Below are 236,905 nucleotides of genomic sequence, written 5' to 3'. Positions count from 1 at the left end.
ACAAGAACATTGAGGAAGTAGATTCAGAAGAATTTTTAGAACGTTGTGAAGTTCCAAAATTAAATAATACAGAATCTTCGAGTTTGGAGGGTCAAATATCGTTTGAAGAAGCATCAACAACACTTAAAAATATTGAAAATAATAAAAGTCCGGGATCGGATGGATACACTTCAGAGTTTTTCAAACGTTTTTGGAGTAAATTGGGGCTTTTCGTTGTTCGTTCTATTAATTATGGGTACTTAAATGGTCAACTTTCAATTACACAACGTCAGGGCATTATCACCTGTATTCCAAAGCCAAACAAATCAAAATACTATATTAAAAACTGGCGTCAAATTTCTTTATTAAACACTGTATATAAAATAGCTTCAGGGACAATAGCTAACAGGATTAAAAATATTTTGGGTAAAATTTTAAATTCAGATCAGACAGGTTTTATTTCTGGACGATATTTAGGATAAAATGCAATACACTGAGGAATATGATATCCCTGGAATGTTGTTAATTATTGATTTCGAAAAAACTTTTGACTCCGTTTCCTGGAAATTTATTGATAAAACTCTGAAATATTTTAATTTTGGAAATAGTTCAAGATATTGGATAAAAGTCTTACATCATAATGCTAGCTCTGCAATTAATCAAGGAGCTAATTTGTTTTCTTTTTTTAATATTATGCGTGGTTGCCGTCAAGGCGATCCAATCGCCCCTTATATATTTATCATCTGTGCGGAAGTCTTAGCTATTCGTATTAGAAATAACAGAAACATTGTTGGTATAAATATAGAAAATTGTAGTATTTTAAATTCTCAATATGCTGATGATACTTCTCTAATACTCGATGGATATGAGAACTCTTTGAAGGCAGCTGTTACAGAATTAAGTAGTTATGCCAAAACTTCAGGACTTAAAATAAATACAGTAAAATCCCAGGTTATTTGGATAGGCAGTAAAAAGTATTGTAGTGATACACTTATTCCGAGCTTGAACTTGCAATGGGGAGTTACTAAATTTACACTTCTTGGTTTTAACTTTCATGTTTATCTTCATAAAATACCAAAATTGAACTTTGGTAGAAAATTAGGTAAACTAAAAAACTTAATACAAACATGGAATAAAAGGAAAATATCTCCTATTGATAGAGTGTGTATCATATTCTCTTATTTCACTTCCAAATCCTGACGAAAATTTTGTAAAACATCTTAACACAGTTCTCTTTAATTTTCTTTTGAATAGTAACTCAGGTAAAGTTAAGCTGGATGTAGTTATCCAGAATTATTAAGAATGAGGTCTGAAAATGATTCATCTTTCATCGTTTATAGACTCGTTAAAAATAGACTGGATAAGAAGAGTTTTTAGATCAAATGGTAAATGGCAAATGATTCTAAAAACTAAAGTAAATTTTCTTTATTTGGCAAACTGTGGAAGTGAATATCTGAATAAAATTTTATCTAATTGTAAAAATGATTTTTAGAAGGATGTATTTACAGCATGGTTCAAACTAAGATTAAAGGATAACCAATTAGAAGCGGAAAACACTCTGTTCTATAGACACCAATTTGGTACATTATAACATTATTGTTGGAAATAAAACTATTTTCTACCAATCATGGTTTAGAAAGGGAATTTTAATTATACAAGACCTGGTAAAAAGTGTTTCGCCATGTTCATTCCTTACATATGATTAATTTTGTAATATTTATGGTGTAATAAGTATTTTTCTACAATATCATGGACTGATATCCAGCATTAAAAAGAATCTGAAGAATGTAAATTTACCAAATGAATAATCATTTTACACACGTATTCCTTTTAGTCTTGAAATTATACTGAAAAACATTTGTGGAGTCCAAGATTTTTATAGAGCACTTGTCAAAAATAATACTGTAATAACTGGTCAAGTTAAATGGGGAACCTCTTTTGACTACGATCAAGAAACATGGAAAGACATATACAATATACCCTTCACCTCTACCAATAATACTAAACTTCAGTGGCTTCAGTTCCGAATTTCCCACTATGTACTAACAACTAACATTTATCTTTGTAAATTCGGTCTCTCTAATAATCCTCACTGTTTGTTAAGTGCTTTAGAAAGGGAGACAATCACTACTCATCTATTTTGGGAATTCTCTGAAGTTCAGAACTGTTTTGAATTTTTGAAAGTATTTGAAAGTATTTAATAGAAACAATGCTTTTCGTTTCATAACCATATATCAATTAATACAGAAAAATGCTTTTTATCAAAACTAAATCATAACGGCATATATATGTTTACATGGTTCTTTAAATGTTATGGCTTTTTTAAACTGTATTAAAAATTATTATTATGTTCAAGGATATACATGTATAGCTTATGGAAAAGGAAAAAAACCTTTTTTTAATTTACTAAAGATTGGAAAAAATGGATAAAGCTAGTAGAACTTACGAATCCCTGACAGTTGTACATATCTTTTATTAAAATAGAATATATATTTATTTGTTGTCACATACATGTGTCATGCTTGCTTTTGATCGGGATGTTGAGCAGTAATTTTTAATGCAATTGTCACTATCAAATATCAATTGTCTTTCTGACTTCTTGTCTCCCTTCTTTCTATCTTTTTCTTTCTTTACTTTTTTACTCATGTTTTCATTTTGTTTATTCATTATTTTTCATATAAGAATATATCTATATTTATATTTCATGATTATTTGATTATTGTAAAATTGAAATACTGTTTGGCAAAAAATAAATATAAAAAAAAAAATCTAGGGATATTATTGCATGATTATACATCATATACTGTATTCTATATGCAGCTGATAAAATTATGTTAGCACACATGTACATTTACATGCTATATTTGAAGCATGGTTTTTTTTAAATTGTCACAGTTATCTCCCTTTAAACACATTTGAAGGTTTGTCATTGATTGCAGCAAAGTTGTTTTTGTTCATATAAAATGCAATTTGCAAAATTATTTAAGGGTTCACGGTTGGCCGATCGGTTAAAATGTCCCAACATATTACAACAAGCCCCCTTACACGAGCTCAAAGTAACGAATTCGAAACCCATATGAGAAAGTTGGCATGTGCGCTCGTAAAAGGCCACTAAATTCGGGATATCATGTTCCTCATTCCATAACGCAGGTACCAGACAGTTTGTATGATCGTAAGTATAAGTGACTTTCTTTTTTTCTAACGTCTCCCTTGCTTATGCCCACTTTGACAAAGGCTTTTGTTTTAGTAATAAAGATAAAAATAGGTAATTTCTGATCTTGGTTTACACTCAGTGGGCGACGCGATTTTTGGCCCTGCAGGTAGGGCGTTAGAATTGAACCTGCTACCCCTATTGCATAATCGTAAAAGGCGACTAAATTGATGATTTTATATTTTTTCTTCTTCCCAACTTACTTTCTTCGTTTTTTCATAATACACACCGTATACATGGGAGGCCGTCCTTACATGACCCTGGCTGTTAAAAGGACGTTAATTTAGTCAATCAACCAAACGAACAAACATTTATAGAGGTAACTCACTGAAATCCATGCGCCAAAGTCATCACATACTCAGGATGTAGTCCCTAAATGACCCTTCATGTTAGTAGAGACGTTTAACATTACCAATCATCAAACCGCCTTGGTTCTCAATGTTGCAGTGATATAGAGTACTAAGTAAACCCTTTTTGCAACAAGTCATTTGAGTTTTGATGCCACTACTTGTTTATCTCATCGGAGTATGAAAGCAATTTTGTTTACAAACTGAAGAATTATCACAAACGTGTACAAACAGTGCTGTACATTAACTTGCGAACAATACATAAATCGTCACCAAAAATGAAATTAAAACGGTATGACAATGTATGACAATACATAAATCGTCACCAAATGTACAATCAAAACGGTATGGACAATGAAAGTTCCATTTACTGCAAGCAAATGCGACCATGTGTTGGTCGGTGGCATAATAGAAGTACGCAATGCGCTATGGATGCAGATGTCGGAAACACTAATTCTAACATGTTTCTTTTTTCGTTTAGATTCGTGTCTTGCCAATCAAGTAATCCAACCATAGACGAAATATGTCCAATATCCTCCGAAATCAATTCTATGTAGCCCCTTGTCCAGACTATACGCTTCATGTTTGGCCAATGTGCTCTCAAACATGAACGTTTTAATCTTGATCATTTAGACGTTTGTATAACACGGTAGTGGTGGGTCTTGACATTCGGTCGAAAAGTGGGAAGCAGACGTGCCAAAACTCAAGGCGGTATCGTTAATGGTTTGGGTACCTAGGGACCCAAAACCTACCACGTGACCTGTCACTCCTACTCAGAGACGCTGGATGATCTGTCTTCAGCAGACATAGGCACATTAAACAAAATGGCTTTACGCAATTGGCATACATGTTCATATCAACTGCAACACAACCAATACGTCAACTCTCCGCAGACTGTGAATCTAATCGCAAACCATTCCTCGAAATAGGATTTTCCAGTTTGTAAACATCTAGATAAGATAAACTGGGAGAGCTTTATAGACTGTTTTGCACGCATGCGTTTTCTTAACCCAAGCGTTATAAAATGTCTATGTAGTATATAATTGTTTCATACTTAAATTATTTTACCTTGCAAACCAATATCATCTGCTATTTTTTAAATATCTAACTGCTCTTGTTCTTTAGCTCCTTTAATGCCATGTGTGCGCTTTGTCTTTATCCGTCAAAATGCACATACCGACATCTGAAATGTTCTCCATTTTTTTACGTTCATCTTCTTTTCATTTAGGGACGATGAGACACTGCACGGCGCGTACTTCCGTGGTTGTAGTCCTGGTCATGCCATGGTAATTTGTATTCAATTGGAATAATTGTGTTCAGCCGTAATGTTATACGTAATGAAACAACGACGAAACAATGCTTCAGTGAGATTGCACTATAAAAAGGTCCAACAAAGGGGTTCAACACGAACACACAGAGGTCTTCCCAAACACACGCACTTCACACACTCAGTACACCGCATACGCAGTAGGCAGTCGTTAATTAACCTTAGATGTTAATAGGATGTGAATCAAATCAACCAATCAAATCATTCGTTACACCATATGCAAATTTAGAACTACGTTAAAGACATTGAACGTATTTTTTGGGAATTTGTCGAATGTTTAATGGTTATACATGCATGCCCAATCCCTTAGCACACGCAATTGACGTATTCTCCCGAGATATAATAACACATAATGAAAACCTTAATTTTTATTGAATGGTTTTGATAAATTTGAATATTTGCTATGACCTGGACCCATGGCTTTCTTTTTTGGTTTGATTTATAGAGAAATCCTCAATAATTCCTAAAGATACTCCACCACCGACAGAGCATAAATGATATTCGTTTTTTGAACAACAACTTGAAGAAAAATTAGAAGCTCAAACTTTTCAATGTTGGTAATGGTGTAAAGTAAGTAATCTTTGTAACTGAAGAAAAAGTACTAAATCGTCTGCTCCTGTTTTTGATAGTGAAAAAATACCATTTGTCCGCGTTGGAGCATCTTTAATAATATCTAGCTGACAAGATATGGTTGGGAAATATTCAAGGTAATCGAATTGGAGAACCATATGTACCTACCATGTGCTATGATTGAGAGTAGCGTTATGACCTTCCTATAGTGCGGTACGTAAGCTCCGCTAGTCGGTGACATTATTATTGTATTAATGAATTTAGTGTCACGTTAAACTACCAGGGAAATACAGTATAGACTTGGGAAACATTATCTAACTGAACATAAAATCACCACCGTACAAGTTACAACACACTATGGATATTTAACGCGTTTCCGACATTTCTCGGCAATAAACACTAGAATGACAAGGACAAGACGTAAATCCCACAACAAGATTTAAAGGTTTTTAGATTTAAAGAGTCGAAACTAATCTAACAGTAACATTAACGGGAGTTTTGTTTTTATTTCAAGTAGGAAGATGTGTAAAGAACATTTTTTTTATTATTTAAGCGAAACGATCAACTGAATTAACCTATATTTTTGCTAAATTTGGCGTTGCCACTAACTAAAGACTATAAACTTTGGTCCCCTGGTTCTGATCGACATAAATAATATCTCAGTTACAAAGGATACTGATAGGATCTCCTATAATCCTATTCCCCATAGAAATCGAATGGAATCTTTGGATACCAATGGGATGAACCGAGAGTATAAATACATTACGTAACACTATACACTATCTTTTTTTGGTTGTACCTACATTACTGAACTGTCTTGGCAGGGATATGCAATGCAGTAATTACTGTAGTAACTGTCTTTCATCTGATTTGAAACACACAATTGAAGACACAATGCAATGTACATTACTCGGCCAGGTATTGTACAAGCCAGAGAGAAGGTGTTAGAACGCATGTGATGTTTAGCCTGGAATTTGTCAGTTCCTTGATAATTAAATATTTCCTGATTGAAACTAAAATAAATATGCTGGTATTATATGTCAATAAACAGAGATATAGTTGACCATTCGTTCTATGTAGAAGATTAACGGATCAATCTGAATTTTATAAGTATACCATAATGTTTATACACCCTGCTATTGTTATGTTACCAGGACCCAGCATGCCATGATTTGTCATTTATAAATATATCATGTCACTCTAGAGTGTAATAATCAGTAGATCTGATAACACAGTATTACTGATGCTTTATGATTGAGTTTGCTTATTGGACACGCAATATTCTCTATAATTACCCGTCGGTCGTGACATATTTTTACACGTACATATGTACGAAGAATTAAGTTTACTCTCCATGCCCTAAATATCAACTTAAAGGAGATATACGCGAGACTGACGTGCTCTCTTGACGATAATCACATATTAGATTTGCTACAAAAGGGCATACGTAATCTGGGCTAAGATTACTCAATCATAGCAAGATAAGCCCATATCCATGTAGTCATATAATAAGCACGTGCCATGAAAATACTATATACAGCCATAGTATACATGTCGATGGTATGGTTTTGTGTATATCTGTTAGGGCTGTTCATGGCCAAATGGCTTCAAAATGGAGTTTTACTTCAGTGGATCAACAGAGTAGTACCTGGACAAAGTTTGCTTGTTTTTTAATGAAATTGCTGTCCTATTAATTAACTGTCAGGGTCGTAAATGTATCAGGATGGTCTACCGTGAATGCGGCGTGTAGTGTGTGTATGAAATACATGATGTGTTTTGGGAAACTGCGGTATATTCGTGTTGTGTCTTCTTGTATAACTCATTACAATGTACATAGTGTGTTGACTGTTGGTTTCTATATATATATATAATATATAAATGTTAAATATCCTTTTTATGGAATTTAAATAGAAAAAACAAAACTTTAACAAATCTGCGATCGATATAACATATATATGAATATCTCACTAAAATTTTAACCTTATCTGAAAAAACGTGTATATTCGAATGCCATAGGTGTTGCATTTTCGTTAAAAACGTCAGTAGTTATTTTGCATTGTACGGTTATCATCACTTCATGCTTCTATTGATAGACCGTGAAGGGAATTCTAAAGTAATAAATATTGTATTTAAGACATTATCATCGAACAAACTGAAATGGAACAAATAGGGAATAACATTTATGTAACCAAATTTCGAGGGCTACTAACACCATGGTCCTGAGTGTTAGTAATCCCTTTCCATGCATCTCAATGCTTTGCTGTATATGTGTAAACTTCATGGTCCTAAATTAAAAACGACATGCGAAGGAGCAAAAAACGACTCTACTACATCAATATTGGGTTTTTGGAAGGCACAAGTAATATCGAGGGCACTGCTATATAGCATACACAATGCATAACATTACCCAATTGATGTCACGAAGATATTTCAAACGCATCTTTAACCAGATTTATCATTGATTATTGTATACAATAAGAAATGCGCATATAAATCGAATCATTAAACTCATTTTGTATCAGTAGATATAGGTTTATTCAAATTGAAAAAAAGAGTTGTAAACGACCTTGTTATTTGGTTATATGAAGAATCATAGGAATTACCTTGAGACATATAACACAACGTACAATGTTTTCTTGCCTTGTTTTAAAATTCGTAGCATCTAAAACAGGCTTATGGATATGACTTCAACATGCGATGTATTTTATTTGATGAGGACATGTGTGTTTTGGGAGAATGCAGCTGTGTTGTCTCTTATTGAAACTGAATTCTTGTCCATTTGATAATGCCATAGAACTGAAGCATATGGACTTTCACAGTAAAAACAACACTATATGTTCATATTATACCGACAACCAATCTTTCCAATTCCTTTATTCTGAGCGGTAAGCCAAAACAAAAAAAGAAACTAACATTTAGTAAGTCATTATGTATCTCCCCAAGGGGAAAGCTTGAAGACTCAACTCAGAGCTCTAGCGTATCAATGAGACGTTATGCAGAATGTGTTTAAGAACAATAAAAACAGTATTTTGAATGTTGTCACTATTTACGATTATTCAAAGTGGCAGCAGGTTCGCATCCATCGAAACAAATAAGTTTTAAAAGGCTTCAACACAGTCAAAATCAATTTTGCAAAACGCTTTGCTTTTGAGGGTACTTTACTTTAAATTACTGAGCAGGACAATTGTTTTTTATTATTAAAATCATGCTAGTTGAAGGTTTTTATTTTAAAACACACCCATCCTTCTGACCTGGTACGGGGGATAGGGAAGCACACCTAAGCAAACCACCATGTGACCTGGGGGAACCGCCTTGCTGATCACGGTATCTCCTGTACCAGGTAAGTATCTAATGGAAGGCTATTGACTTTCCGACTGGATAAAATTTTCATTTCAATTATTTACATCGCTAAGCATTGAATTACAGGGAGGTCGTTGCCACTGCAACTAGAGAGGGTCTGTTGGTATCCAATGTATAGAAAGTATACGTGTTGAAACTAGTATCAGCAATGTCATTGTATAAAAAGACTGGAATTTGATACTTTATTGAATATGCTCAAGCGTACTTTTAATGTCTATTAATTCATTCACCCATGAAATTTTCAAATGAACTATTTTAGCATTTGAAATAAAAGAATCTAAATGCGTCTGCAGAGTTAAAGTTCTCTTCTCAGAGTGTTTTTTGAGAGACTTTTCCCCTGCTGTATCGTCTTGTAATTGCGGAACTGATGTCCTTCGTTAATGTTGTATTATTGACAAATGGTGTCGAAAATAACTCACTGCAAACACCATCGACAACCAGTCGTCCTACTCCCTTTATTTTGAACATTTTAAGAGCAAACGCTATTATCTTTTAGACTATAGTGAGATGCGACGTGGTAAAAAAGAACTAGAACCGCCCTCAAAATTAAATACAAAGAAATTGACTATAACTGTTTAACATCTTATTAAATACGAGCATTTCTAGAATCTAGAATACAGAGATTTATCTATAAACATATCTAGAGTTAGTTGAACAAAGACATTCTCACTGAAACATAATTACACATGAATACACAAAATCTCTTTTTGGTTTCTGTATCGTACATTTTGTATGTCGTAACGTAAGAATAAAGTATACGGTCAAACCTGTCAGTGCGTTACAATATGTCATCCTGTGCCTCGTTCAAAGTCCTCCCGCGTTATTTCCTATATATGTCTCCTGTTTAATACCTCAACATGTTTAACGCGCATGCGTCACACATTTATTACACATATTTTGAACAAATACCCTTAAAATCCGTAAATTGAATATTACATATTTTGCAAATGATCACTCCGCTGATTTTTTTTTCTTTTCAATTATGCAATAATGTTGAATGTGCCAAAATGAAAACATTTAGGTACAGCATGATTTTATTTGTACGTGACACACAACTACATACTTCTAGTATGTACAATACAATTTTACTGTACCTAGTAAGTACATCTTTTACTACCTGTTTTGGCGTAGACCACCTAAAATGCAACGGAATTTGATTTTAGGAGAAAGGAGGTTTAAAACACTCCCGAGGAAAAATTCCGATGCCATAAAATAAAATCCCAGAGCAAAATCATATTATTATTCCCAAAATTTATCAATTTGGTATTGCGAATGTAATATACTATACCAACTCTGAAAATTAAAGCTCTTACGCTACCCATAAAGGCAAAACCTAGATCGCCGTTTTATGATGTTGAGGGGGTCAACGCAGCACTGGCCATATATAAAGTTGGTTATACTGAACATATATAAATACAGAATAGTACCAATGAATACCGGCCGCTTGTGAGCGAGATGGCTCTTAGCCTTTCCATAGTGATTGCACCGGAGTCGTACTGAAGCACAAATTCAACGAGCATAAACTAGCATTAAGCGAACAAAAACTAACATTGTTATAGACTTGTATGCCTTGTCACATAAGGCATGCCTCACAGGGGAGAACGCTCACTTCAAAACTGAGATTAAGGTAGTGTCAAGGTACAGGTAGAACAGCGGAAATAGAGAACCTGTTTGCACAGAAAGACAAGATTCCAAAATTCTTCGCCTTTAACATACAATCAATTTGGTCGACCGATGTTACAGTTAGTGGTATTGATCACGATATTTGAAGGGTTCCCTTACCATATCAAGTTATATTTCACGAGGGATTGTTACTCCATCTTCTTTCTCTTAAGTTTCGGATAGGCGCAAAAATAACAAGGATCATGTCGAAATTAGTATTATATTCCTGTGAATAACTAAGAGGCATAAGGACCTAATATTATAAATCTTTATGGGTTTATCAAATACTTCGCTAAAAAAAATTCAGTTTGTGTTGATATATATATTAGTCACTTTGTCATCTCCGAGACTACTTATTAAAGTCTTCATTGATGATGTCACTTCCTGCCAGGTAATACAATGGGAGTACATTTGTGTAGTATATACAATTCCCCATACCTAGATTTCATTCACTAGAGGCTATTTGCCTATGGTTGCATTGGCTGACTATAAAAGTTAAAACTTGGTTCGTTTTTTTTAATGTCAGAAATGTGTCGTACCTAAAACTGACACCTCTAATGTGTTAGGTTGGGCAGGAGTTCCAATATTACAAGGAAACACAGCACAAATATTCTTCTGCAGCCTCCAAAACAGCAATTCCCCAATCGTAACACAATGCAAACATTGGAGAGGGGCGTCCTTAATTGATCTCAGCTATTAAAATGACATTTAACTTATAAATCAAACTAAACCAAAGAGGGCGATAAAGTCCTTATGCCTGATGATCTAGGTCCCTAAAACGTCTGATTGTAAGTACATACTATAGAATATATGTAAACTGTAACTTGTTTTCAGATAGCTGTTGTGTATTATACAATTCTAATGATTTATCGTTATCTATTTTCTCATAACAAATATATTTCCTTTCGTTTTCTCTCCTGTTATCTTGGTGGTAGGTTTTGAAATAAGGGCAGCTGCTTTGTCCGTTGTATTATGTACTGTGACCGGGTGGAGCGTGTTTTATGGTGTCTATGGGAGTATAAAAAGTCATTACTCAGTAGTTCCATTGCTATAAGAAGACAGATCCGGCATATACAACAGCCTCCCAAAACAAATTGACGTTCGAACATGCAACATATTGCTACGCCACAGACCGTCCTTCAATTGACCTACAGCGTAGCTGTTGATGGAATGCTAAGCCCAACTAGCCAATCCTAACACACTGAAGCTAATAACGTATGGGAAATCTCTCTGAGACTTTTTGAAATGATAATTAAACAATTACCCAAACGAATACCGAAAAGGAACCTTGTTATGAAAAGTAATCTCGAAAACATATAACATTGTATTTAGTCCGGGAATTCACAAAGTGATGAGGTGAAGCCGGCGCATAGTAAACAGTCTGTGGATAATGGACAAGTCCGTTGCGATGACGGGGAAATGGAGAGGTAGGATGACGGTCCGACAGCTGACCAACAGTTTGTGGTAGAAATGTCTGATCATCCTTCCGGTCCCTAGACTTGGGACTGGTTCCGAGGATAGGTACTTGTCTCTTCCAATGTATCTAGCCCCACATCAGCGCTGTATGTATATATTGTACACATTTAAAATTCCTGGTTGTCTCCGTCGGGGAAATGTGTTATTGATTCAGTCATAAATTTGTCTGTAGCAGTTGCGTCACTTGCTTAAAAAAATTGGAAATCATGGTTTTGTGTTCTAGCACGTGTGCTAGTTCCTCTTTTTGTCAGACACCTTGGGAATGCTTTTGTCTTTGGCGATGGTCTGGATGGTAAACATTAAATCAGATTTTGACCTCTTTCTTGAAAGAAAACTTTGTATTTTATGATTCTCAGTAGTAGTCAATATAAGTAGTTAACATACACATCAGACAGGGATGTGCGGGTTGTAAATATGCCTGCATCATTTTATTTTAAATATATAACATTTTTTAATGATTTTATCAAATCTCACAGTGTTGCCAAGTATGCTGCCAAACTTTCAAATCAAAGCTGAAACTTAGATATTGTTACAAATAGGAAGTCGTATTTCATGTTTTGTTTGCCGTGGTGAAGTATGACTTATGTTATTGCATCTTCAGTTAAATATAACATATGTTCAAATGGCATCTCACATAACATAATACTCGTTAGTCAGAACATTTAACCTAAACCATTGGAACTTTGATTATAATACTAAATCAATTGATATTCGTCAAACTATGCAACAAAAATGTGATTCTTAAGAAAACTATACAGGAGAAATGAAATATTGAGTCGGTTTTCCAATTTGAAAGTATAAATCTCTAGATGGTCACTATGGACCTACAAGACAAATACAGCTACACCGAACGTGTTTAATCTTTAAGGCAGATCTTGGAAAAGAAAACAGTCCATGCAAATGTAAAAAACATAGGCTCAGGTCGGTTTTTTAAAACTCAAAATAACGATATTTCTTTTTTTAATTTCCATTCCTTTAATAAGACGGACTCTCATAACACAACATTTTGAAAGTTAAAACACCAAAATTCAACTTCACATAACACGATTTGGCCATAATGTGAAGATCCCATCAATGTTTATTATAAGTGGTTGCTTGCTTGCTGTTCCAGTATGTGCTTCAAAGTAACCTTCATCGAGCATTATTCGATGAAAATGGCTGTAAACAGCTAAGCTACATATAAAAGCAGCATATTAATCGTTTGTTGATTGCTAGCCTTTATTGTCCCGCTCTGTCATCTTTAAAAATCTTCAAATGTCTTCTTGCGATAGCGGAAACAATTGCCTGGATTATAGTGCAATATGTACCTTTCTTTTACTGCCTAAAACAACAGATATGAGAACCAGTTGGGTCGAATACACTGTTGTGGGCTAACCAGTATTATACTTTCTTTATTCTAAATGCACTTTAAACTGAGTAATATCTGTCATTATTAGAATAAAAACCCAAGAAGTAAGTACTGCAATTGTAGTTCATGTGGTTATAAAAAAGTTAAAAGAGACCAAGGGAAGTTTCTCTAAAATAAATTAAATATATGACCGTTTTGGCTTGTACAGTGAAATACACAGTCTCCGAAATTTAGCTGACAGAACAGGCACTGTACTTTATTACATCAGACGGTAGAACCATCGGTTTTAGAAACTGGGGACCTGGGTTCGATACATGATCGGGGCTTTCTTTACAGAAATGTGCATTTTTCATGTTATTCCTTCATTGAGCGGATATGAGCAAACGAAATAAAACATGTAACGAAAACGTGTCAGTCTACGTCTTCGTGCAAGTGTACCATTGTTTCTTAGCGAGAATAGATCAGACGATTGGCAGCCTAGCTGTTCTGTCAGATTCTCACGACCTATATCACAAATCAGGTTTGGGCCTGTGTACTGTATACTAGTGTTCTCTCCGGGTGTAATAAACTATCGAAAATTTATGCATTACTTTCAGAAATTCTACTCAACTTTATCACGTATGCATGTCGTATATACCTCCCGACATTACTTGCTCTGCTAATACAGCCAACAGCGCGTAGACTGGCAGAAATTTGAATTATTATAGATACAAGATCATTTAGATTACTCTCTTTCTGGCGACAACTTGGTTTTAAAGTTTACGCGAACTTTAGTCACTTTAAAATCGAAATGTACTTTTATATAAAAGCTTTGCCTTTGGTTTATGAGGTCAGCAATCCTTGTTAGCCTAATTGAATAGTATTCCCTATAATTGGAATATATTTAGTACACATGTGTACTGAATGTCGTTCTAGACTTACCAATTTCTCTTGGCATTTTGACATATTTCATATCGATATTTTTGTTATCCATGTATATTTCGCAGTCTGGGTCATTGGGGACGACATGATTTCAATTTCAGATTATCTTTACAATTTTTATATAATTAGGTATCTATGTCATCAACCTTTGTCAGCATAATGCAACCAGGTAGGGCGTATTGCTCGGTATCTTTGGCGGCACGCCACAACACTAATAGGATCTACCAAAGCGTACGGGGTTTGGATTTTATTAGTTTAACGTCCTATTAACACCCAAGATCATTTCAGGACCAAGCTGGGTTGGTAAACTAGGAGTGGTCGGAGAAAAACCTCCGCCCAGCGGTTAGTACCTTGCCCTTGCAAGATGCCTACATGAGATTCGAACTCGCGACTCAGAGGTGGAGGGCTTGTGATAATATGTCGAGATATCCTAACCAACAACTCGGCAAACGTGAACCCACTTACATGTAAGCATACAGACATGCACTCAGACAACACAATGCATACAGGTAGGCTGTCCCTAGCTGCCAATATGCCATTTAACCTAATAAACAAAGCACATATAACCGACCTATTGTTATAACATTTCTGGTGATCCGTTTTTCCTATCAATTATATTACCACTCATATGCACTTCCTCGACTCAAAGAGACGAATGGCGTAGGTATGTTGTGAGACCGACACCAAAGAACACTTCCCACACTAATCGCTTCCTATTCTGGTACAAATTGAAGTTCTAATGCCGTTAAATTTCACATTACCAGTGTATTTCGAGTTTTTTGCGATTACATTATTCTCAGTATTGCGAACGTTAACCTTTAAATGCTAGATGTAGAAAACTTATATTAATACAGATGTGTTGTTGAAACCACGTAATTACGTGTTCCCGTATACCGAATCCGCCTTATCCAGATACGGCTATTGTTAGCTTAAAGATGTTAAATCTCTTTCGAAAGGTATTTTTTTCTCTTTTAAAACATAAATAGACGGGTTAGTACTTTTTCTTCAGTTACAAAAGTTACTTAATTTACACCCTTACCACCATTGGAAGGTTCTTTTATTTTTAATTTAAGATAAAAAATAATTTTTAAAAATCAGCAATTAATTGCGTCTCGAAAAAAAATTATGGCACTATGTCCTATATGAAATTTTAAAAGTATTAATTGTACATTCACCACAAGCAAAAATAAAATATTTTACATACATATTTTTTATTAATTAGTTATTGTTCAAATGATGGGAGTTGTGGGCGGTGTTTAACCATTAACGCCAATATAGCAAGTGCCATTTGCAATAAATGCCAGTCCTAAGTCATATGTATGTAAACAGTTCATTTTATAAGCTTTTTGAATATATCTGTCGTTTCAGTGGTTCACCCGCTGAAGTTGTACAACTAGATGCGGCAGAGGTTTGATATGTCCCCAGAAAAAAAATGTTTCAGGAGAAATCCTAATTCTAGGTCAGTTTTATATCTTTTATTTTGATAACGTTGTTGCTGTATACGATTTCATTACCAGAGGACCGCGTGTAAACATTTTTAATCAATGAACGATTAATAAATTGATGCTTAGTCTCAAGGGAAATGTTGAACACAAAAAGTCATGGCCAGATGCTTTTGTGAACTTGCGACCTTTGGTTGATAAAGATATAAATTCCATTGAGTACATTTTTAATTTAAAACTCGTAAAATAGGGTGTTACAACTGATATATTAAATTTCTACTATAAAAATTGATTGAGACGGAAACATGCGATAAATTTATCAATAATGGTCATATTGATTTGTCGATTTTGATATTTCATGTTTTTTGTGTATATATATTTTTGTTGCCAGTGAAACATTTAAAAGCATTTGTATGTACGTATAACTGAAATACTAGATTTTATATTAACAGATAAATTTTGTTAACTCTCAAAAAGAATGCATACCTACTATTTCCCATACATTCGGCCTCAAAATGAAATTAGGAGACGAATGGACATAACAAAATGAGAATGATCAAATTATTTATAACTTTGAAGTAGAAATAACAAATAATAAGTAGGTTTGCAATTATTGTATTAGCTGTCTGTATTCAATGTAGTTTTCTCATTGGTACAAAACTCCTAGTTCAATGAGATACCATTTTTAACCTAGATAATTGTCCTAAGAAATGGTAAATACTGTTGGCGGCATTGATTTACACAAGGTTTTTTCTTCTTCTGCATATTAAGTTTTTAAAAGTTGGCATCGAAGATCAACTGGTTTTAACACTCTTGGTGTAGATAAAAAGAACATAGTCATACAAGTTGGTTAAACATGACAATGGCATAAACAAAACCCGTATGGATACGAACCCTTATAAACTTATAAATGTATTATCAACATCGGTTGAAGTATGGTTTGGTGACTATTGTATATGTATGTCTTAAGTCTTGTTTCAATCTAGGGAATATAATTAGGGTCACGCAGGCGCTGTGCCTTACGATACAAATGTTGTCCGTGTGTCTGTCCGTTTTGTTTTCTCTCTTCAACAATTGTTGTGAAATCAAGTGTAACTCCTGGCATATTGGAATCCAAAAAGCTACTCCGCAGCCATTTTGAATTTTAAAAGTTATGCAAATTTTGTTTTGTACATAACTGATACCTTGCTGTGGAGTCGTATACCGGAGAGGGTCAGTCAAGAGTTCTCTCTGACTTGTTAGTAATCTGGTGAAACGTTAGCATTTTTACGCGAAATTATTCTAAAAATATTCATTTCTATAACTATTCTCAACAACCTGATAATTAAAACCAGATACAATGGCATATGTGACACCAAATCGACTCTTACCTTTACACGAATCTACAAATACAGATGAATTTCAACAAAAAGCGTTTAATTAGTAGTATTCAGTTACCCGAAATACCTTTGCACCTTTTTAAATCTATTTTTAGACGAAAAAAACCCCAATTAAGTTCCAGTATTTTTATGTAAACAGGTTTCGCCATAAAAGCTAAAAATTCTGACTGTTGTTTTCAAATTGATATTCATTTTCATGCAATACTAATACTACTACGAATAAATATCCCTTATTACAAAAGTTTTGATAACAACACCTGATGCGATTGATACCGGCTGAAAAATGCAAATACTGAAGTGGAATTACAATCTCTTGTATTTTCAGCTAAATATCATCAAGGGAAAACTGTAGGATTTCTATGCATTGCACTCTTAATTTGCAATATCATTTTTGAGTCAAAGTAATTTAGGTAAAGTAACATGATCCAATTCCTGTTCGAAGTCGTCAGAATGTTTGCTTGAAATGGGTGTTCAATGCAAATTTTGAGACATGAGCTTGTTGTGCTAAACCAAGAGTCGTATCCTATAACTGCGCAGTCCCATTTTACTAACAGTTCTCTTGCTCGATAAAATCGTTGATAAATTGACGATTCATGTTTGTTTGGAATATGTATTGTAGGCCATTTTTTAGCTGAGTATAATTTGCATGACGCATCTTAGTTCATAGTTCATACTCGTTTCATTCTGTCAATGCAAGTATATCCACGCCCGTGCCTGTGAATTCAATGACAAATAGGAAAGTATATTACAATACAGTATTTTTTTTAACAAATCTGACTGGCCTTTTTGCCACTTATCACATGCTGGATTATTTTATAAAGAGAAACGGTACCACATATTTTTACACGATATAACTATGATGTACGGATACATGAGTGTTTTGTTCTTTGTTCGAAGACGTGAACTAAAATAACATTTACCATTATGTTTAAAATCTTTAGCAAGTTTAACTAGTTATATTCTCATTTCGCCTCGAATTTTCGTTTCGAACACTTACATGCTCCTCAACTAAGATTAACATTTCCGTAAAGTTCGTTTGTGAAAGTACATTATGCTTCTCGTTGATACTAGACAGTATAATGTCGCTTTGTAGTTTTCCATTAAGTGTATGAAATGATAATGAGTGATTTGCGACAACATCTAATCCAGTCCTTAGTTCATGATAACAAATAATGTTTCCTAGTCCTAGTTTGTCAGGAACTAATGTAATGACCAATTAAGACCACATTTACTCAAGATCAAATCATGATATCTGTAATCTGATGCCGACTAGTGAAACACAGGTGACAGCCATTATCAAATTTCATAATTTATTCATGGTTCAATTCCATAGCTACACAATATTCTCGGCTAATATCAATTTGAAATAATTATCTAATCCAAATTAACCACTATTGACATTCAAATCCACAAAACAATGAATTTTCAAACACGTTTGATTTTCAGAAATAAATACCAGAGGGGGATTGTTAAACAGTGAATGCTGTTATCATTTTTCTAATGAAATATTTCCATTTTCCAATACAAATTGAATCTAAATTCATCTTATAATTGTATCATGTTCTGTTCAATGACTCGAATTTACAAAGCATGGGTTATGAAGGTTTAGTTTTAATACAAAGAATGATAAAACGTGGTCTTCATAGAACATAGAAGTACGGGGGTTTCGAGATCCCAAAATGACGTGAGTAAAGTACTATTTACCGTCGATTAGTCCCACCTTCCGGTGTTTATGACGTCGTCATTTGACGTGAGTTCTGTGACGTCATAATTACTGGAAGGTGAGACTAATCGACGGTAAATTGTACACGTCGTTTTGGGATCTCGAAACCCCCATATTGACTTGTTACAGCATTTTCATCGAGGATAGAACCCAGTATATGCAAATAATAAGAATAAAAGCACTAACCGTCAATGCTTCCTTTCTAGTAATATTTTGTGTCTAGGAGACCAATCAATTTTGAAAACAACCTTCTATAGTTATCACATTTGCATCATACAGCGCAATGCATATTTCAAGAGTGCGCAAACTGCAATTCTGACCGTTGGTTATAAAAGTGCTAGTTTCTTCGTCTTTGGCAAGTATCTCGGTATTATCACGACAGTTACCAGGCTTAAATATCGAAAGATAGGGAAAACAAGCATTTTAGGATCTATATAAAACGCCATTACATTATTTACGATCCTGCTGCACGCTGGAAACATGCTAGAATCACAGATACCAAAGAAATATATATACGAGGGTACCCGGCGCTAGTGTTAGAACGTGATGGATGTTTTTCCAATGTCTGGGAAACATTACAGATTGGCCGGGAAAACGATCATATTTTTCATTTCATTTTCTATCCTGGGTTTTATGGGTTCGCTGTGATTGGCATTCCCCATCGGTCATGTGACATCGAAACCTAGCCACTAATACACTTCACGTGAGTATTCGTGTTGTGTGATGTATTCTCATGTTCTTATATTTACCAGTATACGTGTTTATTACAGAACTGGCAAGCCAAGCAGAAGTTGGAGATATATCGGTTCTGAGCACGCAGCCAACATCTAGACGAGGCGGAGTTGACGATTTCAATCCTAAACAACGTCTCTGAGGAGTTACAAGTCTGCGTGTGTAAAAGTGCATTTTAATACCGACGAAACAGATTTAAATTTGAACAAATTCATGACAAGTTATGAACTACTGTCAGCCGCAGACTTGTCTTCCTTTACGGTTGGGTATATTTGCAAATTATGCTGACTATTTTTTGGCATAGGAATATACTTTTCAGATTTTGTATTTATGCTACAATGCCTTTATTAGTGACAATGACACAGTATCTATCTTACACTTGCTAGCCTCAAAGTCATTGAAAACTATTCTGTGGGATTAAGATAACAATGGTGTTCTGCTTACGAAAAAAAACTTTTCAAGTTCGCGTCTTCATTTTTTTTCAACGTACTCGCGAATTCATGAATTCGCTTTTTATTGCAATTAATAGAATTAATCAGTGAAACAGATGTGAATTATCAAAAATAAATCAGTTTATTATAGTCTTTATATTTTATTGAGGTTTTCATTCAATTTTAGTCCGTAGTCTTTATATTTCATTGAGGTTTTCATTCAATTTTAGTCCATGATTATATTAAAGGAACATTTTTTAAACATGAAAACAATTAGGTCAAGGATAGCCCATAATACTAAAAACGCTTTACGAAATGTCGGAAATCAAAACACGAAATCAGCGTTATTTATATGGCTGACGCTCATATACATTAGTCTAATGAGTTAACACGCTGTTTATTATTTGTGATGTATCCGATGGCCTAGATGCGTGTATCGCCAGTTTTCTAGGAAAGTTGACTTTACGATCTGCCAATATTCTGCTGATGAAGACCCGATCATACTCACTAATATTTACAGTGGGTGGTTCTTTACCCATGATGCCTTCTGCTTGACACCCAACGTGTTATTAAAGGGTAAAACCCCTAGAGAACTCCTAATCTACTACCGTCACGTCTCCAAAGAAGTTATCTTAATGGACCTCATGCTGAAATTAGGGGAGATAACTTAGTTACACTAATAGTAAACGATAGTTTATCTAACATGATACAAGACGTGAGATTGTAATACTTAAGCTATATAACAAACCCTTATTAGGCTCGTTGGTGGTGGTTTAAAATAGAAAACTTGTCAAAATAGCAATTTATACTGATGAACATAGTTTGTGAAAATTAATTCCATTGCGAAGTAAAAAATGTTTAAATGTATATCTGCTGATATTATGGTCCCGGTGAGTGATATTTTTTATATGCGTGATATAATCTATAACCTCAATTTCTTGACAAGGTCAAAATTGAATCGATGATTATGCTTTTGTAAAGTCGAATCTAGTCAGGGGTGGGGCCGGGGGGTGGAGTGAGACCAAGAGAGAAAGAGAGAGACAGAGAGACAGAGACAGAGAAATAAGAGACAAATAACAAAGTATGTATATATCAATAATGATTTTACAAAAACAGTGGGGAAACCAACACCATAAATATATATGGTTGGTTTGGGATGATATAAAGGAAAGACACAAAAAGAGTACTACAAAGAAACACGTCAACAACAATAGAAGCAAGCGACAACTACAAAGTTTGACCTTCAAAAAATAAATTTTAGAATTTGATTTTAGACACCAGCGCGTATAAAACATCATGCTCTGACGTATTTTCAATATAACGGGAGCCAGGCAAAGCATTACGTTATTGAGTGCTGCAGGAGACAGCGAGAAACAATGCGTAGGTTGCTTCGTGATATCTTTATTCACTTTTAAATAAATAACTCAATAAGTAATGTAAAAGAAACAAAACTTATGGTTTCTGAAGACAATAAAAGATAGTGAGTTATGTGGTATATAAAATATGGACCACGCCAGCACAAACATTTGAACAACTATTAAAACAGTGGCGATGTCTGAATGATGATATCATTCTGATTTCAAAAGCGTTGTTGATTGACAAGACTCGAACACAATAGGTATATGAAGGGATATCAAACTTTAAAAGGAGGCTGGTTAGTTGGGAAGTTCATTATGAACAACCTGTAACATTTACGGACAGCCTTCCCTATATCCGATATATAATGTGTATCATGACGCATGTGTTTTGGGGGACTGCGGAATATTCATGTGGTGTTTTGTTACCCTGTAATAATGAGATTCTTGTCCTTCATAAAGTTCCACATCAGTGCGGCATACCGCCGGAGACACCACACAGCACATCTCATCCGGTCATGTTACACAGATATCGGACAAACCAGTCGTCACGATAGCATTATTCTGACCCCTACATACGAGCAGAAACAACCATTGTATAACAGTGTTGCTTGATCAGGGGACAAAACCGAGGCTCACTAGTAGGTTCCATTAGAACCAATAAAGCAATTAGTATTTCGTTTCAACCAATGAACGAAAGGCACGATATAAATCCAATGACGTCACAACAATGAGACGCAAATTAGGTCAACGACCGACAGCGTATACATGTAAAAAGGAAAGTATGATAGCAATTTTTCTTCCCCACAAACTGTATCTATGAGTCAGGTACCTGCGAAATATAAAATCTTTGATGGTGTTGTTGGGGCGTAAGCGTTCACATTTAAAATTGTCTTAGACTATTTCATAGAGAAAATAATGTTGTAAAATCTTGTTTTTAATCGGAAGTAGATACAAATGACGCTGAAAGTAGATAATTTTTTTTGTTTCTTTTTGCTTTTCACTATACGGTGCACGTGACAATAATTCATCAATGTAGCTCTATTCTCCCGAATTAAAAAGGTCTGGCATGGCCATTGTTCTGTCGTACTTTTTCGCTCAAATAACGGTCATTGAATTCGTTTGTTATAGAGGAGAAAATATATAGTGTCGGTTGCTCAATGAATACTTGAAGTCATAGAGAAGAAGGGGCCAAAATAAACCTGACTTTAAAAGGTTCAAATTATAGGGGTTAAACGTTGATTTTAAAGTTGCCTTGAAATTACCTAAATAAATAGTTGGTCGGCTGTTCTCATGTTCCCAGTAAATATCAGCTAAAGGGAAGCTTTATGTACTCACCCGCATCTTTGTTTCTTTGATTTGGTCATGGAAAACAGTTTTTTTTGTAAACTTATGTCGCTTTTATGGAGGAAGAAATGCACAAAAAAACCGTTGTTCATGTTTCCTGAAATCCGTTAGCATTCAATTACCCAGCAGCTATGCGTTGCGTTCAGTTCTAGTACGTCGTTGGGGACTACATAAGCAGGCGTGAATGTAATGATGGAAAACTTTCTTTACATACAAGTTTAAGACAGAAATATATCGAATTATCCACGGGGGCTTTTATGTTGGTTAAGAGGTAAGACCTGTCTTACTTCATGTATTGTTTCTTGATATTTTTGCTGGCTATACAGGTCATTGTTTATTCGAACCGCTATCTACCTGTCTTGAAAGCCAGACATGCACAGAGTATTTCGTAGTCCCAGATCGACTGACTAACGGGTTTGTTAATTTGTGTTGTATCTTTCCATTTGTCGTCGTTACGAGCACATTTGTCATGATTCGTTTTTGGCTTGTTTGTTCAGTCCGTTTTAGGGTTTTAGACTTACCGATCAGGGTATGACAAATAATAAATTCCTGTAACCTTGGGTTTGAAAGAGTAGACAACAATCTGCATGTATTCACCTGTGACTACTTTATCAACTATATGTTCCTGGATTTACGCATATTCATTATAATGCTTGAACCTTACAAATTGTTTATCATGTATGTGATGAAAATGTAAAGAAATACATATTGCATTTTGTATCAGAATACATAATTGAAGCCATATACAGTATTTGAGGAAACTTTCCTGCAGAAATCACTTTACAATTACTATTAACACTGTGAAAATGTGAAATGAAATTGAAGACGACAATTTGGCTTCATGGTCTGAGCGTAGGTACTCATTTCGCTTCATTATAGATGTACATATAAAGATTTTTTGCAGTACTACTAAAAATCATTTTCTGCACTTATTTGTGTTTTTAAAATTAAAACTAATGCATTTAAAGTTGTGTAATTTTCAAAATGCTAGTAACTTTTGGTGATGAATAACATATCAAAAGCTCATCTTGATTCGTGAGTAAGAAAAATACGGCACATATAACTTTAAATGTATAAATGTTATTGTGAATTCAAAATATAATAATCTATACTCTTCTCTGACTTTGTTTACAGATGACTTAAATTGATATACTTTTCTGGTGTCAAATCCGTATGAATACGCATAATAATTTGCTGAAATGAGATATGGAAATTAAAAACGGCTACAGATATATAAAAAAACACCCAAATCAAGGTCTTAAATCGTATCATTGTCCTTAAAACATGACACGTTACATGTACAAGTATATTAATATGAGTCACTTGGAGGACAGTGAAAGCCGTTTTAACAAACAGGTGGTCTTTACACAGACGTGGTCGCTAAGGTAAGTTGTTTTTACCTATGGCATGCATACATATAAATAAGTATTTGAGCGATAATCCGCTAGTAGGACGATCACCGCAGTATCTTGATTCGGATAAGAATTAAATATCACTGAGGAGGAAACTGCATCTACTATATCGAATGAACATCAATGAAAACAACATTATTTCGTTTCATGATTTTGCTATCATTTCGAACACTTCGTCACACAAAACACGTTATGGTAAAATTATTACATAATGCATTGATAGGTTTTGTAAGAGTTCTTTGCAATATTGATACATCTAGTGATATTGTAGAGCAAATGAAGTCCGTTTTGAAGGCAAAATTATGTGATTTATAAACCTGTTAATAGTTACGATAATGGCATATACATATCAAATATATGTGCATAACGTCCCGAAAATTAATTGTTTTAATACATCTTTTAAATTTCAGAATGTCGTCTATTCTGAAATACTTAATGTGACAAAAATACGTATATTCTTCAGATATCCATATTGCTTCGGCACCAGGTATGGCATTCAATCTTAATTAGAAAACAGTAGGTAATGCGATATTTTGGAATATATCCATCTTTTATTTAAAGTTGAACGGTATGTATTCGATTCTGTTAACTCTAGATGCACTCGACGTTTCATTCGATAGACAGGTTTATAATCAGGTGCTGATGTTATCTTTTGTCCCTAACAGCTGTAGAATCTTGTCAGCGAAACGTTGTGATATTGATCAAAAACTAAATTCTTACGTTGTGTTTTTGTTTTATTTTAACATAAACAGTATAATTACTTTGCTGTGATGCAAAAAACGCTTTTATCTGTCTCTGTTTGTTTGCTTATTTACTACATTCCTTGATAGTGAAGGAATGCATTTCGGTAATAAAAAACTTTATCCGATTATCAAGTAATCATGTAGGAAATCTGTATACTTCTATTTAACACGGTATATATAGTGTGTTGTGTCAGGATATTTTGTCCTTGTTTCTTTGGTTCAACGTCATATTAACAGCCAGAGACATGTAAGGACTGCCTTCCATGTGTGCAATGTGTTGCGGTGTGTGAACGTCTATATGGTTTGGGATGTGCGATACATTCGCGTTGTGTCTCTTTGTAATGATGGAATAATTTACTTTTTATAGTGCTATCTTACTGGAGCATACCGCCGAAGACACCTACCTGGTTTACATTATATTAACAACGGGCAAAGCATTAGGCCACATATACTGACATTGGGCAAAGCATTCGACCCACTTTCTTATTATACTTGACGCTAAGCAGGAGCAGAAACTATAGACTATAGTGTGTCTCGGCCAGAGCAGGAGTAAACGTTATGCCGGCGGTGTTATGTTTATACATTTTGCTCACTATTGTTGAAATATTATGGTAAATGAATCGTCTGACTGAGTGTTTCTTCTAATATCAAATATATTTGATATCATATACGTGAGGATTCATTAAACTCCCACTTACTTTCCGATTATATAAAACGATTTTTATAAAACGAGATTGATGATTCTTTTGAGTCTCAAATGTTAATAGCTAACCTTTTATACTACACTTATCATTACCTTCTGAACAATTAAAATAAAATGAATTAAATGTTAATTTTCATAGCGCCGGTCCTCTTATGTTTCCGCCGTCGTCCTAGTTACCGTGCGTTAGTTGATTATCACTGCGCCACACGGCAACACAGCAAAATAACCTTCGTTGTAAACATAAACTACACTGGAAACCATACCCTTGTTTGATGTTGTAATCCCATATTAGGCCATTTATATAAATTTAATCTTTTAAATGTTTTGTATAAGTTTTTCTTTTATAAACAACATCTATTGCGACATTGACATGGAATTCGCTTTCTTGACTTCTTTTATTCATCATCACATGTACGAGATAGGTTCATTTTAATTCAGAGTTGTTGCCCGTACACTCAGTTACACAAAAACCAACAATTTCCTATACTGTCATCTCCATTATAATAATGCACTTTGTGACCTAAGAAGTTCCGAGAATCCGATTATTATTCGGTACATCCTTCATTGAATTGGTCAAAATACATTATATTTAAAGTCCGTGATGTTATAAGAGTTACATTCTGTATAAAGGGTTTGATCTGCTAGTGATGGTCAAGTCTATGCACAAATATGGTGACGTTACTACCTCCGGAGGCAGATACTTCCATATATGGACGGTTCGGTAAGGGAATGAACGTTTTCGGATATTCATACGCGTCTTTTGTTGTTGCTGTCGCTGTAAAAGTAAATTAAATAACAGAATGATATATAGACTGGTATATATCAGGAACAAGGAAGTTGTTTTAACATGAACATATTGCGCCAGCATTGTTACAAAAAATTGTGTTTTTTTTTCGGTTAATATGTTTTATAATTAAACGGTAGAATATTATTTTCAAAACATCACTATTATTTTCGTTTTTTTTCATTTTAGTTTTCGCTATCAGGAACACTTTTTTTAAACAGAAACAGTACTGGAATCGAATTTGAAAACAACAGACACAATGACAATGGGTTTTTTTCTCTAATCTTATATGGGAACGAATATTTCCTGAATCTCAAGATCTCACGCGACCTTGGTTTCATGTTATACAAAAAAATGATTAAATTTACAGAAGGCGACTTTATTCCTACGTAATATATAGAAAATAAACCTGCATTCAGGACATGTACCAAATTATTCTGGCACGACCTCCAGGATATTAATTCATCCTAGTTTGCATATTCAGCACGTTTGCTGAGTAATTGCTATCGACTATATGTCAACAATATCACAGCTTGTACACAACATATGTATTCCTTGTGCATGTCATATTATGATTATATGTGCATTACAGGATATAAATTGTCGACTTTTCTTCATGTGGGAATCGAGTGCATGTTTTTAGAAATGTGTTAAATTCTTGTTTTTGTTGTTGTAATAGCAGAATCTTATGGTTGTTTTATAGTGTTGTCTGACTGCAACGTCTTGTACCAGACATCGCTGTAATACAGGATACGCTGCACGTTAAACTGCAACAAGCTGTCTTAGACTACATTATGTCGCGGCAAGATTATATGACTCAAAACCGTCGACATATACAAAATTGAGAAATGCCAGGAGAGATATTTCGATGTTGATAATTAAAATCTGTAGTTATTATATAAACATTTGATATTTATTTTTTGTAAATAAAAGCTGACTAGTTGTTGACATTTTAATTTCTTAGACTTTTATCCGAGTACACATACTTATGTAAAATACTAAATCTATTTTCCCCAACATGTCAACTTGAAGCTATCGATATGCAAGTTTACATTAAAGAGTCTTAATTTTATTCAAATCATTCCTTATCATTTGAAGGTATACATTTCAGTTGTTTGTACCTTACGCAATAGGTTGATTTTGAAGGGAGTAAAACGTCCGGCTAAGATGCAGATAATGATCGTTTTGACATCTGTCACCATCTTAATTATTCTCAGTTCTAGTAACTTTACTCGACAATTCTTCATAATAGTAATTAGCGGGCTATCAAGTATCACACTTATTGAAATATTTTTTTAACATTTCTATTTGAATAACCTGTCACACGTGAAGTAATTAATCGATTACCAGAAAACCACTTCATCTGCTAAAAAAATCAATAGTTTTAATTGACAGGCCACGTGACATATGTGTTTGAAGAAGTCTTCATTTGAAGCAAACCATCTGATACATCGACACATATTAATTGTGTGACTCAATTTAGCCTACGGAAACACAATATCGCCGAAACCTTTTCCAGGGTAACACTATGTGATCATATAGTATGTATGAGATCGCTACAATATCTTTTTTCGAAATCAGAAAACTGCAACGTTTGATAAACTGTTGTCATCTTTCGCCGTTCATTGTGCTGACATGCGAATGAGGCAATTTAAATATTGAAGCTATGTGCTCGATAATGTTACAAAAGTCAGTCGTGTTCGTCAGTGGAGCTATTAAGTACATGCGACTTACAGTGTATTTAGTAGGGTTTTGTAACGATTCCACCTCGAACATTCATCACACAATTTGTTTGCTGAGGTGAAAGCGGATTAACGTGTACCAAAAGAACGTTTTGATTTATTCCCTAAAGAGCAATGTTAAATGTTTATTATGCAATACTAAAGAGTAAATATATAACTTTTTCCCGTACATGATCCGAAATAGCAGCTACCTTTTTTATAAGGCGTTATCTCATGCTTTTCGTATCTCTTTTTGCGTTCCTTCACTTGATATTGAATGAACCTTAGGCTCGTATGCATATCCATTCTTATATGAGTCGTTATGTGGCGATTTTATTTTAATCTGCATTTGCTTCACGAAGTAATTTTCAAAACTTTGAAATTATACTCCAAAAATCACTGTTTACATGTTATTTTTAACTCGTTTCCAGAATAATGTGTTTTATTTTAGCCTTCGTTAATCGTTGTTAGTCTACAATTCTTAATATTCATATGAGGATGTATCATTTACGACTCCAATCTGCTTTCCGTTTTAGAATCGTTTGAAAGCTATGTCATTCGCAGTCATACACATATTTGTTAAATCAATGTGGAAAGTGTGATAGAAATGACAATGATAATATAAAACTAGCTAAAGAGACTTTTCGGTTGAGTGACTCTATTCAAACGTGTGAATTCATTTCTATTGTTGGTAAGCAATTATCAGAAATTTTACATTCATTTGGCATACGCCACTTAGAATAAACGTTTAACTTACTATATCTGCCGTTATGAAATCCTAACACAAAATTGGTTTTTAACACATATACATTAAAATGCTGTCGAACTTGATTGCATCTAAGTGATTAATTGATCTATATGTTGTTGTATCAGCAATAAAATGAGTAAATACATTTTTGTACCAAGCACATATTTTATCGGTTCTTTACCAGGTTTTGGCGGGGATCAAGTAGCCCTGTTCGAAGACTACTCGGGTAGTATCCGCCTGTGGACATGTATTCGTATATCTTACTAAACGGTGACGGAGTTGAGGAAAAGTATTGTTGTGGAAAGTAGTGTCTCCAGACATAAAGTGCAGTTTTATCATATATATACGATATTTTATTGCAAACCAATTCCGTGATACTTAATTTTTTCGTTGTGATGCCAAACGATTTTTCAACAGTGCTTGAAAGACTTTTGCGGTAATATATTTTTTTTTATATTTTCCGAAATTTAGAAAACTTGTAATTGTACTTTAATTATCGTGTTGTGTTTAGTATTGACTCCCACGCAACAAACTTAAACTGAGCGAAAATTGTAAAATGCTTGCTCAAATGACACGACATTATACTTATCTTTCAAGACTATTAAAGCAAAAAACATTTGTTTCACAGGGACTCTGTACACTACGTGTACGTTTTAAAACAAAATCCTTTCCAAGTAGACTAGATCATGTAGACTAGATCAAATTCAACATTTATTTAGATATGATTATTAAACATATACTTGTTGCATGTCGCGCATACTTTCATTTTGTCGAAGCTTTAATGGATATCAACTTTAAGGACAAAAATGTTATATCTTGAGGAGTGACGACGCCAAGGAGGACTAACTTACGTGAACATATTAACTTCACTGTACATTGTATTTCATGTGCAGTGTTTGAAGAAAACGACTAAATCATTGGCGTCGTAGCCGACACAACAGTAATTAAACACATTGGCGTAAGATCAATAAAAGCCTTGAGCGAATATCATCGATAATAATCCCGTAATTTGTGTCCACTCCAAATTTCCTTGCCACAAAACATATTAGGGATGACCAACAACGGCTTAATGTAACAGCTCTCAGTATTATGTGAGTTGTTTAGATTGTTTTTTAAATTTGAAGTATGGTTCAGTGAGATAGCGCTATATAGTAAATAAGAGTCTCACTTTTACAGGATTCAGCATTAGCATACCGCAGGCTCTCGATACATGCTCACGTGCACCACACATGAAACATTGCAAACTGAAGAGGCCGTTCTTGGATCAGGAACATTCAGCAATGTATGTTTCAAGACCGATATATCAAGTATATCATATTAAAACATTAAATGACTTAATCGACGGATATTTATTGCTTCAACGCGAGTCATGATGACAAATAGATTGTCTATGTTTATATGAAATTGAAGTAATGCTATAATCTGCCATCACAATGCGGATTTCTGCAATATACTCTGGGGGTATCGCTATTTTATAGACATAAATATTTTTGAAATTGAGAGATGTATCATTCCAAAAATCACACACTTTACATTATATAAAATGATCCTACATATCATCAATGTACATGCAATAGTAAAACCAATTGATCAAAATAAAATGATTAAAAGAGAATGCAAGGAATTACTTAACAAACATCAATTTTCACAAGCTATCATCAAACTCTGAAGTGATACACTGTTATGATGCGGTGATTGATTTCCTGAGACTGTGTTTTTACTGATGATGTCGAAACAATTGTTATCTCATTTATTACAATGCTCCTTCTTATTTTATTTGTTGTACTTTAGATACATATAAGACGGATGAATATTATATCATTAAATGAAAAGTAAGTAATAACTGATACCTTGACTGTTTGTACACATTTATCATTGTTTATTGTTTTACCAAAAGTGATCACGTGTCTACTTATTTCATCTTATGGTCCCGACATGCTACTGACAAAAACTTTAAAAATGTGCGACTATATGCTAAAAGACTGATGATGTAAAGTTGATTTTATAATTGTTTTTTTTTTCTATTAATGAACCGTGAATACAGTCCTTTTAAATGAAAGAAATTGCAAAATACGATAAACTAGTAATTGAGTGGAGTACCATCTTTACATATATGTAAATATTACATACATATAATGTTCCAATTAATATATTTCATAAACATCAAACATCATATCAATGAATTCATCTGTAATATTTGATATTGCCGTGATAGAGTATTTGAGTGGAGTACAATGTCCCCAATAATCCAGTTGGATAAATATCATATCATTTAATTCCTCTGTAATATTTATATTCACTCAAATAAAATGACACTATCAGTGTAGTGTATCGCTATGGACGACAACGCTAAAATCAGTAATAATTGTTGGTTTGGCAGTGTCAGACGGACAAGTCAGCCTAGCAGACGACAACCAAACCAGTACCCTCGTAACCCTGTCGGCGATCTTGTAGTTGTAATGGTGATCTATGGGTCCAGTGTAAACAATCCGTGACTCCACAGTCACCTTATAGGCCCCATGGGACCCTCTACTCTTCAGGAGGAGTCCCCTTTGGCTCATCACTAAACTATTGTGATCAGTGCTGTTGAACCCTTTAAACTTGCTTTATTGTTTGCTAGCAACCCCCATCACAAACGACGATTCTACGGATCAGAGCTATTGGGCATTCGGCAATGAACTTATATTGGATGATGTTTTTGGATAGTCATAGCGTATGATGTGTACTTTTAAAGATGGTATGCTATTTACATATTCGCATGGAGATTTAAACACGCGGTCCTATTTTGGATGTTACAGACAGGTTAATAACATGTTTTGTAGGTATTTCCAATTTCCAGAATACCCAGAGAGAGTACTATTAGGATCGTATCGTACTATCAAAGTCAGTAACTATGTCCCTGGCATGTAAAATTACACTACTCACTATATAGTTTATGAAGATATGCTGTGAAGAATACATCAGAGGAATGGAGTGTCGAACTAAAACGATATCTGTCGATGTCGTTAGTTTCGTTGCTAATTCAATATGAACTGATTAACACCAAAATGAATTGTTCCAATGTATAGTGCAGTACAAATTCAACATTAGTCGGAGGGACAAAAAAATTAACATTTATATGCATTTAAACGAGGAAACTGCAAATATGCGTTTTTTCGCGTCTACTAAATATCGTGATTTTTCATTTCAAAACATATTCGAAGAGATACACAACTTGTATCTATTCATTAACAATTCTACATCATTGAAGTTGTTTTACACTCCATCAGTTAAAAAATCACCAAATAAGGGTAAAGTTAGGTTTCAATTTACAAACACATCTTGACTCCCCTTCTCCTTTCTTTAATTTATTTCTCTCTACCAATCTCTAAATATTTGCATTAGAATGTGTGACGTCAGAGCCACTCATGTATTCTTGAAAATAATTGTCGATTTAATCGAAAACAATATTCAAACATTTTTCAAAGGATATTATTAAAACATGTTGTCGATGAATGTGGCATATAGTATCGTCTGTCGTCAACCATGTAGATAACAATTGATCTACCGGTTCAAATATCCTTTTGAGAATATTACGTACAACGTTATGCATATAATGATTTTGTTCATTCAGTATATACTTCAGTTCATTGTTTTTCATTTTTTGTTGAACTTCTTCGTCGATGACAATCAATAGAATAATTCTAAATAACGCTAATTGCGTCGACGCTTTTTAACTAATCGACATTTTGGCTGACTGACTACTGGTGATCATGTGCAACAGTTGGTAGAGCATCGAACAAGTATTCAGAGGTCCAAGGTTTTGTTTCGGAGTCTCAGAAATGATTATATACTAGTACAATGGGGACAACCTACGTCATCGGAAGTGATATCGGGCACACAAAAACAATGAAAAAACGCCCGCTTCAAGATGAAAAATCGGCTGAAATTATGACATAAAAGCAATGCATTTTCTAAACCTATCGCGCGTCAAAGACAGTGTATTGTTAGAGACTCTGTGAAACTATAAGATATCGTCAAACTAGCTCAGATAATGCAAACACCTCGACACAATATTTTTTGACAGCAGGGATATCGGTCACATTTTATTCAATAAAACGTAACAAGTTGTAATAAATAAATTTTGCTGCCACAAAACCGTCCCGTTTACTAATATGTAATATATGACTATTGAAAGAAAATATTTCATTCATTATATCTTCTAGTGGAGAAACATAGACGGTGCTTAATTAGAAATTATGAAAGTGATATCGGTCACACTTAGAATTTTAGGGGTAACGGTCACATCCAAAATTACGAAAACTGAATAATACAGCATTGTACATGTAGTCGTTATTTACGCATTCATGCAACTCCAGTGGAAAAGTGCCAATACACTTTTATTGAATTTATCTGATCTTGAAAGACAGTGTGTTGTTAGAGACTCTGTGAAACTATTAGAAATCGTCAAACTAGCTCAAATAATGCAAACACCTCGACACAATATTTTTCGACAGCAGGGATATCGGTCACATTTTTTCACAAACACGTTATAAGTTGTAAATAAACAAATTTTGCTGTCACAAAACTGTCCCGTTTACTAAAGTGTAATATATGAATGTTGAAAGAAAATATTTCAATCGTTATATCTGCTAGTGGAGAAACATAGACGGTGCTTTATTAGAAATTATAAAAGGGATATTGGTCACACTTAGAACTTTAGGGGTAACGGTCGCATCCAAAGTAACTAAAACTGAATATAACAGCATTGTACATGTAGTCGTTATTTAAGCAGCATGCGACTCCAGTGGATACGCCGCAAAAAATACCTTTATTGAATTTATCTGATCTTGAAAGACGACTTTTAACCCACTATCAGCAAATGGTTGGCGAGCAATTGAAATCGCCTTTCGTCCATTGCTCGTCATCCGTTCGTTTTTTGTTTCGACAGCGTGGCTATCGGTCACAATTTATTCACTCAAAATATGTCAGGTGTAAATTTCGTAACTTTATTGTTATTTACTGATATAAATTACCTTATATTTCAAGTAGTAACTATAGTTCATTTTATCCGCTTCAAAAGTGACGTACCTGTATAATTGGCGTTTTGTTGTTTTTGAAAAGAATGTCGTTCACATGGTAACGGTCAAATCCAAAGTTTTTGAAATGGTTTGTCGCTTCGTAAAGATTGCTGAAATATTGCAGTTTTATTTTCCTTATCTAATCATTCAAGAGGAAATACTACCGAGATACATGAAACATCATTAACTATTATCGTAACTATTTTTTGCTGAATACTTTGGTTATTCGTACACTGTATATTGTTTTGTTTCTGTCTATACATGTATTTGTACATACCCATTTGTTCTTGCATTGCCTTTGCGTGGAATGCTTGCTGAAGCAAAGTGGAACTGGGGCAACCCTTACCAAGACAAATTACATCTCCATGTAGTACCATTGTACTATTTTGAAGTACGTTTCTGTGTTAAAGTAATTATAATTTAAAAACTTCGCAGTGACAATATATAAGAAACTACATAAAACTTAAAGATGTAAAGGCATCCGATGTAAACAAAAGGAAAACCACACTGATCTATAAGCAACAGAGATACGTGAATACATGATAGACAGGATCACTGAGGGTTTTTAGCTGATAGCGTTTGTACAATTCTTCATGACAGTTCACTGATAGTTTCTCCAAAGATTTTCAACTCAATAATTTGCTTTATACAAATAAACACACAATAACGATTGAAAAGGTAAATAGAATATATCTTAACAACAATATCACAAATGATCATACGCAAACAAATTATAAAAGCAAATCAGTCGATAACAAGAGGCCCAGGAAATATCGTGACGTCTACCATTGGATTTGCAAATTAGTCAATTTGATATGTGGGTCCAATATCTTTAGCGCTTCATGTTGAATTAGCCGATGTCCAGTTGGCATTCATGCTCTCCTAATTTTTAACTGGACGCATTTTCATTTGATAACAATTGTATGATAACATTAAAAGATATTTGCATATCTAAGGAAAAAAGCAATATCGTCAAGGACGAAACAACTATAGTTTATGTGATCGATGGCACAAAAATTATGACGTTACATGAAAATAGGCGGATAGCAGATCATGCACCCCTGAATGTCAAATGCACTTGGTAAGTATAAATAGCGGGGTTGCAGTGAAAAAGTAAATATATCTACATGTATATGAATGCTATTAAGCACTGTGGTAGTCAAAAATTTCCAAGAAAGCCAAATATTCATTATTTTGTAATATTATCTGTCCCAAAAATGAGCATTAATAAATACAACCCTATGACATAAATGAATATCAAAATATCTATATCAAACAAGATATTTGATAATTGTATGTCTACATGGCAACGAACTTCAAGTTGTCGACTACCGCGCTTTAATTGGTGCATTATGCACAACTATGGTAAAGAGAGAGATAGTACTTAAAAAATTCCAGAAAGGTCCATTAAGTACATAAATATGGGTAATAACTCCTATATGAAAACCAAAGATGACTACCAGTTGGCCATTGTGTCAATGGATCGGTCCCAAAATGAAATATGCATAACTATGCTCACATGTGGAATTTGAACCATAGCAGCAAGTTCCATTATTAGAATCAAGAAATATGACTTTCTAAACATGGAATTTAAAATAGATCCTTAATACTCTCTGGCAAATACATGTATTTGTATCGAAATAAATATTGTTTTCTTGTTTCACATCTCGATTTCTGATTGATCCCGAAATATTTTATACATAACTGGATCTACATATGAAACCCCTCCAGGACTTTCAGAGAAATAACAGAAACAAAAGACGGATGGATGACAATGGGGGAAAGGTTTTTTATAGCTCGCCAACCATTTGCTGATAATCGGTTAAAAAGTCATCTTTCAAGATCAGATAAATTCAATAAAAGTGTATTGGCGCTTTTCCACTGGAGTTGCATGAATGCGTAAATAACGACTACATGTACAATGCTGTATTATTCAGTTTTCGTAATTTTGGATGTGACCGTTACCCCTAAAATTCTAAGTGTGACCGATATCACTTTCATAATTTCTAATTAAGCACCGTCTATGTTTCTCCACTAGAAGATATAATGAATGAAATATTTTCTTTCTATAGTCATATATTACATATTAGTAAACGGGACGGTTTTGTGGCAGCAAAATTTATTTTTTTACAACTTGTTACGTTTTATTGAATAAAATGTGACCGATATCCCTGCTGTCAAAAAATATTGTGTCGAGGTGTTTGCATTATCTGAGCTAGTTTGACGATATCTTATAGTTTCACAGAATCTCTAACAATACACTGTCTTTGACGCGCGATAGGTTTAGAAAATGCATTGCTTTTATGTCATAATTTCAGCCGATTTTCATCTTGAAGCGGGCGTTTTTTCATTGTTTTTGTGTGCCCGATATCACTTCCGATGACGTAGGTTGTCCCCATTGTAGTAGCCTGGATTCTGACAACTGCATAGACTATTTATACGTCAACGAATGTCCAGAATCTGGATGTGCATGGTCTTAATTAGCCATCGATTGCTATATCAGAATCTATTTAATGTTGGTCAATAGTCTGTCTGGATATCAGACGTCATAAATCCATGAATCACTTACAATGAAGCAGTACCGATATAACGTTACCGGTGCTAATGCATGTTAATGTAAAATAACAATAATACCAGATACATAGTGGAGCTATATTGTCACTCCAGATTCTCGTAGACTGAAAGGTTAAACTATACAGCTCTTACTTGTGCCTATAAGGTCAATTTCTAACTCAGATCGTCCGGCAGCGTCTGCCGCGTGAGGGAAGAATGTACTTTTGCGATTTGCTGCGCAATCACCATATGCACGTTTGCCAAGAAAACTGAGAAAAACGTGTATGTAATGCAGTTTTCTGAGATTTCAAAAGGTTTTGATGTACTAATTTAACACTTTGGTAAGATGAAGAACTGTCTGATTCATAAAATGCAACATTGTTTCTTAATTGCAAATAATAGCAGTATTCTCAAGTGTATCCTTTCAATATAATCAAATTAACATATTATCGAAAATTGCAAGAGCATCATATCAAAGATTTACTTTGGTTTAGTTTTATTAAAATTATATGTGCCGTAATTTTCATACTCGCTAACCAAGATATGTTTTAATATGCTATTCATCACCAAAACTTTTTGAGAATTACAGCACTTTCAATGCATTGGTTTTAATTTACAAATTAAAATAAGAGCAGAAAATGATTTTTGCAGTACTACCAAAGCTTTTAACATTTTTACAGTGTTATTAGTAATTGGAAAGTGATTTCTGCAAAAATGTTTTCATCTAAACATACAAAAGGCATTAAAATAACAATAATTTTACAGAACATAATTTCTGTGTTCCAACTAACGTTAATAAAGCATATGAAGCCATTGAATGATTTTCACGGCTTAATTCCTTAAACCTCATGCTTCACAATAGATTAATGGAGATAATGCCCAGTTACGGCACATGTAACTTTTACATTTCCAAAAAACAGGCACGCGAGGAACTAAGATTTTGCCTATATCAGCAGCTCAATTATGTTTTCATTCCAGTATTATTGTGTTGTAATCATACCGACAATTATCGACTCTAAAGCGCTTAATCAATGAAATAAATGGTCATATCATGGTTGACTGGTTAGGAGTAACGTTATACCGTGTATTTACAGTCCGGTCATTTAAGGCCAAACTCCTCTGAAAACAATATGTATTATGTGTAAGGAGGATGCAGTATATTAATGCTGTGTCTATTTACAATATTACGCGGAGCAGGCCATCCCATCATAATACAACTTGCGAAACAAACTTCTTATTACCTACATAATGAGTACTTAAAATATCAGGGGTGGAAGCTGTAGTTTGTATGGTGGCAGGGGCTAGAGCCTTTCAATGTGCGGTAGTGCTAAAAACAGTGCCTAACGTGATGCAATGACTTAAGATGAAGCAAACGAAATCAGATTAAGTCACATAAACTATCGATCATCGATGAATAATTGTATCCAGCCGAGAAAGCAACATCGATCCAAATCTACATATACAATGCAAGATTGTTGGTAAGTATACCTTTATTTTAAATGAACTGAATCAAGCGGACTCTGTCGTTTTAACATAAAATTGTAGAAATATCGTATTCCCCATACCAATAGGGGATATCTGAAGTCAGTGGTCTTTTGACATTTTCACAAACGTCCACATAATCATAAAGTTCCCCATTTAATATCCATCGAACAGTAAAGAAGTAAACCTTCAACAGTAAGATAGAAAGTTGTCGTTAACCTTTCACATTTCCAGATTAAAAGGAAAAGGTGTTTTGATAGAAACAAAAGTGACTGTAGGATCCAATATGGTGTATTAGTACCAGCCAAGACGAACATATCGCATAACTGGTTATTGTCGCTATGAAATTTCGAAAGTGTCTTCCCCGAGAATATACTGACTGTACGGTATCTGGTTATGATACTAATAAGTTCTTATATCTATAAAAATATTTGTTTTGAAAAACTCGAGCAGAAACAATTTATTCCGCCAGTGAAAGCCTTATTTACCTCATACTGCCATACGTATGGAGGTAAAATCGACATTCATTCTTAAGCTCAAGCGTTGATCGGATGTAGGAGTTGTGATATTTCATGTTAAAGGGACAACAGATAAAGAAGTATTTCACCGATGAAAATGCATCACTGGTTAGCAGTTTGTTCGTTGTCAGTATAATACGGCCGGATAGGGTGTGCTGTGCGGTGTCTCTGGCGGCATGTTTCTGTGAGATAGCACTATAAATAGGGCATGACCACCAAGATTACAAGTGGCCATAAATATACCGCAGTCTCCCGAAACATCCATACAGTCACATACGTAGTACATTGCAAACAGTGGAGGTAGTCCTTAGTCTTAGACTGTAGCTGTTAAACACCCAGCCATTATGTCATTTCCGGTAAGTAAATCCCTCCGTCAATGGTGCTTAACGAAATCTCCACAAATTGCGAGAATGAAACAATTGTGTAATATAAAAGATCTCGACTACATAGGCTTTGTCAAGAAATCACTCAATAGCTTACTCTTCAAGCTACAGAGTAATTCTTTAAGAAAGGCTATGTAGCTGAAATTTTGGAAAAGAGACATTTTATATTACACAAATTGAAAATTATGTTCCCTTTCGAGCAGTCATGCCAAGTTATGTATAAATATTATGACCTAGTTGTATTGATACTCGATCTACCAATGGAAGGCTTGTTTTCCACCATTTTGACAATCCACCAATCTGTCAATATTATTTACTGAAATACAATCCTGACATTATCTGACAAAACAAGAGTCTAATTATACCATGAAACAAATGATTTTACATGAGGTAAAGAGATAAGGAAGTAGTTATTTATCTGACGTAAGTAAGTAACGAAATATTTGATCAACCTATTATATTGTCTATTATGATATATTATGAAACTTGGTTTTAGAGGTTAATAGTACGCTAAGCAAATGCATACAATTAACCAACAGACTTTTGTTTTGTTTGATTGATTATATTAACGTCCTATTAACAGCCAGGGTCATGTTAGAACGGCCTCCCATGTATGCGGTGTGTTGCATGTATGTGTGCGAGGTGCGTGTTTTGGAAGACTGTAGTAATTCGTGTTGTATTCTTGTATAGTGAAACTGTTAACCTTTTTATAGTTGTATATCACTGAAGCATGCCGCCGAAGACACTAAGCAACACTTGTTTGTTTGATTTATTAACGTCCTATTAACAGCTATGGTCATGTAAGGACGGCCTTCCATGTATGCTGTGTGTTGCGTGTATGTTGTGCGAGGTGAGTGTTTTGGGAGACTGCGGTATATTCATGTTGTGTCTTCTTGTATAGTGGAACTGTTGCCCTTTTTATAGTGCTATATCACTGAAGCATGCCGCCACCCCAGCCGGTCACATTATACTGACAACGGGCGAACCAGTTGTTATACGATATTCAGTATTGCCAAATATAGTCATTTAAAAGTTATCACATTAAATACAATGAAAAGAAAAATTCTTTTATCTGTTTAAATGCAAAGTATCCGAACCTACCATACAGTACTTTCATATAAACTTTGTTGGTGTTATCTGATAGAAATGCATAATGCCGAGTAGTGAGCCATTGATTTAGTCCAGGCGTGTGGGATACATGGGGTAACAGATGCGGCCAAGAGTCGCTTCCTATCCTTCTTACTTTACAAATCACAGGGTCTGTTTCACTATCGATGCACTATTTCTAACAGTTTAATTGCTACATGATATCCCTACGCCTTACGTTATGGGTATCGTGTGCAAGTCTCTGCCCGCTCCGGAGGCAAATGGATGTTGTACAGCTATATAATTGTATTTTGGATTATAAATGACTTGTTTTTCAATCTCTTTTAACATCTGTTTCTTGACGTTGTAAAGGAATGCTGAATTGAAATTACCCGTGCGGGATTAGCGTGCATGACTGAAAGGAAGAGGAACTAAAGGAATTGGTATAATTGAGAACAAAGTTAAAGGACCACGATACGTTTTTGAATCAGGTGATTTGTCGCACCTGGAGAGCTAGTTCTATATGTCCCCAATGCAAGGGAACTAATAGTCAAAGAGAGGAAAGCAAAGAAAAAAGCAAAACGAAGTAAGTACATTTTCGTTTTTTTACATAATTTTGATTTAATAGCCTGTCTTGTGTTGAAAGCATATATGATTTACAGGAACAAAATTACACGAAAACAAATATATTTATGCATTTATTTCATATACACATATAACAAAAATAGGCTTTGACTCATTTAGCAAGTCCAAAACTGGTTTTATCGCGGTAAAATCATAACAGTTTTGACTTGAAAGGCATATTAATATTGACTTTATCTTTGTTTAAATTAAAACTGTTTCGGCTTAAAGGCAGTTGGATATCTATACCATCTTAAATGTACTTTAAAATTTGTGGCCGCTCTATGTTGTTCCATACATAAACATTATCAGTTTTCTCCCCAAAACAATCAGTATGATATTACTATTTGTAGGAAAAATACTTCCTTAAAGTACACATTGGATTTCATATTCCATAAATATAATGCATTGTATATAACGTATTTAGCTATCCGTTATATATGAGTAAGATGCAATCAATCTGCTGCCATCCTAGATCATAGAACAGCCTATCGTTACATAAATACTTAAATTAGCAACCTTTTTTTCTTGACATTTTTTAACATTGAATCAATATGATTAATATTTAGATCTTAACACTTACTCCATTTAATGTATAATACGGATATTCATTTCAATCAGATCGACGTACAATAAATCCCTGACACCCTACAAGTACCGTTGGATAGTTCGCATAAACCTATATATATTTCAAACTGTGGCTGATTTATGATGTTGAGATATTTTTGATATAGACGCTATAAACATGATACCAGTAATACGATTTTAATTTGTGTCTTATAATGAATTAAGACTAATTCTTTCTAATTCATCACGCAGGTGGGGTTTTCTGACAGTATCCCTACATATCCTGTATAGGCCTACATGCCTGTATGTCTGCGCAAAAACCGATGATGCAAAGCTATTACGTTATGGGTTCCCTTTGAACTGTTTGGGAGTTGGATGTTTATGAAAACCTTTTAAGCCGGTAATTACTGATGAAGTATTTTGATAATAGTCGAAACAGTGTTCACATGTTGGATGGTGACTCGTCCTAATTTTGGAAAATAAGGTATTACTCTAGATATAATGTTGCACGCCGGTCAGAGATAAGTAATATGATATCAGTGAAGATGTGGATATAAACTTGGTGTCTTTTATAAGATAGTATAACTAGTATTACAAGAATTGAACTAAATCTATTGATGCCATAGTTACTTACCGGTACGTCACATAAGTGATAATTTGGCTGAATCAAGTAGATATTTACTTAATCCTTAATTGTTTAGGATAAGTCAATTATTGATAATACATTCTAATAGCGCCAAAAGAGTCCCCCTGAGATATTTATTAAACTATGACTTTATAGCGAGAGTTTTACTAAAAATCTTAGCCTTTTCTTTAAATTTCTTCCAATATGCGTATAGATATTGATCCTGGATTCAGATAAAAGATCGATTATTTATATATATTAGACATACTTGTGTGTTCAGTGTGTTTTCTATGCCTGTACATTCTCGCTTTCAAATTACCACTTACCGTAACAATAAATTAATTTAATTTGCTCTAACTTTGGTTTGGATTATTTGGTTAAAAATCTTATTAACAGCCAAGGTTATTTTTTAAAGACGGCCTCCCATGTGTATAGTGTGTTGTAGTGTGTGAATGTCAATGTTTGGGAGACTGCGGTATATCCGTATAGTTTCTACTTGTACAAGTATGTTTTTGCTATCTCACTTAAGCCTCTCATCGAAGACGTCGAACAAGCAAATCCCACACGGTCAAATTAAAATGACAAACCAGCAGTTTCACCCTCTCTATAGTGCTGAGCGCTAAACAGGAACATGCGTTCCCACTTTTATAGACTATGGTGTGTCTGGGCCAGGGGACATAACCCAGAGTCTTCCTCACAAGGCATAACGCTCAATTGAAGATCAAGAGTATTGCGTTGTCAAGGGAGACGTTAGGAAGGACAATGTTAAGAAGAGAAGAAAAGAGAATATCAAAAATTTAGTCGCCCTTTGCCTTCATGCAGTGTGGGCAGCGGGTACACTTCTACTTAATATGTGTATGATATTTACTTAATCCTTAATTGTTTAGGATAAGTCAATTATTGATAATACATTCTAATAGCGCCAAAAGAGTCCCCCTGAGATATTTATTAAACTATGACTTTATAGCGAGAGTTTTACTAAAAATCTTAGCCTTTTCTTTAAATTTCTTCCAATATGCGTATAGATATTGATCCTGGATTCAGATAAAAGATCGATTATTTATATATATTAGACATACTTGTGTGTTCAGTGTGTTTTCTATGCCTGTACATTCTCGCTTTCAAATTACCACTTACCGTAACAATAAATTAATTTAATTTGCTCTAACTTTGGTTTGGATTATTTGGTTAAAAATCTTATTAACAGCCAAGGTTATTTTTTAAAGACGGCCTCCCATGTGTATAGTGTGTTGTAGTGTGTGAATGTCAATGTTTGGGAGACTGCTGTATATCCGTATAGTTTCTACTTGTACAAGTATGTTTTTGCTATCTCACTTAAGCCTCTCATCGAAGACGTCGAACAAGCAAATCCCACACGGTCAAATTAAAATGACAAACCAGCAGTTTCACCCTCTCTATAGTGCTGAGCGCTAAACAGGAACATGCGTTCCCACTTTTATAGACTATGGTGTGTCTGGGCCAGGGGACATAACCCAGAGTCTTCCTCACAAGGCATAACGCTCAATTGAAGATCAAGAGTATTGCGTTGTCAAGGGAGACGTTAGGAAGGACAATGTTAAGAAGAGAAGAAAAGAGAATATCAAAAATTTAGTCGCCCTTTGCCTTCATGCAGTGTGGGCAGCAGGTACACTTCTACTTAATATGTGGATTAACTATCGCTTATATATGATTGAAAAATGAAACACTTATAAATGAAGGTTAATATTTGGTGAAGGACTGCTACATGCCAGAAAGAAACCCGTTGGCGATTTTCAACATATTTTGAATATTAATAATTGCTTGTTTAAAGTACATTACTTACGTTTTTATTTCATCTTCACAATTGCACTTGAGTCTATTGCAGTAGCCATGTGTTATACTCCTATAAGATGTTGTATGTATGTGCAATTAACAAATGTTTAGAACTCCCTATACTAGCCTGTAGTCTAATCATTCCCTGTGGAGCCTCTCTGTTGGTTGATCTCTGTGTTCTGTTACCATCTTGTCAGATTTCGTATCCACAACTTGGGTGATATATCTGACAAAGTGAAGATCGAGATAGTTGCTGAAACGAAATATGAATGCGTCGTGTTGTAAAAGATCTCTATCTTCTGTTTTTGCTATCCATTTAAATCAAAATTATGACTACACTGCATGGGTTATGTCACTGCTGATTCTTGGCTTATGTTAATACACAAAGAATGCTATAAAATATGATAAAAAAGGACATATTTAAGTAATGATATATAGGTTTGTACTTTATAGTCTCGTTTATATGTATTTTCAGAGAACCAAATGACGAAAACAGTATATAAAACACCATCAATGGTTTATAGACACGAATCGAACATCAATTCTGGATAGGATGCCAACGTTCGCGTTGCTAATGAAGCTACAGTTAATCGGAAAGGTCGGCTTCGGGCATTACCATACATCTGTATATCAGAAGACTTTTTAAGATCAGTAAAGCATTTCCGTAGCGACCGCATTCTACCTCACAGAAATTCCGATACCTATTGTTACTGCGAGTATGTATGCATCTTCTGGCCCGACCTTCGGTATTTCTAATTAGACGAACGGGAAGTGGTGACTCTTCCCTTTTCACGAAGGGTCATTTAAGGAATGGTCATAAACACACCACATCCTCCGCAGGATGTACAAAATAGCTAGTGTTGTATTTTGGACGACAATCATGCAAATAAATTGCAATAACCATGAAATGATTGTAGCGCTCAATTTTAATGATGCTGTATATTTGATAACAAAATAATTGAAGAATAATGACAATTTCCCTTACGATTTTTAGTCTAAGCACTTTAATTTGTCGTGTGTGTTTATGGAAGAATTAATGCTTTTTGGCTCGTATTTTACTCGATCTCTAGAATTGTCAATCGGTTGTTTTGTCAAAAAAGCTTATTTTGTATTTGCAATTTGTTTGCTACATGTAAGTATCATTTTTACCGATTGATCCAAATTCAAAGTATGTGTCCTAGATTTCTTTCTTCTAATTTTAGCCTTGATATTCAATTGCTTATCAAAATTCTTTTCTTCTCATCACTATCCACCTCTATCAGATGACACATCAACATATTATTGTTATTTATGTGATGGAACTCAGTATACGTGCTCATAAGGTTATCGGCACACAATATTCGTAACAAAGCAGCAGCGAATATTTATCCATATCTCTGTAAGTAAGTTGTGGATAACTCTGCGTGAGAAATGTCATAAACAGTGCGATGCCAATGGGTGGCTACATAGTTAAAGCAAATTTTATTGTAGAATAAAGAATGTAACAAAAAACTTGACAAAATGGTGTGCATGACTAGCAAGCTTAAAACGGGAAAATTTTCAGTGAATTTTATTAAAATGAAAACTTGTTATATAATCAACTAAAATGCGCCTATCGTGACCTTGAAATCAAATAAGAAACCCCCGCTTGTATCTTTTTTCTGGCATTAATTAGGCTTTATAGTGGAAACAATATCCATAATGTTATACGCTCAACATAAGACATTTTATATTTCAAAGGTTTCTTATTAGCTTAAAACTGATAAAAACATCTTAGGATGCGGGCATCTGTAGATTAATTTTCACACACACGTTAGGCAACATTTTTTATAAGATCAATTGTTTTGAAGTTGGGAATGCAATGGATGATTCTTAAGAATAAGATAAGATACTTTTTACCATCACCGTACGAAATTTATACACTGCACTCTAAAAGTGCACTTATATGTGCTATTGTTTTATAGCTTATATTTCTCATATGTAATTATTGGGTAACCATCCGTGTACAAAATGCCAGTGGAGTAGATACCAGTGTAGCGTAACTTTGAAAGATTTAAAATCATATATTAAATATTTGGTGTGATTTACTAAACGTATAACCATCAACCAGGTTTACATGGAGGAAAGCCTGAGTACAAGTAAAAAACACCGACCAGCGGCCTGTATATGGCAAATGCCCCAAGCCGGTTTCGAACTCGTGTCTCAGAAGTTGAAGGCTTGTTGTTATATGTCAAGACATCTTTACCACTCGACTACTGCGGCTCTTTAAGTGCATATCAAATGTTCAATTAAATGTGTAAAGCACATAATGGTACATTTCTGTCCCATAATGCAAGGCAGCTGTGCAATTCCGTTCCATAATAGATTATTAGCTGCGGTATTGGTATCGATAGCTATTCTTTACCCTATATTTCATTGGCAAATATTTTTCAGGGATGAATTTTTCATCCTTAGAGTCATTATGCCAGTAACGGAAAAAGTTTACATCGAAAGTAACATTCAGTAGTTGTACAATTATATTGGACCGAAGGCTCCTTAAAGGCCATAAGGAAATGTTTTTGTTCGATTGGTTTAACGTCAGGTTCACAATAACGGTCTTATCTTTTTTTTCTTCTACGGTCTTCTTCCTACCTTATTTTCTTCGTCCTAACGTCTCCCTTGACACCGCCTCACTTTTGGTCTTTAACTGAACGCTCGCCCCTGTGAGGTAGGCTCTGTGTTATGTCCCTTGGCCGAGACACACCAAAGTCTAAAAAGTGGCAGTTTCTGATCCTACTTAGCGTTCAGCATACGGTGAGTGGGACGACTGGTTCGCCTGTTGTCAGTTTAATTTGACTGGATGGGATGTTGTTGCTTGGTGTCTTCAATGAAAAAGCGCTTTAAAAAGGGCAAGTGTTCCGCTATACCAGAAGGCACAACACAAATATACCGCAGTCTCCCAAAACACGCACCTCGCACTTCATACACGCAATACACTGCATACATGGGAGGCTGTCCTTACATGACCCTGTCTGTTTATGGGATGTTAATTGAATCAAACAAACAGACAAGCTTATGAATAAAAGCTACAGTGATAGACTATTTTTGAAACCTTTGCTCCTAGGTGTCATTGTCATTATGATGTTACCGGATGTGGTGTGTTACTTCTGTGTCTTTGGCAGCATGCGACAGTGAGATAGCACTATAAAAACACCGCATACATGGGAAACTGTCCTTAAGTGACCATTATTGTTAAAAGCAAATTACTCTCAGCAACCAACAAGCCAACAAACGCTTAATTCTTAACTAGTATCACGAAGAACAAGAGACCACCTTTAACACAGACAAACCATCCAGCAACCAAAATAATTGATGGAACGATATAATATATATATTGTACATGTCAATTTTCGAATTCGATCTGCACATGGTACTCATAAAATCTCTTATTCACGTTTTGTTGATGGATTTCCTAGGTTACACTCCTAAATGTTTTTGATATATCCATTTGATGACTTGTTCTTTGTGAAACGGATGGTTTTTAAATAGAAAATTGTTCCCTCTAGAATCAAAATGGCGGCTGTTACATCTCTATGTCTTCCCTGTGTAAATGATTACATTTAAAGTCTGTTTTCTTCAGGCGAGTGACTTATTATCAACATAATGCGCTGGTGACAAAATGAAGTGTATTTTTACACTCCCTTAGCGAAAAATTAATTCCATTACAAGGAGAAGTCTTATAAATTATGCTTTCATGTGAATTCGACACGCCAGCTTAACGCATAGGGTTGATTTCCATATTTTCCGTACATTTTTTTCTAAAGAGGTAATAAAAACACTGGGTTTTAGTCAGTGAGATAATTCACTAAATCGCACCACTGGATATGCTAGAACACCCAATGTATGTTACACACCAATGCATGTCAAAATTATGATAACCAATGCTTAATTATTTGCAACATGTTGCACTATCTATTATCAAAGTTCCAGACATGTTGTCATTTCCTTATCAAGGATAATGATGTTTTGATGCATCTTGCAAAATTGTATTTAATGTATATTATCCACACCAAATCAGCTAATCTGTCATAGAATATAATGCTTGTTAAATTAGCAAGTGCTTGTAACTGGAATTCAAAAGATATGTGTATATCCATCCCATGGTTGGTTCCGATATATCAAGTATATATACAAATACATTGCCCGATATGAGGATGTAATCGTTCATTTGGTGTGTCTATACATTAACACTTGGCATCCGGTATTGGATTGTTGGTATACCAAATCTTATCACTGCTCGCTGTAACGTGACTGTCAGACTGACATCCGGTATTGAATTGTGGGTACTTCTTTTCTCTTTTATCACGCTCTGTACCAGTGGAACGTCAGACTACACTGGATTCTCTATTTGTGTTGAGGTTAAACTCAAGTGTCAAGGTTCAAACACATTGAAGTCTGTTTTGGCGCCTTGCTGGTAGAGATTGTCCGTTTTCTGAGCAATTCATTTTTGCCTATGTACAGGCAATAAACTAGCCTGGCAAATGCCGCGTGAACTACACGGGAAACGGCTCTAACTTCTTTTCAGCGTATCAGCGTTAATTCCTGTTTTTATACGATTTGTTAAGCTGTATCTCCTAATTAAAAGGAAGTCACGCTTTTTAATCGTATTGGTTGATGTAATAGCACGTCACAAAAAGCCTGACAATGTTGCTGCTCTCTGTAATACCTCCGACACAGAATCAATACCATTAAGAGGATGATACTCACGAGAGGACAGAGACCGTGCACGTGTAAAAACCACAGTGACAAGAGCGGGAGTTACATCAACGCTAATGTAATAATGGTCAACCTTTAAATAAAGAGTAGTTTAAAGTGGATATAGTAGCGACGAGGTTGTCTTGTCTTACTTACGTTCCTACATGTTATGTAATGTTTACGCGAGAGGCGTTCCAGCTTTATAGAATCGGACTAAGACATTAATCTTTGTACATCGTTAAATGATTTAATCCTATTTGCACCAAGCATTTCCATTGTTTTGTCAGCCGATAACGGAAAAATCAAGAAAATGCTCAGATTTCTGCATTATTACTCGATAACAAAGCATATAATCAATTTAATCCTTAAATATTTGACAGAGACTCATTTCTTCAATTTTAATATTTTTGTTCTCTAAAGTCCTTATAATGTCATCGTGATGCTTTCATAATGATCAGACCAAAAGTATGTGAATGCATTCACCTGTGATGATGACAGTGGCATGGCGTGTCCAACATTTAAACATTGATAAAACAAACAAAACATAAATTACTACACTCGAACAATCACCAGGCCTGTTACATGATATAATGTGTTACAACACCACTCTTTCAGCTTAATGCTGATGACTTATTGCATGTTGATTTCATTACTCAGATTCTAATTTCAATTATTGCTTTAGATATGAATTGTATCTAATAGTGTAAACGTTCCATTGTGATATATGTACATTTCATATGATAAATTATATTGGTTATGCAATAGATGGCCGCATTTGCAACACCGCCATTAACTCTTTCATTAAACGCCTAACTCATTAGTAACTGTATATACTAGGATAAATCCTGGAGTTTCAATATTATAGTAACATAATAAGTATCGGACACCTCCCTAGATAATATCACAATCATCAAATCATTTCCAGATTTCTGAATTATTGTAGGATTGGTCTTTGGAAGGATATTGCTATCTTATTTTATTTAACACCAATGAGATCCCACGTGTCCGGGTATTGTGCGAAACTCGACGGTTCTATATTTCCCCTCGAAGGTAGGTTGTTGTTATATCAGGTTTTATTAAACGCATTTTATTAATCAAAATGAACGTTGCACTGCAACCGATCTGCCGTCTTACCATATCAACAACACTTCCGATTTCTAGGAATCGCCACATGAGAACAAACATTTTCACAACAGATATGAATTTCGAATTAATAAATTGAATTCGTGTTGGATAGGTGTTTTAGAATATATCTAGGGAAATGCTTATAACAAATTATCGTATCTTGTACCTAGTGACACATTTCCATCTGTAACCACGTGACTTGTACACATGGGAGGCCGTCCTTAAATGACACGGACTATTCATAAGATATTGATATAATATACCAATCCAAACCAAATCATATGTAAATGTCATATCTGTATTAATTTCCACATGTCCCAAAATGCTATATTATACTATATTTTTTGCAATATAATCTTCTACGGTGGGAATGATATTGCGTGCATTAATTTTACTTAGATGTTTACGATCTGTGACTATCATATAAATTGGCTTAACTAGAAAATGTTCACTGAATTTTAGTGGACGCTCGGGTAAACATTGATTATGCATTGATACCATGGTATTATCGTTACACTTGATATAACATATTTCTAAATAGTTATCATATAGACATGTACATTAGTTGAGACCATGTGTCAAAAGTTGTACCAATACACATATAGTAAATATTTACCCAGCTTTAACAAAGGTTCATTAGGTTTATTACATTGTATTTACAAAATAATTTTATTCCAAATTATACATAGACTAGCTAGCTAAACATTAAATGGGCTCCAGCAATAGCTTCTTTTGCAAGATTTATTGCTTACGTTTTTATACTTCTAGACTGCAACACTTTTTCATCTTTCCTAAATGTGATGTTACCTGCAATGGCATAGTAAATAGATACGTTTAAACCAGGAAGTATCGTGACTCCATGCACAAATATGGACTAACGTCGCCGTACATTGTCGATGACGTTTTCGTTTTACCTGTAGTCGACGCACGTACCATTGATTTTTTTACGCTGAAATGCTAATACGAAGATTAATATATTATAAATGGCAATTTTCATATGGAATATAAACAATAAGATATATCTATCTAGTAAATATGAATTCTTGACAACCATGGGAGGTTAAAATTAGACTTGTAATTCGCTCGCACTACGATACTCTACATTACGCTTCAATACAAGTATTGAAGCGTAACGTAGAGTATCGCAGTTGGAGCGGAATTACAAGTCTAATTTTGATTAGATTTGCGTGGTAAGCAATCAACAACCCTCGTGCTTACCAATGTGAGATACCATTAACCCAATCTATGAATATTCTGATTACATACATATGTAAATACAATATAGTTCAAATGATTCATTTGATATGACTTATATTGTCTACGTTAACTGTTACAATTAAATATTTGTACATTGATATTGTATTTGTATGCGTATAGTTCTATATTGTAATCCACGACAGCGGATGGCATGGAACTTCATATAGCAGAAGATTTAAACTAAGAGTGGTCCGTACTATATATATATCAAACACGCTTGCCCTGTATGAGGCTACGAGTCCACCATTCAAATCCTTCCGGTATTTATCTCAAATTAAGCGCCTCGGATAGCTTATAATTATGTTGCCTGCTATGGGATCAAAAGGCGGCGATGCCTAGTAAAGCAGGCGACTGTATTTTGTGTTAGTTATCAAACATCACAAAGCTACACATTGTTGGTTATTCAATACATTTTAGATGTTTTCCAGATTACTTTAGCTATTGCTGAAACATATGTAGCGAGTTCAGTTGGATTGCCTTTACGTATATATCCCCAGCAGGTTCGATTTTCCAGGTCTAATAGGAAAATTACATTCGACACTCCTCGGCTTATATTATACAGATGGATGTTGTTGGCTTTCACCATATTGGCACTAAGATGCGTCTGTCTAGATTTGCATAGAAACAATAGAGGTGCGTTACTGTGCGGGATGGGTGTTTTTCCATGTGCAGTTTTGACTTGAAATAAATGAATACATCTATAAAAGTTTATAAACTAATTATTAAGATACAAAATAATTGAAAAAAATGAAAATATGATTATCTTAAAAGTGCATTGCTGATTTGTAAATGGGGTCACAAGGTAATAATCTAATATTATAAACACTAAGTCTATCAAACACTCTCACTAATACATCCTCGGAAATCAATACAGTTCTTTAATGTATCACTGAAACATACATTTCTTACGACTTAGTTCGCCAACAATCTTAAGTGCCAAATGTAGCTAGATGCGTAATAATTGATACCCATTTCTTTCGATTTTGAACATTGTACAGAACGATGAATATATTATTTTGTTTAAGTGTAGTGTTATGTTGATATCATTGATGTTTGATTCACATTGATATTAATAATGGACTTGTAAATGCATTTTTTCTTGCAAATGCAATCATTTAATGTACTCATTTATTTTTGCGATCCACTGCATTATGTGCCGGGTAATTACACTTTTGTTTTACGGAAACGACTTTAGAGAATGTAGAAACAGAACTCTTGAAAGATTTTATTTTTTGAGCCCGTTTTTGCGAAGGCAAATTTCGACTCCGTCGCAATTTATTATGCCAAAATGGCGTCATGATGAATGAAACGTACCTACTAACGTGGCATATTTAAAATTAATTAATGATGACGCTAATCTTGGTTGGTTGTTTAATTGGTTCAAGGTCCAATTAACAACTATAAAGCCATTTAATGACTATTTCTCCTGTACGCGATGTATTGGATGTGGTTGTGTGTATGTATATACTGGGAAGCTGAGGTATGTTCGTATTGTGTCATCTCGCAATAATGACAATTGCCCATTTTACCATGCTTTGGCACCACTGGAGCAGACTAAACATGCACATTCACTCCATCAAATAATAACCACAGCGGGCAAACCAGTCGTCCCACTCCCTTCAGGTGTGCACTAATTAGGAACAGACACTGCCACTAATACTTTGGTTTAGTTTTATTAACATGCTATTAACAACCAGTGTGATTTAGGGAAGAACCATGTGTGTTGCTGGAGAAAAGCCGGAGTACTCTGAAAAAAACACTGCCAGGCGTTCAGTACCTGAGGCAACTGCCTCACATTAGATTCGAACTCACAACCCCAAGGTGGATGAATTGTAGTAATATGTCGGGACCACACTCCCACCTCGGTTACCACTAATACTCTAAGCATAATTTTACATAACCATCCTACATTCAGCAAGATCTGCATTTGAATATGAATCAACATTGCACATTACCTGAGAGCCGAATCAATCTAGGCATGCAGCCATGTAACCCACAACCCATGTCAATGTAAACCTTATTTAATCAATCGAAATGGGGCTGAAGAGACGTGATCAACATACGCTATAGACGAATGTGTAAGAGGCTGCATTAAATCACATTTAGCCTTTTGAAAGAATTCAAGATTCCAAAATAAATCTATTATTTAGAATTTGTCGACTTTTTTTACCAATTTTCAAGTATACAAATTGTTGAAAATCGTTCCTTGCCAGCAATAAGAAACATTACGAACACTTACAAGGAAAACTTGGAGTATATTTTTTACGTTTCTAGTAAAGTATGTTGAAGATTGCGACATATTCACAAGGTGTTTTATTTGATTAAAAATACTGTAATCAAGTCTTATTTTACGTTTAAATGACAAGTACATTTATTAAACCCTCGACATCAATGTTCACTTTCTGAAATTTGTCCCACTTATTAATTTATAATTCTGATCAAACTGTCAATAGAAAAAGAAAACATTTATTTTTTCACATCAGATGAAGTTTGAATGCTTGATAACGTAAAGATAAAAGTAACGTAACCTTATTTCAAGTAAGGCGTTATAAGTAAAACAAAATCAGAAATGAAACATATGTGCTGTAGGTCAGTCATTATACTTCATTATTTACATATCCTGTGTGGAATTAGCTTTACGTCGTTCAAAAAGCTGATCTTACAAAAAAAACGTTGCGTGTCGATTTCCTGAATTTGTAAATACATTTCAATCAACATGTTTATTGCGTTCGAATTCCTTCCGATTTTTTGTTCGCGGTGAAAAGCAAGAAAGCTTGGAAACGTCAGCATTTCTTTTTTTTCTTTTTAGATATATTGATATAATTTATCTGGGATTAATGTTAAGTATCAAGTTAAGATTTAACACGATATCATATGTCTTGGATTATTTTCGTTACCAGACATTTTGAGTTTATTAGAGCCTCCTTTATCCTGCGTGTTACGGACATATCTTGTTTGTATTTCCCTATTTAAAGATCATATCTACTCTTTGTTTCCATCGTAACATACGATTCACTCCATTTATGGTGTATACACTCTCTATTTTCAGTGATATAATGTCATTCAGATTCTAGCCCCGTATAACCCACGAGTCCTAATGGATATAAACTACCAGGTAGATGATACGGTACTGCCGCTGATACCACCCCAGGCTCATGTTCCAATCCGCCGTGATGTCTGGGATTTTCCCAGAGCTTCCGACATAAATGCCAGTAAATTTTCCCGGGGTTTACCCTTAGTATGGCCAGGCTTACATTTACATGCATTTTTTTCTCAAGACTACTGCACGTATAGTTGTTTGATATACACACTGCTTATAACTGCCATTCAGTTATTCATCTGCTGACTGTAATGAGTGCTTTGAATACGTTTACAACATTTTACAACGCGTCTCTGGACCTACACAAGTCCAAGAACACTGAATTTTCGTTCGATCATTTAGCATTACCTTACAAGTCTAACAAATAAATTTATGAACTTATAACTAAGGTTATGAAATGAGATGGGCGTGTACTTCTTTTAGTAAGGTCGCACGAATCATACTTGTCCTCTTGCATGAGTATAATACATATCTTAACTAAGAATAATTGCTTTCTCTTCTTTTTGGGAGACTTTCTTCCTCATTTATCATTCTTACCGTTGCTTGTGATGTGGCCTTCTGGTCATTTGAATTTCGCTGTACTTTTGTATCTTTAAGGCGATAGACATGTTAGCATCTCTAAAGTGCCAAATTATGTTCCTTCTCAGCACTAAGCAAAGAGACCGAAACATGTATGACAAAACCTATTTGTGTTAGGGCTGCTTTATTTCCAACTTTTGAAGTATATTTTAATGTAGGGAAAGACATTGTGGATATTTACATGATATATCATCAAACCTATGAACTCACAAAGCACCGATGTAATTTGTATAAATATTTTTGTTTTCTACCGTGGAAATCTTTTATTTAAAAACCCCGATAATTCAATATATTGTGTTAAAAGAAAGAACAAAAGTTTGCTAAGTCCTTCAAACTTCCATGCATGCATTGGCCTAGAACAGTTTAGCCAATGGAAAGGGAAGGAGACCAATGACGTTTTGACTAAAATTGAAAAACGTACAAATGTACTTTTACCAATTTGCAACTCTTTAGATCTGCCGTAAGAGGTCGCCATAGCCTAGAAAACTTTTAACATTAAGAGACAGCCTGGTCAATAACTACCCCTCTTTGAGGTCGAGGTCCCGCCAATCGCACCCAAACAGCAAGAGAAATCAATGCAGACCAGAGACAAATTTAAGCACCGAAGATCCCATAAGGAGAAACACATTATCGGTAAAATATTTAAATATGTATATTGCAATCCCTATGTAACAAGTGAACAATGAACAGTCAATATTCATACAGGTCTTATGTCTCAGAAATCTGTGCAAGATATCTACGAAGCGCGTTTTGATCGATAGAAGGCACGAGCGTTTTGGCGTTGTTAAATGTAACAAGATGCAGAGTTGAAAGTAGCAGCTTTTCTCACCCAACAAGCTTATCCACGACTGTCAAATCTGTCAAGAGTTTGGGAATTTAACTAGGAATGTGACGCAAACTGAACTGTGACGGCTGAATATGCGCATATTCCCTAGAACAAAATCGTTAATGCATTTTGACGTAGTGTCGACACGAATTAGCAGTTAAAGCGCCAACACAAAATCTACGTACATGGTCACAACGAAGCTTCTGTGTGCGCCCGAATCCCAATGGGATTCTGTATTGCGTGCAAGCGTTCGAAAGAGATTCATCTAAATGAATATATATATATCAGAAACGTTTTGTTGGCAATCCATTCAAAAGATAAATGTATATCATGTACGCTATTAATTATCAAGAAGCCTTGAAAGGACTATTTATAGATAAAGGTTTTCTTTCCAGCATAGTATATTCATAAAGGAAACCAGATAATGTGCGACAAATAATGGATACTGATTGTATATGGCTACTTTATCACGATTACAATTGGTTACTTTTAGACATAAACAAATGTCGGTTCTGTACTGTCGACTTTAAATAGGCACATTTTGTGCTCATTTTTTTCATTTTTTATGCGTGGATTTGCAACAAAGAGTACCCATGCACGCTTTCCAAACAGTGGTAAAACATACTACAACACATACATATGTAATACTATAGCAATAACAATAATAGAATTCTGTTGGTATCATCAAATAATTAAATAAAAAGACTTATCCAACATGTTGAACATTGGAATGGTACCTGATGTCCCCTATGCATGATCGGAAGAACTACATTCGGATATTAACTTTTCTTTTCTTCTTAATGTCTCCGTTGACACTGTCTCACATTTGGCCTTGAGTTTGCATGTTCCTGTGGGTTCAGTTTAATGGATTAGATACAACAAAGTCTGTAACAGATGTGTTTTTGCTCCTATTTATCGCTCAGTATAAATGGAGGGAGACGACTGGTTTACCAGTTGACAATGTAATGTGACCGGGTGGAGTATGGTGCATGGAGTCTTCGGCAGTATACTGCAGTGAGTTAGCACTATAAAAACGGTAGGATTCCCGTATCATGAATATGCCGCAGCCTCCAAATGAAGACTTCATTAAATGGCCTTTGCTGTTAAAGGGAGGAGAAGCCAAACACACTACACCAATTGTTATTCAATTTGGAATAATAACAGTTCTTTTTCTTGTTTTGGTGATGCCGCAGCACTTCAGGGGAATTACGTTCTGTTATGGCCAAATACAATATTAATCTGTTTTCTGATTACATAATACGCTTTCTCTCGATTGTCTTGACGAATCATAATAAAAATTGCACCACGTCGGCATAATACGATTGGATATTGATGGGTCAGCGGGGTTTATGGCAGGAAGGCTGGACACGCCACACACAGCGAAGCCTAAGGGGAAGGGAAAGAGAAATGGTTCACTAAAGGAAAGTGTAATTAATTATCATATTGCTTTACCGATTGCAAGTCTGGGTTTTTTCTCTACCCAACATCATATAGTAGTTGTGCAATATATACCACAGAATATGTGTGCTTTTGTTCAGAAAACAGATTGTATTAAACCCCAGTTTTTATTCCATTTCCACAAGTACTATACTGTGAACTGAATTCTTTTAAGTCTGAACGATCTACAGAATATTTAACATTGTATTGATTGTTATAGATATGCAATGATTTGATTTCTAAGATAGTTACATGTAGGTCTTAAGCCAAAATTGAATTGTTAGAAATACGCACTTGTCTCAAAGAGAAGTCATCTAACGTTAAAAACGTCCCGCAATCATTATGATAAATATTGAATAACAGTTGCATTTGTATAATCAATTTGTGCTAGCGTTATTACCGAAATTCACTAAATTCTGCCATTCACCGTGCTAGTAATTGACATAATTAACTAGAGTTAGCTCTGCATTGAGATCCTCCTGGTGCGTCCGGGCCATAATGTGACATCGATTGGTGAGCAAGCCTATGTCGCTATTGGCACGAGATGCGGAAACAAGATTGATGAATTAAAAGTCGTTCAAACTGAACGTTTAATAAATATCTTCAGATAAACTACTTTGAAATACATAACTATTAATGCGCTCTTCCTTTGACGGTTTAATACTGGCGCTGCCGCATGCCCCTGTTTATCGATAATACCTACTGGAGGCTAAAATCTGGGCTTAGAAGCAGAAACTAATTCCGAACAGTGTCTATATCAGATTGACAGAGAACGTCAGTGATCTATGATGTATTTAAGATGGAAAAACATCGATCCAAATGATCAAATTTTCATTTTAGACCTTTAAAAGACCAATTCCCGACATTGTTTATTAGACAAGTATTTAGTGTAAATTTCAGAACGTTTTATTTACTGCTATGGTAGTTTTGAACTTTCTATTCTATTTTTGTTGATAAAATATTATCAAGAAATGAGATGACTTATTAAGCTCAATATAGCTAAGCCTACAGACATATCATAATTGTTTATTTCAGCATTGATCGCAATATATTTTTTTTTCTTCATCGAAGTATGCAAGAAAAAAACAAAATGCAAACTGCATGAATGATATTTAACTACACTCCATTAACGGTGTTAGAGTTCATCGGTGACGCGAGTTTGGTTTGGTTGTCCTCAGCGTAAATCACATCCAGAATCAATGAGGATCATTTAATTACGTATTAAGTAAAGAATGTACAGGAAAGCCGCAGTACCAGGAGGAAAAACTTCGACATGCGGTCAGTACCTTGCAACTGGCACATGTGTAATTCGAACATGACTACAAGAAATGGCGGGCCTGGGTGGTATGTCAGGACATCTTATCACTCGACCACAGATGTCCTAGATAGCTGAAAAAACGAAAACCATAATTGGATGAGCTTCAGAGCTTACTTATTGTAATATTTATACTAACCAAATTGATGCATTGTATGGATGTTGATGTAATATATATCGACCGCGTTGAGACCATTGACCTGTATATTAAAAAACGATTGTTGGGGAACAATTGCAGAATCTATATATATATGTAAAATAAACTCATGACCTTGAAACAAAACAAAAACTGAAAAAAAATCATTAGGATATAATGTTTTCTCCAGAAGAGTTTATTTTTATCTTCCAATGAAGACATCCATCATTCTGGTTTAATCTAGGTCAACCTACAATCGCAAACGTCACCCTGGTGGTCACACAGAAATCTTCAAATTTAATTATAACACACTAAATAAGTCTGCTTGGATATCACGGGGGAAATTGAAGGACAGTAAATAAAACAATTGACTTTAACACTCATAAAACATTTTTAAAGTACTTTTTAAAAAGTAAACTACCTTCAGGGGAATGGGCTTACAATAAAATGTGTATAAAACATAGACCAATGTCGAGATGAACAACAGTTTTAGTAGTGAATTTAAGCTATTCAGACTTAATGTTAAAACCGCTGCTCTCTCAATTGTGCAATATCTGAAAAGGTCATTGAACATACATGTACTTTTTTAGATCTAGTACCATTGAAAGCAGTGCTTTTAAAATTTAGTCCAATTAAAACGTCATTTTATATACGTGTGATGTCGCGGTTGACGAGCGTTTAAGATGTCCGACATACAATACCACAAACAAACCCTCCACTTCTGAGGTGCGCGTTCGAATCCCATGAGAATGGGTTGGGGTTGGGGCGGTGTTTACAAGATACTGACCGCTGATCGGTTATTTTTTCCTGGTACTCCGACTTACCTTCACCAACGAAACCGACCACGTCGCTCAATGACCCCGGCTGTTAATAGGACCTAGAACTAATAAAAGCGAATATATTTCGTGTGTGATAACAGGAGATATGTTTCATCAATTTATTTTAAAAAATGTCCATTAAGAACAATTGGTTACTGTGAACAATATATGTATTTAACATTAATTAAAAGCAGTCGAGTATAAGATAGATATTGAATTCTTTGTAAAACAATATATTATTAATTTCTTTCATATATGTTATTGCACATGAGAATGCATTGTGTTGAAATTAAGTATAATAATTATACACATGATATAATCATTAAATTAACATATGTACTTTAATGCAGAACGTTAGATTAGTTAAAATGCATCACAGCTGATATAACATCGGTCATTGAACTCCGTGTAGACAAATGTTGTACTGCGCGAATTGGCATTTTATTGTGTTATTTCTAAAACAGCGATATATTCGTCATTATTCAAACTGTATTGGGATTGCTAGCTAAAGCTTAAAATGTCGTAATTGAGCTTTGAATTCATAAGACATGACATTGTGACATGTAATAAGCAAAGACTCGTGTGTTCGTATATCTGTGGTGCGTTTTTTTCATGAATTTGTTCAAATATGTTGTTTTTATACTTAGGATTTTTTCTGTTTCCACAGAAACCCTGTTCAATCAACGAATCAGCCTTGCATTGTAAAAACTTAGTGGGTTTCCCTATGAGAAATCAAATAGGTGAATGAACTTAATAAGAATTGTATTGAATGAAAAAAATTCCGGTTTTCCCTAAAAATGTTCACTGCAAGAGTGACGCGAAGTATGACATTTAGAATAATAAAAACATTGACTATTCTACTCAAGAAACCTTCAACGTAGATACCATACAGACAATATTACGAACATTTATTTTTCGCAAATACAAATATCAAGACCCTAAGATCATGGAACAGTCTTATGTCTGAAACAATCTCAAGTTACGACTTAGCCAATAAAACATGACGTTACATAATGTTAAGTCATATTTGACTTGTCAGTCTAAACCTGGTTTGTATCATTATTCTAGACCCAGGCCTTCTTTTATTTTTTGCCCTAAAGATGGAATTATAGCAAGGAAACGATAATGATCGGGGAAGAATTGATACAGATGCCTAGATAGATTGAACCTTTTAACCTTTTCACCACAAAATACTGAATCATATGCTTTCCCGAGTAAACCCAATGTCACCATCCACCATAACGCTCATGGGCACGGCCATATTGACAACGTCGCCATTACGAAACATCTTCAGACCATGACAGACAGACGTCGGTCTGCACCATGGCCGGAATGTCAATATGTGTCAGGAGTGTAAATAGTCCGAACACAAGGTAAACAAGCGTTCGGAACACTAACGATTAACATGGTTTGCTTAGTACTGGTTTATATTCATAAAGCACAGATGCATGAAAACAAATATCTAGAATCAACACTCACGTAATTAAACAAAATTAGTATTGATCAAAGGAAAATTTGAATTAATTCTTTCATATTCCATTCCGGTATTGTTTGATAAAGTTTAATAACACAATGCAATCAAGTATTATTACAGCTGATTATATTTTTGTGAAAAAAACATTCCTTTCTATTTCATTATACGGTATTCTTCTGATTGCAGCGACATTCCTTTGGGGGAATGTGGAGTCTGCCCTGGTTGCTGAACGTTTTTACCAAGGCATTTTTTGCTCATAATATCTTTGTGAATACAGACAAAAAGCAACAAAGCATCATGCGATCTTCATTAGGCTACTGCTGAACCGTACCAATCCATTAAATACTTTCAGGAAGTCAGCGTTGAGACTCAGCAGGGGCAATATACGTCTGAAATCAGCTCCAGGTCCTTATATATGTCTCTTGGTACAGTTTTACATGTAGCATGGACTGCTTTAGAAGTGTCAGAGACGGCATTCCCCCATAAAGCCCAGTCCGGTGACACTCGTTAACAAACATTAAAGGCTATGATAGATTAAAGCAATGTGATTACCGTATGGCACACGTCTGGTGCGGTTTGTTAGAGTAGTAAGTAACAAGTACAGCTTTCCTACACCAACTGCTATACCATTGAGACGGTATGACATTAGTGACCTAACGGTCACACGGACGGTCCACTAAACGATACGGGCCATTATCCAAACTAATGGCGATTTTTATACACAGACTACTCGTTTTGTACTTGGGTTTTATGCTCAATTACTTGTGAATTTTCCAGGGAATGGCGCGATTCACTCTGTCCTTCTCACACCCAACACCGCGAAATCGCCGCGCATTTAATAGCGTCCGGTCGGTCAATATCTATATCAATCTCGAAGGTATCGATTCTTGCCGTCATTCCTTGGCGGTCAAGGCGTGGATATATGGTAGTCATTTGTTAAAGCTTTGGCCTTGTCATCAGGTCGACGTCAGTGGGCTAGATAATCCCTCTGGGAGTATGTACACGTCAGTGGTTTAGGGGATATTAAAAGGTGTGTGTGAAATCAGGAAACTCCCTTCATGAATGAAAAGATAAATAAGTTACACAACTTAAATAAAAACACAGCAGGAATGCATATATATTATATTGTATTCAGGGACGGCCACATTGAATATCACAATGAAAGCATGCTGTATGAATTCATTTGTGCTAAAAAGGATAAAGTTTAGGCCTATGAATACAAATACACCACACACAATCATTTACGATGCAGAATTTATAACAGTATTTGCAGTAGTGGGACATGATCGGAACGTGTATCTTTCCCGGCATGCCTCAGCAAGGTTGTTATAGAAAGTACGAGAGATTCCCGGTAACCCATGGAGATTGAACTCGAATAAGAGTCTTTCAAAACTTCTCCACACTCAGGCAAGCCGGTATAAGAAGAAGTTGTTCGTCTATGAACTGTGTTATTTTATTAATAAGACATACGCCACACTAAATACCACTTCAGTGTCTATTACTGACACAATATTGTCTTTATTTAGTTATTTACCCTTGACATAGCTTTATGTAGACCCTTAAGTCCTTATTTTTTTCAAAATACCCCCAGGTTGATCTTACAATGTATGATGCCACGTTTCACAATGCTATAACAGTTCCAAATCGTGTTTCAAATGCCATTCAATATTGACGTGTTATACAAAACGAGCGTCCGTAAATCTAGGCGGCCATTTTTGACAGGAAGGACAGTTTTATCTATCCACGACCGCTTTACAAGAATAGGAATAGATATCTCGATCCCTCAAGGGACTGACCTCCTATATATTTGAATTATCACATCGCAACACAAAGTAGACTTGTGATTAATGCTTCTAAAGCCAATCTGAGAAACAATTTCTAAGATTATGATTCTTGATTTTTTTTTTTAATTGTTTTTTTTTTTTTTTTTTTTAATTTTTTTTTCTTACTATCATATTAACAGGGGCATTAAAGAAGTACCAATTTAGAAGGGAGAAAAACCGTGAAATCTAGAGAAAAGCAGAAACACAATCGACTAGTAAGTAGCACTGCAGCTCTTCCATGTGGGATGGTAACACGAAACACAGAAGTGAAGGGCTGGCGGTAAGCTGTTGGAATAACCTAAACAACTCGCACACAGATACCGCTAATTAGAGTTAAAGTAGAAGGAAGTTAGTGTGATGTTTCAATTAATTTGATTAAGATGCAAAATGTTACACGATATTGACTAGAAAGTAATCTTGACATTTTCCCATAGTCATTGTAGTTGTGTAACTTTTAATTTTATCATGACATTTAGACAGTGGCACAGTTGTTTACTGGTCTAAAACCTACATCTTTTGATTGTTTCTGTACACATTAAGACGTTCTGATCCTTAAATGACTTTCAACAATTTCTCCATCAAGAGTTCTTGAGTAATAAAACTGCTTTGGGAAGCCTTCTGCTTATGACACAATCGAGCTGTGTAAGCAATTGCTTATTGAAAGACGAATCTGCAGTATTTAACTTAATGAAATCCTAGTCGTCTTGTAACTGTAATATGTCTCAAGGATTTGCATGTGTTTTGTCTTGTGAGACATTAAAGACATTTAATCATTGTCAAGTTGGCCTTGACGAAGGTCGCGCGTGCTTGCCTGCGATGCAGGTTCTGTTGCCATGATGGACTGCCTATGATGTCGAGCATCTGTCAGACCAAGACAATTCCCAAAGAGTCAAATACAAAAATGAATCATTTCTGGGGCGTGGCAAGACTTTAATAGGATTTCGTCTTCCTAATGCAATTACTATATTAGATAATTCAGACACGATTCCATTAGTCAGATACCAGCGTAATGATACGGCACCAAACCACAAATCATCATCATTAATCCCAGACCGTTCATAAAAGCTTCGGTGACGCTCGGGTAATTCCGTAAAATTAACTCCAGTTATATCGGACATTACCGTTCCCAGCGAGATTTGAAAATCCGATTACCACCTGTTACTTGATTTGCTAGGATTATCACGTATAATTATTACAGTTTAAAATGTTGATTGCAACTAGGGAGTCAACCCTCATGTAGATAAACTTTCAACTCTATGACTTTACGAAAACGATAATGTTTTGTGGTATCCTGACAAACCAATCCGGGCGAGATTTCATTAATCTAATGCCAAATGTCGCACTTCCGGTAATATTAAGTGATACTTTCTGTCAAATTTTAATTGTCGGTACAATGTCCCCGCCCTAAAAGGAAAATGCAAAAAATGTATATTAATGACGTCTTCCAAATAATGGTAAATAAAATAAAATATATAAGAAAAAAGCCGTGGACAATTTTGGCCCCCAACATAGATGATTGCCTGTTATATTTTGATACAGTTATATATACATAAAATATTATTGGGAATATATAAACGCACAGTTTCGAAATTCATACTGTTCATGTTGTTGCCTATGCAACCCGGCCTGGGCAACGTGAGCATGACAGTTAAGTAATGCTAAAACAGGACATATCTGAACCATAGCTTGTTAAGAATTTCAAAAACGTGTAGTGAAAATTAAGGGTGGCGGCAAACATTTAAAGAAAGTTGAGTTAACTAGTTGTTGTATGTGTATATAGGAATCATCTTAATGACGTCTTCCACATAAATACGGAAAAGTTCGTTGTTTTCATTAACTTTGAGAACGAAATCTCCGTAACAGTCCGTATTTTTATGTTAATTTCCCATCTTTTCACCAATTTCAAGTTTTGATCATCAATTAGCCATCGGCCTCTCATTATTTGTTAAATAATGCAGACTTAAAAAATCGGCAAACGCCTGTTTGTAAGTAAAATATTAGGTTTGAGCTAATTTGTTTGTAAAATATCGATATCGTTCGGTTGCAATCCAATTAATTTTTCTTTGATAACGTTTTGTCTGTGTGATTAAATTAATTTCATTCTGATAACAACACTTCAGGATAAGTCGCTGCAGGTTGTTCCATATTTCAGAAATTGAGTAAACCTGAGAAACCGGATAAAATTACCAACCTTCTATAGCTACATCATTACTGCCCAATGGTGCTTGGTTTGCTTTATTAGGTTAAGCCCCAATTTACAGACAGTGACATTCAATTAAAGACGGCCTCCCATGCATTCAATGTGCTTCGTTATTCCGTGTTTGCATATTACAGAGTTATCTGCCCTTGCGAGATGATATTGATTGTGACGTCATGTGTTTGTGAGCATAACGTCACACGTTTCAGAGATAACGACGTGAATTGTGCTCACGAAATATTGACGTAGCAATCGATACCTACCCGCAAGGGAGTTAACTCTTTAATATGTAACATATAACTATATATATATATATATATCATAAGTGTTGCTATTTATAGAATATCGGAGCTCATAACTATAGCAATACGACATTATCAAATGCCCGGGATGTGATTTGAAATCAACACTAAGGAAAGAGTCGCTCTTGGTAGAATATTGAATTAAGGTCATAAACTACAGTGGAAATAAAATATCGAAATAGACCTAACCGAAAAGCGATCCAGAGCATAAAGAGTTGGTAATATAATCAGATTAGATGCAAGTGCATAGCAGGAAAGAGAGCGACTTAAGAAGAAAGATTTAAATTAAACTGATAGAATTATTTATCGAGTTGTTTAAGTCTAACGAATACACTGGCGTCGTTATATGTTTGTGTAGCTTTGTTACCGAGGGAAATCTTTCAAAATCATCGTTGCCTTAGAGAATGGCGACGGTTTGAAATCAAGACAGCCTTGAAGCCCCATTACACATAGTATTGGGGATTCACCAACGTAAATGAATGCTATAACAATTATTTCAACAGAAATAAATCAATAAGAATTACAGTACGGTGCATTTTGTTCTAAATAACAATGCTCATTTAATTTAGCAGTTTAACTAACAAGCAATGATTAAAAATAGTAGTACTATATTGTCCTTTTGAGCAAAAACTATACCATACGTAATGATTTCTGAATAACAACACAAAAATATAAAAATAATTCTTTATTTGACTAACGAATATATATAATTATTTTTACAAAATTATCATTAACTATGGCAACACATACCATCAAGAGAACGCAGATATTTTAAAAGGAGGAATTTGTAAAAAAAATATTTAAACAAATAAGACATTTCGAGGACATACGTCGGAAAAGAACAGATACGTTAAAAAGGATTCTCGGCTTCAAAATTTCAATCTAATTTAACAAGGCCCTCGATACACATGTAATTTAGGTCTCGATTCCGCAACGATCTCTAAAGAGGGTCGTAGGATTTGTTGTAACCTAAAATAGCGTAGCAAGCAAATCCAAGGTTTTGTTTAAAGAAAAAATGACCTTATGAACGCAATGCCTTCAACGTACTCTGCGTTCATGTCGTAATTTAGAAGTTCGTTCGGAAACTCTCTGTGAATGTGGACTGACTTTAATGTCGGGCACATAGGAATGATGACTTGATAGGGTCATATCAGTTATTTCCTCCTGTGATGATACAGTTAGGATTATCTGTTCGCTAAAAGCACCGATGTATCACGTGATCCCAGATAGTTCCTTGAACACCCCACCTTATCTGTTTTACCTTTGAATGATAAAAAACATTTCCGCATTGTTTTTGATATCAATCAAATTTCGTCGCATGCTACAATGAACCATTATTTCCCATGGGACGATCAATTGGATCAGGTAATTCGTTTTTTCTCTCAAATTACAAAATATTATCAGTTGAACTTTACTCATATGGCAGCTTTTCTGTTTCTGATACAACGATGGAGTTTTGATCCTAACTGTTATGGCAAGGTAGAATCATAAATTGATTAAAACCGAAGAGTATTACCCTCATAAAATTAAATCGTACTCTTAAAAGTATTAAGTCGCTTTAGCAAAATATGAACAAAATCCCAATGTGTCTCATCAATTACATTACCATTAGCAAACCACCATGAAATCCATATCACATCGTTATGTAAGATGACCAGGAAACGCTTTTCCTCAATAACACGAAAAAGTGGCACATTAACAGATATTCGTGCATTTGCATCGCCAAAGATGATTCAGAAAGAAATATGTTATCTTTCTTGATGAGGTTGTTAATTAAATAGTACGTAATTTAGGATATATCTATCATAAAGTGTGTGAACATACCGGTGAGCCGTGTTAACGGAGATACCCTAACTGAATGTCAACTCCGAAACGTACGAGAAGTAATACTAAAGTGTTCTATTGACAGAAATGAATAGCTGAAGCGAAGTCCACGTTGAACATATAATCAATGTTGATATTTGTAATTATGTAATTCTTAGAAAGACTGTAAATGTGATTACATGTAATAATCTGTATTAGCTACGCACATTCTACGAATACTTTCTGTCGACCTTGAATTTTTGGTTTAAATTATATTGGTTTCCGAATTATTTTGGAGAATTTGAAAAAGTCGGCATCCTTCAAGTATAGGTGATTATGATTTGATTTTATAATCATATTGTAAAACTCGTAAAACCAGGATATAATGTTTTCCATGTCAGTGAATTTAAGTACATGTAGGTCATGACGACTAAACCAAGTTGACGTATTCCGCATTTGTGTCAAGGTAGAGAATGAAATATGAAAATTTAATGGTCACAATTTTCAAATTTGGGCCAATCAATAGTTCTATCTCCAACACATTTGTGGAAATTATAAAACAGGCCTACTTCTGACCACACTTTTAGTACAGGATTTCGTAGCTGATCACAGCAGATCGGTATTGGAGACGCTTAAGAAGGCGAGAAAAAAGCTATATATAGTACAGTTGTACGTCCGCATTGAAACAACTTTGTGTTTTAATTGCTCTCTTGTTGATATTTCGGTGTTCAGCGATGCAGTAGCCATCGCAAGCGACCATACGAGCAGCAACCGGAACTTATTGCAGCAGGTAAAATTACGGAATTTTTTAACGAGAATATAAACGAAGCATAACCTAATCACATTGAATTGTTCTTTCAACACAGATGTTAGTACCTAATCCATCGGGATAACAAAACCTGATTACAACCAATCAAACTTAATTAAGATATTCAAGAATGTGGACTTTTCGAATGACGAATCATTTATATAGGTCTAAAGGATATGTAATGATCGTTACTTAACAGGTGTCAAGCCATGCAATCGAAGAGAAGTTTGAAATTCGTTCTTTTCATATAAATTGTATTACATAATCATTTTAATATATGTTTTAATTTCATGTTTTCGGAAGCCGTTCTTGAACGACCTTGGCCAGTATATTAAGTGTAAAGCTATAAAATGCTAACGTAACGTACGGAAGTTTCCGTTTCACACATAACTGTGTTACTGTCACACATTTTAGTGCGGAATAATGAGTTAATTATGTTTTATAAAGTGCGAAGTGAAAGGCCTGCTGCTGCTCAATTTAATAAACTACATTGTCTTTGTGTTTACAAATGGTATTTCTCTGGCCCTGACGAATAACGCCGCTGTTACTCAAACAATCAAACGACTTTGTTCATAACAATAACAAACATTCATTAGTTACTTTTGTAGTTAGTTAACTTTGAATTACATTGACATCCCGTTCCCTGACATTTCTGTCCGGATTGTGAGTTTTCCGGACTATCGGCGTCCGGATTATCGCGGGTCCACCGTACATATGTATGTCTCCTGCCCCTATTTCATGACCGTAAAAGGCGACTAAATTTAGTATCTAAATATTTTTCATCTTCCTTACCCACTTTCTCCTTCCCAACAATCTCAATTGACACCACCTTTTTATGACATTTTGTTGGCTATGTGATTGCCTTTGTTAGGGAGGTCCTGGATTCTGTCCTCTGACCTTCCTCACACCATAGTCAATAATCATGGTAGTTCTTAAGCGGCATGCTTCAGTGAGATAGCATTATAAATAGGACAGACGTTTCCATTATTGTTTTTATGTGAATTTGATATTGTTTTGTGTTCTACAATCAGTAGAGATATAAATATCCCTGTTATAATGGAACTTTAATTAAAGTCCAGCTAAAACTTAACAAATCCATGGCACAAGAAATATATAAAAAAAAGATGTCGCCATCTAGTATTTTCACCAACCTCTGTTTGTTTGTTAGTTTGTTTGAATAGATTAACTTCTATTAACAGCCAGAGTCATGTAAGGACGGCCTCAAATGTATGCGGTGTGTTGCGTATATGAAGCGTGGGTGGGTGTTGTAGGAGACTGCGGTATATTCGTGTTGTGTCTTATTGTATAGTGGAGCTCTCATTTTAAGATCATGCAATAAGGGTAGCAGGTCAAATCAGGTCGTAATCACGTAAATAAGAAATCTCACGTTCGATTTCCTATCTGGGAAAAACTCGAACCCCCATTAATAGAATCAAAAGTTCAAATACAACGATAATTCGTCACCAAAGAGATTTGTCTGTCTGCGAGTATACGTGGTTTGTACTTTAAATGTTATTTGTATTAAAAGGCCAAGTGGGAGATTTCGGAACAGATAAACATTGTAGAGGTGACCATCCAAGCTAACGTGGTGATATGTTAATAGAATCCACATCAGTATACCCACATCGATGATTCTGTTAGAATAACGATTCAAGTAAACTCAAATCCAATTACTTTAGAAATCGCAGACTTTGGACATGCCTCTGATGAAAACTTTATTTCATTTAGACCGAAATCTGCGCCATTACCGGGAAGTCCAACCATCAGTCCCCCTTTCTGTAGGAATGAGCCACATTCATCTTTCCTCATCACATAACGACTTGATTGTACCGAAGTAAAATACTTCCTGACAGACCTGCGCAGTAATTGATTAAGTCGCGTGGTGTTGTCGGCCCACCACCGTTCTGTCAGGCTGGGGTCACAACGAGGTTCGGTACTACGATGCTTGCGGACAATTTGTCTTGAGCGTAAACGTGGTTATTTTGACACCACAAGGTGTCCGAAATATAGACTCGTCCGATTTTCGTGGTTTGGGAATATATATCTATTACTTGGTAAATAGTGATAGGCAACGATGAAATTGATACGTTTACAAAAGACTTAAAACGAAGCACGTTAATGAACGCCCTGAATTATACCAATGGTTTGAAAAAGTGACATGTTTAAAGCAATAACTATATGTGTTCTTGATTTAGGTTTCAATAACATGAAATTTTCATAAACAACAATGCACTACCCCTCTTATCAAATTAACATAGTATAAAAAGATGAGCTTCAAGTTACTTAAAGTAAGGACTGCGTTACGTTACATATACCTATCTCAAAAATTCGACTGCTCATTCTTCAAACGGCAAGCTGTGTGCTAAAGAAAAATTCACTTATTACTCGTGTATCAATTAGCTACATTTGCAGCGAAAGTGACATTGATGGGGTCGTAATATGGATAAATGTGTTTATTTTACCGACGACCGAATGACGTACGGCTGGTCAGAACCACGTGACTTTTGGGATATGTTCAGTGGGACTGGCAAGCGTAATTATAATTACTTAGCACTAAAAGACGTCAATATTAGTTATCTGCAATCTTCTAGATGTTGGCTCCCGAGCCTCTCTGACATTGATGCATTGCAATCAATGATCGAGGTCACCAGAATGATTTGCAACCTGTATAATCTAGTATGAACAATACAAACATATTTTGGACCAAGACATTGTGTGCGAAATTCGCCCGCTTTCTCTCGCCGCTTCACATTGTCAGATAAAGCTTAATTATGATTGTCACGTTGTGTCACTTCTAACGTGATTACATCATTTGAGTCCTGAAATATTTCGACAGAATTCCTAAAACCAATGGATATTGTCAAAGCTTCTGATACCGCAGTTAGTTTATTACATCCAAGTTTGATATTATTCAGAGATTTTCCGATCGATTTGCTATCCACGGTCGGAGTATGTTTGAATTGCAAATAAAGCGTCGTTATTATATAAACATGTATACATCCCGTGTCTTGTCTTCGGGCGGCGGGTTGTAACTCTGATCGATGGTGCTATATGATACAAATCACTATTCTACGATAATTATTGGGCCTCCCTTGCATATTATTTGATTTCTCTAGCCTTCAAGATTAGCGTAATTACCTTAAAATGTGTACGTCACCTTACATAAATCACCTTTCCATAGAAATATCTAGGTCCGCTGAACCCACCGTAAAAATGGGCAGACTAAATATATTTTATCTCTAAATATTTCCCGACATTTTACAAATTACTTTCCCGAAATCGAATTAAAAAGCTGTATATTCAAATATTTGGTTATTTATCATAATTTTTCATTCAAATGCCCAAGCCATTGTAGTGATAACTGTCACTGGGTAACAACGGTATAGAGCAATTCATTTTGACGCTGCGAGTGGATACCGTAGTCTGTCGACTCCAGAAAGCCGAGCTTTTTGGTTTCCACCCGACATCGCTGATTTACTACAGATAAGGGGCAATCACTTAAAAACATGCAGTCTAAAGTCTATTCTGTCCTGATTAAATCATAAGTTTATGAGACACGCTTAGTTTAAGAGAAATCAAATTCACATAGCTTTGAATGAATATCAAACTAAACATGAAAATGCCACTACACTGTTCAAAACCATTACAACGTCATTACGGATTTACCGGAAAACATTGAATATAGGACTTTTATTTCTTTTGATATACACCAAAACTACTTATAACTTGTTGATGAATAATATATTCATTTTTGATAGTATATATTATCCCAAATATTGCTTTCAATACATTATGTGTGTACAATGTATATCAATTTCGAGTTGGCGTACTGAAATGTTTATCGTCCACATTGCATTGAAACAATCCTTTTTTCAAAAAAACTCTAAATTGTTCCGCGAAGGTCGGCTTATCTTCCTTAATTTTGTATTTAAGGATTTACTTTAACAGATGTTTTATCTTATGGAAATAAAACACAATAATCTGAGTGTACTTTAAATATACCGCGAAGGAGTGAGTATAAGATGAGCCAATGAAAAATGCTCGTTACAAGGAAAATTGAATTATTAACGTCAAATATAAACAAGGATGGTCACTCCCGCATACGATTTTCCGAATTTACATATTACAGAGTTATCTGCCCTGAGCGTTCGCCCCTGTGAGGAAGGCTCTGGGTTCTGTCCCCTGGCCGAGACCCACCAAAGTCTATAAAAGTGGTAGTTCCTGCTCCTGCTTAGCGCTCAGCATACAGGGAGTGGGACGACTGGTTCGCCCGTTGTCAGTATAATGTGACCGGGTGAGGTGTATTGCTTGGTGTCTTCGGCGGCATGCTTCAGTGATATAGCACTATAAAAAGGGCAACAGTTCCACTATACAAGAAGACACAACATGAATATACCACAGTCTCCCAAAACACGCACCTCGCACAACATGCACGCATCACATCGCATACATGGGAGGCCGTCCTTACATGACCATAGCTGTTAATAGGACGTTAATTTATCAAACAAACAAACAAATTGCAGGTAGGTATTGATTGTGACGTCACGTGTTTGGGAGTATACCGTCATACGTTTCGGAGAAAACGACGTGAATTTCGATCACGAAATAATGACGTAACAATCGGTACCTACCCGCAAGGGAGCTAACTATGTAATATGCAAAGACGGAATAATTTACGTAGTGATTCTTTACTAAAGTTCTTCACCCTAATCTTTCCTTACACCGTTTCACTTTTGATCGCACGCACTTGTGAGGAAGGCTATGGGTTCTGCCTGTGACCGAGACACCATTATCTATGAAAGTGGTAGTTTCTGTTCCTGTTTGATCCTCAGCATAAAGGGAGTGGGACGGCTGGTTTACCCGTTGTCAGTATAACATGATCGGGTGGGTTGTGCTTTTCGGTGTCTCTGACGACATACCGCATTGAAATAGAACTATAGAATGGACGAGAGTTCCAAATCTGCGAGGAGACACAACAAGAATAAATCGCAGCTTCTCAAAACATATCAGCAATCACACAAACGATACATTACATATACATTACATACAGGGGAGGCCGCCCTTATTGTGTATCAAGCCGATTCGACAAAACTTAATGCACATGGTGAGTAACTCTTAAGTTTGGTAGAATGTAAAATGATTAATGACTGAAAAGGTAGATACGTATTTAATATTAAAAACTATGTTTAAAAGTTCACTGTTTAAAGTATCTTGGAAGTTGAAGCGTATTGCGAAGGGCAGCTGATAATATCGGAATTTGTTATTGGTATGTGACTCAATAAATAAATTGTAAAACAATCGATTTTCAGCTTGTGGTAATCATTTGTACTCAATGTTCTTATTTAAATAACATCATGGCTGCATACTTGAAAACAACTATAATGCGGTCTTATTTCGAAATCAAAATAAATCAAAGTATATAGCATACCTTTGTGAACAAAAATCATGAAATGTTGTGAAAGGATTCATTTAGGAAATGCCATTAAATTGCGAAAAAAATCAATTTGTTTTCTGTCGTAAGAACCTCGATTCTCGAGAGAAATCATTCCGCCCAACCCATCCAACATTTTACTGGCTACAATTAGCATTCCTTTCAGCTTAAACTGGTATGTAAATACCTTAATTATTTTGTATTGAAACAGTGGCAGTTGCAAAACTTAAACATTTTTTTTGAGAGCGAAAATTCTTATTAGCCCACATGACCTCAATTTAACGGAATTGCAATTTTTGTCAAATCCTTACTTTACCGTTCGATATATACTTGATTAAACATTGATAAAGTTTAAGATTCCTACGGCAGTTCAGCAGTGTACAACCGTTTTACAGCCAGCGTGTTGGCGTTTTCATACTAGCTTTTAACTCAGCATGATTAGAAACATCTAAATTTGCCCTTTATGACAAAGCGTCATACACAATAACTGCGCCGTATGTTTCATCACATTACTTATTTTAATCTAATTATAACATTCTGGGAGGAATAGAACTAGGTTAAGCACTACTTCAATAGGCGATACTTCCAACAATACGCTGATGAGAAACTCTATATACGATGTATGTGTATTTACAACTTAAACATGGTTATTTACATTCTTTTGAATAACAATACAAGGCCAGATGATATAAAAATACATCTCCCTATTGTGAATTGCATTCATCCGTTTGAATTATCGCAGCAATTATTTTACCGGATGTTCAACTCTTCGAATTGGTGATTTATTTATAATAGTTTGTTATTAGGCTAGCAACTCATGGATCATTTTAAAGGAAGCCATTACTGATTCACAAGATCAATTGTCACACACATTGCACACAGGGATATTGTCCTAAAATACTTTACCTGTTACAATGTAATAGGACTTTAAACCCAATCAACCAAGCAATTCAAGAACATTGATGTTATCCAAAATTACCATCGATGAATTTAAAGCGTAAACATGTTTTAACGCATCATTGTTTCAAATATAGCCTTTTGTATGAGTATCTGACGTCTTTTGATGCTGGGTAATCATTGACCTCATTCCGTCAGTAAGGTAGCACTAAAAGGCGACTTAACACAAACATACCTTGTTTGTTTGTTTGTTTGATTGTTTGATTGTTTTAACGTCATATTAACAGCCAGTGTCATGTAAGGACGGCCTCCCATGTATGCAGTGTGTAGCGTGTGTGAAGTGCGTAGTGCATGTTTTGAGATATTGCGGTATATTCGTGTTGTGTCTTCTTGTATAGTGGAACTCTTGGCCTTTTCATAGTGCTATATCACCGCATCTCCCAAAGCATTAACAAAAACCCCGTGACATACAGGGAAGGTCGTCCGGTGATATATACATACAATCACACAAAATACATGGTATACAGGGAAGCTAACTATTTTTAATTGACAGAGCCTCTCATATACAGTTATTCATACACAAAATACCGTCCATTGGGGCGTTAAGCACAATTATCAATTACCCAAATTAATTCCCCGTATAAATCTTATTCAAATACATTCCAATTTGCTCTTTTATGATTATACTACAAATTGGAATGCAATTTAGTTGTTTTTATGTCTCTCGTTTTATAAATAGCTAGTTGTTTTTGTTATTGTTTTTTCTTTTTTATTTCGAAATAGGTATAACCTTAATGCGGTCTGTTGACTCAGATTGTCTGTTTTCATAATATTACATAAAATATCCATATATCAAATCATATTAATTTTTCCTTTAAATTTAAAGGCATATCGCAATGAGTTAGTTTCTTTTCCTATTAGGTTATGTATATGTCTCCGTTTCATAATTGTATATAGAGATAAAGAACCTTTTGTTTTTATGCGTTTCTAGTTGATTGAAATATTACGTTGTTCATTACCATTGCTAATTGACTTTTTGTTTTCTTTTTCAGAATTGGATTAATACGCAGGTCAACGGATTGGTAAGTTTATGTTTATGTACATCAAAATGTCATCATCTCCATATGTTAAACCAGGGCGGATGGGACAATATCAAGTTACAAGACATGCTCCAATTCCTTCGTTTGGTTATAGTTTATACCAGAAATTTATCAACATTTAAGGGAACTCTGGTCTGAATTAGTCTCCGTACCGTCGTTATCCGGCGTCTTGTAAAACACAACATTGTCCATACTTATAACTGATGGTCCTAACATCCCTATATCAATCACATACAGTTTATGGTAATAATATGGCCAAGATCGCTATCCTTCTTTTCTTTTCTTCTGCCTTAACTAGACTGACCATGTCAACATATGTTGTATGTCAGGAAGTATTGTGGAAAGGTTCATTATTTTGTTGCCTAATGGATATATATATGCATGTTCTGGACTTTCTCGCTAGGGATCAAGCTGGGTCACGTGAGGATGTAGGCGGACCGATCTTCTGCAATGAGTTGGCCCAAAAGAGTGTCTTTGACATTCTGATTATTATAGATGATGGCTTATAGCGACTCCGCGACACACACAATCGTTTGTTCTCGATCATAAGCCAATTTTTACTTCCAAGTTGTCGGTTTTTTGTCATTGAATAGATACGTCACACGTGACCTTGCCAAATAGTGGCGCCCTCTAGCGGAAATATTTGACATTCTAGGAAGTGGCGGTTATTCTCATGTGTGTAGAGATAACGAAGGATGTCATAAATCAATCTTTTATGAGTTTGAAAAAGTTGTATTTTCCCTACACATATACTTCAGGCATATCGTTGGCAACTACCAAGATTTAGGAGTCCATGAAAGTCTCTGAAAGTCTATAAATACACTCGCGTGAATATCTCGTGACGTTAAGTAAAGTTGTTGATTGTCAGAATAATTGATCAATTATATATATGTACTACATATTATATATATGTACTATCTAGTAAGAAATACATGAGAGGGTAAAGTTATATTGTAAACGATACAATAATGGAAATTACAATATACACATGAAACCTTTAGCATGAAATGTGTGTTAATTTTCTACTTACTTTTTTCTCGAATTATTAGTTTTGAATAAAGATAGATATATCAATTGAAATGTGGTTTTTTTTTCCATTAAAATATTAAGTTATGAAAAATAACAATTAAAACTCAATTTAACATGAAATTTGAAATGAATCATGTGAAAACCATACCGAGTTATAATTATTAAGTTGATCATATATATTCAATGAGTCGTACGCAAATGATACCGGATTATAGTACAATTTTACACTATCTCTGATTTTAATATCACTTATAATATAATGATATGTTGACGGTAATAAAATAATTTTAATAACGGTTCTTGTTATTGGTTTACTACAAAATAACACGCATTGGAAATATTTGACTTTGCATGGAACCACCGTATTATCTAATAGCAATAAAATTAGTGATGGAGTGCGAGTGCACTTTTTGTGGATCGGGGTTACTTTGTTTGGGGAGTCTCCGAAACACTGTCAGCACGACTTCTCTAAATCTGCAATCATAGCTAAAAAACGGTTATATAATGGGATTTACCCGTGTACCACGTGATACTCGATTTCGTGCGGGGACTGGTATACCCAGTGGTGATGAAGCACAACTCTTTATAAACTTCCCGCTGGAATGACGTTAGCGTGGGGTATCATCTTTTAGCGCCGTTCTATCACCAATAGAAACAATAGATCCGCACAAACCTGATAAAGTATCACGTATTAAGTGAATTAGTCCCATTTTGACAACCTGAAATCTATATATTGTTTTATGAATATGATATTACATATATGAATCGGTCCTATGCCAATTGGCAGCCAAAACGAAAGTAAAACTTAGTCCATAGGACATCCTACTTTACATGCCGCCTAAGGAAATTCGCTAACGGGTGAAACAATGACGCGATAAAGTTTGGCTTGATATTGCAACTAAGCTCTAAAATCTACGTCTGCCGAACATTGTACATTGATCGTATGTCACACGTCTGTTTTAATCGTCCTCATTTACCTTAACACAGCATTGACATTAAAAACCTCAAGAGAGTCGCCGCAAGTGAATTCTGCCGTACCTGCGGGCACCTGCACATAACTCTTCCATCCATCATGCTGAAAACTTTTTCGATTTCTATTTCCTCTGTCATTCTCAAGACAAAGTGGTTGCTTGCGATTGTCTCACGACGCGCGAAAATGCATATCTGATGCTTTCATTTTTTTAGAATATTTTAAATATTATCTTATCTGATAACACGGAAACAGAAATTGAGCAAATATTTGATCATAACTTCAAAAGGTCAATCTAACGATTTCGAATGTAACGAAATCAGATAAACATACAAGTTTATTGTTTATTGCTGGACGGGAACCGATTTTGTTGTCGTTTACTTAAAAAAAGAAATTTGAATCTTTATAAACAAAGAAAAGGTCATTAAAGATTTTAATTAATATCACTTGTCCAAAACACTACTATGTAAAGTACGGGACACATTTTCCTTTCAATTTTCGTAAGCCAAACACAAATAAATGGCATATCCTAAAGGTTGCTTAGAGGTTTCAAACAAATAAAAACGCCAATTTACAGCCATGACAGCCAATGAGAGGCGATCGAGCTATGGTGACATTTTACAAAGATCGCTAACATTTTCATAACATAATATAGGTCTCCGTTTGATTGCATTGTTGTCAATTACGTTTCATTATTTCACCTGTTCAAAAGATAAACTGTAGCTAGAGTTCTGGAAATGTTGATGTTTTTATGGACAAATGCGAGCATTGAGGGTTTGGTTTTAAGAGATCATATGTCAATTATCAATTGAAAGCCTACTTGTAATGTGCTGAGGGAGAAATAGAGATGTTTATAGAAGACCAATGTCATGGTACTTAATTTGAATAAAATTAATTACTTTCCGTAGAAGTACCTTTTTACAATGTTTCCCAGTGCGTTTGTTGGGTATAGGGGTCTACTCTAAGTAAGCACAAACAAACGATTGCAAGTCATACTTACAAGAGACCCAAGGGTCTTAACATTCACCTGACATTTTATACAAATTAGTTATGTAATTTACTAGCAAACTGATTTTGTTTATTCATAAAAACATACATCTAATAGGTCTATATACGAAGTTTCATTAAGATTGGTGCATATTTACTCACATTACCGTGTTTACACGGTTCAATAATTTTTATTGCAATAGGCAATAGTTTCGTAAATAAATTAAGCTTATTTTCAAGAGATCTATCCAATGTTCGTCTATATTCAAACTTTCATTAAGCTCTGTGCATAGCTACTCAAGTTATTATGTTCACAAGATTCAAAAATTGTAATTGCAAAGGGCAATAACTTCGCAAGTTACGATCGAATCAGGTCGATTGTCGAATTCTTCCGAGATATTTCCAATGTTAGTCTACATACAAAGTTTCATTAATCTCGGTGCATATTTACTAAAGTTATTGTGTTCACAAGGTCCGATAGTAATTCATAGTGCAAAGTGCAATAACTCCGTAAATTACCGTTATATCATGCTGACTTTTCGAACTCTTCCGAGATCGTTTCAATGGTCTACACACATTATTTTTGGTTCATATTTACTAAAGTCATCGCGTTCACAAGGTCCAATAGTAATTATAAGTACAAAGGGCAATAACTTCGTAAAATGCCGTCAAATCATGCTGATTTTTTGAACTCTTCCGATATCCTTCCATTGGTATACCCACAAAGTTTCATAAAGTTTGGTTCATATTTACTAATAATTATCATTGCAATAGCTATAACTCCGTAATTTACAGTCGAATCAAACCGATTTTCAAACTAGCTCGAGATCTTTCCAATGTTAGTCTACCTATAAACTTTCAAAAAGCTCCTTAAATATTTACATGAGTTATCGCGTTCACAGAAAATGTTAACGGAAGTCGCACGACGCACGACGCACGACACCCAACGCATGACGACGGACAAAAGACTATCGCAAAATGTCACCATGACCTGAATAAAAACGAAATCCACGTCATAAATGCAAAAAGATAAGATACTAATACGTACATTTCTAGAATATCATACATGTACCAATTGCGTATCGAGAACCACGATGTGCGCATGGAAGAGTGTATATTTTTGAAAACAAACTTTTATTGTGAAATATTTTTGACTCATTCAAACTCTGTCTTCAATGTTAATACAAAATGATATACTATCATAATGACCTAATTACAAAACTAACGTCGCGATAATGATCAACCCTGTTTTCCATTTTCATAAAGCCAGGGGATTGTTTGGGGTTTTTTGGTTTAATATATTTACTTACTATCACCAGCCAGTATCATTTTAGGGCGACCTTCCGTGTATATGGTATCTGGTGTGTGTGAAGTACGAGGTTCGTTTTTGGGAGACTGCGGCATATTCGTGTTGTGTCTTCTTGTATAGTGGAACTCATTCCCATTTTATATCGCTTTATCACTAAAACATGAGGACAGAATCCGGTTACATTATACTAATAACGGGCGAATCAGTCATAAACCTTCCTGTATGCTAAGCACTAAGCAGGCGCAGAAACGACAACTTGAATAGACTATGGTGTGTCTCAACCAATGGCGGTGTCAAGGGAGACGTTAGTAAAACACTGTATTTAGGTGGAAAAGAACAAATAAAATCATAAATTTAGTCGCCTTTTACGACCATGCAGTAGGGATATAGAAACAATTACCAGGCTAAGCCAGCAGAGAATATTTTGATAGGTTAGTTGGTTAATAATGCATAAAATTATACATTAACCTCTCATAAATATCATATCCTTTAAGGACAACCTGTCTGGTATGATTTCTATATGAGTGATGTTTGCTTTCGTACTTTTCGATACCTATTATATGGTCGTTTTCTTCATGTATGTTATCACTGAAAAGTACTCCCGACCAAGTCAAATTATAATGACAACGAGCACACCCGTTATTCGATTTCTTTTCCGTTCATACTGAATGTTTACCAATTGTAAAAAAAGTACTATTTTTTTCGATATAGGTGTGTCTATGCCAGGAACAAAACCGAAAGCCTTTCTGACAGAGGCGAATTCGTGACAAGTCACTGTCACAAAATTATAAATCCTATAAATTTACACTATAATATTACTATAATATATGAATATATCCGTTAAACATTAAAACAAAGTCACATTATTGAGAGGTAAACGCTAGGGTTATCAAGATTTTTGCGATTGGCAGAGAGGAGGGATGGTGCTATATTGTGGAATATCGCCTAGATTTGCCACTACCACAACTCAAGAATACATGACATAATACTACTTCCTTAATCCACAGACTATTCACGTTTGCAAGACGTCAAATGCAATTAGTCATTTATCAAGTAATATAAAACATATGCAGGAAAGGGGGTAGACTTAATTTATCTAGTCCCTCCCTAAAACGGGATAAAGCCATGCATGGAAGACATCAGCAAAAAAATTTGAAGCCACTTTTCGTCTGAAGATTTCTCTTCATTTAGATCGGGGAATAGGCAACCTGTGTTGTAAATATGCATGTAGGCTTTAAATCGTTATTGCTCTGTGCATGCAAAAGGCCTATTTAGTTCAACGAATATTCTATAATGTACCAAATTTGTTATAACTGCTACTTAATGTATGTCTCTTTCCCCGAAACAACCATAAATCGTTCCAGAAACTGTTTCCATAATCCATCAACCGCGAAGCTGTCCTAACTGAAATACGCAGAACACATTTTTACAAAGGTTACATATATTTAGCTAAAACTTCCGTGGTTTCGAAATAGGTTGGAAACTTAAACGACAATTCCTATTGTTTTCTTTCTACCTATTTCCAGAAGCTAAAACCGTCAATGCGGTTGTTGTCACGTGATTCAGTCTTCAGTTTTGGTATCCTCACGTGTTCAGCCAGACACCCTGACTATCGCAGTTACACTTTCATTTCACTTTTATCGTATTTTAACCCACTTAAACCTTAAATTTCGATCTCAGAGTTTTACCTCGATACCGTCTATGTAGTCCTACTAAGGGATGATGTGTCATTGGAGTGGATATTTATTAGTACTTCCAATATTCAAACTCCAGAATGTCGGCGCTGGATACGCGCCAATTTACTTCCTGTCGGCCAGACGCTGCTTAGCAACAACTCTCCGACAACTGGGATTCTGATACAGAATATTGACCGTGATCCGCCCTGAACACGTCGCTTGTCTTGTATTGTTTCACTAAGTTCTAAAATACTTCCACACATTTCATTCTTATGTCTTTGAAAGGTTTGTCTGATTTTACTTTTGGTATGACCCATTTAATGTCATTGCCAACTTCTCATTGATGTCTGAACTATATGGCTGTGAAATATAAACAAAATAGCTTTATTTTCATTTAGAGCACGATGCTTCGTTATTTCTTTTGTAAATTGTTCAATGCGTCGCTTTAAATATTTGTTGTTTTTTTTACATTTTTTGTTCAATTCTTGTAAAGTTATATTGTCTTTAATTACCTGTGTCTTGATTTGTAAATTAAAATTGTGCTCTATATTCTTATTAAAGTGATGATCTGCTTTTGCCTGGTCCTATGTCGCTGTTTTAGTTTCTTAATTTGCTATAAACACATTGATTAGAATCAGCATTTCCCCCATTTTCAAATGCAATGCATTATGGACACTGTAGATGCATCTTATCTCTCAGACGATACAGATCAATTTTACGATAAACCACCAAAACGTGAGTACGATAATGGAAGTTATTGACTAAATATCCATGTATTATAGTGATACATTTTAGACGCTTTTAAGATCCGTGTTTCCAAAATTCTCTTGATCATTATCGCAGCAGAATTATGGTGAAATCTCATAATCAAAATTTGTTTTAAAATGCATTTCCTTCTTATAACATCCCGAGATCTCCAGATGATACATGAAAGTTGTTTGACAATGTTTAAAAGGGACATACTTTAGAAAAAGACGTGTATTTTTTATTCGTCAAACAAAAGATTCGAAGTACTTTTGATGGCAAGTCTATATTAGATGGAATTTAGAAATTATTGTTCTCTTGGAATATTTGGTTTTAAAATAACAAAACCTAAAAGATAATTATTATTTTTTAACTAAGGAACATACATCCATTTAGTCCTTTCAATACATTATATTCGATAGATTGAAATATATTTGGTTTTTGGTGGTAATGGTTTATTTATGTCGTTTAAACAACTATGGTCATTTACGTACCTCATCAGTATGAGATGTGTTGCGTATGTGAAGTGATTTTGTAAGTTGGAATATTGTTGAGGAATGGTCTAGTTGCATCTTATATTGCAGGAGGTAAGGTTATCTAACTGAAACAAACTGGCAAAGACGTCGAACAGCACACCCCGACCTGGTAACGTTATACTGACAACTTGCATCTGGACGTCCCACTGCTTTTCTGTTGGTCATCTTTAAAGGTTATTTAGACTAAAGCTTGTCTTCATCGCACGGCCGAACTCATCATGAAATTCCAATAATAGTTTGTATGACTACCATGCAGTAACGGACAATAGATGCAGTTATTACACCTTCCTTTTAGGGGAGTCGTAGGTTGCTGAAGTCGTCTATTCATGTTTAATTCTCTTCAGTAATTATTGAAAAAAATGTAGTATGCATTGAAACTAAGTATCGTTGTGTTTATCCTCACAGAACAGCGTTAGCTCCCTTTTCAAATATTACAATCAATTTTTTAAGATTTCCATCAAAGGTATGCTGACAACGAGAATTAGTTAGTTCTTTTATCAAATGCAGGTAAAATTATTCACGGTGCCTAAGATATTAGGGAAAATTCCAGTGTATATACCGGAAGTCAGTTGGAAGCTCATTATATATGGCCCAAAGCTTAAAAAAGTCTTAATCAAATCTATGGAAAAACCAATGCGGCACGGTCCGGAAGTGGTATAGCAGATATGATCCGACAAACAAAAAGTTCGCAGAGAGCTACGGGTAACAATCGATTTACCACGATAAAAGAGTGGAAACGGCAGCTCCGTGTCAGGGACATGTTTACCAGTTACCTAAATATGTAAGTAATCATTAAAGCCACATCGAAGGATTGCACAATACAACTAGAAGCGGTTGTAGTTTAATTAGATGTTAGAATACAATCGCGTTTATATATTTCCGCAGTTTTGGATATGACAGATTAGTTCGAAATCAGGAGATAGGCTTGGTGTCTATTATAGGATGCCCTGAGAAGCACCAGGAGGGATCTGATTTCAAACGCAGCACTATTTTTGCCAGACCAGTAACAGCAGTATGCATATTGAAAAAAAAAATATTACTAGTTCAAATAATTACAAAGAGAAAATAAACAGGATCGCTATTATGTTTTTAACTTTTCGTCCTGCGGTGCAATATTGGTAACTCGTTGTACAGACGGCAGTCGTCTAAGAAACATGGCGACTTAATATTGTGTATACCCGATTAATCAAAACGTAAAAAAAATCACAATTATGTTTCCCAAAGATTAGAATATTGCTGGATATGAAGTCTGTTCTCAGAATAATGTTATTTAAATGGCTTAAGCTGTATCGAATTAAAAAGTAACATAATAAAAATAAATGTACGGAATCACACATTGGTTTAGTTGTTTCTCCAACCCGGTAGAGAATACTAGTTTCTAATTACTTGAATGTTGGGGAACGTGTAGTATCTAAATTGAAAAGTTAATCGTAACATAGGGATTTTGTAACTTAATCTTGGCTAAGTAAAAAAATGTATGTAGAAATGCAATGAATCTGTCATAAGATTATATAAAAAAAAACAACTGAAAACAAAGGTAGGATCTGGTAAGTTTTTCCGAATGATTAAAATTAATTATTCTTATTATTAAATGTATTGAAAAAAAACAAAACAAAGGACACCTCGGGTCGACATTGTGAAGGAATCCTGAAATGTCGAAAGCAAATACATCTAGCATCTATTTTACTTTATTTAAGTTCTCTATTTTACTTTATTTAAGTTGAGTAATTAATCAAGTAAACATGACGGAATGTGGAAGGAACCATTTAGAATTCAATATTTACTAAATAACGAATACGATAATTCACCTAACGTGTTGTAGATTGTTCTTAAGAAGTAATGTTTGGTTCTACTGACTTTATGTCTAAGATGCACCATTCCACATTGGATTTTCACACGAATGCTACAACTGAAGATTACATCGGATGAATATAATTGACGGATAGACGTAGACGTTATCATTTGTGTACTGTTATGTTAATGCTAACAGTGCTTTTCTGGGGTCATTAATGAAGCCAGCCTCCCTTTTTCTGCTTTCAACACTCTGTCCAACAGTTAATCCCAAATTGAATCATAGGACCCAGACTCTTGTAACTCGCCGTATGTCTGACGCTCGAGAACTTTGACATATACAACTTTGTTGTACAAACGATATTTTCCGATATGAAAACAGGCCTTTGATGATAAGTTACCGCGTGCAAATTGCCGTATAATGGTGGTTGTGTGGTCGTTTATATAGTTACGTCGATCTGTGCTCTCGAGACAAGTGTTATGTCCGTTCTGAGAAGACGAAAAGTATGCGTGTACTTTCCACCTGTCCATCGATCTGGTTCACCAGTGACCGACAATGGACAGAGTTCCCGAACTTGTTGTCACGAAATCGGACAATTGTCCGCTAACTTGGTTAGCTATGCTTTTGTAGCCGCATGCGTCTTAATACAGTATTGATAGATAATCCATACCGAAAATAGATACGGCCTCGTTTACCACGCCAAAGTTGCTTACAAGAAATTTGGCTTCCATAGAAGAGTTATTGGTGGCATATAATGAAGGTATTCATCTGAAATGATCATACGGGCTCTCGTAAATAAACGTCTTGTTTCACATTCGGTTGTTGTGATATAATCATTTAAATTAATTTAAGTGTACTTTCTTGTCGAGAATCTATACATTTCCCCTACTGTGCTGTGACAATTATCTGATTGTTAACGTCCATTACGTTAAATATGTGAATACAACGACGCATTTGGTAGCTTTCAGCAACCAACGAAATGTAATAAAGCTTTGCAGATTTGTTAAATGTAACAAAGGCGCGTTTTAAAGTATGCATTAGCTTCGCTGCAGATAAGTAATTGTCTTTCAAGCTACCCGTTCATTTAAGAGACTGATATTCATCTAGATTATGATATGACACCTAAAATATTTGATGGCTAACAACCTCTCAATCAGGAGTGTGTATTTTGATAGCTTTCTTGTATAATTTTGAAGGAAGTATTCAAATCAATCACACAACCATATTCTGGATCGTTTAAAGACGTGCATGGGCATGTAAAATCCAAATTGAACGTTATCGATAAAAATGGAAGCCATATATTTGGCATGCATCGGTATGAATCATACATTGAACTATATACACATTTATTCCTAACGCGGGCTATGTTAAATATGTAAGTCGCTTAATGTTTGCTACACACCAATGTATGTCAAAAACAGTGTACCCAATACTTATACATGCATTTGCACATTAACGGATAATAAAAATGAAGTCGATTTAGATATAACTATGTATTGGTTGAAAATGTTTACCTTTACTGAATCAATAGTCATAACCAGTCCATTTTATATAATCAAAACACAAATTTAATCATTTATTCTAGATCAATTGGTTGGTTGATTTTGCATAACGTCCTATCAACAGCTCAGGTCATTTTAAGAATAAGAAATTTGAGAATGTCTATGCTTTGGGACGACATCGAACACTCCAACCGGTCAAATTATTTGAATGAGCGAACCAGTCTTCCCATTACCTTTGTACTGGGCGTTCAGCATGATAAGAAACTTTCACTGTTACGTGTCTCGACATTTGGACATAATCCAGTCTTCTTCACCAGTGCGAGCGGTCATTTGCTACAATTGAGGCGATGTCAGGGATACATTAGGAAAAAGAAAATATATCTCAAATTAAGTCGCCTTTTACTAACAGTATATATCAAGGCGAAAATAACGATTATGGCACTTCGCTGAGATATAAGTTTATAAAATGGTTCAAGATTAGAGTTTCTGATACTTTCGAGAGAAAAAAATTTGACCGACGTTCATGTTACATAGATCAATGATATGCGTTATACCTTCGTCATAGATCTGATTTAGTGACGTATTCTGAATGTCGATTTCATAATGATCAGTTATCAGCATCATTATCATAACTTCTAACACAAAGAGAAAAATGTTATGTCATCCTGGACTTTATATTGACAATGGATAACAAAACAATCATCAATGTATCATGTTACAACACGTGGCTTCTCATTCACATCGAAAACAGACATTTGGCGTAATTGTCATTTGATAATGTGAGTTTAAAAAGAGACATTTTAATCAAAGATCCTATCTAATTTCTCTAACTGCGTGTAAATATCGACAATTTGTCAGGTAGACATCAGACAGGTCATATGATTTAATCACGTGATTTGAACATGGTCAAATGCAGCGCATAATAATGTTCATAGAAATGAATATCAGACTATGAATGCTATTCATATTGCAAAATGGTGCCAGCAATGACGATTTCAAAATGCACAACTGTGAACTACCAGGCAATACTAACAAGGGATCCAATCAAAAACAACCTTCAGTATCATTTTACGGAATAACAGATAATTGTCAGTTCATTTTTGTTAGCTTGTATCACACAATACTGACAGAGACATTATCGTGCATAGGTTGTGATGTTTCTTGTGTCGCGTCTTCTTTTAGGAGTCGATATCAATGTCCACAACGCAGTATAAATCATTGGAGCCTCTCTATTGGTAGTTTCCTGTTTTAATAGGTTAATTAGTAAAAATAGGCCTTATTAAGTTGCTGTCATTTATTCTCCGTAATGCCTTAGCAACAGAACATGTTATAATCTGACATAACACATTGTGGATTTTCAAAACTAATTAGCTCAGCAGGAAAGCTGTAATTGTTTTGTAGTTTTCTGTGATACGTTTCATGGGATTAGATTAAAACTAAGCCACGGTCTGTAAGAGGAACTGCACTTCATGCATGAGCGGGGGGAGGGGGTATACAACCAGCAACAATAGTCGCATACCTCCACTTTGCGCAGCAAATGAAGACAAATACCCCAGCCGATATCGTCTGCATCATCCCCCCCTCTTTCCCCTTCAAGAAAAATAAATAGGCTTATGTCGACACGTCTAGCACTCCGCGTCTTCCATCATCACTACCATCGCTACCAAAACCCAGCTGCGCGTTATAACATTTAATGTGTAAGTTCTCATCTTAATAATCATTGTAACACATAGTCTCCGCGTTACGTTACGTCAAATCATCCCACATGTTATAATTTAATGAATGTGTCCCATCACAGCACCCTGAGCTATACCTCAATTCCAATCATACAAATTCTAGATGCAATACAATACCCGGTGTCTTTGCTAAAGTAAAATCTTGGAAATTGTACGCCAATCACAACCTCCTTCCTCATGACAAAGCATCCACTTCTTGGTGGAACACAACACAAATGAGTATGGGACTTTATCGCAACACGTAATGCATGTCCATCACGAAAATCCAAGTTATAAAATAACCAAACTTCTCAACTGAATTTTGGTTATCGACTCTTAACTTGCTCCTTTAAGCCCATAATGTACCCATCACGACTTTCCAATTCACCCATAGTCTGTATTCAAATCACCACTAACGTCTGATATCGTACCCTGACAGCCTCTGTGGGCAATCAAAACATCAAACATCTTGACACACTGTACATCAGGGCTTGGTTTATGTCTACTTTTATTTCGATGAATGTTCTGCTTTTTAATGTTACCTTAAACGATAATAACCCGATTGGTGGAGTCAACATGGTCATGATTGTTCATAATGACCAATCGCTAAGGGCTGCCCAATAACAATAATTGCTATCATGTAGACTTGGTAAAGTGGCCCATTGGTGTAAAGTGGCCCATTGGTGTCTTAGGTCATGTACAGACAAATTAATTTATAAGGAAATTCCAGTGTCTTTTAAATCTCAAACTGATATAATAGAGAGAACAAAGACATTTTGTGGCTCAACCTGGTGTTACACAGGGAGGTCCTGTGCGACAATCAGTTTTGAATAATTAATATGACTTATTACTTATTCTTTGATAGGCTGTTTTTCAATCGTCTTCCTGTTCACAGACGGTTACGATACATTTATGGCGATTACGCTTACGGCACAAGATAATTTGCAATGCAAAGTGTCAGATAAAAAAAGGGTCGGCGAATGCAAGTTATTATGTCACGCTAACTCATAAACGTGTGAGACACATTGGGGCTGTCAAAACAATACATATGTCGACCTATAATAGTATCTTCTATCTAGGTTTATGTTATTATCTTTTACGCAGTTCAGTCTCTACCTCTTGTTCTACTTTTTAAAAATAAACATCTAGACTCAAGTCTGAGTCTGTCTCATCGCCCAATACATGGGTCTTAAAGACAAGACATTCTGACCTCAAGTCGTAATTAACCATATGATGTGTCCCTAAGAAAACAATACACGTTTTGTAACGTACTGACTTACGTGAGATCCCCTCCACCGTCCTAAAAGACATATGCCTATTTGTACGTCACTAATCTCACACCTACGATGATCATACTACCCTATGTCTTCTAAACGTGTCATTACATTCTATATTTAGGCTTACATGTAGGTGTCAATAGCCTAAGTTTGGGCTAAAACAGCAACACCACGTCTGGGCTCACGTGACAACATCCCGTGTCTATCAACACTAGACTGACCGCAATATACACATATCAATAAAATGTCGCTCACTTCTTCCTTAAGGAATATCTTCGGACATCACTGGCATATTGAGCTTCAAGCGTTTCAAAGACGTCTACCCAATATATAATCAGGGCACAGATGGTTAGCCAGTCAATAAGTAGAGAGCCAAGTTATCGTTTGGGTAAATGAAATATACAGAGGGTTGGCGGCGTAAGCTTTACGGAGTAAAGGCAAGCAGTCAATCTGATTGGTCATAAATCAATTATTGTTGTCAGAGCTTGATTAATTATAACCAATGAACATTGATCAAGTCTTCTACGTGCAACAGCAAAGTTAACTGACGGAAAAAATATCAAATGGAGATAGTGGATTGCAGCTATAGCTTGTCGCTCCAGGCAAGCGGAAGGAAATGCGTTTAATACCAATAACGTCTAAGGATTTGAGTCGATGGGAATTAACCGCCAAAGTAAGTGCCTTTTTATGTGTTTGGCCAATTGATATGTCTTCTTGTAGATTATTATTGTTCGAGAATTAGTGATGATGGTGACGCATTGTTTACCCAAAATATCCGTCTGCAATCACCATGCTCGACTCTGCAAGTGCCGCTTGGATGAATGAAATGTTATTGAAAGACGTTTTACTTTAAAAGTATGGGAACAAAGAGATCGTTGTTCAACTACTATAATCATTACGTTCAGCTTATCAAATGCTTTATCGAGTTTTTGCTAGTTCAAACGAAAAGACAGAAGCGCCTCTGATACACATGAAACATCGCTTAAATTTCAGCACGCTTCAAATATAAACATACCGTTTGGATGAGCATACGTTACTATCTGAATTTACGGTTAAAGTTATGAGTGAGTATTATCTGTAAGAGGAGTACATGTAACTATTTAGGGTCACAAGAGGCTGTCCATCATAATTTCCGTTATGACGTGAAACTAGTTTTTGTGTCTTTTAAACAAATTCAGTCAGAAAGGTATTATACCTGTGGATTCTGATCACTTCTTATATGTAGGTGTGAATTATATTTTTTATCAAATAATATACATGTTATCAATGTTCACAATTACTTTTGAAAAAGTTATTTTGGAAAAAATATGTATCTGAAAGATTGCCTTGATGGAAATAGACGTGTTTGTATCATATACTACAATATCTATTGTAATTACAAATATCAATAACATAATCTTTTTATTATTTATACGATAATAATGAGAAATAATTATTTAGACATCGAACGCTTTCTGCTGCCAACGATGTCTTCTTTCGACCTTTTTTGACAATAACCTATGCCATATTTATGTTGTTCATCAGTACCAGGGATTCCTTTTCTGCTTCAGTTCCATTACAGTATCGCAGCTTCCCTGTCTGTAGAAACAACACATAAGGGCGGATGTTTAACGCTGATGTCTTTTTATGTTTTGCACATGCTATTTGCGGAGATATTGTTATACTAGCTAGCAAAATAATAGCATTATTGATGTTTTGAGAGTACATCTATAATTTGTAAGTCGGAAAATAAAGAAGGGTTAAGGATTTCGGTCGAATGTTTTGTTACAATGTCAAGACAGAGACGAAACAAATATAATATTTCCCTTGGTATATAATAGATTGCGTCAATATGGGGATATTTACACGACGGTATGTCCTAAATATCGAAACAGAGGAACCTCTTTATTATTTTTTATTTTTGACCAGTTATTCCAGTAACTCAGTAGTAAAAATAAAGTCATGACTGATGTAACTAAATCCATATCAAACTGGCTTTTACACGAGTTATTTATATACAGTTATCATGATCAGTCATGCCATTACAATTATTTATATAAAACCGTTTACCTATTTAACGTATCGTCTTTACTATCCATGTATCTAATGTATTGATTTTTATAACACAAATAATGAAGTATAAAGGAGCGTCTTACATAACGATTGTTTATGTGCATTCATGAAAACTTTCCCAAAAAGGAAATAATTTCATGTCATTGATCTAAATGTAAGAAATGAAAAAACTCGTCACAGAACGAAAACATCAGGAAATACTTTATAAATGATAATGATAGTATTTCCCTCTACATACATAGGTCGCATCATAGGAATTGAAATGAAAAGATAATCCGTCATTTTGTCAAAACTATTGGGTTTTTTTAATCACCTTTTTAACTGATAAATTTAGACGTAAATATAGTGACTTACACTGTACTTTTTCTGTCTCAAACTGTGATTATTAATAGCACTTATTACACCAGAACAACGATGTGCGAATAATGTTCTTTGTTTTAAGGCGCATTATATAACTTGTAGACATATTTGCACGTCAGTTATGCATGTGTGGGCTTTGTGAGTATGTATTCGTGAGTCGTATTTTACAGTTTTTCATTTTTAATAACCAAATTCAACTCGTATATGAAACACAAAGTTATCAGAAATACCATATCTGAAGTGATGAACATACGGAAGCAATCCATGTCAGTGGTTCCCAGTGGATGAAAAGAGATATTTGTCTGTTTCCATGCGAGATGTTTTAGATCGTAGCTTTAATCGTATCATTATCATCTTTAAATTCCAACAAGGCCAACCCCCATTTCCCACATTAAGCGACCCCCTTAATTAATCTGTCTTTGATATGAAATGTTAATTGTACTGCGGTATCTAGTTATGCGTCAAAACTCGCACTCGTTTTTCTTTCCGGTAAATTGAGAGTTCGTTGCAATAAATATGCTAACTCCAAGGCTTAGAATTTGGTACTGCAGGAAATGAGAGGGAATTTAAAACAATTTAGCACAGTTCAGGTTGCGTTTTATGTTGAGACATGGTACAAACGTAGAGGAATTTATCAGGTGCAGATGGTGTAGGAATGGACGTTTACTATGTGTAAATTTATCTTTTCAAATCTAATTAAATGTGATGAAAAGTAAGGTTTGGCGAACGTGTTTTAAATATACTTTAACGGTTGTGTCAGTTCCAGATTATATTTTTGTGGCTTTTTGTGCCTGTATATTTTTTAAGGTATGCTTAATAGCTAGGTTTTAATATCATCTTCTAATGCAATTATGGATTAATGAACATGGATATTTCAAAAAATGTTCTGAATCCGGGAATATAGAAAACTTCCATTGGTAGTCATTTAAATCTGATTCTAAAGGTCAATCCGTATGTCGTAAAACACACATATACTTGCTTACTCAATACATGTTGTTACAATTCGGAGAATGCGAACTACCAGGACTTAAATTTGGGTCGACATCTGTGTCACCGACCAAATAACACGTGTTCAGATGAAACAAAATCGATGCACCACGTGATCAGGACTGACTAATCAACGTCAAGCGAATGAAACACTATCTTACACCTACAAATGTAATTAACACTTTGTAAGGTGAAAATCGTTAATTCTTTGTGTAAGTATTAAATTCTTTGTTTGTTCGCCAAAAGATAAATTTAGCCAGATGTTGCAAGTCTAAGAGGATAGTCTGAATTTTTCGATTTCCAATAAAACTGTCCCTCCTCCGGTGGGTATCAAATTCTCTGTTTGGTTGGCAGCTTGTTTCGTGTTTGCATGTTCGGAAGTTTGCCTGTACTTAAATGAATACTTCAGTCATTATATAATATTAAATATTGTACGTAGCGTAGTATAATACTCCTCAATTAATTTAAACTGACCTACTTTGTTTCCTGACCAGAGAGAATGTTTAACTGCATGACACAAAATATTTGATGTTTAGACATTTTAGTTGTTTTCGCGGGTGTTTGGTGTCTCCGGCGACATGATTCGGGGATAAAGCTCTATAAAATGGGCAGGATTTTCACTATATATAAAGATACAACAAAAATTACCACAGTCTCCAAAAACATGCACTTCGCACTTAACACATGCAAGACACCATTTATAGGGGGTGACCATCCTTAAATGACCCTGGATGTAAATAGGACGAAAATGATAAACAAAACAAAACCATCGCAGGTGCTCTGGAGCTAATGATATAAAAGTAATTAACTTTGCAGTATATATAATTGGTTAAACTTCTAAACCTATCTAAGTAAAATATGCGCGAATATATCATACCGTTATGTTTCTGAATAATTTGAGAATTACTTATCAATATCATAATTAGCAAACAAATCAGATGTCAAGGTCATTTTGACATATCGTCATAACAATGAATGATATGGAAAATCTTGGAAGAACCAATGGCACGAGTAATTAAGAGATATCTCATTGACGCAAGTGGAAATGAGTAAACACTTTGATAAAGCCAAATATTTTGTTTATAACTCTAAGAGTAGCTAGGTCCTGATGGTGTCCTCTCGATGGTATCTAGTAATGCGTCACCAATAGCCCCTTATGTCCGTATTCTAGTAATCCGTATTAAGATAACTCCACGGTATTTCTCTCTCTAGTAAGGTCGGCAAGTTCTCACCTAGTATCAGCTATATGACTATTTACCAACTCTATAAAACATCAAATGAATATATTCACAAATACCCATTTTCCATGTGTATATACAAATACAAAGTCAATCTGTTGGCAAGAGTCATATTCACGTTGGCGAGGCGCGTCAACAATGGTCGCCATGCCGTTTTACCTACATCAAAAAGACAAATAATTAATAGCCAGATAGGAAAAGTATTTCGCCGATGTGTCTCGTATATAATAGGTCGTGTCCTTTGTAGTGAAAATTAATGATCATACGATTAAAAATCAATTTCTATATCAGCAGTTCAGTTTCGATCACCCGGTCTGGGACTGCCAACGTTACAGTAAACATCACATAGACGACTGATACAGAGGGGCGATATACCAGACGTACTGGCTCTGGTAGGCTCTGGGTGTATTCATTGACCATATAGATTGAAAGTCTGCATTGTCCATGATAGGAAAATTTGTATTTTTATTTAAGATAAATTGTCATTAAACATAGCTGACAGCTAAAGTCTCACAATTAATAATTGCTATATATTCTATTTGGTTGTGTAATTGTTTCATCTTAATATTAAGGTTGTATTCTTCTGAGGTTTCAGTCCCGTTGAAGTCTCGTTTCGACAAAGATCAAAGAAGTTATGAGATTTTCAAACACAATTTATCAATACCTGTAGCAAGTTGCCAGTTGCAAATTTTGCCAAAAAATTACATTTCTAACTTCAGCAGATTTTTTTATACAGGGATTTTAAGAAATGGCCCATTTGGCAGCCATTTTGAAATTGTGTCTTTTTTCGCTTTGAGTAGAGCCAAAGTTTTACCATTTTTTACTGAAATTGTTTTTACTTAAATCATCACTACACCAGCATTTTTAGCTGTATCGAGCTAATTTTTGCTGTAAATCTTTACTTGGTTTGTGATAATTAAAATATTGAGCATTAACCGTATGAAATGATTCACTTTTTTCACTTTATTTTTACATTTAATGGTAATTTTAGCACTTTTATTTTTTACTCTAAAATACTGAAAAATAACAAATATTCAAGTGGAGCAAAAAATTAAGCACACGGACCCCCCATTTTTCTGCCTGATTCTGAAAGAACAACCCTTTCCCTATTGATATGCAAAATATTAACAAAAGTTTATACCAGAACTTTTTCTATAAAGGGTTAGATTTGGCAAAAATGGCTGAAAATGGTGCATTTTGTAGCTCAAAATTAAGGGGTAGGGGTAGCATATGTTGTTATTATGAGAAAAAAATATTAGTCTTTTTGATCAAAACTGGTATATTTTAAAAGAAGACTACTGGAAAATAAATTCTGCAAACATAAATACATATCAATCACCTCATTAGGAAATTATAGCTTTAAAATCTTGTGCATATGGTCAAAACGGCAAAATTCCCATAAAATCCAATATTTTGTCAACAAGGTATCTTTGAGCGACAGTAGCTCAAAAACGAGCACACGGACATATGTTTTTTCTTTCATTTTCTTTCATGGTATGAACTCCTCTTTCCAATAATCTATATGAGAAAAAAAGTTTAATACAAGAAAATTTTGACTTCTCAGAGGAGTACATCCTTAATTAACGTCATAATTCTAAAAACTAAACATGACGTCACGAACATAAAAGGTATAACGTCATAGACAGAAAAGAATGACGTCACGGACATAAAAGGTAAACGGTTCATTTGTTTAAATGACGTCATAGACACAAAAAGAATGACGTCATGAACAGAAAAGGTATACGGTTTATTTATTTAAATGACGAGTCGTTAAAACATAGATCTATACTACATATGGATATACAAACTGATATTGAAAAAACGTTATACATATCTTCTAATGTTACAGTATTGCATTTGTATAATAACATATCTAAAATAAAAAATATTTTATCGATAATCCCCAATTTAGAAAAGAAATTCTGTCCTGTTTTAAACATTGTCAAAGAGAAAGGAGTGCATGTTAACTCAGAAACCAGATTTATTTGTTATGAATTAATTATGGAAAACAGAAACGAATAAAATAGTAATCTAATGAAATGTTGGTGCAGATATAATAAAGAAATTATGAAAATGAAGCACTTCTGCTTTAGTAATTCAATTATGCACACATTTAGGTATTCACCAAATGCGAACGATATGAAAGCACCGAATAACCGTTGAAATAAGATTCAGAAATAGATTGCGGAATGTTGTTTTGATGCCGAGTTTTTGTTCTTTCTCTATTTCTCTCCGTTGTGTTCTTGTTATCATTATTTTGCATGCTAATGAAATCCAATTTAGGTTTTTAATTGGATATTACGTTAAATGTTTTGCTAGTTTTGTGTCCATGGTTAAAGACTAATCAAATATTTGTTATGGTTTCGACAGGTGTATTATGGCCCGTGTTATTGAAATGTGATACGAAACTCCCGCTAATAAAGAACCTAAATTTGAACTCTAACCCACACACCGTGACTGGAATTCCACGCCAATTTAAGGTTGAGGAGACGATGACAGACATGACATTTCCCTAATAACCCCTTTTAATCTTCATATAATTTTCACTATTTTCTTTTCCTTTTGAGATGCCATCACAAAAATTCACACGTGTAACTTCAATCATCTATTACTCTTAGTATCACTAGCAATGCATTATAAATTTGATAAGGGAAATATTTTATTAAAGTGAATGCTTTGTCTGCCTATGTGTGATAATGCATCAGGACATTAACACCAAGGACGAACGCTGCACAATGTCGGGAAAGCCTTGAAGTTTCTGAAACACCATCATCTTAGGATATATAATAAACAACTTGGGCGTTGGAAAATCCATTCTGGGGCCATTTGAAATCAGGAGTATAATAGATTTCGTAATATATTTCTGAGACATCAAATAAGCCGTAAAAGTTTCAAATTATAATACGTTAGTATGAAATGGGGTATTTTAGTTTTATTGCAAACCAGGAAGAACCTCATGGTAGTTTGATTACATGTATTCTTACCCGTCAGAGTGATGCGAGTCAGACTTCTGACCTTGATCCATCACATGCTTGTAGCCCAATGATAAGGTTCTAGACAATACTTCCGCCTCAGATTTTCATGCCAATATTTTTAAAGTTATTTTTTCATGACGCATTCGGTGCATTTGATATTATATATACAAATAAGATTTACATTATGGGCGAGAGCGCAGGCCATCTTCTGGCGTGCCTTTTGGACAAGCTGACGCGAATATTGATAAACCATCTACATATTTTGATATACCTTGCAAAAAATTAAAGAAAATAAATAAATAAAATCGGTCAATCGGAGAATATCGCTTGTCTAAACATCTATGCGTCTGCACGCACTATCCATGGATGCACCGTAAAGGGACCATTCAGTAAAACAGATTTTTCACAAAACCACGAAACAAATTATTACATGAAATTGATTTTCTTACATACCTACATACAGAAAATTAAAGCGAACATATTCACAATATCCATTTATTGACAAACGACTTAAAATTGATATCACTGTAAAATTAATTATTTGGTTTTGTTTGGCTGATGAAATAGCCAGGGTCAATTAAGGATGGCCTCCCGTGTAAGCGGTGTCTTGCGTGTGCGAAGCACAAGGTGCGTGCTTTATGAGATTGTGGTACATTGTATATTTGTCTTGCGTATTGTTTAGTAGAACTATTGCCCTTTTAATAGTGTTATATCATCAAAGCATGCCGCCGAAGACACTATGCATCATACACCACCCAGCTACAATATTCTGACAACGGGCGAACCGATCGTCCCACTTCAATAATGCTCAGCGCTAAGCAGGAGCAGAAATTACCACTTTATAGACGTAGGTGTGTCTCGAATAGGAGACAGAACCCAAAGCCTGCCTCACAGGAGAGAACGTTCCTCCGAATGCTAAAAGTGAGGCGGTGTCAAGAGAGTTTATAAGAAAGTTAGTTAGGAAGAAGTGAAAATAAAATATTCTAAATTCGCCTTTTACGATCATGCAAGAGGGGCAGCAGGTACAATTCTAACGCAATACATGCAGGCTAATCGTTATGGCTATACGATTAAGCAGGTATAATGTCGCGCTATATAGCTATATCCGAGCAGGATTCTCATAAGGTACATAAACTGAAGAAATAGCAAACTATGAATTGCTTATGACCTCTTTTGACCTAATGTGCCTATATATCCATAAGTGAAACATTAGTTCTACACATCTCACTAAATGGTAAAATGGCTAAGAGCGAGCTATTTCATTTTTGCGAGCAATTTCGTATTGCACCCACTGACCAAGTAATGGACACATGTGGGCAGTTCACTGTTATACCAACTACTTCAGCTAACTGGTTTATTCCGACATTAGTTAAGAAATTACATAACTATTTATATCTTTGTCTACGATTGTATATTTGATAGTACCTATTTGTGACGTCGGTATGCATATGCAACTATTGCGTTAACAATTTACACGTTTTATCTAACTTTAGAAATTCAAATTCACAATAGGATCTGTGTTATTTACACCTTCACATATTACACATAATTGGATTAATACATTTTTGGTATGATTATCTTGTTTTATGAAAGTAATGATTGCTTTATACATCACAAATTACAACACTTAACTAACGAATACCACGAATAGTTCCCTGGGAGTTTACAAATGGACTGAGGTGGCATCTTTTCCGTATTTGTTTTAAACATGCCACTATAGCATTAATATCTGATATGAAATGTTTCTGATGCATTTGTTTTATACGTCAGTAAGTGTAAGGTCACGGATTAATCATATGTTATGTTTAATGCTAAGATACCAGGGATGTTTTTGCTTAACTTTCAAAAGGAAAACAAAATATAGTTAATAGAAGGACTCTGCAGATTTAAATTATGTCATACGTTAAACAGTGGGACCTACTTAGTTGAAATCGGTAATAATCAAGTATTGCTTAATATGAAATGAAATATAATACCTGTTCACACATATTCATTGTCTTTCTCCTTGATTATACTGAAATCTAAATAATTTTGAATTATTTTGCAATTCCCGGATACTTCAATATAAGCGGGTTCAATGTTATGCACTACATACCGCACTAGTTGTATGAAGTTATTGTTTACACGGTTCTAGTATGACGCAAATATTTATACCATCGCAACGCAGTTCGGGAGTATGCTAAACTCTCCCTTAGTTCTCCAATCACCTCTAGGCCGCGCTCTGCTCACTAAGAACAGTAATGAGTAACCATGTTGATTTTCTGATTGGTTAATCCCCATATCTGTTGAAGAAAACATAGCTTATTTAGACGTGGAAAACATTTACACTTTCGACGTGAAGGATCTCATAGTGAATAAGAACTTTGGTCAGGTCAGATGTCAGCGGCATAATTAAGACATCAACAACAGGTACATGAAACATGTAACAGGAAATATTCTGGTTGCCATGATAACCAATTCATTACATAGGTTTTGTTTTTTTAGAAAACAGTTTGTTCAGACATCTTCTTGGAAACTAATTGATATGATCCCATCCATAAAACATTAATGTTAGAATTCATGTGTAGGCCTATACATATACAGGTTTGTTTGCCAAAATTGTGGTTGCTATAGTAACCAGGTCACTATACGTTGGTTTTGTAAAATGGTCAATACCTGATTATTTATTGAATCAATTTTGTTCAAACTATGTCAATTATTGTAAAATATAAATGTCTATGATTTAGCACGTTCCATGCACTAATAACGATTACCATGGAAACAACATGAAAGGACAATTGGTTGCTATGGTATTAAATAATGGCTTACAATTCTAGGTTATATAACTAAAACAATCGTGACATAGATACATGGGGTCGCGGTGGCCGAGTGGTGTACCGACATATTACCACATGCCCTCCACCTCTGGGTCGCGAGTTCGAATCCCATGTGGGGCAGTTACCAGGTACTGGCCGCTGGTCGGTGGTTTTTCTCTCCGGGTACTCCGGTTTTCCTCCACCAACAAACCTGATACGTCCTTAAATGACCCTGGCTGTTAATAGGACGTTAAACTAATCAAACCAAAACATAGGTACATATATTGCCCTTCATATTGGACTACATTATTGGTCATTCAGACAATTTACAGAACGAATACTGTTTATTAGTAGAATTTGACCCACTAGTAGTTTCGAATTCCCTTGCCTGGCCTCTGAAGTACATACACACTAAAACAATCTCTTTTTAAGTACATCACGCCAATTCAACACTACTTTAATTACAAGTTACAGTTTTTGTGGCATCAAAACGTTCCTATTTCAACTATATAAGTACATTAATATCTACATAACCAGTGCATGGACCGGTAAGTGTAATTAACTGGCGTTAACGAAGTACGGATTTCGATAAAATCCCTATAACCGTTACGGTAGTGATGAACAGGACATTCTGTTTTCTGTTAACAACCACTAACGGGAGGAATTAAATTGTAGTGCGTAGCTTGGTAATTAAAACTTCGAATAGATTGTTAACATTTCTTGCTATTGGCGAAACATATCGCGACCGAATGTCTATTCGTGTGTAAGAGTACACTCGCATTTGTTTTCAGATTTCAGGGATCGTAAAATGGTTTGAAAAACAACGTTTTATAATTAAAAATTATTTTATTTACATTTTTCCAATGCCAAACTATGGATGGACATTGTAAAATGCAATGGTAGCGTAAGACTAAGCAATGCAACACTATATAGACACTATAAAACGCCAGTGTACTTACAGACACAGTAAAAACCAACGTATTAAATCAAGTTATAATTCTATAAAAATTGAAACAATAACAGTTTTAGAGAAACGTCGATGTAGGATCAGTGTTTTCTTGCGATATGAATAAATCGCAATTACGTTTCTGTTTACTTCAACTGCTTTCACTTTCATAACTATATATTCTGAATGGGAAGAAAAATTATTTCTGATGTTACATAAAATTTCGAGTGTAAGGCATAAATATAATCAAATACAGATTTCATTACGATATTATTATATTTCAAAGCAACGAGCTTCGTACAATTGACATGTTTCCTGTGAAATATATTCCTAATTCGAAATTGGAACCATTTTGTTAATGAAAGATAATTATAAATTCGATATCTTGAGGAGAATATCGTGTTTTTTACACCTTGTTTCGGTCATATTTGAAATATATGCTGCTTAAATCACGTTTCTTATAATTTACCGAACAAAAATTCTATAGCGGCAGCTATCGTGATGGGATACATTAAAACATCAAAGAAAATAAAGATTTTGTCAGATGCGGAATGGAGTTTTAGCGCGCAGTATAACATGATATACCGGATCGCGTCGACAACGATCACGATGTTTGAGGTTTAATCCGCAGAACACAAGAGATCGATCACATCTTGTCACGTGATAAGCGGCGTATTGCGCGTGTAAAACATGTTAGGCATAAATGTAATATACATCACATGGATCTGATACAGAACATCGGAAATCGTTTCTTTATATCTTTAAGTGACTTGACACTTCGATTTTGTGTCTTGTTTATATTGCGATATGCCAAGCCGACTGGACCGCATCTGGGCTGGGTAATTTGGTGCTTTACAAGCAAGAACCAGATACTCATGGTACAGCTATCATAATGCCGTTTTATCACTGGTATCAAGGGCCACACACTCCTATATAAGACTGCTGTAAAATGTTTACGTCCTTTAAAAAAATCCCTGTAAGATGTTGATACCAACTGCCGTACAAGTAAGTGGATGGTAGTACATAACTCCCCCTGTTTTAATAAAACGTGAAGTGCGAGGTGCGTGTTTTGGGAGACTGCGACATGTTCGTGTTGTGTATTTTTGTATAGTGGAACTCTTGCCCTTTAAACTTAATAATCTTATAATCTGTTGTTGGTTTGTTTCTTACTGCAGTTTTATGAATTCAAAGATATTTTTTCTCAAAATCTTTGAAACAGTGATACCTTGATCGTTAAACTGACAAACATTTCTTAATTCAACGTGATTGTCCAAATGCCGTTTTAAATAGTTCATATTAGTTTCCTACACGTGGAATGTGCTTGGCACCTGGTGAAATTAACCATATTTCTTATGAATGTGAATAGCACCAGTGTAAGATACACTTGGCCAAGGTTATTCCTATGTGCATCTCTTATCTTTTGTTTATTTTGGGTTTGTTTTGCGTTAAGTCCTGTCAACAGCAAAGGTTATCTTTGTCTATCCTGCAGACGTCAAATGAAGCAAAATAGTTTGAAAATTTCCACCTGTTTGACACGAATAAACAGCAATGTGCATCAGTTCGAATGGTTGAAGTTTGAGTGTAGTGAAGTTTAAAACACAGCCTATTTTAAAACTGATAAATATTTGATAAAAGCAGGCTCTGTTTTAATTCAAATTTTCAGTACGTAAAGAATACAATGCAAGATTCTTCAACCTTTTTGTACTGAATCTGAAGGCGATCAAATGTTTCATTATTTTTGCTCAGCGGCGTTCGTTAGATACATTATTGTGATATGGGACCTTGTACACAGTCGTTAGAACTATCACACTGAAGCATGCTGCATAATACGCAACTCAACATATCCCACTCGGTTGAATTTTACAGTAAACTAACAAAACTGTCGCCTCACACCCTTTGTACTGAACATTAACCACGAACGTAAAACCATTTTAAAGAATATGACGTTGTTCTCATCATTTAAGAAAGTCCAGAGTTGTCCTTACTGGGAGGTGTTATCATGGGAAATGTAAGCGATATTATTACGCAGAAATATAAAATATAGTATTCCAAATTTAGTCGCCTTTGATATCTCCATGCAATGGGGGCAGCTGGCACGTGACTAAAATATTGGTTCGGCAATTTGGATATTTGCAGAAACAGGTATGTCTACCGTGTTAACCAACTCAAATATCATAACGTGTTTAGTTATGTCAACGTCTTCATTGATTTTAACTAATACCGCTAGGTTACGGGCCTATCTTCTTATCAAATCCAATTTGATACAAAGTTGTTGTTTCCGTTGTACGGTTTTACCTCTGAAATTCCATACAATGATTAATATGTGACAATACAAAAATGTATTAATATGAAATTCGCATATTGTATGTTTCCAATTTCCATGAAGTCTTATTTTGAATTTGGAGTTTATTTGCAGTATTTACTGTATTACTCTATCATCGTATATATTTCTAACACTTTTTGTTTGTAGCTAGTAATCCCCTATTACCAGGCATGCGTCAGGGTTGGAATTATTTGCTACATGTGCCGTGTATGTGATGTTATAATCCCGGTGCAGTATAACTTTGTTGACATGTACATCGTTTAGTTATACTTTACAACTACAATCATTAGTAGTATCTTCATTGTCATACCTTAAGTATATCAATAAGATAAAGTACATTTAGCAATACACTATTGTAATGAAATTAGTAAAATATATAGGATCTTACACGAGAATTCATTGATATGAGTTTTTATGAAACGAGTCTAAGAAGTTTTAATTTTAAAAGATTAAACTTCGAGACGAGTTTCATATGAAATGAACACAAATTTAAAATTCTTTTTATCAAATAGCTACAAATACCTACATAACAAAGAATTTCCACGTCAAAATGTATTCAGAAAATCCAGCAGAGGCCGCCATTCTGTCCCACTGTCCTCGTATTCCTGACGTCACGTCATTTTTCCTGACGTCATTTTAGTGTTTCTGTATATGTCACAATGAATTTCCAGCCAAAAAAAATCGCTCCAGGTCATATTAAACTAGTGACATACGCAGGTTATCAGGCGGATTATGTGATAAAATAAGTTACTTAATCTTAACAGTTTTCCATCTCCCTTTTCCATATATTTTAAACGCTCCGAAATTTTGAAATTTAATTTTGGCATTTGTTTATTTAGCCGATGGTATGTTGTATATGTAAATACGTATAATGTCGACATACATATTATGATGTTTAGTATAAACGAGAATATTATATTCACAATTAAAGGTATGAGACTTTGTCATTTTGGCGTTATTTAATCACAGTATTCGTATTAACCTTTTAAATCATAAAAGTCAAACAAAAACCCATCCCCTAGATATATCAAATGTAGATGTTCCCAATCACTGTTGCTTGCACCTCAGCTTTATAGCTGATACACTCTACACACGACATATACAACACCCTATTCACCCTGAGTACTCATTTGAACTATTCTTCGACCTCTTCTTATTTTAAGATGGAGCAGATTATTATGACATAGAAGGTATGAATGCGTTTTAAAGAACCTTTCAGACACGCTGCTAATATTGCTTTCGCTGATGGTAGTCATGTAGCAACGTGCGTATCTCAGCTTGTAAGTACGTCAGGGAAAGTTTAGCACCGTCGTAAAAACCTGGCTTTGTCTTAGAACTAATCACGAGGCTTTTATGTAAGTCCATTCATCTTGCTTATGTAAGGACAATTTGAAAATAAGTCGATGAATTATTCAACGTGGTCTGTCGGACTAATATTTAAGGAGTAGTTTAGAAGGAAACGAGAAAACCACATCTGCGTCGTCAATGTGTACTATTTGTCCAGGTGGATGCAATTATGTAGAATTGTAAAACTGCGTTCTAGAGCACAATGAGCAGATACTTTATAGTGCTGCATGTCTTCAAGGCTATACGAGAAGTATTTTGTCTTTAATTATTTTGCTAATGCTATTTAATAGAGGAAGTGGTTGACAGAAGCCGCGAAAGCGGACATTGATCTTTTTTTCTTGCTTCGTTCTACTTCAATAACATGATCATCCTTAGGGACCTGGCCATAGATGGCATGTGACACAGACAGTTACGTAGACTGGTGTAAAAATAAATAAACAACTCGAAATGTTAAAACCATGCCATATTTAGTCACTGTAGATTTCAAGGTGGAAATAATACTTACTTTGTAATTATACATACGAAACGAAACTACAAAGTATTTGCGCAATATACAATTAATTCAGGGACAATAATTATAAGAGATATATGTGTATATATTGGGAACAACAGAAAATAATGAGCCAGCGACCCAAGGAATTTCATTATCAGTAGAACAATGACATTATCGTAATATGTAAATATAAGCAACATAATGTTCAAGCAATGTTTTCATTTTCCCTAATAGCGGTAAAACTCTCAATAGCCCATCAGAGAATTTTGCCCTACAATATTTGGGATAATTATATGTCTGCATGGTTTATTTGAGACATACTCGAATATTCAGTGAAACTGTCAGCACACTGTCGCTAACATGATCATTAACGTCACATAGTCTCCATAATGACGTTGTATGTCAGTTAACTTTGAAATGGCGTAAAACATTAAGACAAATGTTGTTAAAACACTAATTATTTCGGCTCCATGAAGCTGGATGTGACGCGTGTAAATATATATATTTTTTAAATCAGAGCATCAGTAAGACAGGTACTCCTTAATGCGATTTACTGAAGGGTTGATATGTGTCAGATATGTCAGTTCCACGCTCTGTTAACGGCGAAAGCCATACACCACAGACAACATCACTACAGAATATATAGTGTTGTTTACTGAATTTAATTAAAGTACATTGTATGTACTAATTTGTATTCAAATAATGTATCATTTAGATTATTTAGAGATACCTTGTTTCTTCGCTAACAAGATGTATCCACAAGAATATGATATCCCTTTACTTTACAAGATTGTCCGTGGTTGCTGGATGAATGATTACGAATCTCGTTTATATTTGGATTTGAATGATAAGGATATTCTACCCGAGGGTTACAAAATAGTTCCCTCATACCTCGACGTTTTATCACAATTTTACAATAATCACGTTCGGCCATTTTCAAATAGATTCGAAGAAGAAAACCGTGACTGCAGGACAATTCCCCATACAAGAATATTGCGTGCTATTATATCACAAAATCTGTTGTTATCGTTCTTTATGGTAAAACCAGCATAGCTCCTGAAATCAAAATAATGTTAATATTTTACCGAAACGCACTGACGTTAGCAATGTAAAACAGTCTCATACGGCAGGACTACATTGCATGGAATAGCCCAGTATTACACCCGTATGAGATAAAACTCTATCTTATACAGGGGGATGTAAGAAAGACGATTTACACTCCGACGCAAGCTGATATACCAATGTCTATATCTGACATACCCCTGTTAGATTTTATTATTCCAGCAAGTGTTCGCCTTGGTACATAAGACAAATCATCATCATAAAAATTGTCAACGCCGACAATTGGATTCACGGAACCTCACGTGTGCAATTGACACAAACGATGTACTTAACAGGTCCACAGAGATTCCAGATTATCATCGTGCTTTTAATTTCCTTCCAAATGTCACTTTCTAATCTGATAGTCCTCGCTATAATCAGGACTCTGTCCACGTCTTTGGTATTTTGAGATATGATTATTTGTATGTCATTGTATTTTATTTATGTGACACTGTCCAAGACACATGGGTCTGGAAAACTGACCTAGATCAGATGGTCATACACTTTCATTTGTGTCATTGCCAATGGTAAATACATTGACCTCAGGGCCTGATTCCGATTATGTAATGGTATATGTAAGTCATTTGTGGGCTGTATGATGTTTTCTCTCCTGGACTAATTTTATTCCCTGTTAAGAGTCTGTCTTTCTGATACCGTTTTCATTTCTCGCCAAATATTGCGAAATCGTTTTTGTCCTTTCACAAAAACATAGGTCAATAGGTCTACATAGAGTTGTAATAATACATGTAACATTATCTTTGTACACATTTTGTGATTAAAGAACACACAGTAAATGTAAAACGAGATAGCCGTGTAGACTTCTTAAGAAATCTCAAGACAACACTTAGAAAACAAAACTTTATTAAAAATCGTACCCATTAAAGTTTCTGAATTCCGAAAACAGCCCGAGTGTTTCTTTTTCGTATTTTTTTCCATTATCTACAAGTGGCGATCGCCAAAACAGCACTTACTGGTAACAAGGGGAGTCGTTATCAACCGCGCTGCCTCATCCGTTAATGTAAACCCGCCATGTTCTCAGGCTAGCTTGTCTAGAGGTGACATGTCTAAATAGGACTCTCGCCTTAACATCCTCTTACATTCAACAGCCTTTGTTTTTCAAATCATTTGGGAATTTATTGAAATAAAAAAAAATAACCACAGTTATAGAGAAAGCGTGATCAGTCTTGCTAGCTACCAAAGGGATGTGAGTGTTCGTAAGACGGGTGAGCGTTGTTGCCAATAGTAACATGCTGGTAAACTTCACTAACATACATATAGGTATGTTCATCTTGGGGGTTCTGAGGACCGAAGCACGTGTCTGTTCGCCGGTACCATTGTATGCATGTAAGGTCGTGGATTAGGCGATACCTCACACATTCTGCGTAACTGAAGAATACACTCCATATGACTCTATACAGAATATCAATTTGCCATGTACATGCAGGTTGTATCTATACATTGTAGGTCTTCCGGCTACAAACACGTGACTGATTGCAATGGGAACTCTCCTGTGATTAAAGATAAAAACTGAAACCGGAACGTCACGCAGTAATTTGCGATTGGATAAGCGTGACGAGAACAGAATTGGATTTATTCGAGATTTTGGGAGTGTGTGATTGTGTCTAGATGAACGACTGGATTCTGGATGTGAATGTAAGTATATATATATATATCATTATTTATCAATATTGTAACGCACATTTCAAATTTGTTTATTTTAATTACCGGTATTACACTATATTGAATTATGGATTTCATAAAGGAAATTCTTCTTTTATTATAGTGATTTGTTGTTCTCATATTCTGTAGATCTATAATAATTTCCTCGTTGACCAGTATAATGATATTCGTATGCTACAGTACATGACAAGTATACTGCTATCATCACTATCTCGCTACATCTTTATTTTTGGTGTAAGCGACCTTCCATTGACAAATTGGCTTGGCCGTTAAACGCCAATTACGAATCATTGAATGATGTAACAACAGTGTGATGTATGAGAATGTCTACGGAGCTTAAAAATTATAATTAAATAATGGAATGCAATGATGTATATATACTTTAAAGTTTACCCGGTTGTTTTAAAAACTTTAAACAAAAAGGGATGTTTTTCACATTCGCAATGAACACAACAACAAAAATCACAAATGTTCTAGATAATCGTATATCGAGGACTTCCCTCCATACTATTTTCACTTTGTTTCCTGTTCCGTGAGTTAATTTTACATACTATACTTGTAGCCTCCTATCGCTGTATAACCGGTTATTTCAGCAGACCAAAGGTTAATTTCGCGATTTTGACAAAAAATACAAACAGACCTGTCGAGAGTCGTGACATAAGAGATATATCTGAACGGAAAGACAGCGGTTAACCGAGTCACATTCTGTCAATTTAATTCTCACGACAATTTAAATGACCCGCAATATTGCGAAAATGCCATCCCCGCGGAATTACCCGTGTCTATATATGGTATCCAAATAGTTTTGATATTAGAAGTCGCTAATAAGTATAAAGGGGAGTTTTGAAAAACAAAATTATCAAAAATTTGAATAATACCAAGACGCACTACACATGTTACTTAGTGACATTATTAATGGTGATGTTGGATATTTTCAATGTGTTTTTGGTTTTATTTCACCGAAATATATACATATCTTAATAAGCTAAGTGAAAGAACTTTAAACGATTAAAAAGGCATCATATTCATGACAAAATTTATCAATTGGGTTGTTAGATGCTGATGACATTTAGTAGTGATGTCAAAACGTTACAGTGTTATGAAAGTTTGGATTGGTCGAACTGCCTCTCATGCGTGTAATGTGTTGTGGTGTGTAAATGTCTGTATGTTTGGGAGACTGCGGTATATTCGCGTAATGTCTCCTGGTAATAGTGAAACAGTTGCCTTGTTATGAGCGCTCAGTATTTAGTGTAAAGCTGTTTTTCTCGATAGCACACCATTTGCATGAATAATCAGTCAGCCGCATAATGACTGACGCTTGAAATCGGCATTTATTTTAAGAGTTTATTTTTTTATTAGTATATTTCGATATCTATGATGATCAAAATCTTACACAAATCCCAAAACGAGGGACTTGTCGGCAGCATTAATAAGTTTATTATGCATTGGTCATTTAAACGAGGTTTACATGTATATATGAACTAAAACTAAAATCAATATGAAAGTTTTGTTTCGGTCAAGTGCATACACCAGAGCTTTAATCACAGACGCAAATGCTCAACACAATATCTAAAGATAGGGATGGTTTTATAAAACGTTCACCTTACCTAGACAGATCTAGACACATTTGCCATAGTCAACCAGGGATGACATTTTGAAGTATCTTAGGGTTGATTCAATTATATAATCTCATGACATATGTTGAAACGACAAATCCTTATTTTAACTGTTTTTGAATTGCCTGTCTTTCCAAGTTTTCATTTAAAGACAAAGAAGCCAATAAGAGATATCGTTTTAAGCACCACTGGGTATAAGCATATATTACTGTTTCCATTTTATCGTCAAAAAAAGAAGTCATTTTGGAATCAATTTTGAAGATAATGATATTCTTAAAAAAACATTTCATCTGTTAAATTGAAGTCCTTTGCACGTAGAAGACCATTTTTTAGTATTCTGAGGTGTTCATTTAGCGTTTCGACGATTAAAATACATAAGTGATGTAATATTATCCAAAATTCTATATATTATATCAAATGATCATGTAGGTATATTTCTCGAGCGAATCACTTCATCGTTAAACGTTTCTGGCAGTAAGATGTACAGGAAAGTGTATAATGATTGGGTATTTCAAGATCACGTGTTTGCCGAACTTATTTTTATTTTATTAACAATATGTCAAGTGTCTGCTTTCGTATATTCTTATACAAAAATTATAAATTCTTAAGTCCTTAGGCTAATTATCTTAAACGCCAGTCTGTTTTGCCAGTTATTAACATCAAGTATTCTGCCCTCAGAGACTACTTGTCAATCAGAAACATTATAGAAACCATTGAAGTATTCACGTGACACTCACCTTGTGCAACAAAGAGCGACATTTAAGAAACCCGCATGAACAGTGGAACAATATGACAGGTCACCATGACAACAAGTTTGGTTCGTATTTATATACATGTACCATAAACGATTATGACGTCAACACGCGCAAACGCTTTTACCCAAAATGTTTTGGGCAACCTTACTCTTTAGAATATGTCGAATGTATTGAATAATTTTGGTCTACTGTGGTAGCTTCAATCTACTTTATCAAACCCATTATATATTTTTCCTAGGCAATTTGAACGTCTTTAGCAGATCGTGCAATTTCTTTAAAGCCATAAAAATGTCTCTGCTCGCCACCGGAATTACGATCTATCAGATATTATAGAGACAACGTTCTATTCTCCGCGATAAAAATCGTTGGTGATAGGAACACGCTACATCAGTTTAATTGTATTGTGGAATTATCAACAGACGTGACTACTTGTGTGTCGATATGTGTTTTAGTGGTGTTTATAGTGGATGTCTGGTGATGACGGAGACGTTGTTAGTTAGATTGTCAAAATGCATTAAAAAAATTGATGTAACTGATTTTAAGCTGCACTTCAGATCAAGCGGACGCACTGGTATTTACTGTAGACAAAAATAGTTTATTTCTTATTTTTACAAAGTTCTGGATTTTTACCACAGATAAAATCTTAAAATGGAATGAAACTTTATCCATATCTGTTCTCTTCTCCTAAAAACGCTCTTCATTTTCATCTTCTTTGACACCAACCCGTATTGTTTTGAGTGTTCACTTTAAGAAGCGGTGGGTTCTGCCCCTTCTTAAATATATCCATAACTGTGGTAGCACTGCAAAACGACACCAGTCTTGATACCAATAGGATGCATAACACACATATACACGCATGTATCAATGTTTTCATTCGCAGATTGTTCCTAAATACCTGTAGTCTTCTTACGCCTCAAGTCGGTAATAGCAGTCATCGTAGGCAACTGACACGCCCTATCCCAGCCTAAAAATAGCGACGAATTAGGAATTGACGATGACGCTTTGTAAATTGTAGGCTTTAGTCGCTAATGTAACTATATGGTAATAATGATACAGAATCTTTATATTCCAGTTTCAAGGAATTACTTTATGTAGGTCAGGGCTGCTGCTATTGAAGAATTCATCAATGTCCTAGGTTTTCCTCGATGGAAAATAATACATGCATATGTGGTTTAATTGCCTATACAAGCTTTGGCAATGGTAGTGACAATTCAAACTGCCACTGCTCTATTACATTTGCCATATATCACTACCAGTAGCATCTGAGAGTCTCTAGTCATATGGTTATACCGGGCAATGACATAAGGTATTATTCTTCCGTGTGCTGGTTGCTTAAAAGATGAAGGTTGTGCCCTATTTACACTCTTTCTGTTTTACTTTATGTTATTTTTTAATTCAGACAAATGTAATTATTCGTTTTGAAAGAGGGACAAATGGTTTTGTTTATCACCTTTATGGACTGATCTTCAACATGGTGTTGTTTAAAAATGGATAAAAAATAAATAAATTATAAACATACCTCAATGCTGTGTGTTGCTAGATTCATTTAAACTCAAACCAAGATAATCAGAATCGAATCATACAACATTAATATAAATATAGTTATGATCAAAGGGTATTTTGTAAGAGACTCTCCAGAGCCATTTTTGTCACCATGTCATTATTATTTTGCAATTTTATAAATCAATGCAGATCATACCATCAATGAAAGAATATCTTTCGATTCTTCCTATCCATAATTTATTTTTCGGTCTTTAGCTGTCACATATTCTCGACACCACTATAGAACTATCCCTTCAGGCGTTAATTGTTATGTAACGTGTTCGAAAGGGGTTATTATGACACGTATTTTTATATACGACATTTCAGTTGCATTACGCAATCTGCTGTTTCGAATATCCTAGTTAGATTAGAGCAAATCATCTATGATACTTTTGATGCTGTGATTTAGAATGTGTGTGGTCGACCAACTTAAAGATCTGGTGCGTCCAATTTATCTAGACGGGACAGGCCAGAAGTCGCAATGATGGAAAGGTGTACTGCCTTGACACAAGACAGAGACACATTCATTGTAAAAGCCAAATAGCCTGGGTACCAAAGTGTCGATCAATAAAGAAATTACTAGTACAGACTTCATTGGATGCTTTTTGTCCATTTCTCTCATGCTCCATAAAATTGCCTTAATCATTCTAATATTGACCAGCTATTTCGGAGTTAATAGCAGATGAAATGGAGAAATCCAAGCCTCTATTTTAAAATCAAATGTGTTTTAGCTTTAGTTTAGTATCGGTGAATGTCACAATTTAGCGAAGCACTGTTTGCCACATAACCACGAAGTAAAACTATTGACGGATTCCACTTTCTTGTTAACGATTTTAATTGATATCTTTGAAAATCCAGGTAATTTAACTATACGATTAAGCAATTCTGATGTGTACGCTATACTCTTAACCAAGTAGAACTCTAGTAAGGTTCACTGATGGAACAAAAAGCTGTCTATACGTTGTTTACTACCTCTTTTCAATACTTTTCATATAACGCGATTATACTTCAATGGTACAGGTGTAGTCATGGCCTAAAAATCGTAGCCACACAATGTGTCTCACACACTGACAACGTAGTGGACATTTACAGGCGTGTTAAAGTGACGTGACAATAACTACTCCAATATTTCTTATGGAAATCTGACTTGAAATGTACTCCTTCATTTAATTGATTTTTAAATGTTCTCTGCGTGCCTGCATGTGATGATTGTATTATTCACATTTCACCTCGAATACTAGTGGACAATCCTGCTAAATGCATACTGTATAGTACTGAAACATATTCATGAAGATATAACAAAAATTTTGCTCCGCTCTGTCATATGATTCTGGACGGAAGCTCGAAGTCGTAGCAGCAATTACCACTTTTGTATAATTTGGAATAGAAGGAACAGAACCAATGGCTTTGGGGAAACACCCAACCTAAATAGCCCTTTCAAGGAGTAGACAGCTAATAGAAGTGTTGGAATGGAGACAGGCCATACAAGAGAACACAAACCACTTTTGATTCGATCTAGCTTAAGCGCAGAAATAAAGATGCTGCCGTTTTGGTATAATCCGGGCTTAAAAAAATTTATTTACTAGAAATATGCAGACACTTCGATAAATATTTCAAACCGTCTAGAAAGAATTTGTTTTTGGTGATTTAGTTTTAAAAACCAAACAACTCAACGGATTTTTTTATTATCATAATTTAATCATTAGTAAGGGGTAAAAAAAACTCGTAAGATTGCATAAATAGTAAACGAAAAGTTTAAAATTGTTTGAGTTGGATCTGGTTTGACTTAAGACCAATACAATTTTTTACGTTTGATGGCGGGACCATTGACCCGCGGAACACATGACGGAACGATATCATTAAAGCAGCATAATTGCATAGTGGGACAACTGGATTAGTGGCTATCGAGCATAGCCTGATTAGGGGGTTGCACTTAGAACGAGTACAAATGCACTGTAACAGTGCTTTCCTCTCGTTACTTCGTCCGTTTTTAAGTTCAATTAAAGGATTGGTTTTTGTTTTAGAGATGTGCAATTTAGGACTATTTATGTACACATACAAACCAAGAGCATAAAACATTTGTCACGGCAGTACAAGTTCAATTCAGCAATTGGCATTTTGTTGAAGGTCAAAAAGCTAAACGTCTCTCGCCCTGTATCTGCCTGTTTTATTGTATTCAGCAGTTCTATTTCGGGTAGCTTACCATAGTGAGTGGCGATATTGAGAGAATGCCAAAAGTCTGTACTGTCTGGTTATCCATGAAGTACACTAGAACACTCATTATTTTGAAAATAATGCAACATTTCGCAGACCCGTCGCCCACCAAGACCGACAACAATAGCACAAGTATGAAAAGCAATGATTTCTGGAAAATGCTAAAAAAATCTACAATTCATTAAATTGACTAGTAGAAACTGCTGAAAACTTTTTACCATGCGGAATATGTCTAACGTTCCCTGTTCTCCTCCAAAGTTCAAACTGTATTTATTTTCTCCTCCCCAATGTCTATTTCAAGTAGAAATACGACATTTGGCTACATGTATTTTTTTTCTTGTCTTGTGAATAATGTTTATTAGATTTGTGGGGTATGAATGAGTGATGTTCAAACGAAGAACACGCTACAGACATTAGTCCCATTATTATCTCGTTAGGAATACAAATACAGAGAGGAGGGAGCATGGCTGTTGAATCTAGACGTTTCCGATGCCCTGATACCGTATATCCAATAAAACAGTAGATCAAACACAATACAAGTGTTGTCCGAATCCGCAGTGGATTGGTATAGTCGGGTTATTAGGTTTAATGTCTTATTAAAAGCCAGGGTCATTTTAGGAAGGTCTTGTGTACAATGTGTTGCGGTGTGGGAGGTGTGTTTGTGGTCTCTTTATAATACCACTTACCCTTTATATAGTGCTATCCCATTGAAACATGCTGTTGGGGACACCGAAGAAGCCCACACCATTCAGTCACGTTACCTGGTATACTGACAACGGGGTAAACAAATCGTCCCAATCCCATTTTGCTGAACGCTTAGTCGAGCAGAAATTACCACTTTTATAAAGTATGGTGTGTCTCGGCCAGGGAAGCCTTCCTCACAAGAGCAAACACTCAACTGAAGGCCAAAATTTAGATGATGTCAAGTGAGATGTTATGAAAAATAAAGTCACTTAGGAAGAAGAGAATAAATACTATCTTAAGTCACTCTGACAATAACATGCAAGGGCAGCAGGTACAAATTATAAAGCCAGTGCAAGGAAGATACCATCGTTACAAATTAAAAGTGCTTGTTATTTCTAAAACATTGTTCAAGGTTTGATCTTAAAACGCACTTTCAGCGAAAAAGCTATCATCAAACAAAACGAATTGTTGATCAAGAAAAAAGGTCGATCACCAAATATCCCCTTGGAAGTCTTAACAATGTCAAACACGACTATGGAGCGAGCGTGACTGATTTACAGATACAAATCTACTCTGGCCCCTGGAGCCAATAGTCATTTAAATAGGCGGTACCTGTTTGGCGATATGAAGTCACTTAATTGACCCAGACGTCAGGGGATGTGACAGATGATGGGCAGAGCGGTATGAGAAACAATCGCGATTTCCGGGATGAGCGACATAATATGTTTTTACATCGCTATTGCTATTCTGAAAGGATGTCTTCTTGACAATTCAGAATAGCTGATGACTGTTGAGGAGGCATGGTCTGGTACCTGTACGGTAGACATGTCGGAGATGGAGAGCCTTAAATCTGCTTCTGAGCATGCGCGATGTCCGTCAATTGTATATATATACTTTCTATTGCTGTCAACATTCCCATATCTTGCACACACCAGCCGATATTCCAACAATGGTATTACGTCAGAGCTGTCCTGATTATGTAACTCATGGAAATGTTTGGTTTTCTGAATGTTGTCTCTACAAATATTGCTCTCATTTGTTTTCACGAGTTGAGTCCTCAATTGTCTCGTATCTTTCAAACCGATGAATAGCATTCAATATCCACTATTTGAATCGTAAGTATGTCTATGTAACTGTATCATGTAACCATACTTGGCACCTTTCAATATATCTATACAAAATACATTTTTCATCCGTGTTAACTCATTATATAATTCCGAATAGACACATTGTCATACGTCATCGTTCTTGTCTCATGTAGTTTAGGTTTCATGCTGACTTCCTATAACAATCAAAGGTAATGGACAGCACGCACAGTGGTCAATGAAAATGTCAGTTTGCTTTAGTGATTTCGTTAATTTTCATATTGTTTGTGTTATAATAGATAGTTGGTAAATAGGTAAATTTAAAAATAGACTATTTTAATGCTTTCATTTACCCTGCAACATGTTTTGGCTCCTTGATCATTGGCTCGTTGTGATGTTTGGAAATAATCTACGTTAGTTTGTACTATCTTTTCATTCCATTTCCAGCAAATTTCTAAACAATTCGTAAGCTTCATTTGCCGACATGTACGACCATAAGAGTGTCGGCATTATATCCATGTATCTGTCATACTGTCAAGCACCACTTGCTATAGACAATGGTGAGACTAACACCCATTATCACGACGGTAACTGATAAGTCGTATTATTAAAATCTCGATCAAACAGGCATAAGTGACGTTGTCGACTTGACACGGATACTCGGGAGACCTCCATGTTTACTATTATCCCCTGAAGCTTTCACTGTTACCAGTCACGATCTTGTCAAATGGAAACATTGCTGCCAAATGATGAATGTCGCTTGAGAGAAGATTATCATCCATTTTATACTATTAATAAGCCTTACCATACAAAAATCTTTGACATATAGTGGATTTTTTTATGTAAATTCCGTCTTATGAGCTGAGTGGAAAGGAAAAGAAAAGAGTTTGGTATTGTTCATTAGACTTACGTTCATTAATAGTTCAGGTCATTTAGGACGTTCTCTCCTGTATGGAAAGTGTTGCTTGCATTGTAATACATTATTTTCTAAAAAGTCTTAAGACAATTTGTGCCCATGCTGCACTTTCAACTGAACCTTTTTTAGAAAATAAATACATCAAGGACAACTTTGCTGTTAACAACTACTATACTATTATAAAATCCCATCAGCTGAAATAACTTTGCTGTTAACAACTACTATACTATTATAAAATCCCATCAGCTGAAATAAAGGATTTTTCATATCGAATCACTCTGAACTCTTATATCTTTCTTTTATTGTAATCCAAGCGTTATGACGTTTCAATGACGTCATTCTGTTTTATTGTTTACTAGGGAAAACGTCACCGTGTCGCATATTATACATTTATATTTACACTTGCTAGGCTTGGTCACTATACGCTAATACTAGCCGATTTTGTTTACCATAACTGCATGGTAACATTGAACTTTGAACTTGCGTAAGGAAATGTTCTGTGCAACGTAAAAGGACTACTTTTTTTTTTTAAAAGAAACACATGGCTTTGTTTACATTTTGACGAAACATTACGTGTATATTGTTGTTTTTCATAGAATTTTGGAAAAATGTAAACAATATATACATGTTTTATATTTATATATGATTCAAACAATTTTTAAATTAACAATTGTATAAAGAAACGGAAAAATATCCCGACCGGGGCGAAGTGCTTTCATTTTTGTTAAAAATGATGGGTGTCAAATGTAAACATTACCTCTGTGCCTATGTTTAGTCTTACGATCGAGCCTTTGGGGTGGACGGGAATGAGACCCTCTGATAGAGGTCAGTTATAAACATATCCTCTTGTCTTTGTTCTTTGAGTAGGCCTATTTAATCATGTGTATTATAAAACACATGCACCGCTAATAATCCACGTGTTGACAGTTCCGCGTCACCACAAATACATTGTATCCATCGAACACAAGTGAATTTGTTTCATCTATCGATGGCGATATGGATCTAAGCGTAGATTATATAATCACATGGCTCCCAAGGATGTAATATCGTCAAGTCAGACGACATCTCAAACACATTGAGCTACTTGAAAATCGGTGTTTTCACAACTTCGGCAAACTAAAGTGTGTAAGCGTGCGTCAGCTTCGCCTCGCTGCACAATAACGGTCACCGAGTTCACACATGTGGCCGTGTACAAATTCTTTATGTTATTACGCTATATATTAACTTTTAGCAAAATTGAATATATATTTAAAGTTCTGATCTGATTAAATAAAATTATCTCTGAAGTTTACTTTGTTTGTCATGTTTATTTTACACTAAAATATTGAACTTTTTTGTCGTCGCGGATAAATAATTCTACCTTACGTGAAGCGTCATCATTCGCTGTTCAATTGAGTAAGCTCCTCCCACTTTTGACCGACTTTTATTGAATAATTACGTCACTTTCAAATGACGATTTTATTGCATAAAATATAAATAAAAAGTCGTGTGAGTGTAAATATAGGGATTGGATTTCGTTTTTATGTTACCCATGCTTGTATGGAGCAATTCCTCTAAGAATATATTCAATATGGGGCGCTAACGCGCCCCATAGAATATATTCTTAGAGGAATTGCTCCATACAAGCATGGTTAACATAAAAACGAAATCCAATCCCTATATGAGATTAATGACTTTTGTTTTGGTTGGTACGTGAACATGTAAATGTATCTTCTTTCTTCGACCTAAAAATGCTATCATCAGAATAATTAAAGGCGACCCGCATTAATTCCTTAAAAATGATACTTATTAACTTCACAAGATGATTACTACATTTCTTACGATTAAACTTTAAAACTTCCTGTTTTATTTATTCACATCTTTCCTAGCTATTGGAGATAATTGATATCAGACAACCTAATTAAAGTACCTGTATTTAATTGTTTGCTACTCTTTATTGATTTTAGGAAAATATATCGAGGCTTTAAGAAAAAAACGATCAAGAAAGGAATATTTAAATTCCACTACATTTTTATTCATGGTAAGGTCGAATGCTGTTTAATTCATTTATCTGTGTTACCATTTAAGCATCATGCACAATAACAATTAAACCACTAATAGCATGCATATATGTGAAACACACATGAAATGTTATCCTGTTCAAAATTATGTCTATTGATTTTTAAAATTCCGTAATTGCAGAACTACAGTAATAAACTTTATATGTGTATTGGTATAACTCAAGGTCATTTGAATATTGTTCATTTCGTTATATTCGAAACACTAAAATTATTATGACCGCGTGGAAATTTCCGAATCTCTAATTACAGCCAAGGTCGATTCTAATATTACTTGCTCTGCAAAATGGCGACTTTGGCACCCTGCAGGCTCCAGATTCTGAATTTTTATTGCTACCTGAGGCAGTTTGTTTTACTTATCTCTGATGAATAATGTATTTGTTCAATGGTGTAATGGCATTTCAAAGATTTTAGACAAAATAGTTTTATCTCCAACCGAGTAGAAATTCCCTTCTGTTGGAATTATTTCAATTGATTTTCAAAGTGAAACCTGTCTGAGTATCAACGTTTTATCTCCCTCACGAATTTGCTTCATCTATGTCGCCATCTTTGTTTTTTTTACCAATTCTCTCAGACTTGAGATGATACTAAAAGTGTTAAATTGCACATTTTCTGCATTTAGCCTCGAAAAGGGGTTGCATTACTTTCTGAATAGAGTATGTAATGTTCTCAATCCGTAGAGAACGACTCTTTACTACCTATGGACATTGCGTTAGTAGGTAGGCCAACACTGAGTTCATGGTATAAGACCGATAGAACGCTTTTCTTATCAGATCTTAACACAAATAAAATTAATAGATTCGACGCCATTCATTCCATTAAACTTACATGATAAATAAATTTGATTGACATTTCGTGTTATTCAGATTCGCTAATTTAAAGTATTACTATTTCGATGCATAACAGAAAAACATAGAGATAGGTTTTATGTTTATTATCAATATTTTCCGTTATTAATTTTTATTTATTTGACTTCGCCTATCTCTATAGGCCTAGTGGTATATCGCAAGTGAATCATTTACATCTACGATACACGGAAGACTAATGTGAAAATGTGAAATTTACATTAATGCGTTTTGCATCTGCATACATACGAGATAACTGGTTTGTTTTCATATGCGGACAGAGGTATACCAATCTTTTATCTGATCTCTGCCTATCAACTTTATCGGATTTTTTGGATTGTAACTTTGCATTATTAATGATAAAATATGGGATACTATTTTTTCTCTTCTACAAAATGACTTTACAGCATTTTTCGTCTATGACAGATTACTTTTGAACCCTTTTTAAAGATTGATAAGGTTGATTCTGCCATATATGTGAGTAGAAAAGAAGATTGGACCCTTTTAGGTCCTTATCATTATATCTTGTGCGTTGGTCATGGAATCATATAATGCCTATTTTGATTGGTTTTAAGGCAAAGTTTCTGTACAACTTAACAAAATTTACTGTAGTTCGTCACAGACATTGCCCAGACTATAATTGTCATTCCAAGCAAAATTACTTTTATCTCATTTCGTGGTACATTATATTGAGTGACTTCTTAACAAGAAGTGATAATTGGTCCCATTGCTCAAACTACTGACTGTTGCCTTCATGAACAGTCTGTGCTACAGTTTACCGTGTATAGAAATTGTGTGCCTTCTCAACAAGGATGTACGAAAACTCGTCATATGTCGACATCGGATGGTGATTAGCTATAACATCTTACCTAAATGTATATGTATGTATTGCTGAACATAGGCAAACAGATCTATAAAAGTTTTTTACAATACATACACATTTACATTTTCTTAATTCCCATTAACCTAAAATCTATTTTGAAAAACTCATCACACATTCTAGGCTTTCGCAGTAGTTAGATGTTTTACGATTTCAGAATATGTAAAACGCACATAAAATCCTTTTATCATAACTTCGACGTCAATTAAACAGGATATATAAAACATTGTGAACATCCAAACACTCATTATAGGCTTTACACACATAGCTTTCACAACATAATGCTGTTTTGCAATAGTCAAATAAACACAATTTACGTAAAATCCTTTTAATAATTTTAACTTCAATTAAACACTGCCTAGTGAGGTGCAGCAATGACACTAAGACGACATTTATTTCGTTTAATGAAGCATATGCACGGAACATTGTATTTACGAATATAGACCCGTGGCGTGTTTTCTGGAACATGTCGATTTGTCTCCATTACGACATGCCGACATGTATGACCTGTTCGCCCTGATTAACCAGCATATAGAAAATTGAAAAGACATTATAAACGTCACTTAACCATGATAAATCGCGACTTGCCCCACAGAAGCATTAAGATATACGATATATAGTTTCCATGACAACAAGGAGGATAGCGTGACAATTTCTCCTTAACCACTGGACAGTTTAGTGAAGTTTTTGTTTTTCTCTTGGACGATGGGCAGATATACGATACTAAGTCTTACTGACGATAGACCGATATATCTAGCTTGTCTCCATAATAACCGGTACATTTACAGAACGTTACCATGACAACAGGCCAATCTAAAAACGTTGTCCCCTTGACTTCAAGCAACCCTGTCGCCATAACCAAAGAGAGACATATTAAACAGTGTGTCCTGAGAACTAGTCGATCCATTTCGGTGAGCAACGAGTTTCATTCGCGTAACGGAACAACAGATATTAAAAGGGAGATACTCTCGGTGCAATTCGTAATTTAAATTTTGATTGAATTTTCACCGAGTAATCTAACATCTCTTAAACATTCAAAACGATTTAGTCAAATAGCCCCCTAGGCATTGGAAAAAGTGCTTGTTTTATTGATAAAACTGTTTCTCTTTATAAAGACTAATGACTGTTGCATGAGCAGTTATTTTTAAAATGTCAGAACCGAATCAATACTGGGGTAATTTGATAGAACAATAATATAATGTATTTTAGATATCATGAAATTCTGTGATTCTCCACAAAGCTCTTGCATTGCACGCAATATTTGCCCCTTAGGCTCACACAGAAATAATCTTCGGCCTTGCCAGTTTCGTTTTCGCCCGGAGGCATGGCAACCCCCCAGATGGACATGTTCGTGACATTGATAGATAGGCTTATCATCTGCATATAGGTATATTTTAGATTATGTAGTATACATGAAACTATCACGCATTGCATTGTGATTTCAATGCTATTCGTGTTAAGTAAAAAAACAAAGCCGTTTCACGAGTTTCTGTTGGCACACGAAGGCAGAAAAAATAAAGGACTCTGATTAATACATAAAACGTCTCGTGAAACTTTAAAACATACAAGCAATCACACAATCTGACATTGACAAAATGTATTCTTAAGCTCAAGTGAAAATGTTTCAACGCCTACAAGTCATGGGGAAAATGTCAGCAAAATGAGTTTTATGAATAAGAGCAGGAGAAAGAACAGAAAATCGACTTCAGCGTTAGCTTCTTGTCGTGACCAGGCGCAAAGTGTCAGCACCATTGGGAACTGTTGACATGGAAACAAACACCATTATCTATAAAAGATATACTAGCTGTATCAATTTTTTTTATCTTTCTCTGCCATTTCCATGGTACCTTTCCGCAATATCTCAAACCGATAGTCGTATTAAATCAATCAAAACACAATTTTAATGAGAAATATAGAGAGAAGCCGACTCGAAAAGTGCCTTTCATGACTGGTTGAATTATGGAAACTGTGTCAGCTGCCATCTTTCATTGTTTGTAGGTAGTTCAGTTGTTCGCTCCAACCATCTATTTTGACATTCTCTTGGGATTTGTCCCGCAGTTATCTCCCTTTGGTGATTGGATGTGACAGTAATAATATTCACTGTTTGTTTCATCGCAAGTTTTTCTTCTTCTGTTAACATCATATTCATTTAATCATTGATGTCACTATTTTTTACTTCATCGGGGTATGAAATAAATTTTGTTTGCAAACTGTGTGATTTTTCTCACAAAAGTTTGCAAACAAAATCTATTTCATAACTCGATGAAGTTAAAAAATAGTGACATCAATGCTTATAATTAATTTTGAAGACTACTTGATGATATAAAATATGTGTAAACGTAGGATTCCATTGATTTTCCAATGGATTATTTTTTTTCTAAATCAATACGCAACGTCGACCACTCTATTGTGACGTCATGATAACATGGGTTTTCGCGGCTTTCTCGGATTTTTTCTTCATAACATATGAAGAAAAAGTATTAGCCATTCAGAAAGTCGGATTGTGTATGAAAACAAATTAAAATTAATTATATCAACCAAAAGCGGCGGTACTAAATGACGATAACTTAATGTTCCATTTAATCTCAAATCGGGGTAACTCAAATTCTAATTTTCTGAAAAGTGTGTCGTCGCCTTTTGGCATACTCACAGCTTACGTTCGTCATTATATAAGCGCCATATTATTACAGAGAAGCCTTCTAAAGTTTGATACAGAGCGATCGGGATGGCCTAATGAGCATCCCCTGCGTGATCAAACCAGATTCAAAATTCTGTATGATATTGATTTAGAACAAGGCATTCCTGGGCTGTCAGTTTGACTGTATTTACGGAAGTCATTGGCGAAGCGAATCTAATTGCTTTGTACTCCACAGCAGATATGACAGTACACTGTCGCCATTGAAAGCCGTCGGATGTATATGTTCTAACTTGGTAGTAACCTTTCTGGTCAAACTTGAGAAGTTTCGTCTGCTGTTGTTGTGCTAGCTCATATATCACATCTTCGGTACTATCTTCTACCTACCCAACAATTTTCGTCCCTCTTATGCTCTTGTCTCTATCATAATTCAATGTACAACAACTGACATTTATTCGTCTATCTTTCATTTTTTCTTTGGTTTAGTCTGCCAATTTTATAATTATTGCCCAGAAGGTAGTGTGTTAAAATTGTACCTACTGTCCCCATTGCATGATCGTAAAAGGAGACTAAATTTAGGATATGATCTTTTCTTTTCTTCCTAACTGACTTTATGTTTCCTAGTGCCTCCCTTGGCACCGCCTCACTTTTGGCCTTGAGTTGAGCATTCGCCCCTGTGAGGAAGGCTCTGGGTTCTGTCCCCTGGCCGAGACACACCAAAGTCTATAATAGTGGTAGTTTCTGCTCCTGCTTAGCGCTCAGCAAAAAAGGGAGTGGGACGACTGGTTCTCCCGTTGTCAGTGTAATGTGACCGGGTAGAGTGTTGCTTGGTGTCTTCGGCGGAATGCTTCAGTAATATAGCACTATAAAAAGGGCAACAGTTCCACTATACAATAAGACACAACACAAACATACCGCAGTCTCCCAAAACACGTACCTCGCCCTTCACACACGCTACACACTGCATTCATGGGAGGCCGTCCTTACATGACCCTGGCCGCTAATAGGACATTAAAACAATCAAACAAACAAACAAATTTTATGATAATAAATTATATTATTTACGCCAATCCACATATTTCACAGTCCACCCTTGGCTTAATCATCAGTTTATATTTAATCGGTCATTCTGTTCATGGTTCGGCTGGATTACATGGCCTATCAATATGATACCGCATGATATCACTGTAAGAAAACATTTACACTTACAATATAAGAGACTGGTTTCATTCTTTTAACAAACTCTTTATACGGTACGATCATAATATATGTTACGTTATCATTGTTGGTGAGGCGTGCTGTCCATTGTCTTTGCTGGTATATGCTTCCGTTGGATAGCACTATAAAATAGACAAGAGTTTGTGCTATTTCAAACAGACACATTACAAACATACCACAGTCTCCAAACATGTATGGACATTCACATTCTAAAATGACTCTAGCTTTTAAAAGCACTTAAATACACCAATTTCTGATATTTTCTGAACATTTTCATTACAGATCTAACAGATATATACTTAACTGCGAGTAATAATTTTGTGCCTACGTAATATAAATAATACATCATGATAATGTCTTTTTTCCCTTATAACTCAACATCCATACATTTAGAGCATGGTTTCAGTTACTATACTTCTTTCGAAAAACGGCTAAAACTAATGAAAAATCAGATAGTATTGTAAAGTGGATTGTATCGGGGACGACAGCCAAACATAGATACCCCCATCCCCAACCCCAATATAAAACGCAAAATTAACACGTAGAATAAAGCATGGCTTAGGTTCTAAACTGGACTCTTGGACCAAACAAGATTAGCATCAGAATACCACAACTGCAATCTGTTTTGACATTAGACCTTTTCTTGGTTTTGTCCTTTTAATTGTTTAAAGTGCACAGGCGTTTTCTTAATTACATAATAGGAAAATATTATCCAATCGAATCACAGCAATTCCTAACAACAAGTTACGGAAATCCTAAAAGTGCTTTTCTTTTTCTTCAAAGCCAATTATGCGATGTCGGTAGAGAAGAAGATTCCGGAAGACTAATCGTTTTTGGCGAATTCCGCCTTAAGTCTAAGAACATGGATTCAGAGCTTTACTCTAGTGATAACATTAAGGCCAGAGGTAAACAAAGAGTTAACTATTAGCACTGTAGATTAATGTCTTTAATTCTTCACAATGCATTTAACCGAGTTCCAGAACCCTAGAATTAATGTATTAGGTGCAGGTCAGAATTTATGTTGTCGAGTAAATCACCTTTAAGTGTTTTGGTGATAGAAGCACATTCTCAAGGTTGCATTGTATCAGTGCGCGGTATCTTCTCCGATTAGCCAGACGCGGATGAGGAGAGAGAGACGGTTATTTAATCTTTGAGACGGCACTCATGCCACTGAAAACTAGATAATTTGTATGCATTCTTTATTATACATGACTATCACTCTATGGTATTGTATCTTATTTTGATGACCGGGCAATAAATTCTACCAAGTAACTTAATTGATGTCGTAATGCTTTACGCTTTGTTCGGTGACTTTTAAACTATTTTGGTTTTGCAAAATAATCTTATGTTATTCAAAAACATTTGACTAGACTATGTAAAGTAATTGTTTTCAGTGTAATGCAGAGAAGTCTTCGCTACAGTTTACATCTTATTTTGGTTAAATGTAGAAGTCGGCAAATAATCAATAAATAATCATGAATTTGTTTACTTAATATATTAAGACACAACTGTAAGATACTTGAAATAATTATTGTATTCGATTCACAAGAATTTTACGAGTGAAGGTGGTTCAACTTTAATTATATTTGTTAATCCGCATGAATTTTGATACCTCTTTTGTCATACAATCAGTATTTATTATCATTTTATGCCTCTAAAGCATTGTTGTACATAATATGTATTCGTTTTGCCACTATCCTATTTTAGAATTGTCATAACATTTAATTTATTTGAAAATCATTGTATTTAGTCAGTCAGAATAATTCTTGCGAGCAATCCAGTTGTGGAGCATTGTGATGTATTAAATAGGCTTTGCTTGTATTGTTTTTGTTCTATTTGCAGTCAAGCAAAATTATGTACCAATCATTCCTTTTTATATATCCAAGAACACTAAATATTAAGTCTTCATTAGAAAATTATTTGTCATTTGCATTAATTGATATTTACGTCCTGAATTTTGTTATTGATCATGTAACATTGACTAAGCCGTTTTATGTAAAGAATTTGAAATGTTTGCAAATGACAACAGCACAATGAAATCATCAATGAAAATATCTTTTTAGAAACTAATCTTTGCACTATCAATGCAATATCTCTAGTTTTATTCCTGCCTGTATTTCTACCTATCAATACAACTGCTGCGTTGTATGCTAATGTCGTGGCTTAATGAATCCTGAAATTCTTGGAATAACACCATTAATTAATATGCTTTTAAACTTACACAACCCTAGGTCGGACACTTTATGAGAAACCATCAGTTTAATATTCCTTCTATCCATGTCCACAAATGAATGCAACGCAATACAAAAGTACATAATCGACATCCGATTGTTGGCGTAGGGAAGGCGATATCCCTCCTTAATGGTTGACTAGGGAACCCATCGTGGGCTCGATATCGTGCCTCGTTGACCTGTTCATCACGCTATAACCGGCCTCGTAAAACCTCCCTATAATAAAAGAGGAACCGGCCAATATTTTGGTCTGACTCTCGTCTCGGTTTTTCAAAGACACGCAGCTAGGCAATTAAAAAGCAGTGCCAGTTTTAATTACATTATCCCATAAATAGAAGTGCTGTAATGTGCTTGTCTGCTCGACTTGTCTTTTCAATTTAAATTTGCACTTTAACTTTTGTTGTTGTAAGCTAAACGATAGTTCAATTACAATGCCAAGCTTCACAGCATCAATACTCTTTCGTAAGCTGAAGTTTATTGGCACCCTGAATGTTGTCCTTTTCGATTCGTCCTCTCTCTTCTAACCACAGCATGTAATAGGATGTCTTACTTTTCTCTGTCTTTTGATTGTTTTAAGGTCTTAATCATCTTATAAGTATGCTTCAAAGAATGTTGGACATTTTAAAGGTGACCACAAAATGAAAAGGGCTGAGTTTAATCTGAGTAGTATTATCCCAATCCAATTGAAAGTTCTTGTGGTTCTTTATTTCTAAATTTAGTCTGTTCAATAGTTTCTAGGAGACATTATGTTTCAATTGTTAATTAAAACTACTTGAAATGCCATTTAGGGCATTGAATGCTGTGGATACACATGCTCTGCCTAAACTCCGGAACCTTATTTCCTTTAATGACCCAACATAACGAATGCTGCTGTTTCTTTATGATTCTTTTCATTGTCCGGTAGACGAATGTAGATGTTGTACATGCATAAAAATTGCACATTCTTAGCAATACTGTTTTAAGGGTTACTTGTTACCATCTCGCCAATAAAATGCCCAGTGTAGTGTTAATCTTTTATGGTTTATGCTGATAACCTAATGACCATATAAGCTCTCAAATCGCTAGGTGCAGTGCATGGCGTTCTATGGCTAAGTTGGGTGAGAACTTTTGCGTTAGGAATTGTTATCCCATACATGTGATTACGTGACTTATTGAACCTTGTAAGGACATTTTATTGTAGAGTATATTATCTCTAGCTATAACCCCTAGACATAATAGATAAAATCACACGTAAAACAATTTATGTTTAAGTTATATAATGTTTTAACACACCATCAACACATGTTGTGCCATTCAAGTCGCCTTTCGTCCGTAGTCCGTCGTCCAACCGTCCATCCGTCTGTCCGTAAACATCGTGTTATTGCAATTTTGTAATAATTACCAGAGGGACCGTTCTCAAATTTCATGTGTAGGTATTTCTTGCTGCCTAGATTGCATCCTGAATTTTGACTATTAAGTTTATAATCGTTATTTCGCAAAAGATTCTTCTTAAATTCCATGTGTATGTTCCCTGGGATGTCTGGTTTTCCGTTTTTTATTTTGGAACCGTGCGGATCACAAGTTTGTTATCGCTCTATATCTTGTGTTAAATGTAGACTCTCCTTAGTGCATACGTATGCATGATGCATTTTGGAACTTTTTGACTAGAATGTCAGCCATCTTGGATTTTGACCATTGAAGTTGTTTCGATAATTGAATTTTTTTATTGCTCTTTCGTAGACATGTTCACTTTCGAGCCTAGTTAGGTTATGTATATTTGATATTTCGAATCAAGTTAAAAATAATGAAAAGAAACGCAGAGAAAAGATCCTTATATTTTTGACAAACATAAATCACTACGGTGATCGACAAGATCTCAGATTCAAGATCCATATCGGATCTCTTACTCTTCCTCAAATTTATCTATGATATGTATTCATCGGTTCCATAGTATTGTCTGTTTTTATCCTTTCTGTATTTACTGTATTCTTTAAAGATGCTCCACCGCTGACAAATGGTATTTTTTCACTATCAAAAACAGGAGCAGACGATTTAGTATTTTTCTTCTGTTACAAAAGTTACTTACTTTACACCATTACCACCATTGAAAAGTTTGAGCTTCTAATTTTACTTCAAGTTAAAAATATGAAAAATAATTAATTGCATCCCGAAAAAATTCCGTGGCACTATATTCTTTATGAAATGAAGTACTGATTGCGCATGCACCAAAGGCGAAATAAGTTATTTTATATTATTTTTTGTGTTAATTAGGCATATATATACACGATTAAACACAAATTATTGTTCGAATGATGAATATCATTTATGCTCTGTCGGCGGTGGAGCTTTATTTAAGTTGTTGACTGTAAAGTGTTTTAAGCTATTGTTCTCTTGAAACGCTACCTTTCACCATTTTAGTGATTTGTAGTTTGAATAATTATCGGTTAGAGAGATACTTTGGATGTATGACGTCAAAAGATGGCCATGAACATATTTACCTTTATTTTTATTTATATTGTCATTGGTGCATTTCCAGTGTCACGCGTCTTCTATGATACTTGAGCATAAAACGTCCCTAAGAGTGCCAGAAAAAGACTGATTATTACTAAAACGCAAAGCATGCAATATCGATGTTGCGAAATGTTATTACTAAGGTTAGAGGCCTATAGACCATAAGGACAAATTAGGGGCGAACTCTAATGCTATGTAATATCATCAATAAAATCACTAATTTGTAACGTATATTAAAGTTTTAGAAGTAGATGAGTGCGTGGCCTTGTAACCGTCCAGAAGTAAAGTTACACATGTTTTTAGATGTTAGAATAACGGTTTTCTGTCTATTCATATTTTTCTGCGACGTAGCAATTTATGTAAATTACATGTTAGATATCAAAATCAGAAACAGAAAGTTGATAGCAGATATTGTGCAATAGTGAATTCCAATGGAGGTCAGCGATAATATTAGGACTTTTTACTTCTATTTCGTCATCAGAGGTCAATGTCCTCTATTTTATAGACAGCATTATTAACGTTTTCTTCTTTTTTTATTTCTGTGATCAGTCACAGAAAGAGGGTTATATGTGGTATATTCCGACGTTTCTGCGCATGCGTGATCTTCTATCTGCTGACCCCACAATCGCGACGTCAAAAAAGAACTCTCTCAATGTCACACTAATGAACCGCTCTTTGCCTTCACTAGGGGAGTAGAACGATGGCGAGGCATTTTATACTTCATTAGTTCATTATTTTCCGGTTTATATGAAATGTATAGATTCCGTACTATTTGTCTTCCTGCCTTCCGTCGTGGCAACACGGATATACTGACACCACCTGAATACAAAAATTGCTAATAACCTCCTTTATTTGGAATTGATAAAGGAAGGTGGTGGCCGGCGGTCTTGGTAAGAATTTCAGCCATACATCAATCAATAGTATTGGGCAGTCCCTATGTATTGGTTAGCCTCTGATTATATACTGGTCATTTCATCACAATCGGTCCTCACCTTGTAACGAGAGGTTTTGTGTGGGTAGTTGAGAGTGGGATTTAATTTAGCCATCCTCCAACACGTTTACACACTATAAATACAAAGTATCAAGGTGTTTGGTGCATCCGTACATGTGGCTATTTAAGAAAAAAATGTAGTTACGGCGTCATTCTGTGAACATCCATAAACTGTCAGTCATCTAAGCCACGAGCAGACATTTTACTGCAATAAGAACGGTTTGAGCATGCGTAAGTAGTGTACAGGTGGTGTTTATGTAGTCCATGAAAGTACAAATATGAAAAACTCTTTATAATAAACTAGCCACGTAAAATACATAATTACTTTCACCAGGGGTTATTATGGAATTATTCTGAAATAAATGAAAGGTCTGTTAGTAATTACACAATCGTTATACTTATTTTGTGTAATTATACATCGGAGATAGATATAATCTGTGAACTGATATGTAATAGTGCATAATTATATAATTACATGTGTGAAGTGTTGTATAATTTATTGCTAAATAACAAAATTACCGCGTAGAATACATAATTACTTTTACCAAAGGTTATTATGAAATTGTTCTTTAATATATTTGTATATTTGGTCATATCATCTGGATTAGATTCACACTCGTAAGTGTAGTAATGACGGCGCTTATGCTGCATTTGTTCAATTATGCAAAATGTCTAATTTATCGTTGTATGACAAAACTAGTATTCATTCAGTAAATATGTGTATATAGAACATTGTCCACAGACACACTGCGCATTACATATATGGCAGATCACCTTAAATGACCTTTGGTGTTTGATAGGACAATAATTAAGTCTAATTATCCAACCAATGTTCCGATGTATGGGCTGGTTTGGTGCGAATCATAGAGAAACTTCAACGATAAAAAGTATACTGAAGTATGAACACTATTCATCTTACTACCTTACATTTTTGGTAAATGTCAAGCTATAGTCATGCTATATACTTCACTAATTACTTAATATCATTTTGTAATTTAAATTAATTGATTTAATTAAGACTGTGGCTTGTCATTTTTATTTGAAATAAAACAGAACAAAACGATTTTGGTTATGTTTATATATGGTAAATGTATAATTTAGATCAGCTTACTATTCATGAACGGGACTTTTTATCGCACGAACACCAACCATGTGTTTTTTAACATTAAAATGGATACTAAAATGCATTTCGTTTCAGAATATGTTATTGTCTAATGATACAGCAACAGTAATTCGGCAACAGGTCAAACCTATATTATGAATCCTTCATAAATAATAATACTTTAAATAGAATATATGTTCATAGTGCTATTGAAATGGCGTGTAGACCACAGTGACCCCTATGTAAATCATTTTCATCACAGATTATTATAAATTATAATTAAAATTCATCAATTTTCAAACAGACCCCATATCTGATAACATATCGGAACATTTGTTTAGGTAAATAACTACTAATTCAAGTTACCATCACAAAGTATGTATAATAATAATACTTTATAGTGTAAGACCTATCGAAGACATACGTAAACATGCGTTTTTGAATACAGTACTGCACTTTACTCAAGTTACGGAAAATAAAATTTCCATTTAGTTTTAATTAGACAACCTTAAGCCATTTCAAATGACGGAAAGCCCCTATAACACTTTTAAACGATGTTGTAGTCATTTCTGCTTGCAACATAATAGGCAGACCTTGTAGTTCTTACGTAAGAAACGAGATGTATTGATATGATGCAGGAAAGTGACGTCTAATGACTTTCAGTGAAGATCAACTGCATTTCAATTATTTCCACATGATGTCAATATACATTATACATTGTCCGCTGTTTCTTCTAGATGTGGAGGTCATGTTTATCGACTGTTGTTGACGCAAATGACGAAAGTGACATTTAAAAGATCTTTAAACATATTTGTTAGAGACCTTATGTGCTTGAATATGTTGTAAAGCGATTCACAAACTCAGGTCTGTAGAACTAAATATGTTGTTGTGATGGTAAAGTTGATGTTAGCGTAGCTATGGAGCACTTAAAGAATGATAAGCAATTATATATCACATAATCATTTATTTTCTACAGTCGACCTACTGCGTGCTTGCGGAACACAATGACAACGATGACAGCGATGATAGGAGGTCATTTTTGTGCGATCTTTATGCTGATAGCGGGTAGGTATTGGTATTATTCATTGCCCTGGGGGTCTCCTATTTTCCCCTTGGCAGGGAGTCAAATTTACGATTCCGTCTTTGCTATTATAAAGTTACCTCCCTTGCGGATAAGTATACATTGTAACGTCATTTATTTTGTGGGCGCATTTCACGTCGTTTTCTTCGAAAAGTGTGATTACGCTCGCAAACACATGACGCCACAAACAACACATATCCGCAAGGGCAGATAACAGAATGCAAATACATGTGCAGAAAAGTGTATATAGAGAAAGCACATGTTTTAGCACTAAATGTAAAATCACATAAACTTTCACGATATTCACCATGCATTTATGAACTAACTAGACAGCGAGCAGGTTAACTTCAAAAACGTAAAAGGCGACTACATTTAGGTTTTGGTATTTTCTATTCTAAATTTGTTATTGAAACAAAAAAAGAAAGAAAAAACGATTAATTATCCACTTTTCCTGCGAAGTATATGTTGAAAGGTGATTATTTAACTAGGCTATATGATTCAGTAACCAGATTAAACATTTACATGGTTTATCCTAGCGTTCTGATACCTGATAAACGATTTGGGGTAGATATTTAAAAACAACACAGGCTTTGTAATTTCCAAGATTCAATAAACCCGATCGTAAACACTCAAATATGTCACGAAATACCATAGGTCGTACAAAATGTCATTATTGCGATGGGGTTGCGTAATGACCTGATAATTGGGTAATGCTAACTTTAAAGGAAAAATAAACCGTCGGTATGTAAGAGACGTCCGGAATTCGAAAAGATGAATAAGTGATAGGCTTTTAAATTGTGATAAGCATTAAAATGATGTATCAGAGAAAAGTGTTTTGTTAGAATAGCTTAGATATGGTTTTACAGAGAAAACAAACGCCATGGTAAATTGTGTTGGTGTTTGCTGCTTGGTGTCTTCGGTGGCATGCTTCAGTGATGTAGCACTGTAAAAAGGGCAATAGTTCCACTATACAAGAAGACACTACATGAATATACCGCAGTCTCCCAAAACACGCACCTCGCACAACATACACGCAACACACCGCATGCATGGGAGGCCGTCCTTACATGACCATAGCTGTTAATAGGACGTTAATCAATTAAACAAACAAACAAACAAAACAAAGTTAGTGTTTGCCATATTTGAACAGTTATTCGTTCGCTATACTGGTATACCTAATATATTTGGTGCATTGCATCACTGAAGAATCATTGAAAAATGGCAATGGTTATATCATGTGTTATATTGTATCCAAAATAGTTATCTTAAGCTTACATTTGTGATAAATCTGATTGCATTTGATAGCTTGGGTTTTTCTTATATTATTTTCAGTCGCCTTATTCTATGTAATGGTGAAAATTTTTTATTTATGCTGTAATATTGTTTCCTTTACATACACTACCTTTAAAGTGAAACATTTATATTTGTTTTTATTTTGGCAGGATTGGATCTAGTTCTGAGCGATGTTCACGAGTATCGTTTGGTCCGGGATTTGCTTAAGAATTACGAGAAACGGATTATGCCATCCCAAAATAGTTCTAAGCCATTAAACGTGAAATTCGGTGTGGCACTAGCCCAGATAATAGATGTGGTGAGTGTTCAGCAAGGAGTCGTAATAAATTGCTCGATACGGGCAAACAAAGACGTATTGGTGTATGTCACTTGTACATGTCGTAAATGAAAGGTTATGCGCTGTGTTATTAGCATACAAATGACGAAAAAGTACTACTAAATGATAATAGAAAAAAATCGTTTTCTCACCAGCAACTGGTCATAATTAGAACAAATCATAGGAAAACAAGTGTGCGGGCAACATTGTTCCCCGTTGTTAGATGGAACGTTATTCACTAATGAAATTCACTGAAATTGTAGGAACTATATCAGGAGACCGCGCTGAAACATATTAACCATTCTCGTAAGAATATAATATTTCAATTGTGAAAGTGAGCATGATTATTTGTAGATTAATAGCTAATGTCAAAACATGATTAGAAAATTAGAAAAAAATTATAAAGTGATATCAATAATTTTATTACATCATTGAGGAATAAACACAAGTTTTAATGTATAAATAGGTAGAACCAGCATCCAACACAACAATAGAACATATTAAATCATCGATAACAGTTTGGTAAAACAGCAATTGCTCCAATCGAAATATTTTCTTAATTTTGTATCAATTTCTATTTAACTTATGCTGGTATCGATTGAAATTTATATTTGTATAAGGTATGAATTGATTTATTTCTCATTCAGAATTAATATTTTTATCTCTTGGTCTCGGAGTTTTTATTAGTCAATTATAAATTGTTTTGATAATTTTCTTAATTTATAAAAATTACATCATTTCTTTTGAAAGATATAAATTGATATTTGCATCTGCGAAAATCTAAAATATAACCTTCAAGACAACATACCAAATATGAAATAATTTTTGGAACGAAATGTAAATCCCTCTTAAAACATTTACAATAGATGCTCTGAGATTATGTACACAATGTAGCCAATTTGTTTGGCCATTTTTCCTTTTCATAGTATGTCGGGACTAATTGCAACAATAATAATATTCTCATATGATCGGAGAAAATAAATAAAACCCAATGCTAGAATGAAATTATGCTCCCAACTACCGTCGAACATGGAATGATCTAAAGGATCGACGAATCATCTGAATTTACTGCGTAGCGTTACGTTACCCACACATAATGAAATGTCTGAACGTACAGGTAATATATGTATAGAGTAATGATATATTAAAGTTTATGATATATCAAAGCTTTACAACTTATTATCAATAAAAAATTTATTTTGATGTCAATATCAGTATACCACAGTTCACACATGTACCTCAATATAAACCAAGTATTACTATTTGTCTTCGGTGAAGTAAATATCCAATTGGGCTATCGACAGGTAGGACGTTAGAATTGTACCTGCTGCCCCTAGGATCTTATCTTTTCTCTTCTTCCTAACTGACTTTATCTTTCCTAATGCCTCACTTGGCCTCACGTTTGGTATTGAGTTGAGCGATCGCCCTTGTGAGGAAGGCTCTGGGTTCTGTCCCCTGGCCGAGACACAACAAAGTCTATAAAAGTGGTAGTTTCTGCTCCTTCTTAGCGCTCAGCATACAGGGAGTGGGACGACTGGTTCGCCCGTTTTCTGTATAATGTGATCGGGCGGGGTATGTTGCTTGGTGTATTCGGGGGCATGCTTCAGTGATATAGCACTATAAAAAGGGCAACAGTTCTACTATACAAGAAGACACAACACGAACATACCGCAGTCTACCAAAAACACGCACTTCGCAATTCACAAAAGCTACACACTGCATACATAAGATGCCGTCCTAACATGACCCTGGCTGTTAATAGGACATTAAGATAATCAAATAAAATAAACAAACAAGCTATCGGCAATGCTTCAAAACGATCTGTGATATTGTCACATTTTACGTAATACACCACGTGGTTATGTTGGAGATAAAGTTCACCTGATGTACGACAAGCATTAATACGTTCTCCAGTCGTGCTATTATAACAAACGACAGATTCCACGTAGTCTGATATTCACACTATGTTTGTTTGTCTGCCAACAACCTAATCACCTTACTATCTACATATATCCGACAATGTTCGCTTCCCGAAAATGGTATATATGGCACTAGGGAGTCCGATCTGACCTTTCCGTGATATCGGTGATACTGATGTCATCGAGAACCGTTTAGAGGTCTGCTGATTATATGTATTGTTTTCAGTAGTAACATTTTCGTGAAGAATTGACTGGAGTTTGGATCGACGTCCGGACACAACACCAAACATATCTTCTATTACGTCTGATATGTTTTTGCTGTGAGGACAATGATAAGGCGAGTCAGACACAGCCAAGGTCACCTAATACCCCGGAAATCACAGAAACTTTAGATATATATGAGAAAAGGATAGAGCAAAATTGAAAACAGAATATCAAACATTTTATCTGTGACGGTGTTACTTGTTACTCCGGCGAATTGATAGGGTGACGAAGCACTATCTGATCAAAAAGAAAGAGACCGTCTCCTAAGGTATTCTACTTAAGGTAAAGGCAATGACGGGCTTTAAAATAATTATATCAAAATGCTGCTCTGTAGGTATTCCGTTTGCGTTTGATAACAGTTATTGATTTTCAGCATCGTGTAACACACCTTTCTTTTATTTACTATTTAAAGTTGAATCGAGACCAATTTGCCATAACACAACTTTAGTACGCAAGTAATGTTCGACAACATTGATGACGTTACTGATTTGGAAATGGTAACTATGGTAGCTGTGATTAAAATGATGACGTCGCCAAGAACGAAATAAGAATAATGACTGGTGTGTCATTTTTAAAGATATTTAAAGACTTGCCTAAGACTTCGGTCAATACAAGCAGCAGTAAATCACTCCATCAATGCGTGTTAAGTATTTACCGAAGTCGTATTCTCGGACACATAAATTCGCGGCCAAGTATTCTTACTAATAATTGTGTATTCATATTTATCCCATAACTATGCATGTTTCACAATGGAATACCCATGTGATAAATTCCATAGCAGTTGGTTATCGTTTATGTTTACACACTCCGGTGTGTAAACACCTACGGTGCTTCTGATTGGTCAACTCCTGTATCTCTTGATTCCGATTGGCTTTCAACTTCGGACTACATTTCAAAGTGCAGTTTCTTTTTCATAGAATGTTTTTTAACAGCTAATTGCTTATTCGAAGTATTTAACAATAGAATATTAGCTCTCTATTTAGGCACTATAAGATATGATTACACATTGTATGGTGGTAATGTTCCCAAAGTGAAGACGTGAAATGATCTCTACGGTATAAATATAGACTTACAGTTATGGGATAAACAGGTTCCCCAACACGTGACTTGTTGCTTAATCATATTTATCTAAACTCTCTTCAGTTAAGACCCCAGCTTTAGCGAGTTTCTTTTAAACATTTGAAAATTAACTAACGAGAGGTTGATTAATATGATAACCAACAGTCACTTGTTGGGGAACCTCTTTATATATTTATACCATTATCTGCGTAACAATTGAATTCTCTTTAACGCTCCCGCGAAATTATGCAGGAAAATACTGTATGTCTCACGAAAATAAAATGGTTTACTATTCCGTTTGCAGATTGAATATGGCGTTCAATATGGCAGCATCCCTATGAAAGATGTCCTTCAAATTCAAAAACTATTTATTTTCTATCTTAATAGAATTACGGATATAAAAGTAATACTTAAAAAAATGAATTCGAATATCTAATAAATCACATTCCAATGAATATATATCTTTTACGTCTCTCGGATGGTACAGCGCTTTACATTACAGATACAGCAGATTTGTACCGATACAACTGGTACGAACCCGAAAATGGAACGCATGGGAAAAATAATTTTATTCACAAAATTAAAGTTTTGTTACCTTCCAGTTTATTTATTGATTATGAGGTTTTCGTGTGATAAGCAGTTATCCAAAATTTTGGTTTCCCAGCAGTGAAGGTGGGGCGTTAGAATACGAGGGTTGGTTTCAAGATCCTACAACGACGTGGGCAACCTTAAATTTATCGTCGATTGATCTCAACATCCAGATATTATGACTTCACCATTTGACGTGATTTTGTAAGACCATAATGAACTTAGGTTGGAACTAATCGACGGTATATCGTACTTTACCATGTCGTTCGGCGATCTCGAAGCCCCTGTATTTTACCTGTTGCCCCGATTGCATGATTGTAAAAGGCAACTAAATTTAGAACCTTTCCCTTCTTTCTTACTGACTTTATTCTTCTTAATGTCTCCCTTGACACGGCATCGCTTTTGGCCTCCTGTTGAGCGCTCACTTCTGTAATGTATGCTCTGGGTTCTGTCCCCTGGCCGAGACACTACAAAGTCTATAAAAGTGCTAGTTTCTGCTCGCTCTAAGCGCTCAGCACACCGGGAATGGGACTAATGTGACCGGGTGGGGTACGTTGCTTGATATGTTCGGCGGCATACTTCAGTGATATTTAAGGAATGATTTTTAATTTGTTGTTGACTGGTGTGTAAACTGCATTCTTTGTACATATATTTTAAATGACGCGCGTTATGAATATTTCATTTGCTGAATATCTGTACAAAAAATGCAGTTTACACACCAGTAAACAACAAACAATAACAATCATTCCTTATATTTACATTTCGACCGACCATTTCATTAATAATTAAGTGTTCAAATAGATAAAACTCTGTTTTTTCAATGGTATACGATTGTTGGAACAGCCGGTCAATTGATGGAATCCCGGAACAGCTGGCTTCAATTTGGCGAGAAATGTTGTCAAATTCAGAGAGTACACAAAATATAGTTCCAAATTAACTTTATATTTTTTCATCCCATTTATACAATATTTGCTAAATATTTATTTGCTGATATATAATTAAAGATTAACATTACATTCATACATGCAGTATATTGAAGATTTATCATACAGATACAATAGGTATAATCGGATGCGCATTCACACTACTTGCGGAAGTCAGTGTTCTGGTGTGTGTATTCTTGCGCGGCAACCACTGCGTTTACGCAAGTATAAACGATTTCGGAGTTGGTAAGGTTATATAGCAAAGAGAAAACGGAAATGTAAATATAGCACTATAAAAAGGGCAGGAGTTCCACTATACAAGAAGAAACAGCATGAATATATCGCAGTGTCCCAAAACACGCACCACACACTACGTACATGGGAGGCATGTTAATAGGACGTAAACATAAAGAACCAAATTTGTACCAGTACTTCATGCCATATTGGTCTTGCATGTACACTGTTTAACTACTTCCATTCTCGAGAGTGATATTCCGCTTATTGCTGATATGTGAATTTCCGCGAAAATGATAGAAATAAAAATGAAAAAAAAATAAGGAAGTTTGTATGTATCGCATATTTCTGTTAGAAATTATGTGCGGAAATTTCTACATGGAATTAATTTACATTAAAGAGTAAATCGCAAAAACTTATGCAATGTTAAATGTACCAATAACAAAGCATGTAAGCTATAGCACCCAATTACATTTGACCATACCATACAGCGTTTATTCAATCATTCTTATATAAATTGCAATACAACATCAGTTTTATATATCAAGTAAAATGAATAATACGAAATAAAATGGATATTGCACCGAATCTATCTTAGAGAGCAAACTGAATGAATCAGAAAGATGAGTATTACACCTCGACAAAAAAGATGCTTCAGAACTTTCAGGAACGTTACTTCGATTTGACCACAGCTGGGAATGATACGTGTTTTGAACAAAGAACTGTTATTTAACTATGATGACGTCCAGTGGTCACTGACGTAGACTTTCCTATTGATAACGTCATAATTCCCATGGTGTTGTATTCGGTTGATGTTTTAAAAAGTTCCAACTTCTCAATAATGATAATCATCACTTGTGTAACGATACGGAAGAAACAAGCGCGCTGAACTGTCACTAAAATACCTTGAGGATATGTCTGAATATTAACTATATTGCAAGCTATTATTTAAATCTCCTAAGATAATAATACTAGTGAAATCTTACCCCGCAATTTCCCCTGAAGCTTTTATTTTTCATTAGAACAAATTATTGTTACTTAAAACCACTAACGCTAAATGTATCTTGACAGCGATGGCAGGTTGATCCATACGTAACGATTATAGATACATATACCAATCGGCTGTTAATGGGTACCTATCATTTGGTAAATCTAATTAACAAATGACTTCATGAAGATAGCATAAATCAATTTAATAGATAATTAACTCGCTGAAGGAAACACATTATTGAACATTTTACGTAATATTACTTTTTAAGTGTATTGTAATTACTTCCAGTACTTATGTATCTGCAATGTATGTTTAATTTCATAAATAAGTATAAATCAATTGAATAGATAATTAGCTCGTTGAAGTTAACAAATTCGTAAAACATTTTAAGTAATATTTCTTTTTAGTATATTCTTGAATGTATATTTGATTTCATAAGATAGTAAAAATCAACTGAAAAGATAACTTACTCGTTAAAGTAACCAAAGTATGGAACATTTTACGTAATTTTCCATTTTAAGTCTACTTTATTTACTTACAGTACTTAATATGTATCTTCAATGTATGTTTGATTTTATCCCTTATCTTTCAGGACGAGAAAAACCAAATTATAACCACTAACTGTTGGCTGAATTTGGTGAGTACCTTTTGTGTAAGGATTTTCAAATGACATTTTCAATAACACGAGCTCTATATACATTTGTAAGTTCATACTTTGCCATTCCTTACAATGCACCTATATTAATGGTATTGAAATTCAGATCTGTCTATTACGGATGAAAAAAGATCTAATGATATTAGTAATCAAAGCACCTTCCAAATTAAGTATCAGGACAATTATTCAAACTCGCATTGCGTTCAGTCTTCATAACTTTATTTTACTCGAAATACCTTTAAATTCATGATGCATGTACTCAAAAGAATCAATTAAAGTAATTAAAATCAAATAAGTCCATGAAAACTTGGTTTTTGACTACTTGTACAAGTTTCACTTTGGGTCATTATAAATCGTAAATATGATATAAAAAATTGTTTGCATTGCATGTATTGCATTGCATGTATTGCATTGCATGTATTGCCTTGTATTGAAACGTGTGAAAACACATCTACTTGTGACGAATTCAATATGTAACGATGTTAGTAGCATCATTTATCACTGAAATGAAATATGTGCTTCATGACCGGAATGAAACGGAATGAGGACGGAATCAATACGCTTGACAATGGAACAAATAGAGACTCTAACAACACATTTGTCACAGGACAAAAGTGTGGATATGGAAGAAATAAATCCGTATACTTTCTTTATACAATCTTAGATATGATTTCTGCAATATCTCTGCTGTCTGTTCTGTTTTAGTGGTTGTCCACGACATAACAAGGCTTACCATCACTCAGTCATTATATTCCCTGAACAGAATAATAAGCAATTAGCCTTTCCCATTCTTGTATTTCAATATATAGCATGATTTATATATATATATATATAATTATACAAAACGATTCTGCGCCATATGTGTCTAATATATATCATCTTTAACTATCTCTTATGTTTGTAAAACCTTTTTTCAATAAAAAAGAATATACATGTTTGCGGAAATTTGAATTCATGCTCAATCAAATCATCGAGAATGATAAATAATTTCAATTATCTATTTAAAATCAGTTACGATTCATGTACGTTGTCTATCACAGCAAACATCAGATGATACACTTACCAGGTTTTGTGGTGTTCCTTGTTGTTACAAAGATGTCTTAATTTCAAGTGAAACACATATTAGGAAAAAAACCTTACATTTTTGTTCTGTGATATATTGATAGGAAGATAAAATATTATTTACAGTTACCTCAAACGTTAGTCGCATTTATTTTTCGCACTTGCTATATATCTGAATCCAGAATCATAACTGATCAGTATCTTGTGAACATTTACCAATGATGGCGTTGTCTTGTGATGGGGATGGATTTCCCGGACGCAGGTTTCTGCGTCTCTAACGCACAAAAAAAAATCTTAGGGACACCAAATATAAATTGATGGGAATCCTTGTGACTCAATGTAGAGGGAATTTTAAATGAAAATAACATGTCAATTAGATGAAGTTGATGCAATAATTTACTATTTTTTCAAAAACATATACAGTTACAAGCTAACCGATATTTACATTATATTCAAGATTTACATTATATATACCGTTAGCTTCTTAGGGAAAATCTGCGTTTTCGTGCAAATATCACATACATTGTATATAACAATAATCATAATAAAAAAGCTAAGCGAATTTTATAACATACATATTGTATATATATATTTTATTTTTTTCACAAAAATAATTCGAGCATAATCTCGGAATAGCAGTTGAGACTGCTTTTTATGTTGTACACACGTTCATTACACATGTTCATAGAAATATAACTGTCGAAAACAGATATATCTAGATCTAATATCCGATGAAAAGTTACGTAATATAAGACCACGATCAAGTGCGTCGTGGGAAGCGATAGGCCTAGAACGTCTCCTTGCAGGCGGTGTATGGGATTTTCAAATAATTTTTAAATAATGAATGTACTTCCCATATTTCCATTATTAAACACTTTAGTTTGATAAATATCGATGCTGCTATTGTTTGTGCGATGAGATGAGATGAGATGATAAGGTTTTTGCCGAGTCGTCTCGATTTTTTGTGTCTACACTAAAATAAAACTTATATGGTAAGATACTGACTGTGTATTCTATTTATCATGCAACCATTCCATTATACGTGTAGAAGATGGTATTCAAAACGAAATAAAATTGCCTGTTGTTTACACGATTTTGCTGAAAGCGAAGCGCTTCTTTGATGATCAAGAAAAGATGCATTCACTAAACCGAATGAGTGTGTACTCCTTTCTACTACCGTGGGAAATTTGTAAGCAACATCATTCCGGTGATTGTGAAGTCACTGTTTGGCGGGACTGACTGAAGTTTCATTCACTCCTACTAAAAGTGACGTCACTGGAAAATTCGGAATCAAATCATCACATGTATAATTTGAATCACACGAACGAAATAAAACATTTATTTACTGACATCGTAATATTTTCCTATCACAATCTTTACATGAAATTCTTATTATATGGTATCCAGTGCTACGCTCGACAAATTAAGATATTAGTGCTGAAAATGCATTGTTTATTGAAATTGTTCCGCTTCTTTTGCTAACTGTAAATTGATAAAATGAACTTAACCTTCGAAGGGCGTCAGAATGCTTGTTTTCAACATATAAACAGTACAGGATATATTTTCTGATACAGCATAGGGAAAGTTGTTTGAGATCTACAGTAAAATCTAGGTTTTATAAGGGACTCGCCAACTTCAAACCTGGGACCCCCACAGTTAAAACGGGAGGGAAATCCCATGCTCCATTAGACATTAATGTCAATATAGTAATATAGTTCATAGTTCCGGTTATTAACTCTAGGCTTTTAGCTCAACAGCAAACAAGCATGTTCACATGCATTGTCATGACGCCCCATATGCTAAACACATGAGTACTAGGTAACTGAGGACTTTTAAAATTGTATACGTCATATTGTAGCTATAAATTCATAATTACATATAACAACTTTTATTTTAATTTGCCGCCGCAGGGAAACCATAAAATCTAGCCAAATATCAATAGAGTCTGGGATTTGCAGACATGATAGCTTATCAATTTTGATACATAGACTGCAGCTAAAGTCACCAAGTTTATTTGAATTGTTCAGTTTCAACCATATAATGACATATTCTGCTCACATGGAAGCTGCGTCTCACGGGAACAATTTCGAATGTACATCATACGTTTGTTTATTCTCTGAGCGTCACTAAGTTCGCTAATGATCGAAAGCGCCGTTGCATTTGACGAGACACATCAGTGCGATATCTGTAAGGAAATTATCGCCCCAAATTTGATGTCACCTCTGCGAGTAAGTGTTTCACGCTATAGACTAATTCCTAGACTATTAAAACATTCGTTTTCGTTCCATTCCCGTTGTTTCAGTTCCTGTCTTTATTCGCTTTGAAGCCATGTATAAAACGTCTGTTGAATAAATTATTAAGAATGTTGTCGTTATCAATAAGTGCCAAGAAAACCTTTTATGGATATGAGAACGTGAGATAATAAAAAAAAAGACCGATTCCTTTCTACAGTAAATAATAATGAAAGATACATATTGGTTTACACCCTTTATACATGTATTATATCATGTCGGTCACACATATGAATCTAATAAAATTATTCTCGCAAAATGTACTTATGTCCCTGATGATACACTAGAAAAAAAGTCGCGTGTCCTTTTACATTTATATCTCTGTAGACAACACGGACGTCTATTAATGATAACTATAGGCGCCTTCGTTCCGTATTTTCACAATTACTGTTTATATGCAATGGTTCGCAATATATCATAACCAGCGCGCTCGTTATGAGTTTCTCGTTCAACATATTAGCGTGGTGTAAGTAGTCCATTACCGTTTACGTGAAGTAAGGACTCCACTGTAATGTCGTCTGCTATGAAGAAAAACACAAACTAAAGAGCTGATTTGCTTTCAGACGAAGCAACAGTACAGCTCTGAATGGCGTGATTGTGCGTCAATTAATGCATCGCTACTATAATAAACCTTTTCCAATTACACATGAATGGGAAGTACTCTAAATGATGTAACCAAGTTAACCATTTTTACGTTTCACACACGTGGCCAATAAAACGACTATTTCCAAAATTTCAGAATATTCTATCCGTAACTTGCATTTTCAGAGTAAACCATCTGAACTGTTTGCATTTGAATGTTAATGGCGAAAGTGTTGCTTTTGAGGGTTATTTGCATAGTTCTTGGATTCAAAAATGATTTAAGGGGAGGAGGGTCGGATTTTGGTATAGGAGATGCCTTTTTCCCAGTGTAAGTGAATTGGGCGAGATTATCTAAATATCCATAACTGTAGTGAGATATGTCAACTGATGGATCAGAAATAAACAATACAGTGATTCGAAAAGTCATGCTTGATGGAGACAACAAGAAACTCACGATCTCACAGAAAACTACTCTATTTCCTTTCCAATGTGAAGTCTTTTGTAAGGCTTTTTAGCCTCAGTCAGTCATAGCCAGGCTTTTTTATAACAAAAAATTGACTTAGATTTATATGACGTGTGTCTCCGAACATAGAACCATTTAATCTTCACAATGCCATTTGTTTTGTCTCCGTACAGCTCTTTGTATTTTGTATATTACCCTGGTTATGTCGGCTTTAACTTCACCTTACGAGAGTAAAAGTGCCATAATTATTATCTGGGAATGGAAATGGTATCTTAAAAGGCGTTGGAGATTTCCACGAAAGGCTCTGGAAGAGGGTACTTGATGTCAGCAAACGTGTTACAAAGGTCATTTTAGACTTCAGTTTTTACCTTTCAAAAATACTAGCATAAAATTATGACTCTCGCTTCATCGATATCTTTTCAAATCCTAGCAACATTGCATAGCCTTGTGATGTTTCAGATACGATTTAATGCACCATTCCATTCATTCCTTTAATTTTCTGCATTAAGGATTCCCCAAGTACCTTGCTGTGACTCTCATTTGGAACTCCATCCTTAGATGTATACCACCCCTTTTGAAATCCAACAGCCATACACATTTGTCAACAATGCCCATTAATTCTTACAAAAAGGGAGCACTATATCCATTATGGATTCCGGAAGTCGAGAATGACTATTCGTATTCGGCGTTCCTCTACTTAAAATAAGATTGATAACCCGGACAAATCTAAAAGTAATATTTATTTCAGTATAAAATGTCGCCATAATGGAGAAAGAGCGGCTTAAAATGCGCAACACAAAAGCACGCCCAGGAAATCAATGTTAGGGGAATATGTGTTTTATGGGTAGAGATCCCATGTTTTGGTTCCGGAACACATTTTTGTGTATTTGTAATCACCGGTATACACGCGCACAGAATTACAATCATGAGAAAACAGAAATCATTGCTTTCCATGCAGATATTATTGTTATATTTTTGCATATAATATTTAAAGGTTTTATTTGCTTTAATTTCAACATAATCAAAGACTAGCAATTATATTCATTTTCTGTTATCGCATAATATACATTTTTTGAAATCACGTGAAAATTTGTCTCTCGCCAAAACGAAATTGTCGTTATAGCTAAGTGGTCCTTATACACAAGACAAATCATGTTCAAATATACCATGTCCTACTTAGAGAAAGTGGTATTATGTAGCAGTTTTTTTATACACATGTGGTTTTTATACAGAGGTGGTCGCAGCTAAAGCAGGTTTGACTGTTTATACTATTTTCTATTCAGGGATGGCTCGATTACATGCTGAAATGGGATCCAAAGAAATACAACAACATTGATGTGGTCAGAATCCCCTACTATGACGTTTGGAAACCGGATATATTGCTCTATAACAAGTGAGTCTGACAAAGGATACTACAGCATTCAGTTTATGCCTTTTAAAGAGTTATCAGCCTTGCGGGAAGGCATAGATTACGACGTCGTTATTTTGTGAGCAGCGAAATCCACGTCGTTATCAAAATATGACGAAATGCTCCCAAATATATGACGTCACAACCAATACCCATTTTACAAGTCAGAAAACTCTTTAAATCAAAGACGCGTTTTGCATACCACATTTTTGTTTTGTAATTATGGACATCTAAAGAGGTTGATATTGAATTCCATCGACCAAGTAAAATTACCTTACCGAGCAAACAAAGCCCGAAGTACCTAAAAATTGACATATATGAATAGCAGCCATTTAGCCATTGTTGAGCGCTTGTGAGGTAGGCTCTGGGATATGTCCCCTGGTCGAGGCACAAAAAGTCTTTAAAAGTGGTAGTTTCTGATCCTGTTTAGCGCTCAGCATACAGGGAGTGGGACGATTGGTTCGCCCGTTGTCAGTTTAATGTGACCAGGTGGGGTGTGTCGCTTTTCAGCCTCCGGCAGCATGTTTCAGTAATTTAGCACTAAAAAGGGGGCAAAAGTTCTACTATACATTAAGACACAATACGAACATACCGCAGTCTCCCAAACCACGCACCTCACATTACATACATGCTACTTACCACATGCATGACACTGGCTGTTAATATGGCGTTAACTTATCAAACGACATATCATACAAACCATTTCAGAATTAAAAGAACATAAGAACATTGTATTGATTTCTAAATTGGTTTGCTGAAATACGTGAACACGTATATATGGCGAACAAGATATACTGTCTAGGACTGATTAGACAAATGTTTTTGCCTATATACACAGCACATAGTTACATATATGTTTGTTAATAAAAAGTGAAGGTTTCAATATACAAAAGCGTGACGTTTAAGACATGATGTACAAAAGTTTGTGTGAGTCAATTGTCTATTTCATCAAATACTATGAAAGCATGTATTCAACAAATTGCTGATGTCAAAAAGGCATTTTTTCCTGTAATAGGTTTTAAATTAGCCAGAACATCGTCATTCAATACAAATGGAAGAGAAAAACTAAATTGTGTTCACAAAATAAATGGTTCTTTATGATGTTTTTTTCAAACATAAACGTCAAAATTGATTTTAAATGGAACAAATTACATTCCCTACTACATAACTTAGACGCTATCTGAAAGAAAATGTGAACAGCGTTCTCATTCTTTTATTAAAATAACTGTCGTAAATAGAATTGCCCTGATAATGATGTATTAATGGTCTGTGGAATAGATTTCTACTTCGTTTGTTCTCCCCGTGTTTCAAAATAATAGACTCGAGATTGCATCAGGTTGATACTCGCGACTGCAGTAGGCATTGTGAATGCTTAAAACTTGTATAAACCCCTGTAAAAATGATTTTTGTCATATTTGTCCATATACTGGGGCCATAACTCAATAACATGGAGATATATTGCACTCATATACTAGGAATCCCATAAAGGCCAAATTCACTGATACTTCATTCAATTTAGAGTCTATCTTGTGTTTTACAAGCCTAAGATAATTGCAATTTTAAGACATCACCACTCAAAAAATCCACTTCTTCAGCCATTGCGCTAGGAAAGATGGATTTATTTATCCGATTTGGTGCGAGTGTTTTTGCCTAATCTATCCTGACAGAGTTGTAAGAATGAAACCGGTATAATTATTAATTTACATTTTTGTTATAATTATTAATTTACATTTTTGTTTGTACAGTATGTTCATGATGTCTGTAGAAGAAGTAGAAATTCCATTGCATAATTTGTTATATTTTGTGTAGTTACCTTTAAAGAATCACTTGCTATCGAATTTAAAGTTGCGTGTAGGTATCACTTTAATATGTCCATTAGATTTCAATATTGAGACAAATACTTAATTTGCAGATGATAGAATAACGCCCACTTGTCACGTGACACCACAATCATATGGAATATTTTAAAATTACATTGCAACCATTTAAAATAACATGACAAATTTGAAGTACAAAATGAGGACGTTAATTGGTACTAACAATGGAAACCTCTGGAACAGCTACAATCGACATGTATCATTAAGACTTTCTCCCTACTTTTGTTTCATGTTTTAGTTTTTCTATCATCAGAATGTTTGTAATGGATGTAAATTACCAATTATAGCTTCAGGTTCCAGGTTGACTCTCATTAAGGTTAAAGGTCGATTATTCCGTCCAATACATGATAAATTAATTTCCCTTTCTAGTGGCTTAACCTTAACACCATCCGATCACTTGTACCATTTTTACTACATATGTTGCATTTGAGACAGTGACCTATGGAGTTCAATAGAGGTTGTTGTTGATGAAGCAGAAAACGCTGATACTTCCGGGAGAACCGGTCACATAACCTGTCATTTAAAGGAGTGTTTATGCAAACGTATATCTTTATTTAATAGTTTTTAATTATTTTGAATATTGATAAGCATTGATTGCTCCTTTGGTAGCATTTCAACACTGTCTAGACTTTTAATTCCATGACTTGGCATCAGTATCGATATCGCCCACGCCATTTTGGTTTAATGGTTGTCTGAACTGAAATCGATATTTCATTAAGTTTGCAGATTTTGTATCAGTTTTTAGGAACGTTTCCTCTGTAGAACTATTTGACCCCGCTGTTGCATTATTTCCGGCTTGTGGACATCAGAATATCCCTGACCGTCTTCATAATAAGTCTTCTGACGAGACTGTCCTATATGGCTGCTTACACATAGACGTTATCCTCAGGCTAGTTTTCCTGAACTACACTAGACTTCCTTATGGAGCATCTCTATAATTATTACCTTGTATCCTAATTGGTGTAGATATGAGCTTATAACTATATTAATAGAGCTATACCAATCAAAATAGGCATCATTATAACTCTTGTCATTTCATCACAGATTTAAATAAAGGTACATGAGTCAGCACATTCGATATTAATTTCATACTGTGTGTATGTCGATATTGTACTCATCGTATTCAACTTATATCTATACAATTCGTATACAGAAATATGATATAGGTACTGACAATAATATCATTGATGATTTGTACTGAGATCATGACGGGATATCGGACCGCAACCATCACTTTGCCATAGCAACGTCTTTTTTGATGACGTGGATGTGGCACAGTGGTGTTAGCCGTAGGTATGTTTGACTAAAAGGATCGGGTGCCCCATATGGGAGGTTTTCAAGTTCAATAGCCATAATATCTAACTAGATATATTCAGATTCCCCATTGTCAGTATAATGTGACCGGGTGGGGTGTGTTGCTTGGTGTCTTCAGCGGCATGCTTCAGTGATATAGCGCTATAAAAAAGGCAACAGTTCCACTATACAAGAAGACACTACATGAATATACTGCAGTCTCCCAAAACACGCACCTCGCACACCATACATGCAACACACCGCATACATGGGAGGCCGTCCTTACATGACCATAGCTGTTAATAGGACGTTAATTAATCAAAGTAACAAGCAAATAATTAAAAAGCTGTAGATATGTAATTTCATATATTTTCAAATTTTTTACAACATGCTAAGGATTTTAATATCTTTACACTATTCTTCTGTCACATAAACTTAACGTTTCTCTTACAGTGCAGACGTTGGGTCGTCCCTTTCCTCGGTCAGTACAAACGTCATAGTTACACCGGATGGCAATGTCACGTGGTTGTCTATGTGGATATTTAAAAGTTCTTGTTCTATGGATGTGCGATATTTTCCTTTTGACGTTCAAAACTGCAGTATGGAATTCGCATCCTGGACGTTTGATAATATGAAGCTAAAAATGGTGAAAATGGGTGAGAATGGGGACCTAACGAATTATATACCTAGTTCGGAATGGGAACTGATAACTTTCAGCTACAACTTACACCCTGTGAACTTCTCGTGTTGTCCCGTCCCGTATGACTTTATGAAGTACTATATTGTGTTGAAGAGACGACCTTTATTTTACCTATTTAACATGGTGATGCCGTGTATTCTGATTACCTTGGTGGCCCTCCTGGGCTTCTACATGCCCTCGGACTCAGGAGAGAAAATCTCTATGGGGATTACGACGCTGCTGTCCATGACAGTCTTCTTGATGATTGTGGCCGAACGACTGCCTCCTGTGTCAGACGTGGTACCCCTCATAGGTAAGTCATGTGATACGCAGGCAAGTCACGTGATCTATATAGCTCGATACGTCACGTGATACTGTATTATCGCGTGTAGTGGAGAATATTGTTATGTAATAAAGATAATATAGCTGTCTAGGCAATGCGGAACCAAATAAGTGCTCTCGATACAGATAAGATTATTATCAAGTAGTTGATGCATGTTGAATCAGAATTAAAAATTGCAATAACGGTCTTTTCAAATTGAATTCATCTTGAGTTTAGATGGTAATGTTTATAATAACGTTTAGCGTCATGTGTAACGTATGGTAATAATATGTTACCATGGTTACATAAGTATACCGTTTACAGTTCTTCCTTGTACAATACTAATTATATTACTTCGGAAATGGTACTGGTAATAGCCATTTGATTTCGTATTCAGTCTTTACTAGGTCAATGTTAATATGACCATTTCAGAGAATTAGCGCTATGCCATCCTTCTTGTCTGCTATTAAAAAGTTAACCAAGTGTTCATGTATTCAGCAAATGGTAGCAGTGACTCTTTGATAATCAAGAATCGTTGAGCGTTTAATCACGAACAATTGATGTTTTGAGAAAGATTGTTCTGACAACTTGGTTGGAAAACAATTAGATGACAGATGGTCTGTACCTTTAAATTTCGCTTGTCGTATTAGCATGCTAGTCTTCCCCACTCATGCGCGCTGTAACTAATATGGATAACAATCTCTAAACACTTTATTTAGATACCCGCATCGCGCTACAGACATGAATGTTTACAATGTTGATTGTCCAATAGGCAGGTGGCTATGACTTGATATATATACATTAGATATTAATTCTGTTTAAAGACTGTTTTCTTGTTAACACTCGATCCGGCAATTACTAAATAATTCTTGCGTTCTTGCAGAACCAATAATAAAATTGCAATTGCAATCCATTCCAATGCCCTTCTTCAAATATAAGTATTTGATCATTTCATGCGTTCTTTATATAATAGCAAAATTTCCAATCCGGATTTTAAAATAATTAAAAATACTATTATAATGTTATCGTTTTAACTTTGAATTTATCGTAAAATGTTTCTCTTTTTTTTTCTAGATGTAAATCATTTTATTCTTGAAAATACTTCCGCTTCTACGTTATACTAATGAGGGAAAAAAAACACGACTAAAATTTTAAAAGGTTTCATGTTTTTAAAACAAAGCATTGTATAGAATGGTGTACTAAACAACATTGGCTGTGTCTCAAAATGTTGCACCGACATTGCATCTGCAGTGTGTTACATTATTCATATCACTTTACGTATTTCGATCAATCATAAATATTTAGACAGAATTAATGCAATCTGTTTCCTAGCTCACATTTCCCCTGGATAATTCTATCTGCCATTCAAGATTAAAGATTCATTGTTTTCGATAAATATTTAATATTTTTCATTTATTTTCATAATCATTTCTTATTTCTTTTTTTACGTAATTCAGTCATATTTCATTCAATTTTTAATCTGATAGAGACAAAAGTTTTTCAAAATGGAAAACTATGATTTATTACAAATGAATATACTTTACAACGACAAAGGATATTTTCCGTGGCCACTTGATTTTGAGAATTGAATTTACTTTTCGATTTACAATACTGCAATCTAATTCTAATGTTTTACACCTTAGTTTTATGTACGTGTGTTGTTTGCAGATTGCTTTCCGTATTAACATACTACAGAGTTATCTACCCTTGTAGGAGATATTGAATGTGACGTCATATGTTTCAGAGGGTAACGTAATACTTTTCAGAGATGTGAGTTGCACTCACAAAATAATGATGTCACAATGGATATATACCCGAAAGGGAGGTAACTACGTAATAATGGATAATGTAATTGATTCACAAACCTTTTTTGGTTATGAAATTATGAAATGACGTCAAAAGATGATATCCCGCGCAAACCATTGCGAATTATATCTACCGAAAAATTCTTAAGTCAGTCGTCGATTACGAGTAAAAGTAGAGCTACAGTATTTTAAAGCTGATTTTATGTGTTTCAGGTTTATACTACGGTATAACAATCGCCATAGTATCTTTTGCCACTGCCATGAATGTTTTCACACTGAATATACACCATAAGGGTTCCCGAGGGTTTGAAGTTCCTATGTTACTCAAGAAAGTTTGTTTTGGCGTTTTCGCACGCATTCTTTTTATCAAATTGGACCTACCGGAACCTCCACCAGAGCCAGGCATGGTAAGTAGTATTGTGATATCGTATTGATCGCGCGATTAGCTATGCGAAATAATGAGAAATGGTTTAATCATATGTAGACAGATTTGTGAAAATTTGAAATCGCTGATAGTTAATCTTTTCGGTTTTTTTGTGTGTGTGGTTTTTTTTTTTTTTTTTTTTTTTGTTCCAATCACGAAAAATTTCAACCCAGAATAATAACGGTCTATACGGAAGTTTTCTTTGTAATTCAAAATAAAATTGTTTAGCTTGAACACTTTAAGTGCAAACTCTTCATTATTTACAGGAAAAGGTTCCACAAGGAGAATACTACAAATTTGACAAATTCGAAACTGAAGTTCCTTCTGAGAATGGCGGTGTATCTCCACGATTTACCAGACATTTAAACGTAGCAAACAGCGAATATTGTGAAAGACAGTTTGTGCGGGTTTTGCAAAAAGTGAATTGGACAATTGAACGAAACGAAATGCGTTTGGCGGACCAAGATAGAAAAGATTTTATAAAACTTGAGTGGCAACAGGTGGCGTTGGTGATTGACAGGACATTACTAGTCTGTTTTCTCATTCTCCTGTTTGCTGTGACACTTTCTATCCTGGTCCCTCCTGACGATAACCTTGGGGATATTAAAGGTCACTAACTGTGACGCATATGAAATAATATAATGTATAGATACATATATAATTTTTCGAATATGAATTTCCATCAAATTTATTCTTTGAATCTATAGGATTATGAAAATGATTTATTCTACATGAAATATGTCATGAACGATTGTGTATATCCTATGTACTTACCGGAACGTCAAATCCTTGTGATACTAGAGTTATATATAAGATGTAGCTGAATACAATAGTGCATCAAAACGCGAATGTGTAAACATGTAACATTTTGAAAGATTGAATATATATTGAAGCTTAATATTCTCTATGAAGCTTTATTAAAGATGCTCCTCCACCGACAGAGCATAAACGATACTCATGATTTTAACAATAATTGGTGTTTAATAGTGTATATATATGTCTAATTAACACAAAAAGCAATGTCAAAATAATTTATTTTGCTTTTGTTTGGTGCATGCACAGTCATTACTTTATTCCATATACATAGGACATAGTTTTAGGTATTGTTTTATTTGAAAATAAGAAAACAGTCAATTCGAAAAATGATTTCCTCATTTCAAATATTGTCTCATAATAACATATTATTTTTAATTTTACATGATGACCTATTCTAATTGTAGGTAGTACATTATATCACTAGTTTTGACGTTCCGGCGAACACCTGTGTGTCATCCTGTACACAATTTTGGTTTTATTTACAATATTGTTAAATGGTGGAGGGATGTTTTGTATTTATTGACATGACGATTAAAACAAAAACGAGATATGTTCTGTAGTTACACAGCCATTGGGCTAACACTATCTCCCTTACAGTAACGCCAGTAACGACATGTTTGGTACCTAAATCATAGTCACACTGGATCACGAGGAAACGAGCTTCAAATGAAATTTGGAAAACCGACCGAGTGAAAGAATTGATAATTTTCCATCAACAGGACTGATTTGCTTTAGCTTTATCTGACTGAGTTCTAGTTTGAGTTCAAGGAATACGTTATGAACGTTGGCTATGTGTCAGTAATTCCCATCGCTTGTCCATTCAATTGTGTTTTTACGTTATATAGGGAAGTGAAAGATGAAACACTCTGTTTCAAAATATACATTGGATGTTTTGTCATAAATATATGCGTAAGTTATGCTATTTTATACCTTAAGGAATCAAATAAATAAATGATGCTTAAAGAATATAGATCTGAAGACGTACACAAAAAAATTAATAAAAAGATACAACGATAAATAAAGATATAAATAAACAAAATGTATCCATTGAAAAGGTTACAATTACTGTAAATTTACCTTGCATTAATACATTGAAGTTACATCAATTGTTTTCACAATGTCATGGAGTATACTCCACGTTAAGACAAGTAAAATCGACGCTTTTAGGAGTCAAGTACATTGCTATTAATTGGATATATATTGTTGAACTCTAAAAGATGTGCAATCACATGTCAAACTGAATTGGTGTAATGGCTTTTACATCTACCACAAAAAGGTTAATAAGTTTGTGTGAGCTTGGTGCTGAAGTAACAAAATATGTACATGTATATGTTTACCTATTTGTCGGATAGCAGTTCTCTTCAACCACAGATATCCATTAGGTGTTTATATGCTGTTCAAAATGTCTCTTGTATGTATCTATACTTATTATCTTTTGTTTATTTTTCCGTGTATATTGCCTGTTTAAAATGAGTTTGCCGGCGCGACAAAACAACGGGGTACTAATTTTCGGTAATGGCCCAGAATCTTTTGGCAATATGGAAAGACTATAGCTTCGGCGTCATCAGTAAACACTTCACAATCAACACAAATGTAAACAAAGCCAGTGGAGCGTAACTAATGAGGATAGCAGCACAGCATGTTTATGTTGTCGCTTACAAGTGCTGTCGAGTACACGTGTAAAACGTGTTTGTGGCGGAAACTCAAAGGCTTTTAGACCTATTCCAATAAGTAGTCGGCACATGTCTATACATTTCTAAAAGTAACGGTGGAGATGGCAATGTCTGTGGTAAACAAATGGGAAATATTTACGACAAAGAAAATATGTGAACATTTGATTTCAGTTTTAGTAGTATATTGTTTATTTTTTAATTGGTTTTCCTTCACATATTTCGCTGTACAATGCAATTTTCTTTCTGATAATTGGTATACGAACGATTCCATGAGCTATGTAGTCGTTATATTTGATTCAGCAAAGTATAATTGAGATTTATGGACGTTTTTAATTTTTTGATTTTAATATGACTTTATTGCCTAAATATGATTTAGGTTAATATGCTTCAGAACAGTAAAGCATGCAGAGAATGCAATTACTTTTTGAATAAAATAACTGTTAGGATATTTACAGCAGGCGGAAGATGAGAGGTTGAATTGATTAAATGCTAAAGCATCGAGCTAAATCATTGTTTGCGCTTTAAGATCATTCTTATTTTGAATTGGAAATTGCGCTTTAAGATAATTCTTACTTTGAATTTGAAGTACATGCACGTTATAAGGAAATATCAAGCGTGTTATTTTTTGAAGAAACTAAGTACTTTTGTATGCATCCACTATCCTTTGTACATGTAAAATGTTGTAGATATATGATGAAAACGAACAAAACGTAAATGAAAATACATGTTTATAGAGCAATTGAACAACGATTAAATAATCCAATATATCAATGTTAAAGGCTGACACAACTATGGACCTCAGCTGAAATGGAGAAAAAAACAGCTTTTGGTTGATTGTTGGGTGTTTATAGTCCAGATTTAGGTTACAAAATCTACTCGAGACTATGCCCCCTCCTTTCTCAACACGGGACTGGACTGACGAGTATAAACAATATAGCCAATGGACAAGCGTATCACGTGTGTAGATAAGGAGCCAACCAGCCAATAGACAGTCATGTTATATGTTTTAGATTTAAAAAACGGACACATTTAAGCGAATGAGTAAATAGATTTATCAAAAACATATGATACTGTTGAAGCAATCTATCACCAATTGTGTATCTATTGACATCAAAGGAGACTTTACAAAGACCTACTGTATCTGTATTTACCGCAACAAACAAATTAATTATTACTGTCAATAAACAGATGTAACATTTTATACAATTCAGTTACGATTTACCACAACCATGTTGAAGGAACGATTACACATATTGTATATTTGCATTACCTGCATACGCACTATCACCTGTATCTTCAGTTCTGAATGTTAAACTCAGAATTAGTTATGAATAGTTTGATTGAGTTGAAGCTTGAATTTTAACCAATCGGATTAATTATCACTGATTTTTGTAGCCGGAAGTGGGACGGCACGTTCCTTGCCCGACATTCAGATCTGGAAAACATATTTGTATTGTGTACATTTTTTATGAGATTATAAAGGCCACATTTAAATACAGTGTATCTGGAACTATAATACGATGTCCCTATACTTAAATATACTTAAAAGCGCAGAGATTACGAAAAAATAATACTTATCTTACCTTTATTTTTATACCTTAATTCATATTACCACCACACAAAAGTATTAAAAACATGTATTTTAGCTATTGTTATAACCATGCTTGTTGTAAACGCTTTTCACTGATATACAGGCACAACACCGAAGAGTCACATCCAAAAGAAGGAAAATAATTCTAATATGGCACATAAGCTCACAAAGCTGTATTTCAGTGAGGAACTAATGGGTACTCTTTAATAGTTCTTTTCATACAATGTGTTCATAATTCGTATATCAACTTACATCTTATTGTCATTCTTAAATGTACATATTAATTTCAAAGTAATATAAGTAAAAGGATTAAGAAGCAGAAGGTGCATATTTATCATCAATTGTCTACTATATGACATCATGGAAAGTCATTGTCATAACTGTTGATTAATTGGATTCAAATTTGTTAGAATTCATTCTTATTTGTAACGAGTAGATTCATTGGCTTAAAAAATAGAATTGGCATTGTCATTTGTAACGTCGCTTCTGATTGGCAGATACAACGGCCTAAAGATTTACCAGAAAAAAAGATACCCGGATGAATTTTGAATTTTGAAGTGATAATCTATATTAGATTAAATCATGAAGATAAATATGAATATATTTTTATGATATGGAGATGTGACAAATCTGAGTGTCTCTTATCATGAATTGTATGATTTATTTGGAGTATACTCAAGATCTAGTAATATTTCTTCGTGATATAAAAATATATCCATCATAAGGTATCCTTTATTATACAAATTTATTAAATTTAAATGATATTGTATTTATTTGGGATTTTAGTAGCGGTGATAGGATGTGTTAGTGTATATAGTTATTTAGGAAACATCTATAACTGACGATATCGTATCAGAGGTCTATATTTCATTCATGTTTTTGTAACTATGGGAACAAGACATACACCATCTGAGTTCTTGTGTACTTTTTAAGACGTTTATCTTTATCATTAGGCTTGACATTTTGCACTGGAATCTTGGTTCGGCTTCGATATTTTTAATCATTACTTGACTGGACATTTCTCATCATTTCTGTTAAAATATCAATTTAGACAAGAGTGCAAGACTAGTACCCTGTCAGGTTAAAAACTGCGTCATTTCCTTGGACTTGGTGACACGAAAACTGGCCTATTTATTTTGTTTCTCTTCCCATTTAGTCTGGTTAGCAAACCATCAGTCATCATATATTCACTAAGTCGGTTTAATAAGACAAATTACTGGACATAATCAATGGTTTTTACCTACAACATGACAGGATCAGAGTAGAAAAAAAACGGAAAAAATATATCAATACTTTTATCATAGTTTTATAAGGCGAATTTCTAGAATGAAAAACATTATAATTGAGAAAAATAGAGTAAAATGCATTGTTCAACTAGACAAGTTGCTTGAAAGAGTTTGAATGACAGATTATTTGGGGTAATGTAGTTTTTAATAATATGGAATAAATCATTTTGTTAGTGCAGCGGTAAGAAGTAAACATCAAAATGATTACATATGAGATGTTCTTGCGATTTGAATTAGGTTTTGAGGATACTTTATATAAATATAAAATATCAGTTAAAAATAAATGTCCAGTATACTTCCATTTCAAAACAGTGACTAGCAAGAAAGGTATAGAATTTAGTTTTGATAATATTAAACTGATCAAGGATTTGTTAAAAATCAAAAATAATTAATAGTGATGATGATTCAACAAGTATACAGCTTATGAAAAATAAATTCCAATATTAACATTTGTCATTTACATTTTTGTTCTTTATTAAAAAAAATATGAGTGTGTCAATGCCACTTAGGTTTGGTTTTGACGCCAGGTAAAGAGGACTGGTGTTGTGTTTTACTTTAGAATGTATGTAGATCTAATATATCAATGCAAATGGCCTGGTACACCATACCTACAGTTAATACAGTTTGAGTTGTGATAAATGGTTTTATTTCATTATTGTTTGCTTTCCTGGTAATTGTCAAGAAAATACTGCAGGGTTTGAATTTCAAGTTCAACACAAAAAGCGATGTGTATATATGTATGTTGAAGTTTAACGAAATGATTCGTTATATGTACATACATGTTAACATCCATGTCCAATCATATAATGGATGAGGTAAGTGTGTATTTGACTTATTCATCCGTGTTAAACCTATCTTATCCTTCATAAGTAGAACTCTGTTTTACATTTTTTCTTATTTCTCGAAACTTGTCAGTGTTAGTGTATATAGTTATTTAGGAAACATCTATAACTGACGATATCGTATCAGAGGTCTATATTTCATTCATGTTTTTGTAACTATGGGAACAAGACATACACCATCTGAGTTCTTGTGTACTTTTTAAGACGTTTATCTTTATCATTAAGCTTGACATTTTGCACTGGAATCTTGGTTCGGCTTCGATATTTTTTATCATTACTTGACTGGACATTTCTCATCATTTCTGTTAAAATATCAATTTAGACAAGAGTGCAAGACTAGTACCCTGTCAGGTTAAAAACTGCGTCATTTCCTTGGACTTGGTGACACGAAAACTGGCCTATTTATTTTGTTTCTCTTCCCATTTAGTCTGGTTAGCAAACCATCAGTCATCATATATTCACTAAGTCGGTTTAATAAGACAAATTACTGGACATAATCAATGGTTTTTACCTACAACATGACAGGATCAGAGTAGAAAAAAAAACGGAAAAAATATATCAATACTTTTATCATAGTTTTATAAGGCGAATTTCTAGAATGAAAAACATTATAATTGAGAAAAATAGAGTAAAATGCATTGTTCAACTAGACAAGTTGCTTGAAAGAGTTTGAATGACAGATTATTTGGGGTAATGTAGTTTTTAATAATATGGAATAAATCATTTTGTTAGTGCAGCGGTAAGAAGTAAACATCAAAATGATTACATATGAGATGTTCTTGCGATTTGAATTAGGTTTTGAGGATACTTTATATAAATATAAAATATCAGTTAAAAATAAATGTCCAGTATACTTCCATTTCAAAACAGTGACTAGCAAGAAAGGTATAGAATTTAGTTTTGATAATATTAAACTGATCAAGGATTTGTTAAAAATCAAAAATAATTAATAGTGATGATGATTCAACAAGTATACAGCTTATGAAAAATAAATTCCAATATTAACATTTGTCATTTACATTTTTGTTCTTTATTAAAAAAAATATGAGTGTGTCAATGCCACTTAGGTTTGGTTTTGACGCCAGGTAAAGAGGACTGGTGTTGTGTTTTACTTTAGATGTATGTAGATCTAATATATCCATTCAAATGGCCTGGTACACCATACCTACAGTTAATACAGTTTGAGTTGTGAGAAATGGTTTTATTTCATTATGGCTTGCTTTCCTGGTAATTGTCAATAAAATACTGCAGGGTTTGAATTTCAAGTTCAACACAAAAAGCGATGTGTATATATGTATGTTGAAGTTTAACGAAATGATTCGTTATATGTACATACATGTTAACATCCATGTCCAATCATATAATGGATGAGGTAAGTGTGTATTTGACTTATTCATCCGTGTTAAACCTATCTTATCCTTCATAAGTAGAACTCTGTTTTACATTTTTTCTTATTTCTCGAAACTTGTCATTGCGTAAAAACCATGTTTCTCTATAATGTTTTAAAAATCTGGATGTACAATTAGATGAATGTTATAATGGGGATTCACAAAATACTGTAAAACAAACAAACCGCATCATGTATATAACAGCTGTTTGTAAATCAACCAATGGAACGAGTTCTACAATAAAGGATTTTATATTATGCTCTAGTTTGTCATTGTCGTCCTCATGACAACCTTTACACAACGTACAGTTTGCAGTTTGTGTCATTTGCAGTGGCCGTACTGTATGACAGCAAGTTTCGCAAATGAAGCACAGGATAATCATTCTATATTGAGCCAACGTGCAATATGATGATTTGCAGTAAACACTTGCCATATATATATATATATATAGATTATATTAACCATACACACATGGCATCAACATGAGTAAGATAATATCTTAACATCTAAGTAGTTTGATTCGTGATTAATTACTAAAATTACTAAACCACTTTACTTTCGCGTGAGAATAAATTTTGCTTTGCGAAGTAAAAGGGACATTTCAGTGAGGCTAATTCTGTTAATTTCTGTGTACAACATGTTCGCTATACCCATACCCGAGCCAAAGTCACACACGTAAAACAAATGTAATACATAACCAATGAGGAGTTGATGAAATTATTTTTAGACAAAAACATGCATCTAGTAAGGTAAACAAACTATAGCGAGAGCGATTTGAGTAGTTCTAGACAAAAAATTCGTTTACTACGCTGGCAAGGCCCAAGGCATACAAGACATTCGACAACTATGTATAATGGTAGACAGTTAGCGAGTTTGAACATTTCACATACATTTCACTACAGTGGGCTTTTCTGGCACATTACAGTAAAACCAACTGATCTAATTTCTATTAAGACTAGTTTGCTTCCGAAATATGTTCGAATTTTAATGTATTCTTAGACTGAATGTTCCCTTTAAATCGCCTATGTTAGGTGTTAGGCAAGGAAAAGTGAAATTAGGCCACCGTGAATATACGTTGGTTGACGATAAGTTAATGATAATCTGCAATTAGAATCGTCATATTGATGCCAGGAGCCAAAACTTCGTAAGGCGAATATGGTCTAGTAAAAATGATCGTAACAATTATTTTAAATATAAGATATTTTCAAGCTATCACTAAGAACAATGAGATGGCATAAATATACAACTACATTTGAGCAAAGAAAATAAACAGATATTTCGGGAATAAAAAAATGTACCCAAAAAGCCATTTGATGACGCAATTGATGAAATGAAAGAAATAATAATGCACTTTATTATGTGACCTAATTTCAATTTTCTCGTCCTTGCTCTGCAGACATCCATATATATTTTAGCACTGTAACTTTTCTTTAATACCAGTCATTAAAATCAACCGTCGAGAATCGTCAGGCTTTGAACAATCCCCATTATTATACATTTGGCTTTACATAAGAGTCGCGAATAATGATCACCCATCTTTTCAATTTTAGTTTATACATTTTTTACGCATTCGCCTCTAGATTTCCTTTTGCTCTTAGCTTTGTCTGCCTATTGAACTGTGGACCACTTTCAACTCTGAAGTTATCATTAAAGTGCAATATAAAAGAAACAATTTCAATGCAATATCCTTAGGAACACAGGAATATTGATTGCGTAAAAAGCATGATTACATACTAGATTTCCTTTTCTATTCACACAGTCAAAAGTTAACGTAGATAGCTAATGGGTATGATCTACTATATATCTGGGTTACAAATCTTACGTACGTTAATAATCAGATGATTGACATGGATGTTGCCAGATATGGCGATGTTTCCTAAATACATTGTTACCTACTCTCGCGTTCTCCTTGATTGGGCTATATCAGCAATTATTTCAGTACAAATTATACAATGTACCTTCAATAATCTGGACTCTTAATTTCCCAACCCATATCATTCGGATAGTGAATTTACCAGAGTGCTAAATTCCATCTTATCTTCTTAGTCTTGTTTGTTTGTTTGATTAATTAACGTCCTATTAACAATCGAAGTCATGTAAGGATGGTCTCCCATGTATGCGGTGTGTGCATTTAATGCGCGTTGCGTGTTTTGGCAGACTGTGGTATATTTCTGTTGTGTCTTGTATAATGTAACGCTTGTCCTTTTCATAGTGCTGCCGAAGACACCAAACCACACACCTCATCCGGTCACATTATATCTTCGAATCCGTTACCTTGCATTTCCATCCGGATTGTAAGTTTTTTCAGACTTTCTTCTTCCGGTTATAGGTGATCCCACCTGGCATAAGGGTTTTTATATTTTTGTTATCATATTTTGCGTACTTCATGATGATCAAAATTCACGAAAATGACTCAAACGTAAAAATAAATCAACTACAAGTGCACGTAAGAGTGTATTCTACAAATTTAATTACCGTTTTGTTTTGGCATACATGCGCCAAAAGAAGTGACATTAGAAATAAATAATTTTAATATATATATATATGGGTTTGCTTTCCAAACAAATTGACATTTTTCAAATAATGCTGCTAATAGGATAATGGGGTAACATGCTATTTTCGTGATTTCCAAAACCTTGCAACTGATAAATGAGATTCGTTGAAGTAGATTTTAAGTAACCATGTACATTCTATATTGTAAAATATGTATGTATGGAAGGAGAATCACCCAATCTCCAGTGGACAATGATATAAGATAACGAAGAAACTTGATATGTCAATAAGCGTATCCCTGACATGGTTCAGAATACTAGTATCGCTGTCTCGAATAATAGTTCTGTCCATAACATATCATCGCAGTAATATAATTATCCTAAAGGCCAACTACCTTTCCGAAACAAAAATGAAAGTTTCCTAAAAGCAAAAATAACGAAGGAAAATTTATATCGATGACCTAAAATGAGGGTACAACACCAAACAAATGCAAGTTTCCTACGTTATCTTTGCTGGTTGGTTAATTAACGTCCTATTAACAGCTGGGGTCATGTAAGGACGGCCTCCCATGTATGCGATGTGATGCCGGTGTGAAGTGTAGTATTAACGTTCGGCCAATAACATTCCCATTTTATAAACCAAAAACCGTTCCTGCCAGGTATTCGGGGTTTAAAATAGGGGTCATTTAGTTCTGAGAGCATAAGACACGATATTATACAGTTGTCATTTACAGCTTTCAGGTTTGCTGTCAAATGCGCCTTCAATCTATTTCGATTGGCTATGACGAATGCGCCCAACTTTTCAATTCCACTCTTGAAAACTGTGTATAGAATGACAATGGTTTTGTTTAAAATTTGTAAAGCCCGCATATCGTCAGCATTCAATTGGTATCAAGCGGAAACTTATTACATATATATCCAATCATGTGGTGTTGCTCCATCATTTGCTTTCTTTTCTTATTAAACGTTTGGGAATATTTCGGATATAATAAACTAAATGATGTACAGAGACAAATTATGCCATTAAGTTTATTTAAAGGTCCACTATCTTTCCGAAACAAAAACTTGAAGTTTCTTAAAAACAACGATAGCATAATGATGGCCTAAAACACTAAATGAATCCAAGATTCCGTCCGTAATATGTGTTAAAAGTGAAGATTCATTGCGCTGTTTTGCTATACATTTGTATGGCACAATGATAGTCAACTAACGCGCGGTAATTAGGACGACGGCGGGAAACATAAGATATAAACACGTTATGAAAATTAGCATTTAATTGATTTTAATTAATTTTCAGAAGGTGATGATATTAAAGTGTAGTATTAACGGTAAGCTAACAAGATTTGCAACTCTACAAATTTACCAATATATTGTTTTGCGTTTCTATTTTAAGAATTAAAAGCTGTTTCGGAAAGGTAGCGGAGTTTAATATAGAGAATAGTTTAGTAATTTTAACAATCATGTACATTCTAAGATATAATGTATTAGAAACTACAGAAGGTAACTGTAAGATATTCATATACATGTATTAGAATATTCTACAGTACATGTATGTATTGTTAATGCAATGTTGAAATAACATCGTGAAAAATCGGAGGGAGTTACAAAATAAAAAACAATTACAAGTGTTCGAAAAGTATAGGATTGTATATGGAAGGATACCTAGGAAACAAACAACTGTCGAAATGGAGAAAAGTGACTATTTTACCACTTTTGTAACATACATGTACATGAAGGTGATATTTCGTCTAACAAACGCTTATTTTAAAAACTCACCAGTGATAATTTCAACGAATTTATTAAAGGCAATCGTCGATACGTTTTATTTTATCTTTTTTTTTCTAGACAGATGCTTAATCTAACTTTCCATAGGAATCAACATTACTACCTGTAATAATTGCTGAACGGAGACAGAGCAAATAATTCCTCAAAGCATGATAATAAAATGTCAGTGGACTCCGGGTAAAATTCTGCACATTTGTTATTTTACAGCTCTCTGGGTGATTTTGTTTTCAAAGTATTTTTGTCAAAAGCTTAAATCCTTTTAGACTTCGTCATTACTCATGTTTTATATCTCTCTGGTGATCACATCAATTCGTCTGGTAGGAGATTGTGGCCGGTAAACTGAACAAAATTGTTCCACGAATTCATTACAGCCTTACACCATCTATGAAGTACGCATACTTAAATGCAGAAAGATCCGTCGCTATTTACCTTTCACATGTATAACACAAGTCTCACAAAGCAGTGACCAGGAACACAGTAAAACAGGCAGGTCAGAAAAACAGAGAAATTATTTTGGATTGAACAGCATTTTGATTGCATTAAAGGTGGTATGAACGCAATTCGACACATAAATATTCATTGTAGAGCGTTAGCTTATCTCCGCGAATTAACATTTTCATCAACATGATGTTGAATGGATTTTCTATTCAAGTTTTAAATTTGCGAATTTCAATCTTCAAGAACTTGTTTTGAAACGAAAATCGCGAAATTAAGGAGCCGCTGAATGAAGTTGGTTTACAGTGATATGTTTTTCATGGTGTGCAGTTCATGGTGTGCATCCCATATCAGTCAACAGTCAAAAATCTTTTTCCTCGGTGTTGGTACCAACCCGATGAGCTGTTTCCCGAGGCCGATGTTTTGTTACTTGAACGGCAATCTTAAGCTTATCATCGAAAGACTGGGTCCGGCACGCCGGTGTTTATGACGTCTTCAATTAATTATGACGTCAACAATTAAAGTGTACACGGAATGGTTTGGTATATAAGGCTATATAAATGTGTCATTGTATAAAATTTAGAATGGAGAAAGTACGAGTTTCATAGCGAATACGGTATTAGAGATAATGCGACTTTTCTCTAGAACACACCTGAAGCCCCAAGCCATTGACCCCGATTCGGGACCCCTGACCTGTGACGTCACGAGGACAACGGGACCTACTCTACTCGCATAAGATAGAGTGGCGATTTTCGGTGTCTGCCATCTAATATAAACAATCTGTTTGTAAATATCGATTTTTACAGACACAAGTACCTGTGTACATGTCCGATACCTATTTAATATTATTCTCAATTACAGATATGAGTTTGGAATACGCTTGAAAATAGGGATTTATACCATGCATATATTGATGTACCTGTCGTAGATAAATGAACATTTCTGCACAATATTATACAGTGTACAACATAATGTGTATAATAATCCACGTACGTTGTAAATCTACGGTATTTGGAACCACATATACATGAATATTATGTAAGAGATTCTTGACTATGTTATCCAAAACCCGACTCGGGTCGTTGTACTGGTCAAACCCGCTTTACAAATTTCTGACTTTTTCATTTTAAACCTACCCATACGAATTAAGTTATGATTCTAAACAGATTTTTTTGCATATATGTAAATGCATCTACTAATTGCGTTATATCTGAAATCGATCCATTTTTTTGACGAAATACATTCAGCTTTCATATAATACAATACATCCGACGACTTGTTGATATTTCGCTCAAGTTCATTTATTAGTGTCTTTAATTGAAAAAATAAATCATGCACGAGTCAGACGAAAAAAAGACTGAAGATGTCTATGTCTAATCCAAGTTGCAGATATCAAGTACAGAACAAAATCAGAACTGTACTTCCGAATAGCCAATGTCGTGCTGCGTTTATCTCTTTACCTGTATACTGCAGTAACTAAAACGCGTGGTCAACCGAGACTAATGAGGGGTCTTATAACCAGATTACGTAAGAAAGGTGTTTAGTGACCTGTCACGCTTCGTTGATTAGCTCACGTCAGGTGTCAAAAGTAAGATCACGGGTAAGTTATCGATGGACAATCATTTAATTGCTGTATAATGTCATATTTGTTTACACTTATTAATCCTTGGTTTACAGTAAAATATATCATTCGAACATAACATATAACAAGTGTATAAATCACTAGATGTATACATAATTGTATATTTCAGAATGACCAATGTATACATTTGTCTCTACAAGATTATTTACAAATGGCATGTCGAGAAAGAACAATGCAAATATGATGCACAATGTCAGAATTTTGATATTTCTGATAGTTGCTAGATTTTGGATATCCAATTCTTATCGATCATTATATAATACTAATAATGATAATCTATATAACCAATAAATGTACTGTTGAATATTGTTAAAATAACACATGTTTTATAAATGTACTTGTACATGTAGCTATAAAAGGAAGATAGACTCGTTACAGCTATAAATGAATTATGTATTTTAAATTCAATTTCTCAAGTGGTTTATTTTGTTTTTAATTTACCCCCCCCCCCCTCCCAATTTATGTCTATGATATTTACGTGTATTGAACTATGAAATACATTTAACACCTTTTCTTTTCGTTATGCTGATTCTTGAAATCCATAGGCCAAGTGATTTTTTATTTATACAGAAACATATTCAAATGGATATATATATAATTATATGACCATCATTTTTCGAATTCGTCTCTTTTTATATGACATTATGAAAATTGAATATTTCCCAGGTTTGATAAAATTAGTAAGCTGTTAAAACAGAGATAAGATCTCTACTTAAAATTTTACACAAGGTACACCTGGCTTATACCAGAAACATAAATAACTTATAATTTCCGCTAATCTACTTATGTATTTAGCATGATTTCACTTGCAATATTTCCTATTTTATATATAATTAAATCTTCACCATAACTGTATACTGTATATATATCTGTAAAATTCTCGTAACCCGGGCCCATTTTAGGAATACATATGTCCACCTTTGTGCTATAACCCCACTACCAAACACCTCACTGCCGTTGTCCTCGTGACGTCACATCCGGTTATTCCCCAAATCAGCGTGAGCGGCCGATTCCCTGATTAGCAGTTGATATACAGGTAAAAATCGAGCACTTCGGAGGGCGGTATCTCGGTACTGAAGCGGCCGATTTTGATGCGGTTTTCAACATTCTTGTCAGGAGATCAATCAGAATAACATATCTAAATATCATTTTCCATTCCGTGTACACTTTAAGCGCACGCAAATGTTCCGCGCCGGTGAATAGTTTCTGAGGATTTATATTTTTGTAACGATTTTCAAGCATGTTCATGTGAAAAAAAGTCAAAAATATTTTATTTACATTTACATAGGGAGTCAGGTAACAATGATATCTTTCTGGTTTCATGACTTTCGAGAGTTACCAAAAGACTCTCCATCCGGTCACATTATATTGACCAGGGACAAACCTGGTGTCGCAATTCGTTTGTACTGAGCGTTAACCTGGAACAGAATCTACCATGTTTATATACCAATCATTGACTTTCCATGCAATTACCAACGATTGACTCAAGAAAGCCTGGAAGAAAACAAGATGGTACCGCAAATTTATTTGCCTTGTGATCACAAACGCCCTACCTGCAGGACAAATGCTGAATATGACAAAAGTAATTAGAAGTGTGTGTTTAGCAGTCTTAGCGCTTAACATAATAACAATACTATGGAACGTATCAAACAAATCTCAAGGAGCGATAACTTCCGGAAACAAAACTCAAAAGTTTCTAAAATTAATTATAACACGATAAAATGTATATCAATGACCTAAGATGAAGTTAAACACCAAACAAATGCAAACTATCCTGCGTTAATTACATTGTAATACATGTATGTTAAAAGTGAATATTAATTTCGTTGTTTTGCTGGCGGGAAACATAAGACGACCCGCGATATAAAAATTAACATTTAATTTATTTTAATTAAATTGTTCAGAAGGTGAAGTGTAGTATTGATGGTAAGATAATAACTTTCTGCGAACTTGTTTTGAAAATTAAAACCCATTTCCGAAAGGTAGTGGGTTTTAATTAATATTACTAAGCGTCAAAGTAAATTGAAAGAAAAAAAACGAAGAAGGAAAATCGTGTAGGAATAGAGGTATTTGACTTGATAAGGAAAGTCTTGTATTGCACAACGAGCAGCCGTGGAAATGTAATAAAGCACGTAGCCCTGGCGACATTTTATGTAGAAAAGTCTGAACGCTCAGTGTCAGATGCAATTGCCACATTTAGCGTGTAACAGCAGCAATGCTTTAAAATATGAAAACAATAAGTACAAAGAGGGTAGAAGCGGTATTGCAAGAATTTCAACAGTTGATATGATAGACGAGAAATTGATTCCCTGTGTGGGAAGTACATCCACAGAACGTGAATGTACGAGTAGTACATGTTAAGACATTAAATCTGTTGTAAATACACACAAAAACACGTAGACTATGTTATGTAGTTTTAATGGGGATAGTTTTTTGTCTTTTGAAAGGTTGACCAAACGTTTCAAATGATTAACAGGTACTATTGGGAAAAGTTACACTTTTCATGAAATACCAGGGAAGGAAACTAGTCTCTCACGACTCATCGTATAACGATACTGTAAACAAACTATTTTTTTCGCGAATTTCGCGATCTAAGAATATCTACGAAACCTTATCTCCGCGAATTGATATCTACATGACATATATTGGGAAAAAATAATTCCGCGAAAGTTAATTTTCGCACACATGTTTAGGAATGGAAATTGCGAAATTGAGTAGCCGCGAAAGAGAGTTACCAACTTCTTGTACGATGAAATCTCGTGTATTTCACGGGAAATTTCAAACCGCGAATATTAAAAGCCGCGAACATGATTCGTACATATAGGTCCATTATAACAAAATAACAAGTCGTCGCGAAAAGAATAAGAGTTGATAAGTACCAATAATTGTGACCAATATTTCTGTATTTGTGTGCAAACATTTTTCATAAATATATTCCTAGGTTCAATTTTCCTTTTTCAAAAGATAAAACTGTTTTTCAATTGGTATCTGTTCTAGTTTTATCAATTTCGATTTTTATTTTATACTTTTTAAACATATTTAATGTGGTTTCAATTCGTGAATTATTAAACTTTTCGACAAGAGTCGATGATACTTTACTTACTTTAAGGAGATTTTTAATTGTATACAAAGAACAAAGAATAATTATATGAGAGTGTGTTTATTATATAAATTAATTAGAAACGTAACAAATCACATATATATTGTCAATTGAACTATTATATAAACAAATGTTTATATATAAAAACCACCATTTTAATGTTATCCTCCTTAAACAATAACGCATCCATCAGTACCTTAGTTCAGTATATTTGTACTTAATGATCTTTCGTGCGTTACGATGCCAGTAGGTACGTACGTATCTACTTCCTAACCAGCATTATTGTGCACATCAATCTTATATGGAACGCAATTTAACAACAAACTAAAGAACGTAAAATAAATGTCCCGAAGAAATCATTTAAAAGCTGCTTGCATACATACAAGAAATATGTATATATATATATATATGGGTTTCGCGTTTTAAGGGTTTTTCTTAAAAGGTGAAGTATATACTTATTATCTAGCTTTGTCAAAGCTGTTGAAAACATATCCATTGCAATAGATCTAATGTAAGTAAGTAATTATATCGGACAGAATCTAAAGCCAGTTTACGAAAATCTATTCCCTGTTAACATGTTCAACAACTTTGCCAATTTTCAATTGAGCATGAATGATGCTGTATAAGAGGAACTTGGTACATATTGCCCGTGGTATTTCTACATCAATTTTACTAGTCCAACGCTGTCATGCAGTTAAAAGGAACAATTGACTCCAAAAAATCAATCTAAGTTTGCAAATTTTAGTCTCGAAATCTAACCGACGCTAAGTGTGTGTTATAAATGTATATCGTTTGGCGTTTGAGGCACTCTTTGGCATGGGATGGGCAATACGTTTTTACAAACGCTTAATAATCGGGTACATGGCTTTCAGTGTTACAAATTGTTTCGGAATTGAGTTTATTCTCCGCGCTGATTGGTAGAAATTAAAGTTACATCTCGCCATCCATTGCCGCTTTCTTATAACACATATATCGCTCATTTAGACAAGAGGACCCGGTATCTAGTCGACTTTGTCTGATTGTGGTGCCATTACCCATGTAACGGGCCTAATTGATCGAGGTGTGCCGATTGTCACTAATTGATACTGTGCAACTTTGAAATAATGAACGGCTTTCCACAGTAGGATAACGCTCACACCTAATTAAGAAAACCATGAAAATTCTCTCATCAAATTTTCACAACTACAACATTTGACGATTCGACAAATGAACGTGTTTATAACAGAGATGCACATAAAAGAGCTGTAATGGAGCAAACTGTTTAACAATAAAAATATCCTTTTCACCAGTTTCCGTGCCTTAACGCAGCTAGAAGACCATCGGGTTGATAGATGATCTATATGGTAAAAAGCACAATGTTGCTCTCGCTGGACTTGTATGTAACCAAAACCCGATCTCTCACAAAATTTCATCCCATTATTCCATTCCCTGTCTTGTTCAACAGTTACAAATTCACGTCTTGTCATTCGGACTGCTGTTTTTGAAGCGTCGCCATGCTCGGCTTCTCCAACATATGTTTGTATTTGATCCAATCCTCTTCATTGTAGAACAGCTTAGATTCACCCGGGATGGCAGGGCTGTCGTGATCGTGGAACCATTTGTCACCGGATGGCAGGAAGTAGCCAGCACCGTCCCATCGTCTGTTCCAAGCGCATGTCTGGAACGGCAGTAGATTAGGCACAGGGATACCAGTGTATTGTGTGGGAACTCCAGACAGCGTAATACCTACAAAGATATAGAGTAATCGTTAAATAAGCTATGGTACTTGCTTGATAATGGTTAGCTTCCTATTAACAGTAAATGTCATTTAAGGTCCGTTGGTTGTTTGCTGATTAACGTTCTATTAACGGTCATTAACAACAATCTCCCTCCTCTGTCTGAGGGAAGTGTATAAAATGCGGACGCGTTTTACTAGACTGCAGTATGTTCGTGTAATGCTTTATTTTTCGCCTTTTTATAATGCTATCTACAATGGACAATGCGATGCGTTCTGTTGTGAAAGCGTGTGTGGTTTTGCAACGACTTTAATTGTTATTATTAAGCATTAAATTTTCAGCGAGACGGCCCCTACCTCCCGAGCGATATGTTGTGTGTATACAATGGTTGTGTTCTGAGATGATATTGTAGTACATTATGTATCTCCATTTGGTGTCATCTAACGAAAGAAAAGACTCTTGTCCATTGAGCACTAATGTGAACATCTCTCCCTCACCAAATACCCACTAGTAACAATTTTCAACATCGATTAAACAAGACCAAATTCATTGCACGAATAGGTCCATGACCTCCTAAAGATTCAATATTCTTCGGATAGCCTGTCCTGCAAGTGCTGTCTCTACATGATTTTACAAGAAGAATAAATATTGTTACCTAGTTTTCCTTGTTCCCTACACAAGTCTTTCGTCTCTCTTGCTCTCTTGACATCTTTCTCTCGCTGGTCCAGGCAAACCAGAGTTTATAAAATGGTAAACATCTGTGCATGCTTACGGATCAGAATAAAGCGAGTGGGACGACTGGTTTGCTCGTTGTCAGTATAATGTGATGGAGTGGGGTATGCTGTTTCATATCTTTGACTATGCTTCCGTGATACAGTTCTATAAAATGGACGACAGTCGTTTTACTACAAAGAGACACCGCACAATATACAACAGCTCATCCATAGGAGGACGTAATAGGAAGTTAAACCTTAACAAATGATGAAGTCAAAAGGTCATCAATTTTATGCAAAGACGATGTACACTATAGAGCGTGCAGAAATATGAGGTTTTCTACATTATCTTTCTTTTTCGGTCCTCTTTCGATGATTATCACCAGAAAACGACAAGGTACAAAACTGATAATTTATAATTGAAAGCAACACGACTCAAAGGTCGCGAGTCGACTATGCTACCTGAACAGTATATGTTTTCTTTTCCATACAATTGTGAGAGGAGTCCTGTAGAAACCAGTCAATTTTATTGGAGTTTTTTTTTCTGAAAACTGCCTCAAATCGTCAAGAGCATTATAACATTAACAGTATAATATCTGAACTTATACATGCTGCAGTCTTTGATTTTATATTTTGTAGTGTTCCTTCTTCTCTCTTGCTAAACCAACTCACCGCGACATGCAGCAGTGAAGCTCCTATTCATGGCAATGTAATGTAGTGGTACTAATATTCCCACGTGTACAAGGAGAACCAGTAGCCATCAGATGCATTAGAACACCTCAAGTTAACCTTGTGTTCAACAATTAGTCTAAAGAACATTTATCACCATCATGTCAATGCTGCTCTAATTTTATGATTCTCGTGGATCGTAATTTGACAGCCTGTCTTACTTGTGTGTACAAAACCCGATCGGAACCGCGAATATTGATCTGGATGTGCTGGTGCTCTCTTTGGACCTAGCACAGTCTTTGGAATTCACTTTCAATGCATTCTGAAAGGGTGTGGGTTTTAAAAGTCAAACAAAATATAATGCTGAGCAGTCAGAGGAGTTAACTATATAACACTGCGTCTAATACCAAAACTGAAACATTCTGTCTGTCTAATACCATGCTATAATGAAACAACATGTAAAATGTTGGAAACTCCGTAAACCATTTAGTTGAATGTTGTAGGGTTATAGAATTATTAATTTCCATATTGTTCTAGTAAAAAGCAAACATTGTCTTTGTTGGTTGGACTTTACTATTAAAAAGGTAAGGTCATTTAAGAACTGCACTGTACAAGAAAACACAACACGAATATACCTCAGCCTCCAAAAAGCACACACGCACCTAAGACACGCAACATGACGCGTACAAGGGAGGTCGTCCTTAGATGCCCACGACCGTAAATAAAACAACCAATCAACCATCCAACCTTGAGATGTTTTGGTGCATGGGGCGAGTACGTGGATGTTTTGGTATACCCTACTTCAGTCGGTTGTATTAACATTGTACTAACATCTAGTGCTATTCCAGGACGCCATCTTATGTATGCGATGAAGTGAACACGTGCGTGTTTTTGGAGACTGCAGTATATTCGTGTTGTGGCTTAATAGTGGAGCTTTTTATAGTGCTATCTTACTGAAGCGTGCTACCAGAGACACTGAAAAAGCACACCAATACGGGTCCCACCTTCCGGTAATTATGACGTCGTCGTTTGACGTCATAATCACCGGAAGGTGGGACTAATCGACGGTAAATTGTAACTTACCCACGTCGTTTTGGGATCTCGATACCCCCGTATTCAGTCACATTATACTGATAACGAGCGACCCAGTCGATCCACTCCCTGTATGTTGAGAGCTTAACGGGGGCAGAAACTGCCACTTTTATAGACTATGGTGTGTCTTGGTCATAACAAATATTAGTGTTTTGTCTCTTCGCAATAACGAAAGTTCTTGCCCATCGCTAGACAGCACATCCCACTCGGTAACATTATACTGACGGCGGGCAGACCCAAACTTCGTGTATTTGTGTCGAAAAAGAATACCAACAAAGACACTGAACAACACATTACCCTGGCTAAATTTACTGACAGCAGTCGATTCATACGACCAACACCATTTACGTGGATAAAGAGAGCGAAATCTGCCATTTTTAGAGATTATCATACATGTATATATCTCCGTCAGAGGCTAACGTTTAACTCCAGGCCAAAAACGAGTCAATGAAGATGCCTTGTAAGGACGGCCTCCCATGGATGCGGTGTGTAGTGTTTATGAAGTGCGTGGTGCGTGTTTTGGGAGACTACGGTGAATTCATGTCCTTTTAATGTGCTATATCACTGAAGAATGCCGGCGAAGACACCAAGCAATTAACGCGCTCGACCAAAGAGTCGTTAGGAAGAACTAAGTCAGTTAGGAATAAGAGAAAAGACAATATTCGAAGTTTAGTCGCCTTTTACGGTCATGCAATAGGGTAAGCAGGTACAATTCTAACGCCCTACCTGCAGGACCACCATACTTATAGCATTTTGTTAACCTTGATATGTCATCAAGGTCTCGTTATGTTCAGCAAGGGTGAAAGGAAACGATAAACGTGTCAAGGACAGTTTCACTAATACATCATTTCATCAATACCCTTCATAATGTCCCTAGGTAAACTAGATCATATATCTAGTTCTAAATGTGCTGGATATTACTTCTGTAGAAAGTAGCTGGAGCTTCGTATAAACTAGTCCGAAGGAAACTCATTCTCATACAAGGGATTTGGGATCTCATTAGTTCTCTTCTTTCTAACTGACTTGATCATATATCTAGTTCTACATCGCCTTTACGTCTACTTTGACACCATGTACGAAAGGCTCTACGTTCCTGCAACGCACTGCATACATGCGGGGCCATCTTCAAGTACAACTGTAACCCTGGCTTTTTTCAACCAACCAACCACCATTCTGGAGGACGACATCTGTCCCAAGCATTTATGTCCGGTGTGAGGGCAGGAATATTTCCCATATAATTGGGTAATGCGTTAAACTAACCATTGGGGAAATATTTAAGGCAGAAATAAACTATTTTTGAAAACAAGATACTAAATTTTGAAAGTTTGCACTCGCCATTATCTTAGTAACTCACCACTAGGTTTCGGGGCAGTGTCGCGTTTCCTTTGATATTCTACCCAGGCATCCTCCGACTCAAATAGTATTGCGTCCCTTTTGGTTTCCGGCGGAAGTGCCCTGTATTGGTGGAACTGGATCCATCTGTTATCTAAAGGGACGTAGTACCCAGGGCCCCGATACACATGCGACTTGCCCGTGCCGCTGAGATAGTTGTCTGTGGGAGTAGGGTTGTAGGGTCCCCTCTCCTTGATATTCGTCCCTCCGCTCGTCGCGTATTCCAATCTATGCATCCTATAGAAATGAAGCGTAGTATTGTAGGGAAATGAAAATGGGGCATTTAATAAAAAACAAAATCTTCAACAAAAATTTCTGTACAGGTGTTGTAGAAAGGATCCTGAAAGTTTGAATCTAAGGAGTTAGAAAATGTATTATTAAAGGCGACTAAATTTTGATATATCGTTTCTATCCCTCACTTTTGGCCTGTATACTCTACTATACAAGAAGACACAACACGAACATACCGCAGTCTCCCAAACTACGCACCTCGCACTTCATACACGCTACACTCTGCATACATGAGAGCCTAGGTCGTCCTTACACGACCTTGGCTGTTAATAGGACGTTAATCCAACAAACAAGTATACTATAGGCTGTTAGATAAGATAAGTAAATAAAGGGTGAGCTTAACAATTATGATGCATTGAATTAGGCGATTCAGTGTGGCAGGAAATGGGCTTGCCTAAAAACCACGAATGTGTGACAGGGTGGGATATGCTTGGTTGGTGTTTTAAATCTGATGGTATATTTCAATGTGATATCACTATAAAGAGGACAAGAGTTCTATTATTGCAAATGGTCAAAACATGAAAATACCGCAGTCTCCCAAAACAAGCACGCACTCCACACACCTCATACACGGGGGGGGGTCGTTTAATAGGACGTTAATCGAATCAACCAAACAAATATTCCACGTGACTCTACAGGTTTGGTGATTTGGTTTATCATATATTTAAAGACGTCCGCCCGTGTATATTCCGAATTTGCATATAACCGCCCGTGTATATTCCGAATTTGCATATTACAGAGTTATCTGCACTTGCGAGTAGGTATTGATTGTGACGTCATGTGTTTGAGAGCGTAACGTCATACGTTTCGGAGAAAACGACGTGAGTTGATGCACTCACAAAATAATGACGTAACAATCGACCCGCAAGGGAGCTAACTATGTAATATGCAAAGACGGAATAATGTCTTGCGTGTGTGAACACATGGATTTGAGAATTACCTACAGATTATATAATCATGGACCCATCAGAGTGCCCTATGACCATTTTTAGATGTTTTAAAGGTCTTGATCAAAAAACGATGAAAATCATACTGTACATGGTACTATATACGAGAAGGATGGAAAGCTCACAGCTCAAAATTTCTAACCCGCCAACCTTTAGCGGCTATATAAACACATTTCTAGTACATCGTCATAAAAAAAGGTTACTACCGTTGGAAAGAGCGATAATTTTCCTTTTAAAATCATCTACACAGCTATACAAAGTGCCGTCATTAAAACAATATAAGCCATATTATGACAAACATCTTGAAAATTACGCATGCTCCATTATTATTATACCCTCATAACCTCAACAAAATAAAGTATATTCCTTAAGTGATGAATTTGGCGTTATTCCACGGAGACGAAAAAAATACGTACCACTTTTTTTCACTGTCCGTAACACACAATCAACTCACGCCACACATTAGATACGGGGTTGTTTGGTTGGTTGGATAATTATGCTTAAAGAGCCAGGGTCATTTAAGGGTTGCCTTCTGTGTATTATAGCAATAATGTGTACATTATTGTAGCATGTGTGAATGTTTTGAAGGTTGTGGGGATAATCAATATTGGATATTTCATTTTCTGAAGAGGATTTGAGTGTAAATGGCATAAACAAAACTACCAATACGTTTTGTATCATATATAAACTTGTGAATGAAGCACCTGTACATACCAGCACAAGATGTTATCATATCAATGTCTGATTATAGCTAAACGAAATTTGCTTGTAAAGGGATTTAAATTCCTTAAGTTATCACAGGATATTGGCATTTAAATTTTCATATCTATGTGAAATGGTAAATGATTATAGTATACCTTGTCTAATTATCCATCGAATACTGATTACAAGCGAGTATGGCAGATTTCTATATAGCTGGCATTATATGCTATCTCCTTCTGAAAATATGATTATCGCCCTTTTCACACCTGTACACAACACCTGTATCAGCTTTTGCAGTAGTGACGGTGTTTCTTTCGCAAAATTATAGTGCTACATCGTACGTTATACAACTCCAACAACGGGACATTGTTTAGGCAAAAAACATCATTTCAATCATGGATGTTAAATGCCAGGTATTTGTAATTAATTACTTTGATGTGGACCACACCTGTACACTTACCTGTCGCTGTTGGGACTGTGTATCACACCTGAGCAAACCGGATGTTTACCTGTGTAGTGTATTACCGTGTAACCAATGTAAACTGATTAGAGCGCCATCTACATAAAGAAGACCGATTGTGTGCAGTGTTGACAACTGGTCATTTAAATCTTATTCGACACGAGAGGATTATAACTCGATACGGGCTAAGCTCGGGAGGATAAAAACAATCGCTTTACTGTTCTACCTGAAATACAGGTAAGAAGCAAGCTGCAGTGTATGACATGTGTACAGCTGTATCAATCTGCATCACTTGTAAACTACGTACAGTGAATATAAACATGATGTATGGGAGACTACTCTCATATTCCCACTAGAAAGTTGTGTGTAACTTTCTGGACCAGGTAGATTACCTTATTCGTCTATTAATATTCTAAGTTTGACACTGCTTTAGGTGCTTGTAAAAAATATGCGTAAAATGCTTAAATATAAAAAAGGTTAATCATATAATTTCTCTATAAAAAATCATGCAATGTCGCCTTATCCATTATCTAATTTAAAGATCGAGGTCTCCTTTAATGTATCCATGTACCACAATACACTGTAGCTAATAACTCTCATTATAGTGACATAGTACTATAAAAATGGCAAGAATTTCATTATACAAGAAGACACAGCACAAATACACCACAGTCTCACAAAAAATGCTATCCACTCACTTCATACATGCAATATACGACACACATGGGAGGCCGTCCTTGCATGCACCTGGCTGTTAATACCATATAAATAATTTCTACTCCTGTTTACCGCTCAGCATGAGTGGGATGTGTTGCTTGGTGTCTTCGGCGGCATGCTTCAGTGAAATAGCACTATAAAAAGGATAATTGTTCCACTATACAAGAAGATACAACACGAATATACCGCAGTCTCCCAAAACACGCAACACGCACTACATACATGCAATACACCGCATACATGGGAGGCCGTTCTTACATGACCATAGCTGTTAATAGGACGTTAATTAATCAAACAAACAAACAAATTACCGCTCAGCATCAATTACTGGTTTGCCTGCAGTTGTAAGTATTATGTAACTGGATGGGGTGTTTTGTTTGGTGCCTTTGGCTATATGCTTCTGGGGATATAATGAGATAGCCCTAACAAAAGGGACAAGAATTCCAATAATACAAGGGGAGACAACAAGAATATACCGCAGTCTTTCCAACCATGCAGACATACACACACAACACATTACACAAATAAAATGGTTTGGTTTATAAGTTTAACTTCCTTTTAACAGCCAGGGTCATGTAAGGACGGACTCCCATGTATGCGGGTCATTGCGTGTATGAAGTGCAATGTGCGTGTTCTGGGTATATTCGTGTTGTGTCTTCTTGTATAATGGAACTCTTGCCCCTTTTTTATAGTGCTATATCAATGAAGCATGCCACCGAAGACACCAAGCAACACACCCACACGGTCACATTATACTGACAACGGGCCAACCACTCGTCCTACTCCCTGTATGCTGGACGCTAAGCAGGAACAGAAACTACCACTTTTTTAGACTATGTGATGCGTCTTTGAGTTATCCTAGCTGTTATAGGATTTAAACTAAACAAACCAAACGATTGTCTATCTATAATCCCATCCTTTCCCCACTGTATATAGACCTATCCACCTCCGACTTCTTCTGTCACTTCTGTCAGTTTCCACCTCAATCATCTTCCGTGTCTGTCCTTTCTCTGTCTCATTTTTTCCTCATCGCCATCCATCTCTAATTGGTCCATCTTATCATATTCCGTTCATTTCAGTCCCTTTAACAGTATCTACCTTATCTGCTGTTCTCAAGTAAGGGCGTTAGAGTTTAACCTTCTACCCACGAAGTCGATTAATTTGGGATATCACCGGTATATTTTCTCTTCTTCCTTATTAATTTTTTTTAACCTCTCTACTGACATACTTCACTTTAGGCCTCGTGTTGGCCCCGCAGGTAGGGTGTGAGAATTGTACCTGCTGCCCCTATTTCATGATCGTAAAAGGCGACTAAATTAAGGATCTTATCTTTTCTTTCTCACTAAATTACTTTGTTCTTCCTAGAGTCTCCCTTGACACCACCTCACTTTTGGCCTTTGGTTGAGTGCTCGCCCCTGTGAGGAAGGCTCTGGGTTCTGTCCCCTGGCCGAGACACACCAAAGTCTATAAAAGTGGTAGTTTCTGCTCCTGCTTAGCGCTCAGCATACAGGGAGTGGGACGACTGGTTCGCTCGTTGTCAGTATAATGTGACCGGGTGGGGTGCGTGTTGCTTGGTGTCTTCGGCGGCATGCTTTAGTGATATAGCACTATAAAAGGGCAATAGTTCCACTATACAAGAAGACACAACACGAATATACCGCAGTCTCCCAAAACACGCACCTCGCACAAACATACACTGTACATGCAACACACGGCATACACGGGAGGCCGTCCTTACATGACCATGGCTGTTAATAGGACGTAAATTAATCAAACAAACAAACAAGTATTATGATCACAGTAATAATAACACCAATAATAATTTATGTTTACATTGCATCACTAGTTCGAAGTAGCTCGATACCATTGTTATTATACATGTGCCACCCATTGTACATATCATAAAAGGCAAATACAGTTGGGTTATTATCTCCTTAACGTCTCCCTTGACATCTGCATCACTTTAGACCTAGAAGTGAATGGTGTGGCAATAGGAATGACAAGACAAGATGAATGCGCAATCATCCAACCAACCAACTAACCTTTCATTGCAGCTCTTCTTTGTCATCTTTGAACTATGACTTATCTTATTGTCTTTCAATCTCCATCTTTCTGTCGTCATAATAACATCCTTGCATGAGAGTCACTCGTCAGTCTTATTAAACGTTAGCTTTTGTTGTCTGTAGTTGATACGGCGTAATAAACCTCTCTAACATAGTTATAGAACAGATCTTCCCATCCTCGTCTTTTTTTCATTGTTTCATCCGATCTTCAATCGCTTTCTTGATTGCCTACGTTTGTGTTTTAATCTCTGTCCTGTATTAGATCCCCGTCACTGTAGACCCCTTCATACGTGCATGTTCTCCTTTGTATAAAGAACTGACAACCTACGATTTATGTTGCAGGTAAAATACGTTATGCATCGGAAGGAGTACGCTACAAGCGGGGGTACCAACCTCAAGGAGAGAGGCCCCACAAATGCCGTACCAGTTCACAACTACGTCAGTGGTGACGGAAAGTCACATGCGTACATGGGCATGGCCCACTATGTACCATCAGAGAGGGCGTGGATAGCTAAGGACCAGTTCCGGTCGTTGCCAAGGGAAACCAAGAGAGATGCTATTGATATTCAGTCGGAGGACCAATGGGTGGCCTTTATGAGGAACCGAGACACGCCTTCAGGTAAAATGTGGAACCATTGAGCCAAAATAAAACTTGAAAAGATTTAAAAAGCTTTCTAAATTTCACTTTTGAAAAAATGTAAGTCTAGTTTAGCTTGTCTTCTTGTCAATACAGCATATAAAAACTTGCTTTTTAAAAGATAGCGCTTTTTAAAAGATAGCTCGTTTCGAATCTTGTCCTTCATCATACACTGGTACTTCAATTTAAAGCTTTCTTCGTTTGATAAGCATTGGCAAATGGCAGTTATATTTATGTTTGTTGTATGTTGTTTTTCTTTTCAATATTGGAACATACCTCAATATTTTATGTTGTGTTATCCGTATACTTGCAGGATACTACAATGAAAACATTGGCCTACTACAGACTGGTAAAGCAGATCTTAAACTGTTCGGATATACACGGGACCTTCCTGCAATGCCATCAAAAGACATTTTCCAGAACCCATGGCCGAAAAGTGACGCTTTTAGACCAGTGGAGCGAAAAGGTCGCGGTGATTACTATGGTTACTATCACGAGGCCATCGAAAACGAACGAGAGCGACGAAAGAAAGAGTTTCCCACAAGTTGGGTTATAGAACCCAGAGATGTTCCGAAGATTTAAATTCTAGCTGGGTCAATTGAAATTACATGTACATTTTTTTTGTATATTACAACATAATGTCTGAATGGTCATGTATATGCTTTTTGGGGGGAATTGACACTTTTTGGAGATCCTTCTTTTCATTTATTTAGCTAAATATTATCCTTTTCTTATGGCATCTTGGATGCAATTGCATCAAATCAATGCCCATCATTTGCATTTTGCAATAAAGTACAAGGCTATGATGTTTTCATATAGGGGTTAATTGATCTAATCTAATTAATTTTTAGATAACCTTTTCTGTATTATGAAATTGTTTAATTAGATGTTAGGGGAGTTGAATCATTATATTTTGTTGTTGATATCTTTGTAAAAGGTATATCTTAACAAAACACACTCAAGCAAAAATCAGTCAATATTAAAAGTTACGCCAACATTTAATAATGTTTGTTCAAATCTGATTGACAAGCCATCGACTGTGAGACGCTTGATGAAAATGAGGATCATGTAATGAATCGCAGTCAGCTACAGATCTAGAGTGTTGATGATTTATCTCCGTGATAGCCGGTTTCACTCTCCCATGAAATCGGTGAAATGTAACATTCTTCAAAAAGCATTAAATTAGTTTAATTTTAATTATATATAGGCCTATAGAGTACATTGTAGTGCTATATGTTATAATTTACTTATCTTTATCGTTTTTGTGATATTATAAATATTTGCTATATTTATAACATGTTTTGAATTGTGCAAAATGTCTTTTACTGCAAAAATTGTAGAATAATTTTCTTGCCCTTTCTACAGTATTGTATTTGCTTATTTACTTGTGTTCTATTCATTCACCTCTTTATCTATACGTGTGTGATGTATAATACCCTGACAACAGTATTAAAAGGATTGTGATATATACTGTCGTGTGTTTTATGATTATATTTGTAGAAATGTTGATCCTATAACAACCGAATATATTGCAGTTGGAAGGCGGCTTAAAGATGCTCCACCGCCGACAGAGCTTAAATGACATTCATCATTTGAACAATAATTGGTGTTTAATCGTATATTTTTATATATCTTATTAACACAAAAACTATAATAAATTTATTTATTTTGCCTTCGGTGCATGCGCAGTCAGTATTACATTACTTATAGGGTATAGTGAAACGGAATTTTTTCGGGATGCAGTTAATTATTTCTTTATATTCTAAACTTAAAGTAAAATTAGAAGCTCAAACTTTTCACTGTTTGTAATGGTGTAAAGCAAGTAACTTTTGTAACTGAAGAAAAATACTAAATCGTTTGCTCATGTTTTTGATAGTGAAAAAATACCATTTGTCAGCGGTGGAGCATCTTTAAACAATCTGATTGAAATTAGGTCTTCATACGCTGGTAGATCTCCGCGCACTCTCTGAACGTCAATGTTGACGCAATAAAGAAAAGTTTATATGGTGCGGCGTGGAAATCAAGATATTATTTTCAGATTGAAAGCACAGGATTTTGACACAGTTTAAAATCCTGTTTTATAAGAAAGAAAAAGATTGAAGAAAAAATATGCCGCGTTCTCTTCTTTGATATGTTCATATAACGTGCATTATTTACACGCATGTCATTTTTGAATTTTGCCATGCGTAGTATGCAAAAAAGTTTCGACGGGACAACAGAGGTCATAGATTATTTTTATCTTTTTTTTTATTCTAGGAGTATAGAGTACATTTGTAAGTTAAAATCGAAGCTGTGCAAAAAGGACAATGTCTTTTATTTTCACTTCCTGCATTGTCTCCAAAAAAAAACATATTTATAGCCCTATACATATATATCATTGTAGAAAGCAATGTTATTTGTTAAGTATATCAGAACTATAACCTTACCCAATGGCTTTAAGAATAATATTTTCAAAATCCTGTGCTTTCTCCGCCGGTTGTTAAGGATAGTTAGGCCTGCAACATAAATGCATCTATGTACAAATTCTGAAAATTTTAAAAAAATTTCCATTTACCTACAGAACCGTGCCAAATGGGAAAAGGCAGATAAGCACTTTGTATGATGTTAATTATTTTTATAAGTTTTAGACCTTTGATAGATTTTCTACTGCAGTAGGCCTAATGTTACATGACAAAGTTGCTAATAAAAATGACTTTAGAGCCTGAAAACAAATCTTTACGGATTAAAGTTATGAATTTATCTCTATCTCGCTTGACTTTGAAACAAAAAGATTTAAAGATCATAAAATTAAACAACGATATAAAGAAAATGTATAGCTCTTTCCCGACAAAAAAAAAAAAAAAAAACTCATCACGCGTACGCTTGCGAGCGAGCAAGCTACTGGTCAAGGGGAGGTAATCAAAAGAAAAATATTCGGATGCGTCGAAGTGGAACTCTCCTCTTTTTCAGAACGAGGCAAGCTTTTCCCGACGTTGGTGAGTTTTACACATGTTCGCATCCGAAACAAATGTGCATTTATGCTTCGATTTAGAATATATCGATACACGATCGCCATCTTGAATATATTTCTACATACTTTTAAAAACAAAAACAGGCATCGATTTAAAATGTATCCAAATCCTACACGGTTTCGCATCATCAATGAACCGGCATATTACTTGTGCACAACAGTTTGACAGTACGTCACCACTTTTGACGGATAGGAAATATATTACGAAAAATAGGCCTTGTGCATATGTAAGATCTCATAAGGCAATATTGAAATCTTACTCTTTATGAATGTTGAAATCTATTAACATTGAAGAGCTTGGAAATGTGCCTGCCGGAAGTTTTTGTCAACCTAACGTTAGCTTCTGTAGTTTAGAAAATTTCCTGATAAATGATTGAGAACTATGAAATATGACTTATTAAAACAACTTTAGTGGCTTTAATTAGCTTCTGACAAAATCTTTAAAGCTACACTGACAAAAATATTAATCAGGCAACGACAGGTTTTACTTACAAGTAAGTATGCTAAATTAAAATACACATGCACATTTATTTACAGATGAGAAACATGAAGAATTTCACTTTCCTAGCTTTGATCTTTATCCTTGTTGCTGGGATAATTACAGTCAAATCGGTAAACCCACATGATGCAGATATTGAGGACAATGAGTTTGCTGAATTTGAGGAATTTGAAGATGGTGAGTTGTAGTGTCAAGATATGAGTGATGTTTACCAGTACTTGAATATTTAAGGAAACATTTTGTCTAAGCAATAAAAAACCTCAAACATCACGTCATGGTCTGTAATAATGTAAGATAGGTCATAGGTGTTTTCAAATAAACAAAATGCAGCTATGCATTCTATGATACAACTGAAAAGTGTAAAATATATAGGATCTTATATGAGTGTTGATTTCATATGAGATTTTATGAAATGAGTTTAAGAAGTTTTTATTTTGGCGAGACGAGTTTCATAAAATCTCATATGAAATTAACACAAATTTAAGATACTATTTATCACATAACTACAAATACCAACATAACAAAGAATTTCATGTCAAAATGTATTCCAAAAATCTGGCAGAGGCCACCATTTTGTCCCGCCAGCCTCGTAATCCTGACGTCATTTTATTGTTTCTGTCTGACGTCACAATGAATTTCCAGCCAATGGGAATCGCTCCAGGTCATATTACACTAGTGACATATGCAAAAATATTACAAGGCAAAATCAATTGATATCAGACGGATTATGTGATAAATAAGAAAGATCATATAAATAATAAACACTAAATTTTGAATTCAAAGTTTGTTAAAATATTTTTTCTTGTTTCCCTTTAGGAGATATTTTAGAGGATGGGGACAGAGCCGAGTTCCCTGAGGATGTAGAAGTTCAGCAGCAGAAAGAGGGAGAAGCTGAAGGAGAGGATGAAGATGAGAGTACTGTAGAGGTATAACTAATTAAGAAACACATGGGTATAGGAAAAATATGTCAGATATGGTAGCTTAAATATTCATCCCTTGACGTTTTAACTCCAAGGACGTAATGTGTAGCAATGAAGAACAAGTTATTTATCTTATGTTTCTGGAGAGTTTAACATTTGGCATACTTTACTGTCACTAATATACCAGGAGTTTCAATATCAGGCAGTACCCGGTACTTTTTCGCCGGTTAAACCTGGCTGTGGTACCGCTAAATTGGGCTAAATAACATTAGATAGCATGTATACAGTAGTACAGAAAAGTACCCCCTGAAATTGCAATTGTACCGCCTCTCCTAAAAGATAACGAAACCCTTGATATACTATTTATGTCTTGAAGCATTATACTTGCAGTAGAAAGTGTATAGGTAACTGAAATTTGGTTTTGCTTTCAATCTTCATTTGGATCATTTTTGCTGGTATCAGGGAACCCCTTTTTGAAAAATAAATAATTTTTTGTTAGCTTGGTTAAAAAAGAAGTGAAACATGTTATCATTTAGTTCTGATTTTTGTTTTTAGACGGAAGATGATGATGATGAATTTGACCACTTCACGGACGAAGATGAGTTCATTGGATTCGATAAAAGTCAAAGTTCCAGCTCAGGAAAATCCAAAGATCTCCCCGATTTGAAAATGGCAAAGGTTTGTAGAAAGATTCAGTCCTATGATCTCTGTCTGAGAATTCACTCTTTATGATACATGTGACTTCTGTACTTCAAATTTTATTTATTCAAATATGTAAAAAGTATATTTGATTGTAAAAGGAAAAAGCTTTATATTCCTTGGAAAGATTTACACAATCATTTAACACATAATTTGACAGTAAAATTTTGATATATTTTAAACGTGAGACTGTGCATCTTTACAGGTACCTGGCCATCTGCGTACTAACTGGGACAGTTTTTACATGGAGATCTTGATGTTGGCTGGTCTTGCCGTTTACTTCCTCAACTTTATCCATGGTAAAAACAAGAACCACAAATTAGCTCAGGCTTGGCTTCAGTCTAACCGTGAGCTGCTGGAGAGCAACTTCAGCATTGTTGGTAAGCTTTTCACACTAAACTGCCACCTTCTTTTGAGGAGGAAATTTCACTTTGAAATTTTCTTTAGATATTTTTCTCATAAACTTTGGTCATTGGGATAGTTTATCATAACACAAATTGCTTGCACAAGAATAATATGATAGCAAGATTATCAAATTTTAGAGTAAAGTCACACAGACAGTCATTAAATATTATTCCATAATTGATACTATATATATATACCCAAATATATACCCCTCGTCAAGATTCCATGATGATAACCTGTATCTACTTTTTTTCTGCTTCCTTCAATTCATCATATCACTGTCATTTTCAAAAGATTTTGTTTTCTTTTTTTTTAAATTAGCAACACCTGAAATGCTATATTTTAATACTAATGATAGTGTGTGTTTGTGTCAGGTGACGATGGCTCGACAAAAGAGGCCCAGGCGGGTACCCTGATGAAGGAGTCAGAGAATGTGTACGCCTTGTGGTGTAGCGGCAGGACCGCTTTAGAAGGAATGTTGGTAGAGCTTAGGTTACTAAAGAGGCAGGATCTCATCAGTACAATGACCAATATGTTCAAACCAGCCTCTGATCACCAGCCTCTGATCAAATTGTAAGTTATCTATATGATATTGCTTTATTGACAAATATTGAAGTTACTTAAATTATGTCTGCATATTTTGTTATGATTCATTGACAATATTTATTTAATTTCAAATATATAAATAGTCATGCAACAGCTAGAATTTTATTTATAATTATGTTGCCAGATGATGATTCATTGACAATATTTATTTAATTTTAAATATATAAGAATAGCAATCATAGAATTAGAAATATTTTAATATGTCTGCCAGATTTTAGTTAATGATTCATTGACAATATTATTTAATTTTAATCTATAAGAATAGCAATCATGGAATAACAACAGCTAGGAACAATTGAACATACTCTGATAGTCATGGATAGAAGTTTTAATATTGAATATTTCTTTGGTGATGGTCAAGAAGGTGTTAAACATTAATTATAGACATACATACTTCTTTCAAATTTTAATCATACTTGAATCCTAGTATGACATTTCAGTAAGGTATCTTACTCAAATAGATATATAATTGTTATGATTAGCCACTAAAATATAGGTTTATAGAATGAAGTACAACTTCAAGGAAAGATTATTTTGAAATGACAGGGCAAGCAAATCATTGAATTAATTTCCTGGCAAATATAATGTTTTTTTTGTTTACAGTTAGTAACTATCGACCTAGACAAGAATGTAATGGACAAGTTTGTGTTTGCTATTGCTACCAAGAAAAGTTGTTCCAAGATACACAAAGAGATGATAGATTTGGTAAGTCTGTAATGAAGCCATTGTTGTTTCGTTTTGACTTGTCCTGTAAAATCATCATTAATTATATCTAGGTAAATTAATACTTTTGATTATATATACTGTGAAAGCTAATAATACATTTTACTGGTTTCACTATTGAGGTTTAGGGGGGGCGCCCCTCCAGTTTTCTGGAGATGAGTTGAAGTTGTATCAACACCCCCATCCCATGGAAATAACCCTGTTTTACAACATGTGATGCCTCCTACATCAGCATTGTACCCATATTACATGAACTTGCGAGTCTTTTACATGTAAATTACGACATAATAATGCATCTCAAAGGTTAAAAGACATATGAATGTTTCACTGTAACAGATTAATGTGTCATGAGTACAGAAAGAGTTAACATTTGGCTGACTTTTCTCGTCTACAACTTACATTTTGGTTCACTAATAAGCGCCCCCTTTTGTTACAATTATTTAAGCGCCCTGGGTGCTAATTACAGTGAATACAGTAACAAATTGGTGCTTTTGATTTCTTGCTTATTTACTGGACAGTAGATTACACTTGAATGAGTTATATCCCCTTCAATATTGGATTTCGCCCATTTACAACTGGGCCGTTTTCGATTATGCGGGTTGACTGGTTGGACCTAGTTGTTCGTTTATGAATTAAAAACGGACCTGATAAATTTATATTGTTTTCAGACGAGCCTTGACAAAGCCCTTACAGGCCTGTATCATAAACTGCTACTTGAAATAATAACTTTTACAAAAGGTCGAACCGGTTGTTCCGTATAAACGAAAACGGCCCTAGATTGCTCAGATGACTTTATCATATAGAATAATTTTCCATGTTAATAAACAGAAAACATTTTAATAATGTACAAGTAAAATTTTCAATGTTTCACACATAACTTGTATACCAGGTATTAGAAATAACTAATTGTTTTTTTTAATCAAAACAAATGGATATAACTTATAAGAAGTTCATGGCAGGTTAATAATTATTATTTTATGACAATTGTTGTTTATTCCAGAGTCAGTTTACAGAAAAGAAGAGTTTAGATAAATATAGCGATCTACCTAACTCCTACCAACTACTGAGTGAGGTGGGAGAGGCCTCTAATGCTCTGTTAGATAAAAAGGTAAGTAATCTGACCCATTTATTACCCTACAAACTTGTGTAAATTTAGTACCAGGTACTTTTTGACACTGAAAATGCTGAAAAAAGACTGCTTCTGGTGTATTTTATCTTTCAAAGAATTAGGTAAAACGGTGGAAACGGTGTCTAGAAAGTCTGAAAATTGATGTAGGAAAAGTGAAGCTTTGCAACTTTGAAAAATCTACTAATAAAAAAAATTGACCATGATACCACACAATGAAGTTTGAATCTAATCTATGCATATTTCATGTTTATGTGATTTTAAAACTTTCCTTAATTAAATAATTCAAAATCAAGTCAACAGTTCAATTATTTCAAATTACATTTAGTGATCATATTAAAGGCAAATCAAGCATAACATATCATGTGTCGTCATATTCTAATTTGGAGTTAAATATTGTAGTTTCTTGGATTTTGTTTTTGGTAGGTCTGCCAGGTTCTGACCAAGTTTGAAGGGCTGGTAGAGTTTATGCATTTCTCAGACCAATTTTGTGGGGCTAAAGCACAAGAGTAAGTATGAATGAAAACATTAGTTCTGTGATCATTTCAAAATCATAGAGCTAACTCATCTATTGATCTGTATGCGTTGTTAACCAAATTAGGAATTGTAAAATTAATCAAGGGAAAACCAGGTATTTTATTCTAGATATGCACATACACTATGCCATAGCTTTCTGTTTAGATATTTCTCAAAGATCTTGGTTTTTGTCCATAGGAGATTGCATTAAAGTAATTGTTCTGTCCTATGTGAAAAATTAAAGTGTAAAAATGTGGTGTTTGATTAATATGATGTTTTGTTTTTCACAGTGAATCCCAAACTACTAAAATGCCTGAAGTTAAACCTGTAATGATATTTTGCTTTAATGGTGAGTCATTTTAATGGAAATTGTATCCACAGTCCTATTGCAAGAAACAATGTCAGTGCCTGTATCTTTTAATTAAATTTAAAAATAAAAAATCTATATTTCAAATTTTAATGTAAAATAGTATACATGTACATATGTATGTTGGATCATGGGATAGTTCTTTGGATTAAGAAGTGTAGGACTTCTATGAAATGTAATGAATCTCTTTTTTTTTACCATTCAGTACCGGGTAAAGAAAAGGACTTCTATGAAATGTAATGAATCTTTTTTTTTACCATTCAGTACCGGGTAAAGGTAAAAGTAAGCCTGCTGATATGGAGCATTTGAAGCCATTGTTACAGTTAGTCTTTTACTGCCTGGAGAAAGTCAGTCGCCTGCAGCTAGGAAAGGAGGTAAGATACATATCATACCTATTCTGTCATACAGAACTTAGCAGACACAGATTTTGGCAGGAAATAAGTTTTACTTGTTAATCAATTTATGTTCTACATTTGCTTATTATAAAATGACCCTGGCTGTTATAGAACATTTAAACCATAGCAGGGTGTTCTTGATTGTCATTAGGGCTGGGTATTGGATGGTCTAAAACGATACGATACGTATTGACAATACACTGAAACAATACACGATACGTGTTGACAATATACTGGACCTCTTTTTTCAAATTCAGTTTACCATTGTGTTTTGAATATTGTGATGATAAAAGACAATTTTGATAAAAGATTCTATACCCTGGCAAAAACCTACCAAACATCTGATTTAGTTCGCCATCTGTGTTGATTTATTTCTGTCAATTCGTATTCTTAGCTATGAAAAGACATTTCTAATTCATAGAGGTGACACAGATGCTTTAAAAAACACTTCCTTTTGAATAACTTTTGTTTGGAATTTCCTCTTTCTATAATAAAAAACATTAGGTTGAGTTGTTAAAACGATACAGCGATATACAGCATGTTTGCGTATCGATATTCAATACGCTTCTGAAAACCGATATGTATCGATATATTGATCCAGCCCTAATTGTCATGTCATGTTTTTGTGAGCGTTCATCATCACAATGTTTTTAGGGAAAACAACATACTTTTTACTTGCAAAATTGAAAATTGACCAAAAAAAACAAACTTTACCATAGCTTTTATTCCCTTTCAGGCAAGAAACAAGACAGAAAAGAATAGGAAGAAGGCTGAAGAACAATTCCTGAAGGCAGCTCATTCTCAACTCCAGGAGGCGGCACAACTTCGTCGGGAGGAGAAACGAAGACAGGAGAAAGAACGTATGATGAATGAGGAAGATCCTGATAAAACAAGGAAGTGGGAGGTAAGCAAGGGCTGGGTTCATATCTATAGCTGTCTGATACCATCATGGGAGGTAAGCAAGGGCTGGGTTCATATCTATAGCTGGTGATACCATCATGGGAGGTAAGCAAGGGCTGGGTTCATATCTATAGCTGGTGATACCATCATGGGAGGTAAGCAAGGGCTGGGTTCATATCTATAGCTGGTGATACCATCATGGGAGGTAAGCAAGGGTTGGGTTCATATCTATAGCTGGTGATACCATCATGGGAGGTAAGCAAGGGTTGGGTTCATATCTATAGCTGTCTGATACCATCATGGGAGGTAAGCAAGGGCTGGGTTCATATCTATAGCTGTCTGATACCATCAAGGGAGGTAAGCAAGGGCTGGGTTCATATCTATAGCTGTCTGATACCATCATGGGAGGTAAGCAAGGGCTGGGTTCATATCTATAGCTGTCTGATACCATCCAGGGAGGTAAGCAAGGGCTGGGTTCATATCTATAGCTGTCTGATACCATCATGGGAGGTAAGCAAGGGCTGGGTTCATATCTATAGCTGTCTGATACCATCCAGGGAGGTAAGCAAGAGCTGGGTTTATATCTATAGCTGTCTGATACCATCATGGGAGGTAAGCAAGGGCTGGGTTCATATCTATAGCTGTCTGATAACATCATGGGAGGTAAGCAAGGCTGGGTTTATATCTATAGCTGTCTGATACCATCATGGGAGGTAAGCAAGGGCTGGGTTCATATCTATAGCTGTCTGATACCATCAGGGAGGTAAGCAAGGGCTGGGTTCATATCTATAGCTGTCTGATACCATCCAGGGAGGTAAGCAAGGGCTGGGTTCATATCTATAGCTGTCTGATACCATCCAGGGAGGTAAGCAAGGCCTGGGTTCATATCTATAACTGTCTGATACCATCCAGGGAGGTAAGCAAGGGCTGGGTTCATATCTATAGCTGTCTGATACCATCCAGGGAGGTAAGCAAGGGCTGGGTTCATATCTATAGCTGTCTGATACCATCATGGGAGGTAAGCAGTGGCTGGGTTCATATCTTTAGATGTCTGATACCATCATGGGAGGTAAGCAAGGCCTGGGTTCATATCTATAGCTGTATGTAATATCATGGGAGGTAAGTAATGGCTGAGCAAAAGCTAAGTGAGTCTGTAATTGAGGAAAACGATTTTAGGATATTAGAATATCTTTACCGTGAGGTATATATATATTTCACAGGAAATTTAATTTATGGTTAGTTCACAGAAAGTTAAAGGCCAGTGATCATGTGTATTTAAAATATCTTGACTGCTCCTATTTAACAGTCTATATCAAGGTCGTAAAACATTGAGTGTACCCAAATTTAATTTTAGTTACAATATCATTTCATGTATTTTGTTTCTTTCAGGAGAGAGAAAGTCGGAGAGAGATGAAGAGAAAACAACCTAAAATGAAAATGATGAAGGTAAGACCAAGTCTACAATTTTATTCTAAAATGTTATATTTTTCATTGTTAATCTTTTCTTTTAGTTATTCAATACTAATATTAAAGATGCTACACCGCTGACAAATGGGATTTTTTCCTCTATCAAAAACTGCAGCAGACGTTTGAGTAATTTTCTGCAGTTACAAAAGTTACTTACTTTACATCAGTACCACCATTGAAAAGTTTGAGCTTCTTATTTTACGTCAAGATAAAGATATAGATAATTAATTGCATCCCAAAAAAATTCTATGGCACTATGTCCTATATGGAACAAAGTACTGATTGCGCATGCACCAAAAGCCAAATGAATTATTTTATATATTTTATATTATTTTTTGTGTTAATTAGACATATATACAATGAATATGCAATTAAACACCAATTACAGTTCAAATGATGAGTGTAATTTATGCTCTGTCAGTGGTGGAGCATCTTTAATTAATGTATATGATATTATTACATATCAATATATTTGAATGTCTATTAATTTCAAGATTGTTGCATTATTTCATTAAAATCTTTTTCCTTTGCTTCAGATCTGATTCACTCCCCGGGTATGTGCATTGATGGGATGTGGAAGTATGGAAATGTCCAAGTGTCAGATATATTTATCTAGTTTAAGGAGTCTGTCCAGACCAAAGTGTGTAAGGAGGATACACCAATCTATGTTGCAATTCATTAACTGAACAATTTTATAAATTGTGAGTGACAACTATTTGTGAGAATTGAATATCCGTTTGCTTGTGATTTGGTATTTTGAAACCTTCCCAGAACTTCTATTAAATAGCGACAGCCAAAAATGTTCAAGCATTTATATTACTGCCAAGCAGGATTTGTAGTAAATGATATCAGTCAACCTTTGGTGTGCGAGAATCCATCCTTTTTGATATAAAGGTTAATTAATCATTCCACCTTATTACAGTAGTTCTTTAAGACATTTATACATACATATACATTTGTAGTTCCAAAGGACCTATTTTTAGTTGCAAATCAATTCTTTCTTTCAATCAATTCACTTGACTTTAGTGATTTCTATTCAAGAGATAAATGAAATGTACATGGGAAAGTTTTACCATAAAAACTTCATAATTTTGACTGTATGTCAATCTAGCGAAATTTTGTTCATTTTTGTGATTTGATATTTTAGATATCATATTGCCATCCTCTCCGAAAAGCAAACATATAGTATTATATAGTTAACATATTTCATGGGGAAATACAACTTATTGATATTAAGTAGTTTAAAGGACATGATTTGTTTCAGTTTGATGTTGTGAATGAGTGGTTGGATAGCTGTCTTTTGTGAAGTCAGTATTGCATATTAAAATGTTTTAAGAGATTTTGATATTAAAAGAAATTTTCTACTTGATAAGAAATGTATATATATTTATGTCTACTTATAGTAAATTATGAGTATATTAATCAGGAAAATATCAGAGCCTTTCTAATTTAGTAATTTTTACAAGCTGGGTCCTGTTTGATCTGAATAAAATACAGATAATTATCTTCATTTTGTTCCATAAAGATCCCGGAACATCCCATTAGAGGGTCATGTACAAGTAACTTTGTAAAGTTATTTCACACAAAGAGTGCAACATACCTAGACATTTATCTATTGATATAGCTAGGTGCAGAAAATGTATTTGTACTGATTTAAGAAGTACATGGAGTATAAAGGTCATGATCATCAGACTGTAACTTCTAACGGGTTGTTGTCAGATCCTTTAACCAATTAACTGAAGTGAGAAAAGGATCTTTGTTTTTATCAGATTCGGTGCGGTGCAAGTGGTTCAAGCATTTGTAAAAGTTATATATAACATTAAGTTCACTGTAGAAAATTGCTGTCCGACCTGTAGATTTTATTACAGGCTGTGACAAGCTTTTATAAGCTCATCTTAGTACAACAGAAAATCACCAGGACTGTCTTTATTTCATAAACAAACAAGTATGGTTCAACCAGTCTAACTATATAAATGATATTGACCCTAAAAATTCAAAGGCAAAGTATAGGGCAATTGTGCTCGGGTTTCGTGATCTAAGTGTGTCAAGTCTAATTTTTCTGAAATCTTACAATCCAGTGTTCGATTTATTTGGCACAGGATATAGCATCTAAATTTTAATTTTTTCTGCAGGTAAGATTTATGAGGACCTTCTTCACCTTATTAGTTGCTATCAACTCTTTGGGGAGTAAAATTACTGTCAACATGAAAATAAGACTGCTAAGTCAGATGACAATAATGATAGGCTTACAATAAGATTTTGTACTATGACATTTATAGTAAAATTTTCCATATTCTTTTCTGTGAAAACCAGTAAAACGTATTTCTTATGTTTATTCTAGCCAGATCAAATGTGTAAAATAGTCTTCATCATACTGTCTGATCTTGATGCGACATTTTAAATGTCAGTTTTAAAGAAAATAAAAATGTCTTTATTGGATATTTTTTGTGGAGTTTTCCTTTGATTATTTGACTTAGTGTTGGTAATATTAAAGATCAGCTTGTTCATAGTCTGTTTTATTTCCAGTAAATACCTCCCGACTTTTTCAGGGTTATGCCCCTTTGTTACAAAACGATTACAGCTACTCCTATTAAAGATGCTCCACCGCTGACCGAGCATAAATGATATTCATCATTTGAACAATAATTGGTGTTTAATTATGTATATAGATGTCTAATTAACACAAAACATAATATAAAATAATTTATTTTGCCTTTGGTGCATGTGCAATCAATACTTCATTCCATATAGGATATAGTGCCATGGATTTTTTTCGGGATGCAATTAATTATTTTTCATACTTTTAATTTGAATTAAAATTAGAAGCTCAAACTTTTCAATGGTGGTAATGGTGTAAAGTAAGTAACTTTTGTAACTGAAGAAAGATACTAAATCATCTGCTTCTGTTTTAGATAGTGGAAAAATACCATTTGTCAGCGGTGGAGCATCTTTAAACTACTAGAGGGATTTTCATGAAACTTTATGACAATATAGATAGTGTGTAATCTATAACTGAATACAATACCTCCCAAGTTACGCCCCTTTGTTTCAAAACAGGAAGGGTACAAGTTGGTCTCCCAGACAACAGCTCTAGTTGCTATTGCAATGTATATGTTATATCTCTCCTCTGGAATCTTGCGAGGGCCAAAAACACACCCAAGTTCGTCAAGACATTCTAAATGTTCATACTGTGGAGAGAGTGGCCATGTTTCTGAAGTGTGCAGGCATGGCAAAAGCTCTTCAGTGCTTCTCTTGTAAAGAGTATGGCCACAAACAAAAAATGTGTAGTGTTTCAAATATCTGTTAGGGACTCGGCAAAGAAGGTGTTGCCTTAACTACCAAATCCTATAACAAACTACCATATTTAGAAAACTCTGTACATGTCTTCACTTCAAATTATGTTTCTGTAAATCGCTTTGACATCCTAAACAATTTGGACTTATGTAACTCATGTGAAAATGAGAAATGCTCATGTATTGCTAATTCATCTGCTATCATAGTTAAAAAAACCATATAATCAAAAGCAGTTAACTCAAAAATCCTCAAAAGGATCAAATGAGATTTGTATTTCAAATGTAAGGACAGAAAAGGGGTCTCTACCAAACAATAATAAAACTCCTGATAAATCTTTATCAATTTCAGGAAATACATGTAATTCTAAATCAAATAACGTATTACAAACTCTAGATAAAAGAACAACAAGTGTACATAATGATACCAATATATCACAAACTAAGTCTATTCCTTCTAGTCAAACCTAATAGTAAATATACTGATCCCAACATCAACGTGAATTTAAATACTTTAAATTTTCTGAGTAAAGGCCTTCACATAGGTAGTTGGAATATTAGACATTTGTTACCAAAAATTGATGAAATAACTTTTCTTTTACAACAGAATCACTCTATTCATGTGCTTGGTTTATGTGAAACTTTCCTATCAGATATTGTCAATGACACCTTAATAAACATTGAAGGATTTAATATGGAGAGACGAGATAGAACAAAACCGAGTAGGTGGAGGTATTGTGACTTACATTAAAGATGCTCCACCGCCGACAGAGCATAAATGATATGCATTATTTGAACAATAATTTGTGAATAATCGTGTATATAAAGTATTATTATCACAAAAAATAACATAAAATAATTTATTTCGCATTTGGTGCATGCGCAATCAATACTTCATTCCATATAGAATATAGTGCCACAGATTTTTTTCGGGATGCAATTAATTCTTTTTCATATTTTTAACTTGAAGTAAAATTAGAAGCTCAAATTTTTCAATGGTGGTAATGGTGTAAAGTAAGTAAGTTTAGTAACTGAAGAAAAAATACTACATCGTCTACTCCTGCTTTTGATAGTGAAAAAATACCATTTGTCAGCGGTGGTCAGTTCCAAAGGACCTGGAAATCAATTCTTTTCTTTCAATCAATTCACTTGACATTTAGTGATTTCTAATCCAAGAGATAGATGACAATGTACACTGGGAAAGATTTTAACAATAAAACTACATAAAATTTTGACTGTAATGTCAATCTCGAGCTGAAATTTGTTTCATTTTTGGATTGATATAATAGATATCATATTGCCATCCTACATCCGAAAAGCAAACATATATAGAAATATCATAGTTTAACATATTTCATGGGGAAATACAACTTATTGATAATAAGTAGTTAAAAACACATGATTTGTTTATCAAGTTTTGGATGTTGTGACTGAGTGGTTTGGATAGCAGTCCATTTGTGAAAGTCCAGAATTGCAAATTAAAATGTTTTTAAGAGATTTTGATATAAAAAGAAGATTTTCTACTCTGCTAAGAAAATGTAAAGTAAAAATTAAGTCTACTTATATTAAATTATGAGTTATATTAATCAGGAAAATATCAGAGCCTATTAATTTAATTTAGTAGTTTTACAAGCTGGGACCTGTATGCTTCTGTACTAAAATACAGATCATTATCCTTATTATAGTTCCAAAAAGGATCCATGAAAAACAAATGTTAAAGCCATTCACACAAAGAGATGCTCGCATCGCTAGACATTTAACTATAATGTGAAGTTATGGTGGAGGAAAAATGGCAGTTTGATGTTCTGGTTTAAAGTGGGGCAATTCACTCAGGCTAACAAGGGCTTTTATTTATATTTTTTGTACAAAACAATGAACAAAATATGGCATGCAATGTATAGTTTCTACATTCTTAAAGAAAGATATAAACATAAAATCTTGGCAAGATTCCACGACATGTGATTAGTATTTTAATTGATAGATCTAATCCGTTGATCAATACTATTAAGCAGCTACAATATGTACACGTGAGCCCATACCCGAGGCAAAGCCATGCATGAAAATACAAATGAAACTACCTAGGCACCAATTTAGGTTATAAAAACGACTTTTTAGGCAAGACAATTCACCTAATAAAAGGTAAACGACACTCAACTGTCATAGCGAATTTGGAGCCAGATCTAGATTAAAGTAGCATTACTGCATAGAGCTACAGGGACAGGCTTTCGATCATACAAGCATTTGACCACAAAAAGAATGCGGGACAACAAGCGAGTTTGAACATTGACTGCATTTCACCACCATGGCTTTTCTGGTATAGACACAGTCAAACCGACTGATACTCTTTTATATAGATCTACAAAAAGCTTCGCTGATATAAGTGATCACAAAATTTAATCATAAACATAAGACTTTTAAATATGTCCCTTAATGTCAAGTCACATAGTGTATCACAAGGTTATCTATCAGGCAGAATTTCAATCCATACAATCAAGATGTTGTCAGATCCCTTAGCATATAAATTGAAGTAAGAACAAGTGTATCTCAGGTTCAAATCAGATTCTGGGTCCATTGTTATGTTCTTTATATATATTAATGGTTTACCATTTTGTATGTTAAAAACAATGTAAATTACAGGTCCTGTCCGATATGTATGCTTTATGATTACAGGGCTGTTGACAAGCACACAAAATCCACTTATACTAGGCAGAACATTACCTGAAATTGAACAAAGCCTTGGTTCAACCAATTAAAAACATATATAAATGGTGCCAAATACATTAATTAGTATTTTATATGAACATCTTTTTTAATAAAATGACTAGTCAAAAGCATGCTTATTGGGAGTAAGAGGAAAATAGCAGGAATGGATATCCATCTAGTAGTAAAATGATACACATATCAATCATTCAAATTGTCAGAAAGTCTTAGGTATTTACATAGATGAATTTTTAAACTGGTCAGAACAAGTAAAAAAGGTAGCATCTAAGCTCTCAATAGCAATTGCAATTACTACGAAAAATGAAAAGCTATCTACCAAGAGAAGCTAGGAAAATTTACTACAATTCCTACATTTTACAATTTTAGATTATGCCGCTATAGTCTGGGGTAATGGTTTGACAAAACAACAAATAAATCATATTACAAAAACTACAAAAGAAAAGCTCTTAGAATAATGCTAGATAAACCAATACTATCTGACAGTTTGTCCCTTTTTAAAGAAGCTAAAGCATTGGTAATATTAAAGATCAGCTTGCTGTTTATCGTCATAGTCTGTTTTATTTCCTGTAAACTTTCCAACTAAATACCTCCAGACTTTTTCAGGGTTATGCCCCTTTGTTACAAAACGTCTTAAACTACTAGAGGGATTTTCATGAAACTTGATGACAATGATCCTTATACAATATAGATAGTGTGTAATCTATAACTGAACACAATACAGTGTACCTCCCAACGTTTTAAGAGTTACCGCCCCTTTGTTTCAAAACAGGAAGGGTACAAGTTGGTCTCCCGGACGACAGCTCTAGTTGCTATTGCAATGCATATGTTATACAGTTATACTGTACATGTAAGTAATGGTAATTAATAAATATATATTCACTGAAAGAATAAGAACAATCATTATAGTTTATAAAATTTTATTCATGCATAATTATATGTGATATTACATCTGCAGTGTGAAAGCAATAAAAATATAATGTAGATAAGTAATACTCAACAAAACAATAACATGACAACAATACTGTAAGCACAACTGAAACTTTCTGGCTCGGAAGTAACCTGCAGCTGGTTCAAACCACGGCAATGGATTTATTGGTAAACACAGATGGTAGGTAATAAAATAAAGAATTAACTGAAGATTGACAATGCACGGCTAAGATACATGCGACATGTCCTTACCATCATGTTAATGTGTGCCTTGATCATACTCTAAGTAAATTCTTTTTTCTGGGTCACAGGATCTCACCTACCATCTGTGATGGTAAACCATATCTATAATCCATTTAAAACTAAAATTTTCTATGATTTTACAAAACAATCGTGTATTTAAAGCTTCTTACACAAGTACAAAGAACATCAATGAATAAATGCACATAAAATGGATTCTGAAGATCATGATTGTGTAAACAATATCAGTAATACATGTACCTACTGCTGAAAGCCCAATAGAAGTATTAGCTTGCTCATTTACAATTTACATTCTGCATCTTCTCTCACTTGCATACACCTGTATACACCCAACCATATGCACTCTGTAAATTCTGGTGGGTACAAAAATGTATTCCTGCTTCTTCGTAATATAATTATAACATGTAGCAGAACAAGAAATGTAATGTAATTTCTGTGATTATGATTATTACAGGTATTCCTATGTGATTATTTCACATATGAATTGTTTTGTTTAAATTACTTTGTTCATAATGCTTTGTTGTAGCAGATCTATAGACACTGCAAAAATGTACACAAAAATTTTGCACAAAAATGCATTGAGGTTCATACATCAAGACACATTATCTTAACTGGGAATTCCTATTTCTTTTACTCAATTGCCTCCATGGGTATAATTACCCTAATAGATAAGTTATAAAATGGAGGCAGCAGTTCCTATCACTAGTTTTAAAGTCACCTGACTTTAACTGAGTCTGACAATGAAATTTGGATAATAATCTTTGTCACAAATATTTTGATATGCCGCACTTGTATATACATGTATGTCACTTATCATCCACTTACAAGCAACCAGGCCATCATTTTGCATCATCATTATGTATAAATGTTGGTCCGTGCACAATTTCAGATGAGATCCTATCTCACTGATTCATGTTATTATATTCATAACATAAGCTATCGATCAGGCTTCATCCCACAAACAATTCATTTTCTGTTTGGATACAAAGTCGAAAGACAGATGTCGTTTACATGTCTTGATGCCACAGCGATAGCTGACATATTTGCCAGTAGAGTCTTTACCTCGGCAGTATTTTAGACCACATGGGTACCAGCCCACAGTGATGCTATATGTACACAGACACGGTTTAGTGGCATCCTCCACCAGGTGGCAGTGCTGGTATTTGGTCGGATAAAGTTTCTGGACAGTGCCCATCAGGCCAGCTCTCCCGGGAACTGCAAGAGATGAGAGACAATGCGGCAAGTGAGTACATTTTATATCATAATCATACAATGACAAGACATTGAAAAATCTAAGATGGCGACCTCATAGATCGATGTTATCAGGCGGGTTGTCCGCAAATAAGACCCCCCACCACTTTTGACCTCTATTTCTTCTCTGGATGGCAGGTCTTATTTGCGGTGAAAAACAGTAGTACAATTTACTCTTGAGGGTGAAATAACCACAACTCATCTCAATCAGTAGCACAACACCTCATCACTCAGCTCTGCTTTGATGGCCCATGTTATAAAATATAACAATCAAATTAAATTTCAATGTTCATTATCTCCTCTGTAAGAACAGAGTTTACAGAGAAGATAAAAAATGAATATTGAATTTGAATTAGATTGTACAATATATCTAGCTTATATCAAAATTGCAATTTTGCCAAATTCAATATATAAACATGTACTTGGTTTGGTTCGGTTTGGTTTGGTTCAATATGTTTATGTCCTATTAACAGCCTGGTTCATTTGATACATGAAGTGGGAGGTGCATGTTTTGGGAGACTGCAGTATGTTCATGTAATTAGTTTGATGTTTACTTGTGTGTCTGTATCCCTTTTCTGCATTAAACAATATGGCCAAACAAAACCCTCTATTATTGGATTCAGTTTCACATATGACAGGTTTAAGTATGCCTCCTATCAAATGGTACCATTGAACATAAATCATCAGACCCTACCTCTAGCCCACTGTCTGACGTCACTTTCCTTGGTGTATATAGATTCGCCTGCATCACTACATGTACTTGTGAGGTGGGGAGAAATCAGCCCTCCGCGGTCTTGGTAGACCTGGGTATCCATTGTGTGTAACTCCGGCGGACGCTCCTCCTCTGGCTGCCTGATGGCAGTTGGGTTTTTCTATAATAGTCAATATTATCGATGTGTTATTGAAATTATTCTGGAAGGTTTTTTTAAACCATCATATTTAATGGTCTGTGTGTCAAGCCCATAGACACTATGTATATACAGAGCTTTGAAAACTGAGGAGCGCCAATATATATTTACAGAGCTTTGAAAACTGAAGAGCGCCAATATATATTTACGTATTACTATTGCAATTAGAATTTTCAAAACTTTGCTTTAAAAGTTTAAAAACTCTGGAGTACGCATATATATATAATTTGATAAAAAAAATCAGAAGCTCATATCTTACCATATCTACTCAAACTATTACAAATATTTATGAAAGTTATTCCGTAATCTTTGACTTCTGAATGCTGTTTAAGTTTGGTTAGACAGTCCAATGGCCACTAGACCCTTAATTACACATATGTATATTAAGTTCTGTTGCTAATAAAATTTTCTCTCAATTTATACATTATACTAGATTATCTCCCCCTAGTTTGAAAATTATCAAATTATAGTTATCAAGATTAAGTGATGATTTAAATTATTGTACAGACTGGTAGCAAGTCTAAAGTTTAGGAAGAAATGATTTTATTATTACACAATCTACAATCCTCGATACCCCATGGGTTATTATCACTGTTGTTATATCCACCCCTGGACTGTCATAGTGAAACTGAAGGCAGTGCAGAAAAATAAACTGACATATCACAGGTCAGCAGAGACATTCTATGACATTTTAAGAGAGACAATGCAAGCTCAACTCTAAAGCCATACAATGCATCGTAATTAATTCTTTTGATCTATATCAAAGGACCAACTACTTGCTTGCACACATTAGGGCCTGCAGTTTTGCCTTGATTGACATAGTCCAAGGATGTATATAACAACAGTGATAGTAATTAATACTTGAAGTATCAGGAATACATATGTACAAACCTGTCTGAGTTTGGACATAGCATCTGCTGATATGAATTCATTCTTGTTAAATCGGGTTACAAAACACAGGACTTGTGGCTTGTTCTGATTGTAATCCTGCTCCTCCTCCCACAGCACATGTGCCCGGAATATCTGTGCTTCCTACAATAAATATCAATGCAATTCTTCAATGAATTTGTAGTGACTGGATATTTATACTGTAAACATACTGATTTTCGAGGTAGTTTTATTTTAGCGCTTTTCTCGCTGTCTTTGAAGTGCTAATTCATGTAGAGCGTTTAATTTTGTAGAAGAGTATTTCTGGTATTGAACTGCGCAAATTTATATCCGTGCCAATAAACCATACATGACAGTTCTTTATATTTGGGCTAAACTTTAACTACGCTAAAATAAGTATTTTACAGTGTATAAATTATTTACTATTATGTTGTTTGCATTGACTTAGTAGTCATATAATTATCAATGTCACATCCTCTTCACTTTTTCAGTGCCTTCAGTATTCCACTTTTCTTTATGAAAAAAATAGGCCTACCATATAATAAAATGACTTTTTAATCTGATATATTTCTTTGGAAGCTGATTTGATTTTGAGCAATAAATTTGTGAAAAGTCTACAGGTTCCAGTATACATCCTCCACTTGTTTTCCTTAAGTACTCAGCCTTGGCGCTATCCGGTAAAATACATTTGAAGTAAATTGATGACTTTTCGGTTGTCTTTTGAGATACATCCGTCAAGTCGTCTTAACGATTTTACATCTGTACCGAAACGTCTTATCAGTGTGTCAAGTACATTACCGAGTTTTCCAACTTTACCTTAATACATTTTTAAGTAAACAATCAATGCAAAAATGTCGATGGCTTTATTGCTCTTATCAAAGCCACTATCAAGATCAATTCTGCTAACACGAGCAACTATCTTGAAGTATATGATAACAAAAAAACTTACGGATTTGTAGTCTATGAGTTGATGCACTATCGTGCCATCAGTGTTCTGAAACTGCAACTGAACTACGTCATTTGAAGTGTTAGCCTGAATAGTTTCAATCACTACATCTCCTCCGCGATTTTTGACATTGACAACTAGCTGGGAATTGGTTTGTTGGATGATAAACACCAGAAATGTCATGAGAGATATTTGAGACAAAGTGTCCATGTTTGGCGAGGACACCAACAATCATCTGTGTGTTTGAATTGCTCATTCAGTCACAACAATTTGTAAAGCTTTTCAGAGACAGTGATTTGGGTTTTCCTCATTCTTTCGACACTTCTCGGAAGTATCTACCCGAGTATGGATAAACCCCGAAGAGTACGCACATGCGGAAGTCGTGATAAATACCTATCCACTGTTTTGCCTTGTGACGACGAGTCATCAAGAAAAGTAGATATATCAGCCCATTGACAACACTTAGTAATCATTGCCAGTGAAGCAATCGGAGTGTCGTAATCACGGTAGGTGAGAGTGTTAGCATAGTTGTCATATGGTTCTGAGACTGATTGTCTGACCAAGAGAAGGCTAAAATCTGACAGAATGTATAATTTTCTAAATATATGTAAATTAAAAGCAATAACTCTCCTTCAAATATGCAAATTACCTATTTCAGATGTTTTTCATATAGTTGATAACTGTTCACGAAGTTTGATGTTCTTTCAGAGTATATTTTATATTCATAATAATTCACATTACACAATATTTATAAACTACATACAATATCTATGTAGTCTGTGGTTTTACTGCTAATGTGTATAAATTAAAGACTTTTGGTAAATTACTAAATGTACATGTACTCCCATAAGAGAGGCTGCAGCGGCCAAGTTAGTTTTTAAAAGATGTCACGACATATTACCACAAGCCCTCAACCTCTTGGTTACGAGTTCGAATTCCATATGGGGCAGTTGCCAGGTAGCTGGCTGCTGTGGTGGTAGTTTTTCTTTGGGTACTCCGACTTTCCTCCACCGTCCAAGAAACCTGGAACGTCCTTAAATGACCATGGCTGTACATAGGATGTTAAACTAATAATAAAATTCGTAAGGTTTCAACTGAATTGTCATCACGATTACATAACATGCAGGCTGCTATCAAAAGACTTTATATCAACTCACTTTCTGCCAAATTATTAAAAAAAAAACAACAACCTGTTAACATAATATGTATATAGGGATATTGCTATATATTTGATATACCCAGGGTACTATTGTAGCTGGAGGAGAAAATGTAGCGGCCAGACCGGGATTACAACCCGGATCCCTCTGAGTGCTCTACCGACTGAGCTACCTGGTCACTGTTGATAGACCCAGTCTAATCCAGCTATACACCTCCCTCCTTTCTCAAAGCCTTCGCCCTCAAAGACATTCAACACCCTTCCAAACACCATCGCAGTGTGTTATTAAGTTAGGCACCAATTTTGTAACAGGAGAGGAGAAGATATAACAGCCAGACCTGGGTTCGAACCCAAGACCCTCCGAACACTAGCCATGTGCTCTACCGACTGAGCTACCTGGTCACCATTGATCGACCCAGTTCAATCCTACAACACTGTATTACCCAGTACCACTCGTATATTGTATTCTTATTGAAAAAAAATGCCAAACTCCTGTTGGTCATGTTACAATTTGAATTTTATGTTACTTTTTGTTTATAAAAGATACAACAAGGACTTGGAAAAAAATAAAACTGTGTCCCATTCAAAAGTTTTCAAGCACTAGTATATATAGTGAATCATTCATAAACAGGACAGAGAATTTTAAGGGTTCTTAATTAATGCATATATTATCAATCCTCCTGTGTGCTATCATGATATTAAGCTGTTATCAGAATTTGAATTTTATGTTACTTTTTGTTTATAAAAGATACAACAAGGACTAGGAATTTTTTTTTTTATTATTTTATAATGCTGTTATCAGAATCCTTCTGATATCATGAAGACTTTTGATTTGAAGATTTGAAAGATATTCTTTTATTTGTATTACCAGGCTGCCAATATTTGTCCAACTGTATTATTTATAATAATTTCTAGAAAATAAGGGAATATTTTGGCTCTCTAAATTTATACATTAAGGGTATACTAGGTCATGTAAAATATTTTATAAGTTAAATATATTTATTATTACCACACTACACACATGTGTATATATATCTGTATTTTTCGATGATCTATGCATTACATGAACAATTGTCTACTTTATATATTAAAGATGGGCTAAGGAATAAATATGAACGATATGTTCTTGGTATTCCAGATAACACTAGCAATGGATCCTTATACATATTACTGAGTCTTATGTCTGTAGGATACAAACTACTTTGGGACAATGAAGTTATCTTAGCTATAATATGTATACAAAATTTATTGTCAAATTTTTAAGGCAATTTTTCCCCTTTATCAAGACACACATAAAACCAATTGCAACACTGTCACATGATCATGATATAGAAATAAATATTAATAGAAAATACATGAAGACAAATAAGAAAATTATAATGAAGTTACATCTGATAGACCCTTAGGTGAGAAAATGTGAAATCTAATATTAATTTAAAGAATTAGGTTAGAAAAGCATTGCAAATTTGTTTACATAATAAAATAGCAAACCAGCACTTGGTTCAATCAGCACAACTGATTTTACAGTAAGAGAAGCTACAAGACTGGTCCAAATTTCATTTGACCCCTGTATCATCTATACACATAGGCAAAAAAATGACAAATAATGTTAAGAGGTGCAGTAGACAATGGTATCATGTCAACAAAAAACTTTACAGAGTCGTCTAGGGGAAACTATGAGTACCGTTATGAATATTGACCCAGTACATTAGACATATCCTGTTGTGGTAATTAGCTAATAATATCTCCCTAGTCAAATAACATAGCTCCATGTTGACTTTGTCTATATAAGTAACAATGATAAACAAAGATTGCATAGTTAACTTAAAAGCTATATATAAGCTTTTACTGATGTTTGTAAATAATACATAGACATTATATAATGGATTTCTAATTTATGTTGAATACAGAAATAATTAAAAATGGCCGGAAAAGGTGGATATCCAAACATGCCCCCAACTTATCAGCCACCCCAGGGACAGTACCCCGGGGGACCAGTCCCGCCTCCCTACCAAGCTCAACCACAGGCAGCTTACCCCGCCCAGGTAAGTAGATTTTGGATCCTTTAGGTTGTCCTGAAGGATTTATCCTTCTGTCAGAATATTGGAGTTTCAAGATAGTAATATGAGGTATGTCTCATTTTAGTTTGAGGTAAAAGTTGTATAGTCACAACTTCCAATGATTGTGATCAGAAACATATATACACAGAGATTTGAAACTCCTTCTTTATCTATGTTGACAGGCAGCAGGACCTACGGTTTATAAGCATTTTCCCTTGGCTAACTTCTTTTAAGTGTAATCTTTTAAACATGATATTTTTGCATCAAAACAAAGTTTAAACATTATATCATGGTTTGATGTGACTGGTTTTCCCGATTGATGTTATTTAATATGATTTTTGAAAGCACGAAAATAGGCATTTTTACCTGGTTTTTCGAAAATCACACATTTAAAACCGGAAGTGCATTTTGTTTTATTAATACAAATTAAAAATAAAATTTAAATTAATTAATACATAAGTTAAAATATTATTTTTTCTATCCAAAAATGTACTCAAACCATCTGAAAATTACTGAACTTTCATAATATATCAAAGTTATTCTGCTGTATTTAACTATTTAAAAGTTTATCTAAAAACCCCTAAGCACATACAGAGGTACATTTGCCGTTCATGAAAATGGCAGAGTTGCCAATCTCTATGTATATAATCTATATATGTTTCTGTTGGGATGTCATAATTTCGATGGGTCTTTTCGACATCTAACACAGTAATATAAGGAAACTAATAACAATAGCATGTAATCAAAAGTGTCAGTTTGTATATGCCGTAAGGAAATTAAATTCATGCATTACTGTAGATTTTTTTCCCTATTTTACAGTTAGTAGTAGATGCATTTTGTGACTAATTGAAGATTGCATTTAAATCAAAACATGCCGTTTTAATCTCTTTATTGAATGTCTAATCTATATTTGATTTTGCAGCCAACAGTTGTGATACAGCAGCAGCGAGTAGTGGCTGCCCCTCCACCGAGGAACACAGTAAGTTGTATTTAAATTGCATTATCTTAAACATATAAGTACCACTCTTCTAAGACTAAAGAATTATAAATATCAGTTTCGGTTGTGCATGCTATCCTGAACATTAAATATTTATAGAATGTTTTGGTCATTTTCAACTAGTTTTATATCAATCTTGTCCTTCAAAAAGTCATATATAAATACAATAAAATACAGAAAAACTGTATCTTCTCTTCATTTCAGCATGGTATATTAGGTTTTATGTCCAAGGAATTGGACGCTATGGGGAGGATGGCAGATCGTGAAATTAACTTTGTAGCAAACAAAGCAGTCGGCCATATTGACCAGAATGCTGCTAGTCCAATACTGGTAAGTACGTTTTATCATAATATTACAGACTGGAGTTATCTGCTCTTGTAAGTAGATGTTGCTTGTTTTCATTAGGGTATTATTATCAGCCCTACAAAGACATGATGTCACAATCAACCTATCCACAAGAGTAAGCAACTCTATGATATACCTATCGGTAGTTATAGTACAAGTTCAAAATTAAACAATTTCAGAAACTTTTGATTGAATTGGTTTGGATAAAATTGATTTCATTTTTAAAAATTCAATGTTTATGCTATAGTTCCCATATGTTTACACTGATATATACAGCATTAACGCATTCACCCCCGAAAGACACATTTAGGCTCTTCTTAATCAAAGTCTAGATAAGTCCATTAATATGAAATTTTAGGGATGAATGAGTTAAATTCATCTCCTTGGCCTATACTGTCTGTAACCATGCATGTTCATTTTTCAAAATGATCATGATCAGATGAGGATCATGAAATTCTTAAATATGACAAGTACTGTATTGAGAAATCAGAATAATGTATTTCTTTTTTTTTTATTTCAGAATTACTTCACCACAAATAATACAATCCAGCTTGTATCAAAAGCTAGTGGACGTACTCTCCAGATTGTGGCGGCCCCTACAGGGCACCTGGTGGTGGATGGTGCTGGTATAGAGGGACCACAGGCACATAATGGTAAGTATATACACCATATTTGGTATGATAAGTGCCTCTCTCCCTAAACGCACGTTACACTCTTACCTTTTTGAATGCACATGTGTTGAAATCATTATAAATTTGAATTCTGATATTGTGACATAGTTATAACGCCATCCTCGATACTCCAGTGGTTCCAATCACTTATAAATTCTACACCCCTCGACTATTTCATAGTAAAACTGGAGGCAACAGAACAGAATAGATAATTTAGTCCTTTGATATACATCAAAAGATCCGTGTACGGTGCACTGTGGTTGACTGTGTGGCTTTGATGTTAGGCGTCGCTCTCTCTGTAGTCTTCAAAGGAAATCTTTGCAAAGGATTGGTCAAATGTTTTCCACTGAGTTGCCTCCAATTTTACAATGAGATTGTCCAGGGGTGTAGAGATCATAAGTGATCGAAACCCCTGGAGCATCGAGCATGTTATAACCCCCGAAACAAAGTTAGATAGGGTTGGCGTAATATACTGGAATCAGCTTATCTGTTCGTAGAAAAAAGAAAACTCCCAAATTGTTTGATCAATTTCAATGAAGCCTCAAAGAAATGTTGGGGGCTATGTGTTGATGTGTATGCATGTTTTCTATTACCAAATGTTTGGTTGCCATAGTAACAGGAAATAAAGCATGATTAATTGAGCACTGAAAATTGCTTCTGTGGTATAAAGATGACAAATATAATTGGACTATAATATATGTACATGCTACTGGTACGTTGCTATGTTAAGCAAACAAGGTGCAATATTGAACATAGTAACGGAGAATGTTATATGAATCATTGTTTTCTTTGTTGAAAACAAGACAGTGAGTCTTTATATCTGACAAAATTACATGAATTTATTTAAAATGTATGCCGAAACTATTTAGTTTTTACTTTTACACACTTGCCTTTAATATTCTAAGCGTATCTTTCATATGGGTGCCGCCATCACAGAAAAATTCAAACGCATTCCATGTGGCACTGTCGTGCCAATTTAGTGCAACTGGTACGAATCCGCAAATGGAATGCACGGCTTGTCTCGAAAAAAGGAGTAGAAAAGGGCACTAAGTTATAGTCATTGGCTTGCATCTTTATTTATTTGTACCTTCATCTTCTTGAAACCTTGAGTTTCGGTAAAAAAAAAAAAATCAAAATTTCATTTTATTTCTAAAATCATGTAAATCACATAAAAGTTGGTTTGTTTTTATCTTTTTGCAGCTATCTGGACAGTTGTTAACGAAGGGAGGAATCAAGTGCGCCTTCATAACAACTATAACTACCTGGCAATCATCAACGGCAACACTGTCGTAGTCAACATGGTATGTAACCTGGTGCCTGTAAATATTATAAAATGTTTGTTAATGATTCTGATATTTTAGAAATTCCATAATGGAAATTTTATATACTTTTCTAAACCCTGGCAACCCCTCACATTTTAGTTCATTCACAACTGCAATACAATTGCTATAATGTATACAAGTAAGTCAGAGCAGGTATTTGAATGTACATCAAAAAATGAAACGTTACTTAATAAGACAAAATTATTGTAAACCTGTACAGTTTTGGTCTTTATTTAATCCCGGCCAATTGAAATTGAGGCCTCAAAAGGAGGAGGGATGCTTATTGGGGTATTTGCGCTTATTGGGTCGAATATGGTAATTGAGATCAAAATTAATTTGTAGCCTCCAGGAACACAGCATGGCGTAGAAACCTTACTACAGCTGTCCTTGACAGGTCAGCAGTTTGTGACCCTAGGATCAAAAAAGACCAGTGGTCAACATGTTGGTGTGCTGCCCACCGGACAGCTTAAGGCTGCTCTTGCCACTGGGACTGGAAACCATGCACAGTTCGGAGTCAGACTCATTGTAAGTTTCATCGATACACTATACAGTTGATAAGAATAAATTTAGACTTTCCTTTGATGGGTCAGTCAATTTTCTACATATACAGTATATTAATCTCTTACATTATTACAAGTTTATCTGAAGAGGTTAATTAAAGAATATGTTGATGTTTAAAGTATTGTACATGTAGATGATTTAGATATTTTTTCAACAATTATGTAATCCATCTCTCTATCATATACATCTAAACGATAGTTGTGATGTACTTTAACAGTACTGAACCAAACAGAAATTAATGCCCTCACATATCATTTACCTTATCACGCTATCTGTGACTTTCTTATTCATGTACAGTAATCCCCCATCATACCGCCACCGATGTACCGCAAATTCTGCATATCATCACAATTTTGTTGGAATAGATTTTCTCGCTACATAAACCCTTTCAATGCTTACTAATATATATGAAATTTTCCTTTATTTCAGTCCTCACCATACCCACCACAAGCCGTCAGGAAGTAAATTCTCTATCGCTGAGACAACCAACATTAATCCACAGACATTTTGACTTTCATTATTTGACCATATTGGAACACTGTTTTTGTTGTAGTTGGGGATTTCTTTTATTCTGATTGTTTTCTGTTTTGTAGGATCTTTTTAATTTCAAATTTAAAAAAAAAAGTAACTTGAAGTCGTTGGTACCATACATTCAGCTCGAAAACTATATTGTTTGATTATTTGGAAATACTGTCTTCATAAATTACACAGTTATCTGCCTTTAAGAAAGGTGTTATGTTATTTGGGTTTGAGTAAAAACTGTTTTGGTTTTTTTGATAAGGCAAAAAAAAAATTGTCTGTTGAGGGTTACCTGACTGACCCTATTTTTTTTTTTGCCTAAATATAATTTTACCCTCATGAATGACAAATACGTGCCTACTTTCAAAAGGAGATACAGATGTAACAGAGCTATGTGAATGATGTCAATGACGATGACATTTTGTAATGATGACAGTGTCAGATATACATGTAGTTGTTTGTATGGTCCTTTTCACTTGTTTTTTCGCTTATTGAGGGCATGAACATTTTGTGTCATTTGTTATTTTCTTCTACTTGTTATTTTTCTTTCTATTTTAATTTGTTTCTTTAAATCATTCAAATTCTTAAAGTATGAACAGATATATTTGTGTGCTACAGACACCATTCTCAGACCCCTCACTTTTTCCATGTTCTGGATGTATTTGTATCTGTTTCTTTAGAACAATCAGTAGTTCAAATACACTTACAAATACTACTTTATACTTATATTGCCTATACACTTTATCACTTTGGTTTGTACAACATTTGCTAATAGTTATAAGTGGCAGAAAAGTCAGATGTGTTTTCAGGGCTTGACTGAAGCAAAACTTTTATGAGCAGGGGAGACAACTGTTTGTGTTTTCATTAATGTAAAGCAAGCACACAATCTATTACCAACCTATTAAGTCATTATTTGGTAATGTGTATGAACTAGTTAGTCAGCAACCACACATTTAATCGTGGAACATGTTTCTTGTAAAATAAAGCTGTGCTGCTGCGATTTACATTTTCTGGTGAAACAATACCTTATCTTTGAAATGACAGATAACATGTCTTTGATTAAACAAACTGTTGATAGCTATTAAAAATATTTAGTCTGGCTTTTACAGTTCCTTACAAGTAAATTCACATCAGTATGATATCACTTATGGTTAAAGTGAGGAAATTGAAATACATGTATGTATAATACATTGAATTATGTATACACATTTTATGCCAAATATACACATGTAGCTGCAATATATGAAGTGCTAATTCATTACCTACATCATTTTATATCCATAATTTAATTGTGGTAGGTTTTCTAACATAATGGACTGTTATCCGATAACATATGATTTTTTAACATGTGTGGATAATTATGTGTTTGTTGTCTTTAGTCTGTCTGAACGGGTATATTTTTGGTTGCATGGAAAGGTTTCGAAGTAAAACAAACGTCCAACATCTTTTTATACATGTACTGTTCTGTGATATGAATTTAACAAAACATTTACTTTCTTATGTCACAGTGTATCTTTTATTGAATGATTTTATTTTGTGTTTCATATGAAAAAACGGTAATCACAATATATCTTATCTATAACCAAAAATATTTTTATGTATTGATATATATTCAAAAACAATCTTTTACATGTTTAGAAATGGGCTGACTGCTGATGGGTTGATGACTGTGTGTTTTAATTAGTAAAATAATAATTATTGAATATAGACTACTAGGTAGCAAGCTGCAATGAAGGGAAGGAGGCTCAAAAGGAAAACATCATTTTCTTTAACCATTTTTTGTTTTCTGAAAATATTTTGTACTTAATGTTTAACTTTTTAAAAAAAGTTCTATATTCCAAATATTGTTGTGTAACACAATGTATTTTTGTATAATCTAAAAATCTTCTTCATAATGAAATTGATATGAATTTCTTATAATTATTACAGAAAAACACCTGTAAATACGTCCATTGGAATAGAAATTATTGTATCAAAAAAGTTCTATTAGAATGATTCAACTGTCCCATTACTAATATATACATGTAGAAGTTTTACGAACAAATGATTTTTCTAAAACAAAGTGCCTGTATATTAATGGTAATCAATTTTTATCAAAGATCTATCAATAAGTTTTTAATTAATAGATGTCTACATTAGTTCATTCATTGTTGTTGATTTGTTGGTTTTTGATTCACCTATATCATTTTTGTAAATAACATGTCAGTCTTCACACACAACACTGAATCTGTTGATTCTATGAATCAAATTTTTCATTGATGTTTCGAAAATTTCATTAAACTTGTTAAGAATTGATGAAACGTGTATTTTATTATTTTTTCATATCTGTATATATTGCATGCTTACAGGTACATATTGGGTATATGGAAGAACATTATGTATATTTTCAATATGCAATTTCATTAATCTTTTCACATTTTTTAAAAACTTTCTGAAGGGCATTGAAAAGAAACCTATCCAAAATGATACTGAAATGGTCCTGGTGTTTTATTCAAGTTGGTTCAAAACATAAATGATCATCAGAACAGCCATCTTGAAGAACACATTTTAAACAACATCTCCATGCAGTTCCAAGGGTGCCAATGAATATAATTGTACAGTATATGTATGCAGAGACTGAAGTTGGAAGAGATGCAATTAAGTGAAGGCTAGCTCATTATAATTAACTGATGTTATAATGATTTGACCTCAAAACCATTAAGCTTCATATACAGCAAAATACATTAGTTTATGAGCCAAACGCTGTTCATAATATGGAAATATAGTACAGCCAAAAATTTTTTTCTGTCATATGTTAGGAGCAAGGAGAAGCTTCAGAGAAAAGATAAAATAACAAATTACTACTGAAAACGCTCTACTTCAACCTGCAAAAGATCTCTGACCATTATGATGTGACAGTGTTAAAAGTTCTCTTGTTATCAAGGTACACTCTCACTCAATCGAGATTCCAAAAATATAAAAACACGAAAACATGTTTCTGGTTTCAAATCAATATTTATTCAAAAAATAACTCTCATCAATAATTTGTGAGGAAAACAATGCTCTAGTTACAATGAATTTGAAAGGAATAATGATATCTTGTCTGCATTTCCATACAAGATTATCTCCCCCTAGTTTGAGAATTCAACTTGTCTTCCTGATATATCTGGTAATCATCAATTTATTTAAATTTATCAAAATTTTGTATAGTTTATGGTATCTTGAATCTCACACAACAATTATCTTTGATTTTACAGCAGAATTAGGCAATACATGTATACATGTATTTTCATTTCATATTTTGATACTATATATATATATAATTAATACTTCACTAATTATATATATACATGTATCCTAGCTATAACCAGCAGCTATTATATGATGATAAACAAATTCAAATAATGGCTTAAAGATGCTCCACCGCCGACAGAGCATAAATTATATTAATCATTTGAACAATAATTGGTGTTTAATCGTGTATTTATATGCCTAATTAACACAAAAAATATTATAAAATAATTTGTTTCGCCTTTGGTGCATGCGCAATCAGTATTTCATTCCATATAGAATATAGTGTCACAGAATTTTTTCGGGATGCAATTAATTATTTTTCATATTTTTAACTTGAAGTAAAATAAGAAGCTCAAACTTTTCAATGGTGGTAATGGTGGTAAGTAACTTTTGTAAGTGAAGAAAAATACCCAATCGTCTGCTCCTGTTTTTTATACCTAGTCAAAAAATACCATTTGTCAGTGGTGGAGCATCTTTAATAAAAAATTCAATATAATTACAACAAACATCTAGCATGTACACAGTTTACAGAAAATCATGATATACATATAGCTCTCATTCAAAAGAGCTTATATACGCAAAAAGGAACAAAGTTCTGGATGCACCCTGCAGTACTGGTAAATTAAATGAACATAATGTATGTAATAAAATAACCAAACAAAAAAATAAGTTTCTGCTACAAGGTAATTATAAGTACTTATTAATTTTTTTATATAATGAATAGTTGATGATCGCTGTATCATTACATGTATTTATCAGATGTAACCTCTGGTAACAAAATTAATGTAATACATTTCACAGATAGCCTGGGAACTGTGGTAACCAAATGTCATTTACTAAATGGCACTTTCGAAATTCACGAAACTTTTGTTATTGCATGAATATATAGAAGGAAGTGTACAATCCGGGGCCAGCACAACCTGATCCATATATATGGTCATTTAATCGATGAACATGCAGCTATGAACTTATAATATCAACACTCATATGATTTGGTTTTCAGTGTGAAAATTCTCTTGAGATTTAAAGTCCTGCAACCTTTGGTATCAACTAACTGTTGGTTCTTACTCAATATGGAATAGTCTTGGACAACAAAAACCAAACTTGTAGTCTTTTAATGAATAATGTTTCTCTACAACCATTGAATAGAAAGTCTAAGACTCTTGGTAATAAACCAGGAAGACTTGGAGACCAATGGCAGTAACTGATGCTTACTTTTACCATATCTACTAGACTTGCCACCAGACCTTTAGTTATAAGACATAAGACTTTCTCAGAAGAGTTCTTTACTAGTTTACTAGATTATCTCCCCTTATTTTGAAACTCGGGGTCTCTTCAATCAGACAGTAGTAGAGACAAAAAAAATCAAGCCAAATTTTAGTTGGTTTTTGGGGTGTTTTTTTCCAAGGTGACCAGTATACATACAATGTATCTAAATGTTGTCTGGGATCTTTGGTTATTAACATTCCTCTTATTTAATTTGTTCACTCCTGAATTTTTTTTATGAATTGGTCTAGTCTTTGATTAAGAAGAGCCTAAATGTTTCTTCGGGGGTAAATGTGTTAATGAATGCAATGTTTAAGTCTGGAAACTGTTTTTGCATTTTACAAATCTGGGTTCCCTAGTAAAATTTGATTTAATAGATTGTTTTGGACACATGGTTACTTCTTGTTTTCTGCATGTTATTTGATTTATTGAAAGAAACAAAAACATAATGCTGCCTCAACAGTATTGAGTAATAAGCTGGAAGTCTGTTATCTTGCTGTCAATTTCCATTCATTTACAAGAATTAAACAGCTGGTCTACTACAGTAGCTATATATATAGGTCCATAGTGATATTGTGGTGAGAAACTGCAATTCAGGAAAAAACTAATATTAGTCATTATACTCTCATTAACATTAATTAAATTATAAGAGACATACATTTTTTTGTAATGATTAATCTTCTTTGCTCAAATTTTTTGTGATACACTATCATACAGATGTGCAATAGTTTTCATACTCATCAGACACTTATTACACCTCGGGTCTGAAATTGCTTTAATTAATGCTTGTGTTATACATTGCATTTATCACAATTTAACATTTAATCTGTTCATCGATTGAAAGTCAAATTCATTATTTTTGAGATTCTAGATCTTTTATCAAGTTCAAAATTTCGGCTCCGGATTCCCATTCGAGTACTTTTGCTTTTAAACAGTACTTTTTAAATTTTTCGTCACCAGCTATAATTGCATTGATTTTCTTCCAAAGACGAAGATTGACCCTTGGGCAGACATAATCGTTATTTGATAAGGTCAAGGACGGGCAAAGGTCATTTGATCCATCTCCAACATACACCACACGACTGTAAGTATTACCTAGTGCAGCCTGCTCTCGGATGTGTTCTGTGAGAATATGACCTTTACACAGGTTCACGGTGCTGAGGTCACACCAGTCCTGATGGTGGTAGAAGTCAATTTTCAGACAACCTTCTTCGTCAAACTCCGCCGGATTTGTGTATACTTTAGAAATGATGTTTTCTAAGTTGTAATTTTCCAAGATGTATCTAATGAATTTTGAGTTTGAGTCCGAAATGATGATACATTCATGGCCTTGTTTGTGAGCGTGATCCAGTAGCTGTTGAAATCCATTAGTCAGCGGGATTTCTTTGAGACAATTGTGGATGTCTGGTTGTTTTACACCTGTGCTGTAGAGGTACTGGAAAATAGTGCCCATATAATGGGTCCAGCCATTATCACTGTATTTGTCCTCAATCTCCTGTGGAAGTTCTCCCCCAGGAGCCAGTTTCTTTACCCATAAGTCACTGTTCTCGTCAATCATTGTGTGGTCAAAGTCAAATGCTAGCAGTAGTTTTCCAGTCATCTGCATAAAACAGAAATAAATCAGCACATATTTACCACAAGAAACATGAATATATCATATACAGCCATCCTCGATATTCCAGGGGTTCCGATCACTTACGATCTCTACACCCCTGGACTATCTCATAGTAAAACTGGAGGCAACTGGAAAGAACAGGTAATTTAGTCCTTTGATGTACATCAAAAGAACCGTATAACGGTACACTGTGGTTGACTGTGTGACTCTGATGTTAGGCGTCGCTCTCTCTGTAGTCTTCAAAGGAAATCTTTGCTGGCCTGTGATTGGTCAAATGTTTTCAGCTGAGCTGCCTTCAATTTCACTATGAGATAGTCCAGGGGTGTAGAGATCGTAAGGGATCGGAACCCCTGGAGTATCGAGGATGATATACAGCATAACTTCAAATGTATTTGTGAAAACACATATGTTTTTGGGTACCGTAAAACACAAGTAAAGTACCTACGCCTATATATACATGTACATACATGTACTCATGTAAAATAATGAATATACTGTATTATATATATATATATATAATATTAATTGTGTTGTATTTACATTTAGTGTGACATTCTTAATTTAGATTAGTACTTAATGTCACAATTACATGTATGTTGATAAACAATTTTATAACTTTAATGTACAATGTAGCTGATGTGATCAGTGTATTTGTTATATTGACGTCAGTAAGTCCTGTTGTAATTTTGAAATTTCTTTGAGGGCGTACAATACATTTTTGTGATCACATGACGATAATTTATGTCTATACATTATTTCAAGATGTACATTGAATTCAGTGTTATTTTATATTAACGTAGCTAATGCGTTTATAAACAACGCACTCACCACATCAGTATGTAATGTTTATTATCCAATGATGTATGTAAACAAATTATTCATCTGATATTACAAGTACAGTACAGCTGTACATAACAGTACTTTTACTTTTTACAATCACAATGATAAAACAGCTCGAATCCCCTCTTTTTATGATTTTCACTTTATCCTTTCAGATTGACAACTAACCTTGTTAATATTTGCGTAATTGCGTCGTAGTAAAAACTTCCCAATCGTGTAAATCATCAGCTGCACGTTGAATACGTGTCCAGTAATCGTTAGAACTTATGAAATGAATCGAAATTAAACGTGACCTACCACCTTTACAGTCCCTGACTGGCGGAAGTTTACAATTAGGGTCAAGGACGTCGGTGTATCGAAAGGACGGAAGTGACGTCACAATCGTCGATGTTTGCCTTGACAACAGTGCTGGAAGTTAATGTAGCCTAGTAAGAGATATCGGAGAGATTGTTGTGGGAATTTAAGGCTACAAAATGACTACTGTCATGCATGGCCGAAGAAAAGGCAGTGCCAAAGGTAAAAGAATAACTATCTAACTTATATTTTGACTAGAAATACTGAAATATTTTGCCTTTGATGTCTGACACGAGATCCTGTCGTGCCACCATTTTGGTCAAGTGTGATGCAGTTATAAACCATTTCCCCGTCAAAAATCTATTGATATCGGTTTGAATAGATGGTATAGAAATATACCAAATGCTGTTGTAAAGTAGTTTTTACCTAAATTTGTTTCATATCTACTGATTAAACAGGCTACATTTCCAGAATACTGTACATTACAACTGTACAAGGCTTTATAATTACCTTTACTTTGCATGGATTATGTGCATTGTACAATCATATCATTCATGTTGACATCCTGGCGCTAACAGTATACAGTTGTTTCATGTCTTTTCAGTCAACCGTCAAAACTCTTTTCTCAAGGTACCAACCTGATGAAGTTTATTAGGGTTGGTCCGTACACAGAGGGGAAATAGTTTTGACTGTTGACTGAACAACTGTTCTGTTACCTGAACTGCAATCTTATACCTATCACTGAGCTTATGGTGAGAAAGGCTTTCACCAAACAGTTGACCAGTATTTGGGTTAATCCAGCAAGCCGGTGTTTATGACATCAACATGTATAAAACTATGACGTCAACAATAAGTTATACGCATGCAAACGTTCCGCCCCGGTCAACAGTCAAACTATTGACGGGTCAAAAGGCGAAAATACTTCATTTACATTTATATAGAGAGTCAGGTACCTATTAACCTTATGCGATATACATTTAATTTCTCTATTCTGATTCTTCACATCATTGAAATACAGATTAAATAGATGTACATACATATTATTTGATTTTTTCAGGCAAAAAGGATTTGCCTTTTTCCACTGACAACCTAACACAAGGCATGCATTTGGCTGATGGTACAGACCTTCGACAGGTCACAGTCCTGTCCAAGGGCGATTGGGATCGCATCCAGATGCAACTTCACCGCAAACAAATAGAAGAAGAAAGGGCAAGGAAAATGAGAGAAGAAAGAGAAGAGAAACAGAAAAAATCAAAGGAAATGATAAAAGACTGGGGAAATACCATTGCAGTAAGTTATAATTGCGCTTATTATTGATCAGAAAGTTTGAAGTATAATAAATAAACTTCAATCTGAACATAAATTTGTTCAAAAAGTGATTTATGTTCTTGTAAACTTACCTAAATTCCTTAAAATCTGTATTGTTACATGAATTGTAATGATTTTATAGGGCCAAAGGCAACGTAAACTGGAGGCAAGAAAATTACGGGAGCAGAAAGAAGAAGAGGAAAAACAACAGATTGATCTTGAAGAAGCAAAATTCCAAGCTCAGCAGCGCAAAGAGGCAATAGAGAAAGCTAAGACCCAACAGTACTACCAGACCGACAGAGTCAAGTCCTTCCATGTAAGTGATAGCCGATGACACTTAATGCTGACAAGTTTGCTCATGATCAAAGTATTTTTTTAAGTTTAGCATATGAAATTGAAAATCATTAGTTTTATGTATGTATCAGAAAGAAATTTTAAAAAAAAAGGGGGGGGGGAGGTATAACTTTTGCTTTTATTTACAAGTGTGAATTCATTTAAAGTACTCTGATTCGTTACCTCCATCAACTAAGTTAGCGTGACCCATAATTGGGGTTCCTTCAGGTGTAAAGACAGTAAACGAAGCCATAAACACATTTTACCAGGTAATCTGATAGATTTGAAAATGTAGCAATCACTGGTTGAATAACCATATGAGATATGTTCAAATCTCTTTTAAGAAAGTTTATTCATTTTAAAGTGTTAATGATATCAGATAAATTATTCTGCACATTTATTATTTTTCCAGAGTGCTTTAATGCTTACTGAAGTCCTGAAGGAACGTGAAGCTCAGTTAGAACTGAAAAAACTGAAACAAAAAGCCAATGAAGGTCAAGATATTGAGTACCTGAAGAAAGCCCAGCGGGAGTATGATGAGGCTATCAAGACAGATCAACAGAAGGCTATGGAAAGAATCCAGGCTGCCAAACTAACAGCACAATTCCAAATCTCACAGTAGGTGTTCTAGTCATATCAAGATTTATTTAAAGAGTTTTAATTACCACCGGTCCCTTGTGTTTCTTTTGTTCCCACATTTATATATATTTTTTTTGCAATGTTTCTTAAGTTTGCTCACATTTGCACATGGTGACTGTTACTTGTATTTGTTGTTTCTCACACTATTATATATTTTGCTTTTCACACTTTTTAATTCAATTATGATTTGTTTATCACAAATGATTATAAATACATGTACCAATGAATCACACACAAAGACATTTATTACATTCAAAGATTTCTCACATTTTATGCAAACATTACACATTCAGATACATATAATTTCTTACACTATGCAGATGTACATGCAGTATACTCATATAATAAGCTCAGATATATCACATGCATAAAACTTTTCTCAAACTGGTACATATGTTGTATGTTTACAGGGTGGGAGAGCACATGAAGAACAGAGATAAGATGGTAGTTGAGGACCGCATGGAAGGTGAGGAGCTCAAGAAGCTGGCTTCTCAGTACCATGTGGAGAAGGAACACCTTGAAACTATAAGAAAGGATGAGAAGGCACAGCTACTGAGGGACAACATGTCACAGATAGAGAGTATCAAGAGGATGAAGCAGATCCAATCTCAACAGGAGGAGGTATGGAATCATATGGGTACTCCATCCAAATCTGAGTTAGGCTATAAAGAATCACATATTCAATGTATATATATCCCATATATCAACTACGAATACAAAGTGGATTCTGCATCTGCTGCCAGGTTTTCTTAGGACTTTTTGGTATCTACGGTGGTCAAATTACCAAATAAATGTTATTGTTTCTTATTGAATTCAATCATCAAAAAAAATTGTATTATCCATAAATTAATTTAATAGAATACTAAGATGAAGGGTCACACATTCCCATATCAAACCAGTGAAGTGTTCAGCAGAAGTCTAAACCTATTAGTTTCATTGTTATTTGACTGTCAAATACTGGGTGATTATTTTTCTTTCTGAAGTGGTTTTTTACTGAACTTTTATTCTAAGACAATTTCCATAACAGGAAGAAGATGAGGAGTGTCGTATCTTTGCTGCTGCTAAGAGAAAGATGATGAAGTTGCGGGCAGAAAAAGAAACAGAAATTCACACGTAATTATATATTATGATTTAGAAATTTTGGCTGTCACTTTATTATGATAATTTCTAAAATATATGCATCCAGTAAATTGGAAGTTGATTTCATGCAAAGTACTTTTAATTCCATTTAACAAGGCCAAAAAACATAATATGTCTGTTTAGGGTTACCCGACCCATCCTAATTTTTTACCCCCTGACCCTAATTTTTTTTTTCCACTTTTCTACGAAAAAGAATCAAAAGTCGGGATTTTGATATCAGACTCCTGAGAGTGAAAGACACTAAAAGAAATAAAAGAAATAATTCCAACCTACCGACCCTATTTTTTTTGCCAATGTAACCCTAAACAGACATATAATTTTTTTGGCCTAAACCAAGTACATCCTTAAGTGAGTGACCATGGATGTTCAATAGAAACACACAATTTTGAAAATATATACATGTACATTTTGAGTGACTGAATTATAGGCATCTTGCTCACAATATTTCACGAGAGTAGAAGACTATGCTTTACATAGATATAAGATAACACACATCATCTGATCTGTTTCTAGGGAGAAGCAGCGCCACCTGGAGAAAATCCGTGAGAAGCTTGGTGCCCAGATGAAACAGAAGGTGAGCGATGAAGATGATAGGATTAGACGCGCCGTGGAGGAGGCTGAGGAGAAGAGAGCTGTAGAGGAGGCAGCCAAGGAAGCCAAGTTACGGAAGATGATGACTGAGGCGGCAGAGCATCGGAATGCTCAGGTAGGTCAAGGTCACCAAAGTAACCACCATAGACTCATAGTATTCTCAATGTGTAGAAGTCTCAACCATAAGTAACCAATATTGCTATGTTCATCAGGGGTCAAGGTCATTGTACACCACTGTGACCGATATTGTTATGATCAGGGGTCAAAGTCATTGCACACCACCATGACCAATATTGTTAAAATGATCAGGGTCAAGGTGATCAGGGGTCAAGTTCATTACACACCACTGTGACTGATATTGTTATGATCTTCAGGGGTCAAGGTCATTGTACACCACCCTGATTAATATTGTTATGATCAGGGGTCAAAGTCATTGCACACCACCATGACCAATATTGTTATCATCAGGGGTCAAGTTCATTACACACCACTGTGACCGATATTGTAATTATCATCAAGGGTCAAGGTCATTGCACACCACCATTACCAATATTGTTATGATCATCAATGGTCAAGATCATTGTACACCACTGTAACCAATAACATTGTTATGATCAGGGTTCAAGTTTATTGCACACCACACAAAGATTGTTATAATCAGTGGTCAAGGTCATTGCACACAACTGTGACCAATATTGTTATGATCATTGGGGGTCAAGGTCACTGCACAACAGTGTGACCATTAGTAAATATTTAGAAGAGTTCTTGGCCTGGCACCATAAAACTTTCTCAGACAGAATTTTTGCTCAAGTCTATGTAAAATCATATACTTGAGTAAGAAATCTGTCTGAGAATAGTTTTATGGTGCCGGGCCCAGGTGATCCATGGATAGTGGTGAAGCCCATCATATTAATTAAAATAACTAATATTGTCAGTTTTCATCAAAGGTCAGGGTTATTAGTCACCCCATTACCCATGCATATGTTGCCTGTATTTATTAGGTGTCAAGGTAATTCCGCGCTACTATAACTACCATACATGTACATACGAGGTCAATCCAGCTGCCATCAACATTTTGTCAAGGTCATTAGTCACAACTGTGGCAAATTTTGTTTGTTTTCATCAGAGGTCAAGTAGGTTCATAAGGTATCGTGAACGACTGGTGGTCATCAGATGTCAACGTCATTGCCATGATGATGATCACTTAGCCAATATTCAATGTTTATCAGATGTCAATTAATGCAAGGTGGTCATGCAGTCAGCACCATGCATAACTGACATTTTAATGAAATAATCATTGAAAATCAAGAAAATGATTAGTTAATTGACACCCTTTTCAGTTGTTTTGATACCAAAGGTTGATTGTCATGACTGCAAGATAATTTAAAATTGAGTGTTCAGTATATACTTTAAGTAATTGAAGTACTAAGGTTTGATATTTTGATAATAAAAATTGTCATTTTCTCCAGATGAAGGAGGCAGAGCTCAAGAAGAAGGATGAACGCCGTCAAGAGCTTGAGACAATCCGTATCAGAAAGGCTGCAGATGAAATCTTTGAGAGGAATGAGGAAGAAAAACGTGTGAGAAAGAGGGAAGAGGCAACTGGCCTGAAAGACTTCCAACGTCTTCAAGCGGTAAGTTGGACATAAAGTGTAAACTGTGGTAATGGGTATCATTCCTATTACATACACATTGTGTAATGTTATATTGAACTCTCTGAGAAATGAATACAATGTATATATAAAAAGGCCTTTTTTTCTAAAGAGGGAAAAACTTCCTTTTTTAATTTATAGTTCATATTTTCTGAAGTAGACAGAACAAGATTTGGAATATACTTTATAGGGAGACTGATGATGAAATCTGAAATACTTCAGAAAAGTCTCATGTTTTGGCCACAGTGAACGTGGGAAGGGCCAATAGATTCATATGAAGGAATTCCTTTCTTTTTTTTATTCCTGGGAAGCAACGAAGGATATTTCTATAAGCCAATACCCCTTGTGAAAGAACTAGCTTTGGCAGTTATCAAAGCAAGGTTAATTATCATAAATGGAGAATAAATTAAACTGGTTTAATCTTGCATCCATCTACTTGTAAGCAAGCATTCAAAGCTTTATTATACTGACAATGAACAATTCGTTTACAGGAGGAGAGAACAAAGAAGGAACAAGACGTACAACAACAGGGCCTGATGTTGGACAAGGCGAACATGGAACTGCTCAAGATCGAGGAGGATCAATTTCAGGAGTATGCGGGTAAGGTTATCGAACACTGCGAGCGCGGGGGACGTAACGTGTATCCTCTCCGTAAGGCAGCCCAGACAGGCGCAGGAGGTGGAAGTGGTCCAATCTTCAATGGAAAGGGAGGAATCCGGCCCAGCTACATGGTGTCAGATAAGTCTGGTAAACAAATGCCACACTATCAGCGCGACACAACTGATGAAACTAAAACAAACATTTACGGTAAAAGTGGATCGAAGAAACGTCTTGGTTTTGTATGGTAGGCGATTGTAACACCATCTGTATTATTGGAAGAAGAATTAAGTTCACGAAAATGGATTATTTTCGTAATGTGACATTTTCATGTTGAGGAGAAGAAAATGAATTATTGCGAAATGTGACCACATTTTCATATTGAAGAAAAGAAAATGAAGCCTTAAATTACGTTCAGCCAGAACTTCAGCGAAGAATTGGAGTTAAATATTCATACGTGTGCAAATATGTTTATATTAAAGCCTCTACTATCCCAATCCCAGGAGAATAATGGATTTGTTAAGTGGGAGGGGAAAGGGGGGGGGGAGTTGAAGGGGGCAGCAAATCCAGCTCTCCATAATGTGATTGGAATAACATTCACATATTTTCCTCTCTTAGTATCACCAAACCTGAAAGTGAAGTCTTTTATCGTTAATGTTTGATTTTGATACCAATATGCTGTCATAATCATTATATAGATATGTTAACATTCAAGAATGTTGTTTATATTTTTAGATGGCATAACAGCATTCCAAATTGTAATTCCTTCACTTCTTAAAACAACTTATTAATATAAATGTTTTATAAAATTGAATGAGAAGAAGTACATTTTATTTATTGTCAAGTTTCCCTCTTATTTGTTGTTATTTCCAGATTTTAATTTTCAAGTGTTTCGGTTATCTACAGTGCTAGTTGGTGTATGTTGTAATGCACACAGCTTTAGATAATGAAATTGACCCAGTTATAATATGAGGTTACATGTCCTTCTGAATAGTACCCACTCCTCAGGGTTCTAATTTCGAGTTCTCCCTGGGTCTCCGGAGATACTTATAAGGTTGTGAGGTGTCCAAACACACTACGACTATAACCGCCGCACTTGTACTTATTGGAAAATTAACCTTTCAGCTATTTTGACCCTATCTGTGATAAATGTACTTCAAATATGTACTGTATATAATGTATACGAAAGTAAAATGTATTTTACTGCTGTTAAATCATGAAGGAATAAAGAAAAACAAAAATTGTAATTAATGCTTTTATATTCATTTAATCTGATAATTGAACCAAGGATTTATAAGTGAGAAGAATTTGCCTCTCAGGGTTTTGGACGAATACATCGCAAGCGCTTTCATGTTTTTGCATTGACCATGACATTGAGGGAGGACTGATTTTCCTTTGATATAGCTTGTGGGTGCCAGGCTTACTGTCTTACTTTCTAAAGCAGGCCATCATTTCATAAGCTGTTGTATTTTTTAATGAAAATTTAAAGCATTTCTTCTAAATCTTTCGTCCTTAAACCAAGGACTAGACATCATGAAATTTATTGAGCTTTACATTGGTGTCTCGTTTTACACAATAAGACAAGTATTTGTTGAGAAAAATGGTTGTTATTCCCAGTTCATAGGCGACTTGTGTGGTAATTTATTAATAGTAGTGTAAAGAGACAGTGACAAATCCTTCTCAATTATAAATCCTTGATTGAACACAAGTGGCCAAGACTAGCCACCAGACCCTAACTTAGTTCTTTACTCTGCCAGACTGATGCTCTGTTCACATTGTGTATACATGTATAGTTTCCCCAAATGGATATAACTGAGGTAGGAACCAGTCTACTGATAAGATTTCTAAATCTTGATTATCTTTCCCTTGTTGGTTGGAAACTTAAAATCAGGCACAGACAAAAAAAATATCAATTCTAGTGATGTTTTTGATATTCTAGAGCTGGTGGCCAATCTTACAAGTGGCCTTGTGATCATAACCACCAGTGGATATATATCAACACTTATAAGTTCAATAACAATTCATAATAGTTTAGAACCGGAGGTATTCAATATGGGACTAGAATGTATATAATGACACATTTAGATAGATATATGCATTATTCAGTGATTCATTGAAGCGTTAACTTGTATAACAGTGATATAATCCTCTAGAGATCATGGATTCATCTTTCATGAACTTCTTTTAAATCAGTACAGTTTTAGCAGATTGATATACAAATACAACACAAACAATGATTTTAATAATTAAAATTTTATAAATCTATAAATTAATTTTAACATCATTCATTAACATGAAGACACTGTCACTTGATTAATATTAACACAGGTAAAATAATAACATGTAAAACATGCTCTGGTTTATTCTGACAGCTCTCTTTCTTAATTCTGTATTCTGTATTTGCATATTGCAGAGTTATCTGCCCTTGCGGGTAGGTATTGATTGTGACGTCATGTGCTTGCGAGCATAACGTCATACATTTCAGAGAAATTGACGTGAATTGTGCTCACAAAATAATGACGTAACAATTGATACCTACCCGCAAGGGAGCTAACTCTGTAATATGCAAAGAAGGAATACAATATGCATGTAATTACTACAAACATGTATCAACAAATTTATGTATATATATTATACTGTTTTGTATCAACAGAACACAGCACTGAAATAAATAATTGAACACATATGCTTGCCATATACAGAATGCTTCAATTTAGAAAGCTGATATTTTGAACACTGTCTTTTAAAATAAGCTTGCTTCAATTTAGAAAGCTGATATTTTGAACACTGTCTTTTAAAATAAGCTTGCTTCAATTTAAAAAGCTGATATTTTGAACACTGTCTTTTAAAATAAGCTTGCTTCAATTTAGAAACCTGATATTTTGAACACTGTCTTTTAAAATAAGCTTGCTTCAATTTAGAAAGCTGATATTTTAAACACTGTCTTTTAAAATAAGCTTGCTTCAATTTAGAAAGCTGATATTTTGAACACTGTCTTTTAAAATAAGCTTGCTTCAATTTAGAAACCTGATATTTTGAACACTGTCTTTTAAAATAAGCTATTTTAAGGATACTCTTTGTCTTTAGATATAAGATACCAAGTCATATTTATGCAAATTCCTAAAAATAAATAAATCACTTAAGTCCATGACTTGAAAAATTATGCCACTATGGAGAAAGCTCATCATGCTGTATTCAATTCAAAAATGATTTCCAATAACGAACAATGCATAATACAAGTAGTAAAACTTAAAATAAAAATGTTTTGATAGATTTTATATAATCATAAGAAAACTGCTTTATTGACACTACATCAATGTATTCCTTTCACTAATTAGTTTCGCAGCCAAATTAGCCATATTGACAAACTATTTTCATTTTTACAACTATTGTTTCAAGGTGAATTACATTCATTTTTTTTTAATTAGCTGCCGTCTCATTTAAAGCTTTGGCTGTCAATATATAAGATTTCTCTTTGTAAACCATTTTGTATTAATTAAGACTCAAAATTAAGAATTAACATGAAGACCAAAGTGTGTCTGCTTATACCATAAATATAAAATTTAATACTAGATACTCATCCATTGTGACATATGGTATATATTTAAATTATAGATATCTGTAATAAATACACAATTACCTCTCAATATTAAACACAAAATAACCTGTTTCTGTATTAAACACAAAATTAACTACCTTTGTATTAAATACGCAATTAACTTTTAAACCAATTAATTTAACTATTTACTCGCATACCACATAATTTAATTACCTCTCAAAATTCAACCTTGCATTCTTATCACATAACTTAGGAGTGCATACTCCTTAGATAATCAATTGCATTATAAGTCATAATAAAATTTGTGATGGCAGCAAATAACCAAAAGGCCCAATGGGCCTGCATTCATCACCTGGTATGAAAAGGCAATCATACTATGTTGGTCAGTTAAATCATATTTGTGTAACATTTTTAATCCCAAACTCCTAGCCAAGTGCATGTACCACGAGTTTGACATAGGTATTACTCTCATAACAGTAAAAATGATATAAGAAGTCATGAAGTAGAACCTTTCATAAAATAGGGATAAGAGATGCTGCACCACAGAGTAGAATTATGTCTCTTGGGACAAGTATTAAGCTACCTAAGATATCAAATTAGTACAGTCTAGCTAGCTATCACCAAGGTTTAAAATCAGGTTTATATATCAACAGATTGTCATGCTATTAATTAGTACACATTTACCTAATATTTATAATTACCTTTTCTTTCTAAACTTTAAAAAGGTAGGTTTCGCCCAAACTAAATATGTTTTTTTTTCAAACCCGATAAACGGAAGAAAAGGTAAAAAATATATATACATATATATTAAAAAAAATAATTTAATTTCTGAATGTGTATGAATTTAAACAAGAGGCCCAGAGGGCCTGTATCGCTGTAATGCCAAGTCATGTTCTGAATACAGGTTCATTGTTTCCTTTCTGAAGGAATTTGAATATTAACCTCTTATTTCCTATTGGCCCCGCCCTTTCCCCCGGGGGGTCAGAGCCAAAATTTATACAAGTTCTGTTCCCCTTCCCCCCAAGGATGTTTGTGGCCAAATTTGGTCACAATCCATGCGGAACTCTATGACTAGTTTTAAATGTTGACGGACGGACAGACGACGTCGCCGCCATGACATAAGCTCACCGGGTAAAAAGGCTTTTGAATACAATATTTAAGGAAATCTTTGTTTTTTACCGATCGATGTCTGCCAGAACAGGTTATATGCAAATGAAGCCGTGTGTATTTTGTGTTCTCAAAGTTGAGTATATATATGCGCATTGTTGCATACCAGAAGTAAACAAAATGGCTGAACAAAAGCATGTCAGAAAATAGAGTTGTATCAGAATCTGCAACAAAGATGAGGTAATTGGAATGGAGTCAGCAGCATCAATGGATGTCACTAAGAAATGAAATTCAGAGGTGGCATACAGCAAAGAAGATACAATAGCCGCTTCTGGTGCAGAGATTGCTAGGATTTTATTGGCTTCAGTTATGTTGATATGGCTCTATGTTGGAAAAATGATGTCATTGTTCTATGTAAAGTTTGAATTGCTTTAAAGGAGTGTTTTCCTTGTAAGGCTTGATAACTGACCACCTATATTGTTCGCTGTATGCATTGAAAATTGCTGAAGATAATACCTAGGTACAGGGTGAATTTCAATTTTCTTTGTCATTATATTTCATTGGGCAAAACCTACTTTTAAAGTCTCAATTAACTGTAACACATGATGATTTCCTCTTTCACTAAAATGATATGTATTAGTCGACTGTGAGACTCAAACTTGTTTCAAATAATTCATAAGTCTGAATGTAATTATTCTGATAAATGAACACATTTTCTTTAATAAATGAACCATACCATATACGTGTATGATCTTCGAAAATAAAAAAAAAAGTCTAGGCAGCATTAAGCCATAACATGTCAATATCTTGCTATAATACAGCATGAATGATTTAGGTATTTGTAATTATCTATAGTTCTGGTTTAGAAATATCTAATAACAGCGATAATTGATGTTTTATGTTAATATGCATTTTTTAAGACTGTTTTAACTTGACATTAACCAAGAAGCAAATGCAACAGTAATATTGCAAGTGGGTTGTTTTTTCTTTACACAGGGACCTGGCACGAAATCTATAATATATATATGTATACTGTTGGTTAAAATTTTTCGTGCCAGGTCCCTGTGTTTCTTTACCAGATAATGTCAGTGTTCCTTTCATTGCATGAAAATATTAATTGATTAATTATAGTTTTTGTAAATTATGTAAACTATTTTATCCATGATCAATATACATGTATATTGTGTGTGTTGTGCAATTATCATTGAATGATTAATCTATTTGCACAATGTGTATCATTTGAAAATCATCATAATTCATCATACAAGTTTATCCTATATCATACAAACCTGTCTAAATATAAATTAATTAGCCCTCCCAAAACCAAATGTTAGTCTGTACCTAAAATCTGGACTCTGCATAATACAGCTGAATGTGTTATACGTCTGTGCCACCTGTATTCTGGACACTAGATACCAAGGCTTGACTGTATGGCGTGTACAGATAGAGGCCTTCTATGGAATGTGTAAGTCTGAATAATGATGTATATTGTGTACCAATTTCCTCTCCATATATTGTGTGTCAATTTCCTCTCCATATATTCCCATGGGTCACAAAATTTTGTCCTTTTGTTTATTTGCTAAGTACAGACCGTCATCAATGATGAAACTATAAGAAAAAGAAACAATTTGTCAAGCATGCAATAAAAGAGATTCTTTTCCATAAAGATGACACTAATTAAAATTAAAATCATATTGATCACTAGACATCATGGTTCGAATTATAATAGAAAAAAAATCTCTTGCCAGTGACAAAGTGTTAAATTTTAAATTAGTAAATACATGTACTGAAAATATTTTGTGTAATTATGAAATATCTATTATATTTCTATGAATGACTAAGTTGGAGCTTTGCTTCCTATCAGACAAATTTTGTATTAACTAACTACCAATATTTAAAATAGAATAAACCAGCATTGCACATAAAAATAATTATCTGAATAAGGTTTTGCCATTTTTTTTAATTTAATATGTTCCCAGTACAACCCCCCCACCCCCACCCCCTCTTTATTTCTTTACATAAATCAACTTAAATGTGTTAATGTAATACATTAATGTCTTTTATCATATTGAACACAATGCCTTGGATTTGACTTTCTGATAGGCTACAATGTGTTATTGTGCTAAGAATACGTAAAACTTCACTTTAATTATTCAACACATCATCTTTATGGTTCAAAGAATATTGCACTGATCTTTTAATAATACATACCTGTACCATAAATAACACAATGGGAATGTACTGGCATGCCAAAGAGAGTGAGCGTCGAACACCCAGAACAGGGGAGAGAACTCTCCAAGTTCTAGGGCAAGGAGAACGTTTAGTCCTAGAACAACAGTAGCACATTTCCAGACGTAGCGTTGTTTGTGATAACAACACCAAATTAGCCAGCCAACCATGTTTACAGCACCTACAACAAAAACAATGGGTTAGTTATGTTAAATTAAATATTAAAACAATCAGTAGGTAAAGGACTAGGTATGGTAAGGGTCTTTTGTGGCCCCCAAATCCGCTATTTTTCAAAGTCTGTTATTTTAAGATGATAATCTTGCATTTTAAATATTAACTACATACCTGACATATTTCATAGTGCTATTAGGTAATACAGCAGTTCTAGTATACATGGCAACTATTTTTATTATACATAAATTATGCAAAATGTGAAAATTTCATCAAAATTGGTCTTTTTTATGCAGTTTTTCATCTAGTTATAACATAGAGCACATTCTAGAACAAACTTTATATTTCTCAAAATGATGTATTCTTCATGTCTGCTAATTCCCTTAAAATATAAAGTTTGTTCTAGGTTGTGCTCTATTGCTTTTAAAAGAAAAACTATCAAAATATATGCTATAACTGACCAAATTTTCAAATTTGCATAATTTATGCAAAGTTTCCATGGTTATATAGCAAAAACATATTTTCTTTCAACAACAATATCATTAAGTTTTTATGAGGGGCGTATTCAATATTACAAATGCAGAAACTTAATTTCTAAATACTTAATTTGAAATTTGGTAGATTTAGGGGCCAAAAAGAGCCATTACCATATCTAGTCCTATCACCTGATTATCACAGGAAACAATATAAAAGTAGTTAAATATCAAATTTTGATCTTCTATATATTTTGTATGTTGTTCCCTGTAGATTGGAGCTGACAGTCTATAGGGAGCATCAGAGAAGATCTAATTTCAATTACTGTATATTAAATGTAGGAGTGCATGCATTAAACGTCATTCACACATACCGTCAAAACTTGTATATGATGTTCATACTTTTTTTGGCTATAAAATTAAGGTTGAAGTTGGGGTTGCAAAAATTACATCATATATATATATAGCTAAGATTTGTTTAATGAATGCCTTCTAAACTATTCAGGTATCCCTGATATTAAATGATATCATTAAAAACAAACCATGACTCGATCTTCACTAATTAAAGAATGTTAATCCAGAATCATAATAAAGAGTCAGCTGTGTGAAACAATATGATTATTGTGCTTTTGTGAGGAAGGTCATTTAAACATCAGTATGAAGAAATGGTTTTTGAGTAAGGGGAAGGATCTTTGAGTAAGGGGAAGGATCTGATTAAAATACAGATCCTTTATCATCACTACATTTGATGAGATGATCTAACAACATCCCATTAGGGGTCACATTCAGGTGACCTTTGAAAAATGGCCAATCAGATTGCTGCTGCCAGAATCTTGACTGGGGACGAAAAAGTTTGAAAACGCTGTCTGAATTATTTTTGTGTACATAGTCATCTAGTCCAAAGAGCACAACAAAGCTAAATGTAAATGTATACTGGGACAAAATGGCGTAATCAATTGACGTAGCAATGTGTAGAAAAATGCATTTGATCTGAACACACATTGTAAAAAGGTCAGACGAACATGACCCCTTATGGGATGTTGTCAAATCCTCTATTGAACGGAGTGGTTATAAGGATCTGTATTTTAATCAGATTGGTCATAGGCTTAAAAAAGTAAGGTTTTCATTAACCTCATGCAATGGCATATTATTGGTTGCTGTAAGCTACAATGTAGGTATTTCTACAATAATATAATTAATCTTTATAATATACTCCATGAACTTTGTGATATTTTCCAGACTAGATTATCATAACAAAAGAATGCCAATAGTTTTTAGTTTTAGTTTGCATTTATACGCTGAACCTTACCAAATAATTACTAATACCAGTATCTACAATACAAATTCTTACCTACAGACACATTCACTATCATGTTATAGCCGTAATCAAACTTGACCATGCTAAGGTAATAGGTATGCTGGAGGAATAGTCCCAGTAACACTGCCCCACACAGAGCTGGACGGAGAGGGCGGTCAGTTCCAAGGACTCTGTAAACGTAGTGTTGTGAAAGATGACCACATGATTACATTTTTAAAGAATATGGTAAATGTGTATATTGTTGTTACTTTAGTACCATAATGGCAGTTGTGATCTTCAACCATATGATATACAAGTATCATTTGACCAATTATTACCTTGAAAACATACATCAAATAACTTTCCTTAAAATTAGCTACACAAACTGTAACTGAAAAATGCAACTATCAGGTATATGAAAGATTTTTCGTCTTTACTCTCACAAATACGAAATGCGGATATTGAATTTAGAATTAGAAATTTATATTTTTTAAAGTAATGAAAAACTATCACAATAAAAAAGGTTGTCAATTTTAACTAATTAGAAAAGGAAGAAACATGCATCTACTGTACATGACTATGTACATGACTAAATGTATTCTTTTCATACATACAATGTATTTTATAGAAACAAGTTAAAAAACATACACTTACCTACAACACAAGCAAAATAGATTTGACAACACAAGGGAAAAGGCACTGAAATAGTCCATCATCTGGATCAAACCAAACACAAAAGAAAGAATAAAACTTGTCATCTCATTTATAAATTCAATCTGTCAAATGTACACAACGATATACAATGTATATGTTATAACAAGGGGAGGTAACTTGTCAAGACCTTGGTTCTTGAATTATGATCTGCATCACTTTTCATGAAATTCTTGTTTAAAAACACAATTATGAAAAGTGTACACTCTCTTAGAACTGCTTACAAGAAGCAATGCGGGCTTCAAAATGGCAAATAATGAAATCTTCAGTCTAAGCACATAGATCTACAATGTTGTTAAGAATTTGCAGAAGGTCCGATTTTAGGAGAATGGCTTCTCTAAAAGAACTTTTAAGTTAAATATGGTAGTGTTGCTACTCTTTCTATTAATCAAAATTCATGGGTATACTGGTCATAGTGGGTCTGTCAGCGGAAAGTGTTTTCAATTATTTGTTTTTCTTCATACATCTACTATGCATAGGACCGATAAAAGACACAATTTCCATGAAAATTAAGTATGTTTAATATTAGACTCAAAATTAAGAAGAAAGTTTGTAAAGCTGTAAGCCATCCTAAAAACTATAACATCATATACTTACTTCTGTGAAGGGTGTATCTCTGGCATGAAATACTGTTGACCATAACCAAGTATTCATTGAAATCTATAATGTAAAATAAAATGTAAACACTTCAGTGATGTCACTATCATAGTTTCAAGACATGTACGAAAATCTTTACTGCAATGAATTATATTGGTCTGCTTGCATTTTACAGATATAATTTAAGATGATTCAAATAGTTAAAACTTAATTGCAAAATTGCAATTAATGAATGCTTAATTACCCTTTGATTGTAATAAATTTAATTATCAAAAATAATTAATCAAATTTATTTTCTATAGTTTTGTATGTTTTAATAATTTGTACTTACTGCTGCAACACATTGCCATACATAGAACATAGGCACAGTGGACGGTACCAGTCGTCTGTAGGTCACAATACGCAGATGGAACAACCCATTTAGTACAGAAAATACCACTGATGCTGGCTCTTGCATTCCAAATAATCTGATGAATGGCCACTGGAAAAAAGATATTATTGTTTCTTTCATATTGATATTGAATTTTGATAATAGATCAAGATTGGGAGAAAAAAAAAACTATAGTATACTGAATAAACTAAAAAAAAAGTCTCTCAACAAAAAATATATACTCAAGTGTAGCTATCTTCTCCGTCCTAACTGCGGTCAATTAGGAGCTACAGACTAATCTGGAGTAGGATTAAGTCACATGACTGAATGTCATTCTGAGTTATCAGAGTTATTTCCCTTCCTTTCACTCTGTAAGTAGTAAGTACCAATGCCATTATTCAAAGATACCTTAAAGCTTACAATCAGTAATAATAGTAGCACTGCAATTTATGCTTTGCTCTATTCATTGCTGTATATTCAGATCTGATATTATTTCCTGACTATCAATATGTAATCTTACATAATAATAGACCTGCATGTATATAAAATGTTTTCCTAATATAACAAGCAAATTTGTGGAATTTACATCCCCCGCTTTCGTTATTCCAAGGCCCATTACTCCACTAAATTGGGTCCAATTGAAATGCCGATCACATTTGGCCAAGATCCAGAGACATTTAACCATGTTACCAAGCTTGGAGAAAATTCAGTAATATTTGCGAGATATAGAAACAATCGAAAATGCTGTTTTTCGTTAATGAAACGGCCATAATTCTGGCAAATGGGTCAGATGAAAGTGTTGAGCGAACTCATCCAAGCCCTTGACACATTTAACCATGTAACCAAGGTTCAAAAAAATTGCTTAAAATTTGTGCCAGTTGTTGCACGGAAACCAAGCATTACCGAAAGATGGAAGGACGGACGGACGGACGGACAGACAGACAGACCCAAATTAATATAATAATACAAACGTAATTATTAACATACTTGCCTGACATATTAATACAACTAACCTTTCCATAGAAGTGTGGTGTCCCTATACCATCTTTTTGGAAGGCATCAACAGTTGTCCACATACACATGTAGCCACATTCATCCTCACATGTCCATTTGAGTGCCCTCTGGTGCCATGGTTGGGAAGCAGCAAATTTGGCACGAGCTGATGCAGTTGAACAGTTATGATATTCGCAGGTGTAGGCACATCGCTGGAACACATAGGATCGGTCACCATAGGAGGCTTCCGTCACTGACATCATCACCAATAGAATGCATACTGTGGTTATCAGGCTGTTTACAGCTATACTTGACTTCATATTGATACTGTCAATCGCATAGAATATCCGATATAGCTCATCCAAAAACAGCACAAGAACTGGCTACATCACTTGTCATGTTCTAAAAGCAATAAAATAGAATTGTAAACTCAACCCTGCATATTAATAGGTTTTTGGACACCAATCACAGTAGCTGACTGAATTTGACAATGTTTTCTCAGATTACTCCGTGAGGATGGAAGTGTCAGCAATGAATGATACAGCTAGGAGGTGAAAGATAAAATTCCTGAGTACAAGTCGTGTATAGTTTGTAAAATGTTATTTGGAGAAAATGTGGTTTTTAACAATTGAAGTAGTGTGGGTATGTATTTCCATGTGGCAGAGTTGCCAGCCTTGGTCTATAGAGTTAACCAATAGCCCTATTTTGTTATACTTTTTACAGCAACTTAATATAATAATCTGTAAGCGTCTGTGGTCCCAGGGTCAAACATCGATTTTTCAGATTAGTCTGAAAGGTTCTGACAAAGTGTTAACTGTTAAATATTGTGAGGGTGATGGTCAATACTAATGCAATATCTATATAAATTTAGCAAGTCAGATACTGAGAACCTTTCATCTTATTTTCACTCCTCCCCTATTTCTATCCTCATCTGCTTATGGATGAGTATAATCATGTGTACAGAATAAAATCCTAAATCGGACAAGACAGTTACCAGGTACACGCTTAATCAGTTGATAATTTGTTGGTGCAGAGGTACAATGTAGCAGGAGGTACACACAATGCAGTATTATACGTACTAGTGATGTTGAGGTTGTAGGAAGTCTGAATTATCTCAAAATAGTTTACTAAATTATAATACCCAAATGGATTAAGAAGTGGAGTAAGGTGTGGAGATGGTAGCTGCAATAACGTAACTCTGAACGATGGACCGAATACTTCTGACAGCTACAAACCGAGTGATCAGAATTATGCATATATACAATGTACAGGTTAGACTTTTTATTGGACAAATCTAGTTAGGATACGGGTATAATTAGATGAATTTGCAAAATTACACAAAATAAGTGGACTGCAATTAATGACAACAGTTTGAATATGTAAAAAATGAATTTGTTAATGTACCGACATGTGTCATAATCTAATTTATGATTCTTGTACAGAGAACAGCCACCTTTACCATAATAACGTACATCTCTAACTTCCTACGCTCCACTCGTCAGCCATATTAGATTGGTTGTACAATTTTACTAATTTTATCCGAAACGCAGTAGAATTAATAATTGTAATTATTTTCATTCATTGCGATAATTTTAATATCATATAAAAATAATAATTATGTTATTATTTAAATTTAAACAAAAATTTTTACAATGCAATATTTGAGACAAAGTGTTTCGTTTTAAAACAAATCTTAAAAATTTACCAAACCCTCGCTTCGGCTAACCTCGGGTGATTCCGTAAGGTGGCCCAC

General features: G+C 34.7%; 9 protein-coding genes across 14 annotated transcripts; 5 read left to right on the top strand and 4 right to left on the bottom strand.

Moving 5' to 3' along the window:
• Window positions 1-39,978: 39,978 nt before the first annotated feature.
• On the top strand, window positions 39,979-157,470 carry LOC138314230 (neuronal acetylcholine receptor subunit alpha-10-like). 5 transcript variants are annotated; one of them, XM_069254455.1, is made up of 11 exons: window positions 39,979-40,389; window positions 41,244-41,391; window positions 74,522-74,551; window positions 106,188-106,376; window positions 130,641-130,729; window positions 132,188-132,336; window positions 138,925-138,969; window positions 144,669-144,778; window positions 148,417-148,955; window positions 150,983-151,176; window positions 151,460-157,470. In XM_069254455.1, exons 5-11 carry the CDS (start codon window positions 130,669-130,671, stop codon window positions 151,808-151,810), a joined length of 1,449 nt encoding a protein of 482 aa, XP_069110556.1. In that variant the 5' UTR covers window positions 39,979-40,389; window positions 41,244-41,391; window positions 74,522-74,551; window positions 106,188-106,376; window positions 130,641-130,668; the 3' UTR covers window positions 151,811-157,470. The 5 variants fall into 5 exon arrangements, with proteins under 5 accessions (XP_069110556.1, XP_069110555.1, XP_069110557.1 ...); XM_069254454.1 differs by lacking the exon at window positions 41,244-41,391; XM_069254456.1 differs by lacking the exons at window positions 39,979-40,389; window positions 41,244-41,391 and adding an exon at window positions 49,115-49,191.
• A 10,817-nt stretch (window positions 157,471-168,287) lies between these two features.
• Window positions 168,288-176,320, bottom strand: LOC138314228 (uncharacterized). The gene is made up of 3 exons (XM_069254451.1): window positions 176,225-176,320; window positions 173,787-174,061; window positions 168,288-169,968 (listed from the first exon to the last, which is right to left on the bottom strand). The coding sequence occupies exons 2-3, from the start codon at window positions 174,058-174,060 to the stop codon at window positions 169,706-169,708; spliced, it is 537 nt and encodes a 178-aa protein (XP_069110552.1). The 5' UTR covers window position 174,061; window positions 176,225-176,320; the 3' UTR covers window positions 168,288-169,705.
• LOC138314229 (uncharacterized) lies at window positions 176,305-181,109 on the top strand. The gene is made up of 3 exons (XM_069254452.1): window positions 176,305-176,461; window positions 179,347-179,623; window positions 179,955-181,109. The coding sequence occupies exons 2-3, from the start codon at window positions 179,359-179,361 to the stop codon at window positions 180,221-180,223; spliced, it is 534 nt and encodes a 177-aa protein (XP_069110553.1). The 5' UTR covers window positions 176,305-176,461; window positions 179,347-179,358; the 3' UTR covers window positions 180,224-181,109.
• A 1,464-nt stretch (window positions 181,110-182,573) lies between these two features.
• Window positions 182,574-193,713, top strand: LOC138314227 (PAT complex subunit CCDC47-like). The gene is made up of 14 exons (XM_069254450.1): window positions 182,574-182,616; window positions 183,189-183,327; window positions 183,967-184,076; window positions 184,626-184,748; window positions 184,975-185,149; window positions 185,549-185,729; window positions 186,380-186,485; window positions 187,504-187,611; window positions 188,056-188,138; window positions 188,436-188,494; window positions 188,777-188,886; window positions 189,644-189,811; window positions 191,197-191,253; window positions 191,811-193,713. Exons 2-14 carry the CDS (start codon window positions 183,189-183,191, stop codon window positions 191,814-191,816), a joined length of 1,425 nt encoding a protein of 474 aa, XP_069110551.1. The 5' UTR covers window positions 182,574-182,616; the 3' UTR covers window positions 191,817-193,713.
• A 4,472-nt stretch (window positions 193,714-198,185) lies between these two features.
• On the bottom strand, window positions 198,186-202,713 carry LOC138314225 (out at first protein-like). The gene is made up of 4 exons (XM_069254448.1): window positions 202,470-202,713; window positions 201,524-201,664; window positions 200,419-200,596; window positions 198,186-199,688 (listed from the first exon to the last, which is right to left on the bottom strand). Exons 1-4 carry the CDS (start codon window positions 202,674-202,676, stop codon window positions 199,417-199,419), a joined length of 798 nt encoding a protein of 265 aa, XP_069110549.1. The 5' UTR covers window positions 202,677-202,713; the 3' UTR covers window positions 198,186-199,416.
• Window positions 202,714-202,815: 102 nt separating this feature from the next.
• Window positions 202,816-212,397, top strand: LOC138314226 (uncharacterized). The gene is made up of 8 exons (XM_069254449.1): window positions 202,816-202,972; window positions 205,533-205,667; window positions 206,605-206,661; window positions 206,884-207,009; window positions 207,545-207,677; window positions 208,896-208,996; window positions 209,360-209,542; window positions 210,008-212,397. Exons 2-8 carry the CDS (start codon window positions 205,545-205,547, stop codon window positions 210,041-210,043), a joined length of 759 nt encoding a protein of 252 aa, XP_069110550.1. The 5' UTR covers window positions 202,816-202,972; window positions 205,533-205,544; the 3' UTR covers window positions 210,044-212,397.
• Window positions 212,398-212,696: 299 nt separating this feature from the next.
• Window positions 212,697-217,437, bottom strand: LOC138314224 (pyridoxal phosphate phosphatase PHOSPHO2-like). Its single transcript, XM_069254447.1, has 2 exons — window positions 217,260-217,437; window positions 212,697-216,236 (listed from the first exon to the last, which is right to left on the bottom strand). Exons 1-2 carry the CDS (start codon window positions 217,314-217,316, stop codon window positions 215,490-215,492), a joined length of 804 nt encoding a protein of 267 aa, XP_069110548.1. The 5' UTR covers window positions 217,317-217,437; the 3' UTR covers window positions 212,697-215,489.
• A 13-nt stretch (window positions 217,438-217,450) lies between these two features.
• On the top strand, window positions 217,451-224,892 carry LOC138314223 (cilia- and flagella- associated protein 210-like). The gene is made up of 9 exons (XM_069254445.1): window positions 217,451-217,607; window positions 218,443-218,675; window positions 218,836-219,009; window positions 219,439-219,644; window positions 220,076-220,286; window positions 220,693-220,778; window positions 221,319-221,511; window positions 222,866-223,030; window positions 223,540-224,892. The coding sequence occupies exons 1-9, from the start codon at window positions 217,565-217,567 to the stop codon at window positions 223,894-223,896; spliced, it is 1,668 nt and encodes a 555-aa protein (XP_069110546.1). The 5' UTR covers window positions 217,451-217,564; the 3' UTR covers window positions 223,897-224,892.
• Window positions 224,893-228,444: 3,552 nt separating this feature from the next.
• On the bottom strand, window positions 228,445-236,665 carry LOC138314222 (post-GPI attachment to proteins factor 3-like). Of its 2 annotated transcripts, none has more exons than XM_069254443.1 (8): window positions 236,625-236,665; window positions 235,173-235,554; window positions 234,121-234,270; window positions 233,790-233,852; window positions 233,136-233,197; window positions 232,536-232,672; window positions 230,523-230,721; window positions 228,445-229,919 (listed from the first exon to the last, which is right to left on the bottom strand). In XM_069254443.1, the coding sequence occupies exons 2-8, from the start codon at window positions 235,470-235,472 to the stop codon at window positions 229,862-229,864; spliced, it is 969 nt and encodes a 322-aa protein (XP_069110544.1). In that variant the 5' UTR covers window positions 235,473-235,554; window positions 236,625-236,665; the 3' UTR covers window positions 228,445-229,861. The 2 variants fall into 2 exon arrangements, with proteins under 2 accessions (XP_069110544.1, XP_069110545.1); XM_069254444.1 differs by having other exon boundaries at window positions 236,612-236,659.
• Window positions 236,666-236,905: the final 240 nt, after the last annotated feature.

Source organism: Argopecten irradians, chromosome 2 (assembly GCF_041381155.1).
Source record: "Argopecten irradians isolate NY chromosome 2, Ai_NY, whole genome shotgun sequence".
NCBI classification, from domain to species: Eukaryota; Metazoa; Mollusca; class Bivalvia; order Pectinida; family Pectinidae; genus Argopecten; species Argopecten irradians.
The sequence above is the reverse complement of the archived record's forward strand: the minus strand, read 5'-3'. Positions and strand labels throughout refer to the sequence as shown.

What these genes read in the sequence shown, in the direction of transcription:
- LOC138314224 (XM_069254447.1), bottom strand. Translation starts at nt 217,316, where the DNA reads ATGATTTACACGATTGGGAAGTTTTTACTACGACGCAATTACGCAAAT. An exon ending in ATTACGCAAATATTAACAAG is followed by an intron (nt 216,237 to 217,259) that starts GTTAGTTGTCAA and finishes TGTTTTATGCAG; the next exon opens with ATGACTGGAAAACTACTGCT.
- LOC138314223 (XM_069254445.1), top strand. Translation starts at nt 217,565, where the DNA reads ATGACTACTGTCATGCATGGCCGAAGAAAAGGCAGTGCCAAAG. An exon ending in AAGAAAAGGCAGTGCCAAAG is followed by an intron (nt 217,608 to 218,442) that starts GTAAAAGAATAA and finishes TGATTTTTTCAG; the next exon opens with GCAAAAAGGATTTGCCTTTT. An exon ending in ACTGGGGAAATACCATTGCA is followed by an intron (nt 218,676 to 218,835) that starts GTAAGTTATAAT and finishes ATGATTTTATAG; the next exon opens with GGCCAAAGGCAACGTAAACT.
- LOC138314228 (XM_069254451.1), bottom strand. Translation starts at nt 174,060, where the DNA reads ATGCATAGATTGGAATACGCGACGAGCGGAGGGACGAATATCAAGGAG. An exon ending in CACTGCCCCGAAACCTAGTG is followed by an intron (nt 169,969 to 173,786) that starts GTGAGTTACTAA and finishes ATATCTTTGTAG; the next exon opens with GTATTACGCTGTCTGGAGTT.
- LOC138314225 (XM_069254448.1), bottom strand. Translation starts at nt 202,676, where the DNA reads ATGGACACTTTGTCTCAAATATCTCTCATGACATTTCTGGTGTTTATC. An exon ending in AACTCATAGACTACAAATCC is followed by an intron (nt 201,665 to 202,469) that starts GTAAGTTTTTTT and finishes TATTTATTGTAG; the next exon opens with GAAGCACAGATATTCCGGGC. An exon ending in CGTCAGACAGTGGGCTAGAG is followed by an intron (nt 199,689 to 200,418) that starts GTAGGGTCTGAT and finishes CATCTCTTGCAG; the next exon opens with TTCCCGGGAGAGCTGGCCTG.
- LOC138314230 (XM_069254454.1), top strand. Translation starts at nt 130,669, where the DNA reads ATGACAACGATGACAGCGATGATAGGAGGTCATTTTTGTGCGATCTTT. An exon ending in GATCTTTATGCTGATAGCGG is followed by an intron (nt 130,730 to 132,187) that starts GTAGGTATTGGT and finishes TTATTTTGGCAG; the next exon opens with GATTGGATCTAGTTCTGAGC. An exon ending in TAGCCCAGATAATAGATGTG is followed by an intron (nt 132,337 to 138,924) that starts GTGAGTGTTCAG and finishes CTTATCTTTCAG; the next exon opens with GACGAGAAAAACCAAATTAT.
- LOC138314222 (XM_069254443.1), bottom strand. Translation starts at nt 235,472, where the DNA reads ATGAAGTCAAGTATAGCTGTAAACAGCCTGATAACCACAGTATGCATT. An exon ending in TATGGCAATGTGTTGCAGCA is followed by an intron (nt 233,853 to 234,120) that starts GTAAGTACAAAT and finishes TTTACATTATAG; the next exon opens with ATTTCAATGAATACTTGGTT. An exon ending in TTGTGTTATTTATGGTACAG is followed by an intron (nt 229,920 to 230,522) that starts GTATGTATTATT and finishes TTTTTCTTATAG; the next exon opens with TTTCATCATTGATGACGGTC.
- LOC138314229 (XM_069254452.1), top strand. Translation starts at nt 179,359, where the DNA reads ATGCATCGGAAGGAGTACGCTACAAGCGGGGGTACCAACCTCAAGGAG. An exon ending in GAACCGAGACACGCCTTCAG is followed by an intron (nt 179,624 to 179,954) that starts GTAAAATGTGGA and finishes GTATACTTGCAG; the next exon opens with GATACTACAATGAAAACATT.
- LOC138314227 (XM_069254450.1), top strand. Translation starts at nt 183,189, where the DNA reads ATGAGAAACATGAAGAATTTCACTTTCCTAGCTTTGATCTTTATCCTT. An exon ending in AAGATGAGAGTACTGTAGAG is followed by an intron (nt 184,077 to 184,625) that starts GTATAACTAATT and finishes TTTTGTTTTTAG; the next exon opens with ACGGAAGATGATGATGATGA. An exon ending in TTCAAACCAGCCTCTGATCA is followed by an intron (nt 185,730 to 186,379) that starts CCAGCCTCTGAT and finishes TTTTTTTTGTTT; the next exon opens with ACAGTTAGTAACTATCGACC.
- LOC138314226 (XM_069254449.1), top strand. Translation starts at nt 205,545, where the DNA reads ATGGCCGGAAAAGGTGGATATCCAAACATGCCCCCAACTTATCAGCCA. An exon ending in AGGCAGCTTACCCCGCCCAG is followed by an intron (nt 205,668 to 206,604) that starts GTAAGTAGATTT and finishes TTGATTTTGCAG; the next exon opens with CCAACAGTTGTGATACAGCA. An exon ending in CCCCTCCACCGAGGAACACA is followed by an intron (nt 206,662 to 206,883) that starts GTAAGTTGTATT and finishes TCTTCATTTCAG; the next exon opens with CATGGTATATTAGGTTTTAT.